The 218517-nt window shown below is 31.8% G+C and overlaps 7 protein-coding genes, 3 long non-coding RNA genes and 2 other non-coding genes across 13 annotated transcripts; 7 read left to right on the top strand and 5 right to left on the bottom strand.

The window, feature by feature from the left end:
• The first annotated feature begins 5173 nt into the window (after positions 1-5173).
• Swip-1 (EF-hand domain-containing protein D2 homolog Swip-1) lies at positions 5174-35737 on the top strand. The gene is made up of 4 exons (XM_076417343.1): positions 5174-5474; positions 34938-35046; positions 35176-35349; positions 35410-35737. The coding sequence occupies exons 1-4, from the start codon at positions 5305-5307 to the stop codon at positions 35545-35547; spliced, it is 591 nt and encodes a 196-aa protein (XP_076273458.1). The 5' UTR covers positions 5174-5304; the 3' UTR covers positions 35548-35737.
• LOC143189384 (U6 spliceosomal RNA) lies at positions 16255-16359 on the top strand. Its single transcript, XR_013003843.1, has one exon. It is a non-coding gene; the product is annotated as a U6 spliceosomal RNA (small nuclear RNA).
• Positions 31762-34546, bottom strand: LOC143204637 (ero1-like protein). Its single transcript, XM_076417330.1, has 2 exons — positions 33421-34546; positions 31762-33173 (listed from the first exon to the last, which is right to left on the bottom strand). The coding sequence occupies exons 1-2, from the start codon at positions 34388-34390 to the stop codon at positions 32767-32769; spliced, it is 1377 nt and encodes a 458-aa protein (XP_076273445.1). The 5' UTR covers positions 34391-34546; the 3' UTR covers positions 31762-32766.
• A 529-nt stretch (positions 35738-36266) lies between the features above and the next one.
• On the top strand, positions 36267-37204 carry LOC143204626 (uncharacterized). The gene is made up of 3 exons (XM_076417308.1): positions 36267-36549; positions 36601-36752; positions 36808-37204. Exons 1-3 carry the CDS (start codon positions 36361-36363, stop codon positions 37082-37084), a joined length of 618 nt encoding a protein of 205 aa, XP_076273423.1. The 5' UTR covers positions 36267-36360; the 3' UTR covers positions 37085-37204.
• A 2821-nt stretch (positions 37205-40025) lies between these two features.
• LOC143204617 (mitogen-activated protein kinase kinase kinase 7) lies at positions 40026-91297 on the bottom strand. The gene is made up of 8 exons (XM_076417297.1): positions 90963-91297; positions 90566-90862; positions 90332-90511; positions 90044-90283; positions 89768-89989; positions 89622-89703; positions 45299-45495; positions 40026-40763 (listed from the first exon to the last, which is right to left on the bottom strand). Exons 1-8 carry the CDS (start codon positions 91041-91043, stop codon positions 40527-40529), a joined length of 1536 nt encoding a protein of 511 aa, XP_076273412.1. The 5' UTR covers positions 91044-91297; the 3' UTR covers positions 40026-40526.
• On the top strand, positions 42274-45483 carry LOC143204634 (uncharacterized). Its single transcript, XR_013007648.1, has 3 exons — positions 42274-42643; positions 42725-42843; positions 43178-45483. It is a non-coding gene; the product is annotated as an uncharacterized LOC143204634 (long non-coding RNA).
• Positions 91298-91675: 378 nt separating the features above from the next.
• LOC143204583 (uncharacterized) lies at positions 91676-166314 on the bottom strand. Of its 2 annotated transcripts, none has more exons than XM_076417249.1 (7): positions 166077-166314; positions 130170-130259; positions 114759-115020; positions 112864-112917; positions 92805-92984; positions 92221-92355; positions 91676-91993 (listed from the first exon to the last, which is right to left on the bottom strand). In XM_076417249.1, exons 1-7 carry the CDS (start codon positions 166276-166278, stop codon positions 91837-91839), a joined length of 1080 nt encoding a protein of 359 aa, XP_076273364.1. In that variant the 5' UTR covers positions 166279-166314; the 3' UTR covers positions 91676-91836. The 2 variants fall into 2 exon arrangements, with proteins under 2 accessions (XP_076273364.1, XP_076273374.1); XM_076417259.1 differs by having other exon boundaries at positions 91853-91993; positions 92208-92355.
• Positions 96987-99471, top strand: LOC143204600 (uncharacterized). The gene is made up of 4 exons (XR_013007641.1): positions 96987-97010; positions 97094-97375; positions 97555-98021; positions 98124-99471. It is a non-coding gene; the product is annotated as an uncharacterized LOC143204600 (long non-coding RNA).
• Positions 101562-104450, top strand: LOC143204611 (uncharacterized). The gene is made up of 4 exons (XR_013007646.1): positions 101562-102590; positions 102644-102855; positions 102941-103513; positions 103604-104450. It is a non-coding gene; the product is annotated as an uncharacterized LOC143204611 (long non-coding RNA).
• On the top strand, positions 126229-127110 carry LOC143204592 (uncharacterized). Its single transcript, XM_076417273.1, has 2 exons — positions 126229-126389; positions 126451-127110. Exons 1-2 carry the CDS (start codon positions 126247-126249, stop codon positions 126962-126964), a joined length of 657 nt encoding a protein of 218 aa, XP_076273388.1. The 5' UTR covers positions 126229-126246; the 3' UTR covers positions 126965-127110.
• Positions 150435-150539, bottom strand: LOC143189425 (U6 spliceosomal RNA). The gene has a single exon (XR_013003875.1). It is a non-coding gene; the product is annotated as a U6 spliceosomal RNA (small nuclear RNA).
• A 10434-nt stretch (positions 166315-176748) lies between the features above and the next one.
• LOC143194998 (peptidyl-prolyl cis-trans isomerase sig-7) lies at positions 176749-179078 on the bottom strand. The gene is made up of 3 exons (XM_076401834.1): positions 178718-179078; positions 178283-178659; positions 176749-178176 (listed from the first exon to the last, which is right to left on the bottom strand). Exons 1-3 carry the CDS (start codon positions 178942-178944, stop codon positions 176873-176875), a joined length of 1908 nt encoding a protein of 635 aa, XP_076257949.1. The 5' UTR covers positions 178945-179078; the 3' UTR covers positions 176749-176872.
• Positions 179079-218517: the final 39439 nt, after the last annotated feature.

Raw genomic sequence — 218517 nt, 5'->3', positions numbered from 1 at the left:
TGTTGACTTAGCACATTGCCGAACGCTTCGAATGACAATCCGTATTTAACAGAATTGATAAACACAGTAATTGAATCAATTCCTCCTGGATGTTAAGGAGCAGTAAGGGATGAAGATTTATTAATTAAATATTAGTATATTGATCTATTACTTTGTAACCGTGTGTAAAAGACTAGTAATTTTTGGAGCTAATAACCATTTTGAAAAATATTTGTTATTCATCTGACCCTAAATATTATATGTGCTTGTGCAAAATAAATAATTTTTATTGAAAAATCACATTCTCAACTTATTGGGTAGGTTAGATGTTGGTTTCTTTTTCACTAAGCCGTCAATAGATTCAAATGATTAGAGTATGACTGAATAGAGTATGGTTTCGGATTACTTATGACAAACAATTTTAAGATAGATGCCACGGTTGATCCATTCTTTTAATTTAATTTTGTAGAACATTGTCTATTATTTGCACTACAATATCACGAATTACAGGTGACTAATTGTGTAAATGTACGTCGATTGTTATTTGAACAATGTCGGCCTCTAAAATATTCCCATAAATTATAGTCACCCGATGAAAGTTTCCAAAACGATTGATAATGAAAAAAATTCAATATTTCAAAACGGACAGTTATGGTTTCCGACCGCACTTCATAATAACATAACCTATATATTTACATTATTTTAGATAACATAATATTTGTCATAAGAATAAAGTATTTCCATAGTTATACTTAAAACAAACACTCATATGGCTAATTTCTAAACTATTTGTCAAACATAATAACAAATGATTATTATTTCTCATTTACCCTTTGCTCCAATCACTTCAGCTTTCAATCAGAGACTATTTTTAGTAAAGAATCTGAAGTCGCATGAAGAGAGCAATAGATCGTTCATATATTATATTAAAAATTTATTATAACTTAGTAGAATTAACTTTGAAATTTTCAAAGAACACAAAACAATGTTAACATGTATTAAAAAATCTAAATTATGTATTTAAAAGATTAAAAGCTAGCGTTGGGAACTTTCGACTGAAATTAACTACTTTTTACTAAGGACTGTTTCAGTCGTGTACTTTTAGTTACGTTTAGTTTGTACTTTTTAGTTCTACTAGTTTTATTCGACAAATTAGTTTATTTAAAAGAGCTCTAGTAGTTATTGTGCGATCATTTTTAACTATGTCACGGATTAGATTTTGTTCTATGATTAGGTATATGTTTTGTATAATTTTTATTTAGTATGTATGGTTATTGTACATCTTTAGTTTTTAGGTATTGTTAAAGTTTCATTTTATTTTTATTTGTGGGGTATTATTCCATTCCTTTTTGCAGATCCACAGAACATTCAAATATAAAAGTAACTCTACTTCCTTTAAAATTAAATTATTAATTGCATGTTAATAGTATCCAGTAATTATTTTTTCCTTTTCTTTTTTAAAGTTGTACGTACGTGAAGGAATATGTACATCTCCGTCTCGCTTATACTATCGTTGGAAAATATAAACAAAATGTATACAGGAAAGAATTCGTACATCTTCGTCTGACATCACGAACAAACAAAAACAGATGAACCGTCCATTTGACTGCAAATAGTAATTACTATTTTCAGTCGCTAGTTTTTTGACTGTCGACTGCTTCGACTGTTTTGCGACTATCAACTGTTTCTACTGTTTTCAATCGACAGTTCCCAACGCTATACTTTTTTCTATTACATCTATTGGACTTCTCAAAATAGTTGTTAACCCCACGGAGAGTAAATAATCACTACTTTAGGATGCTACACTAGTACACTATTCTTCCCTACAACCTCTAATCCAGCATTCAGTTCAGTTCAGTATTTTAGATAATATCACAACAAAATGCTACTAAAAATGTTCAAAGATCTCTTAGTATGTTAATTTAAAGCATGATAGTGTTGTTAATGCTAAAATAATACCCAGTTAAAATTACTAAATCATATATTTCACCTCGCACTACAGTAATGTACTACAGTATATTTAATTAAGATATAACTAAAGAGGCATAATATAATAGTGAACCTATGGATTATTTTGTGAAATAAACATGTCTTAAAAATTATACCCCTGCAGTGGTATCTATAATATATAAACGTACGTAACTGTCAGTATAACCTCTAATAACTCAGTTGTGACTATTTCTGGAGAATCCTAAATGATGAAGTTTCCGTATGATTTTCCGACGTTGCCATTTAGAAGCAATCGAGAATCCAACGAACTCTAATAGGTATTTTGGATTTCAACCTGATACCGGTAGGAGTTCTGTTTAGTAAGGTTAAAAATTTAGTAGTTTATAGTTTATTTGTTCTTGTAATGTTCATATTTTAATTATAATTGGTAAGTAGTAAAGGATAAATCATTGATTTGTGAATATTGTCAAAAAAGCTATTATAACACTTTTAATATGTACAGAGATATGCAATTGACACACATTGCAAATTGGATTCAATTTTATACCAAATTAATTATATTTTAGGTATCAAATAGACAATCCACAGCATTAAAATTGAACGAGAAACATTGAAGTTTGGCTCGGTTGAAGATTTTTAGGACTGGAGTTTCCTATTTTTGTAAACATATTATCACTTCTAAATTTGAGCGTTGTCAATCAGGAATTCATAATAGTGTATCAAAGGATGAGAGGTGAGAGTTATTACAATCAGATAGAAATATCATAAAGATTTATATAATGTTCATAAGCAAGCAAACCAATTGAAGTCTACGGCTACAAAACATAAAAGTGACGCTATAAGTGTTGAAGAATGGATAAATAAGGTAAAAATTACCGATGTGTTATGTAATTCATAATCTTAGTTTCTGAGTATCTACCCTACTTTAAAGAAATAAGATTTTATGTTAATCATAATAAATGAAGAACAATATGAAATATTCAAAGAATATATCTATGAATGTATACGTCTAACAGGTCAATTTAAAAGTCCACGGCCTACTATAGTAAAACATATTTCTTCCAAAATTAGTCTTTTTTATTCAACATAATTCATTTCAAGGGTGAAACACGGATTATAGTGATACTTTTCGATACCATTTTTGTATTACGATTTGCCCTTTGCTTCAAAATAAACCTCAATTTCGGAGATCACCTCTTCATTCGGCGAAAATGTCTTCGCAGCGAGCATTCTTTTGAGATTTGAGAACAGGAAATAGTTGCTATGGGTCAGATCTGGAGAATACGGTGGACGAGGAAGCCATTCGAAGCCCAACTCATGGATTTTTGCTATCGTTTTCACTGACTTGTGACACGGTGCATTGTCTTTCTTTTTCTTCAAATGCGGCCGTTTTTTGGCGATTTCGTCCTTCAAACGATCCAATAACGCTATATAATAGTCAGTGTTGATGGTCCTTCCTTTTCCAAGATAGTCAATAAAAATTATTCCATGCGCATCCCAAAATACAGACGCCAAAACCTTACCAGCCGACTGTTGCGTTTTCCCACGATTTGGAGCGGGTTCATCGTGTGCAGTCCACTTGGATGACAGTCGATTGAACTTCGGAGTGAAATGATGGAGCCATGTTTCATCCATCGTCTTAACAACTCTCTCTTCAACTCGGGTTTATTACGCTTGATCACCTTCAAACGCTGCTCCGAATCATCAACTCGTCGTTGATTTTGGTCAAAAGTGAGCTCCCGCGGCACCCACTTTGCACAGAGCTTTCTCATACCCAAATATTCGTGTGTGATATGATGTACACATTCAGTTAATATCTTTAGAGTGTCTGCTATTATTATTATCTATTATCTTATCTGAAACTGCTCTGTCTTTTGTCGGTAACAACCACTTTTGGGCGTCCACTGCGTTCACCGTCTCCAGTGCTCATTTCACCACGTCTAACTTAGCATACCAATCTTTGATGGTTGATTTTCCTGAGGCAGTGTCCTAAAACTCGGCATCAAGCCAAATTTTTGCTTCAACTATATTTTGTCCCTTCAAAAAACAATATTTTACCAACATGCGAAATTCCTTTGTATCCATTGTTCTCACAATAACAAAAATTGCTTCACTCAAAATGCTATAATTCACAAACTAATGATCCGACAGCTGTCAACTATAACTTTTTTTTATTGAAATTTTTATATATTGATAATTACATATTGTTTTATTTTCTCTTGTTTCTTTTTAAAATGAAAGATGTTTATAAACGACTCTTCATATCACATTTCACACAGTCAAACGATAAAAGTTTTCAAAACACACTGTTACGGTTATCAACCATACTTTATAACAATAAATATCTTCTCTATTTTGCATTTTTCAGATAAAATATCCTAGATATTTTTGGTAAATATATGTTATACCTTTACATAAAAATAAAGTATCTCTAGTGTTATGCGTAAAACAAAATACTCATGTGGCTAATTACAGAACTATTTGTGATACATAAAAAAGAAATGATTAGTATTTCTCATTTACTCTCTGTTCGCATCACTTCATCTTTCACTGAGAGTATTTTCAGTAAGAATATGAAGTAGCATGAAGAGAGGAATAGACCGTTCATATAGTAAATTAAAAGAGGATTTATTAAACTTTCGAAGGATAAAATATTGTTGACATGTGTCAAAAAGTATAAATTATGTATTTATGAGATTAACAACACTATTTTACCTTGATAATCTAGTTCATTATTTTTTTCAAAGAAGTTGGTAACCCCAGGATGAGACAGAAGAGACAATTCTACGTTATATTTCCATACAACCTCAAATCCAGTAATTTAATTTGCGTAAAATTAATTCATACTGCAAAAAATACTATGACATGTCAACATGACAACGATGTCAATGTCAAAACAATTCTCATTTCAAAAATTAACTAATTAGAAAATAGAATAATGGACCTATTTATGATTATTTTGTACCCCCTGCAGTGGCATCTATTGGACATTTTTAAATTAAATACATAAGCGTAACTGTCAGTATAACCTCTTATAATTGCGGTTGTTGTCTTGTTAAGTGTTACAGTTTAATTGTACGTTGATGTTACGGTAGTTTTTTAGTTTATAAGCCTCAGTAAATACCTGACTACACGTTAGCATACATATTACTATCACTTCCTACCCAGCGAAGGGTGAATTGTAAAGTTGCGACTGCGCGCGACATTCCGTCGCCTCGCGCGTTTAAATCTCACCAATGCCACGCGACTATCATCAAACCGCCTTCGAATACCGTCAATAGCGCAACCTGAAAACCAAGCTCCAATCTTTAAATTCACGTGCTTCGAATTCGTCGTGTGTTTGTTTTTGTTTTCTTCGTTCGCCCATCGAGCAGAATGCCCGCCGATTCCGAGCTGAATTCCGTCCTCGTGAGAAGACAGGAGATCAACGATGCCTTGGACAACGGGGAGCAAATCAGGTTTAAATACCGGGTTGTGAATATTTTTACGGAATTCCACGAATTTTCCAGGAAAGAAATCAAACAATACGAGGCCACATTTAAGAAGTAAGTTGATAACAATTGTTTTGATATGATATTTTTTTAAATACTACATTAAAGTTTTTATCTTTTAAGTATTCCCATCGTCAAGATATTAATATTTAGTCGCTTGTTTTTTAAAATAGTCATTCTTTCACTACGGGAAAAACCTTATTACCTTACCTTATTGATATTATGAATAGAAATGAAAGAAATTATAATAAATAAGCGTTCGTTTTGAATCGGTAGTTTCTAATTATACAAAGATTGTTAACATTAATGTGTTTTGGATTTTGATTTTTAAAATTAATTATTTTGAGCCATTCATATTATTTGACAAATAAAAAAATTGTAATTAAGAATGTACTCCAATTGATGTCAATTTTTTTAAGTAATATTATTTCTATGTTTATATATCCATATCCTGAAATTAAAAATAAAATTATTATATATTAACTCAACTAATGAGGTTTTTTTTTCTATTTATTTAATAGAGACTGGGATATTAATATTTGCTGACTTATTTTTAAAAGTATTCATTCTTTAACTTAAGGAAAAAAAAACAAAAAATTGATATTATGGATATAAATAATAGAAATTAAAATAAATAAGTTCTTAACTATTTTTAGTATTTAGTTTCTAATTAATAAGAGTCTTAAGTGCTTAATGATAGCGTTTTAATTTATTACATTTATTATTTTGCCTCATTGATAATATTCAGAAAATAAAATCATTGTAATTAAGAATATATTCCAACTGATATCAATCAATTTTTAAGCAATATTATTCTTATGTTTATATAACCATATCCTAAAATTACAAACAAAATTATTATATTTTTACAGTAATAGCATAAAGTTTATTTCTTTTAATTTAACAGTGACTGGGATATTAATATTTACTGGCTTATTTTTAAAAGTATTCATTCTTTCACTTACGGAAAAAACCTTAATTTGATATTATGAATAGAAATGAATGAAATTATAATAAAGGTACACTTTCTCTCTTAATCATTTTGAGTGAATAGTTTTTAAATTATTATTATAAGATTGTGTAAAGTATACTAATAACATTGAAATAGTATTATATTTTATATTTAAAAATTCAACTACATTTTAGGTTATTTTTCCATATCATTAATATACTGTCATAATAGAGTGATTCATGAAGATTAATCACCAATAATTATGTATTAAGAAATGTATTTCATTGATTAACACGTAATTTTGATGATATAACATATTGGTGACAACGATGATTCATTTATATTTGATGAAACAACAAAACAACCGTAGTTACTAATAATAATGACAAATTAACGAACTGACACTTATTTATTTGAATATAATTTGTTTTAAGTTGAATTTTAATGTACAATAAGATGTAATATGGAACAAAGTATTTCATTCAACTTGAGTATTAGGCTTCATGACTTTTCTCAGGGCTTGGAATAAACAAAGATTATTTAATCAAATATTTGATTTTTACATATCAGTTTTTCAAACAAAGTCACATATCACGGTACTTAATTATTGATGTAATTAACTTATCACTCCAGCGATTAACATAGTAGATTTACATTGCTACGCTTAAAAATATTACGAGGTACTAAATCATCCTTATTACCGCTATAATATTTGTGTTCTCGTATCTTAGTAACCCCCTTGTAACAGAATCGGAACAAATTTCGTTATCAGTTGAAAGGGATTTGCTCGCTTATGGTCAGGTAGAGATTGGTTATTGTTTTTGTTTGACCAATGTATTTTTCAAGTTCAGTAACCAAAAGATAAAGAAAAAATGCTGTTTTACATTTCTCAGTGGTCCACATTCCTTAAATATTCTAGATAAAGTTCAGGTTAAATTAGAGTAATATAATATAGGACAACACTACGTAAACCTTTTTAATATATCGATTTTTAAAGGTGTTTAATTTTAAAGTATTTTTTAATTTAAAAACAACTATTGTTTATATTCGGTATCCATTGCAGTGGTTTGTAATTTTCCAACAAATACAAATTAGAAGAAAATAAATATTTTTCGAATTGACTTGAATTCACACTCACAAGACACGATGTCTGGTAAATATGGCGGTTGAAGTAGAACACTTCCACTCTTTGAGATTATGAAAGTAAATTAATTTTACATCACTGGTCCTAATTGGAATAATATTTACATGTTGAAATCGACAATGTGGCATCAAATAGTTCAAGTTTTATTCAAATATATTATATAATATATTTGATTGAAAATGTTTCATTAAATTGAAAGTATCTATAGTAAATTCTCTAAAATATATTGTATACACCAACGAAACCTTTTATAAAATTAAAAGAATTAACAACAGCCATATTATTATTATTTCAATAATGTTTTAAAAATGTTTTAATAGTCTCCAAGTCTCGAAAGAAAGTGTGTTATAAAATGAGGATTAAAAATGATTTGGATGTTATTTATTGAGGTTTTTGTATTGATTTTTGTCGAAGTTGTTTTGTAAACCAGTTGGATGAGTGCCGGTTCAAATCCCCGGCATAATATCGTCTTCTTCTTAATTGAACAATGCTTGGTCTTTTTTCCTTTTGACAAGTGTGCAAAATCCGCAAAATATGAAGCTATTTCTTTCAGAGCAAGCTGGGCAAAACTGGATGTTCCGCTTTATTGTCAAGAATTAATAACTGCAGATTTTTTGAGAAATATTTTTATTATATTAGGTGGGATGGAAAGTATTTTTTTAATTGTAAAAATATCCAATATTTATACGATTATATCTTGTTTATTTTGTATAATGACCTTTTATCAATTATCTGTCAGTTGTATACTTGTTATTTAGGATATTCAAGATATTTGAAGTGGTTTTCAATTATCTTACATAAACAAATATATATTGTACACATATATATCATGAATTGCTGTTAGTCTCACTAAAATTTGAGAACGGCTGGGCCAATTTGGCTCATTTTGGTTTTGAATTATTTATGGAAATCCAAGGAAAGTTTATATAGTTAGATAATATAGAATAATTGCGAGAAAGGTAGTAAAATTAACAATATTGTTTTTCCGTACAATGTGTCACTGTCACGAAGGATCTAAATTTGTGTTGCTTATCAAATTTTTATGGGTGCTTTCGGAAATATTTTGTGTCTGAGAATATTGAGTACTGATTAAAGCTACCGACCCTATTATCAAAGCACAAATAGAGCATCTAATGTATTAAACATTGAAGATAATTTCTTGGCACTGACCGTGTTTTACACAGGATGGCGCTGAGAACGTTATTTCACTGCATTTCATTGGTTACTTTAAATTACCATTACAGACACCTGTAAAGAAGTAGATTTCATACGCATCACGTGACCAACCTCTGACGTCACATTCTACTGACGAATTAAATTTTAAATAAAATCCAAATGTAATTTTTCAAAACAATTTATTACAATTAAATTCTATATGAATACAAATATTACAAAATATTAAAAAACCAAAATATAAGTATGTAATGCGTATATATAATGTATATAAATAAAAAATATTGAAATATAAATATATAAACAAAAAATAATTAAATGTAAATATAAAAAAGGCCGCAATCTAACTGAAAATATATCATATCTGGCAAATATGATCCAAATTGTCTATAGCATTTTCCCTTTTTCATATTTCTTTAGTGCTGTCGATTTAAACAAAAGGTATTAAAGTTTCTATCATTTTGTTCCTCATACTCAAAGCAGAGCAGCACAACTGAAAGTCTGTGTCTGTTAATATTTCACTTACTTGTTCAACATAAAAATGTATTGAGACAAGTTATAGTATTATTTTTACGTTATTGTGAAAATTGTGGAACGGATAATTGAAACCGTTACATTGTATGATATACTTCAGAATGGAGAAAACATATCAAAAATAATACTTTAAAGAACATTAACAAAAAATTAAAATATATGACAATTATCGAAATTACTGCCGAGCTCTTATTAGTAAAATCGAGGAGATAAAGAGACAGCTTTAGGATCTATTAACAGTATAACAAAACAAGCATGATGATCTCTTTTCTATAAAATCAAGCTCATCTTGTTGGTCTACAAATTGTATTATTTTATTTGATATTAATGTATTTTTTTAACATCCTTGTTGAAAAGGTTATCTCAGTTAAGAAGCCCTAAGCCAAAATATTAATTATAAGTATCTTAACCAAAATACATTTGTTTCAAGTAAATGAACTCCTTCAAAATAATTAAGTTTTTAATTGATGAAACTTTACAAACAAATTTTAAAGAGTAACAAAAACTTTTCATGTAGTATAATCATACTTACTTTCAATGTAATTTTACCAAGGCCTAATTTGGACACATTTTTAAAATGTGGGCAATATTTTCATGATTTTTTCTGTTGTATTTCTATAAATAACAATATATATGAACACTAATGCTCTATATAAGTAATTGTATACGTACTAGCTAAAACCAATGCTAAGTCACACACATATCCTCAATCTAGCTAACTTGGGTTGTTTCTTCCAAGGAAAACGACGTCTGGTATTTTATTTCCGCACATACACTGGATACACAACACTTTTGAGAATGAAGATACATTATAATCAAACATTAGTGATTATAATAAAGACACAAAAATGCTGATCGTACTTTATGTCAGGCACACAAAAATGACGTCATGAACAAACTGAAACAAACAATCGTGTTATAGAAATGAGCCAATCAAAGGTCTTTGTAGCCCAATTCAAATGTGCCAATAAAAAAGTGGTCTCAGAGCCAACATTAATCGGGCCACGCAAAATATTTCCTCGGTTTTACCTATTTAAGTAAAACTTCTATATATAACATTTTTTGGTAACATTCAAATTTGTATCAGAAATATGTTTAAAGAATCTTAAACAATTTCGGATACTTTTTTTCGGACAAATTTATCACTTCCTAGGAGCTCTGTTACCACTCGTAGAGGTAGATCAATTCTTACAAATGTATTTTATGGGTAATTCATGAACCAATTGATAGACATTGCGCTCAAAACTTAACACTGAAGTGAACTATTGTTCAAGAATTACAAATATGTTAGTAAAAAGGTTCAGAATAATAGTGGATTATATGATAATGCCGTCATCAGACCTGACAAAATACCTGCTAGCTATTGTGACTGATGAAATTCAAGTCTTTAAAATGCCTCTTTTGAATTGTGGCTTTAGTGGGTTGAAGAGGATTTTAAACAGATGACACTTTAGGAACTAAATCTTCAAGACAGAATCATCACGAAGACCTCATTGTTTGAAATGATCCTAAATAAATTCTTGCAAGCAAAATTATGTTATGGGTGAAACATATTTGATCAACCAATGTTGACATACAGTATAGTTGCAAAAAACCCTGACAAACATCTTTCGAAATATGTTTTACTTTATCAGTTATCACCATGTTGACTAAAATAGTACCCATCTTAATAATTAATCATAATCTCTTTGATTACAAACTTGTATTTGTTGAAGCTTCACAGCTGCACATAGTAATTCGTATTATCTAGAGACAGTCTAATCCTTGGAAGGCTTCATATTTCTTCACAATCAACAATTATAGTACCATAAAACGGTACAATGTCTCGCATTTTTCGCATAATAAGCAATTCGTGACAAATATTGCGGAATTCGCTCAGAGTTTCTGAAAATGGAATACGAACAATGAGAATAAGTAAAGAGATTATTGACATTTGAACCGGCGAGTGGACATTTAAATACCGTTGCTAGTGACGAAATAAATTAAATATCAATTTACTATTTCTAAATTTATAAACAATATGTGATAAATTGGTTGTGAAAAAAGATCATTAAAATCCTCAATTTCCTGAATACAATTGTCGTCGATTATGTGGCAAAATGATGACGAACTGTGTTTGAATCATTGAATAATGGGAACTTCCGTATATTATATCACAAATTCTTTAATAAACCACTGCTATGATTAAACTGTGTATAATTAGTTATTCTAATACATGTAATGTGTTTATAAATACACCCAAAACGATTATATGGGATTCGGGAAAAACTATTGTGGGTTATACAATATACACTGCTCTACATATAAATCGACTTTACAAAAATGTTGATACGAGCGTCACTATTTATATTTCGGGAATAGGAAAAAACAAATAGTTAAGATGCGAATATATTTTTATTGCTTTTCAAAGTACTCGCCACGATGATCGATACACTTTTGCATACGCTTAAACTAATTTTTAAAGCATTTATTCCATTCCGAATGAGCTATCTTCAAAACATGATTTTTGAACGCTTCAATAGCTTCTTCGGGCGATGAAAATCGTTTACCACGCAGTTTATTCTTCATGGATGGGGACAAAAAGAAGTTATTGGGTGCCAATTCGATGTTTTGAGTGCTCAAATAGTCTCTTATTTGAGCCGATGTGTGAGAGCTCACATTGTCATGATGAAGAACAATCCGGCGTCTCTTGTTTGTTTTCCTTATTTCACCGAAGACTTCTGACAAACAAATGGTTGGGTACCAATCACAATTTACTACTCTACGATCCTCTAGAGGCACTGTTGCAATATGACCAGTTTTCCCGAAGAAACAGGCTTACATTTTCATAGAAGTGCTTCGTGCGCGAACAGCTTTTGTTGGATTTGGTTCATCTTGGAACACCCATACAGGCGACTGCTGCTTACTTTCGAGTTTATACGAATATATCCATGATTCGTCACCTGTCAGGATTTTATAAAGGTCTTTCGAAGCACCGCGATTGAATTTATTAAGCATTTCTTTGTACCAATCGACACGAGATTTTTTTGAGCGATTGTCAAATTGTGTGGGATCCAACGCGAACATAACTATCGCACAACTAAATGTTGTGCTGTCTACTGGGCTAGTGTGGAGTGTGGAAGGCCCCAAGGAAATTCTAAGAGCTGAGTTGTGAATTGGGTTCAATCTGTTTAAGTAAGAGCATCGGAGATGAAGCATTGGCAGACATACTCCAATTTGCTTAATGCTTTATAAATATTTAGTAATGTGACCCTATGAGCGCCCCAATGAAAATTGGTCAATGTGGATATTTACTAAACATTTATGCCTTACATAGATAATATGAGGGAGCCAGCTGAGGCGAGAGTCTAATATAAGTCCCAAAAATTTATGGTCAAGGTTATTGCTTATGGTACATCCGCCAATCATCAGGGTGCTCGGTCAATCGAAAGGTCATGATCCCTCGACATACTACAAGTTTTAGTTGTTTTTAGCAGGAATTTTAGACCATTTCGATTCAATTTTCATTTTTAGTGGCTATTATTTTATTTTTAATTTCCAAAAAAATATCTAAAATGAATTGAATCATTAAACTCTGTTCAAATGTCAAAAACACCTTGATATCTGAGATACTTTTTCCTATTTTCTCTTTTAACTCAACCCGTTTTATTTGCGTTACATAATGTATGATGAAGGTTTGGTTTGGTATAAAAATATTCATATAACCGAGATACAAATATAACCGCCAATTGGTTTCTATTGTTTTCTCTTCTTTTTTTAAATAATCATGCAATAATTATTTTAGAAAATGTATTATTGACACAACTTATATAAGGTTATTTGCGGTGCTATGACAGAAAAATGCAAATATTCAAGAATTAAACAGTATCTTTATTGTTTTCTGGTTAATACCATAAAATATGACCCAATTTGCATAAAATATTTTGACGTAGATTATTGTTATCAAAAGAAAATTACTTTTTTTATATTCCATTGTTAGATAAGAGCACTGCATTTCTATTAGTTTTTTGGTTATTAAAAATGGTAAATGGTATTATAACAGAATGGCACGAAAGTAAGTTTAGACTTAAATGAACTAACATAGTTATCTAATCTAACTGTTAAATTTTATGGCTTTGATATTTTTACGCCCAAAATTGTATTTTTTGGTAAACAGTCAGATCAGAATCATCATAAGTTTTTTAAAGTGTTTGATGGGCTTTAGGAACAGATCGAATCAAACATCAAAAGATGATTTGAAGAAATCTGTTTCTGAAACTCATCAAACATTTTTGGAAACTTGGCGATGCAGCTAGGTGATTTGACAAATGTCCCAAACAAACTAGAACAAAAGAAGTTACTGCCCTGTTAGGAATCGAATCCGCGAGCTCCGCGTGTGAGCTCAACATCTCATATGATACGGTTAGTGCTTAAAAAGCAAACTGGCTGACTTTTACACTAAACTACTTCCGATTTTCGGTCACATTAGTTCAGCAATAACATTCTACCTCAATATCTGATTATTTTAGATAAAAAATAGATGAAAACAATATATATGCCTTTGAAATTATCAATTCATTCCCCCATCAGATCCTAACTAGGTTCCAATGGGACCATCTTGGATGTGCATTTTTTCGAATAAAAAATAATTTTGAAAATCGGTCCATAATTTATGGAGAAATCGGTAAACATTCATAAGAAATATATATATAGCCGAACATACAACCTCCTACTTTTCTAAAGTCGCTTAAAAAACGGAATGATGGTATTGTCTTTGGGATGCTTCTAAGTTCATCAGATTAATTCAGAAATTTCCATTCAGATGACTCATTGATCTCATTCAGATTTAAATGGTGTTAACTATATTTGAAGTTTAAGGGAGTTGACATTTGATTAAGAAATGACAGTTCGTTATTTCTCATATGTTTTCAATCTAGTCCCCTTTACCTAATATTTGTTTAGTATAACCTGAAGTGACCTAATGTTGAACTTGTTTCACTTTTTTTATGGTTAGGACCAGATGTTCTCCAAACGTAAAATGGTCGATTAAAATGCACTCACCGTGTCCAAATAAGTTTTACTTCGCACTATCAAACGGAAATTCTTTTATGGCGACCCAGTACTCACTAGAAATTTTATTGCATCGCAATTAACGATACCTAAACAAACAATTTCGATCAGGCAGTACGTGGAAACAACTCGAAACAAAAGAACGCTTTTTCCACCGTTAATTAATCCATCGCCGATATCGAATATCCCATAAAGAACCTTGTTGCCGCAATCGCCGCGGATCTAATTAGAGAGAAAAAAATCGCGTGTATCCGTCATGTAAACGATGGGGTAACGCTAATCGGGGAAAGGATTTTTCGAATTCGTCATTAATTATAGACGATTTACGCCTCATTTGCGAGCCACACGGTAGGATATGAGGCAAGCCGTTCGTCCGTTACACCGGCTCGAATTAGACAGAAACCCCCGCATAGATTTCTTCCAGTTAATTGAAAAACCGGGGTAAATTCTATGCGGGTCAAGCTAAAAATAGCACACTTGATTTTGCTGGAGGCTGTTGATGACCGATTTTTAAATTAGGTTGGTTGGTGGCTGGTGGCGTGTACGAGGGCCATTAAAAATGTTACTTACCTTGACCATACCTAAAACGTAAACAGTGGCTTCATTTATGCAGAGCGTGCTGTGTATCGTTTTGTTCGTTTTTTTTCTGTAGTAAGTTGTTCTAATAATCTACAGAACCGTACTCGGAACCACAGAACACACTAATAATTCTACAGAACCGTACTCGCTTCGGCTTGACATGTAACAGGTCAATTGAAAAGTCCCCGGCCTACCATAGTAAAACAAAATCTTTTGACAAAATTAGTTTTTTTTTAATTAACATAATTCCCTTCAAGGGTGATACATTGATTATAGCGACCTTCCAACCATTTTCGATACCATTTTTGTAGTACGATTTGTCTTTTGCTTCAAAATAGGCCTCAGTTTCGTCGATCACCTCTTCATTCGACGAAAATTTCTTCCCAGCGAGCATTCTTTTGAGATCTGAGAACAGGAAATAGTCGCTGGTGGCCAGATCTGGAGAATACGGTCGGCGAGGAAGCAATTCGAAGACCAATTCATGGATATTTGCCATCGTTTTCACTGACTTGTGACACGGTGCATTGCCTTAGTGAAACAGCACTTTCTTTTTCTTCAAATGCGTCCTTCAAACGGTCCAATCACGCTATGTAATACTCGCTGTTGATGGTCCTTCCTATTTCAAGGTAGCCAATGAAAATTATTCCATGCGCATCCCAAAATACAGACGCCATAACCTTGCCAGCCGACTGTTGCGTTTTCCCACGCTTTGGAGCGGACTCATCGTGTGCATCACTCGGATGATTGTCGATTGGACTTTGAAGTGAAATGATGGAGCCATGTCCCATATCGATGCAAAAACTCGGATTTATTACGCTTGATCATGTTCAAACACTGCTCCGAATCATTAACTCGTCTTTGTTTTTGGTCAAAAGTGTGCTCGCGCGGCACCCAGTTTGCACATTGCTTTCTCATATCCAAATATTCGCGAATGATATGATGTACACGTTCAGTTGATATCTTTAGAGGGTCTGCTATTTCATTCAGTTTTAATTTAGGGTCATTTAAAATCATTTTGTGGATTTTTTTAATGTTTTCGTCGGTAACAACCTCTTTTGGGCGTCCACTGCGTTCACCGTCTTTGCTGCTCATTTCACCACGTCTAAACTTAGCAAAGCAATCCTTGATGGTTGATTTTTTTGGGGCAGTGTCCGGAAACTCGGCATCAAGCCAAGTTTTTGCTTCAACTGTATTTTTTCCCTTCAAAAAGCTATATTTTATCAACACGCGAAATTCCTTTTTATCCATTTTTTTTTCACAATAACAAAAGTTGCTTCACTCAAAATGCTATAATTCACAAACTAATGATCCGGCAGTTATCAAATTTATTTACGCATCTTTTGAGGGTTAGGGCTAACGAAAAACATAAGGATTTTATTCTAGCAGCGCCACCTATGTGTCGGGGACTTTTCAATTGGCCTGTTACTAAAATTGGAATGATGCAGAGAAGATTAGCATGGCCCCTGCGCAAGGATGACACGCAAAATCATGAAGAGTTCCTCATGTTCTTTTTTCAGAAGATTCCAACTTAGCACCCTTGCCCGATTGCGAATACGCCATAGCAAACTGACCCATGAACTCTTGTTAAAGGGAAGAGACCCTTCACTGTGTGATCGATGTCAGGTACAATAGAGCGTCAAACACCCTTTTGGATTATACAAAGCTAGAATTACTTAGACAGCAACTCGCGATTCCTGGGTCACAGTAATATAGACATAAAAGACAGCAAAAAGAAGAAAGGCTGAGCAGAAACTCATCCACTCCCCAATAGTCTAGTTCTCTGATCTACAGGGTTTATTAACCAGCGATGCTCCTTCATGAGATTAAGTCGTTAATATAATTGGGGAATATCAAAACCTCAAAGATATTGATAAATTTAATCATAAGATTAATTTTCTGACAAATATTAGAGTGAGAAGCCTACTTGATTTAATAATCATTATTACAACGATTATTTCTATTTATTGTTTGTTTATTTAAATTTTAAAAGCCAATCAGCCTGTTGGGCTATTTAGGGCCGGGTTACAATGTAATATTTAAATAAAGTATATAATAACATCTAATAATTACATAACATACAGTCGATAATGGTAAACTAACAAAATATAATATATAGAAAATATGACCTGTCACCAGTTGCTGTCCACTCAGATGGCGACCGTTTTGATTTCGTGTAAAGTGATGGATCCGAGTTTCATGCAAGAATTTCAATTTGTTACGTTTAAACATGGCCAAACACTGCTCAGAATCATCAACACGATTTTGTTTTTGATCAACAGTGAGCAAACGCGGCACCCACTTTCAACAGAGTTTTCTCATAGTCAAATGCTCATGCAATATAAAACCAACACGTTCTTTTGATATATTTACGATGTTACCTAACTTACGCAACTTCACTTTTCATTAATTCAAAACCTTTTTGTGGATTCTTTTATGTTTTCTGGTGTTACCACCTCATTTGGAAGTCCACTGCATCCTGCATCATCGGTGTCTCTACCACCACGTTTTAAGTCAGCAAACCAACGCTTTATTGTTGCTTCTGATGAAGGGGAGCCCTTTTAAAGTCATTGTTTCACTCGAACGATGTTTTTTTTCCATCAAGAAGCAGTGTAGAACTAAAACACGAAATTGTTTTTAATCCATTGTTTTGAATATAACAAAAGTAGTGTCACTCTATGCACAAGAACTCACAAGTTATGAGTAGAATATCGTGAAATTTTAACAGCTTTCTTTCGAAGGTTGGTATTAAGTGAAAAAACGACGATTGTGATAAAACTAGCTCCATTCATGTGATAGGTCGGGGGATTTTCAGCTCATGCGTTATTGTCCATCGATATGCGCTATATTTCTCCATTTTTAAGATCAACGCCGATTCCATCTCTAAAGAACGATATATCTTTTGAGGCTATCCGTGAATTGACCCATTTTTGGTATTAATTGAAACGCTGCTCAGACATAACTCACATGTCGGTATCACTCACAAGTAATAATCAAAAAAGTAGTGTCTCGAGAATACTGGAAAGGTAGGGTAGCACTATTTTTATGTTTCCAAGTATGTTTTCAGCGGTTTTGCGGCGCGTGGTCGAGCGTTGTCGTGCTGAAGAATAACATTGTTGTCTCTTTGCTCGTATTCAAGCCGATTTTCTAAAATAGGTTATTTGTAATAAATAATGATCCCCATTGATATCTTCTGTCTTTTCTGGCTGTTTAGACCACTGTCTGTCTAACTTTGTCAAAATCACCAATTTTGAAACATTGAAATCAAGTAGTATTCACATACAATGTATTCACATCATGAAAGCCATGGAGCACGGTTGCCATTAAGCTTCACACAGATGATTCTTCTTAAAATTTGAAGTAAAAAAATTAAATTTGCTTCAAATACGATTCATTTACACTCACTCACTCATTCAAATTTTGACAAAATGACGCATACTGAAAAGTGAAGTGTGAGGCTTCAATTTCAAGTAGTCAATAATTTTTAAATTTAAAATTTAACGAATCAATCGTGTATACTGCCGTCCTGCCTCATATTGCAATAAAAATACGAACACTACATATTAAAAATTGAGATTTTTTAAATATCATTAATAGTCTTGAATGTTTTATGTGCTTGCGTGTATTTTTGTGAGCGATATATATTAGTGAAATTGTGACTTTTCTAAATTCATAATTTTTGTTCTTTGATTTGAATATATTTAATGCCGAACTGCATCAAAAATGTTTAGAGACGTACGATGGTGCTACTTCGTCATATCTCAATTGTCGATTTTGATTTTAAAGTACTGCCTTTGGTGTCAATGTCAAAGAACTACTTGTAGGACCAAAAACTTTCAGATAGTTTAGCAGCTTATTTGATGAATGTTACCGAATGAATGTCTGATGCTGTTTCCAATCGTTTACCTGCGGTGGGAGAGATCTAAAAAGAAGGAAAAACTGCAGCAATCCAAAGAATAGATACAAAAAGCTATGGAACTTATGGCATTATGTTCAGCAACCGCCTTGTTTGCCTTATTTATCTCTGTCGGACCTCTGGCTGAAGCCGTTCCTTTCTAAGCCTATTGAGAAGATCAAAACCGTATAGAAGAAGATTTTAAAGATCACTTCAGAAATAAAATTCAACAACTGTTTAAAGGATGATAACTCCGAAGAGAACTTAGTAAATTTGGACATATAAATAATCCGATTATATTTTATTTCACCGCATACTTTAAATATGTCTGTGCGAAAAAAAAACGAAATAAATTTTTGTAAATCCCATTTAATATAAATATTTAAAATAATTCAAAAATAATAGAATTTTAATCTCATCTAGTGGTAACGAATTCATTACACATTCATTTCATTTATCTATTATGTTTATCGCTATTAAACTAACAGCATTATCAATAAATAAATACCGTTTTCGTAAAAAAAGCATATCTTAACCGAATGAAAAAAAAGAAGACCCCTCTTTCACCACGTGACTAACACATTATTAGTGCTACATATCATTCTACTTTTTACGGCCGATGATTCTGTGAGCGTGTAAAAATTCTGCTAACCACCTGTTTGGCACTAAAAAAATAATAATAATAAACCGTGAAAGTTTCATTAACCGATCACATTTTACGAATTGTATAACACAGATGAATCGGTGACACAACTGGCCCGAACAGGGAATAATGATTAATTGAAACGTGTTAAATATTTATGAGGGTTTGGATCGGTGTTCTTTGATAATTTAATGTCGGATGGGTTGGGTTTCTAATTTTTCTTTTCGAGCTTATATACGAAGGGATATAAGTTTTGATACGTGTAGTGTTGGAAACATATTTTTTATTCAGGGTTGGACAGTATTTCAGTTAGTTAATTTAAAGGATTTCTTTGATTTGAAACTTTATTGTAAAAAATCATTTTGGCTATCCACAAATCGATATATTTTTTGGTATATTCATCAAGAACTGAAGCGCTACTCAGACAGGTCACGACTCATATGTCGGAACAAATAGTAATCAGAAGAAGCAAGGTCTTCGCACTTCCTATTGTAATGTTACCAAGTATGTTTTCATCGAGTAATGCCTTCGGATCTTTGTTTTCAATATTCATATGTTAAAACTAATAGAACATAGTTTCCATGAGCTTCACATGGCATTCGAAGATTTTCAGCCGCCTTTTTGTTCAAATTAAATTGAAATCTTATGCGATTTAGTGATGCTTTGACAAAAAGTTTAGTTACAAATGTACGCAATGCGACTTAATATACAGTAACGCCATATGTTGTAAATCCTTTAAAATTAATATATAGGCTTAATTAATTAAAATACGTAATTCAAATATAAACACATGTTTGGTTTTCGTAATTCGTTTACTTCTTAAAAATGTAATTTGTAATTGCTATTTCAAATAGCTGATATTTTGTAGTTAGTGTTTCGAATAATTTTATGGCTTCAAAGTATACTTGGACATCATTCATCAAAACCAACAATTGGAATATGACAGAGTAGCATCGTAAGTGTTTAAAAGTGTTCGATGGATTCTTGATGGGAATCAAACAACAAAAAGGAAGTATATCGAAAATACCATTTTTAGCTTTCCTTTGTTAACTGTATTAACTCAATAATACTAATGGAAAACTGTAGATAAACGTCAAATCCATGGAATTTAACAGATAGATTAGGTTATTTAACAGTGGTTTATGCATACCAATAGAATAACAATAATATTTAATCAAAATGACTTATTAAATTTTCATAGGGTTATAATTAATGTTAACAGTAGGGTGTGATAAAGGGTTGGAAGTGATAGTATTATTTTAAAAATAGTAACGTAAACATTACTAAACGAAAAATAGTGGCGTTGTTCATAGTTTATATATCAATTAGAAACACAGCTTTGGTCTTAACTAAAACAGTTGGGAAAAAATGGCTAGATTAAATATATACAATAGTCATTTTTTACCAAGAAAATATCACATAATAAAGAATCTGAAAATCGGATAGAAATTCGTGGAGTGAGGTAAATTCTGTTAAATCCAAAATCCTTGCAAAGGGATAGGAGGGGAAGTAGATCAATAAACTTACATTAGACGATAATGGGAGGTCGCGAAAGAAGTAAACAGGCTTGGCACCATGATTTAGAACCATTTTGTGGTCGACTAATGCCATTACCTGTTGTAATCCTAAACACACAAAACTCTCGGCACGAATATCCTCCTAGCACAATTAATAAGTCTCTAAAGATACAAGGAGACAAAAAAATAATCTAAAATTTTCTCATTTTATTCTCTTTGAAGATTTTCTCCTAAACCTCTGATAAGTCAGTGCCTTTTTCTCAATTACTATGATTTTATTCAGATAATTTTCAATTTTTTTCAGTGTTTCCTAATTCGTGACAAAATTGAAAAAAAAAGAAATACGAATGAAAAATTAAATGATTATTTTCTCGAGCCAAATGTCTCAACTAGATGCCTGTGATGAAATGAACTCAGTTACATTACAAACACTCAAAAAGTTACAGCATCTGATGTGTTGTTTATATACACAGCTAAGATATATATTAACATTTTAAAAGGTTATGATTATCTTTTTCACGGTTTGGTTTTGAAATCAAAACAGAGAACCAGCAAGAGATAAAGAAGATATGTCATTTTTTCGTTTTTTTCGTCCAACACTTCCACAGAGATTAAAGTCAACATTTAAAAATATATATTTCTTTACTGTTACTAATAAGCTAAATGTAGGTGTATATCTAGGAGAACCTAGAGGTTTTAACTTAATTTCTAATGTAATAATGTCTATGTATTAACACAGCTGTTTTTTTTCTTTTAAATGTACCTCACTACACTATACAAAATCAAATCGTTTTATTCTTTGAATCCTGTTTTGGTGTTAGCCAAGGGTTGTAATATTTAGATATTAATATGATGGCGTGTCTCTCTCCTTTTCTTCTGATTTTTTTGAGTGACAGTTAGCATCTGAAGGCTGTAAATAATCAGTCTTATAGTATCTGGGCGGACTATCTTCTTAGGACTTTGTTCTGGAAACTTTGTATTATATTTATATTGATTTTGTCGAAACATCCCCATGATTGCATATAGATTTTAATATTTGTTTGTATCATAATAATTTGTTATGTACTGATAGTTGAGATATTATTATAATTAACCAATACATTTTCCTATATCTCAACTTCAGTTTTTTCCTTTTCTTTTTAACATGCACCTTCCAGCGAAGTTTTGCGTTAAGAATAATTCCAAGATACTTGCGTTGTTACGTTATGGATGTATTCTTTTGGCTGTTACTTATTTTCCAGGTTCGGACAGCAAATAAGCAAGAAAATGTAGCTATCGTGATATTTTCAATGTGGAATATATTACATGTGTAACGTTGGTAAATAGATTTCCTTTTGTTTTACTCTAAACATTGTGGCTGTTACGATTGTACGATTTTAATAGTTTAGTGTATTGCTGCGGTAACATATTCAGTAGTAGTTTTCTCTCTATACTCGACTTTTCTTCATTTGGTAAAGTGAACATGAAGAGGATCCGATTAATACTACCTCAGTGAACATGAACATGATTCATTTAATAGAGGCCCGTTGGTGAAGCATCCATGGCATTAAAACAATTATAAAAAATATTCAGTTGTATGAATTATGAAATGTGAATGGTAAAAACCATAAAAACTTTTATTTTGCTTTAAAAACTATTTTATTTCACGGAAATATGTGGCGACTTATTGAACGGCAATACACAACGACAGTCAGGGTTTAATTATATTCTAACATAAACCAAATCCCTAGTTATCGACGGCTCGCTCATCACACCATTCACTTTGTTTCTTCGAATAATATAGTCTTCATAGCCAGTGCTGTTAAAATTCTGTATTTTCTTTCTACAAATCAAAGAATGCCAGTTAAAGTCATCGGGTGGAGCCGACTTCCTTTGTTGTTTATCATTTCCAAGGTCTTTTCCTGCAAGTGATAACTCATATTATACATATTCCACATACATAGAATATTTGTATCAGTTTTTTTTCTCTCGTAAATTATATTTCCATCGATTAAAATAGAGTTCATTAATACTTTTGCGGTTATTTCTATTTACATTCCCCAAATATTAATTTCTAATTATGTAATACACTTGTACTGTATTAACGGAATTATTAAAAGTAATATTTTTTTACTTTTAAATGTTAAAATGTTTCAAATAATAAACCATAGTATTTTGAAATTACATTTAATTTAATCAGTTATTTAAAATCGACAGCGTAGAATGTTTGTTGTAAAAATTTTAATAGTATAAATATAATTCAGTGTAATTTCTATCAATTGGTATCGAATCTAAATTGGTGAAGAGTCCAATGTTTGTGGTTTTACGACTTGCATAATTGCTTTGACGAATGATGTAGTAACATTCAATTTGCTATAATTGCACTAAAATAAAAAGGTTAAATACCCAATAAAATAGTAATAATAGAACAGCGTATAACAGTTGCATTTAAATCCAACTTACGACATATATTAAGACAAAATGCAGTTACATGTATAAATAACAGACAACTTCGTTGAACTCTGCCAGCCAATTCGGGATATTGATGATCCTAACGTAAAAATTAAATAACAATACTGTTAGTTATACATTATTATACTGACTTGGCAATAAATTACTTTCGTTTTCGTATCATGAAATAAAGTTTATGTGTACAGTATCACATTAATTATTATCTTCAATAGTATTTGATGACATTTTATGACCTTAGCATAACTTACATATTTGACAAATTTCTTATTTTTATTAGCAAAATGTGCTCATCATAAGGAACATCATGTCGCATAAGAAAATACATTTTACTTCTCTGTCAGTTATTATCTATCTAGAATACATTACCAATGATACCATATATGACCTTCACTTTCATTTACCTAACTTCAAATTTTTTCAATAAGGCTTCATGATGTTGAAATAGTATTCTTGATGTACTATACACCTAATAAAAGATTATTTTTATATATGATGATATTTTATTTATTTAGAGTATATTTTTTTTCGTTAATACATCGTATTGCCAATCATTATCATTAAACACTCCAGGAAGGTATGGCCCATAGAAGATCAAGAAACCATCAAGAAAGTATAACTCATAAATTTCAAACTCCTGATTTTATTTTGTAATATTCATAAAAATAATTAATCATCATCATTTTATTGTTATCTTGTTGTTTCAGAATATCCAATAAAGAAAGGTTTACGCTCTTAACGTGTATCATAGATTTTCTGTAACATTTTCACTTATCCAACATATAAAGCTAGTCTATTTAGTTGCTAGTCTCTTGCTTTGATTGAGAAGCATGGCAGCAGACCCGGGCGGCAGGTTTCATTCATACTGATGAAACGATTTACGAAATTCCTTTTAGCGTTTCTAAAATGCTCCAAAAATTGTGAATGATTGTGTGGTACCATCGGTTTATCACTCAGTTTTTTGAAATATGAAATTGCACTTACTGTACCTAGCGACACCCTTAAAGTTTTTACTAAATCTGTCAAAACCATATCCTCTGTATGCGACGGTATCTGGCGTTACAGCAGCTACAACTTGCAGGAAAAAATTTACATTTAACACACTTTCTTTTATTTCAATCTTCAGGTTTTTGCCTGGTTTCAAACCAAAAACCGACAAATAAGATTTTGCGTGTAGAATTGCAAAAGCAAAAAAGCACATTTTTTCTGCAGTTATATTAAGCGTTCGATACACGAAAAATAAATGACTCTGCCTTTAAGTTATCTTAAACAATTAAAACGAATTAAATATTGATTAGAACTAGCTCTAATAATGTAATATCGATAGGTCCATATAATGCCCTATAGATCTATATATGATCTACAGATATCTATATATGATCTATAGATATCTATATATTGTAAATGTGTTTTTATTTAAATTCAAAATTGTTTTAGATTTAAACAAAGACTGTGCTTGTATTAATATTTATGTTAACACAATGCTGGATGGCTAATATGACAAAAAATAAATATTTATAAGTTATAGATATATGATATATATGAAATAATAAAACAATGAAAAATGTTATAAAATTGTTTAAATCTGCATCATTATGTAAACAGACCATTAGTAATAACATTTAGTTGTAAATAATAATACGTCATGATATTTTCCATTATTTAAAAAACATTGGTTGTGATATATCAACACTCATGCTGAGTCATGAAACAACACGCATATCGAACATATAGACAAGGCTGAAGTTCGGAAACATCATAAAACGGAAAGGTCAATGATTATCACTGAATTATATCTTGCGATTCTTGATGCTAAAACATGTTATCGAATTTTTTCACAACATAAATCCTATAGCATTTGTAATAAATAAAGTTTGGAACGAATTTCATTGAAAATTGTATGTATACAATGACATCCACTACATACGTTGTACTAGGCCTGCGAAAATAGTTTAAGGTTACCCAGGCGTATTTAAAAAAATCATTGAATACGTAGTTAATTTCAATGCAGATTATATGGACAGAAAAAAAGCGACTTGATGGTGTCCACCTTGAGAATGCGATTACGATTTAAGTTTACGGTCATATATTTTAATAAAATAACATCTGCAACCTGTTCGTTGTAATAAAAACTAAATAATATAATTATATTATGATTGTGAATTTTAAAGGGTTACTTTTTATTGTGCGACACTCTGTTGTAGTGCAAACAACATTTAATAACTAAATACCGCCGGCTTGGTGGCGCAGTGCTAAAGTCGATAGGACGGCCCTCCTACTGTTGCGATAGCCGCGGGTTCGAATATTGCTGGGGCATGGTCGTAAATTTGTGTTTGTGGTTGTTTAAAATTTGCGATTGTTCTAGGCAAGAGTGTAAAATCCGACAAGGAAAATGATCCTAGTCACGCCAGTAACCAGGCTGGCTAAGACCGGATGGCTTCTGGGATGATTTCTAAAGTTGGTCACTCGCCAGTCGCCTGGTTTAATGCTAAGAACCGTGGTTCGCGGAATCCACGTTAAACTTTAGGTCCAGTCCAGATAAACCCATAGTTGCTAAATAGAGACTTTAATATATATATATATATATATATATATATATATATATATATATATATATATATATATATATACCTTTTTCAAGAAAAGTGCTGCTTATCAAGTATCTTGTTAAATTGAGTCTAATCAGTAAGAGTGTGAATATTGATTTTATGGAGTCATTTGTACATTGTAGTTGTTAAATTCAGGCGAAAACTGAAGGAAACATATTTTTTTTCAAGCAGAAACTCTGTAAAGTGATTTTGCAACGCTATTAATATCAAACTCCTGTTGCAATGTCGATCTAGTAAGAATCCACCTTTCAAAGGAACCTTTGACAAGAAGTCTTACTCCACTGTTGGTATTCACCTGACCTTATTCATTTTAACTATCACAATTTTTTCGTTTTTCCAATGTGGCAAACGAATTCTATAAAAAATGAGAAAAAATAATTTCTAACTATGAACTAAAATAGCAGTTTATATAAATCTCAACAAAAAAAAGCTTTTGGCCTATCATCTTATTTATATAGCATCCAGTTCTGAAGTTTAATACTTGTTTTAGAATGCTTAAAAATAGTTTAGAGTTTTTTGTTTTTAGTTTTAGTTGGTTAATAAGATTATTTTTTAGCAATATTATCGATCTTATATATGCTTAAATTAGGAACCAAAGATGTCTGGCTTTCATAGAGGCAACACTCTTAAAAACATTAAACATTAATATTTACCCGAAAAGGCTGTTTTCCATAATGCAAAAGAAAAATCATGAGATATATACTCCAGATATTCAAAAATGCTTGTTTTGCTATTACAAGATATCTCCAGGAACCAGGATCTTATAGGCTTCTGCATTCGCTTCTGCCTGTGATATCCAAATAATTGCAGAAAATGTTATTAAAACGTGTTAGACCACTAACATAACCAGTTCGAAATTACTCAGCAATAATATAGAGTGCAATGTGCGTAGAGTAACAACGTTTCAGAATAAGCGAAATACCTCGGCATGCACTTCACTCAATCAAATCAAAGAAATGTAATGGTTGGTCGAATGATACTACCAACTTGACCTAAAATCAAAGAAACTTATTTTTCACTCCATAATAAAGTATATTTGGACTTGGAGTTCAAGTATGGTGTTGCCATAAAGCATCAGATCAATTAGTAAGCTAATTATAAATCGAATGGATTTTCGAAATTATCCAAGATTTCACCTTAAAATATGAACGCTTATTAAATCACGACAAGAAGCATTGTAGCTACTGAACTAGCACAGGACATCAGAAAAAAGCCAACCAAACCACATAAACTTGTATAGTGTATAAGTGTCTTATCTTAACTTTAGCTTAAGCAAGCTAATTTAGTTTTAATATGGGCAAATCATACTGATATATTTATCCCACCCTCATCCTGATTATATATTGATGCAAGTAAAACTGAATAACAGTAATAAATTAATGTTATAATTTAAGATGGTAGTTAGCATATTGCAAAATGTAATTCATAAAAAAATAGTTTGATAATAGAGAAATGTATATTTGACAAAGGTAGTAAAAACAACAATGAATTTTTTTTATATAAATAGCGAAACCGACATTATTTTCCGGACAGAGTAGCAACATTAAATCGATTATAAGATTCCTAAAAAAGTATTTGTGTAACAAACAAAGCGCAACAATATAAGACAAAATGAGCAGTGGGCTGAGGAGACAATTAAAGTGGTCAAATTAAAGAAATTATATAAGGCCATAAAAAAGAAACTGAAACTTCCTAAAAAAACAAACCTTCCGGGTAAAACTATTGATAATATACCTTTCACCGTCATGTCGCCCGGCAGATTTGATTTTGTTATCTAACGGTTTCTAAATCATTATAATTTTATTTCTTTTTTTAATAATGCTGACGATTTTCAAGATTGTAATAGCACGATACGTATGCGAATGGAATTTTATTTTATTCATTTATTTTCTATTAATGAGTCATTAAAACACTAACTTTTCAATAAAAATTCAAAACAGGCCATTATCATTTAAATATTTATTAGGCAAGAAAGAAATGTATGATTCTGTATATCAATAGATTTTCTATTAGACTTGATAGTTTTTCACATTTCTTGTTTTCAGTATAGAATTGTTAAGATGATTAACTCTAATCATTCTATCAATTTTTTTCTGTGCTCTGAACTACAAAATACCTCAACGTCAAGTATTTCAAATACCAATAACATAATAAAGTCATTTAAATACATATACCAAATGTATATTTGAATTCCAATAACGTATTTTAATTATAAATAATTCAAATACTACCCAACCCAAAGGGTTTAATTTCAGTCCTTGAATGAACTGGATCACTCACATGATATTATATATTTTTGAATAATATCTAAAACTATTAAAAGCAGCTGTTGCTTTTAACCTGGATCTTCATGTACTATTACATTGCCAATAGTGATGATCAATTAGTTTGTAAGCCCTAAGATAGTTAATATTCAAACTTTTTTAAAATAGTGTTTTATTCAAGTAAATTTAAGTTGTCTAAGTTCTGAAATTGGCATTGTCTTAAAGTTTGATTTGTCAACTGTAAAAAACGTCTATTAAACATAAACTAAATTAAACAAATATGTATACAATCAATTAACAAAACTACGCTTCTTATTCAATGATTATTTTTACTAACACAACATTATACATTAAATATATAACAAAGCGTCAAAATAAATAAAATAAAATTGTCATACTAACAAAATGTCAAAAAAATTATACTAAAAACTTACACAAAAGTAATTACTTAAAAGTACTTAATTATCAGGCCTATAAATTGATTTTAAAGGATTTACAACAGATGTTTTTAGTGTTTATTAAATCGCATCGGCTACATTTGTAATCAATTTCATATTGAAGCTTCACTTTTCAGTATGTGTCATTTCGTCGAAGTGCGAACAAAAAAATTGCCTGAAAATGCCTGAATTTGTACCGAATGAATCTCAGTTGCCGAAAGTTTTACTTTTTTACTTGAATTTGAAGAAAAAAGCGGTTGAGTGCTCATGGTCTGTCGATTTCAATGTGTAAATACTGATTTCAACGTTTTAAAAGTGGTGATTTTGACCCCGAATACAAACAGCGATGTGGATAGGCAAAAAAATGTGAACAAGAGGATTTGAAGGCATTACTCAATGGCGATCTGTGCAGAAACATATTCACAGAATTGTTGGATGTAACACAAGAAATAATTTCCATTCGCATGAAGCAATTATCCAAAAGCTTGGATATTTTATGCCGTATTAATTGAAGCCAAAAATGTGATGATAAGTGTATGTATTTGCTAGGATTAGCTTGGCATGGTATAATGAAACCAACAATCTGGAGCGTTCTCGACTGCAATTAAGCCGAGCACAAAGACCCAACAATGTTATCCTTTAGCATGACAATGCTCGACCACATGTTGCAAAACTGGTCAAAACATGCTTGGAAACATTAAAATGAGAAGTGCTTCTCTACCCACCGTATTCTCCAGACCTTGTTCCTTCTGATTAGTAATTGCTCCGACATATGAGTCATGACCTGTGCGAGCAGCGATTAATTTCTTATAAAAATACCAAAAAATGGGTCGATTCGTGGATAACCGCAAAAGATATATCGTTCTTTTGAGATGGAGCCTGTAGATTGCCTGAGAGATGGAAAAAAGTATCGGCTAGCCATGGACAATTCTTTGAATAAAAAAAATACATCTGAATAAAGCTTCAAATTAAAAAATCTTTTAAAACTAATTTATAGGCCTGGCGTTAGAATTTCAATTTTATTATTTTTACTAAAAACTTTTCTTTAATTATTTTAGTTTTTTACTAAAAAAATATATTTTATACTACTAATCCGAAATTGTTGTCTTCCCCCTCCGATATGTGGAGATTATAAAAACGCCCATATTTATTTTATTTGTCACAAAAGAAAAAATATTCACATTACATTTCCCGCTATCTCCCATTTTAAAAGGCCTAGTAAAAAGTGGAACTAGCATTGATCTAGAAAAAAGAACGTAAACATGTCACGTGGGGCGCACACGTGCGCTTAACAGTTGAAAAATAAATCGGTCGAATAAAACGCTTTAGTGTGCAGTCTTTGAACTTCAGCTCAATTGTCTATCACCCGAACCGTACAATTGTTCTAAACATTTTGTTATTGAATAATATCGCTTATTAAAGTTCTACCAAAAATAAACCGAGGTACCATTAAATCAAATTATCGAATCGTTTAAACCGATAATGTATCCTGTGTTTATCATACACATATAGTTCTATCTATTTTAATAAGCAGAATTAGCATCGTGCTGCGCCAATGCTACAGCTAACAAAGCCAAACCGATCTGTTATCATCGTATTTTGGAAAGATAAATGTTTAAAGAGCATCACATCCTCAGGAAATGAACCATATAACAAAAACTATGAACAAATACTGCGCTTTTGTTGGAATACTGATTTCAAGGCTCGCCTGCATCCAACGATATTGATTATTATCATAAGGAACTTGAAATATTTATGCTTTTTTTTATACCGTCAGTGTTCAGATTCCTATCTCCAAGCCTGGGACATACGCACGTGTGAAAGGAATAATAAAGTTTTCTCTCGAAAAAACACATGCCTTGAAAATAATATTAATGTCCCATAGTCCCATGTCTTTCAAATTACATATGAAGTATTATTGTTAGTTTTTATACATATACTTTGTAAGCTGCAATTACTGATAAAATAAAAATCTAATTAACCATGAAAAACAAATGTTTATTTAATAATTGTAGTTTATCTGTCAATGTCAGTTTAGTTAGTGAAATTAGGGTGGATAATGTTTGTGAAATTCGCCATAAAAAATTTGTGATAAAAAAAATTAAAGAAAAGTTTAATAATGACACTATTAGCATATAGTTTATAGGTGAAGTGCCTGACCTTCCTTCAAAATCCGTTAACTCAGAAAATGTTGCTGCAGTGAAGGTGGTGAAAGAAGACCACATATCCATTTGAAAAAGTGTGAAAATATGAAAAAAGGTGAAATTAGTGCGTTTTGTTTCACACAGTAGAATTATTAAAGCTGTAAAATAAATTATTTATAGCTTTCAAAGAATCAGTGTGAACAAATTTCTCATGACATCTCTCTGACTCTCTCATCATGTTATAGTATTTTCAAAATAACTTAACTAAGTTTATGAAGATTACTTTAAGTCTATTGTTCATCACTGATTTTAATTTTACTCGCCTATAAAATGTTCTCTTAAAATACTTGCTCAGATCTTCGTTCATATTATGCAATGGGTCCAACCAAAACCCAAATAAAACCTATCCATTCTGATACAATGAAATATCCTCCAGTATGTACGCTTCTAGATTATCTTGCCTTGCAACCAAATTAATTGCTTTTTATCGTTTTATTAATTTTTCCTGATACTTTTCTATAATTACGATACTTGAAATAAGTGTTTATATATAATATTCCGAGAAAATTAATGGAAAACTTGATCTAATCTAATCTCTAAACTATAAACTAAAATTTCGCTATTAATTACTAACAAAGTATTGATTGTATCTGTTGCTGATAACCCGTTCATTCTCAAGACGAGAGTATTGAATTATGTTTATTGTTAGTACACATACGTTTTAAATGGTTAATTAAAATTAACGATTTTTTATTATTCACTAAGCACAATAAAAATAAGTAAATAAAACAGAGCGTGCGAATTAATGTTTAAAATGTTGCAACCTGTGTAGCGTACTTCCTGTCACATATTCCACCGATTCCGTTATTTAACAGCGTTCCACAAAAAGAACTCGGCATTCATTCATCGAACAATATCTATTATATCAACCATATATATCAGAAAAAAACACAACGAACCGTTCTCATTTTATTTTCAAAGTATAGAAAACAATGCAAACAAAAATAAAAAGCACCCTTTGATATAACACTCAATAAAAGTTAACAATTATCAATTTTTATTAATATTATTTACCATTACCTACTATATGATAAATTAAAAATAAGTTACTTAAGATAAAAAATAAGGCAATGTATATAACAGTTATAAGTACATTTTCCATATAAGTTTGCTATAATTCATAAATACAATAATATATCTATATAAATAATTCATTCTATATTATTCCATATAATAACATACATGTCAATTCAAGATGATTAGTCTTTCATAAAATATTTTATATTTTTACAATAAATAAAACCTTTTTTAGATACAATGCATTTTCAGTATATTAAAAAAATCTTTGTTCCTTTTGTTTCAATGTAAGTCTTAATGGTCATGTGATAAACAATTTTTATGTACATATCGATAAATCTACTAAATATCTTTCTATATTTTCTTATAATATACTACCTCCACACTAATCAGACATCAATATAAAATATATAATCGCTGTTACATAGATTTTTACTCTATGTTTGTTATCACTTTGACCTAATTTGAAAATCAAGAAAAAATTACAACATGAATATTTAATTCAATATACGAATTAAATATCTAATACCTTAAAAAAGAATGTGCAATTGTTCAAATGGGATTTATTCCAAAACTTAATATATCCCATTCTATTTTAATAAGTCGTTTATCACTTAAAAACTAGAACCACATCGTCTTTATGTTATTAGAATGATATTTTTATTTTACCCTGAGCACATATAGTTAGCTATATTAATACAGCTACTTATTATTTATTAAATACATATTTAATTTTGTTGCATGAAATATGAAATAATTTCCATTTCTACAGTATCCTAGAAATGAAAAATAAATTGTCTTTAATCTCAATATCTTACAAGACAGAAGTAGATTATGAAAATGAATTTCACACCTATCGTCCAAAGCAGCAATTTTAGCATATATTATCTCATCATTTGTCTAAAGTCATCCAGCTTATAAATACTTGTTGATAATCTGCCAATAGCATTTAATAAAGAAACTATCTCGTTTCTTTGTAATTGCATATCTTTCTTTTTTTCTAAGCCATCTTGAGAACTGTCTTCATCAAATTGACCACTGAACAAAATTTTTAAAGCTGTACCTAAACCCTGAGTTTGCAGCTTACCCCATAACCGACATTTATCACAGCCAACACAGTCCATAATTCTTGTAATGTTTCTAAAATGTTGTTTGAATTCGTATTTCAACTTCTGTGCTTCCTTGTCACCTTTGAACATTGTAGTTTCATCAAAATGATTAGGAAATTTCTTTATAACTGATAACAAGTCCTTTATGGCCATTCTGGTATCATAGTCTTCTGGATCATTGCCTAAAATTAAAAGTCAAATTAAAATAAGTCACATATTTTTTGTTAGGCATAAAAAAAAAATATATATGAAGTAATGTGATATGTATATAAAAAACACCCACATCCACTTAACCAATATTTCCTCCTAATTTTATGACTCAATAGAATAATATATAGACACATAATAAATTATTTGTTACCTTGTAAACTTTCATTATCAATGGAAGAACTATTCATAATTATTAGTATTAAAAAGAAATATACTGACCTGTATAGTACTCATGATTTTCCAAAAAAGGTGCAGCCTTAGCAATAGCCCTGAGTTCAATAAGGTAAATAAAATACAAATTCCTCAACCAATTTGGGCCTTCACTATTAGTTGTTTCTGGAGAAAATCTCTTCTTGAATTCTTCCAAATTAGGACCCCATTCACCTTTAGGGTCCTTAAAAGATAATCCATTTTTGCTTGAAAGTAAATAGTTTGCTGACAAATGGATGTTTATGCTTGCATGCAATCCTGAAATGGCTCTGTAAAAGGCTCGTTCTTCTAAGCACATGTCACTTAACCGATCACTTTGAATGTAGGGATTGAAGTTAAAATACTTTTTTGGTCTGAAACAATTCTCTAAATATATTGTTCTCCAGATCCTATGGGCTGAAAATCCCGCATAGCCAGTGAATCTTTCTGGATTTAATAATAGATCCACATATTCTGCTTCCTCATCCTTGTCATCATCAATACAGAAATTATCTTGGGCGTCATCATATGCTGTCCATTTTTCCATATCATGTTGCGCCTTTTTACTTATTGTTGTATTCAAATAAGACAAGTGCATATCTGCACAAGATTCATTATCTGTTTTCTCAGTATATTTGTTGTGTGTTGTTTGTTTTACTTCTCCTTTTAAACCGATGGGTATCTCTTCTTCTTCGCATGATTCAACGTGACAGTATCTAATAGCGCATCGACTATCATCAATCCAGAAAGGACAAGATCTCTTCAAGTTTACTTTGAAGAATCTGAAGAAATCCTTAACCAGCAGGCTTCTGAGACGTGGATATATTTTCACATTATTAAAACTATCAACCGTATCAATATCGCACGAACACTCGTCAATTTTACCTTCTAACTGGCAAAAACATTCGTTGGAAGTGTATTCCTTATGTTGATTAAAAAAACCGAAACACTGACTAAGTATAGCCGTATAGAGCACAAAATTTAACATACGTAGATACATTTTCGTAATGGTACAATTTCATAGCTATCGCAATATTCGAAATGTGAGATTATCTCAACCGGTAATTTTATTTATCCATGTCTTATAATAGAAAGCGAACTACAGAAGTACACGTAAACAATCGATCCAACCAGCTGTTTGTTGTCAACTGTTCGTTGGTATTCGACGGAGTTCGTAGCGCGCATTCGTTTGATAATGCAATTGGTTTTAGCTTACTCTGTGAGAATATAATACTGTCTGTCTTTTTTTTATGTAGGAGATTATTAAAAACAAACAGTTTTGCAGTATATAAATATGATGAATGAGAGAGATACTTCAAAATATTATTTAATGGATAGCGCAAAAATCCGCAATAATCTGAATCATATTTAATTTATGTGGTTTTAACGATTAACGAAGTATGGTTTATGTGAAATATATCAGGTAGCCTGAAACGTGCCAAAAAGCACGTCACGAGGCAGAAGCGCATTTATTGATAGAAAATCTTGATAATGGGAATTAATTTTATATATTATGCAAACAGTATTTAATAATTTTTTTGTACTAGGTTTAATATCAGCAAGGATGGATTCTTAAGTTTTGACGAATTAAAACGCATGATGGAGGTTCTTGGAGCCCCGCAAACACATCTTGGACTAAAAGCTATGATTAAAGAGGTATAATAGTTCGTTAATTTATTATTAAATCCTATCATTTAAAAATTAAATTAAAAAAAAATTAGTTTAATTAAAATTAAATGCTAATATAATTTAAAAATACTTTCTATTGTAAATTTTATATTACAGGTTGACGAAGACAATGATGGTCGTTTGTCTTTTCATGAATTTATGATGGTTTTCCGTAAGGCACGTGCCGGTGAACTTGAAGAGGATTCTGGATTAAGTGAACTTGTGCGATTGACCGAAATCGATGTGGAAAAAGTTGGAGTTAATGGTGCTAAAGAATTTTTCCAAGCTAAGGTAATATTTGATTGGCATCATATTGGTACTGTATACAGTGGGTAATTATTCTGTTTTTAGATTAATGAATTATCAAAGAGAAGCAAATTTGAAGATGAAATTCGTGAGGAACAAAACGAGCGAAGAAGGGTGGAAGAGGAAAAAGTCATAAGGAGGCAACAGTTTTTGGAGAAGGCCTCTGTCTTTAAATGTTCTTGAGCAATATCAGAAATTATATATTTTATGACTGACATATTTTTATTGTATTATTTGATCATATTGATTATTTTATAAAGGTTTTCACTGAATTAATATAGGATCGTTGAAATATTTTTTAAGTTAAGTTTATATGTAGATTATTTTTTATCTTTGAAGTGCATTTTAATGTAAATATAATTTATAACAAATATGTATGTTTTTCATTGATTTACCTCAGATATATATTTGGAACAGAATAATCAGAGTATTAATTGTTTAACTGTATCAGAAAATATTCTTACCAAAAATGAATAGTCTCTTTATTTTTTGATTTAAATTAAGTTCACAAGTGATTGCCGGGGTACCTTGTTAATTTAATTTTTAAATTATTTAATTTATATTTATTAATTTACATCAGCTTGCACCTGTATTATCATTATATAACAACACTACAATTCTGCGATAATTTAATCAGCTATATATATAGAAACATTATAATGACTATATGTTTTAAGCAATCTTGAAGGATCTTGTTAGGATGTTAAATTGATTTTTAAGTTTAAATATAATCTATTTATATTTTTAAATGGCATTTTTAATGAAAATATGTTGAAATGTATACGTATTTTGTTAATCTAATTAGAAAATATGCATTAATATATTTGTCATCTTAAAAATTATTATATTTTTTCTTATAGACAACCAAATATACTGCTCAAACAATAACATAACCTATAGGTCACAACTTGTCACTTTGTTTATCTAGGTGATGTGGAAGTGAAGTCTGATTTAATAATATAATAACTAGAAATAAACGAAAAATTAATAAAAAACATGACAGATTTAAAAAAGGACTTGGATGAATATTTGCTTCTTCAAAGCGATCAAAAAAAGTCCTTCAAATTAACAATGCCTGCTATACCTTTACAAAAACCAAACATCACAAATTGGTTCAAAAAAGAACAACCTCCAGAGGATCAAACTTGGTTTCAAGAAACTAAAAGGGAATGTTGTCCCAGCTTGGTAATTTATTTTTGAGTTATTAATGAGACCTCACTATATTTTATATTTTAGTCGAGATTTCAAAGGATGGTGTTGTTTGTTATATGTATCGGATTGGGAGTACTTTGTTTTACTATATCGTTAATGTATATTCCAGTTCTTCTATTTAAAGCAAGAAAATTTGCTTTGCTTTTTACATTGGGAAGTCTATTCTTTGTCATGAGGTATGCTGTTACTTATATTGTAATTTCTATAGATTATCTTTGTTATTTTTTGTAGTTTCTTCTTTTTATGGGGACCAATAGCCTATATAAAACATATGTTTTCTAGAGACAGAATTTGTCTTACATTATCTTATGGTGGCACATTATTTGCAACATTATATTGTGCTCTACATTTGCAAAGTACACCTTTTACAGTACTTTTTGCGATTGGTCAAATAATTTCTTTGTTGTGGACAATTATATCTAATATTCCAGGTGGTTCAACCGGGCTATCATTTTTCTCAAAAATGTTTAGTAGGTCAGTTAGTGGAGGAAGTGCTTTACCTATTTAGTGAAGGTATAGGTATTGAATGTCAAGTATTCATTTTTATTTATATTTTTTACTGTATATATATTTGTTTGAAAGTTTGTTTTGAAGTTGAATAGAGAAATAATAAAATATTGTTTTAAAATGAGGTTTATTTGTAGTTATAGTTCACAAATACACTTATAAGTGGACTCTGATTAGAGTAATTCTCATTTAAAATCGTTTTTAGGCCTTTTTGGGATTTATTTGAATGAATAATAAAATGACAAAAATTTAATAAAAAAACTTTTAAAAATTCTCTAAATAAAAATACTTTAATAACATTTCAGTAAAAAATATAAGTGTCTCACAATCCAAAAGTTATGTTGGAAAAAGTTTGTTGTGGGTTTGATGAGTTCAGTTCAGTTCAGGTATCTGAAATTAAAAGACAAATCTGTCTATTAATATGTGAAAGTTGTGACTATGAAATATACTAAAATCATTAACATTTAAATAATTGATATTGTTTGAAAATTAATCCTGAAATTTCATATTTTTGTTACTCAAAAACGGCTTGAAACGTATGGATTATTTTCGCTTAAATCGATGACCATACAGGTGCCGAATTTACCATTAAAATCATAAAGCAATCGGTCAAATCGTTTTTGTGATATAGTGAAAACCAAACTATGAAACCTATTTTTATTTCTGGTCAATAGATAATTGCTTCTTCTGTTTCTTGGTAGTGCTCTAAAGTTACCTTCTTCGCTTTTGTTTTATCATAGACGGCGGCGCAAGTAACAATCATTTGGATGTCAATTAAACTGTCCAATGTTAATATATCATACATATTGCAATCTTAATAATTTTGGGGTTGTGGTGAAGATGTTTTAGAACGCTAGTCAGATCAATGAATTCATAAATTCATTGTTTTACCAATCAAATACCAATGATTGTTGTCCAACATATAGTTTTTCTCTTGATAAGATAAGTTCATGATGTCAGAGATTTATAAACATTGTTAAATATAAAATTCTTATATTTATTTCCCAAAATACCGTTTTATAACAGCTGCCTTTTTAAAGCTTTATACGGTATTTTGGGCCTCTGTCAGTACATTTTATTGCCTCTGTCTGACCTCTAGTTTACTTGGAAAAGGAAAAAACTCTTATAAGTGGACTATTGGTTCCAAGAAAAGGTGATTGTCAGACTATATAGTTTCAGAGTGGGTATGACATACATACACACCACCTTAAATAGGGCGAACCAAGAGATTCGCAAGCCTCAAGCCGCTCGCGTCGTAGCACCGTCCACCAGGCATTAAGAAAAGGTCGCAAAGCTGGAGCCATCTTCTTAAATGTTTCCAAAGCTTTCGATCAAGTATGGCACAACGGTCTACCGAATGACCTAATTTCCCTGATAGATTCATACTTATACGACGATAGATCCCTTCAAGTGAGGATCGATCTTGAAAACAGATTTCCGCAGGAGTCCCGCAAGGAACTCCACTAGCCACTGCCCTGTTCAACCTTTATATGGCCGTTTGCCCACTCCATAAACATTCCCATACAGCATTTTATGCAGATGATACAGCTTTCTTTGGCACCGGTTACAGTCCCGACGCCATCCGCGATAGACTTCAAGTCCCACTAAACCAGACGATTGCGTGGTACAAATTCTGGCGGCTGCAAATAAACCCCAGAGTTCTGCGCTTATCGCCTCCAAATTGATAAAGTCCCTATAGCCCTGGCTCCAGAAGGTATTATACCTCAGTCTCCAGTTCGGCCGCGGGTTCCAATGGGCAGCCCAAGTCCAGCACGCTATCTGCAAAGGCAATAGCGTGTACGGTCTACTCTTCCCACTCTTCTGCAAAAAAAAGTAAACTGCCAATCCACCAGAAAGCAACTCTATAAATTGCTAGTCCGTCCAGTCTGCCTTTTCGGAGCACAGGTGTAGTACAGGTACGTCTCTGAGAGAGAACTTGAATTACTCCAAGTGTTTCAATCCAAAAAAGTCCACGCGTTACTCAGTGTCCCATGGTTTATGAGCAACGTCAACACCCACCTCGAAATTAGGCATCTCGTTCGTGAAGAGTTTCACAAAGAAGCGAAATCAGCAAAAGACCATTTGGTTCTAGCTGGCCATCCGAGAAAAAGAAAAAAAATGTTGGCAAACATTCGCGAAATATTCACGACTAGTTATTAATCAAGTTGGTAAAATAAGATCGATCCGTATAATCGAAGATAGTTTGGGTATTTTGTAGTGTTGCATTATATTGTAATCGTAAACATAAGTATAATATAAGTAATCAATTGATGTCAGTTTAGTGAATCACTGACGTCTTTAAGAAAGGCTTATTTATTGATTTGAACCAGCGTTCCGAAATTATTTACGACTAATTCAACAAAGTCTATATACAGGTTTGATAGCTAATTGGGCTTGGAGTCAATGCTCATAGTGTCTTTGAGTTGCTTGGCTGAAGCTAATATAAATTCCATATAATTTTGATTGTATAACGTTTTCCATTAATTTTTTTTTCTTAATTTTCATAAGCGCAACGCATTTCATTGCATAAGCGTTGGCTGGCTTCAATTTGAGTATTGGGGCTAGGATATTATTTCACCATTTTCGGAGTTGGGCTTGATAATTTTGTCTGAAAGTTTTGTATCACTTGTCTGCGTTGTTCCGATGTTAAATATCAGGTTACTCATTCTCTAACGTGTGGCAACTGATGTTACATTATCTTCATATTACCAGCATATTCTTCATATGTTTAGAAAATAACTTATAACTAGATTTTTCATCAATCAGGTTCAATCATCAATGTCACAATTCAACTAATGGTTGAATTGAATTTGAATTTTCTTGTTCACTCTGGGTTATATGATAAAATATATGTACAATAGGTTTCTATATATAACAATAGAGTGAAAATAAATTAAATAAACCATTGTGGAATTACAAGGAATTGTGTTAATAAGACAATATTAAAATATGTGTTTTTTTAATTTCAAAAATCACTTTTTAAAAGATAAATATTGCTAAAATAACAATAACAAGTCCAAAATGAATATAAAATATAACCAACCTATCTAATAAAGCTCTAATATTATCAAAGAGTTAAAATGATGCTAAATATACTCTAAGACAATATTAATCTTTATACAATCAGTAATAATTTAGTCTTCAAGTACTACTTTGTCCATTAAACAGTATTATGGATCAATAATATCTTGACTATTAATATTCATAAACTACATCTACTATAATAGAAAAAGACACAATTGATTAAGTACTTATACATATAGAAAAATATGCAATATCACAAATATATAAGGGTAGTTCTTAATTCTCAAAGGACACTGCTTTCAAAAAGAGAAAACCCAATCCTTGATGCATTATCTTTGAGCTACTTATTCTCCTTTGTGACTAAAATATGGCCACCTGATACAATTTTTGATCGTCACGATCGTAATTTGTCCACCGCCTCATGACTGATGAGGTCGATCGTGTCCAGGAACTATCACCCATCCGTCATTCGATTCTCGAGCCTGACCTGGGACATCGCCGTTTTCCTGCTGCTGCCTTAAGAGATCTCGTATCAGTCTAAGAGATTCTTTTTCCTCCTGCATGTGTTTCAGTTTTCTTTGGTTTTGTTCTTCTTCCGCTTCGGCTTGCAGGAGCTCGTTCCGCTTTCGGGTGAGCAGGACCAATTCAGTTTGGACCTAAAGCAAAGAAAATATTATATTTTCGTTGATCGTCTAGTGGTCGAAATTCGACAGTAATTCATTAAGTTATAATGTTGTTTTGTTTAAAAGTATATAATGCTCAGTGCTGTAGTACTTTACACTCGTCAACACTTGCAATGCAATTTAAAAAAGATTAGTGACAGTTAGTTCTTCAGATAGTTAGTATATATTAATATACTAACTATATACATATTTAATGGAGCATATATTTTAATATGTATACCGACAAATAATACTTTAATTAACATTAACAGGTCAATTGAAAAGTCCCCGGCCTTATACATAGATGGCGCTACTAGAATTAAATCCATATGTTTTTTAGTTAGCCCTAACCTTCAAAAGATGCGTGTATAAATTTGACAGCTGTCGGATCATTAGTTTGTGAATTATAGCATTTTGAGTGAAGCAACTTTTGTTATTGTGAAAACAATGGATAAAAAGGAATTTCGCGTGTTGATAAAATATTGCTTTTTGAAAGAAAAAAAAAACAGTTGAAGAAAAAACTTGGCTTGATGCTGAGTTTCCGGACACTGCCTCAGGAAAATCAACCATCAAGGATTGATATGCTAAGTTTAGACGTGGTGAAATGAGCACCGAAGACGGTGAACGCAGTGGACGCCCAAAAGAGGTTGTTACGGACGAAAATATTTTAAAAATCCCCAAATGATTTTGAATGACCGTAAATTGAAATTGAATGAAATAGTAGACACTCTAAAGATATCAACTAAATGTGTACATCATATCATTCACGAATATTTGGGTATGAGAAAGCTCTGTGCAAAGTGGGTGCCGCGCGAGCTCACTTTTGACCAAAAACAACGACGAGTTGATGATTCGGAGCAGTGTTTGAAGATGATCAAGCGTAATAAACCCGAGTTTTTGCGTCGATATGTGACAATGGACGAAATATGGCTCCATCATTTCACTCCGAACTCCAATCGACAGTCATCCGAGTGGACTGCACACGATGAACCCGCTCCAAAGCGTGGGAAAATGCAATAACATTTTACTGAGTAAAAGTGAGTATGACTTCATTGAATAAGTGTTACTAGAGACATGCGACATTAAGCTACCTATTATATATATATATATATATATATATATATATATATATATATATATATATATATATATATATATATAGCTGGAATGAATCAATTAAAACAGACTCACCCGAAAAAACATTTCCCATAGACACTTTTGAAATAGTTTATTTTGCAATAATTAACGTTTCCCACAAGGAAAAATAAACCGCAGCCCATTGGCTAATAAAACCGCGTAAATCATCCAATAGCATACCAACCTGAAGGCCTAACGAATAACTTTGTTGTCGGATATCGTCCAGTTGTACGTCAGAACTGTAAATATTAAGTTGGGAGTTTTTTAAAACGCCGACTGGTAATCGTCAGATGGTGCATTCCCTTGATTCCTTTTCGATTTTACCACGGATTTTTTTCGGGAAACATAAGTGAGATAAAATTAGCGATTTTTATTTCTTTTTTTTTTGTTAAATAGTATTCGATTGACCACCTGGAGATATCGGCTGTTACATCAAATAAAGCCTATCAAAATATTTCGATGTTAAATGGAATTATAAAGATGTAAAACGTTTCCAGATTTCATTCTCAGATCTGAGATGATTCAGGAATTTATAATTACCTGAACCAGTGTTGAAAAGATAATACAATGTGTCTAAAAAGAAGGTTTATATTTAGAAAATTGATTTAAAAAGATAAGCTGTCTATCAAAAATTGTGTTTATTAATTTTAATTGGTATATATTTTACTCCATTGTTTGAATCATTGTTTATAGGAAAACAACAAAAGCTGTTTGACTAAAACGACCGTAACTCTTAGGCCAAACATTTGATTATCATGAAATTTTGATATGTATCACTTGAAGGTCAGGACTACTTGGTTAGGTTTACAATTTGGTAGGCTACAATTTAGAGATTTAACTTAGTAGACAGCTCTAAATAATTGTCAAAGAAATCGCTTTTAGGAGCCACTAAAAGCTCATTTAATTTTTATGCTATGTTAGTTTTTGAACATTTTCCGTACAAAATATAGACATATTGAATGAGAAATTACATAAGGGTAATTCTAATTATGTTTACAATGTGCTTTTTGGCCACCAGATGAGAGGCAGATTGGAGATGAACAAAAACACCTATTAGGTCTCTTTTGGTCTTACAACTGGGTTTGAAATTTTACACTGTATCTAGTGTATCAGATTACATGTTTTTTTCTATTTTTGGTGTACAATTTTAAAGAAATTTTTAAGGAAGTCCTTTTTTTAGCATTTACAGTAAAAATGACTTCTTAAAAAATAAAAGCGAAACAAAGGAGTTTCTAAATGTGAGTGTTCAACCAGAGTACATTTTTACACAGATTCCTGCTCTAGGATAAAAATGCTTTTTAAAAGTAAACAGTGATGAACTTAGGGGGATATCTTATGAGCGCTTACATAAGTACAGGAAGGTTCGTTTTTTGTATTTTTGACTAATTGTAATTTAAATAGTAAGTATTTCATAATGGTTAATGAACGTAATTGAAAACCAGAAGTACCAGACCAGACCAAACCAAAGAGATCAGAAAGTATACACTCATATATTTCAATAATGTTTTATGTTAATAAATGCTAACATTTATAACATATAATACATTGTAAGACAAATAATTATTAAGTGTAGTTTGTTTTGGTGGGTGATGAAAGTCAATAGTTTCAAGAGGTAATTTCAACGCATCTTTATATTAAATGTAGAAATGATTTTTTTTATTAACGTTGAAAGAAGGGATATTAACTAGAATTTAAATATATTTTTTAATATCAAATACAACTTTTTAATTTTCCGTTATAAATATTCACATTTGGTACACCCTCTGGTGATTGAAACGCACAAAACGTGTAAACAAGAGTTTATACTTGGTTATGACCTGACATATGCTTTCTATATGTCTTTATTTTGTCGATATCATATTATATATATGAAAATTAATTTGAATATACTGGTATTGATTTACTTAATTTATTATTGTAAATTAATTCATCTGAATGCTTCATGTTTACTTCATTATTGTAATCCATTTTAAATACCAATTATTTGGGGATCTAATTGACGATATGCTTCCTCTGTTGATATAATTTTTTAATATTCTATTTGACCTATCTTAATATATTTGGAGTCTAACATCGACACAGAACTTTTTAAAATTCCTACCTAAAAATATCTTAATCTGACCCAAAGAAAAATGATAATGGAATTTTTATTGCTACCCATTAAAATAAATGTTTCAACGGGATATGTAAAATAAAAGCGGATAATTGTACCGCTGTCAAAATAATCGTTATAATCGATATGTAGGTGGTGAATTGATAAATCTGTTGACTGACCTATGGTCCGGTAGTATCGCATAGAATACTAGTAAATGAATAGATTGTTGGCAGCGTTACAAAAACTATACCACCATTTCCCAGATTGACTTTCGAAGTTGAAATAAATAGTTTAACGACAACAATTTGTATGTGATTATTTCCTCAACTTTTATACAACTGTTGTTGTGGGATGTTGTTAATGATATAGTTTAAAATAAGCTTTTTACGTACATCAACTCATTTATCTTATTCAATATCATTTTTAGTAGTCTCGGTGACATAGAGTATTATTAATATATAATTAAGCATTTACTACTTATATTGTAGCTAATTATACTTAAGCTGTAGCTTCTGAGATAGGGATGTGGGCCAAAAGGTATCGATAATAATGTATAACTCAAATATATATCCCTGACTGTCTATCTATATCTCGACCTGTTATTTCTATTTAATACCATATCTGATCAAGAATATTTTTAATGTATTAATTGGATCGATATTTATTAGACAGAGATAGAAGGAAAAATGTTTGTTTGACATGCTTTTCTGTAAATTGATTTCTGTTATTATGTATTGTGAGATTTGTCAATGTATTTGTTTTTTGAAGTGCTATCTATTCACCGTCTACTAGACCAGAGCTGGCACTCCCTCACTAAGTAATGACTGTTTACAGACCTCAAGAATAAGTTCCAGGGTGATGTTTGGCTTAAAATAAAGATGTGACGAGAAAAAGTGGTCTTGATGAATATTGAGAAATGTGATCAAATGCTCTGCAATCTGAAAAAAAATTCTGGGGAGTTGAAATTCTGATAAAGTCAAGAGCAACAAAACCAAAACTATTTTAGATACTATTATAATATTGTATTTGTGATAACTTTTTAATGCTGAGAGAAAAATTAGACATTGTTAAAAGTTAAAGCTTTTGGAAGCCCTTGGAAAAGGCTAATGGTTTTAGATAAATAATATATAATCGGAAGAATTAGAAGCCTCTGAAGAAAAAAGAAAATTCACATTTTCATAGAACAGTCATATTTTCAATTAAGAATAACTTTTTAACTCGGACTCAAGCAGAATCGCAAACCAGTTATTTCAACCAATATAACCTTATTTTCAAATAACTAGAAGTGATCAGTTACCGTCCAGTATTCCTGGGCAAGCTTCTTGTGTTCTTCATACTTCTCCACTGATCGGGGATCGTTGAAATCAGGGGTGGCAGGTCTCAAAGGTGAGTCTAACGATTCGAGCAGAACTGAAATGTTGTTGAGATCTGGACTTGTATGTGAGGTACTTCCACTGGTACTTATAGTTCCGGCGTTAACAGTATTCTGTGAACCTGAAATAAAAAAACAGAGACCATCAATTAAGGAAGCTACTGCAATAAAAATTCACACATTAATGTACAATTTTAGTCCAAATAATAATATAGTTCACATTTTCGTAATATTTTTGATAACGTAATATTAATAATGACCATATAACATTTTTGGTTATCAACATTTTTTCTAAAGAAAACATTAAGTTTTCTTGATTCCATAAATATTTGATTAAAACAAGTACACAAGTATTAATGTTTTTTTTACCATTTCAGCAATAAATACAGTAAAACATTTTACATTATCATGTTTGAAGATGTTTAGAATGCATTAGAACAACATTTTATGTTATTATTCGGTTTCCAGTGGAATTCAGAAGTTCGAAGACACCTATATTTCATATTGCTTGTGAAAAAAAGAGATATTTATTGGTCATATTTGTAGAGATTTCATAATGGGAACATAAAATATCGATACTTATTTTATTTCTTTCAGAACAGCCTTCAAAGTATCCATTTCTATGAATAACGTTTGGAAACCTTCAAAACATTTTTCAAATGATGTTGGAAATAACTTTTAACTCATTTTGTGAATTCCTCATTATTACATCAATAATCTTAAAAGGCTTTTCGCGAAGTGGTAAACTGAGTCGTAGTAACAGTTAGTTTCGCGTTTTCACCAATTCATAATCATCATCAATAGATACCACTCATTAAAATACATACAAACACCTAATAAATGAATTCTGCAGGTTTTAATTATTTGTGGATGCTTGCAATTTGACTGTTAAGGATGTATTTGTTATTACATATTAATAGTAACTGATGAATTTATATAATCTTTAACCGAAAAAGTGGGTACGTGTTTCATATAATTAATATTATTCATGATCTCCTTGGAGAATTAAACATGGAGTTCAGAACTGCTCTGAACAATATATTTTCAAAAATCCTTTGAATTTATATAATCTCCACTAAAACCTGTTAAACTTTGAGAAGTTCGCTATTTCAGATTTTGAGTAGTATCGTCATATTTATTTCTTAACAAATACGTCGCTGTTGGTGTCGAGCTATTTTTTAGCAATTCTTGTTATTGATGTCATTCTGACTTAAGATAGTGGGTTATCTATGATCTCTTTTTGACGTTCTTTTGCCACAGAAGCCTGAGAAGTGTCGTTTATGAATTTACTTTTCAATTATAATCATTGCTAATTATGGTTTTAGATCTGTTTTTCGACCGTGCATTGATATTAGCGTCTTAATTTCACTTTTAATATGATAACCAAAATATTGTGTGAGTGTTGTCTGTGGACGCGTTTCTTCTGCTGTATTATCAATTCCAAGTTCTGAATTCTTGAATTAACTCTAACCGAATGTTACTGAGGTTTGATTTTTCATTTGTCAATATTCTTGACATAGAGCCATATGTCCATGCACACTATATCGTGACTAATGGTCATATTGAAGGTTTTGACTTGGTTAATTGAGATTGACTGGGAGTACATATATCAAACGCTGATTAAGTTTGGCCCTGAAATCTTAGATCTAGACTAAGAACGATATTACATTTATTATATTACGATATTACAAGAACAATATTAAGGAAAATTTACTGGATAGTAAATAACTCGTTATAATAACACATGGCTGAAAAGTCTCGGGCCTAGCAGATAGATGGCGCAAGTTTTATTGTATTCACCGCTTTTTCATTTGGTACTAACCTTCAAAAATAAGCTGTTAAAGTTTGTGAGTTATTATGCTAAGAATGAAACTACTTTTGTTATTTTCAAAACAATGGATCAATAACAATTTCGTGTTTTTTACACTGCTTCTTTATGGAAAAAAATACCGTGAAGCTTATGACTTGAAAAGTATTATAAGGGCTCCGCTTCATCATAAAACGTTGGTTGCTGACTTTAAACGTGGTCGTACAGACACCAATGATGCAGAACGCAGTGGACGTCTAAATGCGATGCTCAAACATCAGAAAGCATAAGAAAATCCACAAAATCGTTTTGAATGATCGAAAAGTGAAGTTGCGTGAGCTAGGTAACATCGTAAAGATATTAAGAGAACGCCTTGGTTTTATATTGCATGAGCATTTGACTATGAGACAGCTCTGTTCAAAGTGGGTGCCGCGTTGGCTCACTAGTGCCCAAAAACAAGAACTTATCGACGATTCTGAGTAGTCATCAAATTCAGTTCCGGAATCCAAACGATTACCATTTAAGTGGACAGCGATTGGTGACAGGCGTACTTTGAGACAAAAGATAAATCGTTCTACAAAAGTGGTATTGAAATGTTAAAACGGCGCTGGAATGATTTTGTGGCTCTTGATGGAGATTATGTTGATGAATAAAGTCAAGTTAAAAAAAAAAACGCGCTTTCTTTGTAACGCCCGGGACTTCTCAGCCTGTGTATTATGTGTGTCATGTAACTGAACTGAACTTCTACAATTACTCCAATCGGATGGCTTCATTATTCTTCTTCATGTATTTTGACGGCATATGTCTTTGCAATGCGAACTGTTTTGTGATTAATGGCCGTATTGGAGGTTATCTCTATTTCAAAATATTTTTAGTATGATTGTATTTTAGGGTAAATGATGTGGCTCGGTGAATGGAGGTAAAACGAATTGAAACAGTGATGTTTACATTATGTGACCGTTATTTATTGGCTATATAAAAAATGTGAAAAATACAATTAGATAAAACGGATGACAGCGGTGTTACCTGGAGACGAGGCTTGGGCAGTCGATGGTGGCACGTCTAAACCAAGCGAGGGTTGAGCATTGAATGAATCGAAATACCCTTCAATAACATCCCAGATAAACGTCTCGGGGTTGCCGCCAGCTATTCGTTGTCGAGTTCTAGTCGGCGCTGCTGACACCCGCTCGTGTTCAACATCTGGGATTATATTTCTGGGAATTTTGTAGACCGTTATTCCACGATGTAAAATTCGACATGCCTCAAGGTCGCTACAGTATCTACCACTATATGGAAAGGCTGTGCAGATGACATCACCACACTGTGTACGTTTTATGGCGGAGTTGGTATCAGTACTATTAGTGAGTTGATGCGTATCGCGTATTGGCGACAGACTCGTTTTATTTCGCAATTCCGAAAATCGCCATAAATTATCGAACAACATAATATTATTTCGGGTCAAGTCATTATATCAAATATAATTGGACGAAATTAATTCTTTCTGCGATTCTTTCCGACTTTATTTATTATTGTTAAAAAACACGGGTCAGATTTTTCCTGCCAACCCAATAAAATACATATATTATAAGGACCTCTTTCGCAACCCGACCACAAAATATTGTCATAACTCCGTAGTTTACGAGAAATTATTACACATTACGGTCAGCTGTATCGCCGTCGTACGAAACAAAACCGTACAGGCGGCTTAAATTAGATCGTTTTCGTTTTTTACAAAAATCCACGTGGAAATTCGACGTAGCAAAAATATATATCTGTTTTTTTTTCTTTTAATATGACGACCAACGAAAATAAACCGATGTCAAAGCTCGCAGCACACGGTTGACTCACACATGCGTTAGGGACAGACCGCGCGTATCTAGAGTGGAGTTAATTAGAAAAACGATTTCGTTTTTTTTATTAATTACATCTCACACTAAATATGCATACAAATTAATACAACAAATGAATTTATTACTACTGTTCTGTTGCACTTGCATTAATATACAAACAAGGCGAGTATGGGAAGTCTCTCATTTGATTTCGAGGTCATTCGTTGATTGCGTAGCGATAAGCATTGGTAATTAATCGTAGAACTAACTTTGTTTTGGGTGCGCTAGATTACTAGTTGGTTTGATTTTTTAGTGCAACCCCATATATGGCTTATTGGCTTGACTGATAAACCAATCTCTTTGATTTTAAGTCAAGTTGAGAATATCTTCCGACTAACCAGTACAGTTGCTTGACCTTTAGTCTAATCTGCTCTGCTTTTGGTCTAACATGATGTTCCTAATTTCAACTAATATCGAGATATATTCCGTAAGTATTTAGCTAACCCCTCGCCATAAACTACTAAAAGTCAGAAACATTCAAGCAAGTGAACGGTCACCAAAAACGGATTGTAGTAGTTTAGTGTCTTAGTCTAAAACCATTCGATAGAGGGACGCTGCCATTTCGAAGACCTTCAAATACAAACTGACGGACGAAAGTGAAAGAGATACTCATGGGACAACTACCACGTCCATCCCTATGGTCTCTTCTTTAGGAGGGAGGTGTATTGTGATCTGATGGGTTTCCAGTGAGAATGAGATATCTAAAAATAGGATAGATGATTTCTACCTTTTTTTACCCTCAATATCGCATTGTATCGCTGTTCAAGTAGTCCCCTATTTTTTCCGCTAAATAAAATAGTTTCTTAAAGCAAATTAATAGTTTCTATTTTCTAAACCCTATTACATTTTATAACTTATGTGTTATATGGTTACGTATATTAGTTCTCCCATATCCCTTGCAATTTTTTATTTGAATAATAATAATTATATGAATATAATAATAATAACAATAATAATTGTTTTCTCTGCTTCCTATAATCTTTTTGAAATCTGCAGCTATTTCGGGGTGAAATTTCGACATATGTTGATTCCTATTTGATGTGGTTGAACATTTTTAGTTTCAAAACCACTATCGACTGTTTAGTAATTGACTACTTTTTACTATCGACTCTTTAGTCGCTATTTTTGGTTCTAGTAGTTTCCTTCCACTGATTTTTAACGTTCTGGCTCTGTCGGTCTAGCCGCTACCTTGACAAAAATGTACCCAATTTATGCTTAGATTTATGCTGACATAGATTTATATGTAATATATATATATATATATATATATATATATATATATATATATATATATATATATATATATATATAGTTTTATCATTTTTTTTGGTAATTTGCTTGTAAATAACAATATATCGTACATTAATATAGCAGCATTTTGGAACGATATTTTTCAAGATTGTTAATCTATAGAGTAAAAAGATTAAAATTGTGAATAATTAATATACTTTTGACTGTTTTTATTTCAATAATAGGTAATATTTCGATTACTCTGTCCATTTCTGTTAAAAAAACTGTGGTAGTTATTGTGCGATCATTTTTAATTATGTCATGGATTAGTTTTTTTGTATGATTAGGTATATGTTTAATTTTTATTTAGTATTTATAGTTAATGTACATGTTTAGTTTATAGGTTTTGTTTAAGTTCTATTGTAATGTCTATATTTATTATAGTATATTATTTAAGAATAGCAATTAATATATTAAAATACCATAAAACATATGTGGGGTATTATTCCATTTCATAGAAAGATTCTATTCCTTTTTTACAGATCCACTGAACATTCAAATATAAAAATAATTATACTGCGCTTAAAATGAAATTATTAATTGCATGTTAATAGTATTCAGCAATTATTTATTTCCTTTTCTTTTTTAAAGTTAGTACGTGAAGGAATATATACATCTCCGTCTCGCTAATACTACCGTTGGAAAATATAAGCACATATCAAAGTGCTCCAAGTAATTATCTCCGTCCTTTCCTCAATCACAATTTATATAGGAAAGGGTTCGTACATGTTCGTCTGACCTCACGAATTGAACAAATCGGTTGAACCGTGCATTTGACTGAAAATACTGTTTTGCGACTATCGACTGTTTCGACTGTTTTCAGTCGACAGTTCCCAACGCTAATAAATATAATTGATGTTGTTTAGATTTTATAACTTTAAAAATGTAACCTTACATTCTGCACTTACCTTTATTAAAACCAATGTATGTAAACCAATTTAATTAATATTCCTATAGAATTGTTAATTCTATTATTATGCAATACAAAGTCAAAATATTCTTGATTTTTTAAATTGTTTCTACTCGATATACTCGAAAAAAACGTAGCGTCCTTAGAAAAGGAAGACAATATTGTTTTCCCGTAATTGTTGGCATGCGCCAAATGAAATCGTTTTTCTAAATAACGTACGCTAGCATGGAGAGCGAGATTTCTCTCTCTCTCTCTCTCTGTCTCTCGCGGTTTTATATAATTTTCGGGTTTTTGATTAAAGTCTTGGCAGGTCGGGTGGAATTTTATACGAACGATTCGAAAAAATATGAGACGTTTTTAATGTGATCGTTCAATTTACTATTATTTACGTTCGCACCAGGCTTTGATCTTGACAAAAATATGGACGCGATGATGCATATGATGAGGGAAGCAGACAGGTACCGTCGCGTACCGGTTAGTCATATGCATCTGTTTAAGGGAGTTCTATCGTTGGGATTCCAAAGATGTTTCAAATTAGATCAGAACGTTCGAGTGATATATTGTAATTTATTTTTATCGTTTGAATTTATAACAAACCATTTTTATTCTTGTTGAGAATTGTCATACATTATTTGTTTTCTTTATCTTTCGTGTTTCATTCTGAATTTTTTGGGCATTTAATGGTCTAAGTTATTGGCCAATTTAGATAACAAAGGCCTGCACTAAAAATCTGTTTGGCTACTTTCAAGTGATGACGCATTTAGTACACTGAAAACGAAAATAGTAAGGAAAAAAGAGAAGTTCTGATGAATATGGTGTTGTGCCTAAAACAGATGACGTGTCAAGTTCCGAATTGGAAGATGATAGAAGTCCGAAATTGTTTTTCCAAGGCGAGCTAAATGATTTGGTATGAGATTTGAATCTTCCCAAAGATGCTGTTGAGTTGTTAGGCTCAAGGCTCAAAAGTCGGAACTTACTTCTGCCAGGAGTGTCTTTCTTCCTCCTGGTTTACATATCGTAAGAAAGAGTTCTCGTACTTTGTTAACCTACTTTGTCTAAGAGCCATAAAGAAGTTATGTCTTCATTCCTGTACATCTCAAAGTGGACAAATGCATTTTGTGTCTAACTGTTCACTAATCAAAATTATATTACTCATAATTATAATGTTTTTAATGACAAATTTCCTTTTTATTTAATAAAAAAATACATTTTACTCTCAAATTTGTAATTTTTATCTCTAAAAAGTATAAATATATGGTAAGTTTGACTTGATAGCCTTGGGTCAACTTTCATTTATATTCGTATTAGGTAGCATAATTTTGATATGTTTTAATAGAATAACTTACCAATAGGTAAAATAAAAAATAAAATTTGTCTTAAAAATTTATTAGAAAATTGTAGAAAAAAATATATGTTAAAAATAAGTCACTCCATTTAATAGGTGAGATATATATTAATTGCAAATTATGGCAAACGTAATATTTTTAAATTGTTATAATTATGTATGTTTAATAGAATTTCACTACATGCAGATAATTTAATTGACATAATCACTATTACTTAATGAGGGAACCACAATTAGACATAATATGAAACAGAAAATTTCATCTTGTATACAAATATGTTTAAGCTAGAAAATTATGTTTTTTTTTTCAAGTCAATGATATCACTTATCGCAATTTTACAAATGCCGGCTTGGTGGTAAATACGATGGGACGGTCGATGTACTGTTGCGATAGCCGAATCCAGCTCAAAGATAATTCAGACAGTTGGATTAACTGATTTCAGACCTTTACATGCGATCCAAAAGGGGTGAAAAGGGTACCACACGAATTGACTGAAAATGCCATACCGAACCGTATCAACATCGCAGTTTTATTGCTTGCCAGAAGAGTCGACCATATCCACACTGAAGCGAAATATCCATAAAATAGAGCTTTGCATATGGTGGGATCAGCAAGGTGTAGTATGTAGTGTATTACAAGTTGATAAAACCAAACGAAACTTTTATATCAGAAATCTACAAACGTTAAATGGATAAATTGAACGACGAACTGTTGCTAAAAAGGCCTGCAATAAGTAAGATGGGAAAAAGTTGTAAAAAATTATTTACTTAAAATTTTTCTCTATAAATGCCCCTATAAAGTGAAAAAATGTTCAGAATGTACATCCAAGCGCCTAATACAATTTAGTCTCATTGTTTTCATTGTGTTTAATGATTTAAATACGTTTCTTTAATCAACTGTATTGAATACTACGAAATAAATGGTAGACAAATAGCATTAGGTCAAGGCTGTATGGAGAATGCGACATTTTTCAAACAAGTTCCAATATATTAACAAATTTTACGAGTTAGGCGAGACGTCTGAGGCCCTGAATTGTCATTTTGATTGAGAGATACAATTGTTGACAATAAATATATGAAATGATTGTGTGATTTCTTGGAAGAATTTCAAAATGCGCAACACCTTTGTAGTCCAACGCAACCGACTACATGCTTTTTTTAAATACAAATACGATTTCGATGTATTTTGCGTCGGTTCAGCACGTATGGTCTATGGTAATTAGTGAACCATGATCATACATTATTCAATACAATTATAGTTAATTGATTACTATCATTCTGCTACCCTATTGTCAATAAATATATTTATAAATAAATTTCGGTTTTTTTTTTGTAATATATGGCTCGCACATCTCCAGTAATACTTATTCTATGAAGTAATACTTATATATTCCAACAAAACAGCCAATGCACGTCATCAAAGTTTGTAAGGCACGTCGCAATGTTGCTGCGTTAACTTAAAATTTTAGTTTACATTTGCCGGTTTGTAGCCTCTAATTATTATCACTAATGTTTTGAAGAATTTTGTAGACATTTGACAACAGCGTTAACAAAGTTTATAGACTGACCCGGTTACATGTTCCGATGCATCAGAAACGTTCTGCCTCTTTTTAACTAGGGTAAAAATGAGAAGGAAAAATCCGCTCCGAGTTTAAAACGAATTTTACACTTTTTTGGCGATATATAGTCGACGTTATCAATGACTTGCATTGGATGTTTTATTGGAAATATTATAGAATATATTAGATATAAAAGTTGCATGATTCGTTTACTCAATCAAAAATTGAAATGATGAGATCGTTAGTATCACAGACTACTTTATATTATAAATAAATTTATACTATATATACTTCAGTTTCTGTGTTGTGTATTTTTCTCAGTTTATTATATCAGTTTATATATTAATTACCCGAGTTAATTAATTAATTAAGCATTTTATAAGTAGGGTTAATAAGTAATTTGGATACACGGTTTGCGTTGTTTCTGTTATACATTTTACATATAAAGTTAAATATAATATTGTTATTTGTTCTTGTACCGTTCAGATTTTAGTTTAAAATAGAAAGCAGTAATGGATAAGCCATTTAGTTGTCAAACCATCGAATAGACATTTGTGAACATTTTATCCAGATCAATGTTAGTTCTACGATTTATTTTAATTTTGCAAATTGGGCTAATTCTATAATAAATGTACTACATTTTAGAGAAACTAAAAGAACCATGTCAAAGTAAAAGTCTGAAACTGAAAAAGTAATAACTGAAATTTGACTTGATTGGTGATTCTAAAATATGGAACGATAATATTGAAAGAAGAACAAGGTTATAGCCACCTAAATTAATAAAAATTGTAGCACATCTAGAATTGCTTATCATCGATCAGGTCATATACAAAATGATGAGATCAAATCGTAGAAAAGTCTTACTTTTCAAGGTGTTCAACGGTTCTTTGTCAACTTTCTCCGAATAATTATGTGTAATATGTCGAAATATATTTTGTTAAAGCATATAAAATAAGCAACAACTTTTTTTTTGTTCTGGCCTAATATCAGGCAGTGGAGTGACAAGTTGGGCCAAGTTATGTGGGACTGCCTCTGGGCTTACCAATACACTAAACCGAAATCACCTCACAGCTCACCCCTGTGAGTCGCTACTGCTATTGCATTACATTTGGGGATATGGCACCCGCTATTGGGCACGAAATAACAGATAGTGAAACTATTGATTCGCAAATTGAGTTAACACACGACTAGACAATGTCGACCAGGTCGCGAATAAGCGCGTTTTCAGAAGAACTTGAGCTGAGCTGTTCTTTGTGAAATGATTGAGATATGAAGTGCTTGATTTCTGGAGTGCCAGTTATCCTATGAATTTGATTAATTCTGACAAACCACGGAGAGTTTAATATTCTCCTGAAGAGCTTATTTTGGAAAGCTTGAAACCGTTTCACCTGGATGGGTGTAACAAACTTGAAGTAGACTAATCCGTAGATCTTCATTTACAACTGCATCTTTCTTTGAATTATATATAAAAAGTAAAACTTTTATGTACGTTACACTGAAGTTACAATAGATGCGAAATAAAAATCAAAACGATTGAAGTGAATCATATTTATAAACGTATTCGTTACATATAGAGACACATAAATATTGTTATTTTTCAGCAATCCACATTAACATAATACTATTCTTGGAATATGCATTGTAAACATGTGATGACAAGAGATTTAGAGTAAATTGGAACTGACTAGGAACATGCATCATCGCCAGCTATATAGGCGTCATCATAGTATGAACATATTAAAACAATCAAAGCATCTGAGCGATTGTCAACAAATATATGGTGCAATAGGTGACACCGACTTGGCGGTCTCCTGAAAAAATCGTCTTGAAATCAGCGCCAACACAACACGAAGTTATGTAAACGCATCAAAATGCTGCACAAACTTTACGATGACATTTCTACGTACATAGTTTAAGATATATATACATAATGAGCCGATAAATAAAAAAAAATATAACCAATAAGACACTGAATCCAAGGAAGACACATTAATAACTGACTAAATATAATTTAAACTTCTATATTTTAGCTTATTTTTGGATCACTGTTATGATAATTTATGATATTTGGGCTGTTTTTTTAATTTCTTGTATCTTACAGCCTTTAAGTCCAACTATTTTTTGAACATCTTTATTCTGAAAGCATCATGAAAGATATTTCTTCAGTCTATAGTTTTAATAATTAAAAATTTATGCAATTTATGCATCGCATGACTGTCGATTGGACTTCGGAATGAAATGATAGAGCCACGTTTCATCCATTGTCACATATCGACGTAAAAACTCGGGTTTACTACGCTTGGTCATCTTCAAGTACTGCTCTGAATCATCAACTCGTCGTTGTTTTTGGTCAAAAGTGAGCTCGCACGGCACCCACTTTGCACGGAGCTTTCTCATACCCAAATATTCGTGAATGATATGTTTTTACAGTGTCTGCTATTTTATTCAGTTTCAATTTACGGTCATTCAAAATCATTTTGTGGATTTTTTAAATGTTTTCGTCGGTAACGACCTCTTTTGGGCGGCCACTGCGTTCACCGTCTTCGGTGCTCATTTCACCACGTCTAAACTTAGCATAGCAATCCTTGATGGTTGATTTTCCTGAGGTAAACTGGGTATCAGGAAACTCGGCATCAAGCCAAGTTTTTGCTTCAACTGTATTTTTTTCCCTTCAAAAAGCAATATTTTATCAATGTGCGAAATTCCTTTTTATCCATTCTTTTCACAATAACGAAAGTTGCTTCACTCAAAATGCTATAATTCACAAACTAATGATCCGACAGCTGTCAAATTTATACACGCATCTCTTGAGGGTTAGGGCTAACTAAAAAACATGTGGATTTAACTCTAGTAGAGCCATCTATATGTCACTTCAACACAACGTAAAGCCTATTAGGATTTCAGCAGTGTATATACATAAATGTTTGCAATCTCAGCTGAAATAGGTTTATATGTTGATAATGCTCCTTTAGGCAAAACTCAATAAATTATGCAAACTAAATTTTCTTTTCGATAAGATACGACTTCAGCAATTGACAATAGATCTGCGGTAACTAACTCAATAGATGAAAAAGGTTTTAGTAGCAGTTTTTTAAATAAATTAGATATTGAAGATAGCGAGATAGACCTGTAATCCCGTTCAGGTTGTTTGTTCAGACGGTTTGTCAGGTTATTGAAACATATTATTTGTGCCACCTCCTTATACATCTCGTATCATGATTCACCCTCAAACAGGCCTTAAATATGTATGACAAAATGGTGATTGCTTTTCGTGGCAGTTCTTTCCACAATCCAGGTAAAATATCATCAGCTCTATGAGCCTTTTTCACATTGACGCTGTTGTCAACTTTCGTGGCAACCTTCACTGTACACACCAAGTGTTGTATCCATTGTAGATTGAAATAGTTCGATTTTCGAAATCGAACCCATTAATTCCGATCATGTTTTATTTCAAAGATGTTGTTATTTTCTAATCCCAGTAATATATTTCTCGTAAATTTACAGAATGAGGGTGTAATAATAGTAATTTCTAGGCTGCTTATTTTAGAAATAAACCAGGAACTATACCTCGAAAAACGTAATTGCTAATTTAGAGGCTTTCCAAAAACTAATGGAATCATCAACCGTCGGAGTACTACACGCTCGAATAACCCTCCAGGTTATTCACTTTGGCTAATGTCTATGTGCCAACATCAACATATATAGGTCAGTAAATTTATATTTACGCCGAATCTGAATCTCGTCGTTTATTCATCCGATCCAAAAGTTTCCACGTCTAAAACTATTGGCGATTCCCTGTTTCGTTGTTGGCTAATAGGAAACGAGCTTCGACTGATAAACGACTCACTATTGTGTATGGTAACCGACTGATGACTGTGCGCAGGTTACAAAATATAAGTAACAGAGTGAGAAAGAGAAAAAAAACATTGAGATAATTAAGATGACACTTTAAAGGTTCATAATGACGCACGCAATCGTCATAATTAATGTCGGGGGATATATTTAAATGTTCTCGTCCCTCAGCTTTATCGGCCTAAAACTATTTTCGTTCTAAGAGAAATAGTTCGAATTTATGAATAATATTTGAGTATATATTAGAATGTTGTCACCAATAGATCGAATCATCATGATATTTTCAGCTTTTATTATTCAGGTATATATCTAGCTAGCTTATAATATTTAATTTGAAGTGATTTTTATAAAAACATATTTTTAACAAAAAAATTGAACCGATTTCGAAAAATAAATAAGAAAGTCACCATAAATTAAAAAATAATCAAACATTGACTTTTAATACATTAAAAAAATGTACATAATAACCGTTGTAATAACTACATAAAAATAAACCAAAACCTTAGATTTATTTTGTTGGTAATTTAATTTTTTGTATATGTCACAAAATTATATTATTATTTTTGTATAGTTTGGCCTCGGTACCGACTTCGAAGTGATTAGTTGGTATTAATTAAAATAACATTGCAAATAGATAAATAGGTTTAGGTAGGTATTAAGCTAAATTGTGTGTTTATAGTGGAATATAATATACGTGTAGTAGATAGGTTAAATAAGGTTTTTGTTCATTTTTATTTAGTTATTACAACGATTATTATGTACATATTTTATTTTAAACACATTTTATGTGTTAAAAATCCAAGTTTGATTATATATTAATTTTTAGTGAGTTCCTTATTTATTTTTCCAAGTCGGTTCAATTTTTTTTGTTAAAAATATTTTATTTTTCTCCTTTTAGTTTTAGATATTTACTCAATAAATTACGCAGATATTTTATTTAATATTACAATTGGTAGGCCAAGTACGTGCTTTTGAAATTTAAGCGTTTCCCTCGAAAGCCCACCTTCCCCCCTACTCCAACAGATCCTGATTTGGTTTCAATGGGACCACCTCTTGAATAAAAATTTTGAAAATTGGTCCATAATTGACCAGAACTCGGCGAACATAGATTATATATATATATATATATATATATATATATATATATATATATATACGTTGGACAAGAATATGTAAGGAATGGGTTCTGACACTGCTGTAGGCAATATCATACACATTTGGAGTATGCACAGTTTTTCAACTTAGAACAGAAAGCGATACAATATCCTTATATAATTTTCTTCTCAACGAAATACGGGCTAAGTACTAAATATGCTAGATGAATCACTAAGTGCAATAATAAAGTCGGTTCAATTTTTTTTGTTAAATGTATTTTATTTTTCTCCTTTTAGTTTTAGATATTTACTCAATAAATTACGCAGACATTTCATTTAATATTACAATTGGTAGGAAAAGTAAATGTGCAGGCCGTATGAGGAAAAATAGGAATAAAGAAACAATGATCGAAAATAAGGAACGCTTCAGGCCCCGGGGTCGCCACCGACCTCCGTTAGGGAGCTAAACGCTTTATCCATTATACCATTGTTTGCAATATTGTATTGTATTGAAGCAGTTGTCTACAATATTTCTACGAGGTCTTATATGATATAATTAGTGCTTAAAAAGCTAACTGAATGTGTTTAGCACTGAACGACTTTCGATTTTCCGTTATTTTTTAAAAGATATGTGAAAACTACGTACTTGTACATGCCTTTGAAATTTAAACGTTTCCCTCCAAAGCCCCCCTTCCCCCGACAAATCCTGATTTGGTTTCAATGGGACCACCTCTTGAATACAAATTTTGAAAATTGGTCCATAATTGACGAGAAATCGGCGAACATAGATTATATATAAATATATATATATATATATATATATATATATATATATATATATATATATATATATATATATATATAATATATAGGGATGTTCTATTTGATCGGTTTATATTGCCCCCAAGAATTTCGATATGTAAGCATGTACGTTGGACAAGAATATGTAAGGAATAGGTTCTGACACTGCTATAGGCAATATCGTACATATTTGGAGTATGCAGAGTTTTTCAACTTAGAACAGAAAGCGATACAATATCCTTATATAATTTTCTACTCAATGAAATACGGGCTAAGTACTAAATATGCTAATTGAATCACGTGCACAAGTGCAATAATAAAGATACAATACCTTTTAATTAGTGTTAATATAATTAAATGTCAAAATACAAGTTCCAAAAGAAACTCCGTAATTTTAACACAAAATTAAAAATACCACACGCGCCTACTGTATTTTTAAGTTTTTTTTTAACTATATTTAACCGAGTTCAATGAAATTAAAAATAAATCCATAACAAAACTTGACAATGTATACGTATGAACTACTAATTTGAAATCCAGTGCTTCATTTAAAAAAATATACCTGTGTATAATCCTAATTAATCACACATAAATTAGTATAAGATTGTTTTTAAAAGAAATTCTGGAATTCTTATATGATATTAAAAATACCACCCATGAGTTATATAAAGTGTCTTAAATTACTTTTCACATACCATAGTAAAACTTAAAAAATGTCTGTCATTAATAACTATTGAAAATAATAAAAACACTTTAAAATTATACTCAAAAAATTCAATTAAAAATATATTTTGATTAAAGTGACTGTCTAAAGTGTTAAAAATAAATTTTCTAGGTATGATAATTATCATACAGTTTAATACAATTCTACAAAACACAACTGCAAAAATAAATAAAATAAAAAACTTCTAGTTTCAACCTGATGGTTAAGGTTATTCCTCTCCTTTATAAATAGGAAATAATCACTGAATGTTAAATCTGGCGAATATGCTGAACGTGGAAGCAATTTTCATTCTAACTAAAAGGATTTTAGCATGATGACAATGGTGTGTACGTGTGTTTTTGTGTATTTAAGAATATTAAGTCATTGAACATTGTCTTTTTCAAGGCAATCGAGGTGAATTATGCCGCCTACTACCCAAAACACCGTAGCCATGACTTTGATGCCAAAAATCATTTCAATGGTTTTTAAACCTCGTCAAACATTCTTTTGAAGTTGACCGCACGTGTGTTTATGTTGTCTATTGTCTCCAAACGCAGCACCCATCTTTTCTCACACATCTTTTCTGCACATTCTCGCGCAACTCTTTAATTATTTCTGAAGAAGACACGAACTTCCCGAAGAAACTGCGCTAAGTTTTGTTTTAATTTAATTATTTATTTTCTTTGTCAAAAACAATATATTCATACATCCGATTTGCTATTGAGTAACAAAATCTGTTCTATTTAAATAGTTATAAACAAATACATACAGAGGATATATATATATATATATATATATATATATATATATATATATATATATATATACATAACAATATGAACAAGATCACTTTGGACATATGGTTCAAAACAAAGTTCTTTCATTGATTACCAGTGCTTGTCGCTATGTAACCAATGAAGAATTACAATATAATCTAATGTATTTACGATTTCGCATAAAAACAGCCTAACCACATGAATTTAGCTTAAGTAGTTTAATTTAATTTTAATTTGGGAAATATATACTGATATATTTATCCCAAATCTGTCCAGTTCGTATATTGATGCAAGTACAATAATTAAATAATTAGGATTTAATTTTAGAACCAAAACCCGTAGTCCGTGAAACTTAAATTGTAAAAAAAATCTATTTAAATAGCTACTATTGACAAAAAAATCAGACAGACTAATAATTAGCAGAAGTTATGCCAGCTCGATATAGAGTTAAAGATGCAGAAATTGAATTTTAATACTGTTAAAATTATATTTAACACAGTTCAAGCAAATTGCAAATAAACGCTAAAAATGTATGTAATCTACTGTTCCATATGTTGAAAGTATTTTAAAGATTCATTGAACAGTGAATCCAGGATGCTAAAAGTTAGTTAAAAAAGAGTTAGTAAAAAAAGAACAGCCTTTTCACTTCATTAATGAAAGAAACAAAAGCAGATGTACCGCAAGACAGTGTTTTGGGATCCTGTACTTTACCTTTTATACATGTGATATACAACAAATAGAAAACGTTACTATAGATACTTTTGCTGATGATACTACGATACTGGCTAGTGGAGACAGCAGATAACTGAGCCCAGATATTAACAATAAAAGTTAACGAGAGTAGATTAGTGCATATTTAATTTAGCTAGAATAAAAATTCTATAGCAATAAATATAAATAATACTATTATCCCACAGAGTAACAATGAGTACTCTGGGATCAATGTTGACGCAAAACCTCATTGGAAGTAACATATTAAAAAGAGACGAAAAAAAAATAATGGAAAATATAAATTATTCCTACATAATAAGATTCTGCTGTATAAGCAGATACTAAAACCTATATGGACTTACTATCAACAATGCATTTCAACAAAATGTATTTGAGAATAAAGTTCTCAGAGATATTGTGGATGCACCCAGATACTACAGAATCAATTACTGACACCAAGACCTTCGGATATCAACTGTCATTGAGGGAATTAAGACATTTGCAACAAGGCATGAGAAAATACTACGTCCCGCGTAAACACCAAAGTTTTGCAACTTTTGAACACGTTCGACACTGAACTAGAACGCAAATTTAAGACAACCGAACCGTGTTATCTTATGTAGTTGTGCACTAAATGTTAAAAATACTGAAAAGTGCTACTGAATTTTATTTTATTTGATTAGAAACTAAGGACCAAACGTCTTCCTAGATAAGTATCTAGTTGTAAGTTGCTGTAGTAGTTTTAAGTTACTCGGTAACGACTAGTAATAATATATTAATAAATTTAAAAAAAAACAGCGATTGAAGAATGAAATCCTGGTAAAACACTGTTATCCGAAAATAATTTTTTTTTAAATGTGTTATAAAAGTGTTAAAAAACACTTTTTTCTCACTGACAACACTGACACTACCAAACTAAAGCTCGTGCACTGTATAAATAAAGAAAGCTGCAAATTCAAACTGACCATTGCTAGTCTTACACTCTTTGAAGATAATCCAGCTCCGGTGGCTCTCGTGCGATGCGAAAACTCCCGCCATTGGGCAATCACACATATCTGATATCAGCCTACTTGATTAACAATTACAACGCGACTGTAAACTAGAGTTATTCATAGAGTTGGTGTTATCACTGTATCGGTCAGTTCATAGTCGATGACTAACGAGCCGAGGAAACTTCACGAAAACTCAATGCCACTTGTTGGCGCGTAAAACCGAAAGACAGAGTGAGAGAGATTCGGACGCGGCGCGGTTTTCGGTTAGACGGAAAAAACTTATCGGGAAACTGTTCGCAAGACAGTCGACCGTTTACAGGCGTGATCCCGGTTCCCTTCCCCTTCGTCGGGATAAAAATAGACGCGTCGTCGACTATGCTGGTACATTCCAAAGCGTGGCTAAAGAGTTGCAGCCATAGGAGGAACGGTGCAATTTGGAGAAAATTTTCCAGACTGTTTTGGTTAATGTTTCCTGATTCCGTTATAGTTTATATCAATAAACATTTTTTCCATAGCAAATAATATTAATTATCTATGAAGGATTCTACAGTAAAGCTGCCTGTTCAGCGCAAAACGATTTTCTATTCTTGTTAGCTCCATAATATCAGTGTAAACAATTGTCAAACTATCGCATCTAATTGTTATATTTGATGCTGTTGATATTTATCTACATAAAATACTATGCTGGTCGATCCAAAACGTGGCTAAAGAGTTACAGCCACAAGAGGAATGGTGCAATTTGGAGAACATTTTCCAGAATGTTTTGGTTAATGTTTCCTCATTCCGTTATAGATTACATCAATAAACGTTTGTTCGTTTGAACGGGGTTTCCGCAGATAATAATATTAATTCTACATGAACGCTTCTAGAGGAAAATGGACTTTTCAGGCACAAACGGTTTTCTATTTTTGCTAGCTGACTAATATCAGCGTAAACAACTGTTAAACAATCTCACGGAACTGTTATCCAATGCTTTTGATACTTAACATATCTACATACAATATTGTGTTGGTAACACATGGACAGAAAAGTCTGGCCTAATACATAGATGGCGCTAGTTTTATTGCATTCACGGCTTTTTCAGTCAGTACTAACCTTCAAAAGAAAGTTGTTAAAATTTCGTGATAATCTACTCAAAAGTTCGTGAGTTACTGTGTTACGAATGACACTACTTTTATTATTTTCAAAATGCAATTTCAACAATGGATCAAAACAATTTAGTGTTTTAATTTAACATGGCTTCTTGATGGGAAAAATACCGTTCAAGCGAAGCAATTGCTTGGAAAGTGTTATAAGGGGTCTGCTCCATCGTAAACAATAAAACGTTGGATTGCTGACTTCAAATGTGGTCGTAGAGACACCGATTATGTAGAATACCATGGACGTCCAAATGAGGTGGTAACACCAGAAAAAAATCCACAAAATCGTTTTGAATGATCGAAAAGTGAAGTTGGGTGAATTAGCTAACATCGAGACTGACCACGAGAAAGCTCTGTTCAAAGTGGTTTCCGCGTTTGCTCACTGCTGACCAAAAACAAAAACGTGTTGATGATTCTGAGCAGTATTTGGTCATGTTTAAATGTAACAAACCGGAATTGTTGCGTGATATGTGATATGTGACAATGGATGAAAGATGAATCCATCATTTCACCCAGGAATCAAAACGATCGTCATCTGGGTGGACAGCAACAGGTTATTTTGAGGCAAAAAATAAATCGTTCTACAAAAGTGGTACTGAAATGTTATATCGGCTCTGGAATGATTGTGTGGCTCTTCATGGAGATTACGTTGATATATAAAGCCATTTTTGAACAAAAAAAAACAGCGTTTTCTTTGCGTCCCGGACTTTTCAGCCCATGTGTTACATTCCAAAGGGTGGCAAAGTTGCAGCTATAAGAGGAACGGTGTAATTTTGGAGAGAATTTTCGAGAAAGTTTTGGTTCATGTTTCGTCATTGCTTCCTTATTCAGTTATATTTTTATATCAATAAACGATTTTTCCATAGCAAATAACATTAATTGTATATAGTTTCCACAGAAAAATTTACTGTTTTTTAACTAGCTACATAATATTGTGCTTGCATTTTTCTAATCAGCAACATCTATTGGTGAAAATGCGAAGTTGAATGTAAACAACTATCAAACGATCCCACCTAACTGATAATTCAACATTAAATGACAGTTTTCAATTTAGTATTAATGAAGTTTTTTTTGTTTAAATTGAAAAAGACAGTTTGGTGAACTAAAACAGTTCGAAGACAATGAATTGTAATAACTTTCAGACAGCTTAGCAGTTTATGAATCATATTATACCAGCGATTCTGACTTCTAAATATGAAGGAGTAACACTAGCCTACTTTTGCTGATTATATTGCAGTTATCTCTATTACATAATATTGATGCAATTGTAAATAGAGTATGAAAAGTTGCCAATAACATTGCTGAACGGACTGAGTGAATTACGAAATCGAGAATAAAAGTGTATGCTACATGCATACAAAATACTTGAGAGAGCATGTTAAAAAAAAGAGCATAACTTTGTATCAGGCTCAAAAAAATTTGTGGGTGTTGCTGGAAGCACAATCTGATTTATCACTCCTCAACAGTGTCGATTTACAATCATACAAAGAAATCCATTAACAACAATAATGTAAATTTACCAAAAGAAAGTTTCTCGCAGCATCCCCAATGTTCCATTGTTTAGAAATTTAGGCATTTTAAATTAGAAATGAGGACATCCACAGAGATCTAAGGGTTCTCTTAACTAATTGATGTAACGGTCAGCGAAGAAATTAAACGGTTCGTGAAAAAAAAACACAAAGAGAGTGAATTAACTGAACATAAAAACGTCGAAGTATTACAACTGCTCGATAACAGTGAACACGGAGGTCGAAGAGACAAAAACCCTTTTAATTAGTGTTGGGAACTATCGACTGAAATCGACTGTTTATGTCTAGTAACTGACTACTTTTTACTATCGAGTGTTTCAGTCGCTAATTTTGGCTCGACTGATTTTGTTACTATTTAATATCCACTGTTTCAGCCGTGTACTTTTAGTTACTATTTTTGGTTCTACTAGTTTTATTCGATTGATTTTTAACATTCTGGCTCTGTCGTCCTAGTCCCAACCTTGAAAAAAATGCACCCAATTTATGCTTACATAGATTTATATGTAATATATATATACATATAGTTTTATGATTTTTTTGGCAGTTTGCCTATAAATAACAATATATTGTATATTAATAGAGCAGCATTTTGGAACGATATTTTTCAACATTGTTAATGTAATAGGGTAAAAAGATTTAAATTGTGAATGATAAATAGTAAAATAATTTTGGCTGTTTTTACGGCAATAATAGGTAATATTTCGATTACTCTCTCGTTTTTTGTTAAAAAATATTTCGGTTCAATAATAAATAAAGCATTTATTTTATTTAAAAAGCTCTAGTATTTATTGTGCGATCATTTTTAATTTTGCCATCAATTAGTTTTTTTTTATGATTATATGTAGTATATGTTTAATTTGTATGTAGTTTTTATGGTTATTGTACATCTTTAGTTTTTAGGTTATGTTTAAGTTCTATTGTATTGTCTATATTTATTATACAATTGTGGCGACCGCCACGACCCTTTAGGCCACCACCAATTCACCATCAACAACTACAAAGGTTGGCAACGCCGGTGGATTGGTACCATGCAGTTCTGGAGTATAAAAGGCCATCACGACGACGTCTCGCTCTCTTTTCTTATCACCGTCCCCCTGTAACAGTACCACTTCCACAGCGCTACCGTACTTCTTTCACCTTAACCTAAGATCCTGTCAATCCTCCCATCGACCACATGTATCAATCGCAAGTTAAAATAAACAACTTTGATTCAACCAGTGTTTTTAGTTCCCGTGCAAATTCCTTCCAAATATAGTAGTGAGTGTTCTGATAGATAACCGCAGCGGCAGCCACACGTTTCGACCGACCGACCGACCCACAACGAACATTCCTACAATTGGTGACCCCGACGTGATCAAAGCGCCTAACAGGTAAATCAACTCAACATAAGCCACTCGACAGGTGCTTGACACGTACATGGAAGGATAGCACGAAGAACGGAACCCATCAACAACACGTGGTCGACGACATCCCACGAGACTAGCCTGATGGACGAAAACCACAGAAGCCCATCATGTATACCAGCAACACATGAGCACCCTCGCATCACGAAACGGGACACGTAACACATTTACAGGTACCCTCAAACAAAGCTAAACGCCTCAAGACGAACGACGTCCTGCTACAGCTCCGATGGCAGCTGATCCCGTAAAACTCCTCGCTCAGGTTGGGATCCCCATCTCATCAGCAGTCCCCGGGCGTTTGTTTGCGTGATTGCGGGTGCATTCCGGAACTTGCACCACATATAGGTACGTTCCACGGCTGTTCCACTAGGAGGGGAGTTATGTGGCGACCGCCACGACCCTTTAGGCCACCACCAATTCACCATCAACAACTACAAAGGTTGGCAACGCCGGTGGATTGGTACCATGCAGTTCTGGAGTATAAAAGGCCATCACGACGACGTCTCGCTCTCTTTTCTTATCACCGTCCCCCTGTAACAGTACCACTTCCACAGCGCTACCGTACTTCCTTCACCTTAACCTAAGATCCTGTCAATCCTCCCATCGACCACATGTATCAATCGCAAGTTAAAATAAACAACTTTGATTCAACCAGTGTTTTTAGTTCCCGTGCAAATTCCTTCCAAATATAGTAGTGAGTGTTCTGATAGATAACCGCAGCGGCAGCCACACGTTTCGACCGACCGACCGACCCACGACGAACATTCCTACACTATATATTATTTAAAAATTAATTGCTTCAAGCCATTATCTCTGTCCTTCCCTCTTTCGCAATTTATACAGGAAAGGGTTCGTACATCTTTGTCTAACATTACGAATTGAAAAAAACAGTCGAACCGACTGTTTCGACTGTTTTCAGTCGATAGTTTCCAACGCTATTTTTAATTAATATGGTTAAATTATGTGAAACCTGTGCCGTGTGGAGAATACTAGTGGAAGTACATACATCAAACGCTAATTAAGTTTAGGCCTGAAAACTTATATCTAGACTTTAAGAACAAACAGTGCGAAGGAAAAAATTACTAGATAGCGGTAGTTAATATTTATTTGTAATGTCTGCCATGTGCCTTTTAAATAAAAAAAAGTTCCTTGGGAAACACTTTGTCTAGTCTATGTACCAAACTTTAGTGTTTTTCTCAACCAACAGGCATTGATTAATTGCTTGTTCTAATGTAAGAATGAAATCTGTATGCGTGTAAATAAATAATAATTGGACGTCCTAAATAAAATGAGCAGTCAAGCTTTGAAATATATTTTGCGAAAAAATACGCATGTATTTTCGTAAAATACAAACAAAAAACATGATGCCTTTGGAAACAGACCTTTTTGCTTGAAAACACATTATAATTAAATGACTAAATTAAATGTTGGACTGGAATCAATAGCCTGTCGTCGATTCCGTTTGCCAAATTAAAAAAAAAGGAGCCGACACAACAACTAAAATCGGAAATCATTTCGTTTATTTATCTCTCTAATCTAGTGCGATGTTGCACAAGGCGAACAGACAGACGTATGGATTTATCTGGTGTAGACCGAAACGACCTTCGCCAAATACATCACCGATCAAGCGAAAATAGAAACATCTTAGTCATATTTCCGGCAAAAATAATTTGTGAAAAATACATTAGCCTATTTATATGGACCGAAAGAGGACGGACTATTAGTTTAGTTGACCCAATTTTTCATTTTCGTTTCGCGATTATGTAGGTTATCGGGGTTATTGTTTTTTTAGGGGTTCTCATTTTTGTGCCACATTCAGTGGCCTATTTAACATCATCATAATATTCAAATTTAAACTATTCGAAAATGAGTAATTTACATGTGTTAGCTGTGATACTTATAAGGGGTACACAAAATAATATGAACATTTGATATACAAACAATATTTATTTATTAACACGGTATTAAATGTTCCAAGTACTGTTTCCCTTGTTGTTGAGATATCAGCAATATAAAGCAGATATAGAAATGGTCCCAAGACATTACTTTATGGAACTCCAGCCGAAATAGATTTAAGTGTTCAGAATGCCCTTTCATACGAGACAAAAGTTTCTTTCGAAAAGATATGATTCCAGCAGTTGACAGCACTTGCGCGGTAGCAATTTGTTCATTTTGTAGATTAATGCCAAATGCCATACCCGGCCAAAAGTTTGTGAGACGTACAGGACTATTGCAAAGCATTATTTCTTTTCTTCTAATGCCTTTTCAACAATCGCTGTTACTCTGTGCACTTGGTCGATTATCGTATGGTGATTCCGAAATCCAAACTGGAAATCTGGTATTTCTATAAATGGTTTAATGCGTTTCAGTAAGAGTTCCTCAAATAATTTTGATATCGCAGGTAGCAGCGAAATAGGCCTGTAAGATCCAACTTGTTCTGCTGGTTTGTCAGGTTTCTTAAGCATAATTATTCAAGCAACATAAATTGTCAAAACGAAAACAGGCTCATTAAATTCTTCTAGAAATATATGGTCATCTTACTTCATAATAAACCATCTCTTGAATTTTAGTACTAACAGTTTTAAGGTTCTGATTTAAATGGCAAGAAGAAAATATATAACGAAGAGTCAAAATAGTTCCTCATAGCAGTTTCTTTATTTGCCAGGAAAATTTGGTTGGCCTGATATAATTCTTCGCTATTATGACATTAGGTGCTTGCGTGTATTCTGATCATTTTGTCATTTTGAAACTTTATTGACTGATAAAAGATTTTTTTTACTCTTTGTGATTCCACAATCTGCCCTATAGGCAATAAGTATTTCTTATGTCTATATTATATATACATGGCATGTAGAAAATCACTTCATTAAGCGATCTCATGTATAAAATATTATCTTAATTAATTAGTCTTATTCTAAAGTCTATATATGTCCAGTAATCAGATCAGGTGGTGTTAAACGTTTTAGTCTACGCACTTCACTATCACGTCGCATATTTAGCTGTTTAGCGAATACGTTGAGATGCACTGACACTCTTTCGAAGTACTTCACACAAAAATGTTGAATTACACTCGTTATAGGTTCTAGAGGAATATGACGTTGTATCACTTTATTTGAAATATAGTACAGAGCATCAACAATGGCACGCAACACTTTATCCTGGAACCGTTGAATGATGGATATATTAGATTTGCTAGCGGTACAAAAGGTTAAAATGTGGTACAATATATATAACCAAAATAGTTCTCACCATTTTCTAGAACCGTATCTCATCTTTCTGGTAATATGCTGTGTCAAAAGAACGATGTTGGTCGCACTTCTTCACTATTTTGAAACCGTGTGCCATCCAAGTCATGTTACGTCGATGTGATGAAGTGATAATCACAAGGCGCTATATTTAGTGACTACACTTGCAGAACATTTTCAACAGAGTATCTTTCATAACTTTTGCACTTTGCTGATCCCCTCATATGCGCAGCAAAACTTGCGGGTGGTGGCAAAACCACCATAACGAAACAGTTTGAAATTAAATATTTAATCAATTCTTGTAATTGATTAAATAATTGAATATTTTCCATCGCATTCTCCGAAAACAGTTGATTTATGAACTGTCAAGCTATTTGAAAGTTCTGCTGTTTTGGCTCTGGAATCAGATTTCTTTAATTTAAAGAACCAACGAACGTCTAAACACTTTGAGCGTTCCATAATTAACGTCTGTATATAGGTAAACACTGAATAGCCCATAATAGAAAATGGAAAACTATTATTTTATGTAGAAAAATATCAAAACCATTGAATTTAACGGTTAGGTTATGTTGGTTAACAGTTGCTTACATTTACCTGATGAAAATATCATATAAACAACTATCTCAATTCAAGATAATATAACTTCTTAAAATTTGATATTTGGTAGTCTAGTATAACATGTGTGAAAAATTGCATTAAATATATGTCCTATTTATTTTTCATCGTGATCATCACTGACTCAAAATGGTTTCGGTATTGCAACAATATTACCGTATTTATATTGGTATTCGGAATTCGACGAAGTCTGATATAAAAATCAACGTGGAAACTGTATTATCCTTAGAAAACTGTATTTCCGATGAAAGTAAACTAAATTATTTTCAGAACCAGTTTTTGGATGGTATCCGGTATTTTGTAACATTAACTTTCTGTCTATTTAAAACTTCGTCATAATATGTGAAATCCAGTTAAAAACCAAATATATTGTACCCGGTTTGCTATAATTTGGTCGTTAGCCAAGGTCAACAGTTTCTAAGTGATTATTATATCAATTGAAGCAAGCTTATGGGACATAACAACTGAACCTGTCAAAGTCCAGTTAAATTTTTTACCACCATAATGTTCTTCAATCCAGCATGATGTATGTTCCAAAACCGTGTCAGAAATGTTATCACGCCCTATGTACTTATAGGTGCTTGCATATTAGGTATTTTGATTACTTTATACCGGAAGTTTTTTAAAATACTGCAATCAAAACAAATGACAATCAAATTACAAAATGTTCTGAAAAAGATTATAATGTCAAGTGTTCAATGAAGACTTATTAATAGCAAACCTCGTACATAGGTGCAGGAAAGTTTCTGGTTTATATTCTAATATAGATGATTAGATCGAAATGTAAAAAAGCCTTTCTACTATCAGTTTTTTGTTATAACTGACAATCATAATTGAATTTTAAATGTTGTTCTATATTCATATGTTATAAAGTTTTCGGCACATATATTCGGCCGTATTCGCTGATACGGATATAGACGCTTCTACCGTTCTTTATGATATCGTTCGCACCGCAGAACCATATAGCTTGAGAATTAATGAAGAAGAGACAAAAGTCTTGACAATTGATGGATTGCTTGCTAATGTAAATCTCAGTGAACGGCATTCAGTTGGAGCAAGTGCAGTGGTTCGAGTAGTTGGGATCAGTAATGAAGGACAAAAAAGTGGCATCTACCGCCGATGTAATAAGCCAAATCGGTCACGGTAGCTTTTGGTTATCCGAGCTTACTTACTTACTTACCTTGCCAATTCTTCTATAGAGCTCCAAGAGTTTGAAATGGAATACTTAAAGCAAAATCTTGTATGTTATCTCAAACTAGAACTAGATTAAGACCATAGAGAGCGATATGACCAATGAGAAGTTAACAATAGCTTATTGGTTGAGTACTAGACATTCTCTCAAGTGTTGACTAAATACTGATGACGCAAAGATAATTCCAATAAAAAAACTAAATGCAAGTTTCAAGTCATATTAATCACCGAAATTACGTGAACTGAACAACTGTTTACCATTAAGTAACAAATATTATTCGACCCTACTAGGCGCCATTGTATCAATATCTCGCCAGTTAAATTAAATTGCAGAATTAAGTTGAATTTCGCAGAAGACAACAACGCGTTTGTAAACAGTTAACACTGAGACCATACGGTTTCTATCCAATACGAATATGATTCGGCGAGATCGGTATTTTTTTTTCACCCAAACCGAAGACCATCTAAAAATACCCACTCATTTTGAAGTTGTAGCTATGAATCAAAATTAAACAATTTTTTCCATAACTTTAAGCCAGCTCACAAATTTATTCGAGCATAAACAAATAAAAAACGTGAATGGCGTCCTTATTTAAATCCCGATCATTTAGTCGCTTTCGCTCTGTTTACAATAGATTAGAGGAAAATCAGACGGCGCTAAATCTGACCGGTATTTGGTGCATTCGGTGAATGGGATAGGAGTCGTTCGGACGCCGGCAACTATGACGTCCAGGACGTTCTATTGATAGTCCCATGGAGGGCGTTATTTTATGAGAACTGTAGTTATTACTATGAAATAAACAGTCCGCGGTGTTGAAAGGTAAAACTAACCGATGTAAAAGTAAAACGTGTACTTCATACTACGTGATTATTATTTATACATAATCGAGTCATGTGGTGTCGAAACTGTAAATACTATAAAAAAGAGATGATTTAAAATAAGTAAACTTTCAAAGAAAAAATATAAAGAAACATCACTGATTACTAAAGTATTATTTGTTAATTGGAATTAATTGGCAACGTGTTACAAAAGATGTTATTATCATATTAAAGGTTTATTTCAGGATTTTATTGATCGATTATATTTTGGAAATTGCAACTATTTGAAAACTATACTATACGAATCACCCTTGACGCGAATTATGTTGAAAAAAAACTAATTAAATTTTTTTTAAATTTTACTACGGTAGACAGGAGACTTTTCAATTGACCTGTTAAATATGATAAAACTCTAACCTACAAACTATTGTGGCTATTTAATTAACCGTAGTTTAAGTACATATATTATTGTTTTATTATTTTACTAGCGACCCGCCCCGGCTTCGCGCGGGTGCAATGCTGATACTAAATTAAATACACTACAGAAAAAATATGAACGTTGTATATAAAAACATAGCGGCCCGCTCCGACTTTGCACGGGCATAAAATATATATGCCTATGTCACTTCATTCATTACTGCCCTTGGCCTGCACGCATTAAATTTGGAGTAAAACAATTCCTCTTCCCCTATACTTACTATGAAGATTTCCTGCTATCTTTGGAATATCTAAATTCATACAATTTTTATTACATTACACATTTTTAAACGCAAATTTTAAATTTGTAATATCTCCGAAAATATTTGTTTAATTTACATGCTGTAAGGAACCATATTGATCTATATTAATTGCACACTGTATTTAAGGTACTTAATTGGATAAGGATTAATGCCGTATTGCTTAAAATAGCTTCGTAAATAAGCCATTTTCTCACGTAAAAAGTAAACAATAAAAATGGTTAATGTGGGTTATCCCTAAAAGATAAACATATACCATCGCGGACTTTTTTGTAGACCTTTTTATGGTGTACAATACTGTAGTACATTAATTTGATCTAACTCGTAGGGTTAGGCAGCGTTTTTGCTAATTGCTAAATAAGCCTAAAAAAATAGGTTAATTTACGACATCACGTTAGAAACCTCTAAAATTAGCAATGTTGCCTTAGTATATTATGCATGTATTATACATATAAACCTTCCTCTTGAATCACTCTATCTATTGAAAAAAACCGCATCAAAATCCGTTGCGTAGTTTTAAAGATTTAAGCGCACATAGGGATATAGGGACAGAAAAGGCGACTTTGTTTTATACTATGTAGTGATTTGCATTAGTATTTTGTTATGTCAGAATCAAAATAAACCAAAAATTGATTTTACGTAACAATGTTGCATTATAAATTTTGATGACGTGCACTGATCGTTATATTAGAGGGACTAATAAATAATATAAAAGTAAATCCAAGTTATCCTTAGATTAGTTAGGATTTATTAGATTATTGTTGGCCCAACTATAGCATATCACCATCAAATCTAATATAGTTATTATCCAACGGTTCAAGGCAAAGTGTTGGCATTATATACTGCGAGAGAGTTGTCAGTTCACCTCAATGGACTTGCCAATTAGCTAAATGTGTAGACTAAAACGTTTACATTCAACCGATATGATTAATAGAAATATATAAACGTAAGATTTAGACTGAGGCATTTCACACAGGGGATCACTTACTGAAATGTTCTTCTACGTGTTATGTATATAATATTTATCATAATAGATACTTATTGTTCATTGAGCAGATTGTTGGAACACTAAAGGTAATAATTTCGCTGCAGTTCTAACAAAAAGGGTATATCTGACAAAGTTTGATATTAAAATCAATCAAATAGATAATTTTCCAAACTCAATTGAACATCCCTTAGGTTCTCTGAGTTTTATGAATTTATGCACTTTAATGTTGTTTTTGTCTAAATAATAAGAACCTCAAAAAGAGCGGATGACTATATTTACAATAAAGTAAAATCACACGGCACTAATATTGAACATTGCATCCTCGCCGAGTCGGTGAGACTAGTTATTTAGCGAAATACTCGTGGGAGAGGGAGGATCTATTAGGAACACAAATTAAAGTCCGATAGCAACAGCAACTGTCACATAAACTGAGTATCATTATGGTGTTTGGATTAGTAGCGATTTAAGTTTTTTGTGTATTCAGAAATAACTCCGGCTAGCGAAAATTTTGATGATACGGCTTAAAATATCCATGCTATCCATTTGCCGGACGTTCATTTGGTTCGAAGTTTTTATCAATTGGTTTTTGTATATTTGCATAGATCGGAACAATGGAATAAGTGATTCGTAAAAATAAACAGGTCGGATATTTCTTTTCAACAGCAGCGTTGTTGAAATTCTGATATTATTGGAAATTCCGAAGTCCAAGGTACGTACATACGGCCAAAGTCTGAGTTATAGAAAAAATATTTTTCTACGTCACAAAATAGTACATGATGATGTCCAGACCAAGAATGCAGAAAGCCATAAGCTTATATAACGATTTCCGCTAATACTTCGATTTCTAAAAGCTAATCTGACTTTTTGAAACAATTTTTTAAGGCATCGTTGAGCTGAGTCTTGTGGAACATGTAGAAGTTCTAAAGATTTTTAGAAGAAAAAACAATCCCAATTGGCGTCAATTTTCGACAGAAAAAAGTAATACAAATTAAGGATTTCTTGTTCCAGATAGTGTATACAATCTACGCTGAATTTTTCCTCGAAAAAATACGATTCGGATATATAGCACCATGACCATCGATCCATAAGCGGCGTTGGACTCCACTAAAATCATTGAACATTTTCCATCAAATATTGTTGGCCATAATATTTTTAGTTTTTACTCAAGTAATGCGAATATCCCGTGTTTCTCTTTCTATGTTTTATCTTTATCTATGGTTTTCTTGAAGCTGCTCATTGTGTCTTGTGTATAATGTTAATACTGAACTGACGGAAAATCGTAAATAGTTCAGTGTAAAAGCTATTCAGTTTGCTTTTTAAGCACTAACCATATCATATGAGAAGTCGTAGAAATATTGCAGGCAGCTGCTTCTATGGTGTAATGGTTAAACGTTCAGCTCTTACGCGGAGGTCATGGGTTCGATTCCCGACGGAGGCATTACATTTGTGTTGTTCTAGTTTGGGTAGAACGCGGACCCCAAGGCCTGAAGAGCTCTTTATTTTCAATCACTGTTTCTTTATTCCTATTTTTCCTCATACGGGCTGCACCTTTGTTTGGCCTACCCATTGTAATACTTATATTTTTAACGTATTTATTTTTTGAAGTCGGTTAAATTTTTTTGTTAAAAATATTTTATAGGTATATATAAAGCTCAAGAGCTTTATAGCTCATAGATTGCAAATGTCAGACTGTAATTGTGTCGGAGACATAAAGAAGAATTAACAAGGTAAGCGTTCGAAAGAGTCGGATTTTAGTTTTGATTGTAATATTTCCTATTTTACACAAGCACCATCTTAGAAAGAAAAAAACTGTTGTAGCTTGGCCAATTTTCTTAACACTGCAACGTTAGATGCCAATTTCTTCTCCGATATTACACCGATCGTAAGTCATTGAACTCTTGAACTTGTTCAACTCCATTGAGGTTTACAATAAGCTATATGGCTCTGCAATGCGAACTATATGTCAGGGCCATATTTCATACAATTATTTTGTATACCTAAAAATAGGTACAAAGCTTCATTCTCAAAGATCGTAAAACATTTATTCTACTGGGGTTTACCACGGCACTATAATGTACAGTATCTAGATAAGACACACAGAGTATATTAGGTAGACTATGGTTTTGCGTTGTCTCATTTTACTGAAATGTAAACAACATTTTTTTTACTCGGAAAATGTTCCAAATCCAAAGAAAAGTATTGAAAGTAATCGAGTGCTGTTAATGTGACTTAATGTTTTCATGTTAGAGGTAGTGAATTTAATACAGTTGATAATCAAAGTATTAGCTAGTAGTGGCTCAGGATGAATAACATTTCCATAGAAGTTTTAACAAATCAAAGGTTTAATAGGCGACCAAATAATATAAAGTACTTAAAATAGTTGATCTAGGGGAAACTATTAATATTTCTGAAATGACCATAATTGAAGAAGATGCACCTGAAATTCAAGCCGAAATATTTCGTGACATATATCATTCCTTCGTTGGAGCAGCCAACAACTAAGCATTATGTAATATCTTAAAAAGCTGTCTTAATAACAGAAAGTGACAATTAAGAAAATATGAATCTAAAACAATAGAGAATTCTTTAGAAAAAAAGAATAAATTTATTTCATCTTAACATTCTAAAAAAGCGCAAACACGATAAAATGAAAAATGTTTTGGTCGAAAAATATCCCCTTTTGCTCTACTGAAAATGATAAGAATAATCTAAGAATGAAGAACCCAAGCTAGAAGCAGATCAAAGTTGATTAAAATTTTAGGATAAATAATAAATAAATATAAAAAAGTATAAATCTGTCAATAACTCAAAATTTAAAAAATTGGCGATTTTATGTCAGCATCACATATTTATTGTTCTTTTATCCCAGTTTTGAGTCAAGTAAACTTCAATTGATGGGGCATAGGGAAACCGTACCACTTGCCGAAATCACCAAACATCGCTCATTTCGATTTCTATTTATATCGGTCTGATTATCACTTATACATAGTTACATCTTGATGCATGTTGGCAACACTGCTTCCTCGTAAATAATTCGACGATTATGTATTGCTCAGTTTACAGGAAATCCTTTATAAGGAAAAGCAACGCTAAGTTGCGAAAGAAAAGGTTCAACTATCATAAAACCTGAAGACTTGAGGACTAGAAGAATGCGGTAAAGCTGATGAATCATCGTTTACATTATTTCCGACAAATGACCACGTTTATTTATGAAAGATCCCAAAAGAGGCCTACGATCCGGACTGTCTGCTCCTAGAGTCATGCATGGGGGAAGTTCCGTTTTGATTTGGATGGCAATATCGTTGTATTTAGTCGGTCCTCTCATTTACATCTCTGGCCGGATTACAGTGTTGGTTCAGTCTTGGTTTGAGAGCAGTAGAATATCATCAATCTTCCTTGACCACCACAATCGCCAGACCTCAAAATAATTAAACCATTATGGGGAGTTTTAGAGAAGATTACATTAGAGACCTAACAGTGCAGTAAGCCAGCTTCGTTGGCGCAGTGATCAAAACGACAGGATGGTCCTCTTACTGTTGCGATAGTAGCGGCTTCGAATTCTGTTGGAGCATGGATGTACTTTATGTTTGTGATTGTAATTGTAAATGTTTTTATAGGCAGCAGTGGAAAATCCAACAAGGAATAACAATCCCAGTCACGCCAGTAACCAGGCTGGGTAACACCGGATGTATTCTGTGATGGTTCCTAAGTTGGTCACTGGCTAGTCGGTAAGCTTAATGCCAAGAACCGTGATTCGGATCCCGCGTTAAACTGTAGGTCCAGTCCAGATAAACCTTCGTTAGCAAAAAGGATACTTTAAAATATTTTTAAAAATCATTGAAGTAGTTAACACATATTTTCGTGCGGAAACTATTTAGTTACTCTACGAATCCATGCCACTAGAAGCTGTTTTAAAAGTAAATGGTGGCTCAAGACTATTAATAAATAAAAATTCTGTATATGTCTGGTGTTTATATTATTTTGTACATCCTGGGTATATATTATAACTATTTTTCTCAATAAATACGTTTTTAAAGGGAAAAATGATCAAAGCACATGTACGCACCTAATACTTACTATTCATTTCCTTAAACAAACATAAAACTGCATGGTTATAAAAAACGTTCTATGGACATGTCGTTTCTCACAAGTAATTTATCTTTTCCTTTTTAACAAACACTAAACTGCAGTAAGAGTGAATGTTTGTTAAATTAAGTTACAATTTTGACGTTTAAATTTTTGATATTCTGAATCAACCAACCAATTTAAATTTTGCTTCTTAAAAATGGTGCTTTTTTGCGCATCTCGAGCAATTGACCTACTAAGCCAATAAAAAAGAAACATGAAGGGTTTCTGGCTGAAAACAACGCCAGTTCTATATCCGTCCCATCTGAATCACACAATCTAAAACCGTACACGAGGAGAGATTCATCTGCGGCAATTTGTTAGTCTGTTCTTTGACCGAAAATTTTAATATCCTTCCCGTTTATTTATAATGTAAGTGTATGAGCTAATTTTTAAAAAATCGATTCGATATCAATATCTCAATCGTTAACAGTAATATCTCCGTGTTTTCCGTATGTCGATTGCGCATAATTTCGACTGCACGGCAGCAAAACAAATATGTTTTTTTTTGGTCAGGAAATTGATGTTTTTCTGTTTTTTTTTGTTGTTGATGATTTCTGACCGAACTGACCAGGTTCGATTTTATTTATTTTTGCATCGAAATTATGGAAACGCGTGGTGTTCCAAGGACTTTTCGTGGAATCGAGTAGCTGTTCTCAAGGTAGTTTAAAAAAACAGTTTTATGTAATGTTATGAGTTAAACGTCGTATCAAAATGGTAGCGGGATTATTGCCCCTCCTGAGTGTCAAATCAAAATGGTACGGTACTTTTGTCCCACCCTATCTTAGGGTAAAGTGTTTCGTCTTAAAAACAAGAGCGTTTACTTTTTAATACTTGTTCCGAAACATAAAAGTTGTGATGTTCTTACTGCTGGTACTGCCGTTGCGGTCGAGCGAAAATGTATGTATGTTCTTAATCATTTAAAAACAGAAAACCGCAATTGATGAAATATGGATACAGTAAGGTATTTAATGGCAACAAGGAAAATGATTAAGAAAATGGGTGGCAGTGTCATGGCACCCATTTTGTTTCCAATGGGGCAAGTTTAACTCTTCAAGCAAAATATGGAAAAATATGTCTGTACAATAAAACAGCCAATGCATGTCATTAAAATTTATGACATCAGCACGTCGTAATGTTGCCACGTTAACTTTTTGGTTTACAATGTTTACCGATTTATAACCTCTAATTATTGTCATTAATGTTTTAAAGAATTTTGTAGACTGTATATATAGAATATAGAATATATAGAATATATATATATATATATATATATATATATATATATATATATATATATATGAAGTTAAGTTAATCTATTCTATATTATGAAAAGATAAAACATAAATATTATTTGAACGGTTGAGTATTATTCCATTTCTTAAAATTTTTGCTGTATAAGTTAATACTTATGGTATTGAACTTTGGGTTACTACGAACTTTAGGTTCCAGAATAAAGTGTTGCGAGTCATCGTCGATGCCCCATATTACGTGTACAATAAACTGATTCAGCGCGATATCCCCATAGAACCCATAACGAGTGTGATTCGTATTCTTAGTGCGAAGTACTCTCTGAAAGACCATTAGTGCATCCCAATGCACTCGCCAAACAGTTTATGTCCACGAGGACAGTGTAGTGCATAGGCTCAAACACAAACTACCATAACAACTAATTAATAGACCCATAGAGTGAGATTTAATAATCTCTAGAATAAGCTAGAATAGTTTTTAGAATAAGTTAGGATAGAGATTAAAATAAGTAAGAATAATATCAAGAATAAGATTTAGATTATAAGTTGTACAGAAGATCAAGTAGTAAAGTTATCTTCTACAAGTCAGGATGGTTATATTATGTAACTGAAATCATATAATTGCCCACGGGCAGATTGTTGACGTTCTAGTTAGGAGATTAATAAAAGAATTCTTAAAATAGGTTTGACGGGAATTTGTGGGGACCAGCAAATTTGTCTCCCAGTTTGGGAAATTTGAGTTAGGTTATTGAAGAATTTGATAAATTGGCATTTCCAGTTGCAGCTCGATTAGAAGAAGTTCAGATTAGGTTCTCATTGAATATTGGCTTGGGCACTATGACTAAAATCTCTCAAATGAAATAAAAACTGTATAATTTTGGTTTCACCAAAAAGAAAGTGTCTACATACCTTGATGTTAGTTCTATTCAAGATTAAATCTATGAAATGTATAAAAACGGTGACTGTTTTTTTTTTAAATATCAATATAATTTAATACAAATATTTGAGAGATAACTGTTAGTACGAAAACTATCCTTAGAAAACTTAGGGACATGCAGCTCTTCGAGAGATCTAAGTCATTACTTTAAACATTGTTAGGGAACATAGGATTTAAATAGTATAAAGATAACCCACAAAGAGCTCCAATGCAACTTCCAGATATTGCTTTTAAAAGAATAAACTTTTTTAAAAGCATAAAATAAAATTAAGAGAAACTTATTTCAATTTGTGTACAGACAGGTATTTCAAAAGAATACATTACGTACATACATACAAAAAGAGTGTGAAGACAGCAAAGGTTTTAGATAGATTGGAAATTAATAGCTTAGTTATGGACTGGAATAGTGACTCAGAATGTGACAGTGAGAGAATGAAACTTTCTGGATATGGCATTATGACTCTGACAACGCTGACAATATCAAGACAGGGTGCTAAGACTGATAAACGACTAAAGGTGAGTATATAATATAGGATAACTACAGAGTGTGAAAAATTTATGTGCATACATATACGTGTAATTGTTGAGAATGTAGATGAGCGTTTGGTTAAAATGTATGCGGAGAGAATGAATACTAACTGTTTTATAGATATGGCAAATTCATTAGGGAGAATGCTATGATTAAATTTAATTTTCTTAAGAAAAATATACAAAGGTAGCAACAGAAGAAACTAAGTAGAAATACAGTGATATCAGAATGATTCTACAAGAAAACACAGCAACGAAAGAAATAGGAACTAAACATTTCTTTAATAAATTATGTGGAAGGAATACCGTAGGTGGTTTAGAAAAGAGTTTAATGTAAATATAATAAAACAACTCTACCCTACAATCTATTGTGGCTGCTTAATTAACTGTAGTTTAAGTCCTTCGATAACATACGAATTACATTTTTGTTTCATTATTTTATTTATATTAGAATGTTGTTATATATCAAAGCTAACTAAAACGCCCAAAATATCAAAGTTAATTTGTTGCAATTTTGAGACGTTTTGACGTCATACATTAAGATGACGTGAATTCGCTGCTACTTTGAATACACCATACATCAATTTTTCTCAACGAATGCATTTTTAAAGTAAAAAAAATGAGCGGAATACATGTAATCGCCTAATACGGCATCCCAAAATGAAAGCATCTAAATATACTCCGCATATACGAAATATTGGCCGTAAAAAGCCATTTCGACCATTCGGGAGGGAACGAGATCGAAGAACGTGGAGTCAGCGTGGTGCCGAGTGCAATATTTACCATCAGGAATAACAACAAAAAATATGTTAAAATGGCGTCGGGATCTGGCCCTGGATCCGTCATTCGTCACCGCCGGTCAGAAATAACTTTTATGTACGGGCCGCGGTGGCGACGGCGCGTTCGGAAGACGCAGTCGATTTCGCCGAGTTCTGTACAAGGTAGGGATATTTTATGTCGATACTTCTTTAAAATATCGATATATCGATTTCGTTATTTAAACAAATATATTGATATATGGATGAACAAAAACATGGAGTCGATCAAAACCTCTCAAAATTCACTTGATATTTTTTTCAATATAACAGGTCAATTGAAAAATCCCCGGCCTGACACACAGATGGCGCTACTAGAATTAAATCCATATGTTTTTTAGTTAGCACTAACCCTGAAAAGATGCGTGTATAAATTTGACAGCTGTCTGTTGTGTGCGAATTACAGCATTTTGAGTGAAGCAACTTTTGTTATTGTGAAAAAAATGGATAAAAAGGAATTTCGCGTGTTGATAAAATATTGCTTTTTTGAATTGAAAAAATACAGTTGAAGCAAAAACTTGGCTTGATGTCGACTTTCCGGACACTGCCCCAGAAAAATCAACCACCAAGGATTGGTATGTTAAGTTTAGAAGTGGTGAAATGAGCACCTAAGACGGTGAACGCAGTGGACGCCCAAAAGAGGTTTTTACCGACGAAAACATTTAAAAAATCCACAAAATTATTTTGAATAACCGTAAATTGAAATTAAATGAAATAGCGGACACTGTAAAGCTATCAACTGAACGTGAATATCATATCATTCACGAATATTTGGGTATGACAAAGCTCTGTGCAAAATGGGTGCCGCGCGAGCTCACTTTTGACCAAAAACAACAAAGAATTGATGATTCTGAACAGTGTTTGAAGATGATCAAACGTAATAAACCCGAGTTTTTGCGTCGATATGTGACAATGGATCAAACATGGCTCCATCATTTCACTCCGAAGTCCAATCGACAGTCATCCGAGTGGACTGCACACGATGAACCCGCTCCAAAGCGTAGGAAAAAAGCAACAGTCGGCTGACAAGTTTATGGCGTCTGTATTTTGAAAAAGGAAGGACTATCAACAGCGACTATTACATAGCGTTATTGGACCGTTTGAAGGACAAAATCGACAAAAAAAGAACGGCCGCATTTGAACAAAAAGAAAGTGCTGCTTCACCAAGACAATGCGTGACGTGTCACAAGTCAGTGAAAACGATGGCAAAAATCCATGAATTGGGCTTCGAATTGCTTTCTCGTCCACCGTATATTCCAGATCTGGTCCCCAGCGACTATTTCCTGTTCTCAGATCTCAAAAGAATGCTAGCTGGGGAGAAATTTTTGTCGAATGAAGAGGTGATCGCCGAAACTGAGGCTTGTTTTGAAGCAAAGGACAAATGATCGGGTCGCTATAATCAGTGTATCACCTTTGAAGGGAACTATGTTGAATTAAAAAAAATTGCCAAAAAATGTGTTTTACTATGGTATGTCGGAGACCTTTCAATTGACATTATTGACAATATAAACGATTTATTAAAAATAATTAAATAGTTTTTTATAATGTTTTTGGTTTGTTATAGTTTCTTAGATCCTTTGGAAGAGTATCTAGTTATAAAGACTGATCGTTTAGCTACAGTAAGAAACAAACAAAAAACAAATTTTTGAACTCTTGAAACAGTCCGAAAATAGTCCTTTCCTTGTAAGCGACAAGCCTCATGATCTTGTGTATATATTAGTACAATGTGTATCACAACCATCTCGGAATTTTACCATGGACGACTTTTTTACTAGTTACGAAACTAAAGTCTATCCAAAGTTTTTTTGTAGATACGTCATCAAGATGTTTAATGTATTGCCTGCTGCAAATTGAACACTCGTTTTAGAATCAGAAAATATTTTCCTTATACAGAAACAAATACAAGAACGAGATAATGGGGACATCTATCCTCTTGTCAGTAAAAAGTAAGAAAATTTGAGTATTTTTACGGTAGTGGGTACTATAGGTGCTAATACTTGTATTCCACCAGTTTTCAAGATCAGTCGCGAAACAAATGCATCAATGTTTGGATTTAAAAAAGGTGTAAACTATATTATCTTACGCCCCAAAGCCACGTAAAGTGATATAGATGATGGCGCGATTACATTATGCAAAGAAAGTGATTCTGCAACCAAAAACCAGCTGTGATAACATTTTATAATCAGACCAAGAGTGTTGACAAGTAAAGTAGAACTTACGATGTCTCAAGAAATTCCAAACGCTGACCACTAATAATATCTTTTGCATCTCAATCATGTACGAATAAATGGTATAATTATACATATAATTAATAAAGGGAAAACAAAACAAATTTAAAAAAAAATTATTCTAAAATTGGGCCTTTTTTTAGTAAAAAAACCATTTGAATACAAGAAGACAAAATCAAGCTTCCAAAAGAGTTGCGTAACAGTGTCAGTAAATACTTTGAACATTATTGTGAAAATGTAAATCTTCTGCAAAAAGGCCTAACATGATGCTCAAAATGCCTGAGATAATTTGGAACCCAGTGATCTCAATTAAAATTAGTGATTAACAATATTTAATTACTGTTTAATTCATAGTTTATGCTTTGTTGATTCCTAAATAAAATTAATTGTGATATTTACATAAATAATTTAAACTTAGCACATAAGATAAAAAAAATGTTATTCTTGAGAACACAAAAGCTTTATATTTTTTAAAAATGTACCATTAAAGTTTATAAAAAAGTCTAATTATTTAAACGTTATGGTTACAATGTTGAAATAATATTCGATGCAAAATATTCACCAACAAACAGGCAAATTTTATTTTAAAAAATATTTTACAGTTTGAGGTATGCCACACCCCACCTAGTGTAGGGCAGGTTTCTTTAATCACCTGGTACACGGAAGGTTTGGGCATTAATTTACGCAAAGAGAGAAAATAAATTGTATTTTATTTACAACATTGTTTTCTCTCTTTAATAACAGCAAATATTGATATATCGATATTTTTCGACATCCCTCGTACAAGGACGACAGAAGCGAGAGCCGAGCGAACCGAGCGCCGGTCCACGAGGCGACGGGAGCCTACTTGGGGATCGTTGGCTTATCCCGACAGATTCCCCCGGGTTGAGTCATGCTTTAACTGCACCTGTGACGGCTGGAAAGTCTTGCAGTTCAATTCGGTTGAGATGTGCTCGTACATTTTTAAATATAGTATCATTTAAAATAATGTTTAGCTAAATCCGCAATATCATTTCCAAGTATTAATAAAACTGGGTGTTGAAAAAATTATCTACGTTTTTTTATAATATTTAATGTTATATATTAAAAGGTGATACCTGAGCAATCATCTTTATTCACGCATTTAATATCAATCAAGTTAGAGAACTAAAGCCGTTAGAGTGAAACAACCTTCCTTCCATAATATTAGAGTTTAATTCTTTTGTCCCCTTATAGTATTGCCCGCGTAGAAATGTGAATCTGAGCCCATTCCGGATAAAAAAAGACCATAAACTTTCGCAAAAAAAGAAGTTAACCTATAAAGTTGCAAAAAAAACTTATGGTATAGGTATTTAGAGAAATGAAAAAGAATGTTAAAAAACAGTTAAGATTTTAGGGCATTGTTTGGTCGCGACATTAAAGAGCATTTCCTATCAATTTATGAAAGAATGTCATAACCAAAGATACTGGGTGGTCAGATCAAAAAAGTTTGGTGATTATGTCCGGTGTACTCTGGGAAAAGTATTGATATCTCAGTGTAGCATACATTGTTGTTGGAATAATCACTTTCTTTTTTAGAACTACAGATAAATAGAACAATTGCAGGCATCTAATCAGATTGGAGAAAATCAGCTTTTCAAGGAAACTACCAACGTATTGTATGCATCTGAAATCGCAGAATGATCAAGTGACTAAAACTAATCATATTAATTTATTGAAAAAAGTTAATGGTGACTTATAGAAAATTTTCTGGAGCTCAAATCTATATTAACTAGTTTTAAAAATGTTTTTCAACTCAATTTAATGCTCTAAAAAAGTTGCTCTAAAAATTTTAAAATGGTACACAAGGTTATTTTATTGTTAAAAATCCTTATTATCTTGGCTAATTTTAAGTGAACAAAATTGTTAATTATTGAACAAATAAATATAATGAACTAGTATTCATTAATCATTAAATCGTTATATCACGAAAAACAGATTGACTCTGGTAAGCCTAGGAGGTTTACAGAATGGCCAAACGGTAGCATTTACCGAAACAATACATGAAAATAAATATAAATCGAGAAAGAAAACGATATAATAGACTACATGCGATATTTTAGACTTTTTACCTTTTGCCAAATCCATAATTCACAAAATTATAGTGCCTAACATGATACTGTCAACCAAAAACCGCACCATTAGAAACTTGTAAAAAATCGTTAAAGGGGAGTTTTTATTACAGATATTATTTTCTTGCTTTCTTCAATGGTGATTATTTAGTTACAATACTTTGTTAAATAAAAATAACGTATTAATACATTATAATATTCAACAATGTTATAGCTTATTTGTACTTCAATTAATACCAATGATGAAACCAATTGAAATGAAATGAAATAATTCAATACCATGTATAATTAAGAAATTTGAGTGTTACACTTCTGTTAATTATTACATTATATATAACATAATCTCGAAACCAAAGTACGTACTAATACATAATAAAGAATTGATTTAATTTGAGTAAATCTATCTAATTTTGTTAATAAATCATGGCTTGGCCTAATTTCTCCGTAGCTATAGCTTAATGTATTTCTCAACTTGACTGTATATTGATAGTAACTTAGATATATGATTATAAATTAAGATATATATGTCACTTTTATTCTTGTTTATGATTTTAATAATTACCAGAGAAAAATATCTTTCTATACCAAGAATGATGGTTATAGGTATGTCATATCCACAGTAAAATATAATACGTGTTATACTAATAATCTAAAATTACATCTACCTACTTTTTATATCCCTTTATAAAATTATCTACAATTCTAATTACTTAACATTAAAAAAATAATACCGAATAAAATATGTTACCTCCTGAACAGTTATTCATAATGAACCCCTTCACAAATGTTAGTGATGGCGAAAAGAACAAGTTTCCCTTCGCAGATGACACAAGAAACCACCACTAATATTTGTTTCACAGTGGTTCAAAACTAACGCGTACATATAAGTGACTCAATACACAATAATTATTTGATCATCCTTTTTGTGGCTGTTGTAAGTATAAATTAAAATTTCTGCTGTTTAAAAGAAAATATTTATGTTTGTAAATAAAGGAACCATTTAGTATTTTTTAATCTGTATGCATATTGATATATGCCGGCAATTGATAAAAATTGTAAAAACAACGTAGATGGTTATCACAAACTGATATATTTAAAAATGAAACACTTACCATTAAAATTAGTTTAAATCTGAATGAAAGAAAAATAAATTCTTATAAAAATGTTAGGGTCAGTTTTGGCATTTTAAATTAATTTTTGACTATATAATACTAGGATATAAATTAATTCTTAGAAACTTACCCATAACTGAATCATACTTTGGGTCATTAATAAAAAACCTGCATTACTAGACGATTTACTACAGACTACGATTGCTAATTGTCAGACGTTTGAATTGAGCACAGAGTACCTTTATAAACCAAAATCCACCCTTTACATCCAAATCCGAGCCTCAAAATATAACAGACGTAAAACTACACTCGAAAACAGTGTGCGGTTTACCACCTTTGCCCTTTCGTCGCGAAAACAAAAGATGAACGCAATCGGAACCGCGCGCTACCACTGCGAGGTCAATAAAGCCAAAGATCAATTACTATATCGTGCCAATGTGTTTCCTAGAAGCACCTGGCACACTGATTCACGCCGAGTAACTGCAGGTGACATCGAACACTCGGTGGTTCTTTGTTTTGCGAGGCTATTTTTGTGGACTAATGGCTGTAACAGTATTTTAATAGTCGGTGATATAGTTGTAGCACCTGGCGCATGGGTTGGATCGTCGGGAGACATTTAATTCGATCGGGATAGTAGCGGTGACTCAATGTGTACTCAAATTTGGTCCCCATTTGTTTACATGTTAAGTAACGATATAACTAATGGATAGGCTGTGTGAATTGTGATATATGGTTAGCCTCATGTACCATTTATTAAGTATATAGACAATATATATTCTAAAATATATTTATAATTACATCTGCTAGTTATTTCGACAGGAAAAATCCATTATTCAGTTAAATAATTTTAATAATGGCTAATATTTAGTATAAATTCAAAAACGATCGGTATCTTATATCTGAAAGATAAGCTTGTTCAAAATTATTATTTTATTAATAATGATAATCTGGAATTATAAGTGAAGAGAACTTTCTTCATCCATTTCCATAATGTGACACCTTTTATACAAGCACCATATAATTTCACTAAAACTTTGAGCTCTAAATGTTCATGACATACATGTTGTAAAATATATTTATATTTATATGTTCAAATTATTTTGAGAAAACAATTAATTGAATTATTTATATTAGAAATAATAACCATTAATATGTTTGGAGCAAAAACAAAAAAACAATATTATATATCTTAGAAATTCACTCAATAATATATATAAAAAAAAACAGCTGGAATTATCAGCTAAAAAGCATCAATTAAATAGGAAAAGTAATAATGAACTAATCAATATACAAATTGCTTCATTTACTAGTTGACTTTAATGAAATAACATCTGAACGTAGAAATACTGTACAAAATTTGGCTGTCTGTATTGAAATAAACTCAATTTCAATTGCAACATAAAATATTTAATACAATATATTCAAAGAAAACTATATTTATATAACTCTAAAAAATTCACATAACTATAACTGACCAACCAGAATTCAACGAATATCTTATAAAATGTAGCTTAGGGGCATCTTTAATGAAAAGGAAAATTATTATTTGCTACTTATTGTATGCACTTAAAATTTCAAAATTATTTTACCCTATAAACATATCAGTAATTTTTGTAACCCTTTTGAAATAATAAGTTAAATTATTGCAATTTAAACATGGTATGCATTTTGTTAATATAATGTCTATATTTCAGTTATGAGCCTTTTCCTATTTTTTCAGTTACAATATTATTACAGTTAATGCAAGAAACAAGAAAAAAATACTTACATTTTCTTGGAATACATTCATCAAAACCTGGTCTGGTTTTAATGTCATATCCCTGATTGTCAGCATCAAAACCCCAATGTGACTGCAATGCAACATAGCATAAAGCAACATTTAATAAAGATATAATCAGGTCAAAATATACTTACAGGATTTACATCAATAGTCAATGGATTAGTCATATTTTCAGGTGGCTGTGGTAAAGTTCTTACAATATTATCACCATTAGTTATTGTAATATCATCACTAAATATTTCTTCTATACTATCATCTTTATCATCCTCTTCATAATTAAATTCTTCACAACTTCCTTGTATTGGTTCATCAGCACCAGTTAACAGAGAACAAATCTGCTGCATCTTGTTTGCAATCTAAAAATGGGATAATTCAACAAGAAGTCTTGTTAAATAGTATTTAAAAATTACCTGTTTCATGCTGGGTCGCTTTTGGGGGTCATGATCCCAACTGTCAGTCATAAGTTTTTCAATAGACGGTGGACAATCCCGAATTAATGGTGGTCTTTTTCCTTTATGGACAGCCCACATTATGCTAAAGGCAGAACTAGCATTTTTATAAAATGGTTTTTTTCTAGATATAACTTCCCACAAAATTATTCCCCAACTAAAGACATCACAACTTTCTGTATATTGTGATGAAGTAAAAACCTGCAAGATAGTTATGTATATAAATATAAACAGAAGCCTGTTATTTACCTCAGGTGCCATCCATGCAGCTGAACCTTTGTTGTTGGTCATATAAGTGTTCTTATCAGCTGCTGTGCCGAAATCACAAATCTTTAAATGAATACCTCCATTTATTAACAACAAATTGGGTGGCTTTAAGTCTCTATGAATTAAAGGTTTAGGTTTCATGCTATGCAAATATTCCACACCCTAAAATATATAAAGTCAAATAATTATGTAAATAATAGGTTAGAAATAGCATACTTTGGCACATTGGTATACCCAAGACATAGCATGAGCCATTGAATATGCTACCCGGGATTTATGAAGTACATTAAAAAGAGAACCGCCTTCAGCATACTCCATAACAAGAAAGAATTGAACACCTTTTGTACAAGCACCATATAATTTCACTATATTTTCATGCTCCACACGCGACAGTTGCCTGATTTCTACTAATAATGCCTCTTTTTCGGCATCTCTTGTTATAGTTTTTACAGCTACATATTTGTCCTGCCATATTCCTTTCGATACAACTCCAAAACTTCCTTCACCTACAACCTTCAAATACCTGTGCCAACATGATTCCCATAATATAAACAGTATACATTTTGTATTAATAGTCCAGGAAAATATTCAATATAATTCTGCTAAATCTCACCTCTAATGTAGTTATTTCACTTGAATCAATTTCCTTAGTAATGTGTTGATTTTCATTTTTATTTAAGTCAAATGTCGCCATTGAAATTCTACAATTTACATATTTATTGGGAAAAATGTATAATATTGTTAAATAATTCTAAAAGAGAGGTAAATATTTATGAATATTGCACTAGTTTTGGTTAAAAAGCAACTAGTGTTTAGATCTGTCAAACTTAGGGAATTTTAGTGAGATTTCATGAGTCTTGACTTTAACGATTATAAATTAACTGAGATATTTATCAAATATTTCATTATAACTAAATAATTTTTAATGTAAGAAATCTTAACAGTACTAAAATAGATTCGGCAAAATATAGTTAGCAATAAAAATGTATTGGCAGGCCTGGTAACAGGATAGGATCAAGGTTACATTCGAAAATTAAATATCTACGGTGTTTGATTACGTTAAAATTCGTTTATTGAAATTACATAAAATGTTATTGAAATAAACAACATTAAATCTGGAAGGTGCGTGAAAAAGAAAGATAATGATTAACAGGCGAATGATTTATATTAAACAAGATATAATATGCATAATATTATTAACATATAACATTCAATAAATAGATCATAAAGATATATACTGACTGACTTAAAACTATAGTATATTTGTATATAGATTCATTTTATATGCTTTGTTATAATGTTAAATTTTTTGATTACATATCAACATTTAGACAGAAATGAAAACATTTATTGAATAGCAGTTTTAACATCAAGGGGTTTAATAATATACATCATTTATCATAGTCGAGATACATTTAAATAATCTTAGTTTGTAAGAGTGGGTTAAAATCGATTAGCTGATATGAAAATTCGAGTTTTGGTGCGGTTTACAATACTTTTCGATGATAAATGGGTACATCCAGTCTGGGTTCTTTCTGGTTGTTCATCAGATTCGATAAAGTGTCGAAATCGTTTTGGTTTGGTCCATTGATGTATCTTATCATTCTAGTTGGGTCGCTGGTCCGTTTTTTAGCAATAATAAACCTAAAATAGATATAATTTAATCATGGAATTTTATATAAATAGAAAATGATTCCTGGCAATTCTTCATTAAAACAGTAACATGTAATAGATATATAAATGAAAAGAAAAATGCAGTGTAATTATTGAAAATGATAGCTTTATTTAATTCATCAACTTATATTGATCAAATTTGTTTAAGTGTGTTAAAATAAATAAAAAGAAAATAAACACATACATATTAGAACAACCTTTTCTTTTTGGCGTCACCAAAACCTCCCCATCTAGCTTTATAGTCAGGTTCGGCTCCATTGACATAGTCGTACAAATAGTTGTCTGATACATCGTTTTCAACGCTGGCGTGGGGAAATACAGGAGCATTCAACCTAAAAGATAATAAAATCAATAGTCAGTTCGCTTTGGTGGAAATCTTAGTTAAATAGAAAGCCTTGGGTGCTTTACTATGTTTAACGAAATATTAATATCAATAATCAACTAACTCTATGAAATTGTGATATGTAGTTAATATATTCATTTTAAAATGCGTTTTCTTATTAAATAATATTGTATAAAATATATTGCAATATTTTGACGAAGGCGTTAGGTAATGATTCTAAATAGTTCAGTTCTTTATTACTAAAATTTTATTTAAAACTATGGACGTATTATATCAAGCAATGGTATTATTTGACATAATTGATAGTTTATGTTGAATATTTTTAGTTACGAATGTTTTTATCGAATATTTAGCTCATTATATTTGTCAAATGCTCAAATAATTTTATTTACTTTAGTATATTATATTTTTTTCCGTTTATATGTTTTTTTAACATACCATGTTTCGTCATTATTATCGGTGTCAAAGTCTTCGATGTCACCAACTCCATAACTCTTGCCGTATTTAAAAATGGGCTGTCGGTAGTTGTCATTTTCTTTCAATCCAGAGCGATTGTTTTCGTAGAGCGTTAACAGGGCGAGCACTTCTTCAGGTGTCAAATCAACATTCCTCTTTGGTCTAAAAAATAAATAGTAGATTGATTAGTGTAGTTCATAAAATTTCATTTCTCGTCAGTTTGTTTAAATCTTAAATTATTTTGGCAGTATTAATATATAGTGTATATTAATAATATTAATAATATTAATATATAGCAGTATTAATATATGTATTTATAAATTTCATTGATGATTTATTGACAGATTAAAGCAAAAACAAGCTCGTCACGTACGTCACTGAACAGGACAACAAGAAATCATCGTTTATCCTTTTTAATTTCCTGGCAATCAGTTTTCTTATTGTACAATAGAATTTCTTGTTTTTCAAATTGTTTTTTCCGTCCTGATATCAGTGGGAATTGCCTCCGGCTATTTTGTCTGACTGGAGATCAATACATTTCATTATTTTCGGCATACAGGCGAGTTTAATTCAATGGATATAAATTGGAAAATAGAAAAAATATTGGGGTAATTTTTAGCGGTCTATAAAATATTTGGTTTGGTCAATTTAACCCAGGATGATTATATTTTTGGTTGCGTAAACCTGCTTTATTTTTCTTTATCCATTATTTGTTTGTTATTTTGATTATGTATTGTATACTTATTCTCCAGAGTTTGTATTATTATGATGTTAACTAACATTTTATTTTTTTCTTTTATATTTAGAAATTTTCAAATATGACATAATTTAATGAATAATATAATACATATATATTTTCGATGTTCTTTTACTTAATTTATGTGCACAATTTGTTTTATTTTTAATAATACCTGATTTATAAACGTTGGGATTGTTTTGTATCATATATATTTAGTTATAATAACTTTTATCGAGTATTATTTACATTTTGCATATGCAGTACTTTTATGGGTTTCCATTATTATTTATTTCGGGTTTTCTGTGTCAAAATCGTTATGCCGAAAGCATTGAAACAATTGAAAACATTTTGTGTAATTATTATTTGTTCAAGTGGGCTTATGGTAATAATTTTTAGGAATGTTGCGGATATTTGCATCCGCATCTGCATTCGTAATAAGTAATTCAGAGTTTTTGTGGGTCATGTCATGTATATAATTACTGATTGATTTTGTTTAGCAGTTTGTATGTCTTGATGGTAAATCAACCACAACCTTTTTAGACATCCTTATAATATGGATTTTCTTTTTGTTTATCCGAGTGTTTTGGCAGTGTCATCAGAATGTACAACTTGGCGAAACAGTACCTTGTGCATATAGGAGAGATTTTTGAAGATATGAGATGCATGAAGTCTTTGTTTTAACGAGATCAATGACAATGACTTAATTTTGCTAGAAGTCTGGATCAACGATTACTGGGTTATATTACTGGAACTTTTTAAGCCATGTGAGGACTAAGCAGATCTCAAACTCTGAAGGACTATTTGTTTAATTAGTTTTTAAAGCGTTAAAAAATATCATTTTTTTTTAAATATTGAAAAATATCGGTTAACAAAAATATCGATATATCAATAACAGGTCAATTGAAAAGTCCCCGGCCTACCATAGTAAAACACATTTTTTTGGCAAAATTAGTTTTTTTATTCAACATAATTCCCTTCTAGGGTGACACACTGATTACAGCGACTCTCCAACTTTTTGACACCATTTTTGTAGTACGATTTGTCCTTTGATTGAAAATAGGCCTCAGTTTCGGCGATCACCTCTTCATTCGACGAAAATTTCTTCCCAGCGAGCATTTTTTTGAGATCTGAGAATAGGAAATAGTCGTTGGGGGGCAGACCTGGAGAATACGGTGGATAAGGAAGCAATTCGAAGCCCAATTAATGGATTTTTGCCATCGTTTTCACTGACTTGTGATGCGGTGCATTGCCTTGGTGAACCAGCACTTTCTTGTCAATGAAAACTATTCCATTTTATAGTCAACGAAAATTATTCCATGCGCGTCCCAAAATACAGACGCCATAACCTTGCCAGTCGACTGTTGCGTTTCCCACGCTTTCGAGCGGGTTAATTGTGTGCAGTTCACTCGGATGACTGTCGATTGGACTTCGGAGTGAAATGATGGAGTCATGTTTCTTCCATTGTCACATATTAACGCAAAAACTCGGGTTTATTACACTTGATCAACTTCAAACACTGCTCTGAATCATCAACTCGTCGTTGTTTTTGGTCAAAAGTGAGCTCGCGCGGCACCCATTTTGTACAGAGCTTTCTCATACCCAAATATTCGTGAGTGATATGTACGTACAGGTTCAGTTGATATCTTTAGAGTGTCTGCTATTTCATTCAATTTCAATTTACGGTTTTTCAAAATCATTTTGTTGTGAGAGCAATTTTGACAATTACAACAAAGAGAGATAAGAGGGGAAACAACTAAAGTTGACTATATGATTAATATAGGACAACTCTAGGAAATCATATGGTAGAAATATTTATGCGCATATATATTTGTGTAATTGTTCAGAACATACATGAGCATTAGGTTAGGGTTTATGAGTAGATAATTAATAGCAATGAGAAAGCAAATGCATTAGGAAGAATGTAGTAATTAAATGTAATTTTTTATACGAAAATGTACACAGGCAGTAATAGAAGAAACTCGCTTGTTATGTTGTAAATAAGCCAACTTGAATTGACAAATACCAAAGTAATAAAAAGAACCGATAAATACGCAATGAATTTCGATTATTCATTCGTGTCACAGTATTTCATCCAAACAGGAGCACCGATTGAAATGTTGATTTTATCATTATTTATATGTAAAAGGAAAGATTCTTCTATTATTAATTTTATTATTGAGTTATCATTTATTTTTAAAACAGCTGTAATTCTTCGAGGAATATATCGTTTTTAAAAGCATATAATAAAATGAAAGAAAAGTTATTATTTCAATTTATGTATCTGGACAAGACATGGATACTTCAAAATGGAATATGCCACTCTTGGCCAAGCACTAATGAAGAGTTTAAAGACAACAAAAGTTGATGGAAAAAGGTAAAAGTTCATTCACTGTAAATATATTGTTGTTTATGGTGGAAACAGGCACGGCTTTATGCTTGGAGTTCAGTTAGTATTTTGTTACTCGTTAAATATAAATTAATTGATGGGTTTTATGTAATTTATTTCTTTTTAGAAACAATCAAGAAAAAAGATACACTGCAGAAAGAAGCACTGTCTACAATAACACTTTCGTCTTGAATAAACTATCAACCAGCAGAAAAAGGAATTGACAAATGGTGGAATTATTAACAAGTGTTGGATAGATTAGAGAAATTAACAATTTGGTAATTGACTTGAATGGTGATTCTGATAGTGAAAGTGACAATGAATGAATCAAACTTTTTTATTGTGGTCTGATAGTCCAATTCTGACAATTACAACAAAGAGTGATAAGAGGGGAGACGACTAAAGTTAACTATATAATAAATATAGGACAACTGTAGGAAATCATATTGTACAGTGTGAAATATTTATGCGTTTATATATATGTGTAATTGTTTAGAATATACATGACCATTATGTTAGAGTTTATGAGTAGATAATTAATACTAACGATAAAGCGGAGAATGTAGTAGTTAAATCTAATTTTCTAAAGGTAAATGTACACAAGAAGTAACAGAAGAAAGTCGCTTGTTATGTTGTAAATAAGCCAACTTGAACTGATAAATACCAAAATAAAAAAAGAACCGACAAACACGCAATGTATTTCGAATAAAATTAAATTCGATTCAATATAAAGCTGCCAATCCGGCGATATCCAACAGGCATCTGTCTCATGAAATCAATATAAAACGCAGAAGCCTAAAGTCGATTTTATTTCTGCCTCTAACCGAGTCGTTTCGTCATCCAAACGGTGAGCGTCATTTGCCTTTTGACCCTCGTAGAACATAATTTAACGCGATTAGAAGGGATACGCAAAAAGTCCCTTTAGAAATTAGACGTATTCATAAGGTTTCGGTAGCGTGGGTGTCGGGCGAAGACGGAGGGAACTCAGGAACCGAGAAAAGCAAGTTTTAAAGTGTCGGCAAGGGAAAGGTTGGATCCCCGTTCCATATGGATAAATGGTTCGGTAAATTGAATTAGAATCCGAAGCGAGCGCCTGCAACACAAGCCATAACTTTTAAATAAGATTAAAATGTTGTTTTTTTGTAGATATTTATTGCATTTTCTTCGGTCATCCAAACAGAAGCAACCATTGAATTGCTGATTTTATCATTATTAGCATTGAGTGATCATTTATTTTTAAAACAGCTGTAATTCTTCGAGGAATATGTCGTATATAATAAATTAAGGAAAATATATAATAAAATTAAGGAAAAGTTATTATTTCAATTTATGTATCTGGACAAGATATGGATATTTCAAAATGGAATATGCCACCCTTAGCCAAGCACTAATAAAGAGTGTAAAGACAACAAAAGTTGATGGAAAAAGGTAAAAGTTAGAACAATATAAATTTTATAGTTACAATGTTTATTTTAACAATTCACTGTGGATATATTGTTGTTTATGGTGGAAACAGGCATGGTTTTATGCTTGGAGCTCAGTTAGTATTTTGTTACTCGTTAAATATAAATTAATTGTTGGGTTTTATGTAATTTACTTCTTTTTAGAAAAAACCAAGAAAAAAGATACACTGCAGAAAGAAGCACTATCTACAATAACACTTTCGTCTTGAATAAACTATTAACCAGCAGAAAAAGAAATTGACAAATGGAGGAATTGTTGACAGTGTTCGATAGATTAGAGAACTTAACAATTTGGTAATTGAATTGAATGGTGATTCTGATAGTGAAAGTGATAATGAATGAATCAAACTTTTTTATTGTCGTCTGATAGCCCAACTCTGACAATTACAACAAAGAGTGATAAGAGGGGAGACGACTAAAGTTGACTATATAATAAATATAGGACAACTGTAGGAAATTATATTGTAGAGTGTGAAATATTTATGCGCTTATATATTTGTGTAATTGTTTAGAATATACATGAGCATTATGTTAGAGTTTATGAGTAGATAATTAATACTAACGATAAAGCGGAGAATGTAGTAGTTAAATCTAATTTTCTAAAGGTAAATGTACACAAGCAGTAACAGAAGAAAGTCGATTTTATTTCTGCCTCTAACCGAGTCGTTTCGTCATCCAAACGGTGAGCGTCATTTGCCTTTTGACCCTCGTAGAACATAATTTAACGCGATTAGAAGGGATACGCAAAAAGTCCCTTTATAAATTAGACGTATTCATAAGGTTTCGGTAGCGTGGGTGTCGAGTGAAGACGGAGGGAACTCAGGAACCGAGAAAAGCAAGTTTTAAAGTGTCGGCAAGTGAAAGGTTGGACCCCCGTTCCATATGGATAAATGGTTCGGTAAATCGAATTAGAATCCGAAGCGAGCGCCTGCAACACAAGCCATAACTTTTAAATAAGATTAAAATGTTGTTTTTTTTTTGTAGATATGAATTGTATTTTCTTCGGTCATCCAACCAGGAGCAACCATTGAAATGTTGATTTTATCATCATTAGCATTGAGTGATCATGTATTTTTAAAACAGCTGTAATTCTTCGAGGAATATATCGTTTTTAAAAACATATAATAAAATTAAGGAAAAGTTATTATTTCAATTTATGTATCTGGACAATATATGGATATTTCAAAAAGGAATATGCCACCCTTGGCCAAGCACTAATAAAGAGTATAAAGACAATAAAAGTTGATGGAAAAAGGTAAAAGTTGGAACAATATAGATTTTATAGTTACAATGTTTATCTTAACAATTCACTGTATATATTCTTATTTATGGTAGAAATAGGCATGGTTTTATTCTTGGAGCTCAGTTAGTATTTTGTGACTAGTTAAATATAATTTAATTGTTTGGGTTTTATATAATTTACTTCTTTTTAGAAACAACCAAGAAAAAATATACATTGCAGAAAGAAGCACTGTCTACAATAACACTTTCGTCTTGAATAAACTATCAACCAGCAGAAAAAGGAATTGACAAATGGTGGAATTATTAAGAAGTGTTCGATAGATTAGAGAAATTAACAATTTGGTAATTGACATGAATGGTGATTCTGATAGTGAAAGTGACAATGAATGAATCAAACTTTTTTATTGTGGTCTGATAGCCCAATTCTGACAATTACAAGAAAGAGTGATAAGAGGGGAGACGACTAAAGTTGACTATATAATAAATATAGGACAACTGTAGGAAATCATATTGTAGAGTGTGAAATATTTATGCGCTTATATATTTGTGTAATTGTTTAGAATATACATGAGCATTATGTTTGAGTTTATGAGTAGATAATTAATATTAACGATAAAGCGGAGAATTTAGTAGTTAATTCTAATTTTCTAAAGGTAAGTGTAAACAAGCAGTAACAGAACAAACTCGCTTGTTATGTTGTAAATAAGTCAACTTCAATTGAATTGATAAATACCAAAATAAAAAAAGAACCGACAAACACGCAATGTATTTCGAATAAAATTAAATTCGATTCAATATAAAGCTGCCAATCTGGCAATATCCAACAGGCGTCTGTCTCATGAAATCAGTATAAAACGTAGAAGCCTAAAGTCGATTTTATTTCTGCCTCTAACCGAGTCATTCCGTCATCCAAACGGTGAGCGTCATTTGCCTTTTGACCCTCGTAGAACGTAATTTAACGCGATTAGAAGGGATACGCAAAAAACCCCTTTAGAAATTAGACGTATTCATAAGGTTTCGGTTGCGTGGGTGTCGGGCGAAGACGGAGGGAACTCAAGAACCGAGAAAAGCGAGTTTTAAAGTGTCGGCGAGGGAAAGGTGGGGCCCTCGTTCCATATGGATAAATGGTTCGGTAAATAGAATTAGAATCCGAAGCGGACGGCTGCAACTCAAGCCATCACTTTTAAATCAGATTAAAACGTTCGTTTTTTTTTGTAGATATAAATTGCATTTTCTCGTATAGTTGTTTTTCTATTCTGGCCTGAAATTTATAAACAAATGGTATATTATAACTATAGAGTATCTAATAGGAGCAAACATTGAAATGTTAGTTTTCTGAAAATCTTGTAAAAGGAAATTTTATTTCTGCTCCTAAGTTTCATTTCTTAAGCGATTTTTTTAAAAATTTGTATTAACAATTATTTAATTTGTAAGGACAAGCTACAATACATGGTGGCAAAAGTCCCGCTATCATTTTGATTGCGCATAACTTTGCTCAAAGGAAAGACAAGTAAGTTTAGTTTTTATAAAAAGTTTATATGGTTTTTACTTGTTTTTTATTATGATTGAAAAATCATATGGGCTATATTATATACATGATACATTATTATATACATGGGACATATATATACATGACATCGGAGTCTGAATTTCTTCAATTTCGTGACAAATATTGTCTTTAAGATCTTCAATCGTTTGGGGCTTATTCACATAAACTTTTGATTTTAAAAACTCCATAGGAAAATGTCTGGTACTGTTAGATCCGGAGATCTGACTGGCCATGTTAAATCGCCACTTCGCAAAATTAGTCTTAGTGGAAAAACGTTATTCAATAATTGAATTGTTGAACGAGCCGTGTGCTGTGGCCCCATCTTGTTGGAATCATGTCCTCTGGTCCTTGCTCTTCCATTTCAGGCACAAGACAATTTCGAATCATGTCTTGGTACCGTTCAGCAGAAACAGTAACTGCAATACCTTGGTCATTTTCAAAAAAATTGGAACCAATGATGTTTCCTGCGTGAGTATCACAACCTACAGTTGTTTTTAGTGGTTGCAATGATGTTTCATGAATTAATTGAGGATTCTGTATTCCCCAAAACCGACTGTGCTGTTTATTGACGTTGCCACTAAGAAGAAAATTGGCTTCATCGCTCATTATCAATTTAGATGAAAAATCTTCCAATTCGCCAGCCTTAGGATTGCATTACTGTACTCAACAAGTTGATCAGGATCTCTCGGTAGCTATTTTTGAACTAATTGAATTTTATACTTGTTCTACTTCTAGTGACTAACTGTAATTTTGTCGTATTGTCGAACATTCACATGTTTACGATAAATTGTGGTTTTGTGAGGCACTGAACGACTAGGATATTTATATAGACAACAAATATATAAATAACTATAGAGTTTCTAATAGGAACAATCTTTGAATTGCTGGAATGGAAATAGGTAAAAGTTAGAATAACATAAGTTTTGTTACTTATATATATTTTTTGCTCAGTTGTTCATTGCAGATATTTTATTGTTTGTGATGCAAACAGGCATGGTTTTTTTCCCGGAATTGAGTTAGTGTTTTGTTACTCGTTAAATATAAATTAAATGTTTATGTGTTATGTAATATACTCTTTTTTTAAACAAGCCTGAAAGAATATACATTATACAATATTTATATGCATAAATATTTGTGTAATATTAATTATAATTAGTATTAAAATATTAATTTATTAATATATAAATATGTGTGTAAACTAGATATACAATTTTTAATTATGTTGATTAGGCCTATAGTAGATAACACTACATAAAAAACGTATCTATAGTCTATCCAAATTTTTTTGTACATACGTGTGTATAAGTTTTTTAATGTACTGATTGCAGCAATTTGTAAATTCGTTTTAGAATCAGACAATATTTTCCTTCTCATTTTATTCTAGTTAAAAAGAGACACAATGCTGTCTGGTAAGTTCGAACGCGTAAACGAACTAGCCTGTCAAAGTCGTCAAAGCGTATGCAAAATTATTTAAAACAATTATCTTATCACTTAACCTTATCACTAAGAGGTTATAAACCGGCAACTGTTATTTTAATGCTTTACTTCTTTTAATACATTTTAAATCCGTACTTATTGTTACTCTGATTGAAAATTTCCAAGCTAGATAGAATAAATTGCGTCTCTAGTTAGTTACTTTGAAAAGCAACGAGATAATGGAGGCCCCCTCTTGCCAGTAAAATTCGTCAGAAAGGTAAGCATTTTTACTGTTAATTATTAATTTGCTGCGGTTTTTCTTGAAAATATCTCTTTGCGTGTTGCAGCTACGTAATATTAGTATGGACACGGTCATTGAAATATTTCTAAAAATGAAAAATATGATGCTAAATTCACCGAAAAAATATGTCCTCATAAAAAGCGGGTGACAAATCAAGATCAGCTTGATCTTAGCTCTATCAGAGATTAAATATATGAAATGTATAAAAACAGTGAGTAGTTTATCAATACAAACATAATTTAATACAATTATTTCAAAGAAAACTGTTAGTCTGAAATGTATCGAAAAGGTCTAATGGAACTTCCGGATATCACTTTTAAAAGAATATAATTTGTAAAAACATGTAATAAAATGAAGGAAGACTTATCATATTAATTTATGTATTTAGATGACACATGGATATTTCTCAATGGGATATACCCAATATACCCAACGGTCACTCAGGGCAAGATGATAATAAAAATAATGTAAGATAACAAAAGTTGATGGAAGAAGGTAAACGCTGGAATAGCAATTGATTAGGTTTCATAGTTATAACATTTTTTAATAATTTAACGCAGATATAGTGTACTTCATGTTGGAAATATGAATGGTCAGTAACACTTTCGGTTTGGATGAATTCTGAATATGATATTTACAATTTCTAAGACAGTATGATGAGCATGGAAATAAGTAAAGGTAAGAATATAATTAATATATGGTAACTGTAGGAAATCTAATTGTAGAGTGTGGAAAATTTATGTGTTCAGAATATACATGACCATTTGGTTAAAATGAGAGAAGAGAAAGAATACTAATTATTTTGCAGATATGGCAAATGCATTAGGGAAAGTGCAGTGGATTAAATTTAGTTTTAGACTAAGGAGAAATACAGTGAAATCAAAATTTTTTTACAAGGAAACATTGTACCGAAGAAAACAAGAACTAAGCGTAAAAGGTAAATATACTCTAAAATGAGTGTAAAATATATTAGTTGTATATAAAAAACATTATTTTTGTTTTCATTTTTGTATTTTATTTAGTTTAGAAATTTGTTGCCAAAGCTAAACTGAACTAAAACTCAGTGTCGATACAGCAACGTTGCGATGTCTTGATGTCACAAATTTAGATGACGTATGTACAAAAAAACTTTGTATAGACTACATAATTCTGTCTCATAGATGGTGTGGAACAGAGTTCAATGGAAATATAATAAAACAATTTTACGGACGCATTATAAAGTTGGAATATGGTAGTCAATGTATTGAATTAACAGGGATACTTGTTGATATTTATTATTCATTATGCATGGATTAAGTTGATTTCTGACTAGCTATCTGGAGTAATAAAAGCGGAGGTCCCCTTTATAATGATTTCTTTTCAGCAAATTGCCGGGCAATATGTTTTTGCCATTTCCATCCAGTTCATAGTTGTCAGGCAACATGATTCGGCCTGTACGTTCGGCATAATTAAATTTATTGATTTCAGGTCAGACGAAAAGACCGAAAAGAAAAATAGGACGGAAAGAGACACACAAAAACAATTTGGGATCGGGAGCAATGTCTTTCCGCAATGGTAAATAAAAAACAATCTTTTTTTTGGCGAAATTGGAAAGGGTAATAGATGAGTTGTCAAGATCCTATTTACTCGTTTCAGTGTTATGACGACGACTTAATAAATTGCTTTTTTTCTTCATATTTTTCCAGGTTCGACTAAACGACATGTGTGCCTTAAGGGATTACTAACAAAATAAAAATTGGATTTCAAATGAAAATTACCGATATGGGAGCTTGTTGTCACAGATGAACGGACGTTAATTGAATTTTTTTTGTGTTACTATTTTGGAAGTATCTATTGTTTCTAGAACACATTTATTGACGTAGACTAAAATAATCTATTCATGTAGGTTATTACTGATTCGGGAGAACACATTTTTGGAAGTTTTTATTGCTGCTAAACAAACGTCATTCTTTTAGAAATATGAGAAAAAGATGAATAGAATTTGATTTTACATCTTGGAATGAGAGACAATATTTACATTAATGTATATTGTTCTAATATGTTTTTTAATCAATGTCTTTTAAAGTGAAAAAATGATTAGAATACATGCAAAAACCTAATGTTTTATTACAACATATTATATTGTTTACTATATTTTATTTATTCATAATTTTAGAATTTATATTTTTACAATATTCATATCTATCATATCAAATCATTTCATGATGTCATAATTTTTTTGTAGTTTGTAACTTGAGTTGAGTAGTATTGTATATTAATATTCATTAAATTAAAATCTTATTTCAGTTTTAGGTAAACAAAACTTACCTAACCCTTCAATATCAATCTTAAGAGGCCAATGAGTCCATACCAAATAAATATGAATTTAAACAAGTAACACATTCTATATGAAATGTTTATTTTTACTCCATATAAATGTACTTCATGTCTACGTAATATCGTATAAAAAACCACGTTTTCATCTCGGATATTACTATCATAAACAGGACTAACTCATTTTACTTTCCTCAAATTTATATGTAGTAGAATTGAGGGCATCGCATTTTGATAAAGGAACTGTGAAAACTTAAAAATGAGTAAGGTAATTTACCTCAAATTAAACAGAAGGAGATCTAAATACATGCTAACTGAACTTTTGTGGTACTCACTTATAATTTAGTATTAAAATAACTTTAGTTCCAACAAGATAGCACAATTTGCCATGTTTAATTCTAAAAAACCGTTTTTTATGCATTCACTTTCGTTACTGTGTTATCAATTGTTTTGGAGCTTTTGGATTCTTTTTTCTGTTCTGTTTTTAATGTTGAAATAGACAGTAGACAATAGACAAACAGATTCAAGCAGTCATCAATGTGCCAAGATAGCTGCGGCAACCATTTTTCTTGATACTGTTTAAGGCTTATATAATTCTAAAATAATGGTTATATTTTATTTTACTAATTCACTTATTTATTTTAAAAAATCGACTAAGCTGGCAGATGATCGGAATAATAAAAACTACAAAACAAATTACGAGAAGGCAAGAAGGGAAGATCTCTTTCTGTTGGTTTTGCAAGATTTATTGGGAGTCTTTCAGTGGGCAAGTGTGTACAGTCAGTTAAAAGACACAGTCAGAGATATCCTTTTATGAAATCGAGATAGCAGTTGGTACATTTCTGTCTAAACCGAATTTTACAAAATTTGTATCTAAAAAACCACACCAGTAGCATTCACCGAACACTACACCTTTCGGTTATTATTTGTTTTAATTTTAATAAATATAACCGAAGATATGTCGATTCTTCGTTAATTTCAAAACCCACTTCGATTTTCCTATATGGAACTCAAATATTGTCGACAAATTGGATGGAAGAATAGAACTGGCTAGCGACGTAAAATACTTTGAAAAATAGTAATGACGTATAGAATTTTTTGCCCCAATAAAGATTTCATCAGAAAGATCGAACAAAAGATAAAAACGAAATGTCGACGAGAGACAAAAAGATCTATCATAAAATTTTTACTTTAAAAGTTTCCAGGTGTTACTTGGAGTTCGAAAACTTCATACTTCTTTATTTTACCAAAAAATACTTAAAGTCGTAAGAGCTTCTAAGAAAGTTCACTTGTTTATTTCCTTTTATTTGTTCGAGACTTTCGCACCTTATACTATATTTGCGAAAGCGAATATATGTGTTGTTTAATAAGTTTTTTGATCTAAAAGGGATGGTGATTTTATGATTGTCGTTTAATTTTTTGATCGGTTTTCGCATTTTCGATTAACTAAGAGAAATTAAGTAGAAATTTGTCATATCCTTAGACAGTTTAATTAATATTTTGGTTGAAGTTAAAGATCTGGTGTGATGTGTGAAGCTCTAAAAGATGCAGTTTTATATATTATTAAGATTTATCAATCACAATGATTTTTAACCTAAAAAAATTAAGAGGAGACCTGTATTTGATATTTCATTGGAATATCTTCAAACTAGTAAGATAATCAATGTTAAGGTAACCTTTTCTATATAAGTCGGATATAAAAAGTTACAAGAAAATACTTGGTTTGAAGGAAACAATAATCATTAAAACAACGCATTCTTTCACAGAGATAAAAAACAATCGTAAAAATCAATGAATTAAAGCACGAATCTACACTATTCGTTAGTTTCCTTTGACTTATGAATATTCTTCTATCTTGAAAAAAATAATATATCTTTCTTGCAACAGGTATTAAATCAAAATATTATAAAATAATAATAATAACAGATATTTATAAAATCAGTTTGAATATTCAAATAATTACCATAAATCACCAAAAATGGAGAAGTGTTTTTAACAAATTTGGTGTGGTGTATACTACTAATTTTCAGTAAAAAAATTATAAACATTAACCGCAAACAATTTCATCACTTTGTATATAGAAGAAATATTTTAAAAATTCAATTTCAAAAATGTTTAAACCTTATATTTATTTTTTTGATGTTATCTACTAAGAATTACATTATTTTCCTTTAAATCTGCGTGCTTTAGAAACAATAATGATCCCTGAAAATCTATTATGTAACAGAAAAATACCTTCATTATAGTCCCCTTAAATTTAACTTTAATTAGTCAAGATAAATAAAGATCACGGTTCGCCGTACATTTTCTCTTCTCTCTGAATTTTCAACAGCATCGATCGATCAAGTTCCGTTTTAATTGTAAATTGAGAGTATATATAGCGAACTCTTCGACTGACTGTTGGTAAATTATTCAGAGCTTTTAATTACTACCAGAACTAATTATTATTTTTCATGCGATCCATAAAATTCTAAATAAGCATTTTATATTATATCATGTATTATTTATCCCCTGGAATTGATAATATTTTCCTTGGGGTTTTTCCACGAAAAGCAATCATCATGTTGACATGTGAAAAAGGCTGAAAAGTCCCGGCGTTTTTTGATGTTATCTACTAAGAATTACACTATTTTCGTTTAAATCTGCGTCCTTTAGAGACAATAATGAACCCTGAAAATCTATTATGTAACAGAAAAATACCTTCATTATAGTCCCCTTAAATTTAACTTTAATTAGTCAAGATAAATAAAGATCACGGTTCGCCGTACATTTTCTCTTCTCTCTGAATTTTCAACAGCATCGATCGATCAAGTTCCGTTTTAATTGTAAATTGAGAGTATATATAGCGAACTCTTCGACTGACTGTTGGTAAATTATTCAGAGCTTTTAATTACTACTAGAACTAATTATTATTTTTCATGCGATCCATAAAATTCTAAATAAGCATTTTATATTATATCATGTATTATTTATCCTGTCGTAACAAAGCAAACGCTTTTTGTTAAAGTCGAAATTGATTTTATTCATCAACGTAATCTCCATCAAGAGCCACACACTCATTTCAGCGCCGCTCTAATATTTCAATACCACTTTTGCAGGTGCTGTTCACTCAGATGACGATCGTCTTGATTTCGGAGTGAAGTAATTGGAACCATGTTTCATCCATTGTCGCATATCGACAGAAAAATTTCGGTTTGTTACGTTTAAACATGACCAAACACTGTTCAGAATAACCAACACGTTCTTGTTTTTGATCAGCAGTGGGCAAATTAGATGCTCATGAAATATAAAACCAACACGTTCTTCATACCTTTACGATGTTAGCTAAATTATACAACTGCATTGTTTGATCGTTCAAAACGATTTTGTGGATTTTTTTATGCTTTCTAGTCTTACCATCCCATTTGGATGTCCACTGTGTTCTGCATCATGAAAACCGACGTTTTATTATTGTTTTTGATGAAATGGAGTCCTTATAACACTTTTCAAGTCATTGTTCGCTTGAACGGTATTTTTTTCCAGCCAACAAGCAGTATAAAATTAAAACACGAAATTGTTTTTGATTCATTGTTTTGAAAATAACTAGTAGTGTCACTCTTACACAATAACTCACAAATTATGAATAGAATATCATGACATCTTAACAGCTTTCTTTTGAAGGTTAGTACTAACTGAAAAGGCGATGAATGCAATAATACCAGCACCATCTATATGTTAAGCCCGGAACATTTCAGCCCATGTGTTAGGTGCGAAATGGTAATAGAAAATTACGGAGAATATAACTTTTGCTTTTGATCGAACCAGGCAGATATTTTTATTGCTTAATAAAAACATTATTGTTCCTACTATATTTAATTTTGATGTATATCTGGCTTTAGTATTTATTATTTTTTTGCATGAAATTTTATAACTTTATTGCTCGTCAATTCTCATCTCATCTCATCCACTTTTCTTTTCTACAGTGTATAGTTTATGAGCAGTTATAATTTTTAATATATTTTTTGGTGTGTTAAAATATTAAAAATATATTTATGAGATTAGCAAATCTATAACATTGATTTTGATTTTGGTAAGTAAACATTAATAAGGAAATATATTATTGATATATTTAATAATTTAAACAAATACTTCAACAGCCATAATTAGTTTTAGTTAAAATCTTTCTAGTTTCTTCTCTGTTATTGTCATTAAGTTTAGAGGTCTCTTAGGGTGCTTGCATGTATTTTAATCAGCAATAGCTATCCAGTGTACATAGAATGTTCAAAATTGCCTTTCGGTTATTCAATGGTTTTGTGGTTTGATTCGAAAAAATCTGCTGCCGAGGTTCATGAAACATATTTAAAAACTTATAGTGATGCTGTTCCATCATATTCAAGTAGTCGGTTTTAATGATTTAAAAGTGACGAAGTGATTATTTTTATTTTATAATTTCATATATAAATATATTTTATAAACTTTATTATCGCAATAAATAAAATTAGTCGAGGATTCTTCCCCCATTTCCGTTTTATTTATGGGGGGCAATTATTGCGACGGCGAAACCCCACGAAGCCTCATATAACAATCGACTTTTATTTAGTTGTTCAGTTAGTCTCCTCCCGTTGTTTTTATGTACCTCAATAAAACTTCCAACACAGCAATCAGCAATCGATAATGTTCCATTTTGTTTGTGAATGCCCGCTGTGATATAATAAAAGCTTTCCGTCGTTATCGTCTCGTTTTGTACTAATTATTATTTAATATCGAGTTGTTGAGGATTATTTTTACTGATACAAAAACGGTCTGTATTCATTAAGTATTATCTATTGTTTTTAGTTATATGAAACAATGGAAGCCAATAAGATAATAGGTGTTTTCTTTTCACAATATTTAAACAACACTAGAATATCACTGATCAATATTTCGTCTTAATTTGCATTTATGGTGAAAATATTAAGCAAAATAAATAGAGCCAAGTTAAGTCAGAATGTTGTGCTTGGAAAATAAATGGAAGAAGTGCAGAAATGTAATAGGAATACTTTTGATTGGAAAATTACGGTGCAGCTAACAGAGTTTTCGTTATTTGTTTAAAAGAACTTCGTGAACGCTACGTTACAAACTCCAATAACTACTAGTTTCTTGTTTTTAACTTTTATTTAAAAGTTGTTGCTTGTCTTGCCTAGTAAATCAATAAAATTATATTCACAAAGAAATTGTTCGTTCAGTTATCAGGAAATAATTATCTGAAATGAAATGAACAGTTGAAGTTGTAGTAGAAAGGAACCCATTAGTTTTGCGTGAAATTGAGGGCTTTTCTTCGAATAACCATAAAATATGAACGAAAAAGAAGTTGAAAATATCTTCGAATTCGAATTTTAGTATACTTATAACACTGAAGATTATATGGAAGGTATTTTTATTATTTATTTCTCCTTGACAAGGGCCTTATTATTATTATTAAAACATTATGGCTTTTCAAGGCTTTTCTAAACCTTTTCAGGCGCCGCGTCCACTATAGTGGACACGATTTTTCATACAGCTCAATTACATTGGTACAGTTAACGACTTCTCTGATCATTTTATTGAAGATCCTCTCAACATTATGTATGAGACGCATGTTTCATAGTATATGATCGTAACTGAGCACACGATTGATCAAATTATTGACACAGGATAAGTAACTGAATCAATCGAACATTTGCAATATAATGTGACGTACATTCAACACACGATCGATATTTTTATATTAATTTATTGAGATGGACTTGATTAATTTTGATTTTAGGGCAAGATGACTTCGAGAGAAATATTTTTAACTGACAATTACTGTAAATACTTGAAAATAATGATTAGTCAGATACAGAACTATTATACTGTGATGATGGGTGGGAATCGGAAAATGTTTACAAAAAGCTGGTCGATTCTGGATGAATGATTATTTTCTTTACGTATTAGATATGAAAAAAGTTTATTCTTGTAGTATGTAGATCAATAATCAGATGAAAACAAACAAAAGGAATCAAAACAACTTGTGAGAACGTGTATATCTCTTATGCTGTTCCTTTTTTTCAGTTTTATCACATGACAATGGAGATATAGGAACAGCAATAGACGGGGGAGAACCTAAATAAGAAGAATAATAGATACCAAAAAAAAAGGAAAAATTGGAGAAACAAACAGGTTTTATGCAAAATATATCTCACTAACCAAAAGTGTCTTAGAGATGCAACCTATGAAACACGGAAAATAAAATGGGTTGTACCAGTTGAAAAGAAGTAGTCGATCTCCCAGAACCATATGTCGTATATTGCCGAGATTTGTTGGGCAGTTGCCATACTCATTATAAAATCTGAAACTGAAAAAATGAAGCTGGACGTTGTAAACTGGAAGCCTGTAGCAAAAAAACATATTTTTTTCATCCAATGTAATATACGCAAGGACAGAAACTGTTTTATTAATTTTCATAATAAATAGCTTGGTTGATTAAGTTTTTTGCTTTACTCTTGCTGTTGACTCCACAAGCCTGGACTGATTTTGTCCATTAGAATGGACATAATTTTTTTTGGAAAAAATACAACTTACGTTTATTTTTTCTATACCAAAAATCTCTAAAAATGTTATAAAACACGACTACTGTTAAAAAAAAATCCAAAACGTTAAAGGATTTGGCCCCGAAAGGGTTAAGGAATTTTTTTCCATACTTTAACCAAGACCGTGTTCGCTTAATAAGTGATCTATTTTTCATCACCAGTTATCAGCCACTTTAGAAATTTCTTGTATTTTGTTCGCCATGGTGATCTGCATCAGAACAATAAAACACTGTTGTCCATCGTCTAGACTGTTTATTATATTTATAATACGAGAGCTTTTCTACGTAAGAACGTAGCTCCCATCTCTCTACATAAATCTATTGTCAACTTGTAGCTATCATGTATTATTTTAGAGACAGATTTGAGAAACTTTGAGCATGTTCCTTAAAGCCTTGCTCTGAAATGAGTCGATTCATACATAGGAATTCAATATTGGTTTATCAGTTTATGAGGTTATTCTTGTTTAACTAATGTGGCACTCATACATTAAGGTTCTTATAGTATCCAACCTTTTCCTAATGGCTCCAAATGATATTTGTGGCAATTTTTAGTTTCTAGACTATAAAAATTAGGCTAAGGCTATTGCATCAATTGATCTTCCGGAGCACCGTACATTTTTAACATCGAAATTATCGGAACCGGATAGTCGAAACCAACTTGAAACAATCCTACTGTCAGATTGTCATATTTGTAATCTGCCTCAATGGTAATCAAAAAGATTATCTTTGACTCACTTTATTGTCCTGATTTTCCACCGATTTCTGTCAAAACTATTTAATAATAGATATGGTGTCTACTACGATAATATGAACCTTTTAAATAATCTGATCTTTGTTATCATCATCAATCCATAGACCATTCGGGGAGTGTCTACTTATCAACTAATATGCAGCTCTTGATGTTTCAAGACTTAATAACATTCTGTACCAAATCTCACTAGAGTTGGCGATTAGCCGCAAACATTTTGGAGACGCTTACTGCGTACTCAAAAAGTCGATTTCGACACAGAAGTCAGCGAAAACTATGTCTATTCTTCTAGTCTGGTCTATTCTATGTCAAATTCTCTGTCTATGTGTGTCTCTGTGTTCTCTTTAATTTTAGCAAAAATATGTAGAATTCACCTTAAGCATCACATTTGGAAGCCCTCAATCAAGCGGTTGTCACACTATAACAATTCCGTAGCCATATAGGAGGTAATATTTTCTCTCTTTCACAGACGCTAACTTAGAGAAACGAAAGCTGCGGCAGCCTGGCCAAATTATTCATTGTTGATTATTCATTGCAAATACTTTTATTTGCTATAACTGGATCCCGTTTACATTCACTATAGCAATCAATTCGTCAGTTGTTAATACACTGGCCTTTTCTTCATTAATTCTCAAACCAGAAGGATGGAAGCACCAATATCTGTATTATTGAATATTGCACCAGCGAAAATGATGAAAGAGCTCAATGTATGTTGATGTCAATGTTGAAGTTTTGCGTATTTTTTACGATGTATTGTAGTACGTATGGAATATGAATAAACACATCAATTTATTAACAATAATCTTCAGATCAATACAGGCAAATATAGCATCATGGATAGAAAAAGGATACGGATCAAGATCATAAATAGTAGTATTTGATATTGGACATATATTCTACCTAAATGTTGCAATGTTTCTTTTAAAAACAATATATAAATAATTAATTCATTTTAATTTTGCTTAAATGTGTTAATCTGTAATCAATGGGACTATTTAGTAAAAAATAATTATATATTTATATATATAATATACAAATTTATTTCAGGAACTTTAATAATATATTATTGTTTTAAAATATTAACCTTTATACTATAAAAATACGGCTTTTTTAAACTAAGCTCAACGAAATAGTTAGAATGTGAATCGAGCCAATATATTAACGTGATTAAAGACCTTTAAAATATTGACGTTTAGAAATTCGGGAAGATTATTAACGTTAATTAGAAGTTGTACAAGACGAAGCTAGTGTTTAATGATTATGTTATGTTCTATATTGATATAAATAATAACAAAAATGTTAAAATTACTTCTTACCTCATTTGCTTATTGGTGTCACGTCTTCTTCTACGGTCATTACTACCATAAAATCTAAAAAATGTAAAAATATTTAACAATACATTAAAAATAATAAATCACTGAATAAACGAAGAATTTGTGTTATGTTTACTTGTGATAGATTATCTGCTAAAAGCTGTATAAATTATTCATTATATTCTAAAGGTGAGACTTTACATTCCATATTACAAAAATATATTTGTGTTGTCACATCTCGAATTTTGAGACATTCATAAAAATTTTTGAAAAAACTTATAACAAATTCAATAAAACGGAAAAATTCGTGTCAGCACTTTTTATTATGTTACTCTGAACTTTATTATTCTAACATCAATATTGATATAACATATATATTTTAATATATACGTAAAATACTTTGATGGAATATTCAATGTAAATTGTCTAGAGCAGTCAATTTTATTAAATATTAAGTAATAATAATGTTAATAATGAATTAATTAATTATTTTATAGAATATGAACCATCTAACGTTATATCTTAATTTTTTATTTGAATTTTCTCACTTAATACCTTTTGAGTTCTTGGAAAATCAAAAAGAAAGTTTTCTAATAACATAATATTCATGAATTGATATTTTTTTATTGCAATTTGTTTCAGCTTTAATTGTTTTTAACACTAAAATTTATTTTTTCACGTTAATGTATGTTTGGCGAATTTTATGGTATTATCTAAAATTTAACTTGCTTCTTTGATCTTATAATGAATATTGACCTTTTCCTCAAAGTTCTATAGTTTATAATTATATATTATATATATTTGTGCAACAGCGTATTATTTTCGTGTGTTATGATACAAAATTCATTTTTGTACAAATTCATTTTCAATTTAGAGAAAATACATCTTTGATTTGACACTAAAGCTCTTAAGATATAAAGTTTGATCTGCAACATTTTTAGATGCTTTTGATACAGTTTGGTGTGACGGTAAAAAATAAGATTAAAACGCTACTCTCTGGCCAGCATTCAAACATTTTAGAGTCATATATAACCAACCAGCATTCCAGAGTCAAATAAGAAGAAACTCATTACAACTTGAAGAAATTAAGAGCAGGTATACAACAAGGAAATGTATTTGGACCAGTGCTTTATATGATGTATAGTCAGAAATGTTGGACAGAAAAATGGAGCATCAAAATGAATCAGTGCATGTTGATATTACCAATAGAAGAAGCAAGAACAAGGCAGTGTATATAGAAATACAATCAAATATATTAGATTGGCCCTTAGTGTTAAGTTCAGGTCGAAGCCACATGTTAAAATTTATTTGAAGTACTCAAGATGTACAAGTACAAGTACAAAAATTTACTGGTTATTGGGTAGATATTCAGCCCTGTCAGTATATAATAAAATTTTGCTATAGCAATAAGTCTTGAAACCAATGTGAACTTGTGGTTTTTAACTGTGGGGTTGTACCAACAAAAGCAATTGAAATACCATAAAAAGATTTCAAAACTAGGTCTTTTTCCATGCCTCAGGGTACTGAAGGGTTACAAAGGACTATGCTCAAAGATATAGGTTAGAGACAGGGTCCAATAGCATGTCAATATTGAGGTTTTCCAGCTCCTAGATAATGATGGTGAAGTCAGAAGTTTAAGTGATTCAGTGTACATTACGTGTGTGTTTATCGTAGAACAAGTACTTAGTAATTTTAAAACCGTAGCAAATTAGTATAAAAATAAATAACTTATTAATGTTAATTTACTAGATTGCTATAATAAACAATTTGAAATACTCTTAATAATCGTAGCTTGTCTCTATGAAATGCTCTGAGAATATTACAGAATTAATTAATAATATAGAATTAATCAAGACAATATTCTAAATTATTGTATTAAAGACATAATTAGATTATACCTGAACTGGCTGTACGGTTCCCTGTAGGCTTCATTTTTCAGGACGGCGTTCTCCAAAGCTTCATCCAATTTATCCTTGTTTGTTCCGTACCGATACCCTTTCTCGTATTCGGCGATGGTCTTGTCGTCCAGCGGCATATTGGGCGAATTGAACAAGCCCGATTGCAGGCTGTCCATATTGAAATCGGAGTTGGAGTAGAATTGGTCCGCGTCCCATTCAGGCAAACTGGATAATTCGGGATCGGTCGTCTTCAGATTTGTGCCTGCAAATTGGATAAATCGATTTAAGATGGTGTTTTACTAAGTTTTCGGTACGTCTTACAGAATTTACTGAAAAATATTTTTAAAAAGTAGTCAGTTAAACAAATAATATAGGTTTTTTTCATTTTTAGTTTTAGTATTTCTCTCAAATAATTTTTAAATACAATATCAGAATTGTATAATAGAAAAGAAATCGATTTAAGATGGTGTTTTGCTAAGTTTTAGTAAAGTCTTACAGAATGTACAGAAAAATACTTTTAAAAAGTAGTCAGTTAAGTAAATAAAAGAAATTTTTTTCATTAGTTTTGGTATTTGTCTCAAACATATTATCAAATTCAATATCAGAATTGTATAATGGAAAAGAAATCGATTTAAGATGGTGTTTTGCTAAGTTTTAGGAAAGTCTTACAGAATTTACAGAAAAATATTTTTAAAAAGTAGTCAGTTAAGTAAATAAAATAAGTTTTTTCATTAGTTTTTGTATTTGTCTCAAACATATTATCAAATTCAATATCAGAATTGTATAATAGAAAAGATTTTTCAAACGTTGTTGAGATCCTTTCTCCCTTGTTAAATAGGGTGTTGTCTTGGTAATACGAAAGTTTATTCCATTAAAAGGATCCGGTTATACGATATATCACTACACTACCAGTATCACTACCATTTTTTGGTACTGATATTCGTCGATTAAATGAATGTGTTGTTTTGAATGAGAATGTTTGTAATCCTTTTAACATCATTAATACTACAGTTAGGGACTCGATGACAAAACTCGATAAATATAGTAATTATTAATTATTATAATTAATTCAGTTAATTCAGGTAATTATTGATTCAGTCAAATGCACGCTTCCATTGTTTTTCTCTTCGCAATAACAGATGAAGATGTACCAGTTCCTCACTGTAATAATTTTGAGAGAGGAAAGGGCGGAGATGATTGTTTGATTCTCCGTGCTGTATAGATCAATTCATTTTAAACAAATTTAAATTGGCAAGTGGCGCTGTGAAAACAGGAAAGGAATAATAATCTCAAATATGTTTCATCGTATTTTAGTATTTGTAAAGTAGCAATGCCATAATACAATAAACGTAATTGTTTTATTTCATTGTAACGTGTGCTTAGGAATGTTTTATTTTTCAACCGTGCCACAAGTGAGAAGGCGTTGTAAGTACTCCTTCTCCAACTTTCTTTGGGATACAGCATACTTTCAGGAAATATAGATTAAAATGCATCAGAAAAGAATTGCACTGTTGTCGCCTTTCAATATACATTCTATTAATTTCTTTTCGCTTTTTTATTCTTTTTTTGTTAGATATAAGAGAAGCTAAAGTTAGAGAGAGCCAAATCTAGCATATACGGTTTATATTTTTCGTAAAAAATTTTTTGAGCTGTACGAGAGATTGCCTTTTTTATTTAGAGTTTATACAAGAAGTTAAGATAGTAAGCTTATGATCTAATTTTTGATTTCTAATCCGATAAAACACCTTCTGGAATGAATTCTTGTCTCTAACTTGGTTTAAAACATACCAAATTATATGCAATATATTCAAGAGTTCCACAAGGTCTTCCGCATCTTCTGTACACAGCCGATATACCTACAACAAAGAATAACCACTGTGGCAACATACACAAACGACACGGCAGTCTTAGCCTTTCATGAAGATCCAGCTATAGCATCAACCAACCTACAAACACACCGAAATCATATACAAATGTGGCTGAAAACATGGCGTATTAAAGCCAATGAAACAAAATCCAGTCATATAACGTTAACGCTCGGTAGAAGAACATGTCCACCAGTCTATATCAGTAATTGTCAACTCTCGCAAGCAGATGATGTGAAATATCTTGGTAGGTATCTAGATCGACACCTAACTTGGAAGAAGCAGATACTAGCCAAAAGGAAACATCTTGTACTCAAACTCTACCAAATGTATTGGCTTATTGAGCGCAAATCCAAGTTATCATTAGATAACAAAGATATTATTGTATAAATCTATACTCAAGCCTATTTGGTCATGCGAAATCCAACTATGGGAAGCGCTAGTAAGTCTAATATATACATCACGCAACGGTTGCAAAATAAAGTGTTCCGTGCCATTGTCGATGCTCCGTACTATATTTTAAATGAAGTGATATAACGCGATATTCCTCTAGAACCAATAACGAAATATGCGAAGTGAATTTTTTCAAAAATTCAATTATTTTTTTCAACCGATATTTCTTCAAATCAACAACCATTTTTACTATTCAGAGTAATTAATCAAGAAATTATCGATATTTTTTCAAAATATCAATAAACCATTTATTTTTGATAGACCAAAGACCGTTTTTGATCATCAAAATAATAAAACTATAATATATCGAAATATAGATATATTTTGTAGAATATCGAAAGTATCAAGAGCTATATTTTCCTAACAATTATCGTGAAATATATTTTTAATCCTATGTAAATCTTCTATAAAATCTATACATTGATATTTTTTTAAATATGTGGAAATCTGTAGGGTACCAAAAGCGATATATTTTCAACAAACCGTTATATTTGGCAACCACTGATTCGGTATTCTTTACTGATATTTGTTTGCGCATATCGAAAAGGTATCAGAAACAATATTTTTTCAACAAACCAATATATTGTGGTCAGAGCTTTTTGTGGTGGTCAAACTGTTAATAAATCTACAAAATATCGATATTTTTTCAATTATCGGATATATATTTCACAGACCGATACACTTTTAATATTTTCAGAGTATCTAAAAAACAAGTCTAGAATATATCGATATTTTTTTGACAACCACATCATTCCATCAGACGCTCAATGTCTTAGAAACGTCACAAAAATGTACTTCCTTTCTCTTGTATCTAGCCCTGCTTCGTTTAGTATTCATTAAACATAATTAGTAACGAAAAATATAAGAATCTTACTGAGAAGCCTCAAAAAATATATTTTTAAAAATGTTAAATACTTATATATTTTTCTAGGTCAAATTTAACGACGTTTTATCAACATTGTATAATTAATCTGATAGTATGTATTTAGTTCAAATTCACTTATTATTAATTAAAATAAATTATTATTAATCCAACGAAGCATTTAATTGTGTTTTGGTATGTAGAATGGAAGAACAATTATATTATTAGATAAATGTTAAGTAAAATTAATTTGTTATGAATATTATATTTTCTATAATGGTCCCTTCAGAACTAAGATTATTATAACAGGAATCAGGATTATCATTTTGTGAATATCCATCCCGTTTAGAATATGCAGGGCGTGTTTTATCTTTAGTAACTACCCGTGAAATCCTTTGATTACATCACGAGCGGGTTTAATGGATGAAAATAGCAATCTTGCATCATTAAAAAGGAAGTGTATATTGTAAGTATATAGTGCTAGTTAAAATTAGATTAGTATGAAAGTAGTTTCTGTTTTGTAGTATAACAGGTCAATTGAAAAGTCCCTGGCCTACCATAGTAAAACACATTTTTTTGGCAAAATTAGTTTTGTTTATTCAACATAATTCCCTTTAAGGGAATACCATAGGTCCCAGTTTCGGCGATCACCTCTTCATTCGACGAAAATTTCTCATTCTCTTAATTTTTTGAGATCTGAGAATAGGACATAGTCGCTGGGGCCAGATCTATAAAATACGGTGGATGAGGAATCAATTCTAAGCCCAACTCATGGATTTTTGCCATCGTTTTCACTGACTTGTGACACGGTGCATTGTCTTGGTGAAGCAGCACTTGCTTTTTCTTCAAATGCGGCCGTTTTTCGGAGATTTCGTCCTTCAAACGGTCCAATAACGTTATGTAATAGTCATTGTTGATGGTCTTTCCTTTTTCAAGGTAGTCAATGAAAATTATTCGATGCACATCCCAAAATACAGGCGCCATAACATTGCCTGCCGACTGTTTCGTTTTCCTATGTATGATGAATTCATCTTTCTTCTATTATTACATATCGACGCAAAAAATTGGGTTTGTTACGCCTTCTCAAACTTTTTCACAACATTGCTCCGAATCATCAGCTTGTTTTTGGTCGAAAGTGATATTCGTGAATGATATGATGCACACGTTCAGTTAATATCTTTAGAGTGTCTGCTATTTCATTCAATTTCAATTTACGGTCATTCAAAATCATTTTGTGGATTTTTAAAATGTTTTCGTCGGTACCAACCTCTTTTGGGCGTCTACCGCGTTCATCCTCTTCGGTGCTCATTTCACCACGTCTAAACTTAGCATAACAATCTTCGATGGTTGATTTTCCTGGGGCAATGCCCGGAAACTCGGCATCAAGCCAAGTTTTTGCTTCAATTGTATATTTTCCCTTGAAAAAGCAATATTTTATATACACGCGAAATTCCTTTTTATCCATTTTTTTTACAATAACAAAAGGTGCTTCACTCAAAATGCTATAATTCACAAACTAATGATCCGACAGATGTCAAATTTGTACACGCACCTTTTGAGGGTTAGGGTTAACTAAAAAACATATGGATTTAATTCTAGTAGCTCCATCTATGTGTCAGGAAAAGAAATTTTCAATCGACCGGTTATCTGATGCGATAGAATGCTTTATTGGATTAATATATTTTAAATTATTTTATCAGGGTACGTTGAATTGGTTTCTTCCATCTGTATCATTGTTATTTTCTAACAATGTCGCCGTACGCACTTTTCAGCAACACATATAATTTTTACATAAAGTGTTTAATTGGTTGAAGCATCGATTACACATATAACAAAATTCAAAAAACCAAAACTTTTGTTGAATTCAAGACCCCTTAACTGAGTTAATTAGATGAAATGGGATCGTAGCCTAGAAGGTATTTGTAATCCGAATCATATTGCCAGTGAAAACTCTCAGAAAATGCAATTAATAAGTTGATTATTTTGCTATTCAATTTTCAAACAATAAAAAGTGAAATATATTTTTGTCGATTAAGTTGCTCATTGATGAAAATACAATAATCAGTTACGTTAGAACCTTGAATTAGATATGATGCTTTAAAAATATACCAACAATAAAGTTGCTTTGAATAGTCGTATATTGAACTTGGCGACAAAACATTATAAAAATATATAAATAAAGCAAATAAATAATAAAAAAGCAAATGTTTTATAATGATTGATTTCATATAGAATAAAATAGTTGTTGGCATAAATATCAAAATTCAAATAACGTCACTGAAGCAAGAGATCTGTAGCCAAACTACACATAGTATTTGTTGAAAAATAACATCATTAATCATCTCAGCGTCGAGAATAACTTATGAATAAAAAATTGTACTAATCTTAAGTTCTGATGCAGCAAGTTCTATTATCATATGCTTAACTTTCAAAATCATTACTACTATATTATGCAACACTTCGAAATATCTGAAAGCATTACGAGCGATTCATAGTTTATCAACTTACAACTTACGTTATGAACTATTTCTATCTCCGGCAACTGATGCGCTGCTGTTGAACACTGAAAGAAATTGCTGTTTTATAGGCAAAGATATCTGATATTAATCCTTGTAATTTTGAGATAATCGATATTAATGACTGTTGCGTAATCTCAAAAGTATTTTTAAAGTAAAGCTTATTAATTCCAAATAAATAAGTTATTTATTTATAACATAAACAGTGAGAAATGATCCAGAATTTTATTGGGTGATTGTATACATTTTGATCAGCTATACAACTTAATCTAAGTATTAAATTTGATGGTTTCTGACAAAATGTCTAGAACTGTATTACTTTTAGTATTATTCGACGCTCTAAATAGTAACTTAGAGATTTATTTTTGTTTTTTTCACTTGAAGAAATCTGCTGGCGAAGTTACTAACTTATTTAAATCAATTTCTGTGGCATTATGTCCCAATTATTGACTTTGGTTTTAACGATTTCAAAGTGGTGATTTTGAAGTTCTTGACAAATAACGATGTAAACGACCACAAAAGATACAGAATTGTAAGGCCTATTGCACGAGAAACTAGAAAACCAAAAAACTCCCAAAAGAGGTTTCAGAAAACTTAGCAGAAGTTGAATAAACTATTTCCAGACTTTTAAATGAGATGGGAGCGGTTCAAAAAGAGGAAAAAGAAGAGTTTCTTGTAGCAGATTTTGACCTGCTATGAAAAGAAATGTGAAGTGACAAAAGTGAATCTGCATTGACACCGAAGTGGAATATTCCTTGTTATATAGCGCCGTAAAGCAGTGCATGTAAGGACCAGCAAGACGTAGTGTATTGCATGCTATTAAAACCGAATGAAACTGTTTTGCAGCGGTATACTGACGTCTATTAAACAAGTTGAATGACGTATTCTTGCAAAAAAGTCTAGCGATGGACACAAAATCATCATCTTTCATAACAACCCTTGGCAACATGTTGAAAAAGTTGTGAAGGATACATTCTTGAAATTCGAATGGACAGTTCTGTCGGACCCAACATACTCGCAATATATACCGCTTTCCGATTAGCAATTGTTCAGTTTAACACAGTATGATTTGGCTGGCAGGCGCTTTTGAAATGCTGTGAAATAATCATTGAATCTTTGAATCATGACAAAAATTTTGGTTACAGCAAAAACTTTAGTTGCAGTAAAAATGATCACTGTGAATCTGAACATCTGAAACACTATATGAAGTCTTAATTGTTTAACTATTTTCACCAGTAAAATGATCTCAAATGAATCATTGCTTGAAGACAAGGAATTACAAGATTTATTGGACTTGGAAAATACAGAAAAGCTCCTCTCAAAGAGCGTTCAGAAAACTTAGTATGTGTTGGATAAACTGTTTCCAGAAGTTTAAATGATATGGGAAAGGTTCAGACAGAGGAAAAAGAAGAGGTAACAAAAGTGAGTCTACATTAACACTGAAGTGTTACTGAATTCATTATCATATGGCGCCGTGAAGCTGTGCATGTAAGGACCAGCAAGGCATAGTGTATTGTATGCTGCTTAAACCGAATGAAACTGTTCTTACATCGGTCTACCGAAGTCTATTGAACAAGATGAACGACGTATAGTCGCAAAACAGACCAGAAATGGTAAGTAGCAGACACAAAGTCATCGTCTTTCACGACTACGCTTGACGACATATTCGAAAAGTTGTGAAGGACACATTCTTTGAATACGAATAGATAATTTTGTCGGACTCATCATACTCACAAGATATAGCACCTTCCGAGTAGCAATTTTTTAGATTTATACAGTTGGCTTTGCTGCCACGTGATTTTGAAATGCTGTGAATGTGTAAAAGTTGATCGATGATTAGATCGCTGGCAAACCAGTAAGTTGTAGAAAATCATGACAAACGTTTTGATTAAAGTAAATTCTTCTCAATTAACTCTTTCTGAAACGAAAAAATGATCAGTCTGAGTGCGAACATCTGATAATATACGATTTAAAGTCTTAATTATTTAAATATTTTCACCAGTAAAATGATGGCTCAAATGAAGGATTTAAATATTTTATTACAACTCTTGCTAAAAAAAATATATTGTCGAATTTAAAATTGTTTTTATTCTTTGCTTATCATAGAGAGAGAAAACCTAATACCAACACACCAGTTTGGGTTTATTAACAAACACTCAACAATTGACCAGGTCCACAGAATAACAGATGTTATTGAAAAAGCCTAGGAAAATCAAAAAGTATGCTCAGCTATATTCTTAGATGTAGCACAAGCCTTCGATAAGGTTTGGCATGAAGGCCTTGTTCATAAACTACAGAAAATGCTACCAAAACAACACACCGAACTATTAAAATCATATATTACAACCACAATGTTTAGAGTCAAGCAAGAAGAAGCTTACTCTACAATAAAAGAAGCTAAAGCAGGTGTACCACAAGGAAGTGTACTGGGACCAATACTTTATCTACTTTACACTTGTGATATGCCACAAATGGAAAATATCACGATGGCTACATTTGCTGATGATACTGCGATTATAGCTGTCGGGGACAATAGTGAAGTAGCCTCACGAAAATTACAACAGATAAGTGACAATATAAATAATTGGACGCAAGCTTGGAAAATAAGAATTAATGAAAGTAAATCTGTACATGTGCAGTTCACCTATAAACAGACCGTACAAGCACCAATAACATTAAATAACACTATCATTCATATAGCAACAACGCTAAATATCTCGAAATGAATATAGATGCAAAATTTCCCCGGAGGGAACATATAAAGAAGAAAAGAAAAGAACTGGAATTGAAATATACGAAAATGTACTGGCTAATTGGAAGAAAATCACAATTATCAGTACATAATAAATTGCTATTATATAAGCAAATATTGAAACTTATATGGACATACGGAGCTCAATTATGGGGATGTTCTGCAAAGAGTAACATTAATAAAATACAAATTTTTCAGAACAAAGTCCTAAGAGGTATTGTGGGTGCACCCAAATATTATAGGATTGATTACCTACATCGAGACCTTCAGATACCCACAGTCAGTCAAGAAATCAAGAGAATTGCAAGGGGGCATGAATAAAGACTCCATTCTCATACTAATATTGAAATATTCCACTTTTTGGATACCACCAGAACAGGACACAGACTCAAAAGAACCTAGTGCAGTGTTATGTAGTGAGGTGCATATATTAAAAAATTCAGCAGTTACATGTGTAAACATTATTTCACCAGAGACTGAGTTAGGGACGATGGGTCCTCCTAGTTATATATTTAGATTTAAGTTAGCATAAAGACAAATTGTAAGTTTAAACGAAAACGACTAGTAACAATATATTAATTAAATAGTAAAAAAAATCTTTGCTTTACCTCAACCGTTAATGAAGGCTCACGAGGTTTAGTAAATTACTTATAAAATAATGAGAAAAGAACATGCCAATACGATAAAATTGGATTAAGATTTGCGACATGAATAATTCAACAGCCAGTTTGATATTAAAAAGGACAAATTTTAAAAGTATTTTGAAAGTGCGTTAGGTTAAGTGCTTTATTTCGTCAGGTATTTCGTCAATATCGTCGCACTACAGAAAATTTGATTCCAGAAGCGTGACCGTGAATTTGCCGTCGGTTCGACAGCCCGCTTTTTTCCTGCACGATCCCATCTCTTGGTTTTAGGAAATAAGAAATACGATTTGGAGCAACGACAAAAAAAAACTCTGTCCAAATGTCAGGGGTTTATTTACTTTACATTTTCTATTTACCAAATATTACTGGAGGAAACCGCGTTTTTCTGGTTCAAAGTTTACCTTTGAAACGTAATTTTGATTTTCATCCTGCCTACGGAAAAATCCCGTTTATTTACTTGTAATAAGGAAAAAAAAACATGTAAATTATATCAACCAAATATTACATTGATTTATGATTGATATCTTGATTATTTACAAATGCTTTAAAAATATATTAGTTTGAAAGAATTTTTTTATATGAAGATTTATTGTGAAAAATATATTTTATTCAAGGTATGGACAATATCGATCGCTACTACGTTTTTCCATTCTTTCACAGGAAATTTACGGATTTCATCTCGAAAGAACGAGGATAGCTTCAACAGATAGCAGTTATCCACGAATCAACACATTTTTTAGTATTTCCATAAGAAATTAAGCGCTGCTCAAACAAGTCACGACTCATATGTCAAAACTAGCAGTAATCAGAAGGAGCAAGGTCTGGAGAATACGGAGGGTGGTGTAGCGCTGCTAGTTTTAATCGTTCGAAGTATGTATTCACTAGTTTAGCAATATGGGGACAAGCGTTATCATGCTGAAGAATAACATTGTTGTATCTTTGCTCGTATTTGGGCGGTTTTTCATAAAGGTATCAATTGTTGCTTTTCAGAACGCTCTTTGTCTTCGGTGTCAAAATAACCACTTCAAAACGTCGAGGCCACTCGTTGAAACACACGTTGAAATCAATATAACATGGCTACTCTAAGCTAAACACAGCATTGATCTTCAGCCACACTTATCTTCAACTTTAGACCTACTCTGTGTACAAATTCAGACAATTTCAACGAACTAAAAATTAATTTTTTTTTACACTTCGGCGAAATGAACATACTGAAAAGTGAAGTCTGTTAATGAAGCTTCAACATGAAGTTACTAAAAACTGTAGCTCATGTTTTACCTGATCTTTTTTACCTGTATGTGACAATTTAATACACAGTAATACCATCTGTTGTAAATCCTTTAAAATAATCTGTAGGTCGTTTTGTAATTGTAGGTCGTATATATATACATTATTAAATTATTGTTACATTAAAACATGCCCTGGATATTTGGAAAATCTTCAAAAATTTTCAGTAATAATATGGAGAAAGTAACTGAGAGTAAATGTTTAAACTGTTCATATACCAATAAATATCAATAAGTCTGTTATCCGACACAGTAATAACGTTAAGTACCTTGGTATGAATTTTGATGTAAAACTTCGTTAGAAGGGCCATATCAAAAATAAAAGAAAAGAATTAGATTTCAAATACAAAAAAAAAATTGCTGGTTATGTGAGAGAAAATGTACATTACCCGTACATATTAAGTTACTGGTGGTCAAGCAAATACTAAAACCTACATGGACCTGATAGTCATGGGGATAGATAGATATAATATCACTTACACCAAGACCTTCGGATTCCAGCTGTCTTGGATGATTAAGAGATTTAGATCGAACTTGGATACAGATTCCAGAACACCAAACCATATAATCTAGTGTAGTTGCGTAACGAAGTGTAGTAAATCGTAGAAACATTGAAATGTGCTACTATCTTTGACTTTATTTTTATTTTATTATAAAATAAGTAAGAGTTAATGGGCTCTTAGATTTTAAATATTTTTATTTAATAGTATAATATTTTTTGGTATTCTGGCCTAAGCTTAATAAAAATTTCAGCTAAATGGAATAGAAGAAGAAAAAAGAAAGAATGAGCGTTTAAAAAGAAATTGCTTCTTTACGCCAGACCTATCAGGAGCAGACTACTCATTTTTTAAAATTTGTTTTAAAAACTATGATGAAAATACGATTTTTTTACTTTCATTCAGCCACATGTTATAATAATCTATTTACAATATATAATATTTTAGTTTCAGATACATTTGCCATGAGTAAAAACTATTACTGGGAAATCACTGAACCTAAATGTTGTACTTTTTTATCGACTAAAGTAATTAATTTATTATGTAATATCAACTAAACTAAAAAGACTATATGTTGTTTTAAACCTTAAATGACCTTTTAAACCAATAAAAAATGACAGTAACTAAATGTCAAAAAATAACAATACTAAAGTGTCAAAATATGGAAACTGTTGACGAAGAATTCCCCATTAATATTCAGCAAAAGTATAGAGGATTACCCCAATTATCCAACAAAAAGAAAAATGTCACATTCCGGTGAATATTACATGAATCTGGAAATAATTTGGTTTAATAAAAACCTACATATTTATTTCAGGTTTGACAACGATGCTTATCTTTTAAATGATGGTTTTGTAGAGACAGAGTGTGCTTCCGAAGGCGTCGAGCAGAACAAACAAAGAAAGAGGAAATTGAGGCGTTTATCAGGAATTTTCGGGGATTTAAATACTGGTTTTATGGAGGAATATTCTGAAGAGGAGGACTATGATTTAGAGGACGTAGAGAATGAGGAAGAGAATGTGAGGATACTCAGAAATAGGCAGAGAACAAGAGACGAAAAACTAGTAAGTCACGAAGATATTATCAAGTACTACACGAACAAAACGATACAGAGGAAGCATAGTATGCTGGAGACCATTTTCGAAAAACCGAAACCGCAGGCGATGACATATCGAAGGTACAAAAGGTTTATTAATTTTAACGAGAACAATAATTCGAAAATCAAGAGGCGACAGAGCAAAATTAAAAAATACAACTTGTGGAAGAACACGCAACCAATGAGTTTGGATTATTTCGTCAGACGACTGGAAGAAATCGAAAGATACCTTTAAATATTTTTTACACGGTCTTTTTCCATATCATTATTTTACTGTTTATTTGGACCTTATGATTTTTTCATAATTTATTATTGAATTACGTTTTTATTTAGACGTATTGAGAAGTTCCTTGAAGCGGCTGATATTTTTTATTCTTGGAATTCGACTTTTGAACTTTTTTCTTATACATTTTAATAAAATATTTTATTCTAAGTCTTTTATTATTTCTATTTTCAATAATTTCTACATTGATATGTGTAGGAAATGGGTATAAAGACGTTGAATTTTTAAATATCAACAACGGAGCAAATACAGGTGGAAAAAAATCACTCAAAATAGCTGTAATTATGCGTGTAGCCGATTCGTAGAGTATCTAAATAGTATCCAAAATATGTTGTCTCAATCTTGTACCAAAACATCCGCCAAATACTTCGATTGATGTTAGAGATAGAAATTTCCCCACACTCTCTGTTTCAAACCAAGATTAACAGTTTTTAGCTATGAATATGGGCTTATTATCATTTTAGAATATGACAGTGTTTGGCAGCAATATGCTAGTTAAAGTAAGAACTTTATCAGCGGGTATATCGATATAAACATTCGCAGTATTCCGGCCAGTAATGTGAATGAGAGTACAAGCTGAATATCACGATATTGCCACCCAAATTATAACGACTCTCCCCTCATGCTTGACTTTACACACGTCCATCACGCTCTTGACCGACGTGGAAAACTTGGAGCAGTCCTCCTGGACCTAATTAGGGAAACTCTTTTCAGTCGAAAATAAATCAAAGTTGACGTACGTCAAGGTTCCCTACTGGTCCTAGCCTTATTTAACCTCTTTATTTCAGATCTGCCGAGAAAAAAGGTCTTACGCTAACGATACTGCTTTCTTGACGGCCTCTAGATTTGAGGATACCATTCAAGGACGTTTAAAGAAGCAGCTCGATCACGCGGTCGATCGGTGCAAATTCTGGAGGTTGCAAATCAACTTCCCGAAAACCTAGGCCATCATTTTCCATAATAAACGTTACGCACTGCGCGTCCCGCAATTTAATATTGACACCCCAACAATTCCATGATTGGATAACGTCACGTCACCTACGAAAGTATTTCAGAAGGGTTCAGGGATAGCAAACTTGCTATCTTTTTGGATCTGCTCTTTAGCAGACTTTCCATCCTCATTGAAAGCTTATTTTACAAGTTCTCCAAAATAAGCCGCTCAGAAAAATTTTAAAAGCTCCTTGGTTTATCAGAAATAATCAAATTCACAGAGAAACGGACACTCCAGAGATCAAGCACTTCATATCTCAGTCCTTTCACAAACAACAACTCAGTTGAAGTTCTTCTGAAAACCCGCTTATTCGCAAGCTGGTCGACATGCTGGGAGCTTAGCTCCGGGTCACCGCTCTCCCGTTTTTACAGGTTGCAACGACTACTGAGGAAAATAAAAACTATAAAATTATATCAAAGTTATACTACAGCTACCAATTTTTCAGTGTTTGCGAATTCCTTTGTTGATATAAGTAAATTAGTTTTTTTTTGTGAAACCTACATGTATTTTGCAACTTTTTTTTTGTATCCCCCAAATAATCATTTTTTAATTGACTTATGAAGAATTGATATTTATTGAGTAAGTGTTGAGTTTTGCTGCGACTTTTTCCGCGGCAGTTTTATGTTGCTTTATATCAAATCAGTGCATATTAGCTTACCCCTGCACTATATATATTTAATTTTGTTATTAATTTTAATTTTTTTATATTGGATAATAGACGCATTCTTAGATTTTTTTAGTTCAAATCGTGTTATATTAGATGAAATTTTATAATACTTAAAGGATAAATGTGTATTTGTTAAGGTCTAAAAACATGGATCTATATTTTTATATATAAAGGAAATATATGGATTTTTAGTCTTTGCTGAGCTTAATTACATATATCATCGCAAGAGACTTGATTCAACATTAATCTGTTTAAGTTAGAAACTATCGATATATGTGATTTAATGTTGATTAGTTTCAAATTTGCCCGCATCTGGGCGATTGTCCACTTGGTCCGTAGGTTAATTAAAAGTTTCCCAATACCACAAAACACACAACAAAACTGCGTTTGATTGGCTGTTGCAGTTTGAGAGCCATAAACATGTCACATAATCGGCATCATTTTTTGTGGAGATATCCGATAAAGTAATATCAAAATACATAACAGAGAACTACTTAGCAATCTGTTCAATTTTTAAAAGCATATAATTGGTAATTTCTGAAAGTATTTTTCAATTTAATTTTTTTTATATACATATTTTAAAGTCTCCTTTTACCAACTATGGGTTTATCTGGACTGGACCTAAAGTTTAAAGTGGGTTCCGAACCACGGTCCCCAGCATTAAGCCTACCGACTGGCGAGTGACTAGTGGCGAACTTTAGAAATCATCCCAGAAGACATCCGGTCTTACCCAGCCTGGCATAACTGGGATCATATTCCTTGTCGGATTTTACACTCTTGCCTAGATCATTCACAAATTTTAAACAATCACAAACATAAATTTACGACCATGCCCCAGCGGGATTCGAACCCGCGGCTATCGCAACACTGGATGGACCGTCCCATCGCCTTTACCACTGCGCCACCAAGCCGGCTTCAATTTAATTTAATGATATAAACAATTATTATTATTTAAACTAATATTAGGTGCTTGCATGTAATTTTATTAGCGATATCTATTAGTATATTGTAAAAAATGTTAAATAACCTAACCTATCTTAGATTGTTTAACAGCAAGATGTAATGTATTACATACTACATCAACTAAACGAAAATCTTGCTGCTGATGTCTATCGAAAATTAAACACATTGTTTCAATCTATATCAGAAATAGCGAGTAATAGACGCAAAATAGTATCATTCACCACTACTAAGCGAATATTGCAGTTCGAGTGGGAAGTCCTGTTACACCCAGTGTACTCACAACATCTGAAAGGCTGAAGAAACACGAAAATGCATCGATAAGTCCAAACATACATCATTCTTTCTATACGGTATTACCATGCCGCCGGAAATATCGATAGGAAAAACTCGAGAAATAGAAAATGACGAGAATGTTTTGATTAACATATAGTGTACCAACTTTTCACAATAAATGACTTTTTAAAGGGAAAAATTGTGAGAACATATACAAGCACCTAATATTTAAATTTAATAATTATACGTTTTAATCCTATTACCTCTCTTGATAGCGGAAGTATGCTTGTTGAAATAGTTGACTGGGTCGACGTTTTCATTGGAACCGGCATGATCGGGATGAGCTCGTTTAACTGAAAAAATAATACATTAATTTGATATATATTAGTAGGATTACTATGAACTATGAACCCAATGCAATACTTTTTACATATTGGCAACATTGCTTGCGTGTAAATAATGCCGCTCGTATATAGTGCTCAGTTTCAAGTCAAGTCTTGTAGTTGTTACTAAATCTGAATCAGATAAATTTCAGAATGCTACTTATTATTACTCTTAAAAATTCTCTAATAAGTTTTTTTGAACAGAATAATGGAAGCCCCCTTTTGCTAGTAAAAATCGTTAGAGAGGTTAGCATTTTTACCGTTAAATATTAATTTGCTGCGAATTTTTGTTGAAAATATTTTTAGCATGTTGTATCTGCACTGAATATTAATATAAACACGGTCACTGAATTATTTTAAAAAATGAAAAATATAATCTTGAATTCACTGAAAAAAAAAAACGTTCTAATACGAAGAGGGTGACGAATCAAGATCAGCTTGATATTAGTATTGATATTATTTTCTATAACAGATTAAATATTACAAATGTATAATAACAGTGAGTAGTTTCTCAATACAAACATAATTTAATACAATTATGTTAAAGGAAACTGTTAGTCTGAAAAGTATCGAGGAATTCTAATGGAACATCCGGATATTGATTTTAAAAGAATACAATTATTAAAAGCCTGTAAAACGAAGGAGGACTTATTATTTCAATTTATATATTTAAATGAGACATGTATGTATTAGAGTGGGACCAATATATCCAATGGTTATTCATGGCAAGATGATAATTAAAATAATGACTTCAATTGACTCAATTGACTTCAAGTTCAATTGAATCAGGCCATTGCGTGGTATAAATTCTGGTGACTTAGTCTGAGCAAAACTCAGGCTATTCTATTTCACCACAATTAGGAGTTCCACGCTTATCGCCTCCAAATCGATAAAGTTCCTATCTCCTGGCTCCAGAAGGTATCATAACTCGATCTCCAGTTCGATCGCAGGGCATGGTCAGCCCAAATACAGCACGTTATTTGCAAAGGCAATGACGTGAATAGTCTAATATTTCCACTCCTCTGCAGAAAAAAACTCCCAATCTCTAAGAAAGCGACTCTGTATAAAATGCTATTCCATGTAGTCTACCTCTACGGAGCGAAGGTGTAGTACAGGAATATCTCTGAGAGACAACTTGCACTACTCCATTTAAGTGTTCCATTTTAAAAAAGCCCGCGCGCTACTCAATACCCCATCATTTATGAGGAACGTGAATAATCACTTCGAATCAGGCATCCCGCTCGTAAAAAGTTTTACGAACATGTTCAGTGTAAGATTCTCCCTAGGTGCCCTAGAACACGATAACAATGTGATCAAATCGTTACCCATCCACAAACCTCAGTAGTTATATCAACTATGACAATCCCAGTCCTAACCTAGGGTCTATATCACGGGAAAATACCATTTGGTTCTAGCTGGTCAATTTGGAATAAGAAGAAAAAAAAAACGTCTTTTACTCTTTTCTGTACCCCTTGTAACAGTACCACTTCCATAGCGTTTCCGCACCTCCATAACCTAACGTAATATCCTGTCCATCCTCCCGTCGACCACACGTAGTATTTAAGACATACAGAAACAAGTTTTGATTTAGCCGGTGTTTTCTGTTCCTGTGCGAATTTCTTCTATAGAAAAGACGAACATTGCTACACTTTTGCGTATTATGTGAAGTATAAGGTGACAGAACATAAATTGTTTCTAAGGTGAAACGAAGTTCTCTGGGTCAGCTATTTATTATTGTGATATTATTGGGGTAAATAAATACATTTTAGGGTAAATTGATATTGCTCGGTGAATGGAAGTAAAACGAAATGAAACAGTGGTGTTTACTTTATGTGAGCGTTATTTATTGAAGTAATATAAAAACATGGAAATTACAAAGTAGATAAAACGGATGGCAGCGGTGTTACCTGGTGACGAGGCTTGGGCAGTCGATAGTGGCACGTCTAAACCAAACGATGATCGGTTACTGAATAATGGAAATACCCTTCAATAACATCCCAGATAAACGTCTCGGGGTTGCCAGCTATTCGTAATCGTGTTCTAGTTGTCGGGGCTGGCACCCCGTCCGTGTTCAACATCTGGGATTATATTTCTGGGTACTTTTTTGACCGTTATTCCACGATGTAAAATTCGACATGTCTCGAGGTCGCTACAAAATAAATATTGTGCATATGTCAGACGTTCATATAATTTTGTTAATCCTCCGTATATTTATATCATATCGTATTATTAAATGAGTGACACTCGATTTTTTTTAAGATGACATATGTGGTCGTCACTTTTCCATACTAACTCCGTTGTAATGCTTCAACCTGATTGTCGAAAATGTTAACTCCATCCATGAATAAAAGATGCAATTTTTCTAATCAGTTTTAAATAAGAAACAATATTCATGCAAATCTTAATCGTTATCATTATATAATGATGTTTTCAAGCGATTAGAGCATGTTTTAAAAAATAAGCAATTACTATCACGACGATGTCGACATATTACCGGAGCCCCAATTTCCATATTAAACGGCCTCGATTAAAATATTAATTACTGTAGTTAAACGGTCGTCGTTCATTTTTTTTGCGTCCCGTTTTTTTTTCTTGTTTCGTTCCCTCCTTCCCGACACCGAATTAACTAAATCAGTTTAGAGCGGCGACACAGGACTGGCAAGCAATCTGCCGTCGGATTAAATGAGACGGGTGTCCTGATATGAGCGTTTTCCTTGGAACGGCGAACAATTTGGAATTTCGGGATCGATGTGTCTCGTGGGCGTGGACTGACACTGATGGAAATAAACCATTCTAATTGAGTGACCCGTTAATTCCGGAGTCGTGCGAAATTTATGTTGCGGCTAAATACGAAACGTTTGTCTGATAATGAGCTATTTATAGTACACCGGTTGTGTTTCGTGCCATATATAACGTTGGTGGAAAACGAATTTCATATCTTTAAGTTCTCTATTTTAAATGAAAATATTTTGCCACATTTCTGATAAATTTCATGGTACCAATTAGCCAGTTGGGTATTAAAAACGGGTTTTGGCCACCATTTCTCATAAGGTCTGTTTTGTCGCTTCTTAAAAAATATGGTACGCTCTTGTATTTTCTTTCTTGGTCCAGAATGACCAGCTGGAACCAAATGGTCTTTTGCTGATGTCGCTGCGGGTTCGGGATAGTGAAGGGTTTTGCGGGCGACAGAGGCCCTAGGTTACGATTGGGATTGCCACAGTCGGTTATCTATCGAGGTATGTGGATGGGTAGGGATTCTATTAGTGTTGTCGTGTTCTAAGACACCTAGGAAGAACCTTATACTGAGCATGTTATTGAAACTCTTCACGAATGTAGATGCCTGATTCGAGGTGAATGTTGACGTTCCTCATAAACCATGGGGCATTGAGCAACGCACGGACTTTTTTGGATTGGAACACTTGGAGTAGTGCAAGTTGTTTCTCATCTCAAAGAGGTATCTATACGACATCTGTGATCCGAAGAGACATGATTAACGGACTAGCATTTTATACAGAGTTGCTTTCGGGGGGATTGGGAGTTTACTTTTTCTGCAGAGGAGTTGGAAGAGTGGATTATACACGCCATTACCTTTACAGATAGCATGCTGGATTTGAGCGGATCATTGGAACCTGCGGTCGAACTGCAGTCTGATGTATGATACCTTCTGGAGTCAGAGTATAAGGACTTTATCGATATGGAGCAGATAAGCGCGGAACTCCATCTTGCGGTGGGACAGAATAGCCTGAGTTTTGCTCAGGTTTATCTGCAGCCGCTAGAATTTGTACCACGCAATCGTCTGGTTCAGTTGGACTTGAAGACTGTTGCGAATAGCGTCGGAACTGTAACCGGTGGTCATCTGAATAAAATGGTGTGTGAGAACCCTTATGTATTTCGTCGTTCTTATGGTCTCTCTTTAGAGAGTCTGCTATATTGTCTCGGCTTTCACACCCCGAAAATTTCCACCGCTGATTACACGGCAGTAAAAACCCGCATCGGGATTTCGTGTCCCAAAACGGTTTCTCGCTCTTCGAGTATCATAAATTGATCGTCTTATGTAGCGTATAAGTGTATTCTTACCTTATTAAACTTTAGCTTAAGTCGTTTAGTTTTAAATGAATTTGGGATATACAAAATTAATGATGTATTAATCCCGTTCTCGTCTTGCTTGTATATTAATGTAAGTACAACAGAACAGTAGTAATAAATTAATTTGGAAATTAATATTGTAATGAGCATATATAATGTAAGATGTAAAAACGTCACTGTGTGATAATTATATTGATAGACAAATTGATTTTCATAAGTTTCTAGTTGCGAGGTAGCGGTTCATAATTTTATTCTTCAGACAAAAGGTGACGTTTCTAAAATATATCAGGCCTTTTGAGGCTATCTACGAATCTACCCATTTCTTGGTACCTTAAGAAGATGAGAAGTGAAGCACAACTCAGATAGGTGGCGTGTCATATATACTATAGGTGTATAGAATATCAGAAGCAGCAAAGTCCGGAGAATGGGGCGGACGGTGGCTTGCAGCACCGTGTAAGCCGCCTTCTGTTTGTCAGGCTGAAGAATAACATTGTTTTTGCTCATATTTCGGCCAATATGTCAATTGTAGTCGACAACGATCCATATTGATGGTTTAATTGCTTTGCCTTTGATGCTGATGCGTGACCAAGTTGTCTCTATTATATTTTTCGCTATGCAAAAACATTTCCGATTTTCCCGATGAAGCAGCACTTTACACACTCATAGAGCAGATATCCAAGTTTTTAGATAATTCGCGTGCTATTCAAGCGACAGGAAATGGTTTCTTGTATTACTCTCAATAACTCTGAAAATGTTTCTTGTGTTTTACGTGGATTATCATAGAGCTATGGCTTCAAATAATATTTTTCATATTTTTTAGCAGTTCTGATCACTCTAAAAGCTTAAATCTTAAAGTTTAAAGCGTGGAAACCAGTACACACTTTGAAAATGATGAATTATGATAGCCATAAGCTTTACACAGCATTCGATGACCTAAGAAAGTAAAACTTACCGCAAATGCGATTGAATTGGTTTACATCTCCACGAAATGGTACATAACATATTAAAATGTGAAGCCTGTCAAGTACGGTCTCAATATGAAGTTGGTCACAAATATACCCGATGCAATTTAATACACAGTAAAACATCTATTCTAAAACCTTTAAAAATAATTTATAGCCTCAATATTTTGCAAGTTTATATCTACAAATGGATAGATAAATAACAGGAAGTTCCATGCAATACATAAAATAAGGTACATCTTAGACTGGCAAGGAAGCAATACCTCCAATGAATCATGTCAAAATTTAAGGATAATATGCCGTTTATTTAGACAGAAGTTACAGTTGTTTTAGTGTTTTAGTTCTAGTTTTTTAGTACTTTCAATTTTTATTATTTTTAGGGTAATTCAACGTGTCTAAAATTGAATATTAATGAAAATTATTATTTATTATTAATTAATTATGATTCACAGTGACTACAGGCGGATTGCTGCCTTCGAGACAATTACACTATAAAAAAAATGAGGAGTAAATCTGTGTCGTACTTGAATGAGAGTATCTTCATCAATAAAGCTGGAATTTTGCCCAAAATTTGTAGATTTGTTTACTGGATTCAAGGTTTATATATGAACCTGTTCTACTAAATCATGAAATTTAATACATTTTCTTATTTAAAAGTTATGAAGCAGATAATACTATTCAATTTATAATTTATATTTGTATACTTATATCTAAAGAAAATAATATATATTTAAATTATTTTAAATTAATGAAACATATCTTTAACAACATATCTAAAATATAAATTGAAAAGGCAAACAATTATTGAAAGTTTTGAATTTATAATTTTTCATTCAGGTGAATATTTATAAATGAGTAAATGCTGAACGATATATATTGTTAAAGAATTAAAACTTGATACAACTTAAAAGAACAAATATTTTAACGTATAAATTAATAAGATTATTTAATTATTGTTACAAACTACTTTAATTTTTCTTTTCTTTTAATCTTTTATTTATTATTATGCTTGAGCTTAACACGTTTAAAACTAATTGAATTCTTCAAGGCGGTCGCAAAAGAAAATAAATATCGCCTTCCACTGATACCATTGATAAAAAATCATGAGATTCATCTGATAGAGTGAAATAAAGTGCGGGTCTATGTTCCCAGCTGAGGGAATTTTGGACCAAGTGGCTTAAAAGCATTGTAATCAATTCCGATAAAAGCTCTCCTAAAATCGGTTCTTTTGACCATCTACTTAACGACTATAGCCTAGAGGATATGCCATCAATGTAATGGAATAAATTGATTTTGAGTGAAGAATTGGTTAATGAAAGTTTATATTAAATTCGAATGCAATATCATTGTTATTACAAAATGTTTATTTAGAAATATAAAAATACTTTTTATCGTTCTTGAATAAGTTCACGCTGTTTCGTCTTTTTTAATATTATTGACATATTAATTGTATACAGACGCTAATTATGTATACAACACTTAATAATGCATTTTTGATAAAATTTGCTCATTCGTTTGTTTTGAAAAAAAAGCTACTTTCTAAGTCTATCAAACACTTTTAGAAGCTTATGGTGATTCGGCATCGTCATATACCAGTTGTCGGTTTTGGTTTCAACTATTTGAAAGTGGTATTTTGATTTCAATGACAAATAATAGCTTAGAGAAATTTGTTGGATAAAAACCCAACGAAACTCTCAAATAATTTCCATACATCTTAAGAAGTTCCTGAATCAATTGTTTCTAGATGTTTATTTGCGATTGGAAAGACTTAAAAATGAGGAATATTGGCCACCATTGGAAAGGGGCAACACAAATTGACTGAAAATGCCATTTCGAATGGTTTCAAGTTGCGGTTTAACTGAGTGCCACGCAACAAACGAACTCTCGAATGTTTCTCTGGTATATTGTAACTAGCGATAAAAATTGGATTTTTTATTTCAATCTCAAGTGTGTGTGTGTGTGTGTTGGTCCAGGAGAGCCGCCCTTCGACAGCATTGTTGTTAACAGATGAAATATTATCTATTATAACAACATAGCTGTTTGTACTGTATCACTTAGACCAATGGGATAGTCATAAAAAACAAATATTAGGGAAACAAACAATTTTCCATTAATGGCAACTGCATAAAAAGAATAATTAAAGTCAGCATACTAAAATTTAAAAAATCATCCGACTTATTCGCTATATTCAGTTTCCTCTGACTTATAGCTCTTCCAAAGCCTAAAAAATTATTTCTAAACAAAAGGCTTAACAAAAATGTATGTTATTTGCCGAATAAAATCTTAAAAACTTTCGTTAACAATCTATTTAATCAGTACTATTTGAAAGTAAAAATGTTTAGTAACTATATATGCCTATTTCAACATTTTTATGGATTTACGAGATTTTGTTATATTTACTTTTTCTTTTCTGTATGTCTATCGGTATTAGATATTTTCGCCAAATCATTTTAATTAACACCTAACTCTTAACTGACACTTGATATCATTATCAGCCATATTAAAATTAACATTTGAAAATTCTGAAATCAGCGTAATTTTTAACAAGATAACAATAATTTTTTTTTCATGAAATTAAAATTAAAAGATATCGTTGATTTAGAACGATTTTAAACAAACGCAGAGGTAACTGCTGGCCTAAAGGGATATTCTCATAAGGCTTTTAAAAAACTAGTAGATTAGTGGAATTCATAAACGTTGAAGAAAGTGTTTTATATTTGATGCTAATTATGTTTAAAAATAAATTAATTTTTACACCTATAATTTCGATTTTTTATTTCGATTTATCCCTCATATCCGCTTATTTGTTGAATAAAAGTAGTGTTGCTTTTTTATATTAAAAAAATGTATTGGTATCCAATCCTAATAAATTAATATTAATTAATAAAATATAATAAATTAGATAAATTATTTTACAATATAGTTGATTACTAAAAATAGTTGGTTTTTATTGATATTATGGTATTATTTTATAATTTTGTATAGTCCTGAAATTAATTATCTTGGAATCAAACACAAAATAATATATTTTATTTTTTCTTATTATGGATTAAATTAATTGAATGAAACAATCTAAACATTTAGTTTAAATATATCGTTTATAACGTCCTATCATTTATTTTGATAACACTTAAACCTACTTCAGTTGAAGTTCCACAAGGTAGTGTTTTGGGACCATTTCTATACCTGCTCTATACTGCTGATATCCCAACAACAAAAGAAACAGTACTTGGAACATTTGCTGGCGACACACAGTTATAATGGTAAAATATGTATCTCTGTCTAAGGCTATAGAACAAATACAAGTAGCGGTCAACAAGATCTACAAATGGACTAGAAACTTCTATCTTCTATCACTTGACGGATGTCCGATTCCTCAAGCAGAATCAGGTAAATACCTCGGAATATATCTCGATGGTAGGTTAAACTGGAAACATCATGTGAGACAAAAAGCAGAATAAATTAGACTCAAAGTCAAGCAACTGTACTAGTTAGTCGGAAGATTCTCTGAGCTTGATCTAAAATCAAAAAGATTGATTTATCATTCGATCCTAAAGCCTATTTGGACTTATGGATTGCAAATATAGGATTGCACTAAAACATCAAACCAACTAGTTATCCAACGCACCAAAAACAAAGTTCTATGATTAATTACCAATGCTTATCACTACGTAACCAACGAAGAGCGAGATTGTATATTAATGCCACTATAACAGAACAGTAGCAATAATAATTAATTTGTGAATTAAGATTCTACTTATACAAAAAAATATTTTGATGTGTAGTAGAGAAAATGCCAAGTAACTTTTAAACAATCTAACCCTTAACTGTTAAATTCTATTATTTTGTTCTACGTTTTCTAATTAGACATAAGTTTAATTATAATATTTATTTACTTTTTTTATCATATTGTGAAAAATATCCAAAGAACTTAAAAACTATAATTATAAACATATACATAAGCAACATGTATAAATATAACGTGGGTAATTACAAAGCATGGTATTTAACAAATAAATTAGAGATAAGCCCTTTCAAAATGTGTCGTTATTTTTTAATCAGTATACCCATGAATTTACGGAATTGTTGTTTTTATCACCCCACTATTTACTTTACTTTTATCTACCCTTTATTTGCCAAACTAGTGTAAGGGAACTGGAATAAGCCTAGGCATTTTCCGCGTATTCCATACACGGTTGTGCTTCTATAATTTCGTATTCATTTACATTAATTAGTTTTTTGTCACATTATTCTGACATTCTAAAAAAGATGAATGTTGATGTTTATTTATTTATCAAATATTATCATTGTTAAAGCCTTTAATTATCGATAATTGTTAAATATTTATATCACGATTCAATGTATAGTCTATTTTATAAGTTTTTTTGTAGATACGTCATCAAGATGTTTAGCGTATTGCCTGCCGCAAGTTATAAATTCGTTTCAGAATCAGACAATATTTTCCTTCTCATTTTATTCTAGTTAAAAAGGGGACACAATGCTGTCTGATTAGTTCAAACAGGTAAACGAATGAGCCTGTCAAAGCCGTCTTATAACTCTAACTCTAACCTATAAACTATTGTGGCTGTAAAATTAACTGTAGTTTTGGATGTACTATAATGTTAAAATAAATTATATTAGATAACTAGCGACCCGCCTCGGCTTCGCACGGATGCAATGCTAATACTAAATTAAATACACTACAGGAAAAATATGAACGTTGTATATAAAAACATAGCGGTCCGCTCCGACTTTGCACGGGCATAAAATATATATGCCTATGTCACTCAATGAAAACATGATTAAAATCGATCCAGTATTTTTGGTTCATTCATTACTGCCCTTGGCCTGCACGCATTAAATTTGGAGTAAAACAATTCCTCTTCCCCTATACTTACTATGAAGATTTCCTGCTATCTTTGGAATATCTAAATTCATACAATTTTTATTACATTACACATTTTTAAACGCAAATTTTAAATCTGTAATATCTCCAAAAATATTTGTTTAATTTATATGCTGTAAGGAACCATATTGATCTATATTAATTGCACACTCTATTTAAGGTACTTAATTCGATAAGGATTAATGCCGTATTGCTTAAAATAGCTTCGTAAATAAGCCATTTTCTCACGTCAAAAGTAAACAATAAAAATGGTTAATGTGGGTTATCCCTAAAAGATAAACATATACCATCGCGGACTTTTTTGTAGACCTTTTTATGGTGTACAATACTGTAGTACATTAATTTGATCTAACTCGTAGGGTTAGGCAGCGTTTTTGCTAATTGCTATATAAGCCTAAAAAAATAGGTTAATTTACGACATCACGTTAGAAACCTCTAAAATTAGCAATGTTGCCTTAGTATATTATGCATGTATTATACATATAAACCTTCCTCTTGAATCACTCTATCTATTGAAAAAAACCGCATCAAAATCCGTTGCGTAGTTTTAAAGATTTAAGCGCACATAGGGATATAGGGACAGAAAAGGCGACTTTGTTTTATACTATGTAGTGACATTCTTGTTCAATTATATTATTTAGATTAGAATTTTGTTGTATATCAAAGCCCAACTCAACTAAATTAAAATTTAAATGACAGGATGATAGTATGTACAAAATAACGGTGAATAGACTATATAATCAATATTAGCCTTGCACGTATTCTGATATCTTTTGTCTTTAAAGGGCTGTTTATTAAAAAAATGGTACAATGCATTTTAATCAAAACATTTTATATGATTTTTTACACATGGCGATAACGTGCTGAAATATTTAACGAGTTTGGTTGCGATTTCACACTTCTGCACTCCGAAGTCATTTTGCATCAATCTGAACAAGAGGCAACCAAAAGACCTATCTACTCGAGCTGAAATAATTGATAAGCGTTGTCATGCAAGAAAACTATACGATCGTTACACGCTAGTGGACAATTTCAAAGAAACTTTTCTTGGATCTCTTCTATCGCATATAAACCTTTGAAAACAACGCCCGTTTCCTCAACCACTAAACTATTGGAAGGCCCTTTGAGAGTTTGAGCTGGATTCTCATACAATAAGTCATCCAAATTTTTTTTGGTCTTTCAAGCCGCTCTTCTTCATTTACAATAATATTACCACACAATTGAATTATTGAATCTAAGACCGACAATTGGGGTGTGACGTAGCAGTATCACCATAAGTTTTAAAAGTGTCTGAAAGGCCTCGACAGCACATTTATTCAGATCAAACAATAATTCCAACAATCTGAGCAAATAAATAATAGTAAATGGATATTTGTCATTTTATGTAGATAAACGTCAAAGTAATAGAATTTAACAGTTAACAGTTTGTTTAAAAGTTGTTTTGCATTTTTACATGGTTTTTTCTCTACTACAGATATCGCTGTTCAAAAATATGTTTTTTTAATCATTACATTTTACATTCGATATGCTTAGTACAATCTAAATTCACAAAGTAATTTATTAGTACTATTCTGTTGTACTGGAATTAATATACAATCTCGCTCTTCGTCGGTTACGTAGCGAAAAGCATTGGTAATTTCGTAGAAATTTGTTTTGGGTGCGATGAATAACTGATTGGTTTGATGTTTTAGGGCAATCCCATATTTGCGTCCCATAGGTCCAAATAGGCTTCAAGATTGAATGATAAATCAATCTCTTTGATTTTAGATCAAGTTGAGAGTATCTTCCGACTAACCAGTACAGTTGCTTGACTTTGAGTCTAATTTATTCTGTTTTTTTGTCTTACATGATATTTCCAGTTTAACCTACCATAATCCGAGGTATTTACCTGATTCTGCTTGAGGAATCGGACATCCGGTCAATTCGCCGCAACGCAAAATTAAGATGAACATATTTGGAATTACTAAACTGTATTTTCCAGTTTCTAGTCCATTTGTAGATCTTGTTGACTTGTATTTGATCTATAGCCACAGACAGAGATACATCTTTTACCATTATAACTGTGTCGTCAACAAATGTTCAAAGTACTGTTTCTTTTTTTGTTGGGATATCAGCAGTGTAGAGCAGGTATAGTAATGGTCCCAAAACACTACCTTGTGAAACTTGAGAGTTATCACAATAAATGATAGGACATTATAAACGATATATTTAAATTAAATGTTTAGATTGTTTCATTCAATTGATTTAAACCATAATAAAAAAAAACAATTTTATATAAAATAAGTTAATAAATATTATTTTATGTTTTTCTGATTCCAAAATAATTAATAATTTGAAATAACTAATTAATTGTGAAACGGTAGCTAATTTAATTTAATTTATTAAAAGGCAAACAAGAACTGTAAGTAATAAATGTGGATATATATTGATAATTTGACAATAAATCTACTTATTAGTAACAGTTCTTGCAAAGTTGGAAATCACTGTATTTCCTGAAATTTCTACAAAAAAGTTTTATTAAATCAGTTCACTAAGAATTATTGAAAAGTTGGATTGTTGTATAAAGAGATAGAATCAAAATAAATTCAAATTTTGTCATGGTAGGTATGTGAAAAAATAAGATAAGGGAACTTAATTAAAAAATACGTAATTTTCCATATTTGCTTTAGTCGAACAAAATACCTTCCTATGTCAGAAATGATAGTTAACAATATATGGCAATTTTCTTTCTTTTTTAAGAAGTTGAAATATCATAGGAGCTGTAGGAACTCACCAGAGTGTTAAAGCACTTCATATTAAAGAAAATACCTATTTTTATACATTCTAAGACAAATATATTTCAGATTAAAACTGATGGTTATATTTTGTATCTGATAAAATGTGTTTCTAAGTGCCACCAATAGAATAGGCGAACAGTCCATAAAAGAGAATCAAGAATAATGCTGAAAGTAACGACTCGCAAATTATAAAGATGACCTAAAAGTCCCTAAAATCTGATTAATTCGGGGGAAAATTAAATACGCCCGATTTAACAATGTAAGATGGAGGCGGGATTCATTCACTTAGCAGCTTGGACAGAAATTTCTTCCAAGTGACTTAACGAAATATATTCCGGCCAATTTCGCTAAAAGCTTTACTTATAACGATGGAAAGTAATCATTGCTCAGTTCCTGAGGGCGAATATTTAAGGTAATGGGTTAAATTGAAGCATATATATATATCACTACATAGTATAAAACAAAGTCGCCTTTTCTGTCCCTATATCCCTATGTGCGCTTAAATCTTTAAAACTACGCAACGGATTTTGATGCGGTTTTTTTCAATAGATAGAGTGATTCAAGAGGAAGGTTTATATGTATAATACATGCATAATATACTAAGGCAACATTGCTAATTTTAGAGGTTTCTAACGTGATGTCGTAAATTAACCTATTTTTTTAGGCTTATTTAGCAATTAGCAAAAACGCTGCCTAACCCTACGAGTTAGATCAAATTAATGTACTACAGTATTGTACACCATAAAAAGGTCTACAAAAAAGTCCGCGATGGCATATGTTTATCTTTTAGGGATAACCCACATTAACCATTTTTATTGTTTACTTTTGACGTGAGAAAATGGCTTATTTACGAAGCTATTTTAAGCAATACGGCATTAATCCTTATCGAATTAAGTACCTTAAATACAGTGTGCAATTAATTTAGATCAATATGATTCCTTGCAGCATGTAAATTAAACAAATATTTTCGGAGATATTACAAATTTAAAATTTGCGTTTAAAAATGTGTAATGTAATAAAAATTGTATGAATTTAGATATTCCAAAGATAGCAGGAAATCTCCATAGTAAGTATAGGGGAAGAGGAATTGTTTTACTCCAAATTTAATGCGTGCAGGCCAAGGGCAGTAATGAATGAACCAAAAATACTGGATCGATTTTAATCATGGTTTCATTGAGTGACATAGGCATATATATTTTATGCCCGTGCAAAGTCGGAGCGGGCCGCTATGTTTTTATATACAACGTTCATATTTTTTCTGTAGTGTATTTAATTTAGTATCAGCATTGCACCCGTGCGAAGCCGGGGCGGGTCGCTAGTATATATATATATATATATATATATATATATATATATATATATATATATATATATATATATATATATATATATATAATTAAACGTATGTCTAATTAACAACGATGCACATTTAAAAAACTAAAAAGTATCTTTTATGTTTTTGAATATATAATTATTAACTAAACCGTTAAATAATTTCCCGATATTCCCTGACAAATTGCTTCACCGTCGGATATGTATAGTTTAAGCATCTAAAAAAGTAACATTAGTTATATTCAGCAATTTAGCGGATATGAGGCAAAAATCGAAATAAAAAATCGAACTTATAGGTGTAAAAATAAATTTACTTTTAAACATAATTGGCATCAAATATAAAATACGTTCATCAACGTTTATGAATTCCACTAATCTACTAGTTTTTTAAAAGCCTTATGAAAATATCCTTTTACGCCATCAGTTACCTCTTCGTTTGTTGAAAATCATTTCACACGAAAGAATGTTTTGGAAAAGCCATAAGTCAGAATAAACTGAACATGGCAAATAAGCCGGATGATATTTTTTATTTTTAAAATGCTGACTTGCTTTTTTAAAATGATGATTTTTCCCAACAACCAGAGTCTTATCAGTGGCACTAGAAAAACAAACCCTGAAGAGATGACCAAAAGGATGTATGTGGTCGTTGTCCGACTTGGAAGTTTCACAGTTGTTGCAAGATTATTTGTAAGTATTGTCTATACCCACAGATTGCTCAGGTATGCATTGTCCAATGCCTAGATATCACTACTTTGTACTTGTTTGAATCGCTATGCTAAGAACCGTGAAGGCATTTGAATCGTTGTTTCATTTGTTTTTATACTTTTATAATATATTTATTATTTTCTGTTTGCAGAACTAAAATGTAGAGCTTTTAGAGGCTTTTCTAGGTTTTCGTGATTAAATTATAATCAAAATTAATCCGTCATAATACGGATTTCTTTTAAAAGGTGTACAGGCCGGTCGTACAATAATGAGAGATCGTTTTTCAATTAAGATGTCCCTGACTATATTTAAAAATAAATAGGTTTTATAAAAAACAAAATCAACATGCTGTAACATAAGTCTACTTAAGAGTTCGGATTTTTAGTACAATACCGAGTACAGAAAGTTCGGATTTTTTTTGGATATATTAGAAACCTTGGAGTCAAAAATATAGTATAATTTATAATCAACGATTATGTTAGAAAAATATGTTTTTTAATTTTTTTTATAATCTGTTATGGCTAACTCTGTAAACCAAAATAAGATAAAGTAACACCTCCATGGCTGGACAACATCACATAGGTTTCCACTTCAATCGACAGTTACGGTTAGCATTCCCAAATCCAGAAAGCAACCTTGAAAGATTTGGGGATAGCAAACCTATCTCCTCTCCTGTGATTAGCCCTTCTAGCAGACTTCCCATTTTTACAAGATGTTAATCCGCTCCATACTCCTCTACGGATCTAGTTTCTACTACGAGTTTGTTCCATCCAACCAAGTGAAACGGCTTCAAGTTACCAAAATAAGCTCCTGAGGAGAATCTTAAACACTCTATGGTTTGTCAGAAATAATTAGGTTCATAGAGAAAGTGACACTCTAGAAACCAAAAATCTTATATCTCAATTTTTCCACAAACAACAACTCAGCTCAAGTTGTTTTCGAATGCGTCATGCATTACACTGGCTGGTTTTAGGCCAGAACATAAAAACGATGAGATAAAGTTTATAAAGGCAAGGCAAATATCTCATGTCACACTTAGACTCTGTCAAGATTATTTTATTATATTTTGCATAAGACTTTAAGTTATCTGCTTTCTTTTATTACAAGATCCTATTATGTTCTTGAATTAAAGTAAATAGATATAACATAATATAACAGTGAATGATGGGGAGTTTGCTTCAATACAGAATACATACATATATATATATATATATATATATATATATATATATATATATATATATATATATATATATATACGTATATAAATACTATAAGATAATTATTTTGATGGCGATTTTGATGTTCTTATAAATCTGTAAAAGAATGAACTACTAAACCAAGTATGATTTTATGTTTTGAAATATACTACATATGTGTGACTATTTGAATAATTCTTTCTGAAGAATGAACATTTTCAGTGATTTGTTAATTTATTAATAAGCTTCCATGTTTCCTATTAGCTCTTTGTTTGATGAAAATTGTATTCTGTGCATAATATTTTTGAGATGAGAGAACGGCAAGAAGTCCGTTAAACAAAAATGCCTTTTAATCCAAAAAACCACTTCGATTATTTGCTACGTATTCACATCGCTAGTTTGATAGAATTTATTGCAAGTATATTCACAAAATATTTCTAATTTTTCTGCTAATTCTATTCAACAAAAATAAAATAACAATTTATTGAATAGTCTTTTAAATTTATGTATTTCAAGATTTCTATAGAACTAAATCGTGTTGATATCAAAGTATAGTAACAAATAACATAAAATGATGTTGGAAACTAAGTCGAACTAATTGTACAGCGCCAGGTTTCTATCAAAGAAACTTCTTTTGCGTCTGGGCACATGTTTACATCCATTTTCAATCGTTACCAAATTACGGCATCATCTATTTGCCTTCTTATCGAGCAGGCAACTTTCGAAGGCGAAATAACTGCGCGTAAATTATTTTCGCGAAATCAAACGAGACCTTCACCGTCGCTGGAATGTCTGTAATTTGCAAGAAATTCGTATTTCGTCTTGAAAATATTTCAAATTATTTTCATTAAACAACCAATGTTGGGTATGATCGCAACTCACGAACATTGAAATTTCACGGTATAAAAATAATATAATTTTTATTATATAATCTAAGAGTAATTTATAATAATTATTTTCGTCGTTCTTAATAAACGATAATCATTGTGAAAATAATTAAAATCTAACGAACCTTTTACTATCGAGATATTTTAATATAATGTTCTGATTTTCATACATTTATTTTATTTCAGAGGAATATTTGTATTAAAACGGTATATATAATATACTGTATTAATATTATGTAAATATTATTACAGTAAATTCAATATAGAGAATCTATTGGACCTTATTCTAAAATACTTATCTCTTTGAATATCTAATAGAATTCAGTTTCTTTCAGAATTTCAGCAGTTTGTTTGAGTAATTCAAAGGGCTAGAAGTCGCTATAACCCAGATCTTGACTATACAGTAGACATCAAAGCAATGTCGAAGAGCAACGTTCTATTTGGTTCAAAGGTTTTAGGAGTTTTTTTACTAAAATCAATGTATTTTTTACACTAATGATGAGATTGTCATGAAATTGTGACGTTCGAACGTTTATCAATCACTAATAAAATAGAACATTTGATTTACGCTTAGTAGTCTTTATTAATGCTTCAAATTTTATTTTATAGGGTCGATATAAAAGGCCAAGTGAAGAAAAATCATTTGCGTATAGTCTTATTAAAGAAATAGTACTTAAAACAACCATTGAAACATTTCTTGAATAACAGAAACAAGTGTTTTATACTTAACTATTAAATTGCTAATAAAAAATAGATTTATTTAGAAAATGACATTTAAAGAAAGAAGGAAATCGCTAGTTAAAGTAATGCTATTATTGATTCATCACTTTATGTCTTGTTTCAAGGCAGAAGGCCTTAAATGTGCTAAAAAATGATTATTACTAGTTTTTAGAGCCCTCACAACGCGCTATAAACTACCTACAAAAGTCAAAAAAGGCAAATAGAAGAGACTAATTTACATTCGCAACAAAATCTATAGTATAGAAAAGTTAAAAAAAGGAACAAAGTTTACACTGTAAAATATAAAATAATGAAATGTAAAAGAGAAAAGAAGGTATAAAATAAAGTCATGTAGGAAAGATCAGAAAATTTTAAAGTAAATAAGAAAACAATATTTGTAAGTTATAATTAAAATTATGTATATATAGTATAAAATGTTTTCTTGTAGATAGGTAAGCTTTACATTTAATGTAGACAAAATGAAAGATATGTATAGAAATAAGTTTCACATTTTGTGTAAGAATGGGTTTCTAATTTCCATTTATGGAAAAGTAATGATTCATCTCTTTACAATCAGTCTCCAAGTAACAAATTTTTGATCTTGATTTGTTTATATCCCGCCTGCGGTAGAAGATATTTATATCTTTAGTCATCTTCATCAGTCATATCAGCACCCAAAGAGTCCAAAAGTTTTTGTGTTCTTTGATGAGCTGTCGCTCTTAGTAATTTTCTATAAAAAACATCAGGTAATTAATAAATTATATGATTCAAGAGGATTCGACGGAATGAAAATAATTTTCTTTGATATAAGAGAGCAACATTCCGATTTATTTCAATATGAGAAAGGATAGCTCAACACTCTTGCTTAGCTCAAGATCATAAGAATCTATATAAGCAGAGTATATGTAAGAAACTGTAATTAAGGAACTGATAACACTGCATTTTCTTTGAGAGCCAATTTTATTCTTCGTTAATAGAATAGAGAATTAACTCTAGACAATAATTTAAGGTATTTTTCTCATATTAAATATATTATAAGTTATAGGTATATAGGTATGTAAACTAAATATTTAATTTTTTGATGATATATTGAATTTACCATTACCAATAATATATCATTAATATTAATAACATGTTTATATTTGTCTATGTATGTTATATATATATTTATATATAATGAAAAAAATTAACAATAAAATTTGTTTTAAACATATGTTTAAACATTAGGGAAATACATACCAATATAATCCCTTACTCGTCTTACTTGTGTATTAATGCAAGTACAACAGAACGGTAATAAAAATTAATTTGTAAATAAAGATCGTACCAAGCATATCTAATGTAAGATGTAATTAATTAAAGAAAAATGTAATTAAACACATCAAACATGACCTCCACATACACCATATTTAATTTATTTTCATTTAACCTTATCCCATGATGATTAAAAATATTCTTTAGATCTTCCCCTGTCTTGCAACTGTCCCCAAAAACGAACTTTATTAAAAAAGTTACTAATCAGTCTTTAACAAAGTTATAATTAACAAAAATATTAAGCCTCATGGATTCTAAGAAAACTTTAAGTCTGTCTGAGTCTCATTAACGTTCTCAACAAATACTGTTATCAGTTAATTAGGTTTTTAAATATATTTTAGGAATCAGGGATAATTTCCTTATATACGTATCGATGTTAGGTTGAACAATGGAAGCAATTTGATCCCAGAAAAACATTTTCTTTGGTCTCTCGACGCCATGGCAACGTGTACAGTTACGCAAATCCAATTAAATTGACAAAACCTTTTAGCTCCAAGCAAAAGGTTCAAATTGATATCGATGTTAACGAGAGCCGCTCGTCGATATTAAGGTGATATTAATAAACTGGCATTTCACTAGAGAAATGTCGGCCAATATTCGTTTAATAAGTATTGGGGATTACATATTAGGCCGGATGGAAATAATGTTTTGATGTTCTTGGAGATTATGAATTAATTTTGAAGGATATGTTTTGTCGCTTTGACGGATGTCGTTACTTCGCGACTATAAAACAGTACGATAATGATAAAAGGGAAGAGGGGGGAAATTGACATAAATTAAAGCCAACAAATACGATAAAGATGGTGAATGATGATTTTGATACTAATATAAATTTTGATATGGGTTGAAGAGTCGGTCTGTATGAAGCTGAAGCTCTGTATCCATACATCTAATCTGGTTGTGCCGTCACGCAGTATGTGATAAACAGAGGTAGGAGCAATGTGACTAAAAAAATTACAAAACGTGAAGAGGCTCAAAGATATCAAATGACCGTGAGACAAATGACAGTAACCCAGTCTCAGCCGATTCAGAGTTACGATATGAAGACAAGCTGTATCTCGTTCCTAGTGAACAGTTGGGATCAGTGGGGACACAGATACTCCTGATGGAGAGGGGAGAGGAATAGTGAGTGTTCTGAGTGTTCGTCTCCTGTCATGCCATTGTGAGAAGTGATCCATATTAGACTTATCTTGTAATTATTCAGAAAGAGAGTGCGGAGGATTGATAGTAGGTAACCAAAGCATGGTTGAATTTCTAAAAAATATGGAACTATTCACGATTTTGCTCATCATCCTTGTACAGGGGCTATGCTAATATTTTGAGTGTCGTTCCAATTGTACCGCCGAAGTGAATGTTTTAATTATTTTATGGGAAAACATATATGTTATATTTCCATTTAAGTATGGTTCATTACTAGTTACTTTTATTCTCAACATTTTCTAGTAGTTAAACTTCATACCGATAGGGTGAACCGTTTTTATGTAATATCAAACACATTCAACTTACAAGTAACCATTATATAACAGTTGAATTGAAAAGTCCCCGGCCTGACACATAGATGGCGCTACTAGAATTAAATCCATATGTTATTTAGTTAGCCCTGACCCTCAAAAGACGCACGTATAAATTTGACAGCTGTTGGATCATTAGTTCGAGAATTATAGCATTTTGAGTGAAGCAACTTTTGTTATTGTGAAAAAATGGATAAAAAGGAATTTCGCGTGTTGATGAAATATTGCTTTTTGAAGGGAAAAATACAGTTGAAGCAAAAACTTGGCTTGATGCCGAGTTTCCGGACCCTGCTCCAGGAAAATCATCAAGGATTGGTATGCTAAGTTTAGAGGTGGTGAAATGAGCGCAGTAGACGCCCAGATGAGGTTGTTACTGACGAAAACGGTGAGCGCAGTAGACGCCATACAATTCACGAATATTTGGGAACGATAAAGCTCTGTGCAAAGTGGGTGCCGCGCGAGCTTACTTTTGACTAAAAACAATGACGAGTTGATGATTTGGAGTAGTGTTTGAATATGATCATGCGTAATAAACCCGAGTTTTGCATCGACATGTAACAATGTATGAAATATGGCTCCATCATTTCACTCCGAAATCCAATCGACAGTCGAGAGCATTTCAGGAGTCGGTCAAGATTAATCATTCTTTGAAGGATTGTGTTGAGATGTACGATAAAGCTTCGAATATCGCGAAAAGTTCAGCGGTCAATACCAAATCCTGTTCAGGGCAATTGAAACGAGATGCCGGGCTGTCCACCACAAATGCACTGGCAAGCCCGCTGCAAGATTTGAAGCCATCGCTATATATGTGCTTGCGGACAGTGTAAGAGTGGATAAGTTCACTGAACTTGGATCGAATAAGGTATGGGGACAATGTTCTCTTCCATAAAATTGACATAATGATATGTTTATGAAGGGGGTAGTGAAGTTCCATGGGGGAAAATTGGGGTAGTGTACAAGGAGGGGATGCAACAAGCCAATTCCAGCCCTGGACAGAAGATCTGCAATTATGTGAGAGGTAAGAGTGGTATAGTAAGGGATAAGAAGGTCCAGCAAGGGTGGATGATTCTAAGTGGAGGTCAGATTTACGGAAGGAATCATCGTTTACATTGTTTTATACAAATAGGCGAGTGCGGAGAACTCTAAAAGAAGCCTGCAGAGTTTTATGATCATTTGGGTAGCAATATCTTGGTATTCAGCTAGTTCCCTTATTCACATCACTGGTTGGAATACCGCAAATGAATATCTCGACGTCTTCAATAATGAAGCTTTTACCATGTTTAAATATTGCTAGCTAACACTACCATATTTCAAGAAGGTAATGGCCCATATGCACGGTCGAAAATTTTCAATCTTGGTTTGAGGAGCATCAGAATATCATCAAACATCTTCTCTGACCAGCATAATCGCCAGATCTTAACATAATTGAATCTCTATGGGCAGTTTTAAAGCAATACAAGAGTAAGAAATACAACCATCTCCAACATCAGTGAAGTAATTAGCGAATGTTTTGGTACAAGAATGAGAAGATATTCCTTTGGGAACTATTCAGATACCCTACGAATTTATTCTCCGAAGAATTCTAACTGTTTTAAGAGCAAATGACGGCTAAATACCTTGTTGATAAATAGATATTGTGTATATGTCAGGTGTTCATATTATTTCGTCCATACGCTATATATTCCGAACAATTCTAGCTTAACCCTCGTATCAGATAACTAACAATAATGGCGTCTACAAGTACAGCATTCAAACGTTTTAGTGAAAACATCGTTATTAATATTGCTTCATTCAGAAATCGCTTTACCTTTCACTTTTAGACTAATTTTATTAATGAATCTCGTATTCATTTAGTGACGGTATAATTGAATTGAGGTTGGGCCATAACCGCCCACATTCCTGTCGTAGTATCGGAACACAATACTTTAATAATGTGGGGTTGAAAAGGTAATTTATTACCGCTGGCTTTTCCCGACGTTTCGGAAGCGGTATTAAGAATGGCTGTTGTAGTTTTTTTTTCCACTCCGTTCGTTGTTCCAACGACACTTGAACGGTAGTAATTAAGTAAATTATACTAAAATATATGTTCCAGTCAAGATTTTTTCGTGTTGCTTAAGTATAAATTTGCCACACAAAAGGAATAATTATTATCTTTCTTTCAATGTTTATCCCTTAAGTTTTTGTTACAATAATTCAGGTACGTACGTGCATGGTCTTTCTAATGTATATGAGTGTAATATTGCAATATACCTTTGCTATAAAAAAATTAAACTTATAGGTAATAATAAATTGTAGCATACAACAAACAGCTTAAGCTGATGCGCTTTTTATTAATAATAACAATAACAATTAAACATACAATGTAAAGGCTCGGTATCAATATGTAGTCAATAATGAATACGAATATACAAGCAAGTAACGAAACCAATATCGACATATGGAATTCAATTATGGGGATCTTTCGCGAAAAGTAACATAAATACAAATTTCTCATGTCAATATCGAAGTAGTACAACTCTTGAATAACACCAGAGCAGGAGGCAGACTCAAAATGATAAAAACCTCTGAGCTTGTAGGGATGTCTTGTTGGTAATAGTGTAGTGTAGTGAGATGCATTTAATAGACAAGTATCAGTGTTAAAACATAAACATTATTGCTTCATAGTCTAAGATAGGAACGATGGGCCCTTCTAGATATATATCTAGATTTATGTTATGATAAAGAAAAATTGTAGAAATATATAAAATAAATAAATTTTAAAAAATAGCATAATCTTTTAGGCTATGATATACCGTTTCTAATATAGTGAAAACAAGCATTACACGTCAAAAAAAGCATCAGAAATGCTATAATGAAATCTAAAATGAGACGAGAGAAAATACTAGATATCCTTTCTCTGTAAATGTATTAAAACCAGTGGAAATTGTTTCAGTACTCGTGGCTATTCATGAGAATCTTTATAAATTTATTCAGAATTGATGAAGGGAAGTTAGGGAAGGCCAGGAATTCAAATATCAAGGCTAATATCTATCGCTTTCAATATTGCAATTGTCCATATGGATCTGAGATTTGGACACTGTTACAATTCCATATTTATAAGCTTGATATATTTGGAGTGCAATAACTAAGGCAAATTCTACCTATTTCTTTCCAAGATCATATTAGAATAGAAGTCATTCGCTTAAGATATGACCATTGAGTGCACAATTGAAAAATAAATTTGAAACGCAGTTTAAAATGATATGGACATGTCCGATAAATGAAGTGAACAAATTTCTCACGAAATTTTCTGGTGGAATCAAGCTCTTGGATGGAACATAAAATAAACAGCTCCAAAAAGGATATGGACTAAAATCATAGAAAGAGATCTGACAAATAGGAGGCTAACATTGTCTGAAGCCAGAACAGTGATGAAGAACACTCTAGGACTATTCTGATGGATTTCATAAAATAAAGGGTCAAACTATATTGAAAAAGGAAGTCAAATATATTTCTTTATTCTAGTTTTAGAAAATCGAATGAATTATATGAGCTTAAATTTATTTACCAATCTAGAATGTATGTATTGTCTATTCAAAGTTTTTTTGTACAAACGCACATCAAGATGTTTAACGTATTGCCTGCCGCAATTTGTAAGTTCATTTTAGAATAAGACAATATTTTCCTTCTCATTTTATTCTGGTTAAAGAGAGACACAATTCTGTCTGGTTAGTTCAAACACGTAAACGAATGAGCCTGTCAATATCGTCCGGTTGTCAGATATATGTAAAATTTTTGAAAGCAATAGTGATAAGAAGTTATAACTCTAACCTATAAACTATTGTGGATGTATAACTGTAGTTTTTAGATGTACTGTAATATTATAATCAATTATATTTGATAACATTTTTCTTCAATAATTTTATTTAGACTAGAAATTTACTGAAGTTTTCACAAATTTAGATGACATATGAACAAAATAACTTTAAATAGACTACAAAATATATACTAATATAATTTTACTAATGACAAAATTACGATTATAATCTTTTTGAGCTATTCTGATAAGAAATATTATATACGATATTCCACTAAAAATTATCTTAATTCAATTTTGATGCCCCGTTATTCAGTTTTTAAGGTCAAATAATGGTGATATTAATAAACCGCTTTGTGGATGATCCGGGTCATATTTCATCGATGTAAATTTTAACCTTTTACATAAAAATATATTTTTTTTAATTTAATTAGATTTGAATAAAAAGAAGATCAATGTCAGAGAAATCCTTTTTTGAACGAAATACATCATTAATATATATATATATATATATATATATATATATATATATATATATATATATATATATATATATATGTATATTACATAAGATAATACGCATCATATATCACAAACTTAGTCCGTGTTAATTCTTAGAATCTTAGGATATAGAATTATATAAAGTATTAAAAATATATTTTCTTATCAAGGACAGGTACTTATCCAGTTTGGCAATTAAAATATTAATCAATAATTTATTAAAAAATATGTTTTCAAATACGGTTGGCGAGTAGGAATATAAAAATACAAGAGGAAAAATAACAGGACCATAAAATGTATTTATAGATGTGTATCGTGTAATATCGAATAGAGCAAATGCTAGAGAATGTTTATTCGGTAAAAGGTGAAGATAATATTTTTAAAAACATGCTTAAGTGTATATATGCGTATCTAATACATTTCAGCATTTAATTTAGTTAATTTAGTGTTTTTAGTATGCGAAAATATATTAAGCCAATATATGTATAAAAGTAATGAATGGAACTGGAAATGAAATTCTCATAGTGAAAATGACAGTGACTGTAAGATTTGTATACATAAATGTGTGTAATTATTCAGAATATGTATGAGCATTTGGAACATGTGAGGAGAGAATAGACACTAACTAACTCTTTCAAAGGTCTTATGACAAATTTATTAGATGGAATACACTCATTAAATAATAAGATATAGAAAAAATATAAACCGAAAGTAAGAGAAGGAAATCCTTATTTCTGTTTAGAAATATACTCATATTAAAACAGCTTGAGATTGAAATATAACAACGAAAGAAACAGGAACTAAAAGTAAAAAGGTAAATAAAATACGCTCAAATGACAATAAAATACATTGCATGGATATACAAGTTTTAATTGGTTGAATTAGGCCTCCAGGGGATACCACTACATAAAAAATGTGCCCTATAAACTAGGGTCTTTCAATAATAGTTGCATTAGATATACTTTAATGTTAAAATAAATTATATTTAATAAAATTGTTTTTGTGTCATGATTTTATGTATATTAAAATAGTTGTATAGCAAAGAGCAAAATAAACTAAAAGTCGAAGTAATGCAGCAAAATTTCGACGTTGTGACGTCATACATTTTGATGAAACTATAGATACATTTTCAAATCACCTCATAAACTTATAGGGAGATGAAACCTAGTACCTACACATCAGTTCGGATTTATTAACAAAAATTCAACGATTGGCCAGCTTAGAATAACATATGTACTTGAAAAAGTCTTCGATAAGGTTTGGCATGACGACCTGGTTCATAAGCTACAGAAAATCTTACCGAAAGGGTACACTATTAAAGATACACACAACTATTAATATCTAAACATTAGAGCTACATGTTTAGAGTGAAACAAGAGAAAACCTATTCTACAGTAAGAAAAGCTAAAGTAGGTCTATCACAGGGACATGTGATGAAGCCAATGTTTTATATATGCCCTAAATGGAAAATATCACGATAATAATGATGATGATTGATGATGACACTGCGATTCTTGCTATCCGAGATAATAGCGAAGAAGTCATACGAAAATTATAACAGGCGAATGACAATATCAATAATTGGACCTACCCTGAAAAATAAAAACTGGCGAAAATAAATCTGTACATGTGCAGTTCACGTATAATCAGACCGCACAAGCACCGATGACAATAAATAATACTACAAATCCATATAGCAACAACGCTATCGCTGAAAGTACTGATGTTAAAATATAGGAAAATGTACTGGTTATTGGGAAGAATCGCAGATATCACGAGCCTGATTACTAACACCAAAACCTTCAGATACTGACCGTCACTTAGGAGACATGAGGACAGACTTCATTCTCATTTCAAAATCGAATTATAGTTATATTAATGGATACTAGGATAACCATTTGATCTTGTGTCGTAATAGTGAGGTGCATGTAATAGAACAACAGCAATCTTAATACTAAAACATTATTACACCAGAGATTAAGATAGAGCCAATGGATTCTCCTAAATAAGTGGGTTAGTCGGTAACGACTAGTAACAATGTAACAAATATATTCGAAAATAAAATATCATAACTTGTTGGGACATGATTCACCATTTCTATTAGAGAAAATACAACTATTTAGACTACAAATAAAGAAATGATGAGATGCTATGATGAAATCTAAAATGCCAGACACATTTCTAGATATTCTATATATTAAAGGAATATTCGTCGGCATCCAAAGCATTCTCGTTGGCGGAATATTAGATTATTAATATCACCATTTTAATATCGTCGAAGGTCGCTCGTTTACATCGATATCAATTTGATCCTTTTGCTTGGAGCTGAAAGGTTTTATGAATTTAATTGGATTTGCGTAACTGTACGCGTTTCCATGGCGTTAAGAGATCCACGAAAAATGTTATTCCGGAATCAAGTTACCCGTGCATTGTTTTACTTTAAAACGATACGTGCGCGGTGAAATAATTTCATATTGGCGGAATTATAAAACGGAGGTGAGAAATCGTAACCCTAAGGATCGAGGGAGATCATACAATATTAATGGAGGACCTTTAAAAGCTTAAGTTTAATTTTAGAATTTCAGAGTTCGAATTGGTTGACTAATCATTGACTTAATTAAATTTTAATTACTAACCTTTAAAATATAACAGTCGCCCTGTGAAATTAAGAAATATATCAATAATATGAGATTTTACACTGAGTCTAAAACGTGACTTTGTTTTCACAACTAAACGCACATATTTTATTGAAAATTCTCTTTTATATCTATATATGTACAATATAAGTTTGAGCTAATAAAAGATGGAAAGAAGTCAATGTGAATTCACGGTAGCTATGTTGAAAAATCTTATCTTTTGATTATTTGTGTCAATATATTATAATTTACACGTACATACACTTGAAATGTAAAGTAGTTTTACAATACATTAGATTTTATTTTATGTTAAAATTAATTTTAAAAGGCATAGAACTTTCAAAAAATTCTATAAGGCGATTTTGCCACACAGTTTAAACACAGTACAATTTAAACACAGCCTATTCAAAACAGTAGTGACGTACGTCAACAATATGTGGCTGTTGAAAGTTGTAAATTCGTTTTACAGTCAGGCAATATTTTTCTTCTCGTTTTATTGTATTTAAAAAGAGATATAATGCTCTTTGACAAGTTCGAAGATGTAACCGAATGAGCCTGCAAAAGTCGCACGACCGTCAAACGTCTGCAAAATTCTTCAAAATATTATAATTACCGGTTGTAAATCGACAAGCGTTGTTTTAATAAATTTCAAATCTCCGCTTATTATTACTGTGGTTATACAGTCATAGCCTAAGCCGTTATACAGTCATAGTCAAAAAGCATTTTTACTGTTAAATATTAATTGCCGCGGTTTTAATGTCGCGAATGCAAGATCATAGATAACATGGGCATAAAAGTTTACTCATATTCGTAATGTAAAAATATAGGAAAAAGTTGAAAAATTGATTTATGTAGAGGGACTAAAGTATTATTATTTACTTTTATTGATGATTGAGGATATAATATTACCAATTTATTTCATCATTCTAATGAGATTAATGTTAACCATTCACTTTAATGTCATGGATTTAGAGTATTGTATCAAAACTGATATTAATTTTTTCAATGCCAAATATATTTTCTTTTTATTATATTATTTTTTTATATTTGTTTATAAAAACGTATCACAGCATATTACATTAACTCCTTGAACGGTTGGAATTCCTTTCATGTTCTGAGTTTCAAAGTCTACATTCTAAAATAATACGTGATTTATTGTCGATTTTATAAATTATTTTTGTGGTAGTTGCTCTCAAATAGTTTTTGACAACCTGGTAATTGTTCAATTGTTTCAATGAAACTGTGTAAGACACAAGAACAACTTCAATTAATGAACTCATCGGAAAGAGCGAAAGATGGTGGCTACAGTGGGTGATGTACCATTTTAATGTTAATGCACGGTTTATATTGACTATTTGTTGATTGTAGCGAACACTGTTAACTATTTCTGCTCGTTTTATCAACTCATAACATAGAACACTGCGATCTTTACCGAATCTCTGAAGCTTTATACTATATTTAAGAACATTTTAACAATTATTTTCCACATACAATGGTATGCACTAGAGCTTTTCTTTTGATTCAACAGAAAGAAGAGCAATTATAAAATTCTTGCTTTTACTCTGAATTTTGATATAAGTCCTTCAAGCATTAGTGCAATTTCGAGAAGCTCTGCCATAGCAACGTAATTACCATAATGGTCCTTGTCTTTATCGTCACCTCATAAATAATTTAATAATTTGGTATTAGTCGATATCGCTAATAAAAAGGTCTATAATTGTATAAAGCTTTGTATTATGTAATAAATGTTATTTAATATTTATGGAGCTTATTACCATTTACTAAAGAGTTTAAGTACATTTTAAATGAAATAAAGTAAAGGAAATGTATCTTAACATCAATATTTAAAGTAACTGATAATAGCTGACTTGGTTGGCGCAGTAGTAAAGGCGACAAGGATGGTCCACCTACTGTTGCGATAATCGCGGGTTCGAATACGGCTGGGATTGTCCTAGAAAAGAGTGCAAAATTTGACAAGGACCATATGGTTCACGCCAGTAACCAGGTTGGGTAAGACCGGATGTGTTCAGGGATGATTTCTAAGTTGGTCACTCGCAAGTCGATAGGCTTAATGTCGAGGACCGTGGTACTGAGTTGGTAAAAGAAGACTTTAAAATATATATAAGAAAGTAGCTGATTATTAAATTCAGTTTGTATTTCATTTTTAAGCAAATATTTCTTCTTTATTCTGAGAGTATAAGCATGTAGGTTAAAAAAACTGTCATCGCATATTTTATACTCGGTTAATATGTCTCAATTTTCTTTGTTGTTTTTTTTGGAAACACGTAGGCAACTGGCAAAAGTAATTCCGAAGTAAAGCGGAGGGGACAATAATTTTTGTTTGAAGTTTATGCGGTGAGACTTTTTATTTCACACCGCAGCGTGCGCCATAAATTCTTCGTTGTTCAATATGGGATTAGGGGCGAACAATTTACGTGACAAGTCCAGGAAACGACCGGATATACAATATTTATATCAGGAATTGTACGTATATAAATATATAGGGTGGGCTATCCCTTAATCTTGGAAATTTCGTTATTTATTACTTTGATTTTGAGTTTCAATGTATCGTTCGCTATGATTCTCAACAATTATTTAAATGTTACAAAATTATATGAATTCTGGTAATAAAATAACGGTGAAAAATATTAAAAATATACACAATTGGTCACCAGGAAATTTAAAGTTAATTTACAGTACTTAATATCACTCCAAAAAACCATTCGATAGTATTAATATTTAATACATGATTTATGTTGTTAGTTTCTTTACTCCTAGAAGATTTCAAATATTAACAGGGTTAGACTCAGATCTAACGTCGTCGTTAGACTATATATTCCATCTTGATTTCATTTCAATAAATAAAAGGACATTCCTATATTTGTATTACATTTTTACTAATTTTTGTAAAAAAAGAACTTTCAATGCCTTCATGATGCAATTATCTAAATAAATAAATGATGGGGAATAATCTAAATATCTAAGATATATTAATAAAAATTTGCAGTGAAAACCTTAGCTACAATGAAGGTAGTTGCTTTGGTAACTCTGAAAGGAAGTTTAGTTTTTTGTTGGTGACAACATTCTTGGCTCTTATTTGTTATTTAGTTCACTGTTTTTAGTTGACAATTAACAAGTGATAATTAATAATTTCTTATTGACAATTAACTGCATTTATAAACAGTATTTCAGAATATTGTTAATGGGCAAAAGAAAGACAACCACTACGACTTGAAGGAGTCTATATATGAGAAACGCAACGATCACTAGTGAAACCATGTTTCTCTCGAATTATGATAGTTAATGAAAAAAGTATACAAAAACAAAGAATGTTTTTAAATATAATATAGTTTCAATGCACAATGTGCGTGGTATTTCTCTTCAACAACAAAAGAAACACATCAAAAAGTGCAGAATCCGAGATAAAACGTTTTTTATTGATTGTATACATAATGTATCGCTTTTTGGTGATTCCTTTGTGAAAAATCATTCATGGTGAATTGAAAGGTAACGTTTGGCCAGTAAAATGCCATGAAGATAAATTGGATGCGTTACTGGACGAAAAACTTTTCCAAATACAAGAAAAATGTTAATTCAACATTATCATTAAATTCTTTTCAGAATCAGACAGTATTTTCCTTTTTATTCTATTCTAGTTAAAAAGAGACACTGCTGTCTGTTCGGACGTGTACCGAACTAGCCTGCTAAAGTCGTCCGGTTGTCAAAGGTATACAAAATTCTTCAAACAATAGCGATAAGAGGTTATAAAGAGGCAAACGTTATTTTAATGCTTTGCTTGATTTCATAAATTTCAAATCGCTGCTTATTATTACTTTGATTGAAAACTCCGAAGACAGACAGAACAGATTGTGTCTCTAATCAGTTACTTTGAACAGAAACGATATAATGGAGGCCCACTCTTGCCAGTGAAATTCATTAGAGAGATATGCATTTTTATTTTTAAATATTAATTTGCTGCTATATTTATTGAAAATATTTTTAGCGTGTTGCAGCTGCACTGAACATTAGTATAGACACGGTCAATAACTCAAAAAATGAAAGATATAATCTTGAATCCACCGAAAATAAACCGCCCTCATACGAAGTTAGTGACGAATCAAGATCACCTGATGTTAGCTATATCAGAGATCAAATATATGAAATGTATAAAGACAACGAGTAATTTTTTAATACAAACATAATTTAATACATTTATTTCAGAGGAAACTAAATCTGAAAAGTATCGAAGAGGTCTTATGAAACTTCCGGATATTGATTTTAAAAGAATACAATTTTTAAAAGCATACAATAAAATGAAGGGAGACTTATTATTGAAATTTATGTATTTAGATGAGGCATCGATATTTCAGAATAGGACCAGTATACCCAATAATCCCTCATAGCAAGATAATAATGAAAATAGCATTATGACAACAAAAGTTGATGGAACAAGGTAATCGTTGGAATAGCAATTGATTAAGTCTTATAGTCATAATATTTATTAATAATTCATTGCATATATATTGTACTTCATGCAGGAAACAGGAATGGTTAATAACGCCTTTGGTTTGGATGAATTCGATCAAACACATTGAAGAAGAAATTGACAAATGGTGAATTGTGAACACAAGTTAGATAGATTGCAGCTATAATAGCAACTGTTTTGCAGAAATGGTAAACGCATTAAGTAGAGAACAGTGATTAAATATAGTTTTATCAACAAAGTTAGGTATAGGTACATTATCAGGACATTTTAACAACTACAATGATATTAAAATGGCTTTACAAGGAAACACTGTACCGAAGGACACAAGAACTAAACGTAAAAAGGTAAATATGCTCTCTAATGAAAGTAAAATATATTACTTGGATATATAATTGTTAATTAGTGGATTAGGCCTCCAGGGAATACAACTACATAAAAAACGCGGCTAGAAATCTAACTGGTATGGAATAGAGTTAAATGTAAATATAATCAAATACAACCCTAACCTAGAAACTATTATAACTGTTTATTTAATTTTAGTTTTAAGTGCTTCGATAATATATGAATTGGACTTTCTGTAATGTTGAAATAAAATATATTTGTTAATAGTACCAATCTGAACAAAATCAAACTGAACTAAGACTCTAATGCAACTTGATACGGCAACATTGCGACGTTTTGTCAAATTTGGATGACGTATGTATAAAACTTCTTTGGATAAACCATAGTTGTTTTGTTGTAGTAGGTTAAATCAGATTAAAGTTAATTGTGAGTTGTGTACTAATTTTAATAAATAATTAATAACAAAAAAGAACAAAAACTGAAGCTATTTCCCTGTCAACCATACATCCACAGTAAAATGTTGTAACTCCATTGAAAAGAAAAAAGTTGCGTTAAATTTACTTTATTTAATAATTATTAAGCTTGCTTAATTTTTCTTTTACTTTAATTTTTTTCCAGAACACGTTTGATGTCTTAACATCAAACAATACCATTTTATTTTAACAATAATTTCTCTCGTCTCAAAGCTTTAGCTAAAACTCTAGAACAAACATTCTTTATGGCATTTTTCTGTTGTTTTGTATCCTGCGGTTCTTCTCCAATTCACTCTCTTTCTCTCCATCTCTCCTCGATTAAATCAAATAAGAAAAGGAGGACCTTTCCCGGGGTTAATTGAAGAGTCGTAGGCCGGATCCTTTCACAATAAGAGAGCAATCAATTTTGAGATATTATCGGCACTTGCCTTTCCCGGGTGGTTACCTAATTGTATAACTGTGTTGAAATGAACGTAAAGTGGAATCTTTCTCGTTAGAGCCTCAATTAGGTGGAATAGAGCATCATCCACTTACTAGAACGAGACTCTTTATATGATCTGTTTATGTGTGTTTGTAAATAAAGGGATTTTTGATTAAAAAATTAAACTGCCATACAATTTTCATCTGTCTATTTCAAAAGACAATTGTTATTTTATATTTCCTTACATTTCCACATTTTTAGTTAGTGGGAAATTCGTTTTTCGAATCGATATATTTTTACCTATAACTATATGAATAATGTAGCTCTTTAATATGGTATATATTATCTTTAATAAGATTTCGCTAGCCATAAGCATAGATTATAGAGGTTTTACTTAAATAGCGAAATTGAGGAAATGTTTTGCGTGGTCCAACCAATACTGGCTCTGAGACCACTTTTTTATTGGTTCATTTGAATTTCCTTACAAAAGCATTTGATTGGCCAGTTTCTTTAATCCCATTGTTTGTTTCGATGGTTTGTTTAGGACGCCATTTTTGTGTGTCTGATATTGAGTATGATCAGCATTTTTATTTATAATCACTAATTATTTGATTATAATGTATCTTCATTCTCAAAAGTGTTGTATATCCAGCATAGTTGCGGATAGAAAAAAACCAGGCGTCGTTTTCCTAGGAAGAAACACCCTAAGTTAGCTAGATTAAGGATATGTGTGTGATCAGCATTGCTTTTACCTGGTATGTGTACAATTATTTATATAGAGCATTTGTATTCATATATATTGTTATTCATAGGAATACAAGAGAAGAAATCATAAAAATATTACCCATCCTTTAAAACCAAAATGTGTCCAAATTGGGCGGTGGCAAAATTATATTGAGGGTTAATGTGTAATGAAAAGTTTTTGTCACCTTTAAAAAGTTACTTGTAAAGTGCCACCAATTAAAAACTTAATTATTTTGAAGGGGTTCATTTAATTGAAACAAATCTATATTGGTTAAGATACATATAATTAATATTTTCGCTTAACCGAGATAAAATTTTCAACAAAGATTTTTTAAAAAATACATCAATAAACAATAAAATTGTATAATTTGTAGATCAACAAGATGAAGTTCCTGAAGCTGTCTCTTCAACTCCTCGATTTTGCCATAAAAAGAGCGCAGTAGTGATTTTGATATATATCATACATTTTAATTTTTTGTGGCCGTTCTTTAAAACAAGCAACATTGTTCTAGATCTGTCAGAAATGTACATAAAAAGAGACTCCATTTGAATTAAGACATAATAATGACAGTTCTATTATATTACGAGTAATATGTACCATATGGACTTTATATATAGTAGTTAAACAAGTCCATTTGTTCTAAACTGATACAGCTTACCAAACAATTGTTAAAAATACAATATAAGCATTTATTAAACAGGTCAAGTAGCAGTATGTCCCAAAATTGAATAAGAACTTTTATGAAATTTGTCGTAAAATCCAAATCTTTCTATAAACGTATATATAATTTACCCTAAGTTTTTTTAAAAGAGTTTCGGAAGTAACAATTTTGTTGTCACAGTTATAACACGTAAATAATTATTTATTTCATATTGTTATATTGTGCTAAAAGTAATTAGTGATATAAAATATAGATAAATCAATACGAGAAGATAGATAATAAATTCATGATTTTAAAATTTTTAATAATTCATAATGAAATAAGAATAAAATTAAGAAAAGTGTATTAATTCCATCATACTATTCTCATGGATAACAGAAGAATAATCGTCTGCGAAACATTAACGAATTGCAAAACATATTATGATCTCACACACTACAATTATTAAAACAAAAATTAGCGAAGAAAAATAGATTGGTAAAAACAATAGTAAAATGAACGAAAATGGGTTTTCTAAATAAAATAAGAATATCAAATAAAAGAAACAAGAAAAGATATCAAGCTAATAGGTTGGCAAAAAAATTGTGACGACGAAATATGGAATAATATTAGAAAAAATACAAAAAATTATAAATATACCAAAAAAAGGGTAATAAATTCTACAAAGAAAGTAAAGAACAGCGCTTTTTGCTTTTTTAATTCGTTATAGTGCATATTCGTTCTAAAAAGTAAAAAGAAAAACAAATTAAAGAAATAACAAAAGATATATTAGCTTGATATCTTGTTGTTGAAAAAAAAAATGGCGATGAAATATGGAATAATATTTAAAAAAGTATAATTATGCTAAAAAAAAGTGATAATAAAATCGTGAAAGAAGGCAAAAATATCAAATATAGCAAACAATAAATATAGCTTCTGGAACAAAGGATATTAAAATTACAGAGAGGTATTCCGCAATATAATAAAAGGAAAAATCAGCAAAATCAATTATAGTTGATTAAATAATATTTAAAAAATTGCTAAAAGGCGAACCAATATTTATTTCCTGAAACATGTAAAAAAATATTCGCTCTATTGCCATACATTTCTTCCCATATTATGATTTTTATTTATATAGTATACTATGAGCTAAAAAATGTAATGAAATATATCTGTCTTTGTTGTGGAAGTTCAACAGGCGGCAGAATAAAAAAGGAACAAAAGAACGGCGCATCGCCAGCCCGCTTAATATACTTGTTGCGTTTCATTGATCCCCACGAAGAAAAACTATCCCGTCGCCTAGCGTTTCGCAACGGTACCATATCCCTGATGGAAACAAATAACTCACCTTTATTGTTTCTCATCTCGCTCGACTTTATCTCGTCGACCAGGGACGAGGGCAGTGCCAGGGACACGGCCATCAAGTAGGCGCCCAGAATGGACCATAACCCCCATCGAGGAACGTTCATCATCTCGGCTTGCTGTGCGTCGGACCTGTTGGAGTGGCGGAAAACAACTGAAAATCTCGTCACCCGGCCGCCGATTTTCATCTGTTGTGCCTCGGCCTACTACGCATCCGCGGGATCTGCCGTGTGACGTTATCCAGTCGTTTTTCAAGCTTTTCCATCCCGATGTCTGGGTGATTTATGCCTAGTGTTAAGGTTGTGGGTCAAAAAAAGTTTCAATATTATTAAGGAATTATATTAAAAAACGCATACGTTCTAGGTTATTCAATAAATTCACTATAATAAAACCAAAATTCAGCGCCATTTTAATGTTATATCTTACCTGAGAATACTATCAACATTTCATAATTAAATTTAATGCTATTTGAATGCATTAAAAGAATTTAATATTATTTACACCACTTTTTTTTATTTTTTATTATTACTCTTCGTGAGTCCACAATCTGCCCTATTGGCAATAAGTATTTCTTCTGTTTATATTATATATACATGGCATGTAGAAAATCACTTCATTAAGCAATCTTCTGTATAAAATATTATCTTAATTAATTAGTCTTATTCTAATGCTTATTCTAAACTCTACATATGTCCAGTAATCAGATCAGATGGTGTTAAACGTTTTAGTCTACGCACTTCACTATCACGTCGCATATTTAGCTGATTAGCGAGTACATTGGGATGCACTGACACTCTTTCGAAGTACTTCACGCAAACACGTTGGATTACACTCGTTATAGGTTCTAGAGGAATATCGCGTTGTATCACTTTATTTGAAATATAGTACGGAGCATCAACAATGGCACGCAACACCTTATTTTGGAACCGTTGAATGATGGATATATTGGATTTGCTAGCGGTACCCCATAGTTGAATTCCATATGTCCAAATGGGCTTGAGTATAGACTCATACAGCAATACCTTGTTATCTAATGATAACTTGGATTTGCGCCCAATGAGCCAATACATTTGATATAATTTTAGTCCTAGTTGTTTCCGTTTAGAGAGTATGTGCTTCTTCCAGGTTAGGCGTCGATCTAAATGCATACCAAGATATTTAACATGGTCTGCTTGGGGGAGTTGGCGATGATTGATATTTACTGGTGGACATGTTCTTCTACGCAGGGTAAACGTTATATGCGTGGATTTTGATTCATTGGCTTTAATGCGCCATGTCTTCAACCATAATTGTATTTGCTCCAGGTGGGTTTGTAGGTTTATTGATGCTGTGACTGGATCTTCATGGGATGCTAAGATTACTGTATCGTCTGCATATGTTGCCACAGTAGTTATTTTTGTGGTGGGCAGATCAGCCGTATACAGAAGATACAGTACTGGACCCAGTACACTACCTTGCGGAACTCCTGAATATATGGGATTTAATTCGGTATGTTCATCGCCTTGATTTACAATAAAATGTCTGTCAGTGAGATACGATTTTAGTAGCTGATAGTCCGGATGAGGGAGAAGTTTCTTTAGTTTAACCTGCAAGCCCGTATGCCATACTTTGTCAAAAGCCTGAGATATGTCTAGGAAAGCAGCCGAACAATATCTTTTGGCATTTAGGTCAGCGTTTATTTGGTTTACAAGTCTATGCACTTGTTCTATAGTCCCATGCTTATTGCGAAAGCCAAACTGATGTTCTGGAATAATTTTTCTTTTTTCTATTATATAGTTTAGTTTTTTTATGTATAACTTCTCGAAAACTTTCGAGATTATTGGTAATAAACTTATAGGTCGGTAGGAGGTCACATCTTCTGGTATTTTTCCTGGTTTAAGTATCATTAATATTTTAGCTACTTTCCAGATACTAGGGAAGTAATTAATTCGTAGCATAGCATTAAATATATATGTTAATAGTTTTATAGCCTTTTCTGATAGTTCTTTTAAAATTTTGCCAGTAATTAAGTCATAACCAGGAGCTTTTTTAATATTAATCTCTCTCATTATTGTATGTTTAACTTTTTTGACCGTTAATTTCTCGTGCGGTAAATCCATTTGAAATGGCGAATCTAGAAAGCTAGTAATTTTATTTTCGTCATCTTTATGTAGCTGAGACTGGAAAGGTTTAAAAACATTTTTTAAGTGTTTTGAGAAAATGTCGGCCTTCTCTTTATTGCTTCTCGCCCAATTATTTTCGCTTGTTTTAATAGGTGGGTTATGCTGCTGGGATCTCCTAAGCTTTTTTGTTGCTTTCCACAACGAATAGTCTGTAGCCTCAGTTGATGTCAAGTTTTCTAGGTATTCTTGAATGCCTTGGTTCTGTTCGATTTGGATTAGATCTCTCAGCTCTTTTATGGCCCTATTAAATTTTCTTTTATTCTCTTCAGTCCTTTGCTGTTGCCAATTTCGTCGTAACTTTCTTTTTTCTGCTATCTTTTTCTGTATTGTACATGATATATGTGTATTTTTTCTTGGAAATGTTTCAATGTTGGGAGTCGCGGAATATGCTGCCTCCTGTATATTTTTTGTAAAATTTATTGCTGCTATTTCTATATCCATTTCAGTTTGTAACGGTAAGTTTAGAGAGATATTTTGGTCTAAGTTTTCTCTAAATGAGGGCCAGTTAGTTCTATTATTGCACAGAGAAGGGGGTTTATCTTTGATGGTAATTTTTGAAGAAATTGTTACTATTATTGGTGAATGATCAGAAGACAGGTCGAAACATGATTCTGCCTGACACTTTTTTGGATCAATATTTTTTGTAATACAGAAATCTATCGTATCTGGTTTTTTATTTCTGTCTGAAGGCCAATATGTTGGTTCAACAGTAGAGATATGTTGTGAGTTATCTATCCTTATGGCTTTGAGCAGTTCTCTACCTTTTGAGGTTATTATTCTTGAACCCCACATTAAATGTTTTGCATTATAATCTCCTCCTGCTATAAATCTATTACCTAGCGTACGGAAGAATTCTTGAAATTGTTCTGCCTTGTTGTTATGTTTGGGTGGGCAATAAATCGCAGAAATTGTTAATGGTCCATGGGCTTCCTCTATGGTTATACTGGTGGCTTGCAGGTAGTCTTTGCGGAATTTTTCTTTTTCGAAATGCTTTATATCATCTCGAATTATTATGGCTGTACCTCCATGTGCTTTATCATCAGGGTGATTTGTATGATAAAGCTTATATTTAGGAACTTTCAAATAATTTTTGTCCGTAAAGTGTGTTTCGGAAACCATCATAACGTCAATATTTTGTTCAATTACGAACATTTTTAGTTCCCTGGCATGTTGTTGGAGCCCATTGGCATTCCAGACGGCGATTTTGTAGCTATTGGTTTCAGGCATTAGGCAAGTTTGCTTACGACGGTTGTGAGTAGACCAAGCATCGTACTCATTTGATCCATTAGTTTGGCCATCATATTTTCTAATCTTGAGATGTTGCTAGTTTCAGTAGGTTGAGATATTGTCTCTCGTTTTTGTGCTGAACCATTTTCAACTATTTGGGCATAAGTTATGTCTGGTTGACTTGTTCTGGTGGGTAGTGGTAGATTGGTAGTAGTGGATTGTTTTTGTTGATGCCTTTTTTCCCTTAAGGCAGGATAGAGTTTCTGCTGTAGTTGCTTGTGAACTGCGCAACCCTTGTAGTTCGCTGGATGATTTCCGTTACAGTTGACACATTTCACTTTTTCATCGCGAACTTTACGAGTACAATCTCCTGTCTTATGTTCTCCTGCACATTTTACGCATCTATATGATTTGCGACAGTAAGTCTTTGTGTGCCCGTGCGCTTGACACCTTGTGCATTGTGGTATAATTCTTTTTATATGTGGTGGTTCGCATTTAATAATATTATTTTCCAATTTGGTGATTTCATACACCGCCTTATTGTTTCCATTAGGTTTTATGTCTATATAAAACATAGGCAGAGGTTTTTTTGTCGTGTGATGTCGTATATTGTGAATATTTACGACCTCGTGGCCTTTTTCAGCTAGTGCTACCTTGATGGTGTTAAAGTCCGTCCCGTGATGTAATCCTTTTAATACGAATTTAAATGTTCTCTCGGATTTTGGCCTGAATGTATGGTATTGGGTGTTTCTTTCATCTAATTCTTTTATAAGAACTTTAAAGTGATCCGCTTCGAACAATTGGATTTTAATTGTTTCATAGCTCACTGTTTTAATTGTGTAGTTCGTAGTAATGGTTTTTAATAAATCATGGATGTTTTTTATTATTCCTACCTTATAGACTGTTATTGGTGGTGGTTTGGGAACAACTTTTTCAGGGCTTGGTTGTATGTTCTCTTCAATTTCTTCCGACAGGTTGCTAAAACTGTTTTTTGTCTCTATCGGTTTCTGCAACCAATAGTCACTGATTCTTGTTTGTTTCCTCGCGATTTCTTCTTCTGGACTTCTCAATCGTTTTTTGTTAACGACTGTAGTCCATTCTGATGGTGGAGTTTGCGTTATTGCTGTTTGTTCTAATCTTATATCAAAGTGTGCAGGTGATTTGGTTGAATCGCTATTGTTTGCCATTTTTTAATTTTTAATATTTTATTTAATTTACTTCCAGAGGATAAAAAAAATAAAATAAATACATTGTTTATTTCACGCACTTCATTTTTCACTTACGTTATTTTAGCACTAGTTTTTTACTATAAATACTATAAATGAATTTCAAAAGGACTGTTGTAAAATAAGATGAAATTATTTTAAACACTAATAAAAATGAGATGCAGTCCTTTTGTCTGGTCACGTAAACACGTATTCACTCATTTACACCACTATTGACAAGACTGTGATATACCACCATAATATCCATAGAATCATAAGAACAAGAGGCTAAGTACTAATATGAATCCAGCTCGTTGATTCCAAAACGAATTTATGTTCAGAAATCGAGCAAGAAAGTGTTTTTTTCGCGTCTTGTGTTTCAGTTTTTTTAATGAAAAATGAATTTTATTTGGAGATTGGAATGGATACAAAACTCGTTAAAAACATCTTGTTTAAAGAAAACTAAACATTTAAATGAGCGTTAATCAGATCACGCTTAACTTTGACAGATATGTTGTCATCTAGATCATAGAGTAGAGACGACAGTAAAAGGACCTCAGCGTGCATTGGCTAGAACCGCTAATGCGCCTTTATTCTAAACTATCTTGACAGGTATTTACAAAAGTTTGTTAAGTTAATTGAAATTATATAATAATACTTATTGCCCACGGGCAGATTGTTGACGTTCTAGGACATTAATTTAAAAAAAAATGTATTGTTATATATTGAATAGGGTCTGTATGTATTAAATAACGTAATAATACTAAATGAAAAACTGTTATTTAATCTAGAAAAGTGCCAAAAGTATCGAATTTAACAGTAATTTCCATTAATACTTTGTATCTTTAGAATTTAATAAAACTAAAAAAGTTGTTTATGACATACGTTTTTTCTTAAATCACAATTCCAATCGCCGCCACGACTTGACTAAAGCTAATTTAGAATCCTTAACATATTTTTTTTCGAATAGTCCGAACACCACCCTTAAGGCATAGTTGTAATTTACCGATTTTTTTCGCTTCAAATTCAGTCTTCGTTTTTATTTAAGTGCGCGAAAAGCCATGATGAGTGGGCATTATGGAAATATTATTCGAAAAGTAACGGTGAAATTCTGAATATGGGCGAATTCATTAACTAAAAATAGAGGGGAAAAATACGACATCTTATTATACTTTGTCTCTATGAATACGGATTGTATTACTGTATTAATCCGTGTTTATAATGTAATTTAATTTTATTTAGATGCATAATTACAATTAAAAACTTTTCATATCGATATCGTTTATAAGAAATATTTAATATCTTCTACAGTTATTTTAGTGTTTAATCTCTCTATCCTCCTTTCTCTTTTTCTATTACATAATCAATTTTGACAACTAAATATTAAAGTAACACAATGAAAACATTACTGACTCAGGAATAAACTATTCTCATATATCTACTTAGTTTAGAAGAAAGCGTCTATTAGCTCTAATTTTAAAGATACATGTTACATTTAATTTTTTATATACTTTATATTCATAGAGTAATAGAGATGTAACCCAATAGGGAACTCTGGCGCAAAGTTTTGCTTTGCCCAACATCCAGAGGGCGTCATAGTTCAAGTAATTTGATTGGTCAATTTAAATCTCCATTATAGGCACCTATAAGAGCAATATTTTACTGTGAAGACATTTGATTGGCTCATTAGTAATGTTTGGCACGTGACAGCCTTGACGTCATGTTTAATTGACCAATGAAATTTAAATAAAAAACAATGATTTTCTGAAATAAATTTATTAAATAAAATATAAATAAAAATTGAATAAAGAAATAATTATATCTCTTTATCCCTTTCGTCTGTTTCCTTTTTCATATTTTATAGCCATCAATTTAATAAGATCTATCAGAGTTCTGTCTTATTGTTTTGTTATACTGAAAGCAAACTTTGAATCTTCCCCTGTTAAAATTCTGTTCACCTGTTTTACCCAAAAGCATAAGTGCAACTTATTACTTTTAATATTTTTTCTGATCACTATGGAATGTTCAATTGAAGGATTTTAAATTAACTTTTTTTTTAAAACATTTGACAAAAATGAATAGAATGATGAATGAATGATAGCTCAAATACCTACTGACAGTATTGTCATTTCATACCGGGTTATTATTGAATGTAGATATTTAGAGCCATCATGTTCATCCTCTTCGCAATTACCCAAAGGCCAATGAGATGAAAAAAATTAACTTATGTTCAGGGCTTCAAATGATTCCTAAAACATGCTAGCCGAGGATGTATATTCCTGAATCCATGATCTAGATCCAAAACAAACTATCTTGGTTAACTAGTCTTAAGCAAATACATTTATTTAAATAATTACACTTCATTTTCCTTAATGAAATGAACCCATCAAGGCAGTTATTAAATTGATGACACTTTAACAAATTTGTTCTTACTCGGGTAATAAATTTTACACCAAAATTCCTCGTGTATTGAATATCGATTAATCCTCTTTTAATAGATTTGCATTCAGAAGCCATTATTTTATTTGAGCTGCAACTATTGATCCAAGAAGAAAAATATATAGCCATTTGCATAGCGTTTTTCGGAAGCGTATTAATTTCTAAAATAAAATAAAAAATATTTGATATTTATATATGTGAATAAACTTAAACCAACTTGCAATAACAAAACATACTGTAACGATCATAAATTTTTTTTGATAGTTAATCCAATCGGTTTGCGATTTTTAACATTATCAACCATTTTTTAATGACAGCCAAATACTTCTTCGAATGAAAACGATTCTGCATTTCTTTACTATCTGTACATCCGGGTACACAACACTTCCTAATTCACTTCAATATATACTAATGAACTAATAATTTAATCTCTAAACGCACTAATCCATATGTCAGCTATACTGAAAATGGCACTCAAAATAAATAAACAACAAACGTACCATAGAAACGAAATGAGCCAATCAGATCCCGCCGGGGCTTATAGCGCAGCGATTAATGCAAGTAATAAGTTAAAAGTAGCGACATCTAGATGTTGGACGTCGCGAAACATTCTCCCAAAATTTCCTATGAAGTTAAATCTCTATTTCTCTATGTTTATATTTGTTATATTTTATTTTGTGTCAAATTCGTTTTTCGATATTGACATATTTGACATATTTGACAACTGTCAAATTTCAAATAATTTAGTCGTTTGAAGGTTATAAACAGTACTTTTTATACAATATATAATTTATACGGTATATATTTCTTTAAAAGTAAAATATCTTACCTCAATATTTCAACTGGATGTTAAAAAATTCTGGCAGATGTAGTTCATATTTGTCATATTGGTTTTTTTATATATATATTTTAAAGTCTCATTTTATCAACTATGGGTTTATCTGGACTGGACCTAAAGTTTAACGTGGGCTCCGAACCACGGCCCTCAGCATTATTCATACCGACTGGCGAGTGACCAACTTTAGAAATCATCCCAGAAGACACCCGGTCTTACCCAGCCTGGTTACTGGCGTGACTGGGATCATTTTCCTTGTCAGATTTTATACTCTTGTCTAGAACATTCACAAATATTAAACAATCACAAACATAAATTTACGACCATGCCCCAGCAGGATTCGAACCCGCGGCTATCGCAACAGTAGGAGAACCATCCCATCGTTTTTACCACTGCGCCAACAAGCCGGCATATTGGTTTTTCGTAACCTAAAATTAGTAAAAATTGACATATGAAGTGAAGGAAACATTCAGTTTTTTGTTGAGCATTATTATTTTTGTGTATTAGAAATATTAATAAAAGTGGTGTAAATATTGAAATAACTGTTCCAATCAAACATCAACATTCAATTATTGTTATAAAATATTTTCATCGTAACACATGGGCCGAAAAACCCCGCGCCTAACGCATGGATGGCCCTAGTATTTATTGCATCCGCCGCTTTTTCAGTTAGTACTAACCTTCAACAGAAAGCTGTTAAAATTTCATGATATTCTTCTCATAAGTTTATGAGTTATTGCACTAAGAGTAACACTACTTTTGTTATTTTCAAAACAATGGATCAAAAACAATTTCGTGTTTTAATTTCTCATTGCTCCTTGCTGGGAAAAATACCGTTCAAGCGAAGCATTAGCTTGAGAAGTGTTATAAGGACTCCGCTCCATTAGAAACAACAATAAAACGTTGGTTTGCTGAGTTTAAACGTGGCCCTAAAGACACTGATGATGCAGAACGCAGTGGATGTTCGAATGATGTGGTAACACCATAAAACATTAAAAAATAGTTTTGAATGATAGAAAAGTGAAGTTCACTTCACTCCGGAATCAAAACGATCGTCATCTGAGTAGAGAACAACTGGTGACAGTCTAATTTGAGGCAAAAATTAAATCGTTCTACAAAAGTGGTATTGAATTGTTAGAACGGCGCTGGAATGATTGCATTGCTCTTAATGGAGATTACATTGATAGATAAATCCAATTCTAAATAAAAAAAAACGAGTTTTCTTTTGTTAAGCCCGGGACTTTTAAGCCCACGTATTAATTAAGTAATTTATTTAAATCAATAAATTAATTGAATAAGCTATTAAATATGCAGCACAATATTTAAGTTTCTAAGGAAAACAGATTATCCATAATAAAAAAATTCAATCATAATAAAAGGGCATTGGGTATAATAGACACAATAATTCATTGACGCCGATCAAATGTAACACCCACCGAGAAATCGTCATTTTATCCCGATAAAAACAAAATATTATTAGAAATTGTGGTGATAATTAAAAATCAATGACTCTAAGCAACAGACAAACTTTCTATAGTTTATGATGTACTGACTGTTGCTTACTTAACTGGTCAATGCATAATTATACTTTGTAACATGCAATTAAATAACATTTACTAAAAACTATTTAACAATCTATATTTATTATACTGTATTAATTAATCATTAAACTTATATTTATGGTACACTAATACAAGAAAAATTGACTTGAGAAAAGATATATTTGAGTTGATTAAAAATATAGTTGTGATGTACGTCTATTTTTTTTAATTGTATTTATTTAAATTTTCCATAATATTGGGTTACCATATTTTTAAGTATCTAATTTAGTAAACTTAAGAATATTTCATTTTAAATTTATTGTTTATAAATTCGATTAGATTTTTAAACAATTAATATAATTGTCTCTTAATGAATTAATTAAATTGGAAATAAATACAAAAATAGTTTTTAATAAAATATTAATTATTGGACATAGACAACAATGTTTCTCATTATCTTACTTAGTAACTTTTACTAGAGCTAGTCAAGGAAAAAATAAAAAAGAGAAGAAGCTAAGAATCCTATAGACCAGAGAAACATATTGAATGACAGAAGTCAAACGTTTAAATGAGAAGAATCAATGAATTTCTTCTATAAATGTATAAAAAACTCAAAAGGATTCATAGGTATATAAAATCTACTCCTCCCGTAAGATGAAATAATAGGCCATGGGCAATAAAAAACATTAACATTTAGCTAAAGTATATACTGCTTGCCAAAAATATATGAATTACACTAAAGGTAATAGAGATAACTTACATTCGAAAATATTATATTAATTGTCCCAAAAGATGAACTTAAAAAGAAACACTGTAAAATCACTAGGGATGTTGAAACCACATACTGGAAAGTGCTCATGATGCCAAAGCTTGGTGAAACATAAAAACTCTTAAATCTTACAGGTTCTATACTTTTCTACAATTTAGCGAAGTAATGTACCAGTAAACACCAAATCAAGTAATTCGCTTAGAAGGTTCTTGAGCTACAAAATGGATAACATATCGTTCGCACACTGAAGAAGACCAAACTGTGTAATAAACGTTAGTGAAATTGCTAATTACGTTTAAAAAATAATGGTTAAATAAAAGATCAGTTTTAATATAGAATTTTAAAATTATTTATTTAGTATTACCCTACAGTTCATATTATCTGAAACAATATATTTGTTTTCATTTTATATTTACTACGAACCTTAATTACAGTATGAGGATCACCATTTTTTACCCTATGGGATTAAAACACACTGAATTTATTTAAAAAACCTTTTAATAAACAATATTTGCTATAAACAAATAAATATTTCCAGGAAAAATATGTTTGACAAAATTTTTAGTAAATTCAAAAATACACTCATTATTCTCATAACGTCCATTTAGTCTGAATCGGAATATCTTTTTTTGTTCTTTTTACGTTTCTTCTTCTTTTTATAATCTTCACTATCACTGGAACTTGATGATGATTCACTGGATGAAGATTGTTTTTTCTTCTTTTGTACCTTCTTTTTAGTCTTCTTAGACTTCTTCTTGCTGTGTTTCTTTGATGTGTCTTCTTCTGATGAACTATCATCACTGTCACTGGAACTATCTACTTTTTTCTTTTTCTTTTTTTTCTGAATATGGTCTTCAGAATCACTATCTGAACTACTGCTAGGCCTTTTCCTAGAAGCTTTATTGTGTTTTTGTTTTTGAACTGGTTTCTTTTCACTCTCTTTGTTTTTATTATCTCGCCTTTCAGTTTTAGTATTACTATCTGAAATGCTACCTGAGGTACTCCTATGCCTTTTTTTAACTGCATTTCTTTTATTGCTGTTTGCATGTCTATCATTTTCACTGTAGCTTTCATTGTTTCTATCATGATCCCTTCTTTGATTTCTATAATCATTATCTAAACCATGGTCATAGTATCTTTTATCAACTCTATAATTTCTGTAATTTTTACTATATCTATTTGACATTGTATCTCTATTCCTATTATTTGATGAGTAATCTGTTCTCTTATATCTTCCATTATAGGATCGTCTATATGAATTATCATATCTTTGATAACTTCTAGGTGACCTAGATCTTCTTGGAGATCTAGATCTCTTTGGTGACTGTTTTCTGTTGTTTCTCTCATTTGGTGACCTACTTTGTCTCCTCTCTTTTTTTGGAGATACACTTCTATTCCTTGTTCTATTCTCCTTGTGCTCATTATTTTGGTTATTTGAATTTTTAATTTTGTAATCACCTTTACCAACATCATTTTTTTCATCAGTTTTACTTTTTTTTCCTTTATCATCATAATATGTGACACCTCGTCCTTTTCCAAGCCACTTTACTTTGGAAACACTTTGACTGAAATCAACATGTATTCTTCGGTCATCTATAAGAACATTATCCATTTTAAAATAAGCATCTTCGCAGGATTTTTGCTCGTCGAATTCAATAAAAGCATACTGTAAGGATTCTCCAGATTTACGATCCCGTATAACTTCACAAGAGTTGATTTTTCCGAAACGGCTAAATATTATTTCAAGATCATCATCAGTAGTTACTGGGTTTAGTTTACAAACAAAAAGAACATTTTCTGGTGGTGCTACATCTGCATCAGGTATATCACCAATCATTTCTAAAATTGTTGCTCTAGCTTTAGCTTCTCTTTCAGCTTGATGTTCTGCAACTTCTCTTGCGGTTTTGCCTAAAATAGTATTAATATAAATTGACGAATTAGTTTATTTATCAAAATATTGTAAATGAAATACTTTTGTTTATTTAATTGAGTTTATTCAAAATTTCAAACAAACCTGTGGACTCATCAATTTCCTCATCAGGGGCAATTCTGCCACCCGCAAGTCTTTCAGCACTAGGTGATGGAGATCTAGAGGGTATCTGTATCCCTTTTGGATCAACATATGGATCGTCCAGCACCACAGTATGAGTAATACGAACATCTTGATATGGTCTATCATCAGTATCACAGATAACTTCATTTATGGCTTCTAATATATCAATTCCTTCAACAACTTCACCAAATACACAGTGTTTCTCATCTAGGTAAGTGAGAGAATCCCCTAATGTAATGAAAAATTGTGACCCAATCATATTATCTTCACCACCGACAAATGATATTAATCCAGGATGTGTATGTTTAATTCTTGGTTCATTTTCCGCTTCGAAATACCTATAACATTAAAATAAACGAATGCCATGAACACTTGTTATAGAATAGTTAATGGTACCTCTTTGACGGTCCATCAATTACTCCAAATATTGATTCGCCACCTTCTCGAGATCCTGTTGGATCTCCTGTTTGAGCTATGAAACCTCTACTGATGGTATGAAATAAATTGTAATTATAATATTTGATTTTACATAGTTTCAAAAAGTTTAAACAAGCTCTTGGACGATTATTTAAAAAAAGGTCAACCGTAATATCACCCAGGGTAGTTTCAATGACAACAGACATAGTGAAAAAGTACCACTTAAGACAATGTACTACATATAAAATTATATATTTCCTTATCAACTATATAGCATTAAATTTGAAAACCGACATAACCTAAAAATAAAAATAATATGGGTGACTTAATGGTGACTTAGTTGTCTAATTTTGCTGCTATCGTTAGCCCTCTATTGAGTGTTCGAATTGTCTAGTACAGATTTCTGTTTCTGTAATACTTTTTAATACAGAATGTTACATTATATACTATTTGTATCTTTAAAGGGCTCTGTAGTAAAACTTTAATTTTTTTTGACTGTATCATCCTAGAGTTTTATGACAAGGTAAGAGATGTCGCCACTGACGTTGTATAAATATAGTTAAATCTTGTAGTATATTAGAAAAATATATTTTCCCTGATAACTCTTATAACAAATTCATTAGAACTAATTGTAAATGGTTAACATATTGTGCAGACATATTTGTTGAATATTCTCGTTTCGTGAGCTGATAAAATAGTTTGGCATGAATAGAAAATGCATGTTAAAAGAAGTTCCCCTCAAAGGGACACGATACGTGCCTTGGAGCCTTTTAAATCCTAATCACGTAGTATTCAGTGTAAGTTACAAAGTCTTGAAATTTTCCAGTGTAACAAACCGGAGTTAACAAGGGGCACAAATGCACTTGGAAAGCCCCGGGGGATGGTCAGTGGCGGTTCGATATCAATTCTGTATGTCAATAAAGCTACACAAAATACTAACACACAATACTAATGTAAATAAATTAATGAAACAAAAATAACGTCATAAAATATAATACAGTTTAACATTATAGGTCATCTAATGCATATATAATTGAATGAGAAATTAGAGTTAATTAATTGTAATATAGCTATTGCTTTATTTTTAATGCTACTTGTTAACACAGAGGTGAAACATTTTCTTCTTTATTTTCGAAGTAATATTTCACAAATCATTAAATATTTTTGTATGCTGTTTTTTTAATCATATGGTGTCCATTTTCTTTTGTTATCATATCTACACATTACCTTGATTGACACTTAATGCTGTTAAGTTCATTAAGTAATTATAAATGAGAAATTTATTTTGTACAAATATAATGTATTACAAAAACGTTACTTCATTGGACATTTTTTTCACCTTAAAATGACATTTATTGGAGAAAATTGGTGTAATATCCATTACTTCCAAATTTTTCTCATCTTTCTTTCAAAATAATAAAATATTATTTAGAAGTTTATTTTAAATGGGACAAATCGAGGAAAGATTTGTCTTGGTCCCACTAATTGGTTCGTTTGAATTGGCCTACTTTTATAATATGATTGTTTGTTTCTATGACTTTGCTTATGTTACCATTTTTGTGTACTTGTCATAGAGTACTTTCAGCATCTTTGTGACTTGTAATGTATCTTCAGCCTGAAAAGTGTTGTGTGTCCATTACTTGTGCGTAAACAAAAAAAGAAACGAAACGTCATATTCCTTGAAAGAAACAGCCCAAGTCAGCTAGATTAGGGATGTGTGTGTGTGACTGTAGACTGTAGCATTGCTTAAATATATTATTTACAGGAATACAACAGAAGGGAATCAAAATGGGACGATGGAAAATACTTATACTTGTAAAGTGCCATCAATTAAAAAAACCAAATTGGTTTAAAAGGATTCATTTATTTGAAACAAATGTATATTGGTCAACATACTTATAATTAAAATTTTGGCTTAGGGTTCCTTAATCGAGATAACATTTCCAACAACGATGTTAAAAAATACATTAATACAAGATAATATAATACAATTTGTAGACCAACAAGATGAGCTTGATTGTATAGCCAAGAGATTATCATGCCTGTTTTATTATTTTGTTAACAATAGATGCTTAAGCTGTCTTTTTAACTCCTCGATTTTACCATAATAATAGCAAAATAATAATTTTGATATATATCATACATTTTAATTTCTTGTGGCTAAGTATTACTTTTTGGCGTGTTCTCCATTCTGACATATATCTTACGATTGAAGTGTTTTAATTATCACAATGATATTGTAAAAATAATTATATCTTCTCTCAATACATTTTTGTATTGAACAACAAATAAAATATTAACAGACACAGACTTTCAGCTGTGCTGCTCTGTTTTCAGTATGAAGGAACAAAAATATAGAAACTTTAATACATCTTATTTGAATTGATAGAACTAAAGAAATATGAAAAAGGGAAAAAGAGCTATAGACCATTTAGATTATATTTGTCACGAGATATGTTATGTTTTCAATTAGATTTTTATATCCACATTTAATTATTTTTTATTTATATATTTATATTTCATTATTTTTATTTATATACAGTATATATTCATTGTATACTTATATTTTAGCTTTTTGATATTATATAATATTTTTATTTATATAGAATTTTATATTAAAAAACGGTTTTGAAAAATTACATTTTGGTTTTATTTGAAATTTAATTGGCCAGTAGAATGTGACGTCAGGGGTTAGTCACGTGATGGGTATGAAATCGTCTACTAATGAAATGCTCTTATAAAATATTTTCATTGCAGGTGCCTGTAATGGTTATTGAAACTAACGAATGAAATTCATCGAAATGACGTTCTGAGCGTCTTCCTGCTGAGACCACGCAAAACAATTTTGAAATTTTGTGTATTAAGTTAACAGGTTAATTAAGTTGTAACATTATATATTACTTTATGATAGCCATATATTGCCAAAAGAACGATATTGGCTTGGCAGACATTGACATTGACATCTCATCGATATTGACATTGACATTGACATTGACATTGACATTGACATTGACATTGACATTGACATTGACATTGACATTGACATTGACATTGACATCGGCATTGACATTGAATTCATTAATGTTAAATTTGTATTTGCAAATAACTGAGCTATAAAAATTGACTTGGAATTATTTCACTTAAATTTTTCCACATTCAATGCTACATTCACACCATAAAGGACTGATATGAGTCCTGAAAAATTGATGGCATTTTTATTATTATCGTTATGATTGATCTGAATGTACCAACCGTGAAATGATGACTTTTTTTTCATTAAATTTTTGTTATCAAGTGATCTGTTTTTGGAAATGTCCACTGATCAGCGTCCAACTTCGATTTTAATTCTTAGGGTTTATTTTTATGAAGATATATTAACAAACAATTTTATTTGAGTGATTTCCAAATATTTTATACATTAAAGGAAAATGAAACAAACATGTTGAATAGATAAATGAAAGTATGGATTTTATAATAAATATTAAAGAAATATAGGTTAAGATAATTAAAAAATATTGAAATATTTAACTATAACTGACAAAAAGTTTTGGGAAATACGCGAGACTTGATACGAATCAGATAACTATTTCTAGATACGCTACTGACAAGTCGGTCAACACAGATGTGAGTGTCCGATTGTCCATTGTCTGTCTCATAGCTGACGCTACTTTTCTATACCCGATTGAATTAAGTTTTCAGAGTTCTCGGTGATAGGAGTGAGAGAGAGAAAGAGACAATGAGAGAATAGGGCATTTCAAGGAAATATCTACAAATTGGCTCTAAGCACGACGCTAGAGGGCGTTTTCTGTATTATAGGTTTTGAAATTGAATTTTCTATCAGGAACCAATTTATCTTTATTAATTACAATTAAAAGATTTTGTTTTTCGTATATTACATATGTTCTCTGCAGTTCTCGGATACACGTATTGACCATGGTATAATAATAAATATTCACATATTTATTTATTGTTGTCTTATAGAGTTATATTTCTTTGACTAAATTAACAAGTCAATTGAAGAGTTACGGGCCTGACACATAGATGGCGCTACTAGAATTAAATCCATATGTTTTTCAGTTAGCGCTAACCCTCAAAAGATGCGTGTATAAATTTGACAGCTGTCGGATCATTAATTTGAGAATTATAGCAGTTTGAGTGAAGCAACTATTGTTATTGTGAAAAAAATGGATAAAAACGAATTTCGCGTGCTGATAAAGTATTTATTTTTGAAGGGAAAAAATACAGTTGAAGCAAAAACTTGGCTTGATGCCGAGTTTTCGGGCACTGTCCAAGGAAAATCAACCATTAAGGATTAGTATGCTACGTTTAGATGTGATGAAGTGAGCCCCGAAGACAGTGAACGCAGTGGACGCCCAAAAGAGGTTGTTACCGACGAAAACATTAAAAAATACCATCAAGTAATTTTAAATTACCCTAAATTGAAACTGAACGAAATAGCAGGCACTCTAAAGGCATCAACTGAACGTGTACATCATTTCATTTACGAATATTTGGGTATGAGAAAGCTCTGTGCAAAGCGGGTGCTGCGCGAGCTCACTTTTGACCAAAAACAATAACGAATCGATGATTCGGAACAGTGTTCGAAGATGATCAAGCGTAATAAACGCGAATTTTGGCGTCGATATGTGACAATGGATGAACCATGGCTCCATCATTTCACTCCCAAGTCCAATCGACAGTCATCCGAGTGGACGGCACACGATGAACCCGCTCCAAAGCGTGGGAAAACGCAACAGTCGGCTGGTAAGGTTATGGAATAATTTTCATTGACTACCTTGAAAAAGGAAGGCCGGACACTTTTCAATTGACCTGTTATTTCATTGACCTTGAGCTAAATATCACTGACCCGAGTGTGACTTAATGAAGTGGTTAACTCGTCTTGAAATAACGCAAAACACTGTATTAGGTGGTTATATGTATTTTACGATTTAACGATTTAAAAGTGGTGATCTTGATTGGAATGATAGAGAACTACAAAATTTTCGAAGACAATAAATTGCAAGACTTATTGGACGAAGACCCGTCTAAAAAGTTCAAAGAACTTTTAGAAAGTTTAGCATTTGATGTTTCCAGACGTTGATATGCTTGATGGAAAAGATCCAAATGGAGGTTACCATACGAATTAACGGAAAATGTAATTTCGAACCATTTCAGCATTGGAGTTTCATTGAGTGTCAGACCACAAAATTTGAGTTTTTTTTCGTTGCTTATTGAAACTTGTGATAGAAAGTGGATCTACTACGCCAATCTTAAGAGCAAAAAGGAAATGACTAGTTTAGGATACCCATTCACATCGACACTGAAGCGGAATATTCATAGCTATAAAGTTTTGCTGTGCATATAGTGGGATCATCAGCAAGTTATAGTGTATTACGAGCTACTAAAACTGAATTTACTATTGCCAAGAAGACCAACAATAGCGACTAACAGATACAAAGTTATTCTCTTTCAATATAACGTTCGTCCATACTTTGTAATGGTTGTGAAGGATACACTATTGTTCGCTTCGACGACTTCGAAAAAGGAGGAGGTTCTATGTTCGGCTGTATATATATATTTTTTCATGTAGATCCGCCGCTTTCTCCATCAATTGTGGACCGATTTTCCTCTTTTATTCGAAAGATTGCACTTCCGAGGTGGTCACATTAGAACCAAATCAGGATCTAACGGGGGGAAGGGGGGGAAATCGAACGAAAACCTCAAATTTCGTAGGCATATCCAAAGTTTTCACATATTTTTTTTTAAATCGGAACTAGTTCATTGTAAACGCCATTCAGTTTGCTTTTTGAGCAAAAACCATATCATATGAGAGGTCGTAGAAATATTGCTAGCAACCGTTTCTATGGTGAAACAGTTAGAATATTAAGCTCACAGGTAAAGGTCGCCGTTTTGGTTCCCACGGAGGCTTTTGTTCCAGTTTGGTTGGAAAATTTGTCAAATCACCTAAACTAGGTAGCGGACCTCGGGGCTTGAAGCGTTCCATATTTTTAATCATTGTTTCTTTATTCTTATTTTTCGTCATACAGGCTGCACTTTTTCTTGGGCTATTCATTGTAACACTCAATACATTAACTGCGTAATTTATTGAGTAAATATCTAACACTAAAAAGAGAAAAACTAAATATTTTTAACCAAAAAATTGAACCGACTTGAAAAATTAAATAAGGACTAACTAAAAATATAAAAAATAATAAAATTTAGATTTGTAACACAAAAAAAAAAAATAAAATAAAATATGTACATAATAATCGTTGCAATAACTAAATAAAAATAAACAACAACCTTATTTAACCTAACACGTATTTTATAGTCTATTCAAAGTTTTTTTTAGTAATGCATCATGGATATTTGTGACTTTAAAATATTGCTAAACTAAAAAAAAATTCTAAACTAAATAAAATAATTGAACAATAATATTATGAAATATAATTTATTTTAACATTATAGTAAATTTAATACATGTATTATCAAAGGACTTAAAACTACTATTAATACACAGCTATAATAGTTTGTAGGTTAGATTTGTTTTATTTACATTTAACTCTTTTCCACACCATCCATGAGGTAGAGTTTCTAGGCGTGTTTTTTATAGTGGTAGTGGTATCCCCCTGGAGTCCTAATCCACCTAATTAACAATTGTTCATCTGAGAACCGTGTTTTACTTTCATTCGAGAGCATATTTACTTTTTTCCTTTAGTTCTTGTTTCCTTCAATGCTGTGTTAACTTGTCAAGTCATCTTGGTATCACTGTATATTTTATTTCCTCTTCTACTATCTATGTACACCATTCTTCATAAAATTAATCACTGAATACTGTCTAATGCGTTTACCATATCTACAAAACCTAATACTCATGTTTAATTTTGAACAATTACAATCATATCTGTATATACAAATCTTTCACGCCCTACAATACCATTTTCTACAGTTATATTCAATTAATTATGTGCATATCTTTACTTGTTTCCACTCTCATCACCCACTCATTGTCCAATTCAATCACTAAACTGTTAATTTCTAATCTGTCTGAAACATGTTCACAATTACACCATTTATCTAGCAATTATAAATAATATTTTGAATAATTTAGCGTACATCTGACAACCAGACGGCATCCAGATGTCAGACATATGCAAAATTCTTGAAAACAGTAGTTATAAGAGATTTCAACTCTTACCTATAACCTATTGTGGCTGTATAATTACTGTAGTGTTTAGATTTACTATAATGTTAAAATAAAATATATTTCATAATATTCTTGTTCAATTATTTTATTTAGATTAGAATTTTTTTGTATGTCAAAGCCAAACTGAACTAAAACTCAGAGTTATTTCGGCATCATCGCAATATTTCGACGTCACAAATATCCATGATGCCATTCTAAAAAAACTTTGAATAGACTATATATTCTACTATATACACTCAAATTAGCTTAATACCTATTTATCAGTTTACAATATTATTTTAACTACTACCAATTGATTACTTTGAAATCGGTGTAGAGTCCAAACTATACAAAAATAATAATATAATTTTCTGACATATACAAAAAATTAAATTACCAACAAAACAAATCTAAATTAATATAACTGTTTGGGTTCGGCACCAATTTTAGTGATCAGTTGGTGGTAGTTCGAGTAATATTGTAAATAGATAGGTTTGGGTAGGTATTAAGCTAAATTGTATGTATATAGTAGAATTTTTTACATTCGACGTCATCTATAACGTGCATTGGCTGTTTTATTGAAATGACTATATTTATATTATATTCTCCAAATATAGGCATTATTTACAAAAACTGGCAACGTCGGGTGCCAGGCATTTTAAAGAATTAGATTCTTGCCAGCTTATGTGTTAGTATTAGGTTTTTTCTCTCTATAATTGTTGGAAAGTTAACGAATTTCTTTTTAAAAGGCCTAATATTTAATATTGAGAAGGAATTACAGATTAAATTCCAATTCGATCCGTCGAACAACCGTGAGACACCTTTTCCGGAGTCGATGTTTCATCTCGGCCCGAATAAATATTCCCACTTCATGGCGTTCGCCTTTCCGCGCTCAATTTTTAATGTTCTGCATATACATACATAAGATCAAATATTCAGAAGGTGTCCTGACGGCGACGTCACCATTTTTCATTTTTATTTGCCCTAGCTCTCGCCGACTACATTTAAATAAAATAAATATGCCCGGTCCGGGTACTGGCGGCACAAAAAGAATACTTTATGAACTACTTTTCTACTCATATTTTGTATGCATATTGGTGGGCGTGCGGATCGGCATCTAGCCTTATTATTTCCAACGGAAATACGGTTCTTTGGGGCGACGCTACTACGGCTTTTTTTGTCCTTTTCTTCCCTTCTCTTGGCTTTTTTTCCTGTGATGACAGCCGGGTTTTTTAAAATGCTCACGAGCACCTAATTTGCCAGCCATCTCCTTTATTCTGGGCACGTTAACACACAGACATACGAACACATTCGCGTTATAAAACATCGATTGAAAAGTTTTCGGTTTTATATACAGGTGATACCTTCGTCAGATAATTATAGAAATCCATAAGTTATTAGGCGTGCCAAAAATGTAATCTATATTTAAATACAAAACGTAAGTTTCTTCAGTATATCTGTTATAAGATATGCACAATTTACAGAAGAACAATTTTTACAGAATGTTCCAAAAGATGATGATATACTAGAGAGTAAATTTGTGTTTTTTAACTCATATTTTGTATGCATATTGATGGGCGTGCCGATCGGCATCTCGCATTATTATTTCCAACGGAAATACGGTTCTTTGGGGCGTTGCTACTACGGCTTTTTTATCCTTTTCTTCTCTTCTCTTGGCTTTTTTTTCCTGTGACGGCAGCCGTATTTTTTAGAAAAGCTCTCTTATCGCACAGACGTACGAACATATTCGCGCTATAAAACATCCGTTGAAAAGTTTTCGGTTTTATATACAGGTGATACCTTCGTCAGATAATTATAGAAATCCATAAGTTATATCTGTTATAAAAGATGCACAATTTACAGAAGAACAATTTTTACAAAATGTTCTAAAAGATGATAATATACTAGAGCGTAAATTTGTGTTTTTTAACTCATATTTTGTATACATATTGGTGGGTGTGCTGATCGGCATCTAGCCTTATTATTTCCAACGGAAATACGGTTCTTTGGGGCGCTGCTACTACGGCTTTTTTATCCTTTTCTTCTCTTCTCTTGGCTTTTTTTCCTGTGACGGCAGCCGTATTTTTTTGAAAAGCTCTCTTATCGCACAGACGTACGAACATATTCGCGCTATAAAACATCCGTTGAAAAGTTTTCGGTTTTATATACAGGTGATACCTTCGTCAGATAATTATAGGAATCCATAAGTTATTAGGCGTGCCAAAAATGTAATCTATATTTATATACAAAACATAAGTTTCTTCAGTATATCTGTTAGAAGAGATGCACAATTTACAGAAGAACAATTTTTGCAGAATGTTCCAAAAGATGATGATATACTAGAGCGTAAATTTGTGTTTTTTAACTCATATTTTGTATGCATATTGGTGGGCGTGCTGATCGGCATCTAGCCTTATTATTTTCAACGGAAATACGGTTGCATAGGGTTGGGATGTTTCCATCAGTGTGTTATGGGATGGTATGTTGTCCATAATAATAACTGATGGTTCTACTGAGTTCTTTATAAGCGGATTTTCAAACTAGAGTAAAAAGTTTTGGTTTGTTTCTTCATATAGTTTCTCTTGGACTTTGACGAAAACACTAACTCTGCTCAAGGAATAAAACCGTTCCTGTCTCTAGTACGAAGAACTATATATCTGCGATGAATTATTAAAAGAAATATTATGATTAACAAAACCTAATCAAATGTTAGTAAATTTTGCCTTTTTAGTAAATACTTGATTATTTATATTCCTTTTATTAGTCTTGCTAAGAGTGGCCTAATGTTTCATTTTGAACTATCACTGTCTACACAAATTGAAATAGGAAATTGGAAAACTTTATTACATGTTTTTAAAAGCAATATCTGGATTTTTCGTTAAACATCTTCATGGGTTATATTTACAATATCTAAATCCTACGTTTCCTAAAAGTGAATGAATATTTTCCTTTGTAATATGTAGCTCTTTGAGCGAGAACTATTTCAAGGGATACACAATGAAAAACTGTTTAGTTTGAAGTATTTTTTCTACAATAATACCTTCCGCTTGAATGAACTCCATCAGATAATCAGAAGAAGAAATTGACAAATTGTGGAATCTTGAACAAGTGTTTGATATATTAGAAAATAACAATTTAGTAATCGACTTGAACAGTGATTTTAATATTAACTTTAGAGGAAGTTTTGGGGAAATATTTCGCGACGTCCAACATGTAGAGGTCGCTACTTTTAACTTATTACTTGCTTTAAACGCTATGCTATGAACCTCGACGGGATATGATTCGTTCCCTTGATCTCTATAGCGTCTTTATTGTTTATTTGTTTCGGGCGCAATTTTCAGTGTGTCTAACCTAAGGAGCAGTGCATTTAGGGCTTCATAACGTTTAGAGATTAAGTTATTAGGGTCATTAGTATTTATAAGACGTTAGTATAATAAGTAAAATGAATTGTCCATCTAGAAAGTGTTGAGTACCCGGATGCACGGTTAATAAAAAAGTGCAGAATCGTTGATAATGTTGAAAATCTTAAACTGGATTAGTCAGTAAAGAAATTTATAATCGTTACAAAGTGTCTTGTTGTTATATTATAGTAAACTAGCGACCCGCCCCGGCTTCGCACGGGTGCAATGCTGATACTAAATTAAATACACTACAGAAAAAATATGAACGTTGTATATAAAAACATAGCGGCCCGCTCCGACTTTGCACGGGCATAAAATATATATGCCTATGTCACTCAATGAAAACATGATTAAAATCGATCCAGTATTTTTATTCATTCATTACTGCCCTTGGCCTGGACGCATTAAATTTGGAGTAAAACAATTCCTCTTCCCCTATACTTACTATGAAGATTTCCTGCTATCTTTGGAATATCTAAATTCATACAATTTTTATTACATTACACATTTTTAAACGCAAATTTTAAATTTGTAATATCTCCGAAAATATTTGTTTAATTTGCATGCTGTAAGGAACCATATTGATCTATATTAATTGCACACTGTATTTAAGGTACTTAATTCGATAAGGATTAATGCCGTATTGCTTAAAATAGCTTCGTAAATAAGCCATTTTCTCACGTAAAAAGTAAACAATAAAAATGGTTAATGTTGGTTATCCCTAAAAGATAAACATATACCATCGCGGACTTTTTTGTAGACCTTTTTATGATGTACAATACTGTAGTACATTAATTTGATCTAACTCGTAGGGTTAGGCAGCGTTTTTGCTAATTGCTAAATAAGCCTAAAAAAATAGGTTAATTTACGACATCACGTTAGAAACCTCTAAAATTAGCAATGTTGCCTTAGTATATTATGTATGTATTATACATATACTATCTATTGAAAAAAACCGCATCAAAATCCGTTGCATAGTTTTAAAGATTTAAGCGCACATAGGGATATAGGGACAGAAAAGGCGACTTTGTTTTATACTCTGTAGTGAAGAGTATTAACCAAAGTTTAATACACCAGGAATTTTGGGGCATAGCGATTCAGGAATTAAATAGTGCTTAAATTTTATTTCCTAAGTAAGAACAAATTTGTTAAAATGAATATACTAACGGGGGATCTTTACCAGGGGTTGAGAAAATTCAACTTCACTTTATACCTTCAATTGCAGATGTACCTATATGAACAAACGAGGCAAGGCAATATCATAGACCCCAGAAAATTGTTTTATTATATAGTCAGTAGTTCTTTGAACTATCTTTTTATTTTATCTTACGATATTGCCACGTCGATAATATAATATATGTTTAGCCAAACATCTTTAAAGAAATGTAAATTTAAAATCTTTTAATTGTACACTATATAACAATCTTCCATATAGAGTGTTAAAAATAATATGCACCATATAGTTTTGAATAAAACAGGTAAACAGAATTTTAACAGAGAAAGACTCGAAGTTTGCTTTCAGTATAAGGAAATAAAGCCAGAATTCTAATAGATCCTATTAAATGGCCCTAAGGCAATAGGAAAAAGGGAAAAACAGAAGAGATAATTATGATTTGTTTAAAGGTTCTTTGGTTACGAAAATATTTATATTGTACAGATATATTTATTTTTCAAATACACTTATATTTTATACATAAGTGCCAGTTTTTCAAATTATATTTATTTCATTCATTGAATTTTATTAAATAAATTTATTTCATATTATTGGTCAATTAAACGTGACGTCAGGACAGTCACGTGCCAAACTTTAGCAAATAGCCAATCATATGTCTTCGCAGCAAAATATTTTCCTTATAGTTGCCGATAACGGAAATTTAAATTGACCAATCAAATTACTTGAATGGCCAGTTTAACGCCATCTGGATGTTGGGCAAAGCAAAACTTTTCTCCAGAGCCCCCTATTGATTTGTCTCTTTATTACTCTATGAGTAAAGGTAAGAGTACGACAGTGACAGATTCTGATAGTATCTATAATATTTTCGTGCATAGATATGTGCATAATATTTCATAATATATAGTATTTGGTTGGAATATATGAGGAGAGATTGTATACTATTTTGCAGTTGATAAGGCAAATATTTTAGGGGAAATATAGTGATTAAATCAGAATGCATAGAGGAAATCGGTAGAATCTTGCAGGACATTTGTGTATAACTACAGAAGCGAATAAAGAGAAATATAATAATGTCAGAGTGACTTAACAAGGAAACGCGAGATGGAGACAAAGCAATTAATTAAATAAGAACTAAATGTATAAAAGTAAATATTAGTGTTGGGAACTATCGACTGAAATTGCCTATCGACTGTTTAGTAATTGACTACTTTTTACTATCGACTATTTCATTCGCTATTTTCGGCAACTGATTTTATTATTATTTCCTATCGAGTATTTAGTCGTACTTTTAGTTGCTATTTTTGGTTCTACTAGTTTCATTCCACTGATTTATAACGTTCTGGCTCTATCGTCCTAGTCGCGACCTTGACAAAAATGTAACCAAATTATGCTTACATTGATTTATATATAATATATGTAGTTTTATGATTTTTTTGGTAGTTTGCTTGTAAATAACAATATATAATATATTAATAGCATTGTGGTACGACATTTTTCAAGATTGTTAATGTAATACGGTAAAAAAATTAAAATTGGGAATGATAAATAATAAAATATTTTGACTGTTGTTGATGACAATAATAGGTAATATTTCGATTACTGTCAAATATTATAGTATATTATTTAAAAACACCAATTAACACATTAAAGTGCAATAAAACATTTGTGGGGTATTATTCCAGTTCATAGAAAAATTCCATTCCTTTTTACAGATCCACAGAACATAAAAGTATAAAAGTAATTCTACTTCGCTTAATTATTATTATAGTATTCAGTAATAGTATTCAGTAATTATTTTTTTCCTTCTGTTTATTAAAGTTAGTTCGTGAAGGAATTTGTACATCTCCGTCTCGCTTATACTACCATTGGAAAATGTAACCACATATAAAATTAACTACCCCTTTCCTCTCTCACAATGTATGCAGGAAAGTATTCGTATATCTTAGTCTGACATCACGAATTGAAAACAACAGTCGAAGCGTGCATTTGACTGAAAATAGTAATCACTAGTTTTTTAACTATAGACTGTTTCGACTGCTAGTTAACATACTCCATAATGTAAATAAAATGGATAATTGGGATGTAAAATTGTTAATTAAGCAGATTAGGCCTTCAAAGAATACCGTTACATAAAAACATTAAAACAACGTTAATAGACGCATAAATTAAGTAATATTCCTTGTCAACAATGGAGGAAATGGCACAGTAGAAGAAATTCATAATGAACAACGTTATGGTTTACATATTTTATGACGATGTTAACTGACGTACTTTAAGTCTTTCGAAATTCCTATTCACATTAGTGCTATGAGCAGACCATTGTGGGGAGCAAACAACAGGAACAAGTAAGAATAAACACTGGGGGAAAAACGAACCAAAAACTACACAAACAAGACCGAGAGCGAGTCGTATAGCTGTGACGACGGGCTGACGAATCGTTCATGTAAAATGAATGGCGGGCGTTGCACCAGCAGCACACACTCACACTCGCTCACACACAAACACCTCATCGCTCGTGCCACATGCAATTCCAGAAAAGGAAAACAACCGTTCTGGCGCGCAACAAAACGTCAAATCTATCGAAAGTTGAGGACGACGTTGGTAAACATTTGCCGCCTTGATTGCTCCGCTTCGAACGGTCGCGGGCTGGGGCGGCGAGGAATGAGGACGAGGGGGGTCGACGGGTGGATCGACGGCCGCTCGACGTTCTTTTTTTACATTGTCGACGTTCATCTGTTCGGAGGTTTGGTCGGTTTCCTGTCAACAAACGTGGCAGTCGGGTCGAATTCGCGTCCAGATCGGAAACTGATTACGAAACTGGGATAATTGAGGGAATTGGTTACGCAGTCGTTGCGCATAGTCGACAGAATTGATTCTATTTATGTTGATCAATGTTTTTTTTTGTTTCAATGACAATCTAGCTGACTGAACTTAGTCCCATATGGATTGGAGTAAGAAGGTGTATTAAGGCAATATTGTATTTGTTCTATTTGTTTTCTAACCTCTTTTTAAGTGATTCCATACAATTTTGGTAACTGAAGGCCATGTGTCCAAAAAATTCTTCAAATAACTGGTTATTATTAATATAGGTTATAAACCGCAGGCTTAAGTCAGTTACTTCGTGCAGGAACAAACTATGCGGGCGCCTTTTTGTCGTTAATAAACTTCTAAAGAAATACGTACTGAATTCAGTAGATATTAAGTTTTTGCCGTTTTTACTGAAAATATTGTTAACATGATGCAGCTGCACTGAATGTAAACTCTCAAGAAAGAAAGAGAAAGCATGGTGACCATAGAAAACGGGTGACAAAATAAAATTAGCTTAATTTTAGCTCTATTAGCGATAAAAAAATGTTTCCGACATAAACATGATTTCATTTGATATTTTAAAGAAGATCTAGGTAGTATACTTATAGGACTTAGGAATATGAAGCTCTTTGAGATTGTATATAATTCTTTCAGATACTGTTGGGAAACATAGGTTCTAAGTGCACATTCCAAAATGAATCATTAAGGGAAGGTGCTAATAAAAAGAGTGTAAAGGCAACAAAAGCTGATAGAAAAGATAAACGTTATAATAATATTTGGTTAGGTTTCGATGGTAATAATATTTTTAGTATTTTATTACAAATTAATCATTAGCATTGCATTAGTCATAAAATGTCAAGAAAAGTGTACATAGGTAACAACAGAAAAAAACTAGGGGAAATATAGTGGTACCACAATGACAAGAAAACGTAAGATGGAAACACTGTAATGAAACAAACAAAAATTAAATGTAAAAAATATATATGTTGTGTAATGAAAGTAAATTGCATTACTTTACGAACTCTACCATATAGGTGGCGTTGAACAGAGTTCCATTGTATCTATATAAGTGACTATAGTTAAATATTTCGATGATATATACATTAGACGGCAGTGCCACATTTACAGCTGAAGTACTAGTAGTTTTTGTTTTTAAACCCCACACGTTTCATAACTGACACTGTTGGTAGAACGCTGGACAGGTTTTCCATTTTTGAGTTTGCCCAATTAATCGGAATCAATTAAATTTTCAAGGAGAAAACGGGATTAACATTGGATAAGTAATCGTTCTGTAGTTACTAGAAGCATTCCTTGATATAACTTAGTACTCATATTGTCACCGTACTTACATTATAGTGCTCAATACGTTAAAGTCGTTCAAAGTTTTCTAAACACGAAGTATTAGAATTTTCCTTATGATCCTTATAATCCTAAGAAGAATCTTTTCTTAAGAATATCCTTATACAGGGAATTATTGGAACAAATATTGTAGTTCTTGTTGTAACATCATCAAAGGTGAACTTAGTGTGAAACTACCTAACTACTTGAACTTAACAATGGGTGTATATGGGTCAAGTGTTCAACCGCTGATTACTAAAAATTGCTTAGCAAATTTAGGTCTGGAAGTTTGGATAAAACACTGCACTATAAAAGATCGTCTATGCCCAACCAGAGACCCAATATTCGATTGTTTTTTGACAGGAATGGTGTTATATGGCATGACTGTTATGGGCCTGGTTGTTAGAAAAAAGGACTGTTTATATCTAGCTAAGAAATGTGATGACTGGTGTTTAGCGTTGAAGGTTTAATTTTTTTGGAATAATCTTCGATTAAATGTTTAATTTGTGCAGCAGTTCGACCAACTCATCACTTAACATCGTCAAAAATTTTCATAAAGCGATAGTACATAATATCAATAAACTATTTTTCATATTTTTCAATAAATTAAATATTTCTTAAAATTAGATTAATATATAATAAATGATGAATAAAATTTCTTAAGCGAAAGCCTTAAAAATAGAAAATGTCTTGTGGGTCATATAGTCGGTCATACTTTCATTAAATTTTCGTCGTATTGCTTTAAAATGTGCAAAATGTCGTAGCTGTTTTTATAAATCGAGTTTCAGGGCACAAAACACATCGTTCATTCTTTATCCGAAGCGTACTATTTTTAGCGGGAAAATGGTGTTAAGATGGGTAATTTCCCGTTTTTTTAACCGTTAAGTCCTCATGAAGGTGTTTGAGGACCATGATATAGAGCGTTGTAATGCATAACTTTTTCTCTTATTTACAGATTTCGTAAGTCATTCCCTGGCTAGTTTTGAATAAAAAATCGTTTGTAATAAAAAAACTCTGTCATGTTCTAATTTGTTGAAACTGTCCAATGAACGAATAGTCACATAAGCAATATTTATGTTAAAAATTACACGTTTAGAAACATCATTACTTGTCTACAGCGTACTATTGGGACTGGGAACATGGTATTAGGATGGGCAAGTCTCCATATCAAGTTCAATAGTTATGTGAGCTTTAAAATCTCATGAAAATGTTTGAGTACTACTAAGTTAGAGGGTTGTTTTTCTCAATATATCAGTACATATGTCAATAATTACACATTTACAAGCATTTTTCGTTCTCATATAGGGTGTACTCTTGAATGTGTTGATTATCAATTTTTATCTTGTTTTCGGAACTTTTTGGTTCTTTTTATTGTTAATGGTTTAATATTTTAATAAGTTTTCTTTTTGCCAATTAGTAGTATAAAATACTACCAATTGGCGTGTGACACACTCAGAGGTTATCTCAGAAGACATCTGGTCTTGCCCGGCTTGGTTACGTGAAAGCGTGATTATTGTTTTAGATACTATCACAGTTATGAACATAAATAGTCGTACACATAAATTTATAACCATGTCAAATTACAATTCGAATCCGTGACCATGGCCTACTAGTACTTAGAGGACCGTCCTGTCCCCTTGATCACAGTGCCGAAGGAAAAGCAAGTAATTGTGTAGTTATATATTTAATATATTCATTATATACATGTTGATAGGTTCAGATGTAGGCCGGCGATGAAGTATAAGACGAAAAAATGAGAGGTAAAAATCCTCTGGTCAGAAATTTGGAGTATGCAGCGCGCAGAAACGTTCGCTAAAAGTTCCTCCTGTCGAATAAAATCATTAAATTTTTTAACGAGGACTTCGAATGCGACGTCTTGATGCCGCCTAGCGTGAAACATCATTAAATTTAAAGCTAATGACGATGGCAACTGCCTTAATCTACGAGTCACGTCCCCCAATAAAATTTTACGGGGGTTGCCGGTACTTAAGTCGAGTGGGAAAAAAGAACAGCGCACATTTTAAAAATGAAAAACGGAAAGCTTCAATGGCTATCATAGTTTAATAAATTATGCAGATGAAACGAAGAAAAATTACAAAATTATATTCAATTTCCGCTTCATAGCTTTTATGGTTATCTAAACACTTTTTGCACTCAACATGGATAAAATAATCTTGTGTCTTAAATCTTGTGTCTTATTAGGGATTTACTATTTAAAAATTACATTCAGTATTCAATTAATATTTGTAATGAATGAAATGAATCTATATATTTCACTAGCTGTTTTTGTGACATTCTAAGATTTATCAATATTTTTGTTGAAATGTACATGACGGCGTTATGTAAGAGTTTTACAATTTTAAGTATAAACAGTGTTATGATAAGTCAGGCAAATTACTTAGTGTAGATCGTGGAGAAAGTATTCGAGATAAGAAAGCCTATTGTTCACTACTTATCTTAAACGAACTCTTTAACAACAGCAACAATTTTTACTGCTTTAACAGAAAAACTTTTTCAGAAAAACCGATAGTAATTAAGTTCTCAATATGTCATCAATTAGTTGTAGAAAATGTTGAACATATATGCATTAATATTTTAGCTCAGTGATCATTAAGAGTTAATTTTGTCCAACAGATTCTGCTAGCAATTCTTACAGGATTGACTGCGTTTGATAAGTTGAGTTTTGTAACGAGCCATTTATCTAGCTCTATGAGTTGTTTTTTAAATATATTATGGGGCCGGGAGGAAGATAAAAATTCCGCTTTTATCAATATAGGTAAGAAGAGCTGTTAGTTATTATTCGCTTTTATTAAGATTTTTATCTTCAATTTTCTTATCAAATCAAATCGACAATATTATCAATTATTATGGTATTATCGTTAACAAGCATGGTTTCTGCATTAATCACAACTCACACACTCACCAGGTGGCAACGTGTCCAACTAAAATTACTGATCGAGTCGACCACGAGCGTCATAGAATAATGATAACCATTTTCTTTTGACCCAAACTGAACTATATGAACTTGGACTACATGTAGTTCTCATAGGACGACATAATGTGCCACACAACTACGATGTAATAGGTCAATTGAAAAGTCCCCGGCCTACCATGGTAAAACACATTTTTTTAGCAAAATTATTTTTTTTATTCAACATAATTCCCTTCAAGGGTGATACACTGATTACAGCGACCCTTTAAATTTTCCATGCCATTTCTGTAGTACGAGGGGTCAAAATTTCTTCCCAGCAAGCATTCTTTTGAGATCTGAGAACAGGGAATACTCGCTGGTGGTCAGGTTTGGCGAATACGGTGGATGAGGAAGCAATTCGAAGCCCAATTCATGGATTTTTGCCATCATTTTCACCGACTTCTATCAAATGCAGCCGTTTTTCGGCGATTTTGTCCTTCAAACGGTCCAATAACGCTATGTCATCGAGTCGCTGTTGATGGTCCTTCCTTTTTCAAGGTAGTCAATGAAAAGTATTCCATGCGCATCCCAAAATACAGACGCCATAACCTTACCAGCAGACTGTTGCGCTTTCCCACGCTTTGGAGTGGGTTCATCGTGTGCACTCGGATGACTGTCGATTGGACCTCGGAGTGAAATGATGGAGCCATGTTTTATCATTGTCACATATCGACGCAAAAACTCGGGTTTATTACACTTGATCATCTTTAAACACTGCTTAAAATCATCAAATCGTCGTTGTTTTTGGTTAAAAATGAGCGTGCGTGGCACACTTTGCACATAGCTTTCTCATTCCTAAATATTCATGAATGATATGATGTACACGTTCAGTTGATATCATTGGAGTGTCTGTTATTTCATTCAGTTTCAAATTACAGTTACTCAAAATTATTTTGTGGATTTTTTAAATGTTTTCGTCGGTAACAACCTCTTTTGGGCCTCCACTGCTATGTTTATTCATCTATGTCTGTTCATAGTCTTCGGTGCTCATTTCACCACGTCTAAACTTAAATAAATCAATGAAATGAATGTGTTAATAAAAGTATGTTTGTATGCATTCTGAGTGAGTTTAAAATAAAATTCCTTATTTTTATTGTAATAAATGAATTAAAATTTGCTTATGTTTGTGTTAATTTTGTGTACTGAAAACAATTTGATATCCTGGAATTCTTTTCATATAATTTTTGATTTTAGCATACCAAAATGCACAGAAATCATTGTTATCTTCTTACTATCTTAACTTCTATTCTAATCCATTTTTTTAAAATTCGTATTTCAGTTCCTAGTATTACTTGCGTAAATATGCTATTTTTTAGTGAAGAACATCGGAAGTATTTAAGAAATTTACATATTGTTTTTCACGTCAATGTGTAACATTTAAATAATGCAAAGTTTCTTGAGACAAAGTCTAGCCATTCCATTTCAATCGAAGTAACTATGAATTATGTGTTTGTATGAAACAAGTAAAATATATATACAAAAAAAGAAATTCTTACATGTTAGCTTGCAATGACCAATTCTTAGTGACCAATGAGTAGAGTAAATAATTAGTTTACGTCTGCTAATGAATGTTGTATTTGAAGTGATAGAAAAGTTTCTATGTCTCTTACAGTTTTGTTATCAGACGGATATGCCAACATTCTAAAAGAATATTATCGCATTGCAAAAATGTTAAAGTTCAAATTACAGAAATGTAATTCCGTCTTGAGGGGCTATTCTAATCTACAAATTAATTTTTTTTTATAATTTAATAAGTAAGAGTTAATGTCTTAAGGGAGTTTTTCAAAATTTAAATTATTTTTGACAATTTATAGAATTAGAACTGTTTTTTGCGCATCTACTTCTTGTGACACACTTGATATGCTATCTAAAGTTCTACTGAACCGAATTAATTGAAAGTTCATGTGAGATTTCTCGATACATTATTATGTCATAATACCAAATTATTTGCTTTATATATAGCCGACTATGGGATTGTAGAGAATAAACAAATCAATGGACCAAAAATATTAAGCCGTTTAGGGAGCCTAAAGTTGGTAATAATAACGTATTCCAAGAAACATTAATACCTCCATATAAAAACGATAAAGGAAGGTGTTTTTGTAGGACCTGATAGCTAACTACTGACTTATAACTTATCATAACAATGGCGGTTACTTATAAAAAGGGGAAATTGGCTTTAAGGAGGCTATAAAGAACGTTTTAACTATAAACAAATGGCCAAAAGAATGTTAAGTTAATAAGAGTAAATGTTGTTCATTGTTACGTCGACTACTTTCCGGAAAAAATTTGGGAAAAGTGAGTGAAAAGTAAGCTGAACAGTTTCACCAGGAGCAAAAATATCAAGGAAAATAGAACATCTGAATAATAGCAGATTATTGTTAGACGCTTCAGAGATAACTTCCAGATTCTTCCCTTAATTGAAAATGTACTGAAAGACTGGGACAGAGAATTTTTTTTGTTCTGGCCTAAAACCGCTTTTCGCATTTTCAGAACAACATGAGCTGAGTTGTTGTTTGTGGGATGATTGAGATATGCTTGAGATTGTATGCTTGATTTCTTGAGTGTTAATTTTCGTACGAACTTGATTATTTCTGACAATCCATGGAGCGTTTAACATTCTCCTGAGGAGCTTATTTTAGAAAACTTGGAGCCATTTCACCTGGTTGGGTGGTTGGGTGTAACAAACTTGAAGTAGACATTAGATGCGTAGAGGAGTACGGACCAAATTAACATCTTGTAAAATAAGCATTTGATGAACGAACCTTTCTGTATTACTTTCTGGATTTGGGAATATTAACCGAACCGTCGGTCGAAGTGGAGACCTAGGTACGTTACGTTATCCAGCCATGGAAATGCTGCGGTGTCGATCTTAAGTTGCGAGACCCGCAGTGCGTAACGCCTCCTATGGAAAATGATGGCCTGGTTTTTCAGGGGGTTGATCTGCAACCTCCAGAATTTGAACCACTTGACCGCATGATCGAGCTGCTTCTGTAAACCTTCTTGAATTGTAGCTTCGAACCTGAAGGCCGTGAAAAAAGCACTGTCGTCAGCGTATCACGCGACGTTAATGTACTCTTTTCTCGGCAGATCTGAAATAAAGAGTTTAAATAGGGCTGGGGCCAGCGGGAAACCTTGAGATATGCCAACGTCGATTTGTTTTCGAATAGAAAGTATTTTCCTGATCTTGATCTGGAAAGATCTGTCCGATAGGTGGGACTTAATGAGAGCGGTTATGGCTTCTGGGAGGCCTAACCGCACCCACTTTGTGATTAAACCGTCATGTCAGACCTTGCCGAAGGGTTTGATAAGGTCCAGAAGGACAGCTCGAAGCTGTTTACGTTGGTCAAGAGCATGATGGATGTGTGCAGCCAGACGGGTATGAGTATGAGAGGTCTGATGGACGGAGGCGTGGTGATCGCGAAAGCTGAATTTTTCATCAGAAATGGTGTTGTTGTCCTTTGTGAAAGAGTTGAGAGCGTAGAGTATTGCATTCTCGGCAAGCTTGAAAATGGCACCAAAAAGTAGATGGGCTTGTAGTCAGATGAAGATGATTTTGGTAATTTTTTGGGAATAATCGCTATACGTGCATATTTCCAAGACGCCGGGACATGTTGCAGCTTCATGATGGAGCTAGTGATGTTTGCCAGTTCCGCGAGCGGCTTATGCGGGAGCTTTTTGAATTGGGTAATCGATATTCTGTCAAAACCTGGAGATTTTTTAAGGAAGACTGGGGTGACTGGTGTTTTGATGGAGTTGGATTCGTTAATGATGGTGTCGTTGTCTTTAGCTTTAGTGTTTTCTGCGGGAGCGATGCATTTTATCTTGGCCTCGTAGGTCTTTGCGTGGAGCTCGACATTTTCTTGGCCAGTGATTGCGAAATTGCGTGGAACTTCTGAATTCAGAGGGTGATGACATCTTCCTCACGAGAAATGAGTTCCATTTCATCGCTCGCCAGGCCCTTACCCTCTAGCAAGCTCTGTTCGCCTCCCTTTCGTATGCAGCATTAATGGTGAATCGAGCTAATCTGCATATAATAATTTTGATGCTAATTTTACGTTTAAGAGAAGCAGGAAAATTGTTTCTCCATGGTTGGGGTTGTGATGAAATTTGGACTGTGGTAGATTCCTGAGCAGTCTGAATATCACGAGTTAGCTTGACTACGGCTTCCTTGAGATGTTACGGAGTGTTAATTTTCGGAATTGGATCGGATTTCCGGAGAAGAGATTAGTAGTTCTCCCAGTCGGTCTTTTTCCTGAATCTTGTGAGTGGGGCTTGAGTAGTTGTGCAGTTTGCGAAGTACCGGACGATGTTCAGAGACGAGTTCTTCAAGGATTCGAACTTTTAAATGGCGATTTACGCCTTGAAGAATTAATAAATCACAGAGAATAGGTATTAGTGTATGTTACAACATATATTAGATAAAATATAACTATAGTTAGTTATTTGTATATAAAATAATATTTTACAAGTCTATTCCAAGAAGGACATTTATGCAAAAGCATACAGATTACGTCACAAGACCTAAAGGGCTATAGTAAACCAAAGGAATATAGTAAACTAAATGAAACATGTTTCTAATATTTTTATTTTACTAGAACATATGTTACAGAAGGTAGTTTAATTGACCTAATATTTGTGTAATCAAAACAGCGTGGCGTTGACGATAAGATTTTTCTCATTATCTCGCGATAAGTGCCTTCCATTCTCCCCTCGTAAAAGTCTTAATGTCGCATGTTTCGAGTTTAAAAAGCTCTTTCGTAGACTTAACGAGAACAATTTTTAAAATCCTCGAGATGGTTTACGTTGGCTTTTCGATGGAACGCCGACAAATTAAGCATTTCTGTATTTTAGGGGAGATGAAGGCGATTGCTTTAAGGAGCTTGTTAAGTTTCCGACTTTTTTTACGTTTGTTTAAGACGACGATCATGATTAGTGATTTTATTAGGTTCGATTCGGTATATTCGTTTAATATATATATATATATATATATATATATATATATATATATATATATATATATATATATATATATAGGTCAGACAAAAACAACTTCCTTTACCGTTTTTATGTGGAGGTATCAATGGACTTGTTTGGTCTCTACCATCCCATAGTCGGCTATATACAAAGCAAAAATTTGTTATATATTCGGTACTATGATATAACAATGTATCGAGAAATCTCGCAGGAAATTTCATTTAATTCAGTTCAATAGAGCTTTATATATCATGTGTGTCACAAAAAGTAATGACGAGGAAACCGATTTTAAAGTTTCATTTTTAGATGCCTCGTCACTGAAACAGTTCTCATTCTGTAAGTTGTCGATAATAATTTAAATTTTTAAACATTATACAAAAAATATTAAATTTCTAGATTTGAACAGCCCCTTAAGAGGGTGCTTCATTTCTGCCATTTCAACTGTAACATTTTTGGTTAATGAGATAATATTTTTTTAGAATGTTGGTGTATCGCTGCAAATACAAGAGTCATAAGAAGACTTACACTAGTTCCTTACTCAACTCGTTTCTCACTGCAAATTGGTCATTGCAAGCTAAACGCAAGCATTTTCTAAGGGTTTCTGTTTTGTATGTATATTTTACTTGTTTTTTAAACATACATAATGTATAGTTACTTTGATTCCACTGGAATGTCTAGACTGTAATTATTTCAAGAAACTTTGCATTGTGTAAATGTTACACATTGACACGGAAAACAATATGTAAATTTCTTAAATACCTCGGATGTTCTTCACTAAAAAAATAATACAGTTATAGTACTATGAAAGTACTACTATGAAATGAAATACGAATACAACAAAAAGTATGGGTTAGAATAGTGGTTTAGATAATAGCAAGGTAACACTTTTTTGACGTTTGTTTAAGACAACGATCATGATTAGTGATTTTATTAGGTTCGATTGCGTATATCCATTTAATATATATTTTTTGTGTAAAATATGTATTATATATTTTGTTCAACTTTGGTTAAAATAAGAGATCGGCGAGGTGTGTGATCCCCTGAAGACATGTGTAGAACACCATCGGAAAAGGGAAATAGTGGACGAAAGCTAAATTGAGCTGACTGACAATCATGGAAGAGCTGCGATTGCAAAATCCTCTATAACGGAAGCTAAAACTATGCTGTGAAAGAAGTGGTGGGTCATAAACTCAACTCAACAGGACACTTGATGAATGGACTAAAGTGGATGAATCATTGTTCACATTTTTTCCTATAAACGGTCAGCTCCAGACTGCCTGCTTTATACACAGTCAATCGTGTAGGAGTTTCGTTATGATTTGGGTGGGAATATAGCGGTATTCAGTTTTTATTCTCATTCACGTCACTAATCGCAATGATGATACACAGATAAGGAGCATCAGATTATTGTTCAGCTTCTTTCCTGGTCAGCACAATCCCCGGACTTACTAAGATAATTAAACCATTATGGCGAGTTTTAGATAAGAGCAGTCTCTAAAGTCCAGGGGTAAATTTGGATAGTTTTCTGTAGTTCAAACAAACAGAAATCCAATAAAATAATAAAATAAAGATAGTTTCTACACTTCCTGCTGGTACTTGTTCGAATCACTGCCATTTTATAAGATTACCAATGGCTCTTGGACGACTGCCGGTTTTTAGATATTTTTTCTTTTTCTTGTAATAATATAGTTAAAGATACATGAGAATAAGATGCTATTGATTAACAATGCTTTGATAAATAATAACGTACAGTTTTTCAATAAAATATTTGGACTTTTCAAACAAATAGGATCATTTATTTATTAATAATACAGACCTATATAGTCTATTCAAAGTTATTTTGTACGTACGTCGTTTAAATTTGTGACATTTAAATAATGTTTTCATCGCAATGTTGCCGCATTAACTCTCATTTCTAGTTCAGTTTGACTTTGACATACAATACAATTCTAAATAAATTTTAAATAAAATAATGAAACAACATGTTACCAAACATATATAGTTTGTTTTAACATTATAACATATAATGCATATTTTATCGAAGGATTTGTAGCTACAATTATGAACATAGCTATAACATATTGTAAGTTAGAACTGTTTTATTATATTTACATTGACCTCCTTTCCACACCATCTATGAGGCAGAGTTCTAGACGAAACATCTTCAGTTGTTGAACTCGATAAGACATACAAAGGAAGTAATTCATAAATGGTGGAATCGTGAACATGTCTTAGACCGATTAGAAATTAACAGTTTGGTGAGTGGAATGGACAGTGCGTCGTAAAGTGAAAGTGACTGAAGGAAACTTTCAGGATATGTTATAATGCTGGAAATTCCTGACACAGAGTGATGAGAGTGTATTGTAGGGCGTGAACGATTTGTGTGCACAGATATGATTGTAATTGTTCAAAATTAAATATAAGCATTAGGTTAGAGCGTATAAGGAGAGAATGAATACTAACTGTTTTGTAGATATGGTAAATGCATTAGACATAATTCAGTGATTACTTTGATCAAGAATGGTGTACACAGGTAGTAGCAGAAAAAATAAAATACAGTGATACCAAGATGACTTAAACACACCATCGAAGGAAACAAGAACTAAACGTAAAAAGTAAATATGCTCTCAAATGAAAGTAAAATACGTTTCTCAGATATACAATTGTTAATTAGGTGGATTAGGCCGGAAGAGGTACCACTACATTACAAACGTGCCTAGAAACTCTATCTCATGGATGGTGTTGAAAAGAGTTCAATGTAAACAAAACAAATCTAACCTACAAATTATTATACTTGTATATATATATATATATATATATTCTTGATTTTGTTATGTTTTTAAAAATTGTATTCTTTTAAAACCAATCAAAGGTAGTTCTATTAAACCCCTTCGTAGGTTATCTTTACACCATTTAAATCCTGTATTACCCAACAGTGTATGAAGGGATGTTCTACATCTACGCGCAAAATTTATTCAATAAAAGCCGCAGCCATTTGCAATTTATTAAAACAAAGCGCATAAATAACTTTTGCCGATTTATAATACTTTAAAGAATTTTGAAGACGTTTGATAAACAGACAACTTTTGCAAGCTCTTTCGGTTACATGTTCGAACTTCTCTAAAAACATTCTATCTTTTTTAAATATAATAAAATGAGAAAGATAATATTGTCTGGCTGTAAAACGAACTTACAACTTTCGACAGATGCATATTGATCACGTGTGTCACTACTGTTTTGACTAGACTATAGATAACAATGGATATAGCATATAATTTAAAATTAAAAATATATTATATGCATTAAATAAAATATGGTGATTAATTGTTAAATTTTAAAATGGATATTGCAGCAAAGTGACGTGGAAAAACGAGACTAACATATACATACGTGTCGGGAAATGAACCGCCATAAAAGACGTCACATTTCAATTTATTTACCCTTAAATTTGCCGTTTACGCTCCGGTGTAAGATTGGTGTTGGCAACGGCTCCCTGATGCCTCGTCAAATTTAAATGTCACGAGACTGGATTCCGTATATGACAGGACGAGATCGGTTGCTCTGGTCGTGTTGTTTTTAGGGTGGGTTGCGTACACGACCGTGATCAACCGCATTGATTTGTTGTTGTTTTTTTGATACGAGACATAAGAAGACATTCTGTGGACGTGAATAATTTTTAATTAAACTTGGCTGTAATAATTAATAAACCTTTTTTGTTTAAAGTTATTTTATTTATTTAAGAGAAAATTACAGCATAAACATATACGTTCATATATTTTGTTGATGCTATTTTAAATAATATTAAAATTTGAAGTGTAAATGCGACACTTGAGAGGTTAAAAAGGTTAAAATCACTTTCCTTGCAGAGAAATTTAGGGTGAACAATGATTTCCATGTATTATTATGGATAACTATTGAGATAAAGAAGGAAGAATATCAAGAAGAAAGATAGGAAATGTGAGAGAATTATTGGAACAATTGTTGATATTAGGTATATGTATTCCAATCACTGTTTCAGTTTAAAAATATACTTGTTGAGAAAACGTGTAAATAATGTTAAGTTTAGTAAATTGTTACTGTTAATTAAAATCTGAAGTGTAAATGCGACACTTGAAAGAAATTTTGTGTTTTTTCATCTAGGTTAAAATCACTTTTCTTGGAGAAAAATTTAGGGTGAACAATGATTTCCATGTACTATTATGAATAACTATAAAGATAAAGAAGGAAGAATATCAGGAAGAAAGTTAGGAAGTGCGAGAGAATTATTGGAGCAATTGTTGTTATTAGGTATATATGTATTCCAATCACTTTTTCAGTTTAAAAATACACTTGTTGGGAAAACTTGTAAATAATGTCAATATTAGTAAATTGTTACTCTTAATTAAAATTTCAAGTGTAAATGCGAAGAGAAATTTTTTTTTCATCTAGGTTAAAATCACTTTTCTTGGAGAAAAATTTAGGGTGAACAATGATTTCCATGTACTATTATGAATAACTATAAAGATAAAGAAGGAAGATTATCGAGAAGAAAGATAGGAAGTGTGAGATAATTATTGGAGCAATTGTTGGTATTAGGTATATGTATTCCAATCACTTTTTCAGTTTAAAAATACACTTGTTGAGAAAACGTGTAAATAATGTTAAGATTAGTAAATCGTTACTCTTAACGTGTTTTCTCGTCCACGTTAAATTAGAAGTGGAGTTACTCGCACAAGGGGATATTTTATATTAGAGGTATACATTTTAGGTATTTTTCAAGTGAAATAAAAAAAATAAACAATAATTTCGCTATCCACTTTTTTGATAGGTATTTATTAATCTTTAGAGGATACATAGAAGAAAAAAAATTGAAAAATAGTTGATTATAATATGATAACAATCTGCACAAAAAATGCATATTCTAAAGTGTTGCTAAAGCGTAAAGCAAAAAAAGTTAAACACGTTTTTTTCGGCAAATTGGATATTTGGAAAAACGAAATATTTTTATTTTTATGCATTTATGCATTTTTTCAATTTTTATAAATGATAAAAATTAAAATTTTGTTACTGTCTTACTTGTCTATGATTATATGCATTGAGGCTTTGAACATATTTCAAAGTTTCATGTTTAAATGCTGCGTCACTAAAACACCTACGTCTCCATAAATGCCTATTCTTTTCTTCCTAAAATGAAATATTGTCAAAAATTAATATTGTTAAGTTTCTAGACCGGAATACCCCTTAAAGATTCCGGTTAGTTAGGAGCTGGTTTACTTTTTTTGGTACTATTGTAGAATATCCCCTTTAGAGTTTACTCGGATTGGGCCTACTAATTAATCGTTCGTGAGATTGAGCCTACAGACTGACGGCTGACCAAATTAAAAGACATCCGGTTTTACTCAACCTGGCGTGACTAGTATCATTTTCATTGCCGGATATTGTACTTTTGCCTTTTAAAGATTCACACTTATAAAGTCACAAATATGATATATATTTATCATTAAAATTTACAACCCCAGCAGTATTAGAACATTCTTAAGGGTTTGAGAATATGAAAAATTGGATTTTTTCAAATTTATAAACTAGTTTACATCCTTAAGTAATTTTCTTCATATTTATTTCTTTTTATTCTCTTGCATTAACTAGTTTTCTGATTAGTTTATGTTTTTTTTTGTTTTGGATATATGGATAGTAAGAACTGTTCAACATTTAATTTAAAAAAAACTATGGCCTATTTACAATTTAATTTAAGTAAGGAACAATAAAATACTTCTAGTTCCATAAGTGTTTAAGAATTCATTCCTCTTTTTCATCCTTTGTCACCCTGTTTTCATACATCTTTTTGACGCCAAGCAAGAATTAAGAATTAACTATCTAAGTCAAGGTATTGCTTTAGCACTTTTGTCTACACTTCTGATGATATGGATATTTTCAGCATTATTTCTCATTTTTTAGAAATATGAAAGGTACAAACAAAATTAGTATAATATAATAAGATGGAGTGTTATAATTAGCGTGTATTGATTTTCTGTATGTAAATTTTAGTTAATTAGTATAAGCTCACTTACTAGTGGGAAAGATCTTTTCTATAATTAACTAATAAATTAATTAATATATTCATATATTAAGAGCATTCGAGCGAAGAAAAGAAATACTGCCGGTAATAATAACACTTTTGACCGAGTATAGCATTTGGTATTAATATACAAAATGAACAAATTGCTACCGCGGAATTACTGTCTACCGCTAGAATCATATTTTTTCGAAAGAAAATTTAGAGGTTTACATGAAGGGGCATTCTCAACACTTAAACTTATTTCGACTGGAGTTCTACAGGGTAGCGTCTTGAGATTACACCTATATCTGCTCTATATTGCTGATATCCCAACAAAAGAAACAATACTTGGAAGATTTGCCGACGGCACAGTTATTATGTCAAAAGATGTATCTCTGTCTAAGGCTACAGACAAGGTTCAAGTATCAATCAACAAGATCTAGAAATGGACTAGAGACTGGAAAATAAGCTTAATACAGGGTATAATTATGGGGTTATACTAAGACATCAAACCCACTAGTAGTCCAACATACCCAAAATAAATTTCTGCGATTAACTACCAATGCTTATGGCAACGTAGATCACGAAGAGCAATATGATGACCTTGAAATCAAATGGATACACAAAGTTATCAAAGAGTTCGTCTTGAATTTTGAAGCTATAATTATGGCTCTATTGATACTAGAAAAGACGCAAGAAATCAGAAGATTGAAGTGAACCAAAGTACACGAACTTGTTTTGTGTAAGAGTATTCTTAAGTTTAGTTTAAGTAGATTAGTTTTATTGTAATTTGGGAAATACATACTGATGTACTAATCCCGCATTCGCTTTGTTTGTGTACTAATGCATCATCATCTCGACTGCATTTATCGAAATATATAGGCAAATTCTTCAAATTCGTCTTCGAAATTCTATAAGGAACAAGAGATCGCAATGGAAGAGTATGGAAGAAAAACGACGTATGTATAACGTCCCATGTGAACTTGGGGGAAAAGTACACATTGAAAAAGCTATGAGGATATAAATAGGATGTAAAAGGATGTAAGATAAAAGAACATGAATGACGTGTGATATTAAGGACACATTTCTCATTCAAGTTTGATTGAACACTTGATGGATACAGATGGATACGGTTCAATAAAGTTGAGCTTTTAGTCAACACCAAGACAATCTAAGTAGAAAAGGGCTATAAAACCAACTATATCCGGTATACTAACTTTTCGGTTATTAACTATTCAATAGACTATGAAAAATCAGAAAAATCTAATTAGGAGAGCTTCAGCGTTTTCAGAAAATGTTTTCAGAACAGATATTCAGATATATCAGTAACAGGTCAGTTGAAAAGTTCCCGGCCTACCGTAATAAAACAAATTTTTTTGGCAAAATTGGTTTTTTTTTATTCAACATAATTCTCATCAAGGGTAATACGCTGATAATAGCGACCCTCCAATTTTTCGATATAATTTTTGTAGTACCGTTTTGCTTCAAAATAGGCCTCAGTTTCGACGATCACTTCTTCATTCGACAAAAATTTCTTCCCAGCGAGCATTCTTTTGAGATTTGAGAACAGGAAATAGTCGCTGGGGGCCAGATCTGGAGAATACGGTGGACGAGGAAGCAATTCGAAGCCTAATTTATGGATTTTTGCCATCGTTTCCACTGACTTGTGACACGGTGCATTGTCTTGGTGAAGCAGCACTTTCTTTTTCTTCAAATGCGGCCGTTTTTCGGCGATTTTGTCCTTCAAACGGTCCAATAACGCTATGTAATAGTCGCTGTTGATAGTCCTTTCTTTTTCAAGGTAGTCAATGAAAATTATTCTATGCGCATCCCAAAATACAAACGCCATAACCTTGCCAGCCGATTGTTGCGTTTTTCCACGCTTTGGAGTGGGTTGATCGTGTTTAGTCCACTCGGATGACTGTCGATTGGACTCGGAGTGAAGTGATGAAGCCATGATTCGTCCATTGTCACATATCGACGCAATAACTCGGGTTTATTACGCTTGATCATCCTCTAACACTGCTCCGAATCATCAACCTGTCGTTTTCAAATTAAAGGTGAGCTCGCGCTGCACCCACTTTGCACAGAGCTTTCTCGTACCCAAATATTCGTGAATGATATGATGTGCATCTTGAGTTAATATCTTTAGAGTGTCTGCTATTCCACTAAATTTCATCATTTATTTATTATCATTTAAAATCATTTTGTGTTATTTAAAATCATTTTGTGAATTTTTTAATGTGTTCTGTCGGTAACGGACTCTTTTTGGCGGCCACTGCATTTATCGTCTTCAAGCTCATTTTACTACGTCTAAAATTAGCGTACCAATTCTTGATGGTTGACTTTCCTGCGGCAGTGTTCGGAAGCTCGGCATCAAGCCAAGTTCTTTGCATCAACTGTAGTTTTTCCCTTCAAAAAGCATTATTTTATCAACAGGCGAAACTCCTTTTTATCCATTTTTTTCATAATAACATAAGTTCTTCCCTCAAAATGCCATAATTCACAAACTACTAATCCGACAGCTGTCAAATTTATACAAGCATCTTTTGAGGGTTAGGGCTAAGTAAAAACATATGGATTTAATTCTAGTAGCGCCATCTATGTATAAGGCCGGGAAGTTTTCAATTGACCTGTTATATATTTGTCAACTTAAAATTACAATCAGGATATTATTCAAGTTCGTGTTATTTCGATGGCTTCAATTTTTTTCGGTAACTGTTTTGTGCTACTACGTTACAGTAATACTGTAGCCTTCTTTCATGTTTTAAGGCAAAATTTTGTATAACATCCAAAATATCAGTCTAAATCAAAAAATATCAACTATTAAAATATCATTCAAATTGAATTTACAGTCACTGTATAATAAATTTGAAGGAAAAATAATAATTAACATACTCTAACACAAACAAGTGCTCACAATATAGAACAATTCTGTAATTAATGATTTTTTTTGAGAAACTAAATGCGATTTATCGATATCCTGATGCAATTGTCGTGCACTGCGGCAAATAGTTATTCCCTGGTGATAGCTATGGTTTATTCTGGGCACGTTTTCCTTGATTTTTTATGACCCTGGTCAATTTGGCAACCCCCGCAATTCCCACAAAAAACTGCTGAGGATATCGGCCCATTTCATTACGCGACAAAATAAAAAACTACAGCAACGTCCATAAAAGCAAAAATATGACCTCTGATAAAATATATTGTTTCATACTGTAATATAAAAAAATATATTTCCGATAAACTGTCTGTAGTAGTGCAAATTTTTTGTTATATTAACATTTTGTTAATATTGTTTATTATTGTGTATGCAACTGTATTAAACTATATTAAAAATGTAGCTCTAAAACATATATTTTTTATATAAAATATGTTGAGATTGTTCATTTTGAATAAAAGAAACAATAAATAAGTTTTATGTTATATTGTAAAGTTGATATTCTCTCTTATATATCAAATATAACTTTCAATTTTAGCAGTTCGTAATATACTACACTTAGATGAACCCATCCTATGATGATATCTGATTGTTAACTCATGACTTTTTCTACCTATCGAAGTGTATCCATCCAACGCATCATCGTCAGTCACGAGGAAAAACTCTTCTTCTTTTCCATGTGAATCAAAGAAACCGCGATAATAGAAATATCATTTTCCCTCAGTTAGTGTTGCAGCCATTTTACCTGTTTTTAGAACGTATGAAAAGTGTTTATTAATCAACTGCTAAGTTAGTTAAAATTTTCTTCTGTATTTAGGTTGGGTTACCGTCCAATATGTCTTGCCATTCACTGTCTCCCATTTTTTGGCCCTTCAGGTCGCCATTGATCAAATAAAATCAAGAATTGGGATATGATGAAGCAGCATAACAATAATACTAAACAGTTATTTTATGTAGAGAAGTAATGGAATTTAACAGTTAGGTAAGGTTATTTAACATTTTCAGTAATACAGATCGCTAATTAAAATACCTATAAGCACCTAATAGATAGGTCTTAGAATTATTATGATTCTGAATGAAAATTATATGACAACGACGGCGACTATACTATGAAAAATAACTTATAAAAATCTAGGGATTGAAATTAAACTTTGTCTAAATTCGTCCAATTAAACTGATTTAATATTAGAATAAAAGTAACTCTAAATAAGTTCTTTGTCAGACTAAATTGTTGTTATTCTCTCTGATATGTCAATCTTAATTTGAATTCCATAAAACAGCTTTTTATTTCAGCGTTTCTCTCTTTTTTGTGGTTAAATTCACTTTTGTTGGAGAGAAATTTAGGGTGAATAACGATTTACAGGTACTATTATCGGTAAATATAAAGATAAAAAAGGAAAAATATCAAGAAGAAAGATAGAGAAGTGTGTGAGTTTCAGTTTAAAAATATACTTGTTGAGAAAATATGATACAATTTATATTAACAAGAAATATTGTCCATCATTTTCTACATTTTTATTCTTCTTAGAAAAACGGCGATACTGTATTGGAATAAAGACGTTGGGTTGGTTCTTTGACATTCTGAAAGCTTGTGGTAGCCAAGCTATTCAGCTGCGACAGTGTATCCTTCGCCACCCTTAAAGCGAGTAGCCGAGATTTGTCATGTAAGAAGATTATTTTGTGTCTTTCATTGTCAACACGCCATTCATTGTTCGAATGATGTTGGTAGATATCTGTAGCAACTGTATCTTGCTGATTTCGTCAAGAATTTATAACCATGAATTTTTGATGTTGATCTTGATATGGATGTCTTTCTTCGACTTTTCTTCTCTCCTTTTCTTCTTGTTTTGTTCATTTGAAAAGTATGAAAATAGTTCTTTCAATAATTGCTAATCTACTTGAAAGTTACTTGAGTGTTTGAGCTGAGGTTTTGTCTAATAAGTGGTGTAATTCACTTTCCTCAAATTTGTTTGGCTCTCCAGACTTTTCTTTGTTATTTACATTAAAATTATCACTTATTGAAGCCAAATTGACAATTACTATATGGTAGAACAGAATCGCCGTCAATTTTGAAAAGTTTTTATTGTGGTTTTGTAGCAGATTTCCTCAAATCGAAGAACAAGTTGTCGAAAATTCAATTTTGAGCATTTCACAATGAGCGTTATAAACTGAATAACTCAATATTTCTACACAAAAACAATTCAATCTTTAGGTCAGATAGTCTAAGGATATATTGATTAACCGTTGACCAAAATTTATATAAGTACCTTATAAAAATAGACCTTAGAGCTATGATAATGTTCAGAAAGAAAATTATATGCCATGAAAATATATTGATTGACTTGACTAAGGTTAATAATGCTGTGTATGAAATATATGAATGACTATGTGTTGACATAAATATTGTTCAATAATGTGTATTCTTAATACAATATATTTTTGAAACAAAATGCCACAAATATTTAAATATTTGATATATTAATAATAATATTAATATTGATGATATATTAATATATATTTTAAAGTATTTATAAACAGAAAATTTTACTGTGTAGTAAATCGCATCGGGTGAAATTTTAACTTGTAACAACTTCATTATGTTAAAGCCTCATTTACATGCACTTTTCAGTATGTAATCTGATCAATAAAGTGTGAATATATTTTTTAATGCTCTGTATTTGGCGGGATCAATTTGTGTGTATATGAGCACACAAATTGAAAGCGTCAATAAACCATCAATGGGTAATGTTATCACCTACAATTGATACATTTGAGCCGATCGCTACGCCAAAAACAACCGAAATACGGGTAAAGACACAATAATTTTATGACGCTCGACCATATGTTACAAAATTGGTGAAAATATATTTGGAAACATTCAAATGGGAAGTGCTACCTGAGGCAACGTATCCTCCAGTATTTGCTACTTCTGATTACTACTTGTTCCGACATATGAGTCGTGACCTGTCCTAGAAGCGCTTCAGTTCTTATAAAGATACGGAAAATTAGTAGATTCGTGCATAGCCTCAAAACATACATTGTTCTCTCGAGGTGGAATTCGATATTGCTTGAAAATTGGGAAAAAGTAGTAGCTCTCGATGAAAAACACTGTAAAAAATAAGTTGTACTGGTTTTTATTGTCCATATAATGAGTAAATTATTTAGAGGACTAAATTAGTTCTGTTCCCTTACTTAAAAGTAGCGGACAGAGATTTCCATATAGAGCTTATGAATAATTATGGCTAGATAATTACAAAAGAACTACCATTCTATACGGGAATGAATAAACCATCCTCTGGGTCGCGTGTAAGGGTAGGACGCGTGCATTTTCCCTCACACCACCGTTTCCAACCCTCAACCCCCGTCAACGTCTATTAAAAGTCCGAAGTGGTTGAAAAACTGAAGAAAAATCGCGGATGAATTAGTTATTAAGCCATTAAGGTCTTTTTAATGGTACGCAGGTATCGTAGCTCATCGGACGAGAATATTTAAGTATTTAAAATGTTTTAATACCGACGCTGTCTCGGTTATAGACCCTCTTCAATTATATTAGTTATTTACTATTTTCATCTATTAGCTATTTTAACTTGCAATATTTGAGGAAGTTTTTAGGTCTATCACACCGGGAGAATTTAAAAATTTAATTTACATATTTCTGTGCCTTCCAGCGGATACAAATAGGATCTCGGGCCTGCTGCATCATGTCAAGGTCATTTAATTGCCGTCTGGTTAATAGAAGAACTGATTTGACAGGTTTGGGAGTAATATTAGAAGAAAAAATCAACTTGGGAATCCGGACAGAGACTGAGGAAAAACTTTATTTTGAGGTGGAGATGTTGGTCAAGGATATTTAGCATTCAGCGTGACAAATATTTCAGAAATCAGATTGAAACCAAACGGTAATAATTATCCTTAATAAATTCTAGTACCAATAGAAGAAAGATAGAAGAAATTGAATTATTCCAGTGCTCAGCAAGGTACAATTAAGCTTATATCCTAACCGAAATAATAAATTAAGTAATAGCAGGATGATACCGTGAGTAAATTTCTGCATAGACTTACCAAAAACTCAAAAATATATATCATTCAAACACCTACGATAAAAAAATGAGGATGGGGGATAATCAGGAAATAGGTAATTAGGGCACGGATATTATTTGCAGACAAACCGAATGTTTCAACCCTATATAGTGGATGACGTTAAATCATCATGAGAATTTAAATCATAAGATTGAATTGCTGACCAACATTTTAGAGGTTCAAAATTTGTAGAGTCATATATAAGTGATCGATGCTTTAGAGTTAAACAAGAAGGTGCCTCCTTTGACTTGAGGAAAATACAAGCAGGTGTGCCATAGGGCGTGTGGCATAGGGTATTGGGACCAGTACTTTATCCGTTGTCCACTGGAGACTTGTCTCCATTCAATTCTCCAGCTTCTAGATAATGATGACTTAGTTAAAATATTAAAGAGATTAAAACTATTTGATCTAGTTTAGTGAAATTATAAGTAAAAAGCAATGCACATTAAAAATTGAGACATAGAATTTAAGCTCAAAGTTCTTATAGTAGAATAAGTATTTTGTAATATTAAAACCATAGCAAACTCGAATAAAAACAAATAGCTTATTAATGTTAATTTACCAGATAGCTATAATAAATAATTACATAAATGCTCTTGAAGTAAAGTCGACCATTTCAATGAAAATATAATGATTACCTCAAAATAGACGTGACAAAATAGTCTAAGAAAATATTATCGTCTTTAATAAGAAAACATTTGACTTAAATACATATGTTTTTTAGTTAGCCCTCACGTTAAAAAAAGGCGGGTATAAATTTGACAGCTGTCGGATCATTAGTTTGTGAGTTATAGCATTTTAAGTGAAGCAACTTTTGTTATTGTGGAAAAAATGGATAAAAATAATTTCGCGTGTTGATAATATATTGCTTTCTAAAGAAAAAAAATACAGTTGAAGCAAAAACTTGGCTTCATGCCGAGATTCCGGACACTGCCCCAAGAAAACCAACCATCAGGAATTGGTACCTTAAGTTCAGACGTGGTGAAATTAGCACCGAAGACGGTGAACGTAGTGGACGCTCAAAAGAGGTTGCTACCGACGAAAACATTTAAGAAAATCCACAAAATGATTTTGAATGACCGTAAATTGAAATTGAATGAAAAGCAGACACACTAAATATATGAACTGAATGTGTACATCATATCATTCACGAATATTTGTGTATGAGAAAGCTCTGTGCAAAGTGCGAGCTCACCAAAAACAACGACGAGTTGATCATTCGGAGCAGTGTTTGAAGATGATCAAACATAATGAACCCGAGTTTTTGCGTCGATACGTGACAATAGATGGAACATGGCTCCATCATTTTACTCCGAAGTCCAATCGACAGTCATTCGAGTGAACTGCTCACGATGAACCCGCTCCATAGCGTGGGAAAACAGTTGGCTGGCAAGGTTATGGCGTTTGTATTTTGGGATGCGCATGGAATAATGTAATTAGATAAAGTGCTGCTTCACCAAGACAATGCACCATGTCACAAGTCAGTGAAAACGATGGCAAAAATCCATAAATTGTGCTTCAGATTGCTTCCTCATCCACCGTATTTCCCAGATCTGGCCCCCAGCGACTACTTCCTGTTTTCAGATCTCGAAAGAATGCTCGCTGAGAATAAACTTTCATCAAATGAAGAGGTGATCGTCGAAACTGAGGCCTATTTTGAAGCAAAGGAAAAATCATACTACAAAAAAGATATCGAAAAGTTGAAGGATCGTTTTAATCAGTGTATCACCTTTGAAGGGAATTATGTTGAATAGAAAAAATATTTTGGCAAAAAATTGTGTGTTTTACTATGTTAGGCCGGGGACTTTTCAATTGATCTGTTGGTATTATATCTGTCGCTATTTCTATAGAAAAAAGGGTTTTTATATAATTCAATATACATGTCAACAATTAAATAATATAATACTTCTCTTACATATTGTAAAGATTATTGGGCCAGCATTATTGTTTATAAAATTAGAAGATCGTGGTAAGTAATGGTTTATGATTATACAGTTATGTTAATTGAATGTATAAGAGTCAAGTAGCCAAAACTTTCGCTACTCATATCATTTACTAGAAATATATAAAGCGTAAAATATTACATGCCAACGAACAAAATATAATCTTTTCAATACCAGAAAGTTCCGTCTGCTATTAGGTCTGTTGAATAGATAAAATATAAATATATACATTACCAGGAATTAATCGAATAATCGGACTTAGATACCACTTCAGACTATTACAATTAAAAAATTATTAAACAATATTTCAGTGTTAATATTAAAATTAGCAATCCTAACCATACTTGTTTAATAGGTATCATTATGCAGTCCTAAATTACTAAAAAAGTAAATATTTTCGCGCTTCTCCGTTTTCTCGATATCCTTATCTACAGCAAAAGTACTAGATGGCAAAACAGTAACATCACCTAAAATAAAGGACCGATGCCATCACATTACATTGCGGCAATTTTTTAAAAATTTCATTTCTGTATGGGTATCTCTGCGTAACTCTGAAGACTTCATTCGAAATATAATATTTTAATAATTCCATAAAGCCTCCGCTTAATATCTTGATGAATTTAACATCATATAACAGACCTTATGAAAACCTCGTCAGATGAATAAATACGGCGAAATCAATTCTTCTATCATGATATGATTTATATCCGGCTGTTAGTTTCAGTATATTAAATATAATTTTTAACAATTTACCGATAATGAAAGTATTGGCCTGTAAGATGAGAGAAGGTGTACGGTAGATGGGGTACAGCACAAATTATTGTCATTGAAGCTAAGTAAAGGAAATTAAACAAAAACTCAATTGAGAACATATTTATATACAAGAGATTATTTAAGAGAATAGAAAAGTGCTTACAATTTGAAAA

This window comes from Rhynchophorus ferrugineus, unplaced genomic scaffold (genome assembly GCF_030347505.1).
Source record: "Rhynchophorus ferrugineus isolate W39M unplaced genomic scaffold, kcgeb_rfMv2 rfM1, whole genome shotgun sequence".
NCBI classification, from domain to species: Eukaryota; Metazoa; Arthropoda; class Insecta; order Coleoptera; family Curculionidae; genus Rhynchophorus; species Rhynchophorus ferrugineus.
Note: the sequence above shows the minus strand (reverse complement) of the source record. Positions and strands in the feature narration are given on the sequence as shown.

Coding starts and splice junctions, on each gene's coding strand:
- Swip-1 (XM_076417343.1), top strand. CDS start 5,305: ATGCCCGCCGATTCCGAGCTGAATTCCGTCCTCGTGAGAAGACAGGAG. Junction 5,475..34,937: donor TACGAGGCCACATTTAAGAA/GTAAGTTGATAA, acceptor TTTTTGTACTAG/GTTTAATATCAGCAAGGATG. Junction 35,047..35,175: donor TAAAAGCTATGATTAAAGAG/GTATAATAGTTC, acceptor TTTATATTACAG/GTTGACGAAGACAATGATGG.
- LOC143204637 (XM_076417330.1), bottom strand. CDS start 34,390: ATGTATCTACGTATGTTAAATTTTGTGCTCTATACGGCTATACTTAGT. Junction 33,174..33,420: donor AAATCATGAGTACTATACAG/GTCAGTATATTT, acceptor TTTTAATTTTAG/GCAATGATCCAGAAGACTAT.
- LOC143204626 (XM_076417308.1), top strand. CDS start 36,361: ATGACAGATTTAAAAAAGGACTTGGATGAATATTTGCTTCTTCAAAGC. Junction 36,550..36,600: donor GGGAATGTTGTCCCAGCTTG/GTAATTTATTTT, acceptor TTTATATTTTAG/TCGAGATTTCAAAGGATGGT. Junction 36,753..36,807: donor AGTCTATTCTTTGTCATGAG/GTATGCTGTTAC, acceptor TATTTTTTGTAG/TTTCTTCTTTTTATGGGGAC.
- LOC143204617 (XM_076417297.1), bottom strand. CDS start 91,043: ATGGCGACATTTGACTTAAATAAAAATGAAAATCAACACATTACTAAG. Junction 90,284..90,331: donor CTGCATGGATGGCACCTGAG/GTAAATAACAGG, acceptor ACTATCTTGCAG/GTTTTTACTTCATCACAATA. Junction 89,704..89,767: donor TGACTATTGATGTAAATCCT/GTAAGTATATTT, acceptor GTTGCATTGCAG/TCACATTGGGGTTTTGATGC.
- LOC143204592 (XM_076417273.1), top strand. CDS start 126,247: ATGACAGTAACTAAATGTCAAAAAATAACAATACTAAAGTGTCAAAAT. Junction 126,390..126,450: donor AAGAAAAATGTCACATTCCG/GTGAATATTACA, acceptor TATTTATTTCAG/GTTTGACAACGATGCTTATC.
- LOC143204583 (XM_076417249.1), bottom strand. CDS start 166,278: ATGAAAATCGGCGGCCGGGTGACGAGATTTTCAGTTGTTTTCCGCCAC. Junction 112,918..114,758: donor GAACCGTACAGCCAGTTCAG/GTATAATCTAAT, acceptor TACATTTTTTAG/ATTTTATGGTAGTAATGACC. Junction 92,356..92,804: donor GATAATAATGACGAAACATG/GTATGTTAAAAA, acceptor ATTATCTTTTAG/GTTGAATGCTCCTGTATTTC.
- LOC143194998 (XM_076401834.1), bottom strand. CDS start 178,944: ATGTCTGTTGTCATTGAAACTACCCTGGGTGATATTACGGTTGACCTT. Junction 178,660..178,717: donor ATTGATGGACCGTCAAAGAG/GTACCATTAACT, acceptor TTAATGTTATAG/GTATTTCGAAGCGGAAAATG. Junction 178,177..178,282: donor GGAAATTGATGAGTCCACAG/GTTTGTTTGAAA, acceptor ATACTATTTTAG/GCAAAACCGCAAGAGAAGTT.